The sequence below is a fragment of the Uranotaenia lowii genome, chromosome 3 (genome assembly GCF_029784155.1).
Source record: "Uranotaenia lowii strain MFRU-FL chromosome 3, ASM2978415v1, whole genome shotgun sequence".
Classification (NCBI taxonomy): domain Eukaryota; kingdom Metazoa; phylum Arthropoda; class Insecta; order Diptera; family Culicidae; genus Uranotaenia; species Uranotaenia lowii.
In genome coordinates, this window is record NC_073693.1 from 110238167 (window position 1) to 110510682 (window position 272516).

The following is a 272516-nucleotide window of genomic DNA, read 5'->3' on the forward strand; positions in this document are numbered from 1 at the left end:
AGTTACATAATAAAATCAGCATTAAATAAATAGTGTAATAGTAAATATCGAATAATGAATCTCTTCAAAGGAAATTATTTTCCATTGAGATTCGTATTGTAGTCAATTTAGTTAAATAATACATTTCCTCGCACGACATTATAAATACTTGTGTTCTCAGCATGATTAAAATTTGCTTGCGTTTACTTTTATTATCATTTTGCCGCCAGACATGCTGAGAACAGTAGCGTCCATTACCAGGGGGCTCAATTGAGCCTTTTGGTGCGGGGGAGTGTGATGGGCTCTACAAAAAAAAAAAATTTAAAAAACCTTTCAATCCTATGAATGTATATATGAGTATTTTCCAAAATTGTTTTTTTTTATTGACGGTGAAAAAACGGAAAAGTTTTTATTTGTTGGAGAAAAGACTACAAAGCTTGATTTTTTTTTTTAAATTAAATCATAAATCAGAAAAAATCTTTTAGTTAAACCACTTACTCTACTCTACGCCACTATTGCTTTTAATATCTGGTACTTACCCTACAGCTGGTCATGTTGAAAAATACACGAATAGAATAGATGCAACATTGTATTCTCCGGTTAAGCAAAAAGAGGCAATACAAATCTTGCCGTTCTTAAAAATGTCCAAAATTGAGTCCAACTGCCGTAAGATGAAATGATGGGAATAGAAATAGACCACGAAAATGATGATGATCACAAGGGAGAACAATTCCTTCGTACCGGTAGACATCAACACTCGATCAATATAACTTTCATACGCCAGGTTTTCTCCTGTAGTAGAATGTTAATACATGGGCTCCGGAGAGGCGCAAGACGTGGGTTCAAATCCTGCCTTGTAGACAAGGTGTTTTTTTTCGCATGTTTTTTATCATTAATTTTCAGCTTGTCTAGTCCCTGAAATTTCAACATATAGTTGGATTCATTTCTGTGCAAAAAAATTTTCGCCGACTGAATGTGTAAGTTAAGACCCATCTCAGGGCCACACACACACACACACACACACACACACACACACACACACACACACACACACACACACACACACACACACACACACACACACACACACACACACACACACACACACACACACACACACACACACACACACACACACACACACACACACACACACACACACACACACACACACACACACACACCCGCACACACACACACACACCCGCACACACACACACACCCGCACACACACACACACACACACACACCCGCACACACACACACACCCGCACACACACACACACCCGCACACACACACACACCCGCACACACACACACCCGCACACACACACACCCGCACACACACACACCCGCACACACACACACCCGCACACACACACACACACACACACACACACACACACACACACACACACACACACACACACACACACACACACACACACACACACACACACACACACACACACACACACACACACACACACACACACACGCACACACACACACGCACACGTACACAGTAGTAGATTCTCGGGACGGATTTGTGATTGCTAAAATCAACGGCATCTTCTTTTGCAGCTGCTATACTCCACCAAGATCGGGGAGTTCAACACAATGTTGGATGAACTCACTTACGAACTGACAGGTAGGGCCCCTGTAGTGATAGCAGGAGACTTCAACGCTTGGGCGGTTAACTGGGGTAGTAGGTGCAACAATCCTAGGGACCACAGTCTGCTAGAGTCCTTCGCGAGACTGGAGGTTGAGCTTTGCAACACTGGATCTACCAACACCTATCGCAAGCATGGAATGCCAGACAGAACGTCAGTGATAGATATCACCTTTGCGAGCCCATCACTAAAAACTGACATGAATTGGAGAGTATGTGACGGTTATACGCATAGCGATCACCAGGCGATACGTTATAGCGTAGGAGACCAAAATCTGGTGTCAGTAAGGCAACTGCCAGTCCATGAGCGGAGATGGAAGACCAAAGTTTTCGATACGGAAGTGTGAACCGAAGCTATTAACATGCAGGAAGCATCGCAGGTCCGTAATGCTGAGCAGCTGACGAAAATGATGGTAGCGATGTGCGACATGACCATGCCCAGAAGGAATACACCGAAGTGGTGGCGACGACCAGCTTACTGGTGGACCTCAGAAATAGCTGAGCTTCGACTAGCTGTCTAAAAGCCAGGCGACGAGCTCAACGGGCGAGAAACGAAGCCGATAGAGAAACGAGAGGTGCCGTTTACCGATCAGCCAGGGTGGCACTTAAGCGAGCTATTAAAACAAGCAAAGAAAACTGCAACAGAGCGTTTTGCCAGAGCGTAGATGATAACCCATGGGGCCAAGCCTATAGAGTTGCACTGGCGAGATTCGGTGGCCCAAGGTTGCCGACCGAAAAGTGTCCGGAAAAACTGAGAGAGATCGTTGCACATCTTTTCCCGCAGCATGGCCCGACGCAGTGGCCACTTACCCCGTACGACGCGGGTGCCCACGACATGGAGCCAGTAACGAACGAAGAACTTGTGGCTATCGCTAAGAAACTTGCGGTGAATAAAGCCCCTGGTCCGGACGGAATCCCAAATTCAGTGCTGAAGGTAGCCGTACAGGCCATTCCGGATACTTTCAAAGTGGTGCTACAAAAGTGTCTCGACGAGGGATCGTTTCCCAATTCGTGGAAAACGGCGAAGTTGGTGCTACTACCGAAACCTGGGAAACTTCCTGGGCATCCATCATCATATAGACCCATTTGTCTGCTGGACACCCTTGGTAAGCTACTGGATAGGATAATAACAAACGAAACTTATTATCTACACAGAAGGCGGAAGTGGACTGTCGGACAGACAGTTCGGTTTTCGGAAAGGGAGATCTACGGTGGACGCCATCCGTATGGTGACAGAGTACGCGAAGCGCGCATATAAAAAGAAGCGGACAAGTGTTCGTCACTGCGCCATTGTGACGAACGACGTTAAGAATGCTGTTCCGGGTTGCGGAGGAGTAATCGAACGCCGTTCTTTTTAGCAGCTTTACAGACAGCTTTAAGCTGTAATTTTATTGAGGAATTAGTTTAGGGATATAATAAAGAATGAGAAGATTGTAACTTACATAATTCGGTGCGACTCTTATTCTAATAATTCCGTCAACCTGAACGTTAAATGGGACTTGCCAAATGCTGTGAACGGAAAAGGAAAGTTTCAGCACATTCGTCTTTGCATGCGACGTTGCTTTAGCAAACCTGAGTGCCTCAAAGGCGATATTTTTATCGGCACTGTCCACTACCGTTTCCTAGCTCTTCTGATTATTCCGACAACCGGAGCACGCTTAATTTGACTGGCAAAATGCTGAGGACGGAAAAGAAATAGTTCAACACCCGTCTTTAAACTATGGAATTGCCTAGCGCTAATATTTAACAGTTCCGTCAACCGGAACTCGCGGACAGGCCAAATGCTGTGGACGGAAAGGAGATAATTGAACATGCGTCTTTGCATGTGACGTGAATTTGGCAAACCTGAATGACGCGAAAAGCAGTATTAGAAACGGCACTGTCTACAACAGAACTTTCACTAGAGTTTTAGTAGGTCACTAGGTAGGTATGAATTAATAGGCTAATATTCCAATTTTTAGGTAGGGTTAATAATTAATAATTTAGCATAAGAAAACGATCTGGAGTCTGCGAACTTTTCACCGGATATGGTCCTGTCATCCGTCGCTGCTTAAGAAAACGTCAAACAGCTCGCCGCTGAACTGCAGTTGAAGGCGCCGACGTATAATGGCGCGACGCTTGAGCTGGACCAGAGCACCCAGTTGCCAACAAATGCCTTCAACAATGCCAGCTGGGAAGCGATTGCCAAAGCGCTTCACAGGATGATTGTTCCCAATACACTCTGCAGGATAATAGGAAGCTTCTTCGAAAATCGAATCCTGACGTACGAAACCGAAACTGGGTTACGATCTACTGCCCTGACAGCGGGTGTGCCACAGGGTTCCATACTCGGACCTGTGCTTCGGAATGTTATGTATAATGAGGTGTTAACGCTGGAACTACCAGCAGGTGTGCAGATAGTCGGATTTGCTGACGATATCGTGCTCATGATTACCGGCGAAACAATCGAAGAGGTAGAAGACCTTGCAACGGTGTCCGTAGAAAGAGTTGGCATCTGGATGGAGGGAGTTAAGCATCAGATAGCTCACCATAAAACTGAAGTTCTGCTCGTGACCAATAAAAGAGTTGTGCCGCACATGGATATTACTGTTGGAGGGCACACGACATCTTCGAAACAGCAGCTGAAATACCTTGGAGTAATGGTCGACCATCGCTTATGTTTTGGTGCGCATGTCAAATACTGTTGTGAAAGTGCATCGAAAGTCATAGATTCATTGGCCTGGATTATGCCGAACTGCCCTGGTCCAATGAGTAGCAAGCGATGTCTCCTTGCGAGCGTAGCACTGTCGAAACTACGATACGGAGGACCGGCCTGGAGCTCCGCGATAGAGGTAGAGCGCAACTGATCCAAATTACGGAGCACACATCGGTTGATAGCCATGCTGTTCCGAGTTTCATCTAATTTGGCCATTTACTTCTGCTCAAGATCATTTACTCTAGGAAATTTAAAATCAGTAAAATTTTCAGCGCTGCATTAACCGTATTCAAAAGAAATCTCGTGATTCTTGTCACCTGGGGCACTCAAATACATACATTTATCTCTTTCTATAATGATTTTGTTCAATCTAACTCAAATGAATAAAAAAAAATAATGCGAGTAATTCTGAATTTCGAAAAAGTACGAAATTGACGCCACTCTAATACTCAAAAATTCAGGGCAAAAACAGAAATTAACAATCGATTTGTGGATAGATTTACCTATCTCCAAGATAAATAGGAAAAGGTGGCTCCAGAGAGCTCTATACGAATATCAGGCCAAATATTAATTCTGGACACATCAAATTGGATTTTTACGATCCAACCAATCCAAATTAGAAAAATATTGATATAATTAATTCCGACAGTAAAAAAATGCTGTAATCTTAAAAGGCAACCAAATCATCGTAATATAATAGGTTGATTCTTTGTCAACGGTTTGCAAGTGAATTTTCTAAAGACGTGAAAACCCTTTCAAGTTTCATAAGTTCTTCCCAATTATAAAGCCGAATAATCGGCCATCAAATAGTTTAGAATAAAATAACAGACTTGTCTTATTTTCCAAATGACGTTGGGTTATTTAAAAATTACCCAAAAAAATAGAAATGCAACATAATCACTAAAAACTTAAGGTTTCGATAAAACATTTGAGGTGTTTTCGTGTATTCGTTAAGATTTTCTTGATAATTGAATAAAGAATTAATGATAATTCAACTCTGGCCAGAATGCCCAGATATAGTTTGGTCGAGTTAATTTAGAAAATATGCTTAATCAATGACCAAACTAAAGATTTCTCTTTGAAAAGTTTTAGTTTTTGTGTTTCAATGAAGATTTTTTTTGAGAAAATTTTAAAATGATTTAAAATTTTTGTCCAATCCTGAGACATAGTTTTAACGCTGCTGCTGTGGTTCGATGAAAAATTTAAACATAAAATTATTTTCTTCCTTTTGACTCTTGTATGTTTAAAAATAATGCCTAAATTTTTTTCAGGTTTTCCTTTTTTTCTCAATTAATGGAAGAGAGTATGGTACACTTAAGTTTAAGGATCATTGTTTTTTAAGCAACTATTTTGAAAAGAACCTGCTCAAATTCGACCTCCATTAAATTTGACATCAAAAAAGCAATTTCAGGCTGCTTGGCACCTGTTTCAACATGTTTTGCCCTAGATATCACAGGATTACTTTTGTGTTGATAAACGCCTTTGAAGCAACAAGTGATCTGATGTCCTTTCAGTAAGTGGTAGCACTTTGAAAGTCATCCAATTTTTCAATAAGGATGGCTGAAATGAAATTGGACTCATGAAATTTTGAATGAACAAAAAACCCATATTTGAAAAAGATCTCATGAATTTCATATCTGGTTGTCATAATCTACTCAAAAAAATGAGAGGCATTAAGATGAAAGAAATTGAATAAACCGCTTGAGTACTTGGTCAAAATTCGAGTATCACCTATCATACACATCTACATCTCTCATTATTACGGTTCTCAAAAAAAAAATGGCTTTCCGTTTGTTAATACTATTGTAAGAATTTAGGACTGATTAAAAATAAATAAGCCCGAAGCTTTTTCGTGCCAGTTTTCCTATAAAAGTTTTCATAAATAAATTTGTTGTCATCATTATTTTTAAAACGAATTCCGAAATAAAAAAAATGCTGAGTGATTAAATCTCATTGCTTTCTTTTGTTTCGAAATTTTTTTCACCTGTCCTTAGATTGGATTGTCAAACAACAATTGAGCAAACTTCTTTTTTCTTCAGTTGAATATTTTAAAAAGACGCAGATTGTTAACTGCCACTAAATCAAAGCGCTAAACTTAAGACCATTCGGAATCAGAAACTATTCCAAACGATGAAACCCAATAAAGACAAACGACGTTTGCAATGTTTACTAACCATCGCATGCAAATCTTTCGACAAAGAACAACAAAACATTCTTCTAATAGCGAATTTCATAGTTCGGCGAACAGAGAAGATCCAAAACAAAGAACCGTTCGTTCCTTGAAAGAATGTCCTTCAGGTGATAGAGACCAACAAAAACCGAAAACCCACAGACGAAACATTGGGTGAAGTTGTTTTTCCCTTCTACGTTTTGCGCCGCACCGTTTAGATTCCGAACCGAAAATTTGGTCCACGAAAAACCATAAAATTTAAGTTTTCGGAGACAGTCCTCGTATGGTAAATAAACCACCACCACCAGCGATCCGAAGAGAGTAAAGGAAAGGTTAAGGTTTATTACGTAGTGTTGTTCTTTTAGCACCTGATTTTCTCAAAATGCAGCATATACGTTAAGGTTTTTCCCCCATTTTCCCCCGAGAGATGAACTAAACTGGCAGTCGTTTAAGCCAAAGCAACGTATACCTTCCTCCGAGTTCCAGTTCCTGCTGCCCCGAGGCAAACAATGCCAAGCTTTGTGTTTGGATTGGCACCTTTGCCGGGTCCTTCGCTTACAATCGTTCTGCTTGTATGGCGTTTTGTGGTTATGAAGCGAGTTTTCCCTTCACTTTTCCGGTAGAACCCGACTCACACCGGGTGCGAATTTATTACGGAAAACGAGAAAGCACTTTAGCCGTTTATAAGTGTTCATGATTGCATTCGAGCGGCAACAATGGCAGAGCAAATATCATGGTCGGTTTTCAGGGAGGGGAGGAGGTCTGTCACAAAGCGAAGAGAAGAGGAAGCAGAGTGGAATAGGAAAAGAGAAGCAGGTAACTAGCGGAAACAGTTCTAGCAACAAAGAACGGAACCAAAACAAAACAACTATCGCGTGTAAAAGAAGGTACGAACAAGGTGCGACGGTTCATTTGCATGAACTGTTGAAATTACTCGAAACGAACACTGATGAAGCAATTGTTAAATGAACTGCTGAATCGGGTTGTTCAAAAATAATACTCAAACATTTCCAAAAATCGGGTAGAATAATTTCCTTAAAGTAAAATGAGGTAAAGTGTCAAACGTTCAGTTTGTTTTTTTTTGTCTTTATTTGTATCAATTCATCATTACATTTATATTACATTGTTACATTGAATGACGTCCGAGAATTACTGTACCTGCCGTCCCACCAAATTTGCCAACGAATCATAACGGAAACATGACGCCTTCAGTGCCACCTGTCTCTCCACAAGCGACGTTTGCCTATCCGTTTCCCAATCCGTACGTCACACCGTTTGCTGCCCCATGCTGCCATCGCGCTCCAACAGCTCCCACGGCGTTTGATTACCCAGTAATGTATGGGCAATATAATTTTCTGCCCCAACGACGCGTGCCAATGTAGGTACTAGATCTTCTATCGAAATTCTAGCTTATTGCCAAAATGTAAACCGTATGAGAAGCGCGGTAAAAATGAAGGAAATAAGCTTGAAACTTTAAGGCTCCTCTTATCAAATTGTTCTCTTTACTGAAACTAGCTGGGACGCTAGCGTTAACAGTGAAGAAGTTTTCGGTTCGAGGTTTAATGTGTTCCGCAGCGATAGAAATTTAGTATTGTCCAAAAAAGGTCAGATGGCGGCGTTCTTGTAGCTTTGGATTCTATTTTTCCCTCAGAAGAAATTACAACGCAAACATATACTGAATTTGATTCTATCTTTGTAAAAACATTATTGTATGCACATTTTTGCTTCTGTGTACCTTCCACCTGAATATGCCACTTCACATTATTTTGAATTATTCTTCCAAATTCTTGAAAATACATTAGCTGAACAACCGGAAGCAAAATTACACATTTATGGTGATTTCAATCAACGCAACGCTGACTTTATTTTGGATGATGACAATGAAGCAATTCTACTTCCAGTCGTAGGCGAGAACGAAACGTTACAATTAATCTTCGGCAAATCTTCTATTTTAGGCTTGAACCAAGTGAATCATGTTAAAAATAGTAACAATAATTATCTTGATCTACTTTTTACTAACTGTACAGAACACTTTTGCGTAAACGAATCGGCTGATCCACTATGGAAAAACGAAGCATTTCACAAAGCGATAGAATACTCGCTCTTTATCCATAACTGTGCCAAACCTCGCGACTGGGAGTACGAGGAAATGCCAGGCTATCAGAACTCAAGCTTCGAACTTTTGAAACTAGAACTAATTAATATAGAGTGGTCAAGTGTATTGAAGAATGAAGGAAATGTTGATACAACAGTAGAAACCTTTTATAACATAATGATTAATCTCATAAACAGTTATGTTCCTTCAAAATTTAAAAGACGGTCCTACAGCTCTAAACACCCTGTCTGGTATAACAAAGATTTGAAAAACTTACAAAATAGGAAGCAAAAAGCTCATAAAGTCTACAGAAGTGATAGAAGTGTTACAAATCATCAAAATTATATAAATTTATGCAACCAGCTTAATTCATGTATAAAAAGTTCTATTGAAAAATACAATCAGAAAATTGAAAAAGAAATAAAAAAAAACCCAAAAGCGTTCTTTGGCTATACTAAAACGCAGATGAAAAATTCAAACTTTCCTACTCAATTGACACTTGACGGAAGCATTGGAAATAATCCATTGGAAATTTCTAACTTATTTGCAACGTTTTTTCAAGAAGTGTATACATCTTTCACTGAGGCTGACCGAGATAGGGAATACTTTTCAGTCATTCCAGATTTAGCGTGTGACATTCAGGTCAATGAAATTGATTACAATAATGTTTCCGAAGGACTTAGAAAACTTGATGCTTCCAAAGGAGCAGGGCCTGATGGACTTCCCCCATGTTTTCTTAAAAACTTGGCGGCAGAATTGACAGAGCCTCTTCTGATTCTTTTTAATATGTCATTAAATTATAGAAAAGTACCCAAATTTTGGAAAAAATCTTTTTTAATTCCGATTTTCAAGTCCGGGAAAAAATCAGATGTACGAAATTATAGAGGAATAGCTATTTTGTCTTGCATCCCAAAACTCTTTGAATCAATAGTAACTGAAAAAATTTATCAACAAGTAAAAAATATTATAACGAGCAAACAACGTGGTTTCTTCAAAGGACGCTCTACAGCATCAAATCTTCTCGAATTCATTACATACGTTATCGATTCTATGAGCAAAGGCTTTCATGTTGAGGCTATTTATACCGACTTTAGCAAAGCCTTTGATCGCATTGACATACCCCTTTTAATCTTCAAATTAAAAAAAATTGGCTTTCATCCAAATCTTCTCTCCTGGTTACAATCATACTTAACTGATCGAACACAAATCGTTCGTTTCCAAAACGAATTATCCAAATCTGTAGCTGTGACCTCTGGTGTGCCTCAGGGGTCTCATTTAGAACCTCTCCTTTTCATACTGTTCGTTAACGACATTTCCTTTATTGTAAAACGGATTGAATACCTAATATACGCCGACGATATTAAACTATTTTTTGAAAATAAAAACAACCGAAGATGCTGAAACATTTCAAAACGAAATCAATGTTTTCTTTGAATGGTGCAACAAAAGTTTACTTCAATTGAATGTTAAAAAATGCAACTCTATATCATTTAGCAGAAAACAAAGTTACCCTATCATTGAAACAAAATTAGGCAATCAACCAGTATGGGAGAGTGGGGAATCATGGGCCACTTTTTTTCGTTGTTCCATAACTTCTTTGTTATAAAAGATAAAATTAAAATAAAAAATGGTATGGTTTTCTACATTTTCAAGGTATCATAAGGTATTTTTTAAAATTTTGTAATAAGTTATTTTATCCAAATTCTGACTGTTTGAAAAAAAGCGATATTTTTTGGATTTTGAAAAATGGTGGGGAATCGTGGGCCACCAAATCCAAATAGACCAAATAACATGCAAAGTTTATGAGTTGACCAAAAACTGTGATTTCTTAATTCATTTTGTTATTTAAAAGCAATTTCAGATGATGAAATAAAAAAGAGAGCTGTGTATGTTCGCATAGATTTCAAAACCTGGCTCGCGAACGTTTTGGCAAAATTTCTTATATAGGATAGACAAAATATTTTTCATAACTCTTCATTTGGCATAAGAAAACTTTGCAGATAGGTATAACGTATTTTAAGTTCTGAATGTATATAAAAACTTAAAAATATAGGTGATTCAAGATGTGTGGCCCACGATTCCCCACAAGCTATGATTTGCAAATTGGTTGCGTTTGTGTGACTTATTGATGTTTCATCAAAAATTCCTTTTCCACGTGAAAGATCATGACAAAACTAAGATCATAAGCGTATGAGCATATTTTTGTTATGCACTTTAGGTTCCCCATCCATGAAATTAGCGGATGTTTTTTTAATTATGTAAGTAAATTTTTCTAACTTTTTTTTAGCTTGATAAATATGAGAAGCATATGATGCGTATTTCAGTCAACAACATATAGGAATACATGCTCACGTAAAGCAACGACGATGACAGTTGGTTTGAGATTTTTTTCTCAACATACATCTGAGATATTAAAAGTGGCCCACGTTTCCCCATGGCCCACGATACCCCACTCTCCCCTACAAAAATGCAAAATTGTAAGGGATCTCGGCGTCATATTGGATTCAAAACTCACGTTTGTAGAACATCAGAACAATATAATCAATAAAGCAAATTGCATGCTAGGATTTGTAAAACGTTTCAGCAAACACTTTCAAGACCCATACACCATAAAATCACTTTATATATCCTATGTTCGTTCGATATTGGAGTATTGTAGCATCATATGGAATCCTTATTCAAATATTCACGAGCAACGTCTCGAATCAGTTCAAAAACAATTTTTTTTATATGCGCTACGTAAAATCAATAGGACCACTTTTTCTCTGCCATCGTATGAATCTCGTTGTAAGCTTATTGATATAGAACCTCTCAGTAAACGCAGAGAATTTTCCCAAATTGCATTTGTAAATGATGTTGTTACACAAAGAATAGAAAGTCCTGAATTACTTTCAAAACTAAATTTTTACGCACCCTTCCGTCCATTAAGAAATAAACTTTTGTTCTACATTAAATTTTACGAAAAAGACTATGCAAAACATCAACCTACACCCAAAATTCAGCCTCTGTGCCAATGGCGTGTAGTCAATTACATAGCATCATTGGTACAAAAAGATAACGCGACCGGTGCTGATTCGATTTGCTCCCACCGGCATTAATCTCCCAAGTTAACCGAATTGCGTATGTCTGAAAGAAACAAAATAAAAACGCTTTGACGTCCCTCCCTATCGCATCATAAGACGAAGAAGGATGGAAATAACTACCGGCCAACAACAGGCAGCCAGCGAACCGAGCACTGTGCGTGTTAATGTAGCAAAAGCAACAACAAAAACATCCTTCTAATTCAATCCCTTCAATCCACCAGCAAACAACCACGGCCAAGCTGTGCGTGTGTATGCAGTAAAAGCAACAAAAGAAACATTGCTTCAATTCAATCCATGGGCAAACAACCACGGCTAAGCTGTGCGTATGTAGCAAAAGCAACAACAAAAACATTGCTTCAAGCTGCCCGGCTTTGGCAGCTGTGTATATGTAGCGTGTGTATGTAATAGCAGGCAGTAAGCAAAGCACAGTTCTCATTCAATGGGTTTCCCTTTGCCTTCACTCCCGTTCCCTTTCCCGTTACCATCGCAAGACAAAGGACTACCTTGAAAGGCGACCAAACGCCGGGAAGCCGCCGTTGTGCGATTTTTTTGTGATTGTTCGGTGGCAGAAAGCCTATGACAAACATCCCTCGTCCTTCATGAAGCTCAAATAGCATGTGGCATCCTCCAAACCATTCCTTCCTTCATCCTATCATTTCAAACCATCATCTTTATACACACATCTCGGAATGCTCAAATTCCCAAAATCATCATAAAACTGCAAGACCCCACACGCAGCAGTAAAAACCTATTCAACTGCAAGACCTCACAGTCTTAGCAAGTAAACCTTTTTGCTTTCCTTTACAGTAATCATAAACATAACAATCACTTTAAATGTTACCCTTCCTGAACCGAACAATAAATTATGCATTGCCACCATTCCTTCAAGCCATTCCGTAAAACCCAAACATGACCCAGAGAAGAACTTTTTAAGCCATTCCGTAAAAACCAAACATGACTCAGAGAAGAACTCGGTCATAAACAAATAACTGCTACCACATGTTTACAAGCATGTTTTCCAATCAGATAGCGCGTCGTCTTCCTGAGTTCCGCTTTACTCGTTTCGGCTTAACTTTAAGTTACCACCTAAGTACGTTTGAGAAATAAAATCAATCTGAAACCAACTTCAAACCAAGTAAGATATCAGTGATCCGAAAGTCCGATTGCCTCAAGCACACTGGTTAGGATGTCGGACTTGCAAGACGATATAATTGGTGATTTGAGTTCGACTCTCCCTACGGGCGCTGTAGATTATGTTTTTATTTTCTTGTTTCTGGGATGAATTATCCAATAGGAAGGAAATCCCATAAAATGTTTTTCTTGTTTTGCTTGAATGTAGTGGTCATGCATCATTTTGGTTGGGAGCCGAGTCCTTATGCCAGTTACGGTTTTTCAAACATATCATCTTCGGCACAGTGCACATTTCAGCGCATTATCGGCACAGAGATTTGCTAAATAGGCATTGGATTTTTGCAACCTCTTCTATGGGTGTATTAATCAAATGATGTACAAATACAATTTACAAAGTGAAATTATAGACGTAGCGATGAACAAAACACAATTAAAAAAGGCATTCAAAAACAATTTCATAGAACAACAAAACAATAGCTTACATTAGTTTTAAGTATTGTAGTCTACAGTCTTAATAAATGAATAAATAAATAAATGAGGTGTTTAGCTCAATAATGAACTGTCCAAAGCCCTATAGATTACAAATCACTAAAATTTATTTATTCGATTTGAATTTTTTAAACAAAATTAAGTATTTAAATGAAGGAGAACATCCTGTAATGTCAAAAATATAAAAATAACAATAAACCTAAACCTGAAAACTATCCTAAAATCAAACTAATTATAAAGAGAACGAAACTCTGCGAAGGAAGACAGGATCGATTTTCCTCTGAAGTAAGAGATGATTTTGTTGGCCATCTTTTCGATCGATTAATCCCGTAATCCGATGAAGATCTTCGGTGCTGTGCCAAGATGGAAGCCGCAAAATCATTTTCAGAACCTTGTTCTGAATCCTCTGGATGGCTTTCTTCCTCGTCGCGCAGCAGCTAGACCAAATCGGAACTGCATACATTATCGCTGGTCGGAATACCTATTTGTAGATAAGCATCTTATTCTTCAGGCGCAGTCGAGATTTCCTGTTGATGAGAGAATGAAAAGATTTAGGTATTTATTACATTATGATTTAAAATCTTCAACGTGATTTTTAAAGTAAAATTCCGACCAAGTGTAAGTCCCAAGTACTCAGTGGAACGTTTACATCTAAATTACGTTCAATAAAATTCTTATATCGCTCCCAGTCAGCTTTTTGAAAGATAAAAGTTGATTTTAAAGGGGTTTCAATGGGACTTTGGGATAAAGAAAAAGTTACTGGAAGGTGGTCTGAATCAAGGTCCGCATGAGTAACTAATTGACTACAATGCTCGCCTAAATCCGTTAGAACCAAATCAATTGTGGAAGGATTTCTAATTGAAGAGAAACAAGTATGCCCATTAGGATATTCAACAGTATAATAACTTGCACAGCAGTCAAATAAAATATTCCAATATGAATTTGATGAAATATTATTCCAAGATCGGTGTTTTTCATTAAACCACAAAAATACACAAATCTATGGTTTCGAATGATGTTTTTTTTTCATTTTTATTGTAGCAAATTGTGATGAACCAGAAATAACATTCTGGTTCGTTCCCGTTAGCCGACACATCACACCCTTCAAAGCTGTGCAACTGCGTTCACCGAAACTAGTTTACAGAATCATCGTTTCATGTGTCCTCGAAAATATCAACGATTGTCGGATTCACGATTCAAGGTGTGTGTTATTATTTTGCTATATGCTACACTAACACTACGGTGCCATCGTATTCCATTTGACACTTGAACGATAAATTTATGCTGGTCAACATATCGTGTACACGATCAGAGCTCATACCTCAATCTGGTTCAAGGACTACTCAATTGCGTAATCTTGTAGTATGACTCAATTGATGGATCAATATATTATATCAGTCTAAATTGTTCAATTGTGAAACCTCAGCATATTCTGATAAATTATTCGATATTTTAAACTATTTCAATACATCCAACTGTACTCCACCACATTCGCTCCCTTCTCTACACTTAAAGAATCTGAAATCAGGCCAATTCAGCAGATCTTTATTTATCATGGTTTTTTTTTTAATCTATTTTATCCTTATAGAATTAAAGAGCTAAAACTTTCTCAGCCTTCTTCCTATTCTAATCTCTTGAATCTTGATTTTAACACTTAAGTTCTTGACCTTTCCACTCTTTACTCTTGGAATATGACAAAAAAACTGGACTGTTCAGGTTGAACGCTTGATATTTAACATATAAGAACTTGGAACATTCATTCTCAACTAAAAAAAAATTAAATTAACTGTTGATCTAACATACACTTTTACACTTAACCCATAACTTCACAACTTACGTATTTTTTTTACCAAAGCCCTCGACTTTTGAACCTTATCTTTTTGTTTTTTTTTTTCATTTACTTGTGATCAATGGCACTAGTCTCTCAGCTTTTGAATCTAAACTCTCGATTCCCAGTTTCTGGTCATTAAACCTCTTTTTTACGTTAAATATGACAAAACTTTTTTTAAACTGACGCTTGACTCTTTATATTACGAATTTTGACTTTTCGAGCTCAACTTATAACCTTCAACTAGTGGCCCACAACTAAAGACACTTAACATTTGAAACTTAACCTCCAATGCTTGGCCCTCGAATCTTCATCTTTGACGCTTGACTCTTAATATTTCGACTATTGGCTTTTCAACCTCAGCTTCACACTTTCAACTCGTGGCTTATAACACGAGACTCTCGACATTTAACTTTCACCCTTAACATCTTATTCTTGACCTTCGATCCTTTAATCTTGACGCTTGACTCTTAATATTTCGACTCTTGACTTTTCAACCTCAGCTCATACCTTCAACACGTGACTCTCGACTTTTAACTTTCACTCTTAACTTCCTATTCTTGACCTTCGAACCTTTATTCTTGACGCGGCTCTTAATATTTCGACTCTTGACTTTTCAACCTCATCTACATACCTTCAACTCGTGGCCTATAACACGTGACTCTCGACTTTTAACCTTCACTTTTAACTTCCTATTATTGACTTTCAAACCTCCATTCTTGACCCTTGCTTTAATATTTCGACTCTTGACTTTTCAACCTCAGCTTCATACCTTCAACTCGTGGCCTATAACACGTGACTCTCGACTTTTAACCTTCACTTTTTACTTCCTATTATTGACCCTCGAACCTTCATTCTTGACGCTTGACTCTTAATATTTCGACTCTTGACTTTTCAACCTCAGTTTTATACATTCAACTCGTGGCCTATAACACGTGACTCTCGACTTTTAACCTTCGCTCTTAACTTCCTATTATTGACCTTCGAACCTTCATTCTTGACGCTTGACTCTTAATATTTCGACTCTTGACTTTTCAAACTCAGTTTCATACCTTCAACTCGTGGCCTATAACACGTGACTCTCGACTATTAACTTTCACACTTAACATCTTATTCTTGACGCTTGACTCTTAATATTTCGACTGTTGACTTTTCAACCTCAGCTACATACCTTCAACTCGTGGTCTATAACACGTGACTTTCAACTTTTTTCCTTCACTCTAAACTTTCTTTTATTGACTTTCAAACCTCCATTCTTGACCCTTGCTTTAATATTTCGACTCTTGACTTTTCAACCTCAGCTGCATACCTTTAACTCGTGGCCTATAACACGTGACTCTCAACTTTTAACCTTCATCCTTAACATCTTATTCTTGACCTTCGAACCTTTATTCTCGACGCGACTCTTAATATTTCGACTCTTCACTTTTCAATCTCAGCTTCATACCTTCAACTCGTGGCCTATAACACGTGACTCTCGACTATTAACTTTCACACTTAACATCTTATTCTTGACGCTTGACTCTTAATATTTCGACTGTTGACTTTTCAACCTCAGCTACATACCTTCAACTCGTGGTCTATAACACGTGACTTTCAACTTTTTTCCTTCACTCTAAACTTTCTTTTATTGACTTTCAAACCTCCATTCTTGACCCTTGCTTTAATATTTCGACTCTTGACTTTTCAACCTCAGCTGCATACCTTTAACTCGTGGCCTATAACACGTGACTCTCAACTTTTAACCTTCACCCTTAACATCATATTCTTGACCTTCGAACCTTCATTCTTGACGCTTGACCCTTAATATTTCGACTCTTGACTTTTCAACCTCAGCTACATAACTTCAACTCGTGGTCTATAACACGTGACTCTCGACTTTTAACCTTCGCTCTTAACTTCCTATCATTGACCTTCGAACCTTCATTCTTGACGCTTGACTAATATTTCGACTCTTGACTATTCAACCTCAGCTTCATACCTTCAACTCGTGGCCTATAACACGTGACTCTCAACTTTTAACCTTCACCCTTAACATCATATTATTGACCTTCGAATCTTCATTCTTGACGCTTGACTCTTAATATTTCGACTCTTGACTTTTCAACCTCAGTTTCATACATTCAACTCGTGGCCTATAACACGTGACTCTCGACTTTTAACCTTCGCTCTTAATTTCCTATTATTGACCTTCGAACCTTCATTCTTGACGCTTGACTCTTAATATTTCGACTCTTGACTTTTCAAACTCAGTTTCATACCTTCAACTCGTGGCCTATAACACGTGACTCTCGACTATTAACTTTCACCCTTAACATCTTATTCTTGACGCTTGACTCTTAATATTTCGACTGTTGACTTTTCAACCTCAGCTTCATACCAAAGATAGTAGATATAAAGATACCCAGCTCTTGACATTTTTCATATAAATTCCAACAGACATTCTTTCTACAAACATCAGCACCACCTGCTGACGGAAAAGGTCAACATTTCTCACAAATTGTGTTTAAAGATACGAGCGTGCAGATCATGATGCACTCTGATATGTTTTCAATAAATTGAAAATTATTCAAAATGCACTCTGAAGTAATTTGATTAAATTTTGCAGAAACAAATGCTACTGATTCAGTAAAATTGAGCTAACCGCATTCAGATTCATCGATTGTGAAAAAACTCAAACTTAAACAGTTAAAATAATAATGAAAACATAAACGTTCACAATGTTTTTAATTAGATTATTTATATCAGCAATGAATAAAAAAAGTGTATAAAGAAAATGATAATTTAAGAATACTTTACAATTTATAATTTAAGAACATAGTGAAAAGTTGAATTTCAAGCCAGTCTCAGTGTTTAAAACTTCTTAAGATTTTTTTTTTTTTTTTTTTTTTTTTTTTTTTTTTTTTTTTTTTTTTTTTTTTTTTTTTTTTTTTTTGAGCAGGGATTTTTTGATTCCCTCAATGTGATAACATTCCTACGGTTAAATCAGAGGAATCGAAATTAAAACATCTTAGGAGGTTTTAAGACCAGTTCAAAATTCATCTTTCAACTATTTTTAGTTACTGGCTAGAGAAGATTTTTCATTTTCACCTGAGGTGTACCGCTACCTTTATTTACTCTGTTAAATTTGTACATAGAACTAAATATAGCTAAATGGCCTGCAAGAAAAAAGTTAGAAAAAACACAATACTGAAAGTGCTGCATGATAGAAACAGCTGGATCAACTTATAAAACTGTGGCATTTTACTTTATCTGAAGTGTCGTGTTAAATTTTGAAGAATATTATTTTATTATTAATTTTGTTAATTTTGCAAATTTTTAGTCTTCTTCAAAGTGAAACAATCATGCTGATATTTTTTTTTTTTTTTGAAATTTGAATATTGTGCAATCTTTTGCTGTCACAAAAAGCGGCAAGCGAGTAGAAAAATTAAAAAAAAAACTAATTTCAATAGGTACTGATTTGAAATATAGCACAAATGTCACAATCCACAGATCTAAAGTGTGCAGTCCCATTTTGTGGCTGCGCATAAAATAATCCACACCCTCATTTCTGACACTGGAGATTTGTGAGTGCACAAATTAGTTATTGTTAATGGGACTTTTGATTGCTGTGCTTAATAACTCTCAATTGAGTACATGTGTCCCACCGTGTGATAAAAACTGATTAACATGAGTTTTTTCTGCTAACAGTGTTCACTGTGTTTTAGTTGCATTTCTGCCGTCATATTTGATGGTGGCGCTTATTTTTTTTGTCTCCCGCTTTTCATAAGAGTTGGGAATCTTTATATAAACTACTAGCTGATCCCATACGAACTCCGTTTCGCTTTCAACTTGGAATATGTAATGAACAATTTGCATGAAAGTCAATTAAAAAGCATTTTGCAGATGCACTTTTGAATTCATTGTTAAGTAATAATTGCAAAAATATTGGACGATCACTTTGTCTGTCTTCAGCTACTAAATTTGAAATCAGGAATCAATTGACCGTGCCAAAAAACCCCGTAAATAAATATCGACTCAATCGTTGCATAACAACGCAATTATTGCCAAAAAGTAAAATCCCTTTCGGTGGCCTCTTATACAATCTTTGATATCTGAAATCGATTGCCCTTCCCTCAAAACTCCCATGTGCAAATTTTCAAAGCAATCCATTGTATAATAACGTCAATATTACTTAAAATAGTGAAAAATTAATTTATATGGACGACCCCTTTCGTCGACCCCTGGCCAAATATTTGACATCAGAGATCGATTGTCCGTCCCTGAAAACTACCGTGTGGAAATTTTCATCCCAATCCGATGTATAATAACGTCAATATTGCAAAAATATTGAAAGGTTAATATGGACGACCCCCTTTGGCGGCCCCATAAACTGAATTGAATACCTGAAATCCATTGCTCATCTCTCAAAACCCTCGTGTACCAATTTTCGTCTGAATCCGATGTATAATAACGACAATATTGCATCAACAGTGAATAGTTAACATGGACGACCCCTTTGGCCGACCCCTGATTTTAATTTGGATAAGTGAAATCAGTTGTTCGTCCCTAATAACTGCTATGTGCAAATTTTCATCCCAATCCGATGTATAAAAACGTCAATATCACTAAGATACTGAAAACTTAATATAGACGACCCCTTTTGCCGGCCCCTTACACTGAATTTGATACCGGCAATCGATTGCCCGTCACTCAAAACTATCGTGTACCAATTTTCTTCTGCATCCGATGCATAATAACGTCAATATCGCACAAACATCGAACAGTTAATATGGACGACCCCTTTGGCCGATCCTTTACACAAAATTTGTCACCTGAAATCGATTTCTCGTCTTTCAAAACACCCATCTGCAAATTTTCAACACGTTCCGACGAAAAGTAACGTCAATATCGCGAAAACAATATTTGCCTTCTATGGACGACCCCCTTCAGAAGGGTCATCCGAAAATCTGAAAACATTTTTCATCCTTCCTGGTCCTAATGAGCACCCATGCCAAATTTCAGATCTCTAGCTCTTAAGACGGCTGAGTCTATAGAGGACAAACAAACAAACAAACAAACAAACATACAGAAATTGCTTTTTATATATATATAGATTTTTGTTCATACCTTCAACTCGTGGCCTATAACACGTGACTCTCAACTTTTAACCTTCACCCTTAACATCTTATTCTTGAGCTTCGAACCTTTATTCTCGACGCGACTCTTAATATTTCGACTCTTGACTTTTCAATCTCAGCTTCATACCTTCAACTCGTGGCCTATAACACGTGACTCTCAACTTTTAACCTTCACCCTCAAGATCATATTCTTGACCTTCGAATCTTCATTCTTGACGCTTGACTCTTAATATTTCGACTCTTGACTTTTCAACCTCAGCTACATAACTTCAACTCGTGGTCTATAACACGTGACTCTTGACTTTTAACCTTCGCTCTTAACTTCCTATCATTGACCTTCGAACCTTCATTCTTGACGCTTGACTAATATTTCGACTCTTGACTTTTCAACCTCAGCTTCATACCTTCAACTCGTGGCCTATAACACGTGACTCTCAACTTTTAACCTTCACTCTAAACTTTCTTTTATTGACTTTCAAACCTCCATTCTTGACCCTTGCTTTAATATTTCGACTCTTGACTTTTCAACCTCAGCTTCATACCTTTAACTCGTGGCCTATAACACGTGACTCTCAACTTTTAACCTTCACCCTTAACATCATATTCTTGACCTTCGAATCTTCATTCTTGACGCTTGACTCTTAATATTTCGACTCTTGACTTTTCAACCTCAGCTACATACCTTCAACTCGTGGCCTATAACACGTGACTCTCGACTTTTAACCTTCGCTCTTAACTTCCTATTATTGACCTTCGAACCTTCATTCTTGACACTTGACTCTTAATATTTCGACTCTTGACTTTTCAAACTCAGTTTCAGACCTTTAACTCGTGGCCTATAACACGTGACTCTCGACTATTAACTTTCACCCTTAACATCTTATTCTTGACGCTTGACTCTTAATATTTCGACTGTTGACTTTTCAACCTCAGCTACATACCTTCAACTCGTAGCCTATAACATGTGACTCTCAACTTTTAACCTTCACTCTAAACTTCCTTTTCAAACCTCCATTCTTGACCCTTGCTTTAATATTTCGACTCTTGACTTTTCAACCTCAGCTTCATACCTTCAACTCGTGGCCTATAACACGTGATTCTCAACTTTTAACCTTCACCCGCAACATCATATTCTTGACCTTCGAATCTTCATTCTTGACGCTTGACTCTTAATATTTCGACTCTTGACTTTTCAACCTCAGCTACATACCTTTAACTCGTGGTCTATAACACGTGACTCTCGACTTTTAACCTTCGCTCTTAACTTCCTATCATTGACCTTCGAACCTTCATTCTTGACGCTTGACTAATATTTCGACTCTTGACTATTCAACCTCAGTTTTATACCTTCAACTCGTGGTCTATAACACGTGACTCTCAACTTTTAACCTTCACTCTAAACTTTCTTTTATTGACTTTCAAACCTCCATTCTTGACCCTTGCTTTAATATTTCGACTCTTGACTTTTCAACCTCAGCTACATACCTTTAACTCGTGGTCTATAACACGTGACTCTCAACTTTTAACCTTCACTTTTAACTTCCTTTTATTGACTTTCAAACCTTCATTCTTGACCCTTGCTTTAATATTTCGACTCTTGACTTTTCAACCTCAGCTTCATACCTTCAACTCGTGGCCTATAACACGTGACTCTTGACTTTTAACCTTCACCCTTAACATCATATTCTTGACCTTCGAATCTTCATTCTTGACGCTTGACTCTTAATATTTCGACTCTTGACTTTTCAACCTCAGCTACATACCTTCAACTCGTGGTCTATAACACGTGACTCTCGATTTTTAACCTTCGCTCTTAACTTCCTATCATTGACCTTCGAACCTTCATTCTTGACGCGACTCTTAATGTTTCGACTCTTGACTTTTCAACCTCAGCTTCATACCTTCAACTCGTGGCCTATAACACGTGACTCTTAACTTTTGCAATTTCCACTTTTAACTCCCATTTCTTGACCGTTCAGGTCTTGGCCTTCGAAACTTCGTTCTTGTTGTTTGATTCTTTATACTACGTTTCTTGGTATCTTTCAAAAATATTTTTTTTAGTTTAACTTTTGATATGATGGTAATTCCAAGCCATCACTTTTAGTTACTTTGGGTCATGCCTTTCTATGCCATCTTTTATATTTAAAAATCAATTTGGCCGTGATGGTAATTCCAAGCCATCGCTTTAGGTTACTATGGGTCATGCCTTTCCATGCCATCTTTTTTTGGGATTCAATTGTTTCATGATGGTAATTCCAAGCCATCATTTTATGACTACTTTGGGTCATGCCTTTCCATGCCATCTTTTCTAGTATCAATTTTGTCATGATGGTAATTCCGAGCCATCACTTTATGTTAGTTTGGGTCATGCCTTTCCATGCCTTCTTTTCTAGTATCAATTGTGTCATGATGGTAATTCCAAGCCATCACTTTAAGTTACTTTGGGTCATGCCTTTCCATGCCATCTTTTTTGAAGTTTTAGGTGTTTCATGATGGTAATTCCAAGCCATCACTTTAAGTTACTTTGGGTCATGCCTTTCCATGCCGTCTTTTTTAAAGTTGTGAGTGTGTCATGATGGTAATTCCAAGCCATCACTTTAGTTTAATTGGGTCATGCCTTTCCATGCCATCTTTTTTTTAACTTTCAATTGAGCCGTGATGATAATACCAAGCCATCACTTCACGTTACTTTGGGCCATAACTTTTCCTTGCATTTTTTCAGTTAAGTTTTCCATTTTATTTCATGAATTGAAGGCATTGCGTTTTCCATGCCTTAATTTTGTTTAAATAAATTCTCATTCAAATATTTCTCATATTTTTCACTAAATTCAATATATTTCTTTCGATTAGAGTCATGCTTCGTTTATGTTTTCTCTTATTTTACTTCCAGCAAGTCATAATTCAAATATCTTATCGTGCTTAATTTATTTTAACAAGAAAAAAGTTAACGATAATACATTTTGTGCTAGCCAATAATTGTTTTTTAATTTTTTTTTTCATTATTATTATGAAGGACACTATCAACGAGTTACTTTAAACGATCTAGAGTAACTTTTACCAAAAAAAAAAAAAAATCATTGATTGACAGAAAGCATGGTAAAAGATACTTTCGGTTATCAAATCTGCCACTGCAGTCAAATAATACGGTTAATAAACTCAGTTGAACATTTTAAGTAAAGAAATTGGTAAGAGAAAAAATCATCGGAAGGATCGCCGATCTCTAAAGATTTTGTTTTTTTTTTTTGAAGATTTTAGGTGAATTAAAAATAAATACTACTTATAATCAAAAATCCAATTTTAACTATTACTAAGTGATCAGGAAACTAGTGGGAAAATAAACTGAGTACGAGGGCACCCTTTTGAAACGAAACTTGAAGAATACTGGATTTCGGATTGTGTGGTATTATAAAATTTATAAAAGCGCTTGTTGTTTCATTTAAATCCAATAATGATTGAATAAATAATAACACGAGCATCTACAATAAGAGCCCACACACTGTGTTTCATTCAATGTAAGAAAGCGATACCCGTCACGCACAGCATCAAATGTACAATATTTCGGATTCGTTTATTCAATACTTCATTCATAAGTATAAGAAAAACATGTTAATTAATTAAAAAATATGAAATACATAGTTATATTGATATTTATCACAATAAAAACACACAATACACAACAAAAGTCTAGAATCACTTACTATAATTTCGCCTTTCAATTAAGTTCCAATTCCGCTTTGTTCTCCGCTCACCTTTATTTTGCACTTTCAAAATTTCGGCTGCTATAAAACTGTACCCCTGGATATACAGGAGAAAACAACACACGTCAACACCGTATACAGAATAATTGAACCATTTTTCTTTCTTTATTTTTCTATTAAATATTATTTTTTTTATTAAACCGACGGAAAAAAGGGAAGAAAAAACTATGCTTTGTATAAATTTCTACACGCACGCAAAACTGCAGCCGACCATGCAAACAACTTCACTTGGTCTTATAGACCAGCATAGTTTCAACCAGTGTGAAACTAATGAAAAAAAAAATTCACCGCTATGTAGCCATCTTCAAGTTCGAAATATATTTAAAAAAAACTGGGCACTCATCTAAAAAGATATATCCGCGACTATTTGGAACTAAGAAAAACAAAGTTACTACTTACATTGTCATGGGAGCCTACTACGCCATTGTGGTGAACCAGAAATAACATTCTGGTTCGTTCCCGTTAGCCGACACATCACACCCTTCAAAGCTGTGCAACTGCGTTCACCGAAACTAGTTTACAGAATCATCGTTTCATGTGTCCTCGAAAATATCAACGATTGTCGGATTCACGATTCAAGGTGTGTGTTATTATTTTGCTATATGCTACACTAACACTACGGTGCCATCGTATTCCATTTGACACTTGAACGATAAATTTATGCTGGTCAACATATCGTGTACACAATCAGAGCTCATACCTCAATCTGGTTCAAGGACTACTCAATTGCGTAATCTTGTAGTATAACTCAATTGATGGATCAATATATTATATCAGTCTAAATTGTTCAATTGTGAAACCTCAGCATATTCTGATAAATTATTCGATATTTTAAACTATTTCAATACATCCAACTGTACTCCACCACACAAATAAGCTTATTCACCATTTCTTAGGTGAAAAGATGGCAAAACTACTTCAATTCTTAAAAACAGAAAGTTTGCTGGAATCTTCGTGAAGCATGCTATCACTCATGGTAATCATATAAGGTTTTATGCTAAACTACAGCTTATCGTTTTTTCCATTCGTATGCACTTTCGGAAGACTATAAATATTTTGTTGTATTTAACTAACTTCCCACAAATTTTAACTAAAATCAATCATATCGAAATTGGGCCAGAATTCCCGCAAGACCTCGTGTTTTACGTTCAAATTTGTAATGTGGTAAACTTTTGAGAAAACCCGAATATCAAAACAAAATATCATTATTTTTATTTGCTAACTCCCAAATTACGATAAAAAGGCATAATTATGACTAATTTCGTCCTTGCTCGAGTTAAAAAGGCACACCAATATTCGACTCGAAAAAATAATCTGCCGTCATGTTTGCCGCGATATCAGCCAAGACATTAAATTTCATTGCCTACCTGAAGTCGTTTTACCTATAAGGCTATAAAAAAGTGATTTTTGATAAGCGAAATTTTTGCTAAGTTTAGCAATAATAAATGATTTTTTGCCAAAATATGGTTAGTTTACAAAAATACAATGAACATGTAACTAAACATTTTTATTTCAATTAATACATTCGGAATAATCATTGTTTCTTTTGTCACCACCCTTTTGGAATGGTGCGTTCTGTCCACTAGTTTTGGCGTTCTACCCCGTGGTTTGTTTTCTGGCTGTTTTTATCATATTCCTTCTCTTGATAAGACTTCAATGCTGCAGTCCAACAAATAATGAGTTTGGCATCTGCCCGAGACACCGTCATCGTAGTGGGTGACTATAATCTTCCACTTCTTCGCTGGATGCATGACCATGAAACAGACAGTTTCCTGCCGACGAACCCCTCAACAGAAATTGAAATCGCACTCACCGAAAGGTTACTTTCCGTCGGGTTGCACCAGGTCTTTAGCATACCGAACAACAGTATACGCTTTTTTGACCTTGCGTTTTCAATTTCCCGAATCTGGACGTTTTAGAGCCAGCTGTCACGATTTTGCCTACGGACCGTCATCATAAGGCATACATTCTATGCCTCGATATCAACCAAGTGGAGAGTTTGATTTTGATTTTGGTAGATGCGATTATGTTTCAGTTGCTGCTGCGTTAGTTTCGACAGATTGGGAATCTCTGCAGGCTGCCGAAAACGTGGAATCCGCCCTTAATTTATTTTACGCAAAACTATATTCCGTTTAAAACAAAATGTACCTTTAAAACGTACAAATCGTTCCAAAACAACAAAGAACGCATGGTGGAACTCCGATTTAAGGCGACTAAGGAATCAGCTACGTAAAGTTCGCAAAAGCTTCAACAAGAACCGCACAGAAGCTCTAAGATGTCATTTGAGGTACTTGAAAAATGAATTCAAACATCTAAACGACCTTCTCTACTGACAACATATCTCTCGACTCGAAGAAAACCTCAAACGAGATCCATCATCATTTTTGGAGCATTTTAAGGGTAGAAAACAAAACGCCCCCGTACCCGTAGATGTAAGCTTCAATGGTGTCACTGCCTCCAATCAAGCCGAATCGGTCAATTTGTTCGCGGACTTTTTCCAAAATGTGTACTGTTCTGTTGATATTGATGCAGACTGCAACTACCTTGCATCGTTGCAATCTTACGTTGTAAATTTGCCTTTACCGTGCTTCACCGAAGTATATTTATGAAAAGTTGTCCACAGTCGATCCTTCTAAAGGTTCTGGTCCAGATAAAATACCTCCCGTTTTTCTGAAACACTGTGCTGCATCCATATCCGCCCCAATTTGCAGTATCCTGAATCGATCGGTAACCGAAAGATCGTTTCCTAATGCATGGAATGTTGCGGCTATTTCTCCGATACACAAATCCGGAAATGCTCACAGCGTAGAAAACTACCGGCCAATATCGATTTTAAATTCAATGTCAAAGATTTTCGAAATTCTGATGCACGAGCGAATGTATGCCGCTGTTAAACCTTTGATCTCGGAATATCAACATGGTTTCGTCAAGAAAAGGTCAACAGTTACAAATTTGATGTGCTACGTAAGTTCACTGAATAAAAGCATGGAGGAAGGTTGCCAGGTGGATTCAGTCTATATTGACTTTGCCAAAGCTTTCGACCGTGTGCCGCACAAAATACTGGTCGCTCAGTTGAATCGATTAGGATTCCCGGCTTGGGCACTCGAGTGGATTGCGTCATATCTAGCCGACCGTCAGGCTTTCACCATAATACGAAATACGCGCTCACGAATGTTCGCCACACCGTCTGAAGTTTCTCAGGGGAGCCAACTTGGACCTCTGCTGTTTATAATCTTCGTGAATGACCTGTGCTCAACACTTCAGTCCGATACGCTCCTCTACGCCGATGATCTGAAGATTTTCCGGAAGATTCATAACACTGTTGACTGTTTGGTTCTTCAAGCTGACATCGCTAGACTGGATGAGTGGTGCCGCTTAAACGGAATGCTAGCAAACGCGAGGAAGTGCAAGGTTATAAACTTTTCTCGTGCAAGAAGAACGATCCTTTTTGACTATCAACTAACCGAAGTAAGGCTGGAGAGCGTGAAGTCTATTGTTGACCTCGGAGTGAAGATTGACAACAAGCTCACATTTGCTGAACATGTCGCGCTTACTTCTGCAAAAGGATTCGCCGCTCTCGGATTCCTGCGTCGCAACACCAAGGATTTTGATGACGTTTACGCATTGAAAGCCATATACTGTGCAGCAGTACGCAGCATCATGGAGTACGCCGTCCAGGTGTGGGCTCCAGCTCAGAGGACACAATGCCACCGTCTTGAACGAGTTCAACGCTGTTTCTTAAGATACGCTCTACACTCTACGGCGTCTTCCCTGGAACGACCCGATCCAACTACCACCGTATGAGGAAAGGTGTGCACTGATATGCCTAACCTCACTCGAAAAGCGTCGCATCGAGCGTAGCAAGGTTTTAAATTCGACATATTGACCAATCGTATTGACTGTGCTTACATTCTAAAACGTGTTAATATTTATGTTCCAACTAGAACACTTCGACAACGTCAGTTTCTTTCAATAACTCACCACCGTACTGCTTATGATCAAAATCATCCTATTGACAAGTGTTGTGAACTTTTTAATTTAGTGCATCATTTGTTTAATTTTAATATGTGCAAACGTCGTTTTAAATTAGGTTTAAGCAGAATTTCGTAGTTTTTTAAGTTATAAGTCTCTACGGTAATTTAAAACCAAAGACGAAATAAATAAATTGAAAAAGACTTAATTCAGATCCCTGAATCGTCGTAAACTTTCATTTTGGTTCTTATATGATTAGTATCGCTGTAAATAGCGATTATGCTTAACTCGTGCGTCTTGTACAGTTTTCCCCCTACATGATGTTTCGATAGAAGGTCCAGCAGTTGATCGGCGGAGCTAGACATGTACGCTCATGTTGGTCGTTTTCATCATATTCACCGTGGTTAAATTAGCTAACGCGCCGTTGTACTAAAGTAGCCGTTGTATCTTTTTCGAAAAATTCATGATATCTACGGCTTATGTTATTTCTTTTTTTGATATGTACTGAATTGACCTGATTTTCAAAAAAAAATATCTAAATTGTAATTGATTTTATAGTTACATGATCAAGAAATCGAACCAACCGGTAAAAAAAATAGTTTATGCAATCTTCGGGTCAGATAATATTTAAATGGTGATTTTCCATATAAACTGCAGGCTAGTCAAGATTCAGCTCACCAGTTAAGGCGTCTGCAATTCCTGTATTTCGCCATGGTTTATGCAATCTAAGCAGAATTAGTGGTGCTTTGAAAAATTATGATTTTCTTTACATGGTATCCTGATTTTAAACAAAACAACCTGGCATCCCTGATTCATACACACCGTTGCCATCTTTAACAAATTGCGATGATTGTACCCAATGAGGTACACTTTTACTAAGGTGGCGCAAAGGAACACACACTATTGCACGTCGGAGAGAAAAAAGAAAAATAAACATAAACAAGGCCTGCGTCGCGACGCGTCGTTGTCAGGGAGCTTCATTTATCCTAGGCAAAATGCGTCGCAAAAATGGTCGGTAGTGACGTCACTTCTGTCATGGTAACTATGTTTACGAAGAAAAAACTTTACTTCTACTTTTGCAACGTTTCTTTCTCATCACCTCTCTTTCCACCACATTGGATTGTACCTATTTAGATCCCCGTGCAAAAAATTGGCGCGCTGTAAAATCTGCTCACTGACGCATGAATAGACAATGACACATTAGACTGAGTCGATTTAGGGTCATTTTTGAATTTCTCAAACCCTGGGGTCTTAAAAGCTTCGTTTTGGTCCAAAACTCATCCATGATTTTTTGCAGAATTTTAAAGTAACGTTTACATGAGTAAACTTGAACTTTTAGGTTTGTATGGGAAAATTGAATATTTTGTACTGAAAAATCAACATCATTTTTGTTTCTTCTGTGGAACCGAGCCTGCTTATGGTTTTTGAGCCAATTTATAAATTTCTTACAGGAAATTTTCCGCTGAACAACTTTGTCGAATATCATAACTTTGTATCTTTTTAGACAAAAAAGTTATTAGCTCTTTAACAGGTGTATGTCTTTTGGCATTGATAAACAAGAAATTCAATTGACACCACTGCTGGGTGCCTATAGCGAAGTATTGCAAAACCTCTTTTCATGCTATACTTCATGGGGCACACGCAGTGGTGTCAATTGAATTCATGATTTGTCAATCATAAAAGACATACGCCTGTTAAACAGCTAATAACTTTATTGTCTAAAAAGATACGAAGTTATGATATTCGACAAAGTTGTTCAGCGGAAAATTTTTAGTACAAAATTTATAAATTGGCTCAAAAACCATAAGCAGGCTAGGTTCCACAGAAAAAACAAAAATGATGTTGATTTTTCAGTACAAAATATTCAATTTTCCCATACAAACCTAAAAGTTCAAATTTACTCATGTAAACGTAACTTAAAAATTCTGCGAAAAATCATGGATGAGTTTTGGACCAAGACGAAGCTTTTAAGACCCCAGGGTTTGAGAAATTTAAAAATGACCCCAAATCGACTCAGTCTAATGACACATATCGATAGATTTTACATCTTTAGATGAAATTGAACTTCAAATCGTTGCACCTGGCGTGTCAATAAAAATAGTTAATGATTTCTTAATTTTTGACGAATTTTTAAGTTATTTGAAAAAATGACGGCTTAATGCATGTTTTGTTTGTTCTACGTACATTCTGGTACCGGAATGTTCAGAAAGCATTCTGTTTTCTGTTTTCATATGTAGGTCTGTCAACTTTCATTATTGAACTCCTTGGTTCTCATTTTATAATAATTTTCCTTCAAAACAACAACGATTAAGCCGTTTGGAAATGTGATTTGAAAATCAAAAAAGTGCAATGGTTAATTTGAACAACTGTCATCGATTACACTTGTTTACAAAATGCAAAAAAATCGTGAACTTTATTGACCGGCCCATATTTTTAATGTGAAATCGAGCGCTGAATCTGAAAATGAAAATCTAAAAAATCTCAGTAGAACAGTTTTTGAGTTATGCTTCAAATAAGAAAATTTGGAATATAAAAAAAAAGTATTTGTTCTAAGATTAAAATATCTCAAACTGCAAAGAAGTAATTTGAAATTTCTTTTTTGCATATTAAGGGTGAACAAATTTGCTAATGATCATTAGAATACCACTTTTGCGTATGATCAACAGTATTGTTGATATCAGTGACTTTTTGAAAGAAAAAAATATAAAAAAACGCATTTTTTTAGATAAAATTTAGTTTCAGCCAAAACTTTAGATTCGATAATAAATAAATACTAATAATAAAAAACAGTATTTTAGTTCCTCCCGGACAAAATACCTTAAAACACTTTTCACATTTGAGACTCAAAAACCTCCTCCCCATAGTCAGATATTTCTAAAATTTGGCATGTGATCTTCTGGTAATCTAACAAACATTTTTTACTTTGAGCGAGTGAGATTTTCTATGTTTAATTTTTCCTATACTATGCTTAATATATAGCGGTTTGTTAAATTGTTGAAAAATGAAAAAAATTACAGTTATGTTAAAGTAAACGAAACTTCATCAATTATTTATCAACAGATTTTGATAAATAACCACTTTAAATCTTTGTTTTGAATTGACATTTAAGACTAATAGAAAATCAGAATTTTTAAATGTTACCATCGAGTATGAAACTTTTGCTGAAACAAAATTTTCTCTTAAAAAATAAGCGTTTTTTATAATTTTTTCTATCATAAAGTCACTGATACTGTTGATCATACGCAAAAATGGTGTTCTAAAGATCGATAGCAAATTTGTTCACATTTAATATGCAAAAAAGAGATTTCAATTTTTTGCTTTGCAGTTTGAGATATTTAAATCTATGTACAAGCACTTTTTTATTTTCCAAATTTTTATATTTAGAGCATAATTCAAAAACTGTTCTACTGAGATTTTATTGAATTTCATTTGTGAATTCAGCATCTGATTTCACATTTAAAATGACCTTCAGTTTACTTAGTTCAAAAATGCTGTAAACTAGTGTTATCTATGTGTGCGTCAGTGTGAAGATATTTCTGCGTGGAAATTATTTCCACAATAGTTTAAACAGGTGTAGTTTGATACCGTTGCGATTTTCAACTCCTTAAAGTTTTCATTAAGTTAATCGTTATTTGTTTCTTTGCTTTAATTATTTGTTTATTGTTCAATGTAAGTCAAGTATTTTATATTTTATTTCATCAGAGCAAGGTAGGTTTAGTTAAAATAATACACAGGACTCACAAGAACACAACATGTTAACACAGGTACACTGATCCAAATACACAAAATGCTGTACTACAACATGATAACTGATAACGCACAAAAAAGCTAATTATTCCAGTCGCTAAGAATCTGGTATAAACCAAAATTTTTGGAGATAAGCTACCAGAAATACTTAAGAAGGGGTTCTTTCCGCTTGATCCGCTGGCTCTTGAAGATCGAGGATCAAAACACCTCAATCGAGTGTAACGAAAAAGTCACCAATGTAGTGATATACTTAGCCGTTTTCAAGTGTATCAGTTGTTACGAAAAAATAGCGGAAAAAATATTAAAGTGACCAACACGATAAGCGAATCAGGTAAAAGCGCGATATTGAACAACCCTCGTGAAAAAGGTAGCCCTCTAAGGAAACATGTGCTTCACTTTATCCAACAGGACCCAAAAGCTCAGATCATAGGTCTTTTGCCATCTAGGACTAGTTTGCTTCGGTCAAGTTCCAATCTGGTACCACGCGTCTGCTCTTTGGACCAGATTGGTAAGCCAAGATCCGCCCGGGTAGAAGGAGATATCCCAATAGCCTCTGTCGTTATTGGGCATTCGGTGGCTACCTGAACTTGACATTTTGGGAATGCTCTTCGATCTTAGGTTTCCGATCTAAGGTCTCATATCTTATTTCAAGTATCAGGTCCCAGGTCTCCGGTTAAAGGATCCCACCTAATCCCACTTACAACTTTAAACAATTTTATTGTTTTTCTTTGAAAAGAACTTATACATGCTCTCTTATGCCCTATGTAAATGTGCAAAAACCAATCGTAATAAACAGGCTTCATTGTATTTATTTCAAGCAATCTTTAGTTTTTAGATAATTAATTTTAGATGAAAAGTATTCTTATCAGTCGTATATCATAATTAATCAATTTTAAAAGACCTTAGCCGATTTTTTATCTTAAAGACAATTTTGGGAACAAAATTCAACCCTGAGATGAACGCTTTCCCCGTTCCGTTCATCAAACCGAGACAGAGGGGAAACTGCGCATGGTTCACCCGGATCGGACCCAAACCCGCCCGATTCCGATTGCATTGTTTGTGTTTTGGTTTGGTTGGGGTTGGTTCAACATGTGGCAGCCGAACCGATTTGCCGACTTCCTCCCGGCAGCATCCTAGGGGGGTAAACCGATTGCACCGCACTATGAGGACAGCTTTTGTTGTCCCAGTCCCAAGCAAATACTTGAGGCGGTTCGGTTTCGGTTCTTTGTGCCGCCGTTTTACCGAATGCCGTTTGAATGAAGACGTTTCGCCCAGACCGAAAGCTTCCGGTGCACATAAACAAAGCCGGGAATCGGGTGTCCTTGCTTGTTGTTGTCGTAGAACATGTTGCCGGCATGCTGCTAGACCGCAAGTTTTAATTTCGATGCATCTCTGTCCGCAGTCTGTCAGTCTAGCTGTGGCGGTCGAGCCGAGCGGTTGGTTTTGGAATTCTTCCGGTTCTTTCCTTTTCGGTCTTCTGTGTCTGAGAGTGGCTCCAGAGAGTAAATTTTGAAAACGGCTGAAGACTTACTTTCCGGGTGTCGAGAAATTTCGTGGGTTCTGTGAAGGTGTTGACCAGCTGTGTGGAATAATGTGATTTCCCTTGGGCGGTCGAAAGTTAGTCGTTGAAGATCGAAAATCGTCGATAGGGAACAAGTGTTGATCAAAATGTGGGTTGAGGCTTCCGGGAAAAAGGGTTGAAGGGTCTATTTAGTTTGTGAATGGGTAGTAAATTGTCATCGCAAGCTGGGACGAGAATGCACTTGTCCAGATAGATTAAAAACAAACAAGAATAAAACACGTTGCCGGGACGCACAAAAAGTTGGATGCTGTTGCTGTATTTTAACCATTCCGGGATCCAAAAACCAGACGCCGTCAAGCTGTTACGTGTTTACTAACGTTTTCTGGTTAAGTTTTCTCGCCAGACACCAGAAGCGAGTGGTGAGGTTAATATTCACGCGCTTTGGTTGATTCCAGCCAGCAGCTACAACAATAAACAACATGAAGCAGCATCCAGTCACGTGCCGCCTCAACTCGGCGTCGTCGTTGTTGTTGTTTTCGTTCCGTTTTTTCTATCATTGAGAAGAAAAACTGCAACGGCTGCAGCATCCGCAAGAAAGATTTTGTTTTGAATCCGAGCAAAGGTGTGAAAGGATGCTGAAATAAATTAAAACGCACCGCGAGTGCAATAAAATACACAAACGTGTGACGGCCGCCTTCCTCATCCTGTGTCATCCTCATCCGTTCTAATTTATTTTTTCTACCCAGTGGAAAGTGTTTGAAAACGCATTAAATTCATACCAGCAGTAGTGTCGACAGAGTGATTGAAACTGCAGCCAGTGATTTGCATTTCCGCAGGATCGGAGTGGGTCGAACAAACAACAACGGTTCTAATGAAATTACTCTCGATCGAATCGGCACGGTGCAGGTTTATTTGTTTTCCCTTCGCTTCAGCCGACAAAGGTAATTGCATTTTCTAATACATTTGAGAGCGATTGTTATCGGATGCCCATATTTGTTTAGATATTTTATTCATAGGGTCCGCGCATTTTAATGAACTTCCAATTCCAGTGAACCTAATAACATGGAGGTTGTTAGCATCGAAGTCAGTTTTATTAAATAAAAGCTAAACCCTGCGATCTCCACTAAAATGTTACATGCATTTTTCGACTCTTTCTTTTTTTAATTGGGAATAGGAGTTTTTTTCATTTGTACCTACAACATTTAACAGGCTAAATTGCCTGAAACTTTCCATTTTAAAGGTTTAATAAACCGTCTCAATTATCTCAATTTAAATACCAATTTTAAATTATGAAAAGCGTTTAAAATCTCAACATTTTTTTAACCATTCATGATATAAATTTAAGTATCGCTATCCCAATGCACAGTGGGAAAATTTTGTCTCAAAATCCCAATAAAAAAATCAGGAATTCAAATCTATTATCGGATTTGACCGGAGATATCTTTTTATCCAGGAAAAAAACAATCATAACTAAATTTGAGTGGAAATAATATTCAGCAAAAATGATTTTGGGAAACAATTAAATGTGATGTGAAAGTTTGATAAAGATTGATGGGATTTCCAGAAGTTACGCGCACTGCAGATAATTTCACTTTATTAAAGAATGTAATTTTAATAGGCTGATTTGCCAATCGTTGCACAGCTAAGCACATGATTTTGATTTTTATGCTGTAATTTTGTCATTTCAACCGAATTCACTCGATTTTTTTATCGATTGCACTCATACGGAATTGGTCAAAAAAATCCAAAAGTTCAATTGTTCAAAAAAGTGACAAAAATAATTGAAAAATCTTTTTAAACAGCTTGTCTGTGCCCAATAGTTGCACAGGTAAATTTTATGGCGTAACTAATGTTGTCCGATTTTTATCCAATTTTTGCACATTTAAAAAACCTTATTAAGGCTCAGCCACCATGATATTTGTTACAGAGGCTTATTATGAGAATTTCTAGTTCGAATGAAATCCAATTTAGAGACGATCCCTTTTGAGGGGGTTTTCCATATAAACCGTCATACGCACAATGGGGAAAATTGGACCCAAAATCTAAAAAAAAACAGAAAAGTCGCCGGTTTAACAGTCATGAATAGCATTTATCACATGTGAAATTTTCTCAGTAACTCACATCTGCGCTGAATTTAACCAGAGTCATCTGAGTAAAATGTTATTTGACCTTATTTGCCTAGTATTGAGCTTCTTCTTTATATGTCCTACCAACATAAAATTGTGTGCCATTGAAATTCCATGGAATGAACTGAAAGATATTTAAAACTTTTCTTGAAGTGCCTATTGGCTAGTGAAGGATAGAAAAACATGATCTGTTTTGCCCCCCTTTACCTCTATGAATAAAATATGATTTTATTAAATAGTTGCTTCAGGACTCAGTTGGCCAGCCACACCAAAAGTTTTAGATCGTTCGTCTGATTTATTGAATATATCTTTTCAAAAATTAATTTATTTTGAATATCTTTTTCATGAAAGTGGGATTATTTGTAATGACTGTACCTCTCTAGCATTTCATCAATCTTCAAGAAACATTCATATCACATTGAAACCTTTCCCAACAATTTTTCGGCTGAAAACTGTTTTGATCGAATTAGGTTTCACAAAGTTGACTGATTATTTTTCTGCCGAAAAAAGACAAATTCCCGGAAAAAAAACAAAACAGATTTCGTCTAGATAACCTTCGTTTTATACAAAATGGGGAAACATACTTACTTCAATAGTTTTTTTCGCAAGGTGAATTACCACAGTCTTCATGAAAATTGATCATTAAGTTAAAACCTTTTTTCTAAATCTTTTTGATATTTTACATTTTTGCTAAAAAGTGCACAGTGCACATATTTTTTCAATGAACCTTGTATTTTCAAAATTTATACCGAAAACAAGAGCTGTTTAAAAAAAATACAAATTTGCATTTAGTATTTTTAAATAAGTCGAAATCATTTTTCAAATTCTGTGCACCTCAGAAAATGTGAATTTCGTTTCCTCGTGTTATATTTTTGAATGCTGATTTGATTCTGGAGATAGATGTGAATCTCTATCGCCAACACCAATTCCTTCATATTGAAACAACTTTTATTAATAATTTTTGTTCCTTTTTGGCTCTTAAACTCAAATGGAATGTAAAAATCAGAACACGTAATCTCTTTCTTCGATTTATTGTTGCTATAATCTCTTGAGAAGATTTCTATTAATATTACTTTCAATATTTTATGTTCGATTTCTGTTTGGCAGTACTTGTATTTTTTTCATGGTCATCCATAATATGAATGTTTGATGTGATACATTTCAAACAGAATTAAATAAAATCAGATCTAAAATTTAAAATTTTGTTTTTGAATTTCATTATATAGGTTATTTATTTTATGTTTATAATTCATTTTTGAATGGTGGAAAATTGAGGGTGAAAAAAAAACTCACGAAAGAGAATCTTTACTGTGATTCAGAACCTGCATTCTTATTTCGCAATAAGTCATTATTTCCTTGTAAACGCAATTGAAAATAGCACTACTTTAGATTTTAAATGAGTTTAGCATTAGACATCTGATATGATTTTGTTAAGTTTAAAAATTCTCCATGAACCAGCTGTAAACAAAAGAAAAAAAAACAGAATTTTTCATATTTATATTTAAATTTCAGATATGAATTACCTTTTTGTTCTTAAAGTCAAGTTTAATTAATATGATTTTTTCCTGATTCTTAATTGATAACTTTCCTTCGATTTTTAAAAAATATTTTGAAACACAAAAAAATCCTTATGGGAAGCTTTTCGCCGCTCAAAACTTCATCAAAAATGAATTTAATGCGGCATCAACACTTGTTGTTTATTACGATTGAATTTGTTTATTGAAATATTGGTAACTAAAAAACAAAAAGAATTATTTGAAAGTTAGACGGTCAATTAAAATAAGCTTGCCAGATTGCCCGGTTTTATCCGGGTTTGCCCGGATATTTGATGCAAAATTTCGATAAAGTCCGGTCCGGCCCGGTTGCCCGGATATCGTGAAAAAAGTCCGGATATTGCCCGGATTTTTTCACAATTTTCACAAAGAAACCAAAAAAAAAATCAAAGTTTTAGAGTAAGTTTCAGCAAAATCGATTAACGGTATGGTAATTTTAAACGTTTGTTTCAAATAATTTCGCTGATTTCCTTTTATAATCCTTTAAATATTTAAGTATTCTAAAAAGTTTTTGGAAGTCTGCAATTTCATTAATAAAATATTAATTTCATTTTTTATGCCTTTTTTCTTTGCTATTATATATAATAACACCGTAATTTTGCCCGGTTTTTGGATCTGAAAAATTGAAATCCATGCCCGGATTTTGCCAGGGTTTTTTGAAAAAATGCCCGGAATTGCTAGGCCTGGATGGGAGTGGAAAAAATTCTGGCAACCTTAGTTTACATCAGCGGTCGGGGAACCGGGGTAAATTACCCCAAATGGGGTAAAAGTGAAATTCTTGGCGGTAACAGTTAATATTTTGTAAGTGAAAAGTGTGTATTTTAATTTTGCAATTTTATGAATTTGTTGGTTTTATTTCGAAAGTAAAGAATCAAGCGGCATATGCAGAAGTGAATATTTCCCCCTGAGGCATTCAAAACACGCTTTGAGAGCTCGCTTAGTGTTTACGGATATGTTTTTTTTGCTCTTCGTCATGGGGTAATATCAACTTAAATAAAAATGTTTTGGGGTAATGATTCAAAAAGTTCCCCGACCCCAGGTTTACATAATTCGTGTTATCTGAGGTGGCATCGAGATATTTCAATTTAATAATACAGTTAATGTCTTGGAGGTTATGTGATTTAATAACTTATTGCTTACTTACTAAATAAGTTTTTTTTTTTCTTGTGCTATAGATACCTAATTCTTTTGCATGTTGATTTCTGTATGCATACTCAAAGGCGCTCTCGCGCTCACTGTTTACAACGATTAAAAGTGTATGATTATTATAACAAAATGAAAAGTAATGCTGTATTCCTTTCATAGTTTTTCTATAAGATGTTAAAAATACTTCATAAAATAAAAAGCAATTTCTGTATGTTTGTTTGTTTGTTTGTTTGTTTGTTTGTTTGTCCTCTATAGACTCAGCCGTCTTAAGAGCTAGAGAGCTGAAATTTGGCATGGATGCTCATTAGGACCAGGAAAGATGAAAAATGTTTTTAGATTTTCGGATGACCCCTTCTGAAGGGGGTCGTCCATAGAAGACAAATATTGTTTTCGCGATATTGACGTTACTTTTCGTCGAATCGCGTTGAAAATTTACACATGAGTGTTTTGAATGACGAGCAATCGATTTCAGGTGTCAAATTTTGATTAAGGGGTCGGCCAAAGGGGTCGTTCATACTAACTATTCACTGTTTCTGCGATATTGACGTTATTATACATCGTATTCAGATGATGTGTATGTGTAATCGATGATGTGATGTGTAATCGATTTCAGGTATCAAATTCAGTGTAAGAGGCCGGCAAAAAGGGTCGTCCATATTAAATCTTCAGTATCTTAGTGATATTGACGTATTTATACATCGGATTGGGTTGAAAATTTGCACATAGGAGTTATTAGGGACAAACAACTGATTTCACTTATCCAAACTAAAACCAGGGGTCGGCCAAGGGGGTCGTCCATATTAACTATTTACTGTTGATGCGATATTGTCGTTATTATACATCGGATTCAGACGAAAATGGGTACACGACAGTTTTGATAGACGAGCAATGGATTTGAGGCATTAAAATCAGTGTCAGGGGCGGGTAAAAGGGTGTCGTCCATATGACCTTTCAATATTTTTCAATATCGTCGTTATTATTCATCGGATTGGAATGAAAATTTGCACACGGTAGTATTCAGGGATGGGCAATCGATTTCAGATTACAAGTGTTTAGCCAGGGGTCGACGAAAGGGGTCGTCCATATTAAATAATTTTTCACTGTTTTTAGCAATTTTTACGATATTATGCAATGAATTGCTTTGAAAATTTGCACACGGAGGTTTTTTTGGACGGTCAATCGATTCCTGATTTCAAAACGTAAGTAGCAGACGACCGATAAAGTGATTTTCCAATATTTTTGCAATTATTGCTTAAAAATGAATTGGGAAGTGCATCTGGAAAATACTCGGCAATTGACTTTCATAGAAACTGTTCATGACATATTCCAAGTTGAAAGCGAAACGGAGTTCGTATGGGATCAGCTAGTACTTCATAAAATGGAAGAAATACGTTGGTTTTTTTTTATCAAATGTCTTTCAACAAAAAAGAGTAGGTACATTTGGTAAAATTTTACAAAGAGAAGAGTACGCCCATTTCCCGATCGAAAAAAAATAAATGTACTCTTAAAAGAGTAGGGGAGAATGAGGATACTTGATCCCTGGGGATACTTGATTCCTTAGCTATATCTCGAAACTGGAATGTCTTACAAAGATCAAATGTTCTAGAAAAATGTGCCAAAATGAGCAAAATAAGAATGCTTGTAGCTAAAAAAATTTTAACAAAATAATTGTTTGAGTAATTGATCTTTGTTTGAAAAATTTCACAAAATGTAACTTGAAGATCTTTTTTCATCACTTTAAAATGTTCCTTACATGGGAAAATTATGAAAAAAATATTTGTTCCAATGTATCAATCGTTCGAGCGTAGAATGAACTTCATAATGCCATATTTTCAAAGCAGTGGAAAACTCTCAACTTTTTTCAGAAAAAGTTTTCTAAAATGTTGATTATGGGTATAATTGATCCCCTAGAGTTGGGTACAATCCCCCTTCCAAACGGCATATTCTTCTTCTGAATTGATCGTTATGATTGCTGATCACGAAATTACTAATATTTATCCAAAAACTAATAATTATCATACAATTGTATGAAGAAAAGAGCAAAAATAATTAATTTTCTATTAATTATAAAAAAGGCGCCTTTAAGTATGCAATGTTATTAGCGTTGAGACAAAGTTATAGAATTTTCTTCTTATGTCTGCTATAAATTGTGAAATGAGAACAAAAATGACCAAAATAGTCAATTAACATTCTATCTTGGGGTTTTGTTTGATTTTTATATAAGGATTAGAGCTTCCTGAATAAAAGATCAAATCTCCTTCAATAGGGGATCAAGTCTCCCCTAACTTCAGAAAAATCGCAAATTTTTAACTCCGACGTAAATGCTTCTAGTCCATCAACGGGTTCAAGTATCGTTCTAATTTTTGGAGCATAGAAACTTGAAGTTACAAGCTGTCAGCTAATGTCAAAGACAGCGAGTTGCTAAATTTTTCCAAAAAGATATGGTGAAAATAAGAAAAGGGGATCAAGTATCCCCACTCTCCCCTACTTATGGTATCCCTAGAATAAACTCATATACGAGTGAGTCTTAAGAAATACAAGCATTTGATAAAAAAAAATATTAAAACAACAGTGCTATCTGATAATAAAGCTGAGCACCAAAAACTCGATCGATAAGTAAATATTGAAATAGACGAACATAAAGCCGGCGTCCAGTTAGTAGAATATATAAAAAGACCCGGTAAACTTCGTCTTGAGTTGTTAATCATTTCGCATTTGTGAACTTGTCCTAGTCTTTTTTTTTTACATTCCCCTGCTTTCCGTTTACTCGATTTTTCCCGCTTAGATCTATCGAATTGTATGTTGATAATATGTATGTTTCATTTATTGTTTACCATTTAGTTTACTTATTCCGCTATGTCAAGTTCCCATTAAGGTATAAATCGAATTCAAAAGTTTCTCTTTAATTGGAATTTATTGTGAATGAAACTTTATGGAAAAAGAATTTTGAACATCGGAAGTATTTGCCCAAAATTTTGCCAAACGCAGCACTATCAACGCCCGAGTAGCTTTGGATGGAATATTTTTTAGAACTGAAGAAATAAAAACACATGAGAGAAGATTTTTTTACTAACCATTTTCAAGCAGCTTTTTGTTCACTATCCTCACTTTTGGAAGCAGTGGTAATTAATATCCATATTTTCATCCAAATCATGTCCAAAGAAAATCACCGTTTTTGTTATTTGTTCGAGCAAAAAATGCAAATTAAATTCCTTTGAACATTAACCCAATCAATCATGAAAACGATTGGTTTTGAAAGGAGGAAAAAATATGTTTAGATTTTCTGTTTTTCAACTGAATTACAGCTTTTTTTTATCCTGAAGGAAATGTCTGTCAAAACCATTGTTTTTAAAGATTCTAACTGAAGCATTGGGGTGTTCTGATTCAAAAATATCCTGAACAGTGTTGGAGGTGATCTGCGATTTCATTTAAGTTCATGTGATTTTTTCAAGATTCAATATCATTTAATTGGAACTCAGGTTTTATAAAAATTAAATAGATCGAAAAGAGCTAATCTTTTAAGGCTACGATGATTTCATGAGTTCATTCTATTTTCTGGAAATTTTAATGTAAGTATACCTCGAAACCTTAAAAAACATTGAAGTGTATTTTTTTTATAAATTGTAATTTTCAATAAAGAAACTTCGGGGCTAGTGCAAACGGATATCATCACAGTTCAACTTTCATATTCTTTCAAAAAAAAATCTAAGTATGTATACATGTGTCCCATTTATTGATGTAACTGAAAACACATAGCTCTTTTTCAGATGCGTCAATGCAAATACTTTAAAATGAATTAAATACTTATTCATTTTTGTATTTTTTTTTATCAACTTTTATTTAGATATCTGCAGTTTTTCTCTAGAATAAAATAATGCATTGTACTTCAATTTCACTGAATACTGTTTTACAAAGACATATTTAATAATTTTGAATATCCGCTTCAGATTTAACACTCGGGATACCCTTTCTGATCATTTTGGGAAAAAAAATCTTAAAAGGTATTTGTTTCATGGCTAAAAGACGCGTTGCATTTTGTTTCACCGTGTGAAATGACAGGAGTTAAGATTATTTTCGACACTTTCAGGTCATAATAAAAACTTATCAAAAAAACATTCTGCTTCTGCTATAAAAAAATATGCTTCTGGAATATCAATCACAAAAAAACTTTCCAACAAAAAAGTGGATTAAAGTCTCTTCTATGCAACCAAAATATGTTTAACAAAAACACACGTTTCTGATAAGTACGTACTTGAATTCTGTGCAAACAAACAGTGAATCTGTAAACAGTTTTTCAGTGAATGATTAAAAAAAAGTTGAGTTTATTTAGTCAGATTGTTTATTTGGGCTCAACCATTTATGAATGAAGAAATAATGTACACATTTTTTTGTAAATGTTGAACGTTTGCACTTGTTCTAGTGTACTTTTTATTTTAAAATTTTTCTTATTTTATTGATAACTTTCATACGCTTGGAAAAAATCAAAATGGTCTTTGCGTTCGGCCTTCAAATAAACATCAATCCTATATACCCCATTTTAAAGGACAGGCTCTTGTTCAGTTCATGTGTCTGTTCATTTTCAACGGATTTTGTTGATGTTATGTAAATTTAAAGGCGCTTTATACATCTTCCGTTAAGCACATTTGCACATGTTCGAAAAATGTTTCTAGGCGTATTGGATTGTAAAAATATTATGTAAATCTTCCCACTTTCCTGTTTTCAAATATCCGCAAAGAATCTTAACAATATTTCATATGCATCAGTACTAAATTCATATATTTTTTTCAACAATTTTTTCTTTAATTAACACAAATTTAAAATAGTTTTATTTTTTTAAATCGTTTAAAAGGTTAAGATTTGATCGATATCAATGTGGGTTACATCAAGGCGTCATTAATTACCATGTGCTGTACAAATGTGCTGGGAATCATAAAGAAAAATATTTCATCTAGGCTTCATAACGCCACCACGTGCATTGACAGTATCCTGGTTGAGAAAAATGCGCCCAAATGTTCCCACAAACCGGTATGCTATGCCATGGTTACTATTCTCTCGCGACGTTTGCTCGCGACGCCTCGACCATGGAGACGAAAAACAAACCGCCTGGCGCCCAAAGTAAAGAAAATCTCTAAAAGTGGATGTCATGACTTTAATTTCATTCCAAAAACTACAAATTTAATTATTGCAGACAATTGATGCGTCTTTCTGTTATTTTATTCGATACTAGCTGATCCCATACGAACTCCGTTTCGCTTTCAACTTGGAATATGTCATGAACAGTTTCTATGAAAGTCAATTGCCGAGTATTTTCCAGATGCACTTCCCAATTCATTTTTAAGCAATAATTGCAAAAATATTGGAAAATCACTTTATCGGTCGTCTGCTACTTACGTTTTGAAATCAGGAATCGATTGACCGTCCAAAAAAACCTCCGTGTGCAAATTTTCAAAGCAATTCATTGCATAATATCGTAAAAATTGCTAAAAACAGTGAAAAATTATTTAATATGGACGACCCCTTTCGTCGACCCCTGGCTAAACACTTGTAATCTGAAATCGATTGCCCATCCCTGAATACTACCGAGTGCAAATTTTCATTCCAATCCGATGAATAATAACGACGATATTGAAAAATATTGAAAGGTCATATGGACGACCCCCTTTTACCCGCCCCTGATACTGATTTTAATACCTCAAATCCATTGCTCGTCTATCAAAGCTCTCGTGTACCCATTTTCGTCTGAATCCGATGTATAATAACGACAATATCGCATCAACAGTAAATAGTTAATATGGACGACCCCCTTGGCCGACCCCTGGTTTTAGTTTGGATAAGTGAAATCAGTTGTTTGTCCCTAATAACTCCTATGTGCAAATTTTCAACCCAATCCGATGTATAAATACGTCAATATCACTAAGATACTGAAGATTTAATATGGCCGACCCTTTTTGCCGGCCTCTTACACTGAATTTGATACCTGAAATCGATTACACATCACATCATCGATTACACATACACATCATCTGAATACGATGTATAATAACGTCAATATCGCAGAAACAGTGAATAGTTAGTATGAACGACCCCTTTGGCCGACCCCTTAATCAAAATTTGACACCTGAAATCGATTGCTCGTCTTTCAAAACACTCATGTGTAAATTTTCAACGCGATTCGACGAAAAGTAACGTCAATATCGCGAAAACAATATTTGTCTTCTATGGACGACCCCCTTCAGAAGGGGTCATCCGAAAATCTAAAAACATTTTTCATCCTTCCTGGTCCTAATGAGCATCCATGCCAAATTTCAGCTCTCTAGCTCTTAAGACGGCTGAGTCTATAGAGGACAAACAAACAAACAAACAAACAAACATACAGAAATTGCTTTTTATATATATAGATAAACCGATTCGCATGCCTACAGAATATTCTAAAAAAAATTTCATTTGAATCGTTTGGGCCATTTCGGAGGAGTAGTACTACAAACACCGTTACAAGAGAATTTCCTGTAATAGAAGATGAATTTGAAAGCACTTCAACTGAATGTCCAATAATAGAAAATATTTTTTGCTTATTCCAACCGACTGTAGAAAAATTTCGATTCTGTACCTTTGGAAACTTTTAAATTATGAAAAAAAAAAACCTGGAGAAAAACGTGCCTTCCGATCCCATTCAAGAATTTTCCAGGAATCTTAAGTAAACAGGCATACAAGAAGAGCTCAACCTGTGTTGTACTAAGTGAAGTAATATCTTTTCATCCGATTTCCCAGAAATGATTCAAAATTGATTCAAGAAGATGCGATGATTTTTTTTGCCCATTATTTACCGTCAGTCTATGTAGGAATGCAGGCCTTTTCCGGGAAACCGTCTTCACATTTTCCTGCAATATGAACCTTTCTCCACTTGACGATTTCCCACCAGCTTGCTGCTAAAGAGTAGGAACAATGTATGACCTTTCGAAGGCTCGTTATCTGCAGCTTTTAAAACGATATAACATGCAAAGTAAAGAACATAACAAGCGATTTTTTTTTCTTAAGGTTACCATAAGAAACGGTTTACTCAATTTCATACCAAGCTTAAAACGCCCACCCGTAGAGATGCTTTTCATCCATTCACCCATGCCATCGGTAATTCTATTCAATGGCCGTCAAAATCAGAAAAATCAGACGACAACATTCGCCCGTTTGTTTACGACGGCTTTTAGTGGGGATTTCTTTGAAAAAGTGGGTGAATTTAAATGACCAACCTTTTACGTTTGAAAGTTTTTCGTCTTATAAAAGACTAACTTATTCGAAGAGATAGTTCAATGAAATAGTTTTGTAGTCAGGAAAGTCTTTCTTCGGATTATGGAAAGGAAAAAAAACCACTTCGAAAGTAATTAATGGAGGAAAACCACATAAGAAAACCAATTTCTGCACAACAAAGCAAATATTCAGTCATAAATTTTACAAGATCAAAAACAGAATGCATCGACAAAAAAATCTCTGAACAGGCAAAAACTTTGTCTTTTATCTGCAATGAATTGTTTTGGTAACCCACGATGAAGATTGATCAAATTTAGACGAAAGTGCTCTGACCGCACCACGTGCATTCAGAATCAAACACCCCAATTCTAGATAAAGCCGATCAAATAAATCAACATCGGGTGAGAGCAAATCCGTGCGTTTCACTTAGGAAGGATGCAAACAGCCATGAACGCAAAACGCGTGCAGCCGTCCTTCCCAGAAGATAATGAATTGTTTTCACGTCTGGTGAGCTTTCCCAGGTGATTTCAACTTGAAACTGGGAAAATTTCGAGATGAGAAGTATTTCCTCTGAAGCTAACAAATAAGCTCAATGTTGATAGAGAAGAAAAACTTAGTTTGAAAAAAGTTTTTGAATCTTAATTATTAATGCAGTATGGAGTTCCCTCAATACTAAGTACTTTCGTTTTATGACTCCATTGATCCACGAGAAGAAACCACTTTCGTTCTTTTTATTTTGCTCAGTTTTAATGAAGAAAATGTGTACCTTCTCGTAGACCATCAACAGAAATAATCCTTCCTACTGAGTAAGAAAAGACGAAAGCCTTTTTATTCCTCCAAAATGCACTTACAAAGTGGAACAACAGGTTGTTCCCTTTTACTTGAAAATTTATAGGAAACCCTTTCGAGTTTCTACCTTTCTGCGGTAGACTAACGATCCCAAAGATATACAATAAAGAGGCAACTTTCATTCACATTTTGCCTTGAATTGAATCGCTTTCGGTTTCTTAAGACAAGGAAAAGAAGTTAAAGCACTTCAGAAACAATCTACTTGGAACCTGTACCAGTAGGTATATAATGTCGGGTGCCTCTTTTTTCCGTTGTTTCAGCTCGGATGGGAGGAAGAAAACAGAAGGTAAATAATTTTCCGAGAAATTCTTCACCCTTTTGAGCCCTAGCTGGGGATGCTTCTTACCGCAGGTCATTGAAATTTCCAAGGATTTTTCACTTTTCAGTAAATTCTTGGAAGATAAAGGTGATGCAATTTTTTTTTATGTTAACGGAAATTGAAACGTAATAACTGTGGCAAAAATATGAAAATTTTTGCTCAGAATAAAAATAAGAATAAAATAAAAATAATATAAGCATTGTAGTTTGTTGTCCATAGTCAAAAATAATCTCAGTAGAATTTAGAAACAATTGATTCAGATATGTTTTAGCGTAACGATTATCATACAACCAATAATTTTCCTTTAAAAATAATTAAAAATGCTATGGAAAACACAAGACAACCATTTTTACTGAGATTAAAGGCTTATAATTTTGGTTGAAAATTCAATTTTATCAGATTCTGATTTCTTTTTATCAACAACTAATATAGACCCGTGGCGATGTGCTTTCACAGAATCAGAATTCATTACTCTGGCTGTCGTGTGCCAAGATAGGGTGAGTGCTCCTACTTTGGACCTAGAGCCTACTTTAGTCCTAAAATGCCGAAAATCGGATAAAACTCATTTGGTTTGCATAGATTCAAGACACTCCAATGCAAATAATGATCTCTTATTCTTCCCTTATCCTATAATACCGCTTTTAGCCATATAAGATAATTCCAATAAACTTTTCAACGTTTTTAAAAAATTATTTCCTTTTTGGTGGTAAAAAAGGCAACTCAATTAGAGGGAAGTAATTCGAAAAATCAGAGAAATTAAGAATAAATCACATTATTTAACATGCCAAGCCTAATTTTATAGAAAAACTACCATTGCTGTGATGAATATGAACTATACTATCTATTTTTCCTCAAATAATAGAAAATCATAGGAAACCCCGGAAAATAGGTAATAGGTCCAAACATAGGACACTTTCGGCCATGATGTTCCATTTTTAGACCTGACATCAGTTTTTTCAATACAAACCAATCATTAAAGTGCAAGTGTTCATGAGGGCATAATTAAGGACCTCTATTGAACATTTCGAACATATTTTGTTAGCTTTAGGTAAATAAACAACAAGTGAACACAAAACACCTTCTTACTATTATGCTGCTGAGAAATGTGATAATGAGGAAAAAACTTGAGATATTCATGGCAGAAATTCAGGGGTTTATTTGAATTGTAAAAAATCCAAAGTATTAGTTCGTGGTATTTTTTTAATCAAAATAAAATATTTCATTGATTTCTTGATGTTTTTTGAAAAATATATCTTTTTACTGGCATTTTAGATCTAGGTCCAATAAGGGGTACAAGTCTAGTGCCAATGCAGGAACAGTAGGTTCAAAGTAGGAAATTTTGATCATCCATATCTTTGTAAACCTATTAAAAACGGCAAAACCAAGGATGAAAATTCTCATTGAAACTTGAGGCTAGCACCATGAACTATGATTGGGTTTCCTAAAAACCACAAAACAATCGTCCATGTATGAGAAAAACATGGGTTTATAAAAACCACCGCTTAAAGGGTCCAAAGTAGGGCAACTAACCCTAGGTAGATCAATAGAAATAACATTGCGCTTAACCTCAATCGACAGAACTGGGTAAACGCAGGGTCAAAAATAGTTCTGGAGACGATTTTCAATCACCGCTGATTGTTATCATCGATTTTGGTTGATATTTTTCCGTGAAAATTAAGACAAATCCAAACAACTTCTTTACGTTTCGGCATAACTTCTTTTGTTTGATAAAGATTCTCACGGAGTGGAAATTTTGAAATTTGAAAGGTATACAGATAAGGTAAAATTCATAATTTTTGTTAGAAATTCGAGTGTTTTCTTGTATTTTATTTGTTTATTTGTTTATTTGTATAAAAAATCAACGGATCATATGTTGGTCCACTCGACACAGTTCTGGACATGTCTAATATTTTCCTTCGGAACACATTTCTCGAAACGTCAAAGTCGAAATGCGCAGAAAAACGATTAAAAGTTTTTAAGATTCCGACAATATGGCGCTGTTGGCCCCATAGTTATTCAGACGAATGGGGACGTAGAGCTGCAAATGCTGGTTTCTTCATCCTCGGGGTCCTACACTGAGAGGGACAGCCTCCAGCAGCGTGGGTGAGTCTATTCTCGATGTCAGCAGGTCAGCCACAACCAGAGCTCGAGTAGCGTTCCTACGAACTTGAAGCGTGTCCAAGTCTATAAGGCGGCAACGATTTTCGTAGCTTGGCAGACGAAACGGATCGTACCAATTCAAGTGACGTAGGGCAAACCGCAGGAAGCGCCGCTGGATAGCCTCGATTCGTTCAGCTCCGTTCTGATAGACGGGGCACCAGACAGCTGATGCGTACTCGAGAATGGAACGAACTATGCAGCAATAAAGACTTTTAAGGCAGTAGGTACACGTCTTTGAAGTCTTTGGCCATGCGAAACAGGAATCCAAGGTATCTAGAAGCTTTGTCAACAACATAGTTCGTGTGAGTCTTGAACTCCAGCCGTTGATCGAGGATGACTCCTAGATCGTTGATGTGTTCTACTCGGGTGATGGTTTCCCTTCCAAGGATGTACTCCGCACGAAGAGTGTGCCGCTTACGGGAAAATGATATAACCAAGCATTTGCTGCGGTTCAACGGCAGGCAGTTAATGTCGCACCAGTGAGCAAATACGGAAAATTGCTGCTGTATAAAGTCGATATCGTCTTGGTTGTTTATGGCGTGAAAAAGTTTCAGGTCATCAGCATAACCAAGTTTTGTGCCTTCAAGGAGCGAGAGTGCGTCATTGAAGTAGATTACGAAAATTATCGGTCCTAAATGGCTTCCTTGGGGTACTCCTGAGGGGCCAGGGAATTGCCTGGAAAAGAATTCACCAGTTCGAACGGATAATTTCCGTCCCGTTAGATAACTCTGGAACCAATCCAGTAGAGATCCACAGAATCCTAAGCGTTCGAGCTTTGCGATAGCAATATCATGGTTCACCTTGTCGAACGTAGCTGAGACATCAGTGTAAATGGCGTCAGTTTGGGTCTTCCTGGCAAAGCAGTCTAGAACGAAAGATGTGAAGCTCAGTAAGTTGGTAGTTGTGGATCGTTTAGGCATGAATCCATGCTGGTCGTTCGAAATGTGAGGTTTGCAAAACGAGAAAACAGGATCCATAACGACCAGTTCAAAGAGTTTGGATATAGCGCATAGAGTTGTTGCTAACATCTCTCTTGTCCCCTTTTTTATGGACAGGAAACATATGAGCTTCCTTCCACAGTTAGGGAAAAATTGCGTTGTCTAGCGATGATTGAAAAATATATTTGATGGGAGTCAGCAAAAGTGGCATAAAACGCTTCAAAAAAGCTGCTGGTATACCGTCCGGGCCCGTTGAGGTAGAATTTTTCAACTTTGCTGTTGCTTTCAAGATGGCTGCATCTTCAATAAGGAATCCATTCAAAGATGAACCTAGAGGTAAAATATTTCGGACAGCCCAGGTTAGTTGCTCTGCAGAAATGCCCTCAGTTGTAAAGACGCTTGAGAATTTCCCGGCGAAGAGCTCACAAATTTCGGGGTCGGAATTAGCTGTGTTGTTGTCCAGAAACATGTGGGACGGGAGCCCTGTTTCTTTCCGCTGATTTTTTACGTGCTTCCAAAATTTTTTCGGACTGGTCTTGAAGTTTCGCTGTAGCCGATTAAGATAATTTTGGTAGCAGCGCTTACTGGTCTTTTTATATGCCGAGTTCAGTTTGCGGTATTCGTTGTGAGCGTAGAGCGACTTGTGCTTGTTACAGTTACGAAGAGCACGTTTTTTAGCTGTCTTGAGTTGCCGCAGTTCTTTAGTGACCCACGGAGTCCGTAGATTAGCACCTACGCTACGTTTCGGCACATGGCGATCGTTGGTGTAATTAACGATATTCGTAAATTTCTCTGCAGCTGCGTTGGGATCAGAAAGATCGAGCTCGACTTCCCATTCTATGGATTCCTGAAGACGTTTTCTCAATGGGAGAATATAACCTAGCGGCACCGAGTGAGACCACTAGAGCTGGGTGATGTAGGACGTCTTTGACGAGTGGAGCGGGAGCTAAATCGATCGTCGGAATCCTGAACCCTTCGTTAACAAAGCGGAGGTCAAGCATCCTGCCGTTCTCGTTTTCAATGTAATTTATCTGACGTAGAGTCGCTGTGCTTAAGGCATCTAAGTAGACACTGCAAGGTGCCGTGAAAGAAGAACGCGGAGGATCTGGAAACAGGAATCCGCCTTGTGAAAAGCACCATTTCAAGCCAGGCATATTGAAGTCGCCGATGACGAGGATGTCATCTTCAGGAGAGCAAATGGAACTGACTTTAGAGAGGCTACGTGAAAAAGATTCGGCTACAACCAGGTCACTGGAACGATCAGGAGGCACGTAAACTACGCACACATAAAGTTTCCGATCACCAATATCGATGCGGGTCCAAATAATTTCCAGATTAAACCAAGAGTCGTCTTCAATAAGCATGGCGGGGAGTTTAGATTTAACAGCCAGTAACACACCGCCTCCGGTCGATTCTTTTGCTGTTGAGTGGATTTCGTTTGCAACGAAACACTGCGTAATCAGAGCCGATAACCTGACTAGATAGAGTGCGGTCGTTGAGCCATGTTTCAGTAAAAGCGATAATGTCGTAGCAGGAACACGAAGTGGCGAGGAAATAGTCAATCAAGCAAGAATTGATACCACCAACATTCTGGTAGTATATGTTGTTCGAGTCGGCTGATTCAGAAACAAAACAGGAACGACGATCACTGGAAAGGCAGATTCCATCAGGCGGAGAAGGAATGTCGGTGATATAATACTTGCCAGATAACGCAGGCTGGAGAACCCCTTCACCACAGACGAACTCAGGGCCGGGACGACTGTTGAAGCTGGCTGGAATCAGCACGACTGAGTCGAAGGGCTCAGGGGTCTCCGTAGTTCCTAGTTCGTTGCGTCCCGGTGCTGGAGGCCCAGAAGAAGTCGAAGGATTAACGAGGTCCGGAAGATTTGACGGTGTGCATCTGTGGTAGAGTGGAAACAGGATACGCGAGGGGCATGTTCTTAACATAAACTGGTACTTGCCTGGAGAAGAGGCCTGGAGAACCCCGTCACCTCCAACGAACTCAGGGCCAGGACGACTGAAGACGCAGGCAGGAAACAGCGCGACTGAGACGAAGGGCTCTGGGGTCTCCATAAAGCTTAAGTCGATGCATCCTGGTGTTGAATCCCAAGAAAAAAAAGCCGAGGCACTTGCGGGCAATAAATGCTGGTAGCCCTCGAAGCGTCTGTGATGGTGTAAAATATTATCACACAGAGATAATGTTCTCGAAGAAAATAAATACTTGCCTGGAAATGCAGGCTGGAGAGCCTCATTACCACGATCGAACTCAGGGCTGGGACGGCTGATGACGCTGGCTGGAAACTGCGCGACTGAGTCGAGGGGCTCTGAGGTCTCCAAAGGGCTCAATTCGTTGCGTCCCAGTGCTGAATCCCAAGAAGCAGCGGCTACTTCGAAGGCATCGGTGCTGTAGAGGACCGAACCGTGCTGATTGAGTTCGGTGTAGTTGCTTCCACAGTCGGCTGGATAAGTTGAACCAATGGGACAGGAGTCATAGGCCGTCGGTTGAAGTTTTTTGGCTGATCCACAAATTCACGGAACAGCATACCCGAAGGCCAGGTCGTTGGGCACAATGTTACGTCTTTGTAGACTGGATCTAAACCGATTTTGAAAGAGGACGAGCCATCAACGCCTTTTGGAAGCAGTCGTTTCACATCTACTGGTATAGATAAGTCCAAGCAGCGGGATACTATTTTGCCAACGTCCTTATCCGTTATCTGGGGCTGAAGTCCAGCTAAGTATAGCCAGAATTTGGGTGTCGGAGGTGGAGGTACAATGAAAGGGACAGAAAGATCGCTGAGATCAACAGACTTCGTTCCAGTAATTGTAGAAGAAAATAGTTGGAGTCTTTGGAGGATTTTGCTTCAAAGCCATGTCATCAACTTTTTTTGACAATAAGTCGAGTTGAAGTGCCAGTTTTTCAAGAACAGTACCGGGGAAATCAATTGCTACGCCCGTTAAGCTCGGTTCGACATGGGGTGCAGATAAAAATTACCTTACCCTGTGTGAACAGCTCTCGGTTGAGTCGAATGTTGAACCCATCTTGAATCCTCGTCTGTTCAGAATATTATCTGTGCCACGTTGAGAGTGGGGCTAGGTCAAAACAAACGACAATAACAGAGCGGATCGGAACTTCCAACAGTGAATTTCGTCGCGGAGAGTACTTTTCGGGCGAGATTCCACTATTCGCGACTGCACTGGTAACCGAGAAGCGTACAGGACACAAGCGGGACAAACAAAAGCGCTTAAATCACTACGAAAATACGGGACAAAACGGAGCACAGTAAGAACATTAAAAACGAAACCAACTATGCTATGTTTTGTTACAATTTTTTCAGCTTTTGAGTGATAAACCCTCTCATTGGACCGCGCATGGTTTGTACTGTATATTTTAAAGCCAGCTTAGACATAATGGGGCCCCCTATAGTTATATAAGAATCTGCAGATAGGAATTCAGGGAGAAAAAATGTAGAAGAAAGTAACGGTTGGTATCCTACAATGGATTGTCGTTACATAGTATTTTGGTACCGGATAAAATTTGTCGAAATGAATTTTATGTTGACATTCTTGTGAATCTTGTCAACGGATCGAAAAGTGACCTTCTCAGGCTCGTTGTAATTTAAGGTTGCATCAATGGGAATTTACACAAAATCCGCTGGACCCATTCCAAGGTGGATGCCCTATTTTCTCATGCACTACATCTTCTGTTCGCTTTCTTCGCTGTTCGAATGTGCTTCCCACCCTCTGCATAGAGTGTTACTGTCAATCGCCAACTTGCGCTCATTCAGGACGAAATCGAGCCCAGATAAGATACTGTTTCTGCGTTTGCCTGGAACCATCTATGGAGCTACTCGTAAAACAATCAATCTTACATCCGAACCACAAGCCAAATCGAGCGCCGAGGTCCTTCATTCTTGCTGCTGCTCGTCAGAAAAGCGCTCGCTAAGTGGCATCAAAAGATAAAGATTATTTCTGTGCGAAGAATTTCTCCCCGGTAGGTCGGTTTTGGGCGCGGAAAAAATGTCGAAATTGTTGAGCATTGTTTGTTTTCCGGCTTGTCGTAATGCGGTAGCCACTTTTGTTTTCTTCGTCCTCCCATCAACCGCCAGCCTTGAATGGATGCTTTTGCTCGAAGAAGATGCCAAACAAACATTCAATATAAATTTTGTTCGTTAACAATGTCGGTAAAAATGTGATGTGAGAAAAAAAAACTGTGCCTTGTTCATTAATCTTGCCTTATGTAGGTTTAAGACAAATTGCTGGGGCTAGAGAGAAAGTTGGTAGCTGCAAAGATTCTTCTTTCCATCTTTAAGTTTAAAACGATTGTTGATGGGGAATGTTTTCTGGGGAACTGTACATTTTGTCAAGCATCATTTTCATGTTTTGCCAGTGGGTACTCAACTGACCTTTAAGAAGTTCAAGTTTTCTTTTTTCAATGAATGCTGCACAGCAAAAGTTGTCGCATGGATAATAAATGGCATACAATCGGATGATCTTGTTAAATTCATTTTAGAAAGGTCAAGATCCTCTAAACACGAATAGCTTTTCGTAACCAATATCTAATAATGGGTTTAGTTGGCTCTATCAATCACAAATATCCAAATTTTAAAAGAGTTTCCATTCACAACGTTCAAGAAATGTATACTGAACAATCAAAAATTCGTCGAGTTTTTTTTTACATACACGTATGAATAATTCCATCAATTTTCGAAATAATTTTACTCACATCGAGAACAAAATCATTTGCAATGCTAAAGTTTCTAGGAAAACCACTCGATGCTTCTCGTATTAAAAATAGCATAATAATTACGCTCAACCCTGATGAATGAACGCAATGATAAACCACACCAATATTGGAAAAAGCAATTATTTCAGTCTGCAAGGTGGAAAAATAGAAGAAGAAGAAATCGAGTGTTGCAGAACCATTTCTTTTAGAAATAATGAGTTCATAAACTTTTCTTTGATATTTTTAGCAGCATGTCTTTGCTAACGTAAGTCATCTTCTAGCACCCTGGAGTAGGTATCGCCCCGCAAAGAGTTGTCTGGAAATTTTATCTGCACAATTATTTAGATCTTTCAATTTTGCTTTGATATTGAGAACTTAGGTTAGACTTAGTGAATCATTTGAAGGTTTTGATATTTTTTGAATTTTCAAATCAATTATTGGTGATACGTTGACTGCAGGAATGAATCTAATTTATATTTTCAAATTTGAGGTTGATACAGTGAGCGAAATAAGAATAGCACCACTATGTGTTTTGCTTGTAATAATATGAATGATTGAAAATTACGAAAATTTTCTTCCACGGTTTGTTCTGAATTGCTTAACGGATAAATCAAGCATAAGTTTACTTTTTTTGGGCGTAGTAATTGGCGTTGAGGACCAAAAATGTGAAAAAAGGGTGCGAAATAAGAATAGCACCACTTGAGTTTTTCAACAAAAACAAGATTATTTTTAAAAAATTTCTGTGTAAAGGTGAATAATAATGCTTCTACGAATTATTAGAATAGATAACTGCATTTTAAGGAATTTTCCAGAATCCAAAGGTTTTCAAAGGTATTAAGAGGGGGTTTTAAGAGATGCTCCTTTAGCGTTAAGGAATTTGAAATTTGAGCTATAAAATTTTGTAAAACTGCTTTATTTCTTTTTAAATAGTCAAACACTATTTCTCTAGTTTTAAGTCATAAATGGCAGCACTATCATGCCATTTAACCGAATTCATGCCCATTTTCGAACACCCGGGATTAATTAAGGAGTGCTGGATGATTTTGGTCAGGAAATAAATATGGGAGAGTGGGGAATCATGGGCCACTTTTTTTCGTTGTTCCATAACTTCTTTGTTATGAAAGATAAAATGAAAATAAAAAATGGTATGGTTTTCTACACTTTCAAGGTATCATAAGGTATTTTTTTAATTTTTTTAATGAGTTATTTTCCCTAAATTCTGACTGTTTGAAAAAAAGCAATATTTTTTGGATTTTGAAAAATGGTGGGGAATCGTGGGCCACCAAATCCAAATTGACCAAATAACATGCAAAGTTTATGAGTTGACCCAAAACTGTGATTTCCTAATTCATTTCGTTATTTAAATGCAATTTCAGATGATGAAATAAAAAAGAGAGCTGTGTATGATCGCATAGATTCCAAAACCTGGCTCGCGAACGTTTTGGCAAAATTTCTTATATAGGATGGACAAAATATTTTTCATAACTCTTCATTTGGCATAGAAAACTTTGCAGATAGGTAAAACGTATTTTAAGTTCTGAATGTGTATAGAAACATAAAAATATAGGTGATTCAAGATGTGTGGCGCACGTTTCCCCACAAGCTATGATTTGCCAATTGGTTGCATTTGTGTGACTTATTGATGTTTCATCAAAAATTCCTTTTCCACGTGAAAGATCATGACAAAACTAAGATCATAAGCGTATGAGCATATTTTTGTTATGCATTTTAGGTTCCCCAACGATGAAATAAGTGGGTGTTTTTTTAATTATGTAAGTAAATTTTTCTAACTTTTTTTAGCTTGATAAATAAAAGAAACATATGATGCGTATTTCAGTCAACAACATATAGGAATACATGCTCACGCAAAGCGACGTCGATGACAGTTGGTTTGAGATTTTTATCTCAACATACATCTGAGATATTAAAAGTGGCCCACGTTTCCCCATGGCCCACGATACCCCACTCTCCCCTACATGTACCTTGTGAACGCTTTGGAAATTCTAAGATCACTAAATCCAAAAAAAAATAAGAATTGCATAAAGGTCACTAAAAGTGTATTTTTTGGACCGATTATCATAATAAAGTTGTACTTTGCGATGAAACTTGATGGACCAGACGGCTAGCAGTATTCTTGGTATTATTTGCAATTGAATCGAAAGTTGAAATGAGCAGGAATTTTGGCGGTTGTACCTTTTTGTGCTGAGAATTCTTTGCAAATCAAGATAAGCTTTCTGCAGCGTGAACTTCCACAAAACTGTGATGCGAAAATACCTCAAAATGATGAATATGGGCTTAAATAAACCTGGAAAATCAATATTGAGACTAAATTTGGTTTTAACTGCTAGATAGTGCTGGTGCTGCCATTTACGACTTGAAACTGGAAAAAAGCGTGGTTTACTTAACAAAATCAATGTTTTTTATTTCCAACCTATTTTTTTCTGATTCAATGTTAATCCCGATTGTTTGTTTCATCATTTCACGTCATTTTAATGAAGAAAGTGAGTAGTTTGGAAAAGAATTACAGCTCAAATAACAAATTCCTAAACGCTAGAGGAGCATCTCTTAAAACCCGCTTTTAATACCTTTGAAAACCTTCGGAATTCTGGAAAATTCCTTAAAATGCAGTTATCTATTCAAATAATTCGTAGAAGCATTATTATTCACCTTACACAGAAATTTTTTAAAAATAATCTTGTTTTTGTTGAAAAACTCAAGTGGTGCTATTCTTATTTCGCACCCTTTTTTCACATTTTTGGTCCTCAACGCCAATTACTACGCCCAAAAAAAGTAAACTTATGCTTGATTTATCCGTTAAGCAATTCAGAACAAACCGTGGAAGAAAATTTTCGTAATTTTCAATCATTCATATTATTACAAGCAAAACACATAGTGGTGCTATTCTTATTTCGCTCACTGTATTAAAAAGAAAAGAAAAATCTCAAAAGAGAATTATTGAAACAAGAAAGTTTTAAACCCCTTTTTCCATTTTTTTTTCTCATTTCACAATTCTGTTGTTTTCTAACATTATTCCAAGTTTAAAAATGACAAATATCTAAATGGTAGAAAGGTTCAATAATCTTAAATCTAAAAAAACTGCATAACTTTATTCAAAGAAATAAAACTGCGTTTTTCCGAAATCAGGCGGTCCTCTTGAAAGTTTTTTCCTGAAATAAAACTACTTTAAACAAAAATATAAAACTATTTTCGGGAAAAAAGTATAATTGTGTTGGCTTCTGTTAGCTAAACAAATATCTCAAAGAGTCCGTCGAGGCTTCATTAAAAAAAATATTGAATTACCCACTAAAAAATATTTTAAACCTTCAAATACCTTTGAATTTGCAATGTGGTTTGAACGTGTTTGATTTCTTTCCATGCAGTCCGAGTTCAAATTAAGCGTGAATTGATTTTTTATAAAGCGAATATTTGGAAGAAAAATTAAATAATATTTTAGTTACACACGTTCATAAAAATTAAATAAAATTTCGGCCGAGTAAATGGGGCATGAAAAGCTGAATGTTGAATTGTAGACACAATTTGTTAAATTTTTAATTTGAACTTCTGACTGAAAGACAAAATATTCTATAGGATCCCCAATTTATTGTGAAGTCAGATAAAAATTCCCATTTACTGTTATTGCATCACGACTAATTTTGATTCTTATTGTACGGAAAAAGCCTTCGGTGGGGCCCAGGGCAATTTTTCTCGGGGGCGTCCCCAATAATCATTATTATTTAACACTGTTTTTGAGCTTAACGGTTCAACACTTATGATAATAATTTAAAAATCGTTTACAAGAAAACCATCGTTGTTTACACTTACTCCCTGTGATTCGGTCAAAATTTGGTCAATATCAACTTCACGTATTTCTTTCAATTTTGCATTTAAAAAACCTGAACACCCCTCATTTTGAAGGTGTGTGTGTGTGTAGAATGTTGCTCCTATTTTGATTATGGAATTCACTCTTCAGTTGTCAAAACGCCGTCCAAGGAAGAAGAGCAGCGTATCAAAATTTTGCTCGCGCATCGCGAAAATCCGAGCTACTCGCACGCAAAGCTGGCAAAATCGCTAAAAATTGCCAAATCAACCGTTTTAAATGTAATTTAAGTGTTTGGGAAACGTTTGTCGACAGCCAGGAAGTCTGGATCGGGGGGGAATCGAAAACCGGAAGCCGCTGAGACGACAAAGAGAGTTGCCGGTTGTTTCAAGCGAAACCCTAACCTCTCTCTCCGAGATGCCGCAAATAAGCTGGGTGTATCGTCTACAACCGTGCATCGAGCCAAAAAAACGAGCCGGACTATCGACTTACAAGAAGGTAGTGACTCCAAATCGCGATGATAAACAAAATACGACGGCCATAGCGCGATCCCGGAGGCTGTACACGACGATGCTGACGAAGTTTGGCTGCGAGGTAATGGAAGACGAAACCAATGTCTAAGCCGACTACAAGCAGCTTCCGGGACAGGAGTTTTATACGGCAAAAGGAAGGGGAAAGGTAGCAGATATTTTCAAGCACATGAAACTGCCAAAGCTCGCGAAGAAATATCTGGTTTGGCAAGCCATCTGTACCTGTGGCTTGAAAAGCAGCATTTTCATAGCTTCCGGGACTAACAACCAAGAAATTTACGTGAAAGAGTGTTTGTCTGTCGTCTGCTGCCTTTCCTGAAGAAACACGGTTGTTCCGTACTGTTTTGGCCGGATTTGGCATCTTGCCATTACGGTAAAAAGGCCATGGAGTGGTACGCCGCCAACAACGTGCAGGTGGTTACTAAGTTCAAGAACCCTCCCAACACGCCAGAGCTCCGCCCAATTGAGAAATACTGGGCTATTGTCAAGCGGAACCTCAAGAAGACCAAAAAAACTGCTAAGGACGAGCAGCAGTTCAAGGAAAACTGGCTTTCTGCGGCGAAGAAGGTGGACAAGGTGGCTGTACAAAATCTGATGGCAGGGGTTAAGCGTAAGGCCCGGCGGAAGCCTAACTGAATATTTTTCCTGAATTTTATACTAATTAAACTTGAAAAAGAAATTTGAATTTTTAAATAAACGATATCACCGATTTACACGCGTTTTCCCTTGACAAAATTTTGACCGTAGCACTCTTTATATTGGTTCTGCTACGATCGGCAGCAGTCTGTAAGCGGCAGATCGGGATGATCCGTTCCAAATTCTACGGAGTTTCCGAAACAAAACGGTTAGTTTCAACAAACTTTATTTAATCAGTATAACCTAAATATCATAAGCTGGTCTTTTAGAAAAATGGGTTCTGAATGTTGTTTAAAAGAACAGTTGTTGTTTTGAAGCCTTTGGTTATTGGCTAATTGATTCAACAAGTTAGAAAATAATAAACTTCAAATCAATTCGATGAGCAATTACTTTCATAATTATTCCTGCCGGCAAATATTTCGAAAAATATAAAAAAAACACACCAATTCAGCTATCACAGACCATTAAAAAACCACCTCGATTAATAGCGCTTATTCTCGGTTTCTGCACGCTTATTGTACCAAGAATGTTTCCAAAACTCGTGAATAGCTTCAACTGTCTTCGATTGTGCTGAATAGCAATGCTTGCAGCCTAGAATAACCACCCACCTACCCACAATCTCTTTCAATTGGCAAGGACTGGTATAAATATAAATTTAATGATATTGTTGTGGCATTTGAGCAAAGGCACTTTTCAATGGCTTCCCTCTCTGACTGTGCCTTTGCTGCTGCTGCTGCCAATAAAATACTTCTTTTTTCTCTCCATTTTAAAACCCGAAAACGCCCGCCATAAACCGTCGTCTTTCTCGTCTCGTTTTGTGCTGGCCAAGCTTTCGATTCTGTTCCTAGGGCAATTCACTTTAACGAGCTTTTATATTGAAATTAATTCCTTTGCTAGATGAAAATTCCTCCAATTCGAGGAAAATTTGTGTCAAAAAGTTTAAATCAGGATGACTACTTTTTTTGCGGGCTCACATGAAATTGTGTTCGCTTTCAAGAACGACAGGGTTTCTACAATGATTCAAATAATCCTAAATATGTACTGAGAATTGGTCGGTCTAGGAAACCGTTGAAGTTTACCCAATTAGGCATATTCAAAAAACCCCCCACCAATTTAAGGTTATTTAGTTTAGTCATCTCAAGGTCTACAAAAATTTAAAAAAATCCACACTTTGACATATCTCAAGTTTTAAGATTCTAAATCTCTGTAGAACACAATCTGACCTTTTAGGAAACGTTCAACCTTTGCCGGTATTTTTTATTTCGTTTTGTTTCCGAAAAACTTTCAAAGCATCAAAGGCATGTGAATTTTTCATCAGCTTCATAGTCTCGACTCGGAAGAGACTCATCGTCGTCGTCGTCAACCAATTATTTGCAGATTGGAAAAAGTTTACCCAGTGCCACACCACGTGCTAAGTGTCCTTATTCGATCTTTTATATTTATTCGATGGAAATCCACCCAAGTGTGCCGCCCACTTGTGTGATTGTGTGATTGAAGCACCACCTACTACACTACCGATCGAAAGTTTTTGTAATCCTTATTTGAGGATTTCTTCCTAAGTTTTACGATTTCAAGAATATTTTGGACGGATTTAATCGGAATTTTTGTGAATTATTTCGCTTTTTTTTAATAAAAACTTTTTTGATCGGGATTGTTCTTATGATTGTTGGTGTATAAAATGTGGGACGTGTTTGACGTTCTCAAACTCGAAAGATTTTTACGACTGCCGGCCGGGCCGGGTCCATATTCAAGTTTTTCGGTTCAATCATTCTTCTCAGCCTTTGTTTGCGGCCATTCGATTTTAACGCCCCGGTCCCCCAAATCTGGGGGCTTTGCCTCGTTGATGGATTTGAAATATACGGATTGGCATCGGTTCGGTGTGGGTGGATGGTTTTGTTACAAAACCATGGATAAACAGGATCTGAGTGTTTTTTTTTTAAAGGATTCGAAAGACTTCAAAATCACTTATCTTAAGATGTTAAAATTCTGTCCATGAAAGAAGAGAAACGAAACCCTATAAAATATCAACTAGTTGTTAAAGGACTTGACGAACAAACCTGAATAAAAATAAATTTATACCAAACACTTAACCTGCGTTTTCAACAACTCACTGTTTTGCTTCGGATCCTGTAGAATTTGGAACGGACTGCTTTTGGTTGCTGCAGAACCAAAACATTGTTTGTTTTGGTTTTCCACATGCTTTGGTCAATTCACAATTGAACAATACCAATGATGATTGCTGATGACTGTTGATGATGATGTTTATACCACCACACTGTGAAGTTTTTAAACTCAAACTAGGTTCGTGGTAACGCAGCAATGTGCCAAATATTTTGAGTGGCTAACTCAGAATACCACACATAATTGAGAACATAAATAAGTGAGGATATCACATCAGTGTAATCTTGAAAAAAGTTATCGCTTATGTTATAAGTATTTATTTGAGGACTTGACGAACGAAACGAATAAAAAATAGCTCTATTCCAAACACTGAACCGGCGTTTCAAACAAAATAACAAAAATTAAATTCTTGTTTTTGTTTTCAATCTTGTTTGGCTGTCTGGAAATCAAATTTCCGCGGTTTTATCAAGCTCTATTAAAATTCGTCGAAACTACTCGGACCAAACCAAATGAAATGAAACCAAATTTTGTTGATTTATTACCTCAATTCAAATCCACTGCCCAGGGCTAGAGTATTGCCCGGGGAAACATCAAAGCTTGTTATTGTCAATAAGATAAGCATCAAGAAATCAACAAGGCCTGCAAGTACAAGATTTGCTTGACGGAAGGAAAAACTCCTGATTGAGTCGTCGTTAATATTTGAGAGGGAGCTTATTATGATTGGCTGGATAACGAGGATAGAAGCAAGTTGAGTTCAAGAAATTCAATCAATTTGAACTGCTCAAGCGTGTAAGGGAAATGATTCCGGCAATATGATGTACATAAACTTGGTGGAGTAATATTCTGAGAAAGTGATTGGGAAATTTGTTCACACGTCAAAGATTTTTGTAATAGCCCTAAATGCATGGCTTTTTTACTGATTCAGTTTAACACTTTTTTTTTTGTTTGGATAAAACAACTGAACAAGTTTATAATTATTGATTTGAGTCTTATGAAAGTTAGCACTCTTAATAATAATAAATTCTTTTTTGAAATTGTTAACTTTGTAATATATGATTTCGAAGAAAATCAAAATTATTTTCAAAATGAAATGATTATGATAATCCTGTTACAAAATTTTACTTTTGGTTTTTTATCCAGGACTTTGAAATTGATTCTGTATTTAGATCCTGGATGCATGATTACACAAGGGAACAGCATTTTTTATGCCTATGTTTGAATTTTCTCGCACCAGCACCAAATTTTCCTTCGGAAATTCCGACTTTTTACTGACTTCCTACAAAGAAAAATTAATTACTAGATTATCGGAAGTCTGTTTTCAGTTGTAGGGCTGGAACAAATATCAATTTCTCCTTTTGTCATCCCCCTTCCCTCGAAATTTCCAAAAAAAACCGAAGGGGTAAAAAAATAAAGTTTGAAGTATTCTATGTCAATTTCCAAAAAAAAATATCAAATATCCAAAAGATTACAAGATCAAAAAACAAATATTCAAAGCTGAGAATTATTATATTCTTTTATATTCTTTATTTTATTGAATTTTTCGATTCAAAATTTCTTGATTTATAGGTTTTGTGCAATGATATTGTATGTAATGTTGTTGCATGCAAGTTTTCGTGCAATTTATTTCAATTTATTTGTTTTTCGCATTATTTTTTATTATCCCCTCCCTCGGAACATCCAACTCCGAGTGACAAAACAAGCATTTGAAATTTGTTCCGGGCTAAGTTCACCAGTGACGTTTTTTAAAACTTTATCAAAATGCACAATATTGATTTGTTATATTCTGGCGTTAAAATCTCGAATCTTTTTTCAGATTTTGTTTACCCATAAAGTTTTCATTTGGTGGAAATCATTTGGTGGAAATTATTATTGATTTATTTAACCTTTTTCCAAATGTGATGTCAAAAACAAGAGTTGATAGAAAAAAAACTTATTGTACTTTTAACTATGCATCCTGACCACAGATTCTGAATTTTCGGTCATGTTGTTGAATCTACACAATATGATATCGGATCGTGATCCAGGATACTGATAATGTTTCCTTAACTCGGATCTTTGATCTTGATTGCCAATTTTGATCCTAATCCAGGATCTCAGACATGACACGTTTCGAATTCTTCCAGATCCTGATTCCAAATTCTGAAAAACAGATCCTGATCCCAGGCTCTACTTTCGGAATTATGATCTTCCTGATCCTGATCCCGAATATGAAGTACTTAATCTTGATTCTAAATTCTAAGTTCTGATATTGACCAAAAATCATGAATCCTATTCCCACAAGCTATTGTGAATCCAGATGCTGATTTTTTAACCTGTACCTTAACTCAGGATCCAGATTACGGATTCTGAGCTCATGATCCTAATTCATAGTTCCATCTCGCAGATGCTAATCGTGGGTGCTGATACCAGATTCAAATACTGATCAAGAAGTCCGAACCCAAATCTACTATACTGATGAAGGATTCTGCCTTTGGATCCTGTTCTCCGAACTTACTTCATCTGAGGTCCTGCTTCATGAATCTTGACTCAAAATTCTAGTCTTGAATTGTTATCCCGGATACGGATCCGGATTATTTTTATCCGATAAGTATCCGAAATTGATCCTATATTTTGCTTACTTGATCCTAATAAAAAATTACTGATTGTTTGATCCTGAATATGACCAGACACTGACCTTGATATAGATTCAAGATTCTGATCCTGCACCCTGATCATAGATTCTATCTCTAGATCCTTAGGAGAGAATGGGGATACTTGACACCCTTGTCTTATTTTTATCATATAATTTTATGAAATTTTGGCTATTCGCCGTCTTTTGCATTTTCAGACAGAGTGTAATTTCAAGTTAGTGTGCTCCAAAAGTTAGAACGATACATGAATCCCAGATGGACTAGAAGCATTTTCTTAAGCCGAAAAAGGAGGCTTGATCCTTTACTAAAAGGGACTTGATCCTTAATTCAAGTGCCCAGACCCTAGGCAAAAATCCAGCAAAATTCACAGATAAAAGTTCTGTTTACTATTTTTGCCATATTAATCCTCATTTCACAGTTTGTAAGTATCAGGCAAAGACAATTCTAATATTTTTCTTCTACCCAATAAAAGTATGCAATGAACTTCAAGGCACAATTTTCTAGTTTTAAGAAAAATACAGTATTTTGAGTCCTTTTTAATAGTTGATTTTCAGATGAACATTAGTTATAGACCAAATATTAGTAATTTCGTGATAACCAATGATCACGATTTATTCAGAAGAAAAATACATCATTTTGGACTCATGGGATCAAATAAAACCCATAACATAAATTTTGGAAAACATTTTCTTAAAAACATTGAGAGTTTACTATTGCTTTGAAAATATGGTATTATGAAGTTCATACTATACTTTCACGATTAGCATACTGGAATAAATATTTTTATAATAATTTTTTCATGCGGAAAACATTTTGAAGTGTTTATAAAAGATCTTCAAATTATATTTTGTAAAATTTTCTAAACAAAGATCAATTACACAGCAAAAAAAAATGTAACGATGAACGATGTAATTTCTGGTGATGATGTAGTATTAGGGATTTCTGTTAAAATAGTACATCTAAACGATGTACACAATGCGAATACGTCGTGTGATGTAATATCACAACCTTCTATGTGATATCGCATCAAGTAGTCAATGTTTTCCTGAAATGACATCTAAAGTTTTATTCATTTCCAAAAGTTTGAAACGGGATACGGAGCTCAGCAGTGTTTGTTTGGCTTGTAAGTACTACCAAAATCAATCAAATATCTGAGCAAAACTATTGCATTGAGTTTCATTTAATTATTTCTCATTTTTAGGTAATTTGGCCCATTTGCATCAGCGATAGAAGATTTTATTATTTGAAACACCCGGATGATAAGGTGAGTATTTTATTTTATTAATTTTTCCTGTGAAATTTCTTTTATAGCTCTAGAAAATGGTGTGATCCAGCTTGCAAAAACTTAGTGGCTTAAACCAATCGATTTGGGTACAAAACTCGGGAAGATTAGTGTCCAGTGATCGGTTCATGAAGTCGTGAAGTCTGAATCTGAAAATTCATGATGATTCAGCGTATCGCCCCATATTCGGACAACTCAAGCATGGAAGTTCTCCTTCAAGATAAGGGGAATGCTGAACAGAAAATGTTGATGAAGGTTTAATAAAGTTAGGTTTGGGACTGCATAGGATCAGTAATATTAACAAATATAAACTTAAAACATCAAGTTATAATAAATTTAAATAGCTTTAAAGTTTATGGCTCAGTTTGTTTTTAATTGGATTTCGAAAACCCTTTTCGACTTGAATAAGAAACCCCTAACCTGAACTCTGAATCAATAAATGTATAACAAAGTCTGAAAATATCTTAAATAATAGCGCCTAGAACATTATTTTCATACTCTGCTTCGTCTACTACGTTACATTTATGATACATCAAAAGAATGTAATATTAGGTACCATTTGCGACTCAAGTTATGTGCACGTTTTTGATGTAACATAGCAACACTTTTTTTGCTGTGTACTCGAAAATTAAAATTTTGAAAATTTGTTGAAAGAACAGCATTGTTGTTTTATTTTATTTGGCACATTTTTCGGGAACATTTGATATTTGCAAGACATTCAGATTTCGAGATAAAGCGAAGGAATCAAGTATCTCCAGAGATCAAGTATCTTTATGCTCCTTAACCCGAACTCTGATCCTAAATCTTGATATTGAAACCAATTCTGGATCTCGATTCAGGATTCTGAAACTGATTCAGAGCTCAAGATCGATACTGATCCTGGAGCCTTTTCCCGATGTCCAACGCTAATCTCGATCCTAGATCCCAAGTTTGGATTCTGTGCCCGACATCTGAGGCTGATCTTGGATTCTTACCTTGATGCGCGGTGGTAACTGTAGGATTTTCTTTTTTTTGGTTATGATCATCGCACTTTGATGTGATATTTCAAATTGTATTTTTTTTTTATTAAACTACGTTAAATCATAACCACTGTTTTTAACGTTTTAAGTTACCGTAAACTGGGAGAACTTTGATCTACATGATTTTTTTGCAAATAATTATCATTAAATAAGTCTGAAGTTAAAATATCTGACAACTGCTTTCAACGTTTGAAAGCCTATATATTGAGTTTCAAATAGACAAAATTTAGTTTGTAGTTGAAGATTTTTTTTTAAATTGCTCGAAATCTAATTTTAAAGTTTTAAAATGTCGTTTTTTTCGAAGCTTCACAAACAAACCTCTCTTGATAAAATGATAGGATTTAGAAGCATATGAGTTGTTTTATGTGAAAGTTTAACTTCATCTCTTTGTATAGGTAAAGTTTTAGAGTTATTTTAATAGTCATTATATGATAATTTTTGGATTAAAAAAAACGGACATTATCCATGAGAAAGCCTGTATAGAATAAATGGCTAAAACCCTTTCAAATGGTTAAGTTTCAATAAAAAAAAAAATCATAAGAACAGTGGTAGGACCTAGGGAATTGTAAGGAGGCAAATTTTCATTTGTTTGAAGCAAAAATATTGAAAAATGATTAAAAAAATTTCCCCTAAATTTATGCAGCAGCATTGTCCATCTTTTGAGTATATTTGTTTTTGAAAGATAACGTTAAAAAATCAATTCAGTCCAACCAAAAAATACTGTTATTGTTGTTTTAAGCCTTCTGTGCAAATTGTCATCAAAACAATAATTTTGAAGATGTTGCGTCCCTCGATGATGAAACTATGATATCAGACATGTTGAATGCATATTCTCTTTCATTTTCTTTCTTTTTCATTGTTCACTCTATCGTTTTGACCACTTTAATAAAAATCCTCAAAAAAACGTAAATACATGAGCGTTCAAATTTTGTTACGAACTTATTTGAGACCGGGTGCATATTTTGGACCACCTTGCAACTATTTTCCAGTATTTCACTCAGAAATCAAGTTAATCATAAAAAACTTGAACACATATGATTAAAGCTTCTTCCTATCATTCTTATCATATCTAATATTCCATTTAAATAAGCTGATAAGAGTTAGAAGATTAAAAATAAAGTTTTGATTTTCCACAGCTAAGCCAAATAAACTCCATTTCATGAGGACGAGTCAACTTTCAAGAGGTTTTCTTTATAGATGTTACACCCAAAATAATTTGAAAATTATTTCTACGGTATTTTTCACGTAGACTGAGCTTTTGATGCATCCAATCGATTCTACGTGAACTCGGAGTACCGTAAAACGGGGTAACTTTGATCACCGGGGTATCTTTGACCAACAATAAATTTTTGCAAATTATCATCAATAACTCAGTCTATAGTTTGAATTTTTGAAAACTGTTTTCTACGTTTGAAAGCCTAACATTTGAGTATCAATTAGAAAAAATTAAGTTTGTTTTTGAAATTTTTTTCTGTTAGTAAAAATGTAATTTCAAAATCTTAAAATATCTACTTTTTCTAAGGCTTGCAAACAAACAGCTCTTCTGATGAAACCAAAAAGCATTTAGAAGCAAACGGGTTGTTGAATGTGAAAGAACTACTTTTTTTGTTTGTATTTGTATTGTTATAGTGGTATTATTATAGTCTTATAGAGATAAATTTTTGATATTTAAAAAATAAGGAAATTTTCCTAGAGTAAGCCCTTATTTGACAAATGGATAGAAACCCTATCAAATGGTTGACTATGAAGAAAAATGAAAATGAAAATAGTGGGAGGGCCAAGAGGAATGTGTTTGGCAAAATTTCATTTGTATTTTTTTTTAGCTCGAACTATTTAGCTATTGTTTTAATTTTTGTCCCTAAATGTATGTAACATAATAGTCCTTTTTTCAATTATAAATGTTATTAAAAGAAAACGTTAAAAAGCGAGATAAAATTGATAAACTTGCATTTGTAAATATTATGAAGGTGTTTTGTATCCCTTATGATCGAGAAAACTCGTTGAAACTGTCAAAATAGAGACTGATCAATGTTACCCCAAAGCATCAAATCCTGAACAGCGACGAAATCGATTTTAAAAATCGAATTTAAAGTAGTCCAATACATTTCTGCAACCATGTTTTACGTTCATAGGTGTCCAGTACTGATTTTAAAAATATTAAACATGCCACATTCCCCTTAACAGAAAAAATAATCGAAAAATATTAAAAAAAGTGATCAATATTACCCCGGATTACGGTAACTAATTTTTTTCCTCATGAATTTCACGTAAATTCTAACGGAATGGCTTCTGAAATCAATTGTGCAATTTTCTCAAACTTTTGGTTGTAAGTTCTTATAAGAAAAAGAGCTGGCATCAATTAGTTTGTTGAGCTTTGTTTAAGTTGCGAAAATTGAGTTGAACGTTTTTTCCGTGATTTCATGGTTTTTTTCGGAACCTTATCAACGTACTGATGCTGAAATTTTTACGCTCGTGTAAATCAAAAGAAAGGGTAAGTCTAAGAAGAAAAAAATTGATCCCCGCTGCCAGAAAATATATATTTTCCCCTCAGGTCGAAAAGTGCTACGATAAGAGAAGTTCCGGCACATCGAGAAGGAAGAGCGTGTGTGCTGGAACGAATGCCAGAGGGTATTATGGACACATCGTAAATGGTCAGTTATTTATCATTTCTAAATTTTGTAGTTATTATTGAAATAAGTTTTTTTTCAGGATTTTGGAAACCAAAATTAGCTGGGCAGCAAGAGCCGGAAATCGAATTGATTTTAAAAAGTGCAGTTAAAAGAAGTGCAGTGTGTTTTGTTTTGAAGAATACAGTGAAAATAAATTAAATTGAATAAAACTTTTATTTATTTTATTGGAATCAACAGAGAAAAAAAGCCTCTACTAAATTAACCCAAATTTCATTTCCAAACAAAAATTGTTTTATGTATTCTTCATCTTCACATCGTATCGAACTCACTTAAAATTCACGTAAATTGTAGCTGAATTTCATAAAGAACGAATTCTTATTGAGGTGCTTTTATCTGGTATATTGGTCGGAACTACGTGAAAATCAATTGGATAAAAATTATGTAGTTTTTCACGTAGCCACGACGTGCAGATTATTTTGGGTGTATGATTTTAACAACTACAAACATTTTCCCAGCTATGATAAAACACTTAAAAACTAGTTTAAAAGTTCGAAGAACCAAAAACATTGTGTTGTTAGCAATTTGACCCATGTCGAAATTCTGTACGTTCTTCTTAATTCCTTAGGGACTTCTTTTGGACCACTCACCCAGACCAAGTTATTAAACTGTTGAATGTGCATGAATGTATTAAGAAGTGATACGACGTATAAATAGAATGGCGCATACTATTTCATTCGTTTATGAAAAAATGATATTATGGTATTTTTGTATTTAATTTACTCCCATAAACCCAATCCCGCCTTAAAACCAGGTTTACTAGGCTATAGCTTAGAGAAACTAAAAAAAAACATGAAAAATCTATAAATGGACCAAAATTATCATTTTGCTAACTTAAAAAAAAAACCTATTGACGTTAAGGTAATAACCATTCAGGCTTAATTTTTTGAATCATGATCCTAACATAGGTTGAAGTGAGCAAACATTCACCCGTCTAAAGGCGAGGTTGGCCAAAATGACAACAAATCGACGAATGAGTACCTAGTTTTATTTTTGTATAAACTGAAATATCTTACTTATTTGTATGACAATTTTTAACAATAATTATATAAAATTAAAGTTATGAGACAATCCTTATATGTTTTAAAATAAAGGAAAAACTACAACCGAAAAATTACTGAAAATGTAGTTTACAGCCCCTGAAGTTATGCAACTCTTTTTTATTGTTTTTTTTTAAATTTTCCTCACAGTTAAGAATTTTTGTAAAACAAACCTTGATTGTATTCATAAAAGCTAACTTCTGTTAAATTTTCATTGAAAAAAAATTCGAATTTTAAAGGGTTTGTTGCTTATATGCTGCAGCCAGAGCTGGAAATCAAAGGAAACATGAATAAGAGTCGTTTAAATGTCAAATTGGTCAGATTAAATCACCAACCAGTGGGTAATAAATTTGTTTCGTGATATTGATGATAATAAAAACTTGTTTTTAAGTCTTTATGAAAGTTTTTCATTTGCAAATTTCATCAAACTGAGCTTATTCATAAACCAATTCATAAACCAAAAGTTTTGTTGATTTTGTTTGATTCCGGTATGAATTTTTATCTTGAACGATTATAGCTCTTTTAAAAACTGCTCAGTTTTTTTTTCGAAAAGTATTAAAAAATGCTGCAGCGAACTTCTATTTGCCTTACCTAGCGCTATAAAACAAAAACCAAACCAAATCCACTTAGGTTTTGGAAGAAAAGTTAAATCAATAAATGTCGCGGAGCTAATGATGAAGGACTTTCTTAACTTATCATTTAGAGGAAGAATGACCAAAATGGTTAAAATCCTCTATAAATAAACAAAATTCAATCCAATCCAACTTATCATTTAATCGCCTGAAAGTGAGTTGTGTTGCGTTTTAAAATGTGATCCACAAATTAGGCCAACTAGCGATATAAAACTAGCCAGTATTTATCACTGGCACTCATGCAATGTGCTTTCGGAATTTTCAAAACATTTAAAACGAACTACATAAACGAATGAGTTTTCCAGTTGGTAGGTACCCCCAGGCCGTTTTAAAACCTTGAGCGAACCATTTCGCGCGTAGGGCTGTGTTAGATGCCATAAATTGAGGTTCTAGCTCTAAACGTGCATCAGTCCGGTCAGCTGATTGCACCGATAAAACCCATACCCATCCAATAATGAGCATACTAATAAATAAAACAAAACCCACCCCCTGTACAACACTGCATAATCAGTCTAACGACTTTAGTGTTAGTGATCAAAGCAGACCTGAAGAAATCTTGTTTTTCAACGGCCATTTTGCCATCATACTGCATAGTTTGTTGGAAGATGTCGGATCATAAAATGGTAAGTTGCTTCAAAATCAGTGCCAATTTAAATGCTTGATTTGTTTTATTTCTATTCGATTCTAGCTCGACGGATATCAAAGCTGCGATAAAAGTGCATGTGATCTGCAACAGAAATGCGCCTGGAAAAAAAATCTTCAGATCCTTTCCTCGCAGAAGGATCTTGCTGGAGGCATAGCAGCACAGAAAACAGTCCCGGCCGTACATGGCATCGTTTGTTCCGGCGTGCGACCGAAGTGGAATTGCTACAGTGCCGCAGAGCTTGGAGATAGAAAATAATGCTCAAGGTAGCTGGCATTCAAAACATGCATCGTAGCATAAAAAGAGGATCAACTTATACCGGCGATAGCATAAAATTCCAAATTAAAGGAACACCAAAAGTGATAATTATATTTGTGATTGAAATTGTGAATAAAATAAAAACTTGAAATATAAAAGTGAAGCAATTCTGAAAATCTCAATATCCGAAATATTCTTTTTAATTCTCATCTTTAAATGGCAGCCATGGTAGGGCTGCGATGGTGTGTGTGAGTGAATAGCCTTACACTCACACCAATGCAGCCACAGGTCGTAAAAATATGTAAACATGTGTGCGTGAGCTGTCATCCTGAACCGGGAAACCTGTTTCAAGTAGAATCGGTTGGGCCATTAAATGCTTGAATTCAATGGGAGGAATGCTTGAAGAATGCTTGAAATCCAAGCATTCTTTCAAGCATTCCAAGCATTCATTTTGTTAAGCGGGTACCTTCTTCTGTAACAAGTTACAAGAAACCCGCTTAACAAAATAAATGCTTGGAATGCTTGAAAGAATGCTTGGATTCCAAGCATTCTTCAAGCATTCCGCCTATTGAATTCAAGCATGAAATGGCCCAACCGATTCTACTTGAAATGGTTTTCCCGGTTCAGAGTGACAGCCCTCGTTGACAGCTGTCAGGGTTTGATAGTATTTGTATGTTCGGTTCGTGTTTATGTGTGAGTGCGTTAAAAATTTAATGCATATGTGTGCGTGCTTGCTGGAGTAGGTATGGCTAGGGTGTTTCGAATATTGAAATATTTAAATTTAGATTAAATTAATTTTTATTAAAATAAACTTTTTATTCATATTAATACATTTCACACTTTGCACAATTCTTATTACTTAATGGCAGCAATTGCAAGGACAGCGTCCTCGACATTCGAACTTGTAAAACATCGGAATGCAATTCTCATCCTCGCAATTCGCAATTCGAGCAGCCTTGACTGTGATTAGATGATCTGGAATCTGGTAATCAAAATCTGGAAATAAGTGAAAAAAATCCTCATTTCAAAACTTTCAGCAAAAGAAACTCCAGCTGAACTCGGTAGGTATTGTAGGAAATAAAATGAGATGAAATGTCTGTTGATGAAATTCTTACCATAGTTGATGATCCGATGCTCAAAACTCTAAGAAAATTGCCAGTTGCCTTTTCCTTTAGTCGCTCATGGATGCCGATTGCACCAGATCTTACTGGCGAAAGTTTTATATTCTTCTGCTGGAATGAAGAAAACGTTAATTACTTATGAACCAATAGGCAATAAATCAAAAACTTACCATTTCACGAAGCTGCAGCTAACAAAGGTGGAAACATAATGGCCGTTGAAAAAAACAGATTTTATCCAGGCCTACTTGGAGCACTAATACTTACAAGCAAAAAGTCGTTAAAACAACCAATGTAATTTTTTTCGTAAATATACACAAGATTGCAATTGTATATGTGCAATCGGTGCAATCAGCTGACTAGACTGATGCACGTTTAAGGTTAAAGCTCTAAATTTATGGCATTGAACGCAGCCCTACGCGCGGAATCGTTCGCTCAAGGTTTTAAAAGGGCCTGGGGGAAGCTTCCCGCTTAACAAAATAAATGCTTGGAATGCTTGAAAGAATGCTTGGATTCCAAGCATTCTTCAAGCATTCCTCCCATTGAATTCAAGCATTAAATGGCCCAACCGATTCTACTTGAAATGATTTTCCCGGTTCAGAATGACAGCTCTTGCTGACATTTGTCGATGTTTGATTGTATTGGTGTGATTTTGGCGTGCTTATGTATGAGTGCGTTAGTGTATGCGTGTGCGTGCCACATCAATATAGTTGCATTGAATAATTTTCAAAAAAAAAATTTAACTTTTTAAAAAGCTTTTATTTTATTCATTTATTTTCCTCATCATCTATTTATTACACAATTATTTCACAGTTCCTGTTTCAAATACTATTCATTCACAATTCACAATAAAAAAAATCCCAACACACAACTTGCGAGAAGTAACTGATGGCTGAGCTCCATCTCGCTTCCGTTCGATAACCTCCGGTACTTTCCATGATGCTTAAGGTGAAGCGTATCCTAGAGGAACCTGTTGCCGCTTATTTCCAGCTCCTCGTAGTCGTCCGGACCAGATGGACAGAGAGAGATTCCTCGCCAAAGCCTCAACCATCATCACTTCTCGAACCTGAACCTGAACCGCCATGCGTTTGTCGTTAACCTTTTTTCGATACTGAAATAGAAATTAAAGAGTATTAAATATTATTTATCACTATAAATCAGCAATAACTTATAAATTACCTCCAACACGATGCTGCTTTCTAAAAGGCTGGTGCAAAATGGCCGTTGGAATCCAAGTGATTTTTTCAGGCCTGCTTAGATCACCAATACTCACGAATAAAAAGTCGTTGAAATGGTCAAACATCTGTTTCACAAATCTGTTTGGTATTTTTTGCTCATGTATGTGTGCAATCGGTGCCGTCAGCTGACTCAGAGTGCCTCCAGTAGGGTGGGTGCATACTGAGGAAAAGTAGGCAAGGGGTACTAAAAGTTTCTCATTGGTGGGGGGTGGAGACGGTGCGCTTTTTGACAGCGAATTGTTCGCCTACCATGCCTACGATTACGATTGCCTGTCACAAGGGTCACAAGATGGACGATTCCGTGCATTGGTATAAGAACACACCTAGCTTTACCCGCCTTGAGCTGACTGGCATGATGCACGTTTAGAGTTAAAACCCCAATTTATGGTATTGAACGCAACCCTACGCGCGAAATTGATCGCTCAAGGTTTTAAAAGGGCCTGCGGGTTATGCAATAGAAAACTGCTAGAATCCAAATCACCTCGCATTGACACATACTTTTGCTAAAGTTCCCTGTTTAGCCAAGACACCGTCTTGTATGGGGAAATAGCTAGGTGTATTCGAGTGCCTTTTAATGTTGCTAGCGCTCCTAGTGGTCACTAGGGAACCACTCATTTCGTTCCAACCGTGGAGCAGAACACATCTGATCGCTGATAAATTGCTGGCAGATAGCCAATCAAATTTTTAACAAGTAAGAGAATTTTTTTAAAAAGGCACTTACCTGTAGTAGTGGATTGAGATACATTTTTTATACTTTCGGGGGGGAACGACCTGAGACTACATTACTGGTTTCTTCTCGAATCGACTGGTATAGTGAACGGGTTTGTGCGTTCCATGTGGGAACTGATAGTGAAATATTAAAGTGGTTCCCCGCATAGCATTTCGAAGTTATTCGATATAATTTAAGCCGTCGATACGTTAATGTAAGTATCGGAACTTACCTGAAAAGGAAAAAAAACAAAAATTAAGTTAGTTACAAATTACAGAACGAGAAAACGAATTTAACAAATCGTTAAATAAACGTGGTGAGAACGTGAACCAGGCCCGTGTGAGCCGTTTCGTAACCAATCACGTAGGTTATCCTCAAGTAATAAAGGTAATTAAGGCAATAAAGGTAAGGTAATTAGGCAATAAAGATAAATTTTTCACTGCCAATCGTGTGACCCCGTGGCCATTCCCCGCTCGAAGCTCAGGTAATTGGTGGTCAATTAAGTTTCTCAATAGAACCCCGATCAATGTAAGGACTAACATTCCTTCAAGTGAAGGTGTTAGCAACGGTGTAGGGTTTTGGGTGACTACGGTCGCTCAGCCTGAGCTATTCTACGGCTCTGGGGGTTTTTTTTTTTAATGTATTTCAATCGAAAGGTTTTTTCACAAATTTACATGTACATTTTACAAACAATGTTAAACAATTTCACAATGATTATTGCAATTCATAACCTATAAAAATTAATATGTTTTATTTCATTTTCTTCACTGCCGCTGCCCTTCTTCGAGTCTGTCGTCCACTGTACTCGTTTGGGTTAATTTCTGGATTCAACGCCATGGCTGGAACCGATGTTTCCTTAATCCTTGGTTTTATTTTTTTGCTCATTTCTTTTCCAGAAGCCGAACTGGGGCTTGAGATAGCTCGTTTCAAGTTCACACTTTCCAGATCCATTTTATCTACATCGTCATCATCATCATCTTTATCCTCATCATCACTAGTGTCATCGTCATTATCGAGTTTGTCGTCGTCAAGGTCGTCTTCGTCATCGTGCTTGCCACCATCGTCCAATAACTCCTCGATTTCTTCTTCGCTGCTCATTGTTTCTTCCAACAATTTCTGTTCTGTGGCAGCCGAAGACTGCGCGATCCCACTGAGTGGAGCTGTGGATCTATCGGTCGATTTCAACGACTTTTTCTTGTTTGCTGTTAATGTTCCGATGCTTGGTGTAGCCCCATTTGTCGCATTCTTAAGAACTTGGCTGTACGATGTGCTTGTTTTAGGTGATTCAGCGAACACTGCACTTATACCTCCCGCTTTGATGCTTGCCAGATTTGGACATTCTGCCTTAAGATGACCTTCCGTTTTGCAAAAGAAACATCGAGTTTTCAAACCTTCGTAAAACAGTCTGACCTTGAAATGAGCGATAAAAAGGTTCGCTGGTAGTTCCTTGGCGATTTCCAAGTGAACGCCACGAATGCCGCTAAACACTGGGAAACTTGAATTTGCCGCAAATTTTTCTCGCACGTGCTGTTTAATCTTTCCAAATTGTCCCAAAACTGCTGCGATCTCATTGTCGTTAATTTCAGGAGGCAGATTAAAGATTCGGACATACCGAGAAATGCTGCTTGCTACAAATAATTTCACTCTAGTTCTGGAGCCAACTTCATACACAAACTGATACTCGTCGTCCATTTTCTTTGTGAAGCTTTCAAATGTTGCTTCGTTGATAAATTTCAGAAAAAACAGCGTTCAAACTCATCCTTATATATTGAGTGCACTAATGATGGATCTATCTTCAACGTGCTCCCGATAAAACCGAAAATGTCGAAATAGGCCGGAGGTTTAGCTGACGCACCAAAAGCAATCTGAACCGTGTTCTTTCTTGTAGAATCCATATCGACACTTCGAAACAAAACGAAAGTTCAATCTCACTGGTCAAGAGCTCATTACAAAACGACTGATCGCGCCAACGTCCGAGCGTAAACTCGGGGTTCGGACATAGTGTTCGCCTGCAGAGTTGGGATAGCTCCGTCGCATCGTGGGCCAGCGAAGGATACCACGGCCTTCGCCGAAGATTTGTCGGTCGTCAATTGCCGGCATCTTCGACAGTGAACTTCGGAGCAAGCCGAGCCATCGCCAATTGGTTCGGAGTTAGAAGCTGGAGTAAGACGTGCACGCATCAACTTAACCACCGCTACCGCCACCATCGTCGCCGCCACCTCCACCATCATCGCCACCACCACCGCAGGATACCCGTCATCGTGAGAGCAACTCACCAAACATAAGGAAAGCTGAAAAATAAGGTCAGACCCACACATTTCACCACATCAAATATGAACGCATTTTGATAAAATCGATCGATCGTAAATTCTGTCCATTAGCCCTTGTTGGACAGGCACAAGTTTTTGGTGGGACGATTTCCAACTCTTACCGTGAGACCTACCATTTGAACACCAGGAAGATTAGAAACACCGAAACAAAATAACTTGTGCAATTTTTAAATAAAACTAAGTAAGCTTCTGGAAACTGAGAGGAGAACTGGTAGTGTTGTTTTTGGGTTGGTTCCTTGTTATTTTTTTTTACTTTCGGATCAGATGTTTCCTTATAAAGATTTTTCTTAGAGTTTTTGTATTAAATCGTGCCAGTTTACAACTCTGTCTACGGTTGGAAGGAATCGCGATCTTTAAAAAACCAAACTCGCCTTGAGAGTCTCGTCGGGCATCGAACGACATTGCTACTTCGCATGCAAAACAACTTCTTGTCTTGCTTGGCGCTTTAAGCGGAGTATGTTCCTTCCGCAATCCCATTCACCTAGCAGTGATCGTTACACTTCTTATCAAGAATTTTTTTTTTTAAAGCATAGTTGTACAATAGAATGAGTCATTTATGAATTTTTTGTGGTCTAAAATGCTTCGTTTTAGTCCAAAACTCATCCATGATTTTTTGCATGAGTAAATTTGCACTTTTAGATTTGAATGGGAAAATTCAATATTTTGTACTGAAAAATCAACATCATTTTTGTTTCTTCTGTAGAACCGAGCCTGCTAATGGGTTGTGTGACAATTTATAAGTTCTCTTAAGTAAATTTTCCGCTGAACTACTTCCTTAAAAATCGTAATTTCGTATCTTATTAGGCAAAAAAGTTATTTGCTGTTTAACAGAGGTATGTCTTTATTGGCATTGAAAAATAATAAATTCAATTGACATCCCTGCTGGTGCCTCGAGAAGTGTTGCATGAAAATAGTCGTGCAATACCTCGATAGGCACCAAGCAGCTAAAAGGTTAACTAAATTATACGCATAAACCAATTGCTTTCAAAGCTGTAGCAAAATTCGAAAAAATATCTCAAAAGAGGAATCGATGGTGGTCCAAAATAGAGACCTGGTGGTCCAAAATACCGACCAGAGTAACTATCAAATGAACGGCTTTTTAGGCTTAAATGCTTTTTCATTGTAAAAACGATGATATGTTTAGATAGAAAAAGCCTTGATTCTCGTAATGAATGGATAGTGAAGCGAAAAATTCTAACATATATATTTTAGTTCAAGAATTAGCATCGCAACTCCCCAAAAGGTCCGTTTTCCTAGGCTTGATTGTACGTATTAAAGAAAACTTTACAAGTAACAATTCTAGAGACTAAGATTTTGTTTCAGAAATTTGATTTGTACTCCTATAGAGGCAATTATAGGAATTATGTTCGTCAAGTTATGTCGTGAGATGGAATACTATGTAAATAAAATAAATCCTATAGAGGCACCGTTAGACGTTAGATTAGACGAAAGACGTGGGTAAGAATAAAACTAAAACCTAAACAATATTTTTTTTCTTATTTTGTTCACAGATTTCAAATGAAGCATTGCTGTAGATCTCTTCTGGAAGGATTGGTGTTATGTTCCATGGTTAACTGAAACAGAACACTCGGTGGTACGCTCAAATCTTCAAGCAAACGCTTTCTCAGAAAAAAGGAAAGTTTTAGAAATAAAAATCTCCTTCGTATGATGGCGTAGATATCAGTGTGTTTACTTCTGTGTAAGTTGTGTAAATTTGATGTTATCGATAGCAACCTTCTCTGGTAGGCCTCCCAGTGTATTCGGGTCGGGCTGAAGCAGTTTAAAGATCTCTTCTTCCGGTGTGGTACCACGACAAAAACCAAATCAACATCCGATTCCATCCGGAGGACAGCATCAATTCCGGCAAATTGGATACAAGAGCTTCGGTAAAGTGCTTTCTGCGTTATTGGCATTATTGTGAGAAAAAGGGGGGATTTCGAGTGTGGTGAATGTGTGTGCGAATAGAGGAAAATTGTGGAGCTTCCCCATCCAAAAGGGGTCGAATTCTAGAAGTCGTTTACAGATACCAGGTTTGGGTGAAATTGCGCTGAAATCCGCACTCTACCAGGACAAATAAGTGAATGTAACAAAACCCGATCCTTTAGAAGCTGCGGTGGAAATTCTCCGTTAATTTACAGCAGAACGAGAGAACCTTTTTCCCAGAAGTGCGACCATTTGAATAACACCAAAGGGTCGGACCCAAACCAAATCGCTGTGCTGAACTTCTGGACAAGTCACTTCATCTACATACTTATCTACATATATTTGGCCTGGTGAGAACGCCTGGCCGGGCCAACGGATTCTGAATCAGGGCACACCGCTATTTGGACCGACTTACCGGCGGAAGCAGTGAGGTGAAAGCTAAGGAAAAAAAATGGCCATCCTTCATTCCTGCTGTCTGTGGCGGACGGTTCGAAAAGGCAGCTTCGCCAGCGTTATCTACACATTCGTAAGTAGAGAGTGCCAGCTACATACCTTTTTAGTATTCAACATTATTTTCACTATCCGGGTGAGAACTGTGAATGTGTGCTAAACAGCTGCAATGGCTTTCGGGTTCATATTGTTAACAATACAAATTGGATTGTCTTACATTTGATTTATAACGTATTCTAAGGGTTTACAACAATGGATGATGCTGCGGATTGCGATTAAGTGGCTTAGGGAAAGAATAAATAAGCAGTATCTCAGGAATCATTGTAAAAAGTTTCGTGAAATTGAGGACAACTTTTATACAAATTCAAACCGGTTCAGACGTAAAATGCATAGATTTTTATACGAATGTTGCATTGTCACGTAATAAGTTGAATTATTCTAAAATAATAATTTTGGATTTTTATCTTTTAATTGGAAAAATATGATGAGATTGGCATTTTTTTTTTTTTTTTGTTAATAAAGTAAAATGTTAGAAGATCGAGTTTGATATAATTTTTGAATGAAATTTATGGAAGCAGCATCACAGAAATTATCACGGAATTTTTGTGTAATATCACTGATTATTCTCCTATGATATTATTTCTCAAACAATTCATGAATAAAAAAATGTAATTGAATTGCTATATTTTATATTTTTAATCGGTAAGTATTTCTTCGTATGGAATCGTTCCTTTCGAAGATATGTCCTAAAATGATTAAAATGGTAAGTCAAATTTTAAATGAACCCCTAAGTAACAAAAAAAGGGAAATCACTTTCATCTATGAGTTAAATCTTCGCATTTTCTCACGAGTCTGGAAGGTTTAGTTAAAGGTAAATTGAAGAAAGCCTTCAATTAAAAATGTTTAAAAAAAATCACACTAAAACACACTAATACACTGACATCGTCTGAATTCGTCGAGCTGATTCGATAGGTACATATAAAGATATATCTAAGACCCATTATTGAGGATCTCCCAAATCGACCGATAACTATACCTTTCTATAAGAAAGGGAAGAAAAAACTCGTTCTTTGCTCAAATCAAATTTACCAAACTCTTGTGCAAATTCTAAGATATCAGCCATCGAAGAAAATAAATATAATTTCTGAAGGTTGAGGTAAGAGATCCAAATTTCAGATTTAAGTTTGAAATTTGACTGCAATATTAAGTTTATTGAACAGTACACTGAAAAAATATGGAATTCCATGCAGTTACGTGAGAATGAATGTTTCTTTAACAGCAAATAATTTCCAAAAAAAAACAATTCCATCATTAAAAATCTCAGCTTTTGAAAACAGGCTTTTGATAAAACAAAAAATGCCAAATGATCTCAAATTCTAATTTATATTTGAGATTTTCAGTCGAAACTCAAAAATTTAAGTAATACTCAAAATTTCCAAGTCTGCAATCTTCTGCGATATCAATTGCTCAGAGGATTAGACAACTTTTTATTTATATCTTGATTTTAATCCCCATTCGTGACCTGAATCTGAACCTGGAGTTTGAATATTTATTCTGAACCAGCAATCAAAATTTGAATGTGGAACCTAGTTCCGATTTTCACATTTTTAAATTTGAACTCCAGATCAGATTTATATTTTGGCACTTGTGCCAAAATCGAGCGAATTTTTGGATAGACATTACCATATAGTTTTCTCAATAACAGGACCAGTATAATACAGCTAATAAAATACACCAACAAACACCCTAAATGAATACAAATTATAAAATACAACAACAAAAATAAAATTTAAAAAATGTAATTATTAATAATTAATTAGAAGTACTCAAAAATGTCAATAACGATGAAAATTTCATTAAATTAAAAAAAAATACAATCAAAGGACTCAAATTGACACAAAATAACTACAAAGTGATGGAGAATGACAAAAATAGCAAATATGACAAAAAAAATAACAAAAATCTAACATAACAAACAAAACAATTAAAGTGCTCAATGACACAAAGACATGATAAGACAAAATAAAAAATTAGAAAAGTTGTCTAAAATTGTCTAAAAAATATGTTAATGATATAGATAATAGTTTTTTTTTGTAGAAATAAGTAAAAAAAGAAATAAAATTGGTTCGAAGAAGAAGAAGAAGAAGAATAAGAAGAAGAAAACGGTTCGATTTCAGCAACATTCGATCTTAGCAACATAACATTTTTGGGCGTGTTGCCAAAATCGATCTGGGTCTGTATGACCCAAGATGTGAAATTTGGTTCATAAGCCTCAATCATGAACCCATGGTTTAAATTTAGAAGTTTTGAGTTTCAATCTCTATCGAATTCAAATATAAATTTCAAATGATGAATCTGAGTTTCCTGACTTCTGCGTTTTCAATTCTGGATTGCCATTTCGAAGATTTACTATGTTGGAATTCTGCATAAGAACTAAGTTCAACATCTTCGGATCTGGACATGAAACAAAAACTCAGGAACAGATGACTTGTACGTTTTGAAAATCAAGAATAATAATGAGAATAAAATACGAAATCAAATTTAAAGTAGTTTTTTGAAAAAGCTCTTTATTTTCAGTTTCTAATGATTATTCGATTTGTTAACCAAAAATAATAAACTGGATACAGAATCTGAAATTAAATAAAAAAAAATACAATTATTTATAATTTAATATTCATGACTGAATCATGAAACATGAAATCAATCAATCAAAACATGAAATTTTTTTTTGAAAAACTGTAGCCGAGCCTAGGATAAGTTTTCAAGGTTTTGACATCTGTTCTGAGTCGAGATTGATTTTTTTGAATTACTTTACGCAATCATCAAAATTCGATTGAGAATTGAGAATGTTTAGTGTAGACAAGATTATCTCGTTTGCTTTTCCTGGATCTTCTTTGGGGATCGGATATTTTTGTATTTTTTTAAATTTTTAGTTCTAAATTGTGCATATTGAATATTAAAATTCCTTAAGCTATTAAAGTTATTTATAGGTGTCCATATAAGTAAAACAGCATCTAAAATTGTTTGAAGTGGTGATAAACAAAAAAAAAAATAAAATATTTAAACAAACTAGAAATCTCGACAAAAAGCTAAAAGATAGACGTTTAAGCAAGTAATCGATAGAGAAATGCGTACAAGTCATACAACTTTTTGGAATATAAATTTATAACTAAATTCCAATAACAATATGATATTCATAGATGACTTCAGTTCAGAGTGAATATCTCACTTGTGTACTATAAATAACCAACTTTTTCAGTTGATTTCATTTCTTCGTGCAATCGCGAAATCGAATTAAGACAAAGAGATGAATTACACTGATGAGTTTCCAAAAACAATCTTATTCAGTTACCACAACGTACATAACAAATTTGAAATTAGAAGGAACAAAAAGGGGAATCACTTCATCCATTAATAAAATTAAAATAAACTCCTTATAAATATTCTTGAAGTTTGATAGATGTTTCTTCAATTTAAATTTTGAAAACACACTTGTGTATCAGGAACAATAATTAGAAAAAAAAAGAAAATTTAAAAAACATTTTTTACTTTACTTTTAAACTTTTTATCACTGCCTCAAAGCTAAAAATAGAAGTATCCTTAAGAAGTATCCTTAAGAAAAAATCTAGGAGCACAGGATGGAGTAGGAAAACTCAATCGTACCATTTACCAAAATGAATCCTGATCTATAACCTTCCCCCTAACAACACCCTTTTTTTGGATATATAAATATAGGAAATAAATAAAGGAGGAAATAAAAAAAGTTGTTAATTGATTCCATAAAGTATCCTACTAACAATCCTTCCTTGATTCCTCCTTGACTACTAGGACGTGGCCGGTGCCGTTATTGATCATTTCAAAGGGAGAGCATACAGTTTTGTGCATTGTGAATGAACTGTCCCAAGCACTATTTTTTGGTCCTTGCCCAAAGCTGATGGCCTCGATCAATCACGGAGTAGCAACCATGGGCGAGGTCGAACTTGTTCTGTTTAGCCACGCCAGCGATCATGGAAATTTAAGTGCGTAAGTTGAACAAAGCCTAATCCAATATGTTATCTTAAGTTTTAAATGAATGATTATATCTAAGCACTTCAATTTCAATGATTTAAGATGGATATGAGTAGTCAACTAAGCTAAGCTAAGCTATGCAAATCATATAAAGATGTGGGTGGCTGTGAGCCATGGCCGTAGGAACGGGGGGGTTGAGGATTAACCCCCCTCCCCTCCCCCCATGAGGATCCAAAAAAGCAAGCGAGTTATTCTACTATGCTCTAAAAATTTCAAATTCCGATTAAAATTATGATAATAAAGTAGGGTTAATTAAGAGTAACAATCTAGATTTTAAACTTATGTAAAACCTCAAAACCCCTTCCCAAGTTCAAAATTTTTCTACACTTTTTCAAAATTTTCTCATTTATTCAAAAAAACTCAGGTCTGAAAATCAACATTTTAATAAAATTAAACCCATTTTGGAGGTTATGATCCCATAATTCACATCTATTTTCTTATTCGGACTCTGTAACCAGTTCAGGATTCTTGAGTTTCAGTTCGAATATTCAAAAGAATTTAGAAATGAAAAGCTGCTTCTGGTTCAAATTTTGTTTAGAATTTCAAAATGTTTTCAGATTTTTGGATGAACCCTTCTAAAGGGGGTCGTCCATACAAGACAAATATTGTTTTCGCGATATTGACGTTTTTTTTTCGTCGGATTGTAACAAAAATTTGCACATAGAGGTTTTGAGAGATGGAGAATTGATTCCAGGTATTGATTTTTGTGTCAGGGGTCGGCAACAGGGGTCGTCCATATGAACTGTTCAGTGTTTTTACTAAATTGACGTTATTATGCATTGGATTGATATGAAAATTTGCACATGAGGGTTTTTAGGGATGAGCAATCGATTCCAGGTATTAAATTCTGAGTCAGGGATCGACCAAAGGGGTCGTTCATATCAATTTTCAAATGTTTTTACGATATTGGCGTTATTATGCATTGGATTGAGATGAAAATTTGCAGACGGGGATTTTAAGAAACGGACAATCGATTCCAGTTATCAAATTTTATAGAAAAGGTCGTCCGTATCAATTGTTCTATGTTTTTGCGATATTGGCGTTATTATAGTTTTGAGAGTATTTTGTAGAACGATCAATCGATTCCAGGTTTCAAATTCAGGGTCAAGGGTCGGTCAAAAGGGTCGTCCATATTAACACTGTTTTTTGCGATATTAATGCTTAAATACATTGGATTAAAATGGAAACTTGGTACGTGAGAGTTTCAAGGAACAAGTAATTGATTTCAGGGGTTGAATTTGAATTCAGAGGTCTGCGAAAGGGGTCGTCCATATAAACTGTTTAATGTTTTTGCGATATTGACGTTATTATGCATTGGATTGAGATGAAAATATTCACGTAGAAGTTTTGAGGAACGCTCAATTGTTTCAGTTTTCAAATCTCGAGTCAGGGGTCGGCAAAAATGGTCGTCCATATTATTTGTTCAATGTTTTTGCTATATTGGGGGTTATTCTGCGAATCGAGTGACGTGACTCACGAAATTTCACTTCTTTATCCTGACTCCAGGAAATGTTTCAGAGAAGAATCGTTAGTATGAATGAGCTCCAAAAATCGATCACAGGACTTTTGAGCTGAAACTTCGAGTCTTGAGTGGTTTCTGGAGTCGGCACAACGATGTGAAATTTTACACTTCACGTCACGTGACTCTCAGAATAAGCTCAGTTTATACATCGAATTATAATGAAAAATGTGCACAAGAGAGTCTAACTGCACATGTAATTGATTTCACGTCTCAAATTCTGACAAAGAATCAGTAAAAGGGGTCGTTCATAATATTTGCGTTTTTTTTTTGCAATAACTGCGTTGATAGGCATTATGTCGGGGTAACAAAAAAACAAACTTTATATAAGATGACAAAAAAGGGGCCGTCCACATTTACTGTTTAATGTTTTTGCAATAATTGTTTTGTTATGCTTGAGATCCAGACAAAAATTCATTCACGGGTGTTTAACAAAACGGATAATTGGTTTTTAATTAAAATATTGAATCAGACAACAGACAAGGGGTAGTTCATATTACCTTTATAATGTGTTAGACATAACTTCGTTATTATGCATCCAAAATAGACAAAAATTCGTACACGGGTGTTCTTTTCGACGGTCAATAAATTTCTTATTTTAAATTTCCGTTTGGAAGACAAGCAAATAGGTCGCTTGCAAATTCTGTTTAGTTTATTTTTTTATTTTTTATTTACATAGTATTCCGTCTCACGACATAACTTGACGAACATAATTCCTAAAATTCACTCAGTTCATAGCAACCGTTCTCCAATTTCTCGGGCACCCCACGTTCGCCAGATCACGCTCCACTTGGTCTAACCACCTTGCTCGTTGCGCCCCCGCTCGTCTTGTTCCTACCGGATTCGTAGCGAACACCTGTTTTGCGGGACAGTCGTCCGGCATTCTCGCAACATGTCCCGCCCAGCGTATCCGGCCAGCCTTAACCACCTTCTGGATACTGGGTTCGCCGTAGAGTCGCGCGAGCTCGTGGTTCATCCTTCGCCTCCACATTCCGTTCTCCTGTACGCCGCCAAAGATGGTTCTTAACACTCGTCGCTCGAATACTCCGAGTGTACGCAGGTCCTCCTCGAGCAATATCCATGTCTCGTGCCCGTAAAGAACAACTGGTCTAATGAGGTTACACTTCTCGACCGCGGTTGCTTGTGGAGTCCATAGTAGGCACGACTTCCGCTGATAATTCGCCTCCGGATCTCACGGCTGGTGTCATTGTCTGCGGTCACCAGTGAGCAGAGATAGACAAAGTCTTCGACTATCTCCAGCTCGTCGCCGTCGATCGTGACCTTGTTATTACTGGACAAGCGGGTTCGGTCGGACTCAGATCCGCAGGCCAGCATGTACTTCGTCTTGGACGTATTAATCAAATTCTGTTTAGTATTTTAAGCGATTTTTTTGTGAAAATGTGTCCCAATTACCAACCAAATAACAAATCATCAGCTTTAAACTTAAAAACGAAACGAAGTTCGTACGGATCAGCTAGTTTGGATTAAATTCTTTTTTTTTCCAAATCCATGTTTCATTTTAGACATGATCTGAAATTTACTTTGGAATTTGGATTTAATTGCTTTTTAAATCTGGTTTCATTTTTAATGTTATTAATTTTTGAACTGATTTGCATGTTCGAAGATTTAAATTAATGTTTTATAGAAATTAAATTCGAATACGTTTTCTAGTGTTTCGTAAATTTTGATTTCAAATTTGCATACTAGACTGCTTAAAATTCACTTTAAAGTTACTTTCTAATTCAGAAGGAGCTAAATTTGAATTTTGAAACAACTCCTATCGTGACTAGCAAACGCAAACTACAGTCAATAAAATATTTCCAACCAAAAACGCACGACACGCATCATTATTTCGTGCATTTTGCTTGGCTCTTTGCCTAAATGATTAATAAATAACCTCCCACCGTTGGACTCGGAGAGCAAACAAACACTTTCTGCTGAATGCGTTCTGCTTGTGGTTCTAGATATTCAGGAATGATTAAACGTTTATAATTTTCATATTTTTGTGAAATCTTGCAGCGTAAATTGTTGCACCTCATTCAAATGTAAATTAAGTTCCCTTTCCAACGGATATAGTTTTAATTGCTTAAAACGGCGAGATAGCACTGAAATTCCGGGTGCAACCTAACGCTGAACTAAAAAAGAAATGAAATTTCACTATGTAAAAATATCGAGTAATGTAGTCTACTTTGAAAAATTGTAGAAAATTCATTTTTCGTTGTATTAAAAATCAAATTACCACAAAATTTTAGAATTAGAATAAATTTTTTAATCATATTTTTTTTAAAACTTTACCACCCCTCAAACAGTCTTTACTATCCATCGGAAGAAAATTAGGTGTTTCAGATCACTTTTTTTAACTTTGAAAAAAATTTGAAAAAAATATTTCTTGACTTAATGATGTAGACCAAAACTTAAGCTTTCATTCGCATAAGATAGATATTTTTTGAGTATGTAACATGAGCTGCAATAATTTTTCTGAGGCATGTTTTTTTGGATTTTTTTTTTCTTTCCCGTTGAATAAAGAGAAAACTAGTAGCTTTAGCTGTATATAATGTTTTAAACATATTCTACTGACATTACAAGGTTTCTAGTGATATAAGTTTAATATAAAATTCTTAATTATTCAAACGACTTAGATAGATTTTACTTTTGGAGTGTCAAATTGACACTCTAAGTCGGAAAACGGGAGTTTTTTGTCCAGGCTTCCAGGGTTCGTCCATAAAAAAAGTAAAGATGCAATATTAAAGAACTTTTGAATTCATTTAGGGTCTACAAAGAAATTTTTGTTCTTGAAGCTTCTGAAAAAAGTTACAAGCATTCAAACTTGCAATAGTGTCAAATTGACACTCTAATGATCGATTTGTGGACAAAACTCCCTTCTCTAAAGGTGCTGTTTAGTAAAATGTAAACAAAACCACGTGTTTTAATCTTAATTTTGGAGTACAGTTTTCCATGAATACTGACCGATTTTCAAAATTATATATCGATCTTCTTCTTTGTTAAGTCTTAAATTATCATATGAATGCATAAAAATTTCAACTTTCGATTGGGTTTGAGTTTGAGCACTGAAAATCGAATCGATTAATTAAATTTATCGCCAACAGCAGCAGAAAAATTGAGTTCAAATCAAAATAAAGACAAACTTTCCAGAAAAGAACCAGCCAAAAGCTTGCAGTCTCTTAAAATAAAGCAAGAAAAAAAAACAAACATTTTATAATTATGCATTAATTAACTTGGATTAATAAGATTAACTTGGAAAAAATATGTGTTTCACTATCTTCCGAATTTATAAACACATTTAATTTATTTTTACTGTGAATATTGTGTCGTTTTCAAGTCGTTTTTGATCCAATGTATCGGAGCACCACTTGCCTACACTAGGGAGTTTTAATTCAATGATTTCAAAGGTTGGAAGCGTTTGTAAAAAATCGAATATTCTTTAAGTTTTTTCAATAAAAAGTAACTATTTTTGATAGAAGATTAGAAGCAGATAGAAATTCAAAGAACATGTAATTCATTTTGGTTTTTAGCTTATGTTTTCCGCGTGCGAAACACCCTACACAGAAAAAATCGGTGATTTGTCCAGCTATTTCTAAATGTGGCATACAGTTCGCGCAGTTTGTAAACATTTGCACAATGAAATAATTCAAGCTTAATTTTGGTTCCAAAATCAGTCTGTTCATGAACGCCAAACAAACTTTTCTTCCTTTAAGCAGTTGTGTGGGAGTGAAAAGCTAACAATCGAAGTGAAAACTTGCGATGACCGGCGTTGTCGATAGCGGCATTATCAATTATTCATGAACTGCCTATCTATAACCCCGATTGTATTCGTATACATATAAAATTCTCTTGTAACGGTGTTTGTAGTACTACTCCTCCGAAATTACCCAAAAGATTCGAATGAAATTATTTTTAGAATATTCTGTAGCCATGCGAATCGGTTTATATCGAATAAAAACAACACAAAGTCGCATCAATTGTCCGTAATAATTAAATTTGTAGTTTTTTGAATGAAATAAAAGTCATGGCTTCCATTTTTTCGAGATTTTTTTTTTCCTTTGGGCGGTTTGTTTTTCGTCTCTAAGGTCGAGGCGTCGCGAGCAGACGTCGTTAGAAGATAGTAACCATGGCATAGCATACTCACTTCCATCTGTACCGTTGAGCCGTCAACACGTACGCCGGAGCATCGTATCGTTGCTGTGTACCTGCAGGAACATTTTTACATTATTTATTTTTTCCTTACCTGTATTTCAATCAGCACTTTTCAGTGCTAAAATTATTTTCATTTTCTTTTATTCATATTTTCTCTTTTCTTTCCAGCATGGGGAAGTCTTCGGCCGGCTCAAGGGCCGGAAGAAAACGGATTGCTGAACCTAATCCAGGGCCATCTGCTAAAAAAGTTGAAATTTCCATTTCATTCGATGTCCTTCATAACATCGGTGATGAGGAAATATTCATATTTAATTCTGATAAGAGTACTAAGAAACCTTCTTCTTCTTCTTATACTCTTAAAAACGAAAAGATTCCACCAATAACGGTCACGATTCCTGACTTCAATGCCTTTCGGAAGGAAATCGTCACTTCCGTCAAGGATGTGAAGATTTCTTTTCAGATCGGTCGAAGGGGAACTGCTCGTATATTGGCGGAATCTTTTAATGATTTTCAAAAAATTTTAAATTATTTGAATAATAAAAAACACCAATTTTTTACGTACGACACTAGAGGTGATCGTCCTTTTAAAGTTGTACTTCGTGGTCTCACCGGCGATCAGACACCGGATGAGATCACAAATGAATTAAATTCTTTGTTAGGTTTTTCTCCAATTCAAGTAATTCAAATGAGGAAAAGAACCAACACGAATAATACCAGTAGTGTTGGTTTTGCTCCTGAGCTTTATTTGATCCATTTTAAAAAGGATCAAGTTAATAATTTGTAAATTCTTGAAAAGGCTCGTCTTATGTTTCATTGTCGAGTCAAATTCGAACCTTTTCGAAAATCTTCAACCAATTTCCTTCAAAATATTACGCAATGTCGTCGTTGTCAAGCTTTTTGTCACGGCACTAAAAATTGTAGAATGAATGCCAGATGCATGCTTTGCGGCTCATTCGATCATGAAAAATCTAAATGCCTTTATGGTGGTGATAAACCAAAAACAGAATTTTTCAAGTGTGCAAATTGCGCAGGTAATCATTCCTCGAATTCGCTAGACTGTCCCATCAGGGCAAAAATTATTGCTTCTAGGAAAAATCCCAAAGTTTCCAGAAAAGTTTCTTCTCCTCCTTCCTCTTTTTCGTCTTCACACGTCGGGCCGGCAAACAACCTGCCTGTTCGCATTCAGCCTCGGTCTACATTGGAATCACGGCTGGGTAATACCCGAAGTGATTTTAATGTTACCTGGGCTGATTCTGCGCCACAGCCTCGTTGTTTATCGTTCTCAGAGGTGGTTGAAAATGGGTTGCCCTCTCCAGGCATAACTAATAAAAATGGGAAAAAACCAAGTCTCAACGTTCATGCGAAGGCTTGGGAAAATCCCCGAAATTCAAATACTTGTTCTTCTCTTTCATTTTCTGATCCTAACAATTTTGTTGATTTGGGTGAGATTACTGAGGAAAAATTAAAATTTTTGCATCAAAATTTAATGGAAATGATGCAACTTATGTTGAAAGCAAATTCAATGTTTGAAGCTTTCCAAACTTCTTTTAATTATGCTAACAAAATTATTATGACTTTACGATTCCCTCATGGATCCAAATAGATGTTTAAATATTATGAATTGGAATGCTAGATCTTTGCTGGCTAACCAAGATGAATTCTTTTTATTTTTGAAAACTCAAAACATACATATTGCTGCCATCACTGAAACTTTTTTAAAGCCAGACATTAACTTGAAAAGCAATGCTTTCTTTAAAATTTTGCCAAATGATCGACTTGATCGACAAGGTGGGGGTGTAGCTATTGTCATCAATAGTCGTCTCAAATTTAGACTTCTTCCTTCTTTCAATACAAAAGTCTTAGAAACAATTGGAATTGAATTAGAAACTTCTATGGGGAAAATTATAATTATTGCCGCATATTTGCCTTTTCAATGCAGCGGTGAACAGAAAAATTTTTTGAAGGGAGATTTACAAAAACTCACCAGAAATAAATCTAAATTTTTTGTTATTGGTGACTTTAATGCAAAACACCGATCTTGGAATAATATTTCATCAAATTCAAATGGGAATATTTTATTTAATGACTGCTCTGCAGGTTATTACACTGTTGAATATCCTAATGGGCATACTTGTTTCTCATCGATTAGAAATCCTTCCACAATTGATTTGGTTCTAACGGATTTAGGCGAGCATTGTAGTCAATTAGTTACTCATGCGGACCTCGATTCAGACCACCTTCCAGTAACTTTTTCTTTATCCCAAAGTCCCATTGAAAACCCTTTAAAATCAACTTTTAACTTTCAAAAAGCTGACTGGGAGCGATATAGGAATTTTATTGAACGTAATTTGAATGTAAACGTTCCACTGAATTCAATTGAAGATATTGATTTGGCTGTAGAAAATTTGACAACTTCAATAGTCAATGCTAAAGCCGCTTCAATACCCAAAGTTAAACATAAATTTAATCAACCTTTAATTGATGATGATCTTCAGTTTTTGATACGACTGAAAAACATTCGTCGACGCCAATATCAACGTACTAGGGATCCTTATTTGAAATTTATTTATTGCGACCTTCAAAAAGAGATCAAACGTCGTTTAAACTTTATTCGTAATGAAAATTTTGCAAAAGCAGTAGAGGACATAAAACCCTACTCAAAGCCATTTTGGAAATTAACTAAAATTCTGAAAAAGCCCCAGAAGCCAATTCCTACTTTGAAAGACGGGGATAAACTTCTTTTAACGAATGCAGAAAAAGCTCAAAAATTGGCCCAACAATTTGAGTCTGCTCATGATTTTAATTTAAACGGTGTAAGTCCAATTGATGCTCAAATTTCCCTTGAATTTGGTGATATTCTTTCTAAACAAAATGTATTTGAAAGTTCTTGTGAGACAAATATTGATGAACTTAAATTGATTTGCAAAAAATTTAAAAATATGAAAGCCCCAGGGGAAGATGGGATTTTCTATATTCTTATTAAAAAGTTGCCTGAAAGCACTTTAAATTTTTTAGTTAAAATCTTCAATAAATGTTTTCACTTGGCTTATTTTCCCAATAAATGGAAAAATGCCAAAGTAACTCCAATTTTAAAACCTGGAAAAAGTGCTTCAGAGCCTTCAAGTTATCGACCAATTAGTTTGCTTCCATCTTTAAGTAAACTTTTTGAGAGAGTTATTTTGAATAGAATGATGATTCACATTAATCAGAATTCTATTTTCCCTGATGAACAATTTGGTTTTCGTCATGGACATTCTACTACACATCAACTTTTGAGTGTAACTAATATGATTAACGCTAGCAAATCTGAAGGTTATTCAACTGGTGTTGCTCTTCTTGATATTGAAAAAGCTTTTGACAGTGTTTGGCACAAAGGTTTAGTAGCTAAATTAGCTCGATTTGATTTCCCTGTATATCTCACCAAAATTATTCAAAATTATTTGACTAACCGAACTTTACAAGTAAGCTATCAAAATTCATGCTCTGAAAGGACACCCATTAGAGCTGGTGTCCCTCAGGGTAGTATACTTGGACCAATCTTATACAATATTTTTACTTCTGATCTTCCTGATGTACCAGAAGGAAAAGGTAGAAGATTGTTTGCTGATGACACTTTGCTTTCAGCCAAAGGTCGGAATTTACGGGTGGTACGCAGTAGATTGCAACAAAATTTAAATTCCTTTTTGAATTACTTGAAAATGTGGAAAATTTCTCCTAACGCTTCCAAAACTCAACTTATTTTATTTCCCCATAAGCCAAGAGCAAATTTTTTAAAACCTAATGAAAATCATTCCATAACTTTTAATGGGGTTTCATTAGAATGGTCTGATCACGTGAAGTACTTGGGACTTACACTTGATCGGAATCTTACTTTTAAAAATCACATTGAAGATATTCAATCTAAGTGTAATAAATATACTAAATCTCTTTATTCTCTCATCAACAGGAAATCCAAGTTGTGTCTGCGAAATAAGTTACTTATCTACAAACAAGTGTTTCGACCAGCGATAATGTATGCAGTTCCGATTTGGTCTAGCTGCTGCGCGACGAGGAAGAAAGCCATCCAGAGGATTCAGAACAAGGTTCTGAAAATGATTTTGCGGCTTCCACCTTGGCACAGCACCGAAGATCTTCATCGGATTGCGGGCATTGAATCGATCGAAGAGATGGCCAACAAAATCATCTCCAACTTCAGAGGCAAATCGATGCAGTCTTCCATCGCAGAGATTCGTTCTCTTTATAACTAGTTTAATTTTAGGATAGTGTTTAGTTTTAAGTTTAAAATATTTTTGCCATTACAGGATGTTCTCCTACATTAAATTCTTAATTGCGATAAGCAAATTTAATTCTTACAAATAAATGTTTAATATCTAGTTAACTATAGGGCTCTGAACAGTTCATTATTGAGCTGAACACCTAATTTAATGAAAAAATGTAATATAAATGTAATGATGAATTGATACAAATAAAGACATATTTAAAAAAAAAAAAAAAAAATGGCATAGCATACTGATCAGTGAGAATATTTTGGCGCGTATTTCTCAACAAAGCATATTTTCAATGCAAGTGGTGGCGATATGAAGCCTTGATGTAATTTGTTCTGTTCTTGATTCCTAGCTCATTTGTACAGCACATGGTTATGAATGACGCCTAGATGTGACTCAGGTTGACATTTTGCTGATCGAATAAAACATATAATATTTGTTTTGCCAAAATCTGAAATTGAAAAGTCAGGCATCCATTTTTAGAGATTTTCATTTCTTCGAGGGGTTTGTTTTTCATATCCATGGGCGATGCGATAATATGAACCAAAGCATACTGTTCATTGATCGCTGGAAAAAATTAAAAATTAGGCGCCTATTTCTCAACCAAGTACCAAGTAGCACGTGGGGGCGATATGCAACTTAGATGTGTTTTTTTTTGCTTATTTGTACTGGTAATGGTAATGGTAATAAATGACGCCTAGATGTGACACGGATTGATATTTTATCGATCGAATCAAAACCATATAAACGATTTCAAATATTAAAACCATTTTTGATTCGTGTTAATTTAAGTAGTAAATTGTTGTCCAGAAATATGAATTTGGTAAAGATAAATATGAAATAATGTTATGACACTTTGCGGACGTTTGAAAATAAGAAATTGGGAAGCTTTACATTCAATTTCGTTTAATCCATTACGCCTAGAACGCTTGACACATTAACTGAACAAGAGTCTATTCTATTCCATTTTGTTTATTTATAGAGTAGACTAGAGCAAGTGCAATCTATCAACTTTTACAAAAAATGTATACATTATTTCTTCATCAAAAAATTGTTGGGCCCAAAAAAAAATTTGATCGATTAAACTTAACACTTTTTTTAAAATCATTCACCAAAAAACTGTTTACACGTTTACTGTTTGTTTGCACACACAATTCAAGTACAAACTTATCATGAAAGTGTGTTTTTGTTTTACATATTTTGGCTATATAGAAGAGACTTTTGATTCACTTTTTTGTTGAAAAGTTTTTTTGTGTTTGATATTCCAGGGGCAGCAGATTTTTATGATGAACTTTTAATATGACCTGAAAGTGTTAAAAATAATATTAATTCCTGTAATTTCTTAGGTGGAATAAGTGAAAACGCGCCATTAAGCTATGAAACATCTACAATTTAAGAATTTTATCTCCAAAATGGCCAGGAAGGATATCCCGAGTGTTGAATCTGAAGCGGATATTCAAAATTATTGTAAATGTCTTTGTAAATTGAGGTCTTTTGGTTAAACAGCATTCAGTGAAATTGAAGTACCAAGCATTAATTTATTCCGGAGAAAAACTTATTAAGGATATAGCAATGAAAGTTGATAAAACAGACAAACAAGAACAAGTATTAAATTCATTTTAAAGTCTTTTCACACTGACTGAACACACTGACACACTGAAAAAGACCTATGTGTTTTCACTTGCCCCAATAAATGGGACAAATGTATACTTCGATATTTCCTTTTGTCAACATAACTACTATTTTTTTTTTTGAAAATATTACTTTATTCAGAGAATATGAAAGTTGCACTGTGGTGATATTCGTTAGGATTTGACCAGTGATTCATTTTTGAAAATTAAGATTTACTGTAAAAAAGACACATAATTTTTATTAAGGTTTTGTTTATATGATAATTTTCAGGAAACAAAATGAACTCATGAAATCATCGAAGCCTGAACGGATTATTTCTTTTCGATCTATTAAATTTAAAAAAAATCTGCTTTTCAAATCTTAAAAATATAACGTAATCCTAAATGAAATCGCAGATCACCATCAACAATGTTCAGGAAATTTTGATATCAGAACTGCTTCAATTAAAATCTTTAAAATAATGGGTGAATATTTCTAAACATATGTTTTCCTCTTTTCAAAACCAATCGTTTCTTTGATTCATCGGGTTAAAGTTCAAAGGAATTAATTTTCATTTTTTGCTTGAATAAAAAAAAGGAATTTGCAATACACAATATCGCCAGATTTAATGCCATGACAAGTGCTGTTTGGGAACAATTTAAGTTGAAATGTGTAAAGTCTATAACTTAATTATCAGGCGAATCTTTTTGGAAATGATTTTGGTGAAAATATGCAAACTGCTTCGAAGGATGGGGATGGTGAATAAAAAGCTGTTTGAAAATGGTTAGTATAAAATCTTATCTTATGTTTTTTTTTATTTCTTCAGCTCTAAAAAATACACCATACAAAGCTAATTGGGAGCTGAAAGCGCTGCGTTAGGCAAAATATTCGGCAAATACTCCAAAAATTGTCCCGATATTAAAAACAATATAACAAAACGTTATAAATCTACTGAATGGAATATAGCAAATGAAACATACATATTATCAACATACAGTTATTCATTGAACAAGTTACAAAAATTGAATTTGAAAAGACCCGTTGAGTTTAAATTCTTTGGTTTAATTTTGATAGAATTGAGCGGGACGACTCGAGTAAAGGGAAAGAAGGGAAATGTAAAGAAAACTAGAAAAAATAGAATATGGACGCCAAATTGAACATGGTAAGACGAAGTTTACCGGGTCTGCTAGTACATACATATATTTCCTAATCAATTTGCCTTTAATCGCCTAAACGGCACTTCGTTTTGTCAACAAATCGATTTTTAATGCACTTTCTAGAAAGGGATGAGGCAGTTGGGATGAATAATTAACCATCGTGCCTGGCAGATTGACTAAACTGTGTAAATAGTTCACATCTTATTTTTTAACTATATTTATCTATTTCCAGTCATCTAAGTTTTCTTTATCAATAAATCATGAACTAAATTTAAACAAAAATCAAAACGGATTCAATTTTATATCATAAAACCAAATTCGTTTCAATTCGTAACTAGTAACAAAGTTGTTCGTTATGATTGTGAAAAAAAACGAATTTCAGTTGAGAATCTGATGCAAAAATAGCCTCTGGTTAAGCAGCTTCCAATCAAAAGTTTAATCCCACAAAATGAGCTAAAATCTGATTTTGCTGACTCTAAAACTGCGCAAATGACGAACTGTCGTCGGCGGCAGTCCAAGATTTCACTTATTTATGTATAGCATTGGTTCATAAACATCCTCGAAAATCACAGTCTGTCCCCAGCACCAGTGGCATTGCATTGAGTGGACTCCGGGGGCTATTTATGTTTGTCATCTGTGCTGTGTGAAGCCTACATTTAGGGGGACTGGCCCGTCAGATTTGATCAATGAACGTCACAACGAATGGAAACGGAACAGACAGAACGAACGGCGACAAATGGGATCGTTTCATCGATACACTTCAGGCGCTTCTGCCGGGTAATAAGCAACAGATAGAGCCTGTCCGACGAAATATATGTACTTGGTAAAAATAGTACTGAGCCTTGTCTATTCATAAAATTTCGTGTTGTAGGTTGGTGATAAAAATAACTCACGAGTTGCTCATGGCTGTATTTTTTCTTCCTTTTTCTTCAAGTGTCTAAAAAATTTCTCGCTTCCTAATTCTTAGGATGATAAACAAGCGAAACGACAAGTGCTTTTTTGCCACAATTCACCGGAAATCATGAACCAAATGATGATGATGAGATATAACGTGTCCTGTGTCTAGTATCTATGTTTGTATGATGTGGCCTTATGAAAGTCGAATCAACCACGAAAAAGACCCTCATGACTAGTGTTCGGAAGATGAGCATTTGGCTTTTTGCCATTTTTGTCTCGGAAAATGTTCCCCGTATTCGAAGGCGGAAAGAGCTTCCTCTCTACACTAAACTTCTACATCATAAAACCAACCCACCATAGCAGTTCGCAATTCGTTCCTCATCATAGAGCAAAGAATTTTCTCAACTGTACCAACAACAAATTGGTTCCTGGGAAAACGGTTTTTGGCAGCGATTCAACCCAAATTTACTGAAGGTCCGTTTTTTGCCGCCTCGCCAAAGGAACGTGTCCGGTCCCGTTCTGGTAGTTTGTCACTTTCACACCATTTTGTATTCAGCGCTGATTTACGAGTTTTTAACAATTCGAACCAAAAGAAAATTCAGACGATTTCGCGTTTTCCCGTTCCAGATAGTAAGATTGTGAGAGCTGAATAATTTAAAAGTTTTCAATAAGTTTTAAATTTATATTATCCTATGGTTTTCAAAATTAATAAGTTTTCCTCCATACTTCGCATTCATCATGGAAACTATCAACAAACTTTTAAAGGAACACAGCTTGAATTTTCCAAAAATCTTCCACCAGATTCCAGGCAGGGAAAAATGCCATATGTCATATCGTGCCCATCCTTCACAATTCTGTCGTATCCATTGAACCATATTTATTTCTAACGAATGACTGGTCAATCATATGGTTTGGATTTCGCCATTCGTTCACTGCGAACGTCAACGAGCTTTGGTTCGATTTTATCAACCGTTAGATATCGATGTAGGACCGATGATTTTGGATTTTTCCGGGACATCAAACGGGTTTTCGGTTTCTTTTGAAAGTCAATATTCTTGTGAGTGAGTTTTGGTGGCGTTTCATTTTGTTTTGGAGCGAAAGTTTTAAAGTTATCATGAGTGTTTTGCATTGTCATTATTAGAAGTAAGGTACTCTAAATAAACTCAAAGATAATAGGTATTGTTTTGTCAGATTATTTAAAAAAAAAACACTCTTCCTTGTTAAGTTATCAATCACTCTCGCGCAAGCCGTTCAATCATTCCAAAATGTAGGTATGGGAAAAAATAACATGATCGAATTTTGAAAACCAACCATAAACATTTTGAACATTTGACTAAAAAACTGACCTGTGCAAAATTCATCCCTATCGAACTTGGTTTAGGGGTGTCCAAAGCGCTTAAAGTTTGGTTTTAACCCTATTATCTAAAAAAAAAATTCGACATTCTGTAACTTAGCGGTTTCTCGAAAAGTCCCATAATGTCGATTTTTTATCAAAAAATATTTTTCGAGAAAACACCAAATTCTAAAGTTTAATGCATTTCTAACCCAAGTAACAATTCTAGCTTTATTATGGTCAGCAAATCATCGTACAGACTATAGTAATATTCTTCACAAAAAAGCTACTGTTGATTGAGCTACCAGAACTCTAATAAAGCTAAAATCTGGCTGTTTTTCCCTATCCTATAAACGTCATAATGACCCATTTGTATGCTTCGATAAAATCAGAAGGCTGTAAAATGTAAGTCATAAAAGCTTTTTTAAAGATTTCATATTTTCCAAAACCTGACATAGTGAATCTATTAACATGGCGTCAGTTTTTGCATATCGATTTCGCAACCAATATGACGTTAGTCAATTCAATGCTTGATAGCTTTATAATGGTCAGATAAATAACTTATTAGTTTTATAACGGTTTTATGAGAGCCATAAAAATAGCTTAAAATTTAACGTTTCTTTCGCAAGCCAATCATTTACACGCGTAGGATGGGATCCTCATTTCTGAGTTTAAATACGTAAGGGATTTGTTGTGAACGACCGGTGGTTGAACCATGAGTTGAAGTCGAATTTCGTCATGTGACGCCATCTTGAAATCCAAGATGGCGGCTTCCGCTGAACTTTAAAATTCTGTAAATGACTAAAAATCGAATGAAACCCCCACAATATGGGTATTGGGTGAAAGACCTCAATCGGAAGAAGTTAAATTTTGCTTTAAGACGCCATCTTGAAATCCAAGATGGCGGCTTTCACTGATTTTTAAAATGCTGTTTTTCACTGAACATCGCATGAAACACCCACAGTATGGGTATTGGATGAAAGGGCTAAACTAGAAGAAGTTTGATTTTGCTTTCTGACGCTATTTTGAAATCCAAGATGATGGCCTCTGCTGAACATTTAAGTTATTCTAAGCACTGAAAATCACATGAAATTTCCACAATATGGGTACTGGGTGGAAAGACTAAACTAGAACTAGAACTAATCCAAGATGGCGGCATGCATTTTTCATTAAGAAGCTGTAATTTATTGAAAATCCCATGAAACATTCACAATAAGGGGTGTTAGGTATGGTTGCCAGATTTTTTCAGTAAGTATCCGGGCCGGCACAATCCGGCAATAGATTTCAAAATTTACGACCACAAATCCCGGCTATATCCGGGAAAAGTTTGTCAAAACCCATAAATTACTCAACAAAAAATTGAAAAATAAAAGTTTTTGCATCAAAATGTGTATGAGTAAATCCGGGCAGGGCCGTTGGAAGAACCAACTCATGGGAGGGGGGGGGTGGGGATGGGGTGTTTTGTGACTAATTTTTACCTATGATTTTTTGTCGAACAACACACGAATAAAAAAAATAAAACAAATTATGTTTGTAAGTATATGATTATTCATTTTTAACTATTCATTAATACTTTTCGTATGAAATTGTAACTTAAGAGAAGACAGAAATGCCACAAGGATGGTAAAGTATCATTAATGAAACCCTAAAAAAGGTACTTCACAAAAGTAGTCCTTAGCATAAAGAGAGCCCTCATTCATGAATCTATTATTCAAATTCTGTAGTGCTGGTTTAATCTTAATTCATTATTTCAATAATGTATTTTTAATCTGTTTTGTGAATCTGATGTTAAATGTGAATTTCGAACGATGAGTCAGAATCTTGTTTTCAATTTTGGATCGCCACTAAGAAGCTTTAAATGTCTAAATATTGTGTTAGAATAAAGTTTAGGAACTTCGAATATGAATATAAAACAATTTCTTTTTTTTCATATTTGGAAAACTATTATAAAAACATTGAAAATGCATTTGATTTTCAAAAAACATGACTAAAATTTGACATGAAATGCAAAATCGAATTTGAACAAGGATTTCAAAGCAGCTTTTCATACCTTATTTCTTATGATTATTCGAACTGAAACAACTAGATTCAAAATCAAAAATACGAAAATATGTAGAAATACAATTTTTGCTATAGGAATATGGAACCAGAACCTCAAAAATGGGTTTTATTTAAAATTTAATATTCAGACCTGAATTTCTATGATAAGGTTGCCAAGTTTCACGGTTTTAACCGGATTGACCAGGATATTTAATATAAAATTTGGGAAAAATCCGGTTCGAAATTGTTCAGATTTCTTCGGAAAAGCCCGGGTTTGTTCTCATTCTCATTCTTAATTCAATCTTAATCAAAATCCAATTGTGTTATATTTTTTGTATTTATGTGTCCAAAATTTTCGCAGCAAGTTTCAAAAAATACGCATACAAGGTTTTATTTTCTAGATTTTTGATGAGCAATTCCTAGGTTTCGACCAAAATGCCCCGGATTTGCCTGGATTTGGTTGACAATTTTGAAATCAAATACCCGGATTTTGCCAGGTTTTTATACAAAACAGACCGGATTTGTCCGGCCCAGATACTAGCTGAAAAAAATCTGACAATCTTATTCTATGAACAAGTGAGAAAATTTTCAAAAACGGTAGCAGAATTTTGGACTTGAAATAGGTTTTTGAGGTTTATTTCTAAGTTTTTTGTTCAGATAGTTACTCTTGAATATCTTTGCTCTATTATCATAATTTGATTATGAATTTAAAATTTTGAGTGTAGAGTAGAATACCTCGCTTGCTTTTTGAACCCTCATGGGGGGAAGGGGGGGGTCCGTTTCTACGGCCATGAATCCTGGAGATTAAAATTAGAAAAATCTAAAAACAACTAATAAATTACCTTTATAGATTTATAAAAAAAGAAACAAAGAAATATGACTAGACAAAACTAGTAAAATTGAGATGCGATTAAATTAAACTGTATTAAAAAAGGTTCAGCATGATCACTCAAACCAAAACAAGATAAGCCAATATCAAATCATCAAAAAAAGATAAATAATGACACAACTAGAGGTACCAATATAAAATAAGGGTGAAGAACATAAAATATAAAATAAACAAAATAAAACTAAACAAAACCAGATTTACCAAGGAAAAAAGGTGAAGGAGGTCAAACAAGTAAATTTAAAAAATAAATAAATAAATTTTAACTTACCAAAATAAAAAGATAAAATATAATAAAGACTAAGACGAATTCAGATAAAACAAAATAAAAAATAGTGATAAAGTTAGAACAATATAAAACAACACAAAAATAGTAAACTCTTAAATGAAGAACAAAATATCATGAAACATAATAAAAATGGATTTGCTATATATAAAAAATGAGTGTTTGTCTGTCTGTCAGTTCCCTATAGACTCGGAAACTACTGAACCAATCAATGTGAAAATGAGGGATTTTGGAGCCGGATATGGTTTCTTTAATACTTACAAACCCCTCCGACTTAATAAAGGGAGGGCTCCCATACAAAATTAATGAAAATTATACACAACTCGAACAATTCTCAGGAGCTACTGAACCGGTCAACGTGAAACTTGGTGTCTCACCATTTTGAAGACCGTCTATGGTTTCTATAATGCTTTCAAACCTCTCCTAACCCAAAAAATGGGTGTTCCCATACGAAATTATGAAAAAATTGACACAATTCGAACAATTTTCGGGAACTTCTCTACTGACCAACGTGAAATTTGGTTTCAGGAATGGTTTCTATAATACTTTCAAACCCTTCCGAATCTAAAAAGGGGGGAGGGGCTCCCATACAAAAATTAACAAGAATTGACAATTTTCGAAGAATTTTTGTTAAAAATTGATAAACGTAAGTGTTTTGTTATGATGAGATGATTTTTTGAATTGGCAAAAAAGTTTTATCAAAATTTGATGATATATTGTATTGATAGATGCTTCCCATTTTCAAAAATGAAGACCCTCATATTCAATAAATGGAAACAAAAAACAATGTCTTAGTGCTTTCAAAAAGTTAAGCAAACTTTTGATTATGTTTTAAATTGCCTATATGTATTTGAATACTACTCTCGCTTAAAAAAGAAGCGATTTTTTTTATTTAAAGTGTTTATTTATTGAATTTAAGATCCCTTTTATTTTTTTTCTCAAGGACTCCATCATCCTACAAACCCCTGGCCATACTGTCTGGACACTCAATTTTGTTTGTTGGTTAATTTTTCCAACAGTACGCAATATCGATTCCAGAGTGCGCATCGATCGATTTGAAGAAATGCTATCCCAGTTAGAAAAAGCCACCCAACTTTCATAATAAATAGGAAATTCATACGATAAAATCGGGCTTAACAAGTACATTTTTCCAACAGGGCATTTGTATTGGAAAACGGTAGGTTCGCCATCTAACGTCGGTATTGCGAACCTACAAAATTTATCAAAAAAAGTTAGCCAGAAAATGATCGAGTTTTTGTTCTTAGTGTCCTGTCAGTGTTATCAGTGTTACAAACCTGGAAGTTACCTTAAGACTCACAATTTAGATTATCAGATGCCATGGAGAATAGTTCGCTGATGAATTATGTTGAAATTTGATTTAAATGGAAGGTAATTTGAATTATAATAACTAAACGAACTTTATTTTTTCCATACAGTAAGTAGCAAAGCACACCAGGTCAATTAATGAATAAATAAATTCAGATTCTTTATTTCTGATATAAAATAATCCTTGGAAAAAAAAATTAAGTTCAAGTTTTGAGAAAACAAAAAAAAAAAATCGATATTCTCTTCTCTGTATTGCAATTCAAAACTCAAGTTACAGATTTCATTTCAAGGAGTTAACTTCGAAGGATATTTCAATTTAAATAGTAAAATAATATGCAAACAAATGAAAATGTAAATCAATGTTAAAATTTCTATCAATAATTCAAGGTGTAGCAAAGCACACCGGGTCAGCTAGTACCAAATAAAAAAATGGAACTAGATAGAACAACCAAAACAATAAAAAAATACACGATGTTAAATAAAACGTTAGCGTTAGCGTTTTTGAAACTACATGTAAAAATGGTCGATACAAGCATATTTGCATTTTTTGACTATAATAATACCGTCCAAAAACGAGTTGCACTAAAAATGCCATAAAAAGACCATATTAAAAATTCCCAATGCTAGTTGGCTTAATCTGTGTTACTTCGGAAGTCATATGGCATCAACATAAAAAATATAGATTATCTGATTATCCTTTTGTTCCCCCCTTTGGTTATTTTATATGCATTTTTAAGTAAAGTAAAATTTCAGTTTTAACGATTTTCATCGGTGATTTTTGAAGGTCAAAAGACCGAAACTTTGAGCACTTTGAGGCACCCCTATGACAAGTCCGATTGAGCTGAAATTAAGCACAGGTCAGTTTTTTGGGCCAATCAACAAAATGTATGTGGTCGGTATTCGAAATTCGACATGACCCATTTGGCTGCCACCTTTACTTGTCCCTTAAGACATTTTTTTTAAATTTTTTTGTAATGTAATTTAATGTATACAAATTCTTTGTCATTTTGTAATTTTTGTAGTTTTTGTAATTTTTGTAAGTTTTAAAAGATTTGTAATTATTGTAATTTTTGTAATTTTTGTAATTTTTGTAATTTTTGTAATTTTTGTAATTTTTGTAATTTTTGTAATTTTTGTAATTTTTGTAATTTTTGTAATTTTTGTAATTTTTGTAATTTTTGTAATATTTGTAATATTTGTAATTTTTGTAATTTTTGTAATTTTTGTAAATTTTGTATTTTTTGTATTTTTTGTAATTTTTGTAATTATTGTAATTTTTGTAATTTATGTCATTTTTGTAATTTTTGTCATTTTTGTCATTTTTGTCATTTTTGTCATTTTTGTCATTTTTGTCATTTTTGTCATTTTTGTCATTTTTGTCATTTTTGTCATTTTTGTCATTTTTGTCATTTTTGTCATTTTTGTCATTTTTGTCATTTTTGTCATTTTTGTCATTTTTGTCATTTTTGTCATTTTTGTCATTTTTGTCATTTTTGTCATTTTTGTCATTTTTGTCATTTTTGTCATTTATGTCATTTTTGTCATTTTTGTCATTTTTGTCATTTTTGTCATTTTTGTCATTTTTGTCATTTTTGTCATTTTTGTCATTTTTGTCATTTTTGTCATTTTTGTCATTTTTGTCATTTTTGTCATTTTTGTCATTTTTGTCATTTTTGTCATTTTTGTCATTTTTGTCATTTTTGTCATTTTTGTCATTTTTGTCATTTTTGTCATTTTTGTCATTTTTGTCATTTTTGTCATTTTTGTCATTTTTGTCATTTTTGTCATTTTTGTCATTTTTGTCATTTTTGTCATCCTTGTCATCCTTGTCATTTTGGTGATTTTTGTCATTTTAAAAAACCAGTTAGGTTAGTTCAAAATATCAAACGTATTGTGAAGAAATACTGACCAAACCCCACTAATTAGTGATCCTTTAGAACACAAAAAACATTATAGTTGACCATTAAAGATACATACGTTTCGTAGGAGCGGTCTCGTTAATGGTTTAATGTCACATCATGGAGCTCCACTAACAGGCTCGTAAAGAGATTTTTTATGCTCCAAATCGCCTGAAGTTATCAACCCTTCGTAAGAAAAACCAGATGAATCCTGTTCAAACAAATTAACAAAAACACAACATCAAAAATGACCGCAGGAAGTGTAATTTCCCCGTCATCCTCGTCAAGCTACAAACACATTAGCCCCCATAAAGGATTTCAATTACACTGTCCTGGAGCCGAGAGGATTGTTTTCATTGTCGGTGGTACGTCGTCATTCATTTGGACTCACTTGGCCTGTTACAAGATCAAATCCACCCACTCGGTGGTATAAATGAGATTTTTTTTTCTATTATTGACACAGCCCCGGTCTTTCTGGCTTTACAGGAAATAGCAAAAAAGGAAACAATTTGATGGGTGGAAAATTCTTTTGATTTAGGTTCCGAATCGTTGCCTTTCAATGGAAAAGCCAATTTTACAGCCCAGTTGAAATGGGAAAAACGAGGTTTGTTTCATTTTTGACTGATTGCACCCAACCAAACACGCATCAGCAGCCCAATTGTAACGTATCCGCCTACACAATCACACTTGCACAAACACCCTCTTGTTCTGATTGAAAAACAGACTTTTTGTCCATATGTCTCAAAGCCTTCGAAAATTATAGGAATCAACCTTTTGGTGTTATGCTCTTGCGTAATCGAAAATTGTTGTTTCATAACGTTTGATTCGATCAAAGGGCTGTCAACTTATGAATAAACGCATGCATCAACGCAAAAAGCAAGCGCAATTATGCAACTTACAAACACATTACAAATTGTAATTTCAATCAAGGGAGTTTCAATTCGTTGAACGGTGGGATTTCAATTTGTTTTTTGAAGTCTAAATTGAGAAAGGACCGTTTATGTTATTTTCATCGAAATTATTTGTATTGGGTATATGCAGTAGCCTGGTAAGAATCAGTCCAAAAAAAGTATAAAAAGGGTTTGGGTTCCAATCGGGGTCAATAACAACTGTGTAAATTTGGGTGATTCTAGGATTTGAAATGAGTTGTAGTAAAAAAATCAATGTTTGTATGGAAATTAGTTTGGAAAAAGTTACTTTTTGTTTCAAAAAATTCTACAGTTGCAGCTAATTCAAATTCTTCAAGCTGTATCTTATTGCTGAAGATTCAAAAAACAACTTTGCTGAAGATCACGAATCTTTAAGATACGCCAATCAAATGTTATTTCGAGTTCAAAATTGAATAATTTAATTTCATTTTTTACCTCTTTTCAAATTGCACCCCTGCACTGAATATGGCATACGAGCCATCATACGTTGTAAACTAGCCGGCGTGCTTTCCCATATGCAGAAGTGTTTTCGTGACATCTGTTGATTCGATTATTGTGAAGGTTGGTGTAATGGTTTTTTGGGCCAAAAATTGTGTTTGAGAAGTTACAAAGCTCTGTCACCTCGGAAAGGGGGGTCCCATATTAAATCGGAGTAAAATATTACACAAATTGATCATTTCAAAAATGATTCTAAATTAGGTACAAATGTAGATTTATCACAGCAACTTCACGCATTGTATAAAAAAAACTCTCCCACCCCGGTAAAGGGGTGTCTTCTAAGTTGTTCTTTGAACCTTCAGCAATAAGATGCAGCTAGAAGAATTTGAGTTCAGTGCAGCAGTGAAACTGCAGGAGTTTTTCAACAAAAAAGGCACTTTGGCTATACTAATTTCCATACAAACCTTTTTTTGCTGCAGCCCGTTTCAAACCGTAGAGCAACCAAAATTTGCACTATTGTTATTGGGCTCAAAAGGCACCCAAAGCCTTTTGATACTTTTTTGGCCCGATTCTGACCAGTCTAATGTGCAACATACTGAAAATCTAGAAAGCTCATGATATAATCCAGTTTGCAGAGTATTATTTGAATTTATTTCATTTCCTTTTTTGTAAGATAAAATTCGATTGTATCTCATCCGAAAACGGTTGCTCGGAATGATTTTTTCCCAGGATGAAAATCATTCCCAAGAATGAACCAATTTTCTGAAAAACAAATCTTAAGAAAGAATGCACCATGTACCAGAAATATTATCCCCAGAATGGAGAATTTCGCAGATTTTTTTAACAGAATAGAACATTTCCCAGAATTTTTCAAAGTTATCCAAGTTCAAATTTTTTTTTTCATTATATGAGTGAAACACCAATTCTAAAGTAAGTGGTTTCAGTGAAATTTAATTGAACTGTGTCCATTAGCTTTGATCTTTGTAGCCTTGCCGCAATAAATGATATTTCGAAAACAATATTTTGCATGGAACTAGCCTCAATTTACATTTCAAATTTCTTTTCGGATGAAAATATAAAATTTTCTAGGGAACGATTCTTCTGGCGGAAACCTTTCTGAGACATGGTCCACTGGGAAGAAAAATCTGGGAAATGGTTTTTTTCCTGACGGATGGAATTCTTGTGATATTTCATTCTGGGCAACCGTTTTCAGAGAAATAGAATACAAAAAAAATCAATGTATATATTTCCAAATACTTCATAACAATGACGTCTGGAGCAGTACATTTTTTGAAGCAACACAGTTCACATAATTTTCTATTTTTCAAGTTTTCAGTATCCAAATCGTACTACTTATGTTTTTCTACAAAAAATCAAGATTATTTCTTAATATTTACTGTGTTAAAGTGAATAATAAAGCTTATACGCGCTTTTTGGATAGATAACTGTATTTTTGGGCAGTTTCAAGTATTTCAAAGGTTTTAAAGAGATTTTCAAGATATTTTCTTCTAGCACTTAGAAATTTGACAATTGAGCTATGATATTTTATCAAACTGCTTAATTTGAAATTTGATTTTTTTTTCAGTGAAACTAATTTTTCCCAGTTTCGAGTCGTAGATGGCAGCACTAAATCGCATTTTTGAGTATCCGGGTTTAATAAGGCCCATATTCATCATTTCAATGAAGTTTTCCTACAAAGTTATGTTGCAGTTCACACTGAAGAAAGCTGTTCTAGATTTTCAAAAACTCAGCGCAATAATGTACCACCGCCGATGTTTCTGGTCATTTGAACTTCTTAATAAGTTGCAACTCAAATCGATAAATATGACACCATCTGATGCATCTAGCTCCATGGGAATGTTCAACAATATTCTGATTGTCGATCCAGGAAATTATGTTTTAAGTGTAAAGGTGGATTCTTATTATTTGATTTACTAATCTTAAAATGTCCAAAGCATTCACGTGGTACCAAGTACTTATTTTTTGAACACAATCATTCAGCACATCTTAATTAATCCCGGATAGTCGAGAATGGGTCTCGATTCCGTTTAACAGCAAGATAGGACTGCTATCTACGACTGCATTAAAATGCAAATCATATATTCACCTTATATATTTCATTTCCATATGCTGGAATATTTTGCATGACGCGTTTGTTAATTTAAAAATTTCTTTCATCCAAACATATTTTTTTTATAATTTCATCTAGTAGATTTGTTTGTAGTTTTTTTACCCCTAAATGTATGCAGTGCCTTTATGCTGTTTCTTGAAAAACATTTTTGACAGAAAAACTGTAAAATCTAATTCGAACAAATCCAAAAAATACTGCTACTGGTGCTTTATGCGCAATGACATCACAAATATTAAAAAAAAACTTTAAACGTTTTCATTTGATTTTTCATGCAAAGCAAATAATTGGTTAAACCAATAATCTTTCCGACCCGACTACTTCAATTTGATGTACATGCGGTATGATTACACTAGTTTACAAAATTTTAAAAAAAATCGTGAACTTTATTAACCGACCTACATTTTTTATGTGAAATCGGATTGCTCGGAATAATAAAAAAAACTAGTTTTTCATTAATAACTTGTTGAAAACGCATGTTTCAGTGGTGGAATAGAGTTATCTTTATTCAGGTTTCGTCTATGAGGTCATTAGATTACAACTATATTAATTAGCGATAGCTAATTGTCACTTCCACATCTTATATTCCCTAACCGGGAAAGTACTCATTTCTCAATGAGTACTTTGATATTTTTACCCAGAATATCTGGCAACATTGTTGTGTTACCACGAGCCCAATTTGAGTAGTCTCGCCTAACCGTGTGATGATGTAAACATTCGTACCGCGTTTATCATCATCACATGTCATCAGCAATCATTGATCTATTGTTCTCGATTGCGAATTGGAAATAGCAAGAGGAACCAAAACAAACAATGTTTTGGTTCTGCTGCAATCGGCAGCAATGTGGATCCGCCGAAATCGTAAGTATCAACATAACTTTTTACTTTACCAGCCGAATATTGTTTATGATTGATTTTATTAAAGCCTAAGTTGAGACAAATATTTCACTCGAAGGCTGTAACACGATTGGACTTGAAACAAAAAAAATTGTTGCGGTTAGCTTCTGGTAAACTTTTTTTCTTTAAATGTTACCATCGAGTCTAATACTTTCGCTGAACCAAATTTTTTTTCAAAAAAATGCGTTTTTTATATTTTTTTTCTATCATTAGGTCACTAATATCATTATTATGCAAAATGATATTCTTTATTTTGAATTTAAGAATTTTAAGCGGTGTAGTTTACAAATTATCAATATATTTGAAACACCAAAAAACTATACGAATTAAAATTTCAAATTATACTAGAAATAAAAACTTTTTAACTAAAGAAAATTTATTCAAAATACAAAGTTGATGATTGAATTTGATTTGACATAAAAAAAACCCGATTTAATACACTTGACAGTGGATTGTAGCCTTTCTTACAGCCTATAAAATATATTTGGATTCATATGACACAAAATAATAAAAAATGATATATTCATAAATTCTGAGTTATAATTATAGAATTTTAAACGCAGTCAATCCGAAATGAATTTATGAAATGAAGATTCAAAGTTTTTTATAGGATATACATAGGTATTTTGATATTATCATAATTTTCAAATGAATAACATTATTTGCAACTAATTGAAGATTTTTGAATGACTGGATTCTGGAATGTCTTGTATGATTCCGTTTCTATGACATTTTAGTCTCACTCAATTTACTCCGTTTGGAGATAAAGGTAACTTTAAAATGGAAGAGGCATAAAAATTAAGAATACAATTCAAAAAAGATTCCTACCATGTATTTCAAATAATTAATCCTCTCAATTAAAGAAACAAATACTTGATAAAATTATTGGATAAAATTACAATTGCTAGAATAAAATACGATACTGCAACGAAGGGTACCAAAAAAGGTAGAATTAAATTTAAAAGTAAAAAGTTTTGACAATTTAGAAATGTCAATATTTTAAATTATGTCATTTGACCATTTTTGTCAGTTTTTACAATTCCGCCATTTTGCAATCTTGTTAATTTTGTCAATTATGTCGAATTTGTCAATATTATCAATTTTATAAATTTTGTTAATTTTGTCAATTTTCTCCATTTTGTCAATTTTGTCAATTTTATCAATATTGTCAATTTTATTAATTTTGCCAATTTTGTCAATTTTTTCAAAATTGTAGATTTGGTAAGTTTATGAAATTTGTCAAATTTGTCAATTTGGTCGATTTAATCAATATTATCAATTTTATGAATTTTACTAATTTTGTAAATTTTGACGATCTTGTCGATTTTATCAATTAAGTCATTTTTGTTAATTTTGTCAATTTCAACAAATTTGTCAATTTTGTCAGTCTTGTCAATTTTGTCAACTTTGTTCAGTTTTGTTAATTTTGTCAATCTTGTCAATTTTGTCAATGTGGTAAATTTTGTGAATATTGTCAATTTTGTCAATTTCGTCAATTTTTTATATTTTGTCAATTTTGACAATTTTCTCCATTTGGTCAATTTTTTCAGTTTTGCCAATTTTGTCTTTTGTCAATTTTGGCAATCTCGTCAATTTTGCAAGTTTTATCAATCATCAATTTTGTCAGTTTTGTCGATTGTGTCAATCTTGTCCATTTTGTCAATCTTGTCAATATTGTCAATTTTGTCAACTTTTGTCAATCTTGTCAATTTTGTCAGTCTTGTCAATTTTATCAATTTTGATTTTTTTGTAAATTTTTGCATAATTGCGAATACTTTAAATTTTGAAAATTTTGTTTTTTTTTCGATTTTGTCAAATTGACAATTGATAAACCGTCAAAAATTCATCAAATTGTCATGATTGACAAGATAAACTAAACTGACAATTTGTAAAAAAATGAATATATTGACAAAACCTTCAATCTTGAATCAGCTGACAATTTGACGATTTAGGCATTAGCCTATCGTATGAAAGTGAAAGCTTTATGATCATGAATTTGTTAAACAGTCCAGACATTGGCCGAACCGAATACTAACTAAATACATTTAAAACGGAAATTTCTTCTAAGAGACAAGCATAGGGACTTCACTCTCACATAATTAATTTCTATAGTGATTGCAAGTCCCACCCTGCGCCCAACGATAGATTCTCAAGCACAAATTTCTCGGAGAAGGGGAAAACGACACGGGACACGGGGACGCGGACGATGCCTGCACACCATCTCATCTACTCTCTCACGTGCGTTCGTGCTCAGGAAGCTTTTTCCTAAGCACAAACGACAGGAGAGAATTTCGCCCGTGGAAGCGAATTGAATCCAATAAGACAAAGGCTTCTCAGTCCTCTCGAGCTTTAAGCTCTCGGGCTAGTTTTTTTGCTCCCTTTTCTCTTTCCTCTTCAGATCTAACGTGGCGCGATGAAAGCTTTTCGTTCGCATTTAAAAACCTGTGCAATTGTTGCGTTGTTGTTGTTGGGGTTGGTGTCTGAGGATAACGGCTTGGGTTGGGAGTCAATCCGAACTCTCACTTGCTGAAGCCAATGGAAGATAATAACCAAACAGTAGCGCCACCAAGTGCTCCATAGTAGAGTTTAAAGCATTTGGGAATTTTTTTTTGGAACATGCATATAAATCCGAATGAACCATTTTGGCCAGGAGGACCAAAAACAAAATTGACAAAATTGACGGAATTGAAAAAAAATACCAAATTGACAAAATTAACAAAATCGAAAAAATCGACAAAATTCACAAAATTGGCAGAATTGACAAAATTGAAAAAATTAGCAAAATTTACAAAACTGACACAAAACTGACGGCACAGGTTTTTAAATGCGAACGAAAAGCTTTCATCGCGCCACGTTAGATCTGAAGAGGAAAGAGAAAAGGGAGCAAAAAAAACTAGCCCGAGAGCTTAAAGTTTGAGAAGACTGAGAAGCCTTTGTTTTATTGGATTCAATTCGCTTCCACGGGCGAAATTCTCTCCTGTCGTTTGTGCTTAGGAAAAAGCTTCCTGAGCACGAACGCACGTGAGAGAGAAGATGAGATGGTGTGCAGGCATCGTCCGCGTCCCCGTGTCCATAGATGCCACACATACCGATTTTCCGGTATTTATACCGATTTTTGAGCAAAATTTTGACCAAGAATCGGTATATACCGATTACCGATTATTGGCAAAACATACCGATTTCATACCGATTTTTAAGATTTTTACTCAAAACTCGTTCCACTTCCACATTTCCAAGGTCCCGTAGGAAGAAAACAGTTCGGTAGCTGGCGTGGCGTAGCTCTGATCTGTACAACTTTTAAAGTATTCTGCAAAGATCTCCAGAACTATAATTCGTTCAGTTGTTCGGGCTGTTTTGTTCCTTTGTTCTGTCAAATGATGCACTATTTGATGTTGAGCAAAGCCAATGGACTAAGCTCAAGGCTGATATTTGACCTTCTGCGACTGCCAATAGAAGTTCCTTAAGGTCAATCTCAATTGACGATCGCATTAAAGCTCTTGTCTCGTGAGATGCTAACTTTTCAAGGAAATACATACACCGTTTGAATATAATCATAATCCTTGTTCAACTCGTCGCCAGATGGGGTATGTCGAGATTTGAAGTGCAATCAGATACACGGTATGTAATATCATCGGTATAATCTTCAATCCTTCTGCATCTTGTTAGCCAAATAAATAATATCATAAGTACCTAAACTGCAGATATCGCAGAATTAAAGACCACGCCAGGCAAAATGGGTTTCGGTTATAGTAAAACTATGTGTTTTTTAATCTTTTTCGGAAGAACACCTTCTTTTAGAGCACATCTCTCATTTATTTTCTCATAAAATTCTTGGATTTTCATATGACTAATGCGTGATTAATAAAATTAATTTTTTATTGGCTATAAAAAAAATTGAAGCAACAACTCTCTCAACTTTCTGCAATCATTTCTTTTTCTAATCGCTAGAACTCATATCTAATACTTAAAGATGTATTGGCCAGATTAGCGAAAATCCATCAATAAAACGAAGACCATCAACTTGGGCCCATATTTACCTCGAACGTCAAAAAGCCATTGGATATGTAAGTGCTTAAAATTTCCCTTAGGTTGACCTGGTTCTATTATTGCCTTATCGAATTTATCAAATTTACATCCCACTTTAGCCAAACATCAAAGTTTTAAGTTTTTATTCAATTTATATGCCTAACCAACGTGTAACCTGAAGGTGTTCGCCATGCCTCTATTTTGCTTATTAAACGGTAACTTTAAAAATAAATTTCCATTTAGTTATGAGTACTGAAAAGAAACACTTATTTTGGATTTTCTGCTGAATTTTCATTTGTGATTTTTGCTTTCGTCAGCAAAAGCAGATAGATTTAAAATTAAAAAAAATGTACAAGTCATAACAAACATAAAGTTCTGTTGAAATTTGAAAACCGTCGTTTTGTGTAAACTAGTGTTACCTATAACCAAGTTACGGAGAAAATGCAATAATATATGCTAAAACACATTAAGTCAGCTATAGTTTTGAGCTAAAAATGAACATTCATAAGAGTTCTTAGACTTGCTGTTTATTGCAAGCTTCTATTTAAAGAAAAATACGTTAGGAAGTTGAAAATGTAAGCATTTTTGAATATTAACCTCAAATACCGATTTTCATACCGATTTTTAGGATTTACATACCGATAAAAGATTTTTTTGGGTTTCAAAATACCGATAGAAATGTGGCATCACTGCCCGTGTCCCGTGTCGTTTTCCCCTTCTCAGAGAAATTTGTGCTTGAGAATCTATCGTTAGGCGCAGGATGGGACATCACTAAAGAAATATGCGATGTGAGGGTCTAGTCCTTAGGCTTGAGTCATTCAATTTCGGGGTTGTACCCCATGGTGCAATTTCTTAACATGAACTGTGATTTTGAGTGTCTAACTCAGAATTTATTTTTGGATCTGGATCACTCTAAGGGTGGACTGGTAAACATAAATGTAATCATTTCATTCACTTGTTTAAATTGAATATTAGACATGCTTGTTTGACTGACATCTATTTGTAAATAAATTCATGTATGTCGTTCGATCGGAGGCGCCCTCTGTTTTCCTTATGGGAAATTACACGGAGTGAATGCGTACCCAGCGCTTTTCGCGCCATGTTTTCGATCATCTTGATTAGTTATTGCTGGTTGTGGCTAGCAAGCCAAATTGGCACGTTTTTTGGAGTGATGATTTGATGATAATTACTATGAAAATTTAATTTTCAATCTATTTTGTTTTTTTTTCTTTCTTTTATAGGACGAAGAAGAAAAAAAATCAAATTTTTTAAGATAAAAATCATTTCTATTGTACTGCCCAGTTTCGCAAAAACGTGCAAAAAAAGTTTACAAAAAATCACACCAATACACACAAATACACAGACATCGTCTGAACTCGACGAGCTGATTCGATATGTACCTATAAAGGTATATCTTAGACCCATAATTAATGATTTCCCAAATCGACAGATAACTATACCTTTCTGAAAGAAAGGCAAAAATATAATTCACGAGTACCAGTGATCAAAGTCAGAGATAAAACCATATATAAGTTCTTCCAGTAATCAAAATAAATGGCTTATATTGTTCATGTCGAGTTCACAAAAAAACTTCATATATTTTTAATACAACATGTTCAATTCATCATTAAAAGCTTAGACAGACAAATTATAAGTTGAAAAACTTAGTCATTCGAACAATCAATAATAAACTGATAAACATTAAAAATGAGAAATTTCACGTTTTGTTGTTAATATGGAAAGCATAAAGCAAATACTAATTTTGTTAGCATTGAGCATTAAAATTCAGATTTAATGCTGCAACTTCGAATCAGTTTTTCGAATTTTTCATTTAATAATTGAAAAATAAGATCGGTTCAAAAAAGAATATTTAAATTAATGAAAATAAGTGAAACGTTTTTAAATTTTTAAGACAGTTTAAAATTTTAAACTACGAATATTTTGGCGCCATCAATATTGAATCCTGGAAAGGACAAAACTATGATTATCTAAAATTAAAAATTTAGATTTAGATAGGCTTCCAAAAAGATTAAATTTACAAAATTACCCAATTAAAATTGAAATACAAAAATAAAATTTTCTTAAAAATTTAATAGTAGGACTATAAAATTCAGTAAATTTGATTGAAAAAGTTTTCAAAATTAATTAAAATTTAAATACAAAAACAAACTTTTTTTTAATTAAATATTAGGACTATAAAATTCGGTAAATTTGATTGAAAATCATAGAAAATATGAAAATGGAAAAGATTAGTATTTTAACATTTAAGATTAAATGGGAACAATATGTTCGGTAGGTACCAATGTTTTAAAGATTGATTTGAAAAATGTTGTCGTCTTGAGCTAAAATCTTCTGTCAGATTTGGTATACCTCTATCCGGTTTTAGTGAAATCAATTTTTGATAACTTATTAAGCAAAACAACATAAATAACCTGATTCTAAATTTGTTTATAACTACCATTCATTGAAACAATAATAATTGCCCTAAATATTCTAATTTCAGAGATCAATGAATTAATTCTAAAATTTATAGATATTTAAAAAGATATCATTAAAAGTTTCTTTGACATTATTGAAATAAGAATATTAGATGTTTTTCAAAACGATTTGACTGTTGCTTTGAAAAACATCTAATATTCGATTTTACAAGTGGGAAAAAGTAAACATAAAAAATCTTGAACCTTTTTTTTTCGCAGGAATCAAAATTACTAGAGGTTTTCGGGAATTTTGATCATCGATTCACATCATGATTCACAAATTTTGTAATGTTTTACAGTTTTGAAAAAAAGAGCAGAAATAATTTTTAACCTATTTTAAAAAAAATATGGAAAAATTCAATTGCATATTTGGATTCAAAGCATCCAAATCAATTAGAATAAGCTCTTAAGTTCCCAGCACCTCAGAAAAATGTGAATTTTTTCTTGTTTAATTTTTCAGATCCGTTTTGAAAGTGGAACTGAGCATTTAGAAGAACAAGTAAGAGAAAATGGATTTGGGGCTGGAATTGGGTTTTTAAAGAATATTTCGTATTAGCATAACATTTGTAATGACATAAACGATATATTTATTAGAATAAGTGATAAGTGATAAAGGAAAGGATACTAGGTTTAAGTTTTTTTTTGTTAAATCTGTTGAGTATCGTGAATAGTAAACACCTGTCACATGGCCACCAGCTTTTTGATGAGTTAAATTAATATTTGATGAATGAATTTTGAAGTTAATATGATTGGTTTCAAATTCTGTGCCACTAAACAAGGCACTTTTGAAAGAAAATTCATTCTAAAGACGAATTAGAGGTTTTGATTGTCAAGATTTGAGTTTCAATACAAAAGTTTTGTGGAATTGCTATTCAAAATCTATAATTAAAAATTAGTTCCAATTTGTGAACGTCACGTGGTTAAAGTTAAAAGAACTCTGTTTGTTTCTAATTAGGATCCTTATTCTTTATTTAGTGAAGGATAATAAATGGATTCAAAATTAATTTTAGTGTTTATGTAGGTTTATTTGTTTTCCAGTTATCAAAGATCGATTTAAATAAAACTGATAAATTTTACCATTTCCACACGCCAGATCATCAAAACTGAAGATTATAGACAAAATCCGACGAATGATTCAAATTCTAGACAAAAAAAACTTTCAAAATCACATTATGTAACATAGACACCATAAATGCTGTTCCTTAGTGTGATCTTTGTTTGAATTATCCAATTTGTCGCACTTTTGTAAATTGAACCTGGGCCTTCAAAAATCATGCCAAAACTTAAAAAATCAGCAACATTAGCATTTCTGTCCTTTGATTGTTTTGCATACATCATTGTCAGATTGCACGAAACTCTACTAGGGTGGTCTAACCGGTTTTACCGAAACCGGTAAAACCGGTAAAACCGTCCATTTTCCAATACCGGAAATACCGACTTTTGGGACGGTAAAAAACCGGGATTTCCGGTAAATTTTTCATCAACTTTTCATCATCATTTCATCAACGGCACTGTAATAAAATTGACATAGCTAAATTATTTTTTACCAAATATGTATGAGTACAAATACTTATATTTTGTTTAATCAGTTTCAAACTCTAAGCTCAATAAACCTTGCTACAAGGTTTAAGTATGTGAGATATGATTGTTGCTAAAACTTGCCGATGTACTTTTAGAATTAAAGCTAGAGTGGCGTTGAAAAAGCATTGACAAGCTGCCATCTCTCACTCAGATGAAATATTTACATGAAACTTTACAAATTTCAGTTCAGCTATCGAACTAACGCTTCACAACATTTCAAGACTGTACAATAGGGTGTCCCAAAATTGCATTACTTCTGGGAATCTGGGGGCTCACCCTCCAAATGGTAGATTAGAATGTGCAGAACAAACTTTTGTATGGGGTCGACTAAAAAAAATCATGTTTAGAGGTTCCGCAAGCGCGATCTTTAAAAAAAGTCCACTTTCAAAAGATTTGATTTTAAATAAATTCTGGGTCCAAAAATTTTCAAAAAATTTATATATTTTATATTTTTTTTAATTTTGTTTGAGTTAAAAACTACACGTAAAAAATACAAAATGAACCAAATTTGTATCAAAATGTAAAACTAGCCAGCTATTTTCAAGGAAAAAAAATTTTTTGGTCCAAAAATTTTGAATTCAACAGACCAAAATGTGTACCAAGCGTAGAATATTTTTGATATCAAAGCCATCAAAAGATGCGAATTTTTGTGCACTTAAACTTTGCTGAACAAACATGTTGTTTGTATCATCGTGTGAAGAGCTATTTACGGTTCAATGCTTAGTAAAAATCACAATTTAGGATATTTTTCAATTTAATTTATCAAATTTGTCTTAATAAATACCTACTATAAAATCAAAATACTTGCAAAAAAAGACTTTGATGGTTTAAAGGAGTCATCAGAAGGCCATACGCCGAATTTGAGCAGAATCGGACAATAGGAAGGGGTTGCACTGAATCTAAAGTGTGAAAGAGATTCTGAGACATAGTGTTCTAAAGAAGCATAAAAAACTGATTTTTCATCATGCATTTTTGTCTTTACCAATCGATTGCTTGATTATGAAAGTTTTATTAAAATTTCAATTAAGACTAACATTTCACCTGAAGACTGCAACTCGATTGGACTTAAAACAAAAAAGTTATGGCTGTTCCAAGATTGTATTTTTGTGGCAAATTGTCGTTTAACACACAATGAGTACTTTTTACTCATTGAGTTTTACAGGACAATTTGTAGCCAAAATACAATCTTTGAACAGCCATAACTTTTTTGTTTTAAGTCCAATCGAGTTGCAGTCTTCAGGTGAAATGTTAGTCTTAATTGAAATTTTAATAAAACTTACATAACCAAGCAATCGATTGATAAAGACAAAAATGTATGATGAAAACCCAGTTTTTTATGCTTCTTTAGAACACTATGTCTCAGAATCCCTTTCACACTTGAGATTCAGTGCAACCCCTTCCTGTTGTCCGATTCTGCTCAAATTCGGCGTATGGCCTTCTGATGACTTCTTTAAACCATCAGTCTTTTTTTGCAAGTATTTTGGTTTTATAGTAGGTATTTATTAAGACAAATTTGAAAAATTAAATAAAAAATATCCTAAATTGTTATTTTTGTTAAGCATTAAATCGTGAATAGCTGTTCACACGTTGATACAAACCACATGTTTTGTTCAGCAAGTTTAAGTGCACAAAAATTCGCATCTTTTGATGGCTTTGGTATCAAAAATATTCTACGCTTGGTACACATTTCGGTCAGTTGAATTCAAAATTTTTGGACCAAAAAATTTTTTTTCCTTGAAAATAGCTTGCTATTTTTACATTTTGATAAAAATTTGGTTCATTTTGTATTTTTTACGTGTAGTTTTTAACTCAAACAAAATTAAAAAAATTATAAAATATATAAATTTTATGAAAATTTTTGGACCCAGAATTTATTTAAAATCAAATCTTTTGAAAGTGGACTTTTTTTAAAGATCGCGCTTGCGGAACCTCTAAACATGATTTTTTTTAATCGACCCCATACAAAAGTTTGTTCTGCACATCCTAATCTACCATTTGGAGGGTGAGCCCCCAGATTCCCAGAAGTAATGCAATTTTGGGACACCCTACTGTACAAGCGAACAATGACTGAAAAAAGAAACAGTTACAAGAAATTTAAGATTGCTTGATTATTATATCACAGTAGTTTTCATTGAGAAAATGGAATTTGGTCAAAAGATGCGAACATGTTTTATCTTTAAACAGGCCAAATTTTTCAAAATCGTTCTAAACGTTGAAGGGATTTCAAAAATTAAAAACCAAAAATGTTGATTAGAAACTTCCTATACTTTGTTTTAAAAATAAAAATGTTTCAATAGAGCCAGCATTTAAACACATGTTGAAATATTTGTAAGAAATATCCTATCAATATTTTCAAGTAAATTGATGAAACTCTGTTGTTTTTATTTAAAATGCTGTTGAAGCATTTTCTTTTTCCGACAAAGCAGTAAAAAGGTTTTTATAAATTTGCAACAGTATTGTAGCAACAAAGAGCGTATGGATCAGATCCAAACGACTATAATTATTGCTGAATTTAGACTGATTTTTTAAAAGATTATCTTTTCAATTTGTTTGTTTTAATTTTGGAAAGGCAAACATAATGCTATCACGACCTAGGTTGCGAGGAAAACATCCGTATTTAAGACAACAATAATATGTAATTTTGTGAGTCAACCAAAAACTTTGTGACAGTGTTTGAGTTTTGTTTGGTAATTGATTAAGTCATTTTTAAAAGGAAAATCTTTTTGTATATCAAATTTCGTATCATTTTCATGAAAGACTATAAATACTTTTACTAAATCTGTAAAATCTATTCTTCGATACTGTGTTATGGAGGCTTATCGTGGTCAGAGCCACATAAAAATAATGCTCAATGGTACTTAATTTTCAATTTTGTTTTATAATTTTTTAGGCAACATTATACCCAAATTCCTAAAATGCTATTTCGAGATTTGAATGAAAAACGTGCACTTACAGCTTTTCCAGTTTTGGCGCATGGCGCAAAACAGGGCTCGGCATCCTCGTCGCGCCTCGCTCCATCGTCCTTGTTGTTGATCTTGAGCCGATTGTTGCCCTCGTTGCGAATGCGTGGTCGTTACCACAGTACATACTGCCACCAATTCTAGGTTGTGGTCGTACCACAGTTGATGCTGCCTTCGTTGTGACCGATGTGTTCTTCCAAACTCTATTCGTGGCCGATGCCACCGCTGACACTGCCCTCGTGGTGACCAGAACGTTCTTCCGATCTCGGCTTGTGACCGACGCCACGGCTGATGCTGCCTCCGCTGCAGCCAAGACGTTCTTCCAATTTCGGTTCGTTGCCGATGCCACCGCTGATGCTGTCCCCGTTGTGGCTAGGACGTTGCTCCGCTCCCGGTTTGTGGCCGATGCCACAACTGATACTGCGAACGACACCGCTGACCGAACTTCGTGTGCCTCGCAGGTTCCCGTTGAACTTGAAAGCCACAGTTTACACCTCGCAGCCAAAGCGACAGAAGCTGTCGATCTACCACAGTTGATCGCAACCGGCGCTGCGAATGATGACACCCGACTCTGCTTGCTGGGATTCTTTGGCGTCCGACCACGGCACATTGACAGCTGAAAGTGCCGAAGGATTCCGATCGATTTTGCCAAGCTGCTAACTGTCGCGGATTTCGCAAGGTAGCACAAAGCCGGAGATGTGCTTACGATGTCCGATTTGGATGCACTCGGAAAGCGATGAGCGATGAGATCTTAAGATGGAAAAGGGATAGAGAAAAAAGGGGCCCTGGCGGAGGGGAGCGTGACGTTAGTTGTTCCGTCGGACTTGGCACATAAAGGCTACTTACTTTTCCGACCCCTTTTTGTTTTCTTCTCACCGCGCTTTTTCAAGATGCGGATGAGCGCGTGGCGCAGCTATTATGGGGAAAAGGAACAATTACTTCCTCGCTCAACCTCTGTGCTTCAATGGTGCTTACTTGCGCTTTTTGTTCCCGACGCTCACGTCTTTCAATGGACCTGCTGTCGCTCTCGAACTACTGACCGGGTGCCTTGAGGCCTTGTGCCTTGGTGCTAGTCTCGCATGCAGATACGCGCTTGGTGCAGCTGTTGTGGGAGGAAAAGGAACAATTACTTTCCTGTTCTGCCTCTGTTTTGATGGTTCTTACTTGGCGCTTTTCTATCCCGACCTTTGTGTTGTTTAGCGAACCTGCTGTCGCCCCTGAGTTGCTGACCGGGTGCCCTGGTCTGACTTGTGTGGCCGAGAAGTCTGCGATGAAGTGAGTTGCATTGGTAAAACGCGTAGAACGCTTTTTTATAATTTGCGCTTACCTCTTCCCGAGTAGAGCACCTTTGTCCCTATGGGGACTTGATCTGGTCCACTTTTGCGTGGCCACTTAAAAACTTTTTAGCCGCCGTCCTTTTTGCGCGTCTGTTGCGTGGTCAACCGGAACTTTTTCTGACAATCTGTCAACTTTTTTCATCCCCGCTGCCGCCAACTTTTCAAATCCAAAACATTGACATTCCCAGTCGGGAGAACTGGCCCGACGATTCTTCAATCTTGTGCGTTTTGTTCCAATAATCGGACATCTTTCGGATGAATTTTCTTATTGGGGATTTACCCGCTGCACGTTCATAAAATCTAGCTAAGGAATGGGTTTTTTCTCAAAAAATGTTGCCACATAATCAAAACGTATCAATTTTAACAATAAATATGAAGGAATAATTTACGATGCAACAACTGTTCTACAGAGTTTAGGACAAAAATTCGTCGCAAACTATATGAAACTTCTATTATTTCTGCATCCTCAATGTGAAATTAAATTAATAAAATGACGATGATAAATATCATGATTATCATGAGGGTGATGATAGATTTATTACAAAGTGATTATTTAAAGGCTTAATGCAATATTTTTCAATTGAAAATGTTGCAAAATATATTGCGTTATATATTCTGCGCATTTTATGCCATTACTACTGCAATTAGACGAAACCTTTGAAACCTTTTGAAAATTTCAAATACCGAAATACCGGATTTGAAAAAAACCGGTAAATCCGACCACCCTAAACTCTACTCTACTTTATTTTTCGTCAGACAGAATTTGTATTTCCTCCTCTCAAAAAAAAATATTTTCAATGTTAACTAAACAGAACTTCCTTGGAAGCAATAATACAGTTTCGCAGCTCGAGCAGCCATCCCTAGATTCAAAGAATTGATCTAGCAACTCTCCTCGCATCTATTCTTGTCCACTCTCGACCATATACCGGCTCGACTGAAATCCCGAGTCGATATGAGTGGTGACCATGCCAATGTTTTATTTTTTTTTTTTTTGACAATGTTTTACCATCACGGCATTTGCTACTTTATACCAACGTTGTAGTTAGCGGACCGTTATTGAAAAACTTATCCGGTTCAACTCAACTTCAAAAAGCCGTAGCCCTCGGCGTAGAGGATAGCCTTCAAGTCTTCTAAGCCAGCGGGCATGAAATCGAATCGAAATAGTACACTTTCTGTGGGTTGATTGTTTCAGTATTGTAAGAAGCTAGCCATCATATCTTCGGAAGATGTGCGCTTAGAGTTTAGAAAAAGTAATCTCTTCGAGGAAACATCAAGTTTCAATAAGATCCTGTATGTGTTTGTGCTCGTTCAAAAAAAACTCTATTCGATGTTTACTCTTGGGCTCGATTTCGCGGACATCGGCTCAGGAGGCAACTCACCTGCTAACTTAGCTATCCCAGAAGCTTTTTGCCAATGTTTCTGATTTTTCATAACTTGTCTGAATTTAAGAAGACCATTCCGAATTCCCTGATTTTCTGGAAAGTATGTCTGTGTTTCACTGATATTTAATTATTCAGGCAACATTGTATTTTCAAATTCGCAGAATAATGTAATGTTGGACAGCAAAAACGGGTTTTCAATGATGAAAAAAAGTATCGAAAAATAAATTTTTAACTTTGGCTAGAACGAATCATGTCTAATATTTTTGTTTGATTTATCCCAGCTAAACAACTCGTAGAATTGTGAAAAAAATATGAAATTTGGCATGGAGCTTTGTGTTAGGCCTTGGAATAATATCAACCCTAGTAGTGCACAAGATATTTAAATTTCAAGCTGCTTCAATTCCCTAAGATACAATTTAAATCAGTGGTAAGCGGTGAAAAATTCCACAAAAAGTACTCCTTTGGAAGTGACATGTTATTTGCTTATCTCTGTTTAACTAAATGAATTTTCCTTTCGTTAAACTGATGGATTTTCAAGTATTCAAAACATTCCATTGTCACAAAAACGTGTGACATCAAAACCGGATAACACACGGCGGTCGGCATCACTAAATCATCACATCGGAAATTAGATTTGTTCCAAGATTGAATGAAACGCACAATTCATCCCTCCTTTCCAGCCTTCCAGCAGTCAGTCCACCATTTGTTGGTCGGAGCTTTGTATAGCATAACGACATATTGACCGTCCAAATTAAGGAAATCGGGGTGTTGATTTTTCGTATGGCTTCCGGGTGTCGTCATCGCGGCGTCATCAGCGGGGAAATTTGACGGGAGTGACTGTATCGTTTCATCAACATCCCCCCTTTCCCACCGTTTTTGTGGCTCGGTTGACTCTTTCCTTGCGGATGTGAATGGGTGCGCGTAGAACACTCATCATGACAAATGAACTGCTGCTCGAGGGACACTGCTTTGACTGCTTACTTATTAACCCTCTGATGGATGGGTCGATTAATTTGGAAGTGACAATTGTTTTTTAGCTTATCTGTGGTGACCTCAATTTAGATATTACCGAATATTTTGGCTTTGAATTTATATAGGTTCTGTACCTAAAAAAATGAAACCTTTTGATAAAAATTGTTATTGCAAACAAAAATTACCCGTTAACCTGGAGTTCAAAAGTTTTCTAGGTCTTATCCCAAGAAGTAGGTGATACAGGAGGGAATAAGGACGAACCGCATCGCTAATTCCCCGAAGGGCATCGTAAGCGTGTCACCAGAAAAACGCCAAAGTGGCGAAAGGCCCGGCCCAATTTTTTGCCTCCTGATGCTTCTAGGCCGGCCAGGTTTCCGTTTCGGCAAACCGGAATCTGAACTGGTTGCAAAGATAGAAAGCCCGCGAAACGGGGTTGCCGGTGGTGGGCGGACAGAGAAAAAAAAACCCGGCCCCGAGGACGCTTCTTCTCGACGACCCAGATGGGGAGGACCAGATAAGCAGATATTTTTACGAGCACGATAAATTATTTATGAAGCAAAAATAACTGGCTGTGTTGAACAGTTCGTTTTTTTCTGTCGTGAACTTTGTTTTCGTTGGATTAGGAAGCTCGGTATTATTGTAGTAGCTTGAAATTTGAGGCGGGTCAAAAGTCAACGGGACTAGAGTCGGAGAAAATGAGAATCATGAGACGGAAATCTTTCTGTCAAGTGACTTCCGAAATGGTTGGCCTAATCTTAAACACGTCTTTGAACTTTGGGTACAATTAAAGTTGAAAGAAGGAAAAAGCACAGCTCAAAAACATCCTGTCAAAGGAAATTTTTGCGGAAGGAAGCACGGTTTTTTTTTGTTTGTTTTAAGATAAGCACTAAGTTGTTTTTTTTTGCCTATTAAAAACAAATCTTGATGGATTGAATGATAAATAATTTAATCAAAACGAACAAGTTAATAATTCAAGTTTAAAAAGTGAAATACTTCTATTATGTTTTTTTTTTTCGATTTAATCACCTGAAAATAAGCTTGATACATTTATAAACTTCAAACAGAAAACTCGATAATTTAATAAATTTTCCACCAAAAGCGCCTGGAACTTAGTTAGCATACATTAAGGCTAAATGTCAAAATTATCATTCCGAGCCATTCTTGTATCCATTTGAAAAGTTCCTAATTGTAAATAACGGAGAATCTCACAGCAAGATGAAAACGACCGTCAAAATGCCAGAAAGTATTCATCGTTTCTGGGAAATCATGAAACCGTGAAACGTTAAGAAATAGGTGTGGTGTTTTGCTTTTGAGCCTCTCACATCGGAATTATTTTTAAATGAATTCTCTCATTGGACGTGAATTTTCTTATTATCAACTACCTAGGTCTTCGAATGGAGAAGTCAAATGGTCAGATTGAACGCACGTGTTCTCTTCTTTCCTGAATGACAATAATAATAATTACCTACTCCATTTCACTTTTTTAATGTCTCTTCTGTACGGGTACTAACGGTGGAGTTCAAGTAGGCGTTGTTTTGCAAGGACGTCGAAAGTTTTGCTCCGTTAAATAAATGTCTTTCCAGAAGTAAAAAATAGTTTCTATACAGTTAATCGTACATCGAAGCCAGCTGATTATAACCGCGAATGATGTTATTTTGAACAAGTTATAAAGTGCGTTGTATCAAATGGGAAAATCCCGTCGATATGTCAAACACCGGAAAGATTTGAGAAGCGGCAAAACGGCTTCATAAGCTTTGGTTGCAATAGGTCCCAGTATCAGAACATCATCAGCCTTGCTCCTATCAATTAATGACGAATGGTTCCAAATCAGTGAAAAGTTTATGCTCTCGATAGCAATTTATTTGGTGAGATCTAAGCTTTTTACAGTTTGAGATTTAACATTGCATTATTTTAACAAAAAATCTGTAAGCAGCGTTTCGCAAGGAACTCCACGCATTATTTTTTTTCCATGTTCCGGTATCTTTTGCGGTATTTACCACATAGTTGGCCTTGCCGTAGTAGGATCTCTGCAATGAATGTTTAAATGTAACAGAGATTACGTTGAAAAGAAAAATGAAGGACGCTAGCCTTTCATTTTCCAGGATCTTTTGGTTATGTTGGTAAACGAAGAAGGAGAAGGAGAAGGAGAAGGAGAAGGAGAAGGAGAAGGAGAAGGAGAAGAAGATTTCGCGAGTTCGAGCCCAAGAGTAAACATCGAACACAGTTGCACCGGATAAGTTTTTCAATAACGATCCGCCAACTGCAACGTTTATAAAGTCGCGAATGACATAAATATGTTAAAACGACTATAATCTAAACAAAAAAAATAAAACTTATTATTAAGATTGAGTAAGCATTTTTTTTTAAAAATCTGGTTAAGTTGTTGGTCGCATATAAGCTAATTTTTCTTTAAAATGTTGTATAGATTTGGTCTTAAAAATGTTCCGATTATTATTGGTGTTTTTAATATGCTCTGGAAGGTTATTGTACTTTGTAGGACCTATAAAAGAAATGCTTCGCTGCCCGAGGCTAGAGAACGATCTGCATCTCATAAGATGATTAGCTTGCCTAGTGATATGAAAACGTACACCGTGAAAACGTGAAACGTGAACTTCAAATTCTTTTTTTTTAATGTCATTATTATAGAGACTTTCAGCTTTCAGCTGGTTCATCTCTTGACTTGAAATTCTGATAATTATTTGATTTTTTTTGTGGTAGAGAAATTCGACTGGAAATATGTTTTTTCGGGGAGTTTTTTTCGGCTTGCAGTCTTGTTTTTAGCAAAAACGACGTATTGATTTACGTTTCCAACGTTTCGATCCTTATTGGATCTTCTTTAGGGACTAAAATAGTGTTTATTTAGTTAGTTCTGCTGATTATAATTACACGACCAGCCGAGTCGACACTCACAAGAAAACGGCATCTTTTCGGTAAGAAAGCATAAATTATAATCAGCAGAACTAACTAAATAAACACTATTTTAGTCCCTGAAGAAGATCCAATAAGGATCGAAACGTTGGAAACGTAAATCAATACGTCGTTTTTGCTAAAAACAAGACTGCAAGCCGAAAAAAACTCCCCGAAAAAAAAAGATAATTATTTGAGGAATTTAAATTGTGAAAGGCAAAAAGACATGTTTGTAAATCACATTATTGCGCTAACGGTAAGATATTGTGAGATCTATCAGAGTAAAGTAATTTGGAGGAGTACCGGCGGGGAAGATTAAAATTTGTTGCCGAGAGAGCAACGATAGTGCTGCTCTACCCTAGGCAACCATTAGATAATTTAAATGAGAGTGCACAAACGCGTAATAAAATTTTAAAAAGACGTAACGGGGTACTAAATTTTTCACTGTCCATATAATTCCACTGCTCTGAAAGATGATATTTTTTTCGCAGATTATCATTTTGATAGTGCCAGGTTATTTTTCGTCTAGTAGAATTCCCAGATATTTACAACTTTTTCAACAACGTCGTTAAAAAACTTGGATCTCTGTGCGGTTACATCTCCTTTCGGGATGAGCGAAAAACCATGTATTTTGTTTTCGTTAGATTGATGATAAGTAGATTGGCAGAAAAATATTTCTATAAGATCACTAAACCCTCCTCTATATTTTTAATTATGGTATGTGGACATTTTTCCGCGTAAAAGAGAGTTGTATTGTCCGCAAAAAGACGTGGTAAACCATAAAGTGGAAATTTACTTTTGTCATTTATGTATAGTAGAAATAAAAAAGGTCCGATGTAACTACCTTGAGGGACATCAACTTCAAGGATCTCGGACGAACTAAACGCATCTTCTATAGAGACGAATTGTTTTCTACCGATTAGATAACTACGGATGAGATTTTTAGCGATTCCTGGGATTCCATAGCGTTCAAGTTTATCGACGAGAACACTAAATATGATCAAGCGCATCAAAGGCTTTTTAAAGTCTAGGAACAAACAACCGACAAGTTTTTTTACAATCAATGTTTTCAACTATTGTATCGACCAGTTCGCTAATAGCAATCAGAGTGCTTGACCCAGATCTAAATCCATACTGTAGGCGATAACGCACAATATTATCATTCAAAAATAAATTCATTCCGACTATTAATAATTTTCGAAGACTTTGCTGAAAACACTCAGAGTGGAGATGGGTCGATAATTATTTAAATAAGAAGGGTCTCCAGATTTGAGGATTGGTGTGACTCTAGCTGTTTCAAAATTTTTGGATAGATTCCTCTTTCTAAAATAATGTTGAAACATTCCGAAAAAAGGCGACTAAAGGACTCAGAGTGGTTTTCCAATACATTAGATGAAATTTAATCAGGTCCACAGCTTTTTTTATTTTTCAATGACTGAATGGTGAGCATAACTTCAGCAGGAGTTGACGGTCGTAAGAAAATGGAACTAGAGATCCAATCAATTCTCGACAAGTAGTCGTGGAAGGATCAACACTAATATTTTTGATAACTTGAGTGACCGATATGATGAAGTGACTATATATGTAGGAAATGTAGGAAAGAAGCAATCGAGCAGCTAATTGAACAAATCTCGGCAAACCGCAATTTGTCGAGTTTGAAATCCAGAGCGTGGCACCATGGCTACAACATGTACTGAACATAGGGGCCGTCCATAAATGATGTCACGCGTTAGGGGGGAAGAGGGGGTTTCAATTTTTGTGACAATTTGTGACAGAGAGGAAGGGGGGGGGGGGGTTAGCTTGAACGTGACATCACATATTGTTACCTAAAAAAAGGCAAAACAATAACAAATAATTTTATCCTAAATTCAATAAAGTTATACTACGATAACTTTATGAGCCATTGTATTCGGACTTTAAGTTCCGTTTGGCCGGTTACCCGGATAATTCCGGATTGGTTGTGCCGCGTTCGGGTAGTGAAATCGTTTCAGATTCGTATTCGTACTCTTGGTGAAGAAAAACTAATTTAAACCGAGCTCGTCCAAAGTCTATTGTTGTCGTTGACCTTGAGTTGATGATAATCGGAGGCCGCTGTATTCCAGAAGTTTCATCACCGAGAAAGTTAAGTAGGTACAACATACAATAATAGTTTTCGAATAAAAAGATTGATTGTCCTAAAGATGAGTCATGAAAGTGGGGGATCTCCACTTTCTGATTTCATAGATACCCAGAATATCAAGATGGCTGAAAGTTCTTCTGACTCTCGTTGTAAAATTGATTTAGCTTCTAATCCACGACCACGTGTTGCGTTCAGTAGTAGCATTCCTCCATCGTTATCTATTGTGAATCTGCCATGTGCTCTGCCACCGACCAACAATCCTCTCACATTTCCATCATCGTTTCCTCTTCCCAACCAAGACCTACAAAACTCTCAAGCTTTGCCTCCGGAGGGTGTATCACTTGCAGCTACTGTTGAGCAACGTGGTATCTCAGATGCTATGATGCAATCAACTATGCCTCGAATTCAATCAAAAACTACTAAACCTGAAATCAACGATCGTATTAAACAGTATTCTGAAAATAGCCCTGGTCCTTATCAAATATATTTTAGACCAAAAGTTAAGCCACTCAACATTATTACGATCTCCAAGGAGTTGCATAAAAAATATTCGTCTGTCTTGGAAATTAAGAAAACTGCACACAATCGACTTCGTGTAATTGTAGAAAAAAGAAAACATGCAAATTCAATTGTTTGTGACCCTCTCTTCACTCTCGAGTATTCAGTCTACGTGCCGAGTTTGATGGTAGAAATCGAAGGTGTTATCTCAGATAAATATATAAATATGTCAGATGTTTTAGATGGAGGTTGTGGCCGTTGGAGAAACGGGGCAATTTCTCCTGTTAAAATTTTGGATTGTCGTCGGTTGCACGATGTTTCTTACGTGGATGGTAAAAAAGTATACTCCGACTCAGCACAAGTTTAAATAATATTTGAAGGAACAGTGTTGCAAGATTATGTTGAAATAGAAAAAGTTTTATTTTCTGTTAGAGCGTACATCCCTAAACTAATGTATTGCGAAAAGTGTAGGCAGCTTAATCACACGGAGAAGTATTGCTCTAATAAGACCAAATGTGGAAAATGTGGGCAAAATCACGCTGCATCAGAGTGTTCAATTTTGGATGCTTTATGTTTTCATTGTCAAGCATCACATCTGAATATTTCAGACTGTCCCATGTATCGTAAAGCGAAAGGTGAATGGAAAAAAACTATTAGAGAGTCAAATAAACTAACTTATGCAGAGATGCTCAAAAGATCGAATACATCTGAGGGTTTTATATCGAACAATCGTTTTGATGTTCTTTCTGAAAATTCAGATTCAGAAAATGTTTTGGATTCCCAAGTTGACGAGGGAAGTAATTCTAGGAAACAAAAACAACTCACACGTTCCAAGATTTAAAAAAAAAAACCAAAAAGAATATCCCCAGTTGATCCAATCCCCAGTTGCTCTTACCCTGTTTTGAAACCTCAAAAGCCCTATCAGGATCCACCCGGATTTGTTAACTCAAATAGTAAACGAAATTTAGAGTCATCATCACCTGAAAACCCTAGTGTATCGGAAGAAAATGACGATTTGTTTTCATTGGATGGTTTATTCAAAATGCTGTTCAATGCTTTTGAAGTTCCTGAATCTCTCAGATCCTTAGTTCTCTTATGTAAGCCCCTCATTAAAAAAGTTCTCAAAGTATTTTGTGCTAAATGGCCCCACTTGTCTACTTTATTTGATCATGATGCTTAATAAACTCAAATTATTACAATGGAATGCGAGAAGTGTTGTGCCCAAAAAAGAATCATTAATGATTATGTTAAATGATTTCAATATTGATATATTTTGTGTTTGTGAAACATGGTTAGTATCTGAAGTAAGCTTACAGATTCCTGGATATACGATTTTAAGAGAGGATCGCGATACGCCTTATGGAGGAGTTCTTTTAGGAATCAAAAGAGGTATAGAATTTGAAAAATTAAACATTCCGAAATTCGATAAAATAGAAGAAGTGTTAGTATCATGCAAAATAGGCAATTTTCGTTTTGCAGTTTCTTCATTGTACATTCCGCCAGCTCCATTTAATTTGAATAGGTTGCAAATTAAAACACTTGTTAATTCCATTCCTGAACCGAAGATTTTGATGGGTGATTTCAATTCTCATGGCTGTGGCTGGGGAGAAAATATTGATGATTCCAGAGCTCTCACGCTGTATGAACTTTGTGATGAAGAAAACCTTAGCATATTAAATGATGGACGTGTCACAAGAATAGGAGCTCCTAGTTCAAGAGATTCTGCCATTGACTTGACACTAAGTTCAAACTCTTTAGCTCTTGTTAGTTCCTAGAATGTATTAGACGATTTGAATGGCAGTGATCATCTTCCGATTGTTGTTGAATTAAAAATTAAAAGTGACTTGAATGAGATTACTTTTATTTATGACTTAACAAAAAATATAGATTGGAAAGCTTATGAAAATTTTTTATCAGAAAAAATTTATGAGTATGAAATGTGTCATCATTCATTCACTGTATTAGAAGAATACAATTTTTTGAGCAAATCAATTCTGGATTGTGCTAAGGAAGCACAAAAGAAGCCTATTAGTTCAAATATAGGTTCTAGAAGAAAAGGTCAACCATGGTGGGATCAAGAATGTTCTTAAAAATACTCAGAAAAGAAAAACGCATTTAAAAAATTCAGAAGATTAGGGAGGATAAATGATTTCAAAACTTATCAACATTTCGAATATGAATGTCGTAAACTTTTTCAAAGTAAGAAAAAATTCTGTTGGCAAAACCGAATTGCTTCATTTACAAGAACAACAGCATTATCTACCTTAAGGAAAACAGCTAGAAACTTAAGAAGTGTTGAAATTGTAAACTCAGAAAAATATTCAGAAGAATGGGTTGAGGAATTTGCACAAAAAATTTGTCCTGATTTTGTTAATAAGTTTGTTGATGATTTTAGGACTAACAATTCCAACGAAGATTTAGCATCTGCGATAAGTATGACAGAGTTTTCTACAGCGCTATTATCAAGCTCAAATACTGCTGCAGGATTGGACGGAATAAAGTTCAAACTATTACAAAATATGCCAGTATGTTCTAAGCAAATGTTGTTAAATTTATATAACAAATTTATTAACACAAATGTTGTGCCAGATGAATGGAGGGTTGTTAGAGTGGTTCCTATTTTGAAACCTGGTAAGGATTCTTGTGACTATCAATCCTACCGCCCTATAAGTTTGTTGCCTTGTCCCAGAAAAACATTGGAAAGAATTTTACTTAATAGATTGGAAAATTGGGCTGAAAAGAATAAATATATGTCTTTGACGCAATACGGATTTAGAAAAACAAAAAGTACTTCTGATTGTTTGGCTGAGTTAACAGTGGATATAGAAATTGGTTTCGCAAACAACGAACTCATACCTGCTGTTTTATTGGATATATCTGGTGCGTATGATTCGGTAAATATAGAGATACTTTGTCAAAAGCTCATCGAACAAGGTATTCCGACAAAAATTAGTCAATTTCTTTATAATTTACTGTATAAAAAAGAGATGTGTTTTTATGTGAACAATAGGTTAAAATGTCAGAGAACCAGTTTTCTAGGACTTCCTCAAGGATCAACACTTAGCCCATTCCTATATAATTTTTATGTAAAAGAAATTGATAATTGCGTAGTTGATGGGGTATCTATTTTACAATTTGCTGATGATATTGTCGTTTATAAATCGGGAAAAAATATAACTGATTCACAAGAAAAATTACAATTAACCCTAAATAATTTAAATCAATCGGCTATGAGCTTGGGATTAGAGTTTTCGACCGAGAAATCAGAAATGATTGTTTTCACCAAAAAAACCAAGCCTGTAAATATCACGTTATCAATGAAAGGAAATCATCTTAAAAGGTCTTTGTCGGTCAAATATCTAGGCGTTTGGTTTGATACTAAACTGTCAGTGATATTATCTACCATAGAGGATACCAACCCTGAGAATTATATCCTATTGCCCATACCATTTCAATGTCTTTATGGCAGAGCAAGTGGCTTAATAGTGAATTTGGCAGGTTTTGTTTTTCCATTCCATCCTCATGTGAACAAAAAATCTTGGTTCAATAACAAATTTCTTGGATGCACATTTATCAAAACTTTCTCTAGATTAATGTCAAATCATTACAACCAAGCAAGTCACTTATTTAGAGTAAATTTATCAAATACTAATATTTGTGATTGTGAGAATGGATATGAAGATATAGATCATGTAGTATGGCACTGTACAAAGTATACTAATGAACGAGATGTTTTAAGAAGCTCTCAATCGTTTTGGACACCATTACGTGATATTCTGGGTCAGAAGGACATGGTATCAATGAAGCTAATATTCGAATTCTTGAAAAATGTTGACTTACAAATCTGAATTTGAGGACGAGTAAATCGAAAAAGAAGTGAAAAATGGACTGCAAACCCATGAAAACATTCAAAACAAAAGCAGAAGAACATAATTTTAGTTTTATATAATGTATAAATACTATTAATTATATTTAAAAAGCAGTCGGCTCCAAATGATGGAATATCAAGAGCCTTAGTTTAAGCGGTTTATTGTTAATAAAGAAAAAAAAAACTTTATGAGCCAAAGAAAGTTCACAAGAAAACTTCCCCAGCAACACTCAGGAAAGTCCGCCTCACTTAAATTGTGACAAAACTAAGTGGTGTAGAAGAGAATGGTGTAAAGAGATAGAAACATGAACCATGAAAGATTAGGGCGCACTTTTGAAACGTGGTCAGACGTACGTGGTTGAATTGTTGAGTTCTTTGGTGATTATCTGAAAACTAAGATATTTAACAATTGTAAGTAAACTATAATTAATTGAAATAGAAAAAGAAACATATACTTACCCGAATTATACTTACCAAAATTGTAGCAATGACAGCAAGTTGGAAATAAGATGTTGAAAATATACTTAGAAAATAAAAGCTAAGGGTTTTAAAGTAAATAATTAATAATGTAACTAACTCGAAATTGTTACTAATATAATATTATAGCTTTTAACAAAAGATACACACAATCAACAGTGTTGTACGCTCAAAAGATCCGATTGAAATTCTTTTTCAACATGAATAGAAGGTCATTAAGACCTGTTTTGGTACTTGAAAGTATCAATTTGAACTCAAATTTTGAGCTGCATAGAACGTTCTTCAGATCAATGATGAAAATTTTTTCGTACCTGCTTTATGGGACTTTGGTTACTTGGGTAGTTCTCAATTCTCGATTCTATATTTTTATGATTTTTTTAACCATTTTCAGTTCTCAATCGCCAACCATGAAGCATTGCCAGAGCCGGATTAAGCCATCGGGGGGCCCGAGGCAATTTTTCTCGGGGGGCCCCTATGATTCGATTTTTTTTTCAAATGCTATTCCAGAGAATACAAAACATTTTAAACGTGTTTGAAGAACTGGATATAAGCTCAGTTTACAGTTTTCAAATTGCCATGTTGTCTGCACAGAAGATTTCTGGTACCTTCAAATAAAAATTGTTAATTAATCAGGTGCAAACATTACGGAAGAGTTAAGACATTTTTAAACAATGAAAGCTTTGATTTGAGCTGCAAAATGATGAGAGTTTAAGAATTCAAAACTTTTGATCAGGTTATATTCAGAACCAAAATTCAGTGTCTCAAATCTAAATTGTAATTTCCAATCAAGTTTTGAAAAACAAAATGTGAATTAAAAAAAAAAAGAGATTTTAAGGTTCGTTTATTTTATGAATATGATTTTCGTCAGATAAAATAATTGTTACTAAATCGTTATTCTAAATGTGATAAAAGTTTCATTCAATGCCCCCAAAGCCAAGGAGGTATAAGTGCAAAAATGATCGATTGAAAAAAAAATCAGATTAGAGATTAAATGTTTAAAACACAGAATCAGCTATCATTGAAAAAGTCAGATAAGGAATCCAAATAAGTTTAGTACCTCAAAAAAGATCCTGAGCACTCAAAATTCAGGAAAAACCATGAAACGGAACCTCAGTAACTGAAGAAACAACACAAGACTTGAAAATCTCAATAAATTGAATCTGGAAAAGATAAGATTCAAAAAATTGAAATATTCATGTTAAGAGAATCACTTAATGATATTAGCAACTTTACTATGAGATCATTTTTATAATAATTCGAGAATGATCATTTGGAAAATGCTGTGCTGACTTCAGGATATTGACTTCAGTAGATGATAAAATTTTGGTTAAATCAGTTGAAAATGTTTCATTGCGAATTTCAAGTCTAAGACCGAAATAGCGATAGACAGTCAATAAAGAATATCTGTACTGTTGATTGGTTCAATTTAGACAACTACAGTTTTTTTTGAAGAATTTATTTTCAAAAATTGGGAGGGAAAGGGGTTGAGAGTTTATAACCCAACGGAAATTTCAATAATAATGATCGAAAAGTGAAAAGTTATAATAATAATACGCGGTATTCACCCGGATACTGCGCGGGTAAGATTCTGAAATGCTTATCATAAAGTTTCTCTGTTCTCTCTTAGCACAGTCAGACAGTTTTGGCGAAATAAGCTGCTAGTTTAGTGCAGTAAGCATTACTTGGAAAGTTAAAATAATAATAAACATTATCATTGTGCAAGACGTTTGTATGCAATGAAAATCAGGAGATGTTTTTCTTTATTTTCCCTGTTCTGTACAAAATATTCCGACTGACATGTTTCGATGAAGAAAATAAAAATTTGAGGTGATTTGCCTCATATTCTTCTTAGTTTTTGTTACGAATGCGGTTCACAATTTAATTTTTGAAATTCAATACCGAGATTTGATATTCTCAGCTCGCAAAATGCAGGAGAACTTCTTCCCTGCTAACTCTAGGGGGCCCCCTTAAATTATGCAAGAGAAAAACTATTCTAGATATTATTTCCCGGGGACCCTTTTAGTTGACATATTTCAAATTGTCATTCCGATTTTCTAGTTTTTTCATAGATTTGTAGAAATTGAAGTAGTATGATCAAAGGAATGTTAAAACTTTTTTTTCCCTCGGGGGGCTCCCTTGAGCCGGGGGGCCCGGGGCAATTGCCCCTTTTGCCCCCCCCCCCCCTTAATCCGGCCTTGAGCATTGCAGAGTAATCAAGTTATCAAAGTCATCGGTCGTTAGACCGATTCTCAATCATGGAATACATAGAACCACGTTCTTTTGGTTGTAAATTTTTGCATTTGGGAGGTGCTAGCCATTATTGGATTGAAAGATATTCGCTAAAAGTTAAGGAGCAACAGATCGCATCAAAGAAACTTGAAGTTTTCCTCCATTTCCTCCATATTTCATGAATCATGATTTGGTATAAAAATATGGGACATTGGATGTATGCGACATGATTTTTTCTCAATTTTTTTTAAAGATATACACCGCCTTAATTGATTAATATGAACATTTAACATCCTATACCTAGATGGGAATCGAACCCATATCTTCAGTTGACTGGCGATTACCGTCTTATAACGCTTAATACTGGACCATCGAGACGTGTTATCGTGAGAACTATGCATAGTTTTTTTTTGTATAGGCCTACATGAAAAGTTATTTAAAAACAATAAAGGGTGGGAAATGTACATTTCAAAACAGCTACATCGAAAACACAGAGTAGAACAGAATAAAATTGAGTGGAGTAAACTTCAGTAGAGTTCAAATAGGTAGTGTCGATAAAAGCAGAGTAATGTTAAGTAGTATGGAGAAGAATAATGTGGAGTATACTCTCTAAATTATACTTCTCCATTCTATTATAGTAGTAGCAAAGTTTAGTGGATTATAGTAGAGTAGAGAAGTGTCAAATAGAGTACAGTTGAGAAGAGCTCAGTAAGGTACTGTGTCGATTCCGGGACATTTTTGAGTTTCTCAAACCTTGGAGTCTAAAACGCTTCGTTTTGTTTTAAAACTCATTTATAATTTTTGGCAGAATTTTTAAATGACGTTTACATGAATAAATTTGAACTTTTGTGTTTGCATGGGAAAAATCAATATATTGTACTGAAAAATCTGCAGATAAAATCTGTTCAAGAGAAACGTTAGCTAAATACATAAATTTTTCGAAATTTCATAAATTTTTATTAAATTGGAGCATATCAAATAAACAAAATATATTATCTATATCTATATATATAAAAAGCAATTATCTGTATGTTTGTTTGTTTGTTTGTTTGTTTGTTTGTCCTCTATAGACTCAGCCGTCTTAAGAGCTAGAGATCTGAAATTTGGCATGGATGCTCATTAGGACCTGGAATGATGAAAAATGTTTTTAGATTTTTGGACGACCCCTTCAGAAGGGGGTCGTCCATACAAGACAAATATTGTTTTCACGTTATTGACGTTATTTTCCGTCGGATTGTGATGGAAATTTGCATATGAGTGTTTTGAGAGACGAGCAATCGATTACAGTTATCAAATTTAGGGTCAGGGGTTGGCCAAAGGGGTCGTCCATATCCACTGATTTATGTTTTTGCGATATTGGCGTTATTTTACATCGGATTGTGATGAAAATTTGCACATGAGTGTTTTGAGAGACGAACAATCGATTACAGTTATCAAATTTAGGGTCAGGGGTTGGCCAAAGGGGTCGTCCATATCCACTGATTTATGTTTTTGCGATATTGGCGTTATTATACATCGGGTTGAGATGAAAATTTGCACATGAGTGTTTTGAGAGACGAGCAATCGATAACAGTTATCAAATTTAGGGTTTGAGGTCGGCAAAAGGGGTCGTCCATATCCACTGATTGATGTTTTTGCGATATTGGCGTTATTATACACCGGATTGTGATGAAAATTTGCACATGAGTGTTTTGAGAGACGAGCAATCGATTACAGTTATCAAATTTAGGGCTAGGGGTCGGCAAAAGGGGTCGTCCATATCCACTGATTTATGTTTTTGCGATATTGGCGTTATTTTACATCGGATTGTGATGAAAATTTGCACATGAGTGTTTTGAGAGACGAGCAATCGATTACAGTTATCAAATTTAGGGTTTGAGGTCGGCAAAAGGGGTCGTCCATATCCACTGATTAATGTTTTTGCGATATTGGCTTTATTTTACATTGGATTGTGATGAAAATTTGCACATGAGTGTTTTGAGAGACGAGCAATCGATTACAGTTATCAAATTTGGGGTTTGAGGTCGGAAAAAGGGGGCGTCCATATCCACTGATTTATGTTTTTGCGATATTGGCGTTATTTTACATCGGATTGTGATGAAAATTTGCACATGAGAGATTTGAGAGACGAGCAATCGATTACAGTTATCAAATTTAGGGTTTGAGGTCAGCAAAAGGGGTCGTCCATATCCACTGATTAATGTTTTTGCGATATTGGCTTTATTTTAAATTGGATTGTGATGAAAATTTGCACATGAGTGTTTTGAGAGACGAGCAATCGATTACAGTTATCAAATTTAGGGTCAGGGGTTGGCCAAAGGGGTCATCCATATTCACTGATTAATGTTTTTGCGATATTGGTGTTATTATACACCGGATTGTGATGAAAATTTGCACATGAGTGTTTTGAAAGACGAGCAATCGATTTGCGGATCAGAAGTCGGCTGAAGGAGTCGTCCATACCCAACTTTAGTGTTTTTTGCGATTTTGACGTTATTCTACATTGGATTGAGATGAAAATTCCCGCATAGGAGTTTTGAGGGACGCTCTTTTGCTTTCAGGTTTCAAATCTTGACTCAAGGGTCGGCGAAAGGGGTTATTATCTGTTCACTGTTTTTACGATATTCTCTTGATTGAGCATAGAATTGTAATGAAAATTGACACATGGGAGTTTAACAGAAAAGATAATTGATTTCAGGTGTCAAGTTTTGAATCGTGGTCAAAAAAAGGCCTTCCATGTTAGTTGCTCACTGTTTTCGCGATATTGTCGTGATCATGCATCGGATTGAGATGAAAATGTTCAGATGAGGGTTATAAACTATGAGCAATTGACTCCAGGTAGCATGTTCCGTGTCAAAGGTCGGCGAAAGGGGCGTTTATATTCACTGATCATTGTTTTCAAGTTCCTGACGTTATTTTACATATAATTTTAAAAGAAAAAATGGCACAAGGGAGTTTTGAGGAACGTAAAATTGGTTTCAATTATCGAAATTCGGGCCATGGGACAGAAAAAGAGGGTTTCATTGAAAGTTCAGTGTTTTGTGCAATAATTTTGTTGGAGGCAGTTAATTGATACCAATTTAAGTGTGAAGGTCAAGCAAAAGAGTCGTGCACACAAACAAATAGTACATGTTTCTACCATAATGTCTAGATTTTGCAACCGATCGAGAAGAAAACACTCTCACATAAATTTTAATTTGAATTTCAAGTAATAGTAATAGTAGCGACTTTAAACACTGTTGAATTTTTTCCCCAAAATTGTCGAAAGAATGTTTCGAATTCATTTTCTAAACTCATTTTGACGTACCAATGATTTAAAGCGAAACGAAGTTCGTACGGGATCAGCTAGTATAGGTATAAAAAGCAATTTCTGTATGTTTGTATGTTTGTTTGTTTGTTTGTTTGTCCTCTATAGACTCGGCCGTCTTAAGAGCTAGAGAGCTGAAATTTGGCATGGATACTTATTAGGACCAGGAATGATGAAAAATATTTTAAGATTTTTGGATGACCCCTTCTGAAGGGGGTCGTCCATACTAGACAAATATTGTTTTCACGATATTGATGTTATTTTTTGTCGGACTGTGTTGAAAATTTGCACATGAGTGTGTTGAAAGACGAGCAATCCATTTCAGGTGTCAAATTTTGTGTAAGAGGACAGCCAAAGGGGTCGTCCATATTAACTATTCGCTGTTTTTGCGATATTGACGTTATTATACATCGTATTCAGATGAAAATTGGTACAATATAGTTTTGAGTGACGTGCAATCGATTTGAGGTATCCAATTTAGTGTAAGGGGCCGGCAAAAGGGGTCGTCCATATTAACTTTTCAGTATTTTAGTGATATTGTCGTTTTTATACATCGGATTGGGATGAAAATTTGCACATAGGAGTTATTAGGGACAAATAACTGATTTCACTTATCCAAACTAAAATCAGGGGTCGTCCAAAGGGGTCGTCCATGTTAACCATTCACTGTTCATGCAATATTGTCGTCATTATACATCGGATTCTGACGAAAATTGGTACACGAGGGTTTTGAGAGATGAGCAATGGATTTCAGGTATTCAATTCAGTTTAAGGGGCCGGCAAAGGGGGTCGTCTATATAAACCTTTCAATATTTTTGCAATACCGACGTTATGCATCGGATTGGGATGAAAATTTCCACACGGTAGTTTTCAGGGACGGACAATCGATCTCAGATGTCAAATATTTTGCCAGGGGTCGACGAAAGGGGTCGTCCATATACATTAATTTTTTATTATTTTTAGCAATATTGACGTTATTATACAATGGATTGCTTTGAAAATTTGCACACGGGAGTTTTGAGGGAAGGGCAATCGATTTCAGATATCAAAAGTTTATATAAGAGCCCCTGAAAGGGGTTTAGATTTTTGGCAATAATTGCGTTGTTATGCAATGATTTAGTCGAAATTTATACACGTGGTTTTTTATTCCTGATTTCATATTTAGTAGCAGACGACAGACGAAGTGATCGTCCAATATTTGGAATCTGGAAAATGCTTGGCAATTGACTTTCATACAAACTGTTCATGACATATTCCAAGTTGAAAGCGAAACGGAGTTCGTATGGGATCAGCTAGTAGCAAATAAAAGCTATATATATATATAATTACTAGCTGACCCGGTAAACTTCGTCTTACCATGTTTAACTTGGCGTCTCGCTTTCGTGAACATGTCCTAGTTTTTTTACATATCCTTCTTGTCACGCTTTATTCTATCGGAATCAAACCTAAAAATTTAAACTCAATTCTACGGGTCTTTACATAGATTATCAAAACATTACCCTCAATCAATCTTACATGCATCTTACAGGAAAACTTTTAATCTACTTTTCTTTGATTCGGATGCTTTGAACATTGCCGAATGGTGTCAGGTATCAGCTTCCCGTTGAAAATTTGAGTTTTTCAGCACTCAACGTGACCATCAAACTTGGCAAGCCTCATGCAGCATGCTTAAAAAATCCACTCTTTGTAGCTTGTTCCATAAATAACTTTATGTTGATAATATCTATGTTTCATTTATTAAATACCATTTAGTTGATTTCAGAATGGGGGTGCCCAATATTATGCCTAACGCAGTACTTTCAACTCCCGAGTTTCTTCGGAGAGAAGATTTTTTACTAACCATTTTCAAGCAGCTTTTTGTTCACTTTTTTCACCCTTGGAAGCAGTGATAATTAAATAATATCCATATTTTCATCAAAACCATGTCAGAAAAAAGTTCACCGTTTTATTATTAATTTCAGCAAAAAATGCTAATTAAATTCCTTTGAACATCTACCCAATTAATAAAAAAACGATCGGTTTTGAAAGGAGGAAAAAATATGTTTTATTTCTTTATATTCAACCAAATTACAGCAGTTTTATTTGCATTTTTATCCTAATGGACATATCTGCCAATTTAAACCACTGTTTTTTTTAAAGATTCTAACTGAAAAGGTTATTTAATTTTTAAAAACCGAAAAGAGCTAATCTGTAAAGGCTACAATGATTCCATGAGTTCATTCGTTTTTTCTGGAAGTTTTCATGTAAATATACCTCGAAACCTTTAAAAACATATACATAAGTGTCTTTCGGCTATCAACACAGTTCAACTTTCATATTCTTTAAAAAAAAATATTTAAATAAAGGTACATTTGTCCCATTTACTGATGCAAGTGAAAACACATTGCTCTTTTTCAGATGCGTCAGCATAAAGACTTTGAAATAAATTTAATACTTTTTTCTGTATGTCTATTTTATCAACTTTCATTGATATATCTGCAGTTTTTTCCAGAATAAAATAATGCTTGGTACTTCAACTTCGCTGAACACTGTTTTACCATAAGACCTTCATTTACATAGACATTTAATAATTTTGAATATACGCTTCAGATTTAACATTCAGCATACCTTTTCTGATCATTTTGGAGAAATAATTCTTAAAAGGTATATGTTTCATGACTAAAAGGCGCGTTGCCACCGTTGGTTTCACCGTGTGAAATGACAGGAGTTAATATCATTTTCGACACTTTCAGGTCAAAATAAAAACTTATCAAAAAAAATTCTGCTTCTGGAATATCAATCACAGAAAAACTTTTCAACAAAAAAGCGGATCTAAAGTCCCTTCTATGTAGCCAAAATATGTTAAACATAAACACACTTTCATGTTAAGTACGTATTTAAATACTGTGTAAACAAATAGGAACCTGAATGATTTAAAAAAGTTGAGTTTATTTAGTCAGATTGTTTAATTGGGATCAAAGGTTTATAGATAAAGAAATAATGTGAAAATGTATATATGAATAACGTATAAATTTTTTGTAAACGTTGAAGGTTTGCAGTTGCTCTAGTGTATTTTTTAACTGAAAATTCTTTAATTTTTATTGATAACTTTCACTTATGCTTGCAGAAAATCATAAAGTTCTTTGCATTAGGCCTTAAAATGAACATCAATCCTATATAATCCTTTTTAAAGGACAGACTCTTGTTCAGCTCATATGTCTGTTCATCTTCAATGGATTTTGTTGTTGTTCTGTAAATTTAAAGGCACCCGAAACATTTTCAGTTGAATACATTTGTACATGTTCGAAAAATGTTTCTAGGGGTATTGCATTATAAAATTGTATGTAAATCTTCCCACTTTCTTTTTTTCAAATGTCCGCAAAGAGTCATACCATAATTTTATATGCATCAGTACTAAGTTCATATTTTTCAGACAACAATTTCGGCTGAACTTAAAATACTTTTTTTTTTTTTTAAATCGTTGAAATGGAATTGATTTTATTGGCAAAATATCAAACTGGGCGTCATTCATTACTATGTGCTGTACAAATGATCTAGGAATCAAGAAGAAAAAAATACATCTAGGCTTCATTTCGCTACCACATGCATTGAAATTATGCTTGGTTTAGAAATGCGCGCCCAAATATTTCAACTAATCAGTATGCTATGCCATCGTTACCATCCTCTCTCGACGTTTGCTTGCGACGCCTTGGACGACCATGGAGACGAAAAACAAATCGCCCGGCGCCCGAAGTAAAGAAAATCTCCAAAAATGGATGTCATGACTTTAATTTCATTCAAAAAACTACAAATTTAATTATTACGGACAATTGATGCGACTTTCTGTTATTTTTATTCGATATAAACCGATTCGCATGCCTACAGAATATTCTAAAAATAATTTCATTTCACTCGTTTGGGTAATTTCGGAGGAGTAGTACTACAAACACCGTTACAAGAGAATTTTATATAATAGATAGCAAAAATAGTTTGACATGAAAAATCTCAGATTTTCAGCAATTTCAAACATCTCAAAGTAAAGATTTTCAGCATAATTCCACATTGAGTTACATATTAAAATAAAGAACTACATTTAAAGTTTTCGAAGAATCAAAAAGAAGTTGCCAAAACGTGCTAATAGAGAAGTTGTTCAACTTTTTGTGAGGCATGTTCTTTTGTGTTTATCGAGAAATTCATGCATGTGATCATTTCAGTTTTTAATATTAACTTTTTCAGGGCAATATACATTAACATGCATTAAATTACAAGCAGGTTTATGAACAGCTTCATTTTTATCAATACCTCTATTTAAGTATTTTTCTTATTTGAACTCGTACTTTTTTACAAAAATCTTTAAAATGCTCAGTGAGTGGAAGAGCTAGCCATATGTACTAGACTGCCCCAAATTTGTATGGGAAATTCAAAACCTGTGAAATGTTATGCGCTGCAAGCTAAAATTGATCCTAGGCCTAGTACAAGATCTCATGCCAGATTTGAGCCAGATCGGATCACGGGAAGGGGTCGCTGAACGAGCCTAAAGTTTGTATGAGAAATTGAGACGTTTTGTTCGGGAGAAACAGGAAAAACCAGAGTTAAGATAAAAAAGTTATAAGGCATCAAAAATGGGATAACTTTTTTTAAGGATGGTATTCATCACTGCACAGTGGTGCAGAACATCAATCTAGCTGTACGAAATTAATAGCGCCTAGGGATGAAGAGATAGATATTTGATGTCTTCAGCAACATTGTTCAGTTTTACAAGGAGCATATTCTAATATCAAAATTTTTGACGAGAGGTCCACCGATAGCGAGATAAAAATGCTAACTTTTTTGTTTTTCTAATTAGGGCTTCGATGTTTTCGACAAAGTTGTTTATCTGATCAAAATACACAAGTTTGTTCCATATGTCAAAGTCCTATCACATCACCCTCAGGAGTTACAGTCGAAGTAAAAAAAATCTCTTGAAAAAACAGTTTTTGAACCCGACACGTTGTAGATTGAATAAAATGGTTCGCTGTTTTTGAAACAAAGTTGTAACGAGCCACGATCTACATTTGTTTCATACATTATGATGGGTTTAGAAGTTGCTGAAGCTCTATAGAAAGCATTTAGTGTATTTTATTGACAATTTTAGAAGGCTCGTCCATTAAAAAGTGCACATTTTCGCAACACCCCCTTTTTTGTGATCATTTTTGATGATAAGCGGAACCATTTCCATTAGAAATTAGCGGGGAAATCGGTGGAATTAGTAGAGATTTGAATGATTTAAAATACACATTTTATGTAAAAAATACCTATTTTACTTATAGAAAAAACGTTAAAACATTTATTTGATTATTAAAGTGTTGCAGTTTTCTTTTAAATATTTTGTTTGATTAAAGGACATTTAAATTCGATTTTTTAAATCATTTAAACCTCAAGAAAATGAATGGAACTTATCTGTTAAATTCGGTAGAGCACTAAATTAGTATTTGATCATATAAATGAATAAATGGATAATAGAACCGGTTTTGTCAGTACACAGTTGTGCTCTACAAAATTTAACAGATTAGTTCCATTATTTTTTGGAGTTTAAATGATTTGAAAAATCGAATTTCAATGTCCTTTAATCAAACAAAACATATAAAAGAAAACTGCAACACTTTATTAATAAATTAAATGTTTTCAACGTTTTTTTACTATAAGTGAAATAGGTAATTTTTATATAAAAAATGTATTTTCAATCATTCAAATCTCTACTAGTTCCACCGATTTCCCCGCTAATTTCTAATGGAAATGGTTCCGCTTATCATCAAAAATAATCACAAAAAAGGGGATGTTGCGAAAATGTGCACTTTTCGATGAACGAACCTCCCAAAATTGCCAATAAAATACAATAAATGCTTTCTATAGGGCTTCAGCAACTTCTAAACCCACCATAATGTATGAGACAATTGTAGATCGTGGCATGTGTCAACTTTGTTTAAAAGACAGCGAACCATTTTATCCAATCTACAACGTGTTAGGTTCAAAAAACTGTTTTTTCAAAAGACTTTTTTTAGTTTGACGGTAACTCTTGAGGATGTTGTGATAGGACTTTGACATATTCAACAAACTTATGCATTTTGATCAGATAAACAACTTTGTCGAAGACATCAAAGCCTTCATTTGAAAAACAAAAGAGTTGGCATTTTTATCTCGCTATCGGTGGACCCCTCGGCAAAAATTTTGATATTAGAATATGTTCCATGTGAAACTGAGCAATGTTGCTGAAGACATAACTCTTATCGATATGCAATCTTCGGATGAAACATTTTTCATAATTCATAATTGATGAAAAACTGGTTTTTCATGTTTCTCCCGAACAAAATGTCTCCAAATCCCATACAAACTTCAGGCTCGTTGAGCGACCCCTTCCCGCGATCCGATCTGGCCCAAATTTTTCATGAGATCTTGTACTAGGCCTAGGATCAATTTTAGCCTGCAGCGCATAACTTTTTCAAAAGTCGGGTCATTTGGGGCAGTCTAATATGTACCCATGGAAAATGCAAGGAGAAACTTAGGTAGTGCTCAGGCAATCGAATTTAAATTTTCGTTCTAATAATTTTTTAGGCAATAATTTACATTACAATTGTTTTTTTAAAATAAATTCAAATATTGAGCTAGAAAATGATCTACTTAACGATAAGATAGCTTTTATTACCGTGAACATTTCATCTGAAGTCATCCAACTTCTATGAACTGATTTATATAAGTTACGAGGTTTTGTCCAGCACAAAGCCTGTTCTGCCTCACTGTGCCTCGTTAGCTCCAATCTTCACTGAAATTTTGCAACCTCTTTTTTGGGTAATAGTAGAGTTGAGTTAAGTAGAGTCGGTAAGAGTAGAGTTAAGTAGTATGAAACAGAATATTTAAGAGAGTATAGTAGAAAGAAAAGAGAAGTGTGCAAATGAGTACAGTTGAAAAAAGCTTGGTATGGTATAGTTGAATAAATTTGGCAAATGTAGAGTATAAAGCATGGATCACTACAAATCAGGACGCATTAAAACGGGTCTATCTCGGAGCTATGTAAACGAAATAAAAATGTTTTGTACTTGAAATGTAGGGTTTTTATTGCACTTTAAAGGAAAAATAATAAAAAAATTATTCCGATGTTGTTTTGATGAATTTTCGAACTTTTGGTTGAGTATCACTCATTATAGTTTGAACATCCTATTCGCTGACCTCAGCGGCCATTTTGTTCCACAATCTCTTCATCTCTGTTGCTTCCCGAGTCGTCCTACCATTCTTCTTCATTTTCTGCTTGACAATTGCCCAAAATTTTTCGATAGGGCGGAATTGAGAGCAGTTGGGTGGGTTGATGTCCTTTTCAACAAAATCCACCCCAATACCACTGTAGAACCTCCTAGCTGTAGTGGCAGCTTGCCAAATCTGGCGAAAACTTAACTAGTCCTTTGTGAGATCTAATGTACGAAAAAAAAAGTTTTCAGGCATTCCTCCTTGTAAATTTCGGAGTCCATGGTGTTGTTTTTCACAAAAACCGGAATTTTTCGTCCGCAGCTGCAAATACCTTACCAGATCAAACAATTTCTTGCACACTTATCAGCAAAAACGATTTGAAGTTGCCGGGGACATCACCATGACCAGTGCAGTGCACCACTGCAGTGGCTTTACGTAATTTTTGGCCAGAAAGCTGCCAAAAATCCATCATCACGTACGTATTCCTTCGCGTAGACGAATTTTGCTGACGGTGCACCGGTCGGCGTTGAATTTCTTGGCAATGTCATAGTCCGACTACCCTGTGTTTTCCTTGATCGTTCTCAACACCTTCAAATGCAGTTTCTGATTCTTAGGTCCACTATAACGCTTGGTATGAACCTGCCGATCTATAGTACGCATCTCACGGAAACGTTTGAGAACGCTACACACGGTTGATTTGACAATTTTTAACGATTTCGCGATTTTTGAACCCGACCACGTCGGGTTTTTGACGTGGGTGTTAAAAATTTATTTTCATCTCGCGGCTTCCATCACGTGTAACTTTTTTGAAACAAAACGAATCGTTATGAAATTTTCAGCACTGGTAGAAGAAACATTCCTCTACAAAGTGCTGCCAAAACATTCCAGATCCGACAACTAGGAGCACTATGGTAAAATAAATAGTGCGTCCAGATTTGTAGTGATCCATGCTTTATTCAACTAATTTGCTAAATCAAATAAAAAATTCTGATTTTTCTTTTAAAATTTCAAAATTTTATGTTCAAAAACGTTTTTTTAACAATTCCAAAATGAACATCAGTTTTTGTTTAATCTATACGATACGATTCTAATACTGCTCCTGCTATTTCATTGAAAATATTAAATTCCAAAATATTTTCTTTCATTTTCTTAATGTATGTTTTCGGCCTTGATTTTGTTCACATTTGCCGTTTTTTATAATTTTTTTCCTAAAACTATCCTGATTTTCCAAGGTTAAAGCACAGACTGCTATAAATCATCGTACTTTTGAACAACTATTTTGAAGATATCTTGCTCAAATTCGACTTTTATCTACTTTGATATCAAATAAACAATTTCATATTACCTTTAAATGTTTAAGTCACCGTTGTTGTTATCTTCTCGTTTTTGGATTGATTTTTTTTTCGGTGATTCAATGAAATAACTGCCGTGTAGTTTACGTTTCGGTTTACTTATTTTATTTCAACCATCTTCAGAACTAATTTTATAAAAAATAAACGAAAAAAAAACATTTCATTTTCATCATTCATTGAATCACCAAAAAAGATCAATCCAAAAACGAGAAGAATTTCATATTACATGGCACCAGTTTCGACGTGTTTTTTGCCAGATTTCAGAGGAGCCCATGTCTTTGGTGATAAACGCCCTTGAAACGACAAGTCATCTGATGTCATTTCAGTTATTGGTGATTTTTTTTTAATAAGAGAGACACCAACTTGAAAAAGATTTTGAGATAATCGCTTTTGTATTTTCATTACAAACCCAACAGTATATTCGACCGAATATTCGGCAGAATATTCGTTTGGCCGAATAGTTGAAAAGGCCAATATTCTGTATTCGGCCGTACACCACTATTCGGTACATTTCTAAAAATTACAGTGTAATGTAGAAGAGAACAAAGTATATCTAAGTCAGCTAGAGTTAGTTTGGGTAGAGAAGAGAAGAGTAGATTTAGTTGAGTAGTAAAAGATTTTAGTAGTAGAGTAAAAAAGAGTAAAGTAATGTAGAGAAGATTGAGTATAGGTAGGTTGTTGATGTTTGGGCTTACACTGATAAAGAAGACAGGCACATTCTTAATGTCATGTCTAAAGTCATTTCATGTCTTGATTGTATTGTTACTGGGGAAGAGTTTGTAAAATAAATTTTGACTTATGGAAATATTTTACAGCTATCACTTTTGTAGTGAATTACTTTCACTATATTTCAATTTTCCAACACTTTGTTGTTACTCTCTAATTTCTTAAACTAAGGTTAAAAAAGAACTTCCGTTCGCAACAAGAATAGTTTTCTGTCTGACTTGAATACTTGCTTCTTTTTGTTTGTTCTCAAGACTCTCTTAATCGTTTCGTGACATCTCTCTCTTCAAATTGTTGAATTTGTGTCATGTGTGAGTGTGTTCTTCGATTTTGAAACACACGAAGTCATATTCCAAGAATAACTACATTTGTCATGTACAAGCGTTATTAGATTCTACTACTTTGAACTCTTACGAGTTATAAGCATTGAATTAAAAAAAAAGATTTCTCAAGGAAAATTTATGGAAATTCGGAAGAAGACGATAAATTTAAGAAACGGCAATCGCTTTAAATTATCGAAAACTGCTCATATGAAGCGAATTTAAAGGACTGGATGCTTTCTTCTAGAAACCAAACAAAAAAAAACTTTGGAAAACACAAGTTTCCGTCCCATGTTTCAGGGCAGGAAAAAACAGGGTTCAACTCAAATGGATGAAGAAATTTCATGCATAGCTCATGTTTTTTTTTGCGAGCTCGAATCTTTGGAACGAAGCAAAAACTAGGTTGGGAACCCAAAAGCTTTTTCCAGGTTTTCAACTGCAACATCTAGTGCAAGAGGCAAAGTTGGAGAAAAGAGTTTCGTTTCCCGGTCGAGATTTTCTGTATGTTTGTAGCACATTTGCTTGCATGGAATTTTGCAACCATGTTCGAGATGGATAGAAGTACCTTCTACGATGAAGATAATTGACCGGCCTAAGCACGAATGCACCTGGAACTGGTCATTATGTGCAGCTATCAAATGAAACGAGCTCTTTTCCCGGCTTTTTGACGGTTTTGCTGAGAATGGAAGCAACGAAAAATGCGCGTTTTCATGGCCGGAATCTTTTACAAATCTGCACGAATTTCGGTTACAAATGAAGCTCTGGCGATTGACTTCATTTGAAATGCAAAGAATTTTATGTACCTACATGTTTTTGAATGTATATTTTTGGTTTTCGATTGCATAACTTTTGCTTTTAAATTTCAATCTAATCAGCGAGAGAACTTTAAAGAGCTGACTTCTCAGAATTGCTGCGCAAAAATTTTTGCCAATAATTGAACGCACAACAATGTGGAATGGAACGATTGTAAACATATATGCTGCCCGTGCATTTCTGAGAATTTCCATCCCGCATTGGGTAAGGTTTTTGTTCAGCTTTCGATGGAAAGAGAGAGAGAGTTGAATTAAAATTTCACCTCACAAAATTTACAAAACTATTTCCGAATCCAACTCGCTCCACATGCAACCAATTTCTGCAACGCGTTCGGATGGAAATAATTTCATCTGCCAAACTTTTGCACAAAGTTATCCGAATATAAAACAAAGTTTCTACACCGACCTCATCGGTAAAAACACTTACTCCCAGGTCCGATATCCAAAGTTCAAAATTGATTAATGAACCTGCCATATCCCAGATACTTTGAGGAGTCAAATCCAATTAGATAATTTTCAGCTTTCAACAGATTATCACATTGTTGTTTGTTGTTTTCTGGCATTTTTTTCTATTTTTTTTTGCTTAGCTTTTGAACGCTCTACTTTTCGAAATAAAATGGATCCGCATTAAACCGGCTAATGGATTATCAGACCGGAAAACAGCTTAGGTTTTCCAGTTTTACGACATAAGGATTCGACGTTTTTTTTTTGCTGTTTCCGACTCCAGGAAAGGATATACCAGAAGAATACACAATTTTATGGGTCTGATTTTTTTTTTATTCGTTGCTTCTGCTGCTTTGCTTTGTTGCCTCCAGATAATGTTTTTTTGCTGCTTCATGATCCAAGCCGAAATCTCGAAATGGCAAACGAGAGGAAAATCGGTTGAAATTGGTCGCTGTGGTGGCTTCTAGAATTTATTAGGATTCTGATTCCAAGTTTGCTGGTTCCAAACATGTTTGGGGAAGAATTAAAGGTTAACGATTCCATTTCAATATATGGTGAGTCTCGTTTGAACATCAAGATTTCGAAAGATAATAATCAATTTAATTTAAAATTGATGCCAATAACGTTTTTTTTCCAAAACTTTGGTTGAATGAGAAATGTGAGCTAATTTATTAACATCATAGTAACGTTGACTTAATGACCCCCTGAAGAATTCACCCAGTCGAGCAATAACTGTTTATGAATCAACAATCCCATCTTCAAAAGAGCAAAGCAATTATCGCACTGATTGCTTAAGATTTCACCTTGTTTTTCCCAACGATTGATAGATAACATTTATCCATAGCCTTTCTCCTCTTTCCGCTTTTTACCGGAAAGTAGGTATCGCTTCCTGTTGATTGGAGAGAAGCTCATAAAAAAATAATCATTTGATCATAAAAGTTTGCCGATTCCAGGAAAGCCAACTAGTAATTGACAAGTTTGATTGCGACCATGGATTGGATTCATTCGAATGGATATCAATGTTATTTGCACACTGCAGCAGTGCATGTAAACAGCATTTCAAAAGATGAAGTTATGAAGTTCATCATCATCGACTCGTTTCAGATGGTTTTTGCCAGAAAAAATGAAATGAAAATTTTCGTTTGAATGCAGTCTTTTAGGTTCTTTGATACTTTATAAAAAATTACAGCGCATCAATTGATCTTTTTATTTCAATGAAATGTTTCACCTTTTATATCAATTTGTTTTAAAATTTGTGTAATCCTAGAACGGCCGTAGGAAGAGCCGCCTCAAAAGGAAGGGGATGGTTTGAAGACTGATTTTTTTCTTTGATATTTTTGCTCAAAAAATGTATGAATAAAAAAAAATTTATAAAAATATTAAGTGTTTTAAATTAGTATTTTTTTTATTCATAAGTAACTTTTGAAAATATGCTCTACAACAGGGGTGAGCAACAAGCGGCCCGCGAGATCCATTTGTGCGGCCCGCGAAGCTTTTTTCAAATTTTAATGACTTAACTTTTTTCTACAATGGATATTTGAGAAAATTTCAAATTGTTACCTTTTTTCAAGCATTTTAAGCATTTATTATGTTCTGTTCAAAACTTAAATGCAATATTGTTTGGTGGCAAAGCGTAATAATTCAGTATTTTTTTTTTATTCAGCATACTTTTTTCCTTATTAGGTATTCAATTCTAACCACTTTCAGAGCAAAATCAAATAAAGTGAGTCGGAAGAACAGCCAAAAATCGGAACCTACACATGATATCTGAAATTCTTTGGTTCCACCCAAAATATCGTTGACCAAAATATGTTTTTTTTGAGAAATTTGATAGAAACTTTATCACAAACATCGGTATATTGAGTTATTTCACTTATAATTCGCCACCCTCATTACCAGAGTCAAAATGAAGCTTTAGACATCCTATCGCAATGATATATCTGAAAAAGATTAAAAATGATAAAAAATGTGGATACAAATTCTAAAATCTAGAACGTAGTTTTGAAGAAAGTTTCATAAATATATGTATTACATTTATCTGTGATTTCACAAACCTTGCTCAACATCTGAATGCAATGATCCAATTCATAACTTCAATTAAAAAAACGGGTTTTTAACGTTTGCAGGAAAAAAATTTAGGCTTTGAGGACAAGTTTGAATTGTGGGAAAAAAATAACAAAAAGTCAAATATCGATGCAACGTCCAACGCTAAGAAGACTGTGATTTCTTTAAAAATATATTTATGACACTCTTAGTTATCACTGTGGTAAGCTTCAGACATCGGGTATTTAAAAAGCTGTGTTGAATTACTGTTTTTGAACACGGGAATTCAAAAAATTATTTAAGTGCGGCCCGCCGACAAGATTTCATATTTAAATTGGCCCGTTAGTTAAAAAGGTTGCTCACCCCTGCTCTACAATCATTAAAATGGTTTGCTACATGAGGACTGAGTGGGGAAATTATAAACAAATTCTTTTCATTTGACATACGTCTGTTCATAATACCTCACTGTCTAGGGGGTAAATTTGTACACGGATTATGAACTTAACATACAAAGAAACAGTAGTTAAACGTTACATTTTCCCATAGTAAGCAGTGTATGGTGATTTTTTTATTTTAAAAATTATGTCCACAATTGACCCAAACCCTGTTCATAACTACCCCGAACTTTGATCATATTTACCCCTTGAATAGTCCAATATGATTTAAATGGTCTCAGAAATCTCCATTCAAAACCCAATAACGAAAACTATAAGCTTTAATTAGAAAATGGGTTATTTTATAGAATCTCAATTCAATTCATGTACTAAACTTGTAAAATAAACAAATGTAATCAAAATTTGAATTTAAAGCAACAGAAAAAATTGCTTATGAAGTGTTCTTTTTTTATCTTTTGTTTCGGGAGTTGAAATTCTTTGTTGCATCTTTAATTTTTTGGTTGTTTATTTTTCATCCGTTTCTTTATGTCGTTGCAGAGAATTTTTTGCTAGGACTTAGGCGACTTAGGCTACTCGAAAGAGATTACATCCGTTTAAAATGTCCTACACAGAGACTATAACGTCTCCACCTGAATATCGTGGGTTAGACTTTATTTCAAATACGTGCGTGGTATCATGAAACTGAAAGCTATACCTATACAGAATATTTGAAAATCTTATAAGATGGTTGTTTCACAAAAAAAAATCATTAAACCTTGTTAGATCAGTGAACACTCTTTTTTTTGCCAGGCTTGCCAAGTCTATATAATCGATTGGTTTCAAAAAATTACACTATTATAATAAATTTTTTTATCATCTCTTAGAAATTTCAGATGATTAGCTCTTTTTTCTTAAGCAAAAGAAGTTTTCCTTACAAAACTGAAAAAAAAATCTTTACTGAAGGGTTGTGTATTTTTTTGTTTCAACCATAAGGTTTTCATCTTGTAAAAAAAAGTATTCGAACAAGTTAACACATTGCGTACTAAATACGAGATTTCTCGTTTTTTCGTTTGCCCCTAGTATGCTACACTGTAAAGCATAACTCAAATGTTACGAATCGAATAATTTAACTTTATTCTACAAAACTAGCTGACCCGGTAAACTTCGTTTTACCCATTCCTTAATAAATCGTTGGAAAATGTTTACAGTTCTTTAACTACTTCGTGCTCGTGAATCAGTTTTCGTGAAAATCGTCTTCAAGTTGTTCCAGTTTTGTCCCGTTTCTAGTTAATTATTTTATAGAAGACCCCCTTCCATAAAAAGTGAGATTCTTGAAACTATTGTACAAACCATCTCAGACCCGAAAACCCCTCGAATACCAAATTTCACTTCATTACCACCGACCATTCATACGTGATGGTGTAACAGAAAACGCCTCCATTTTTATATATAAGATTAAACAAAACACTTCCAGTAACTCAAAATTCTCAAAAATGTAAAATTAAGTCCAGCGATTTCTGTGAAGTAGAGTGCCGAATTTTGGTGTTTACATTCCTACATTCCTTTGCGGTCCTTAAGGTGTTCACATTAGAAAAGAAGGTTAAAAAATAAAACTTCTAGAAAATAGATTGTGGAAATGATAGTTCAACTCGTTAACAATATTATTGCAGATCGTAATTCCAACACAATTAGTAAATGATCGTAAAAATGGTTACTTAAAGTCTACCGGCTCGGATTTGATAATAAGTCCGCCATGTTTGAAAATTTGTTCTCCCTCGCGGGATACAAGTGAGAAAACAACATTGTTGTTCTCTTTGCGATAAGCAGTGCAACCAGATTTATAAAAATCAGAGGGTTGATTTGGCAAACTTGTCCAATGAGAGAAGCAGCAAATATTATCGCTGGCAACGGTTTGCAGGCATTGAGATCAATCCCTGCGCTGTCTCGCATACTGTCAGGATGTACAGTTTAAAGCATTGAATATAGTCCAATTCTTACAATACTTATCGTTAAATCCAGAAGTAAAGAATATTTATGTATATTGCCTTCACTTTGGTAGACAAAGGCTGTTTTTTCGAGTTTTATACGATGATTCTATATTGTAGGTATATCAAACGTATAACAAAGTTTGTTGCGAAATATTCCTACAAAAATATATGCTGGGTTATTTTCCAAATACAACACATCAGGGCCGTAAGAAGAACCGACTCATGGGGGAGGGGGGGGGGGGGGAGGGTGGGTTCGTGGCTGATTTTTACCTATGAATTTGTGCCCAACAATTCAGGAATACAAAAGAAATATGAATGCGACTATATGATTATTAATTTTTAAGAACTTTGACATTAAAAGTTTTCATAATAAATTGTAACATAAGAAAATTTTTCCTAAACCTTAAACGTTAGCTAAATTCGCTCTCATCTATGGTTAAAATCTTCGAATTTGTTTAGGGGTCTGGTATATCAAACTTAGTTGATTTGTGCATAAAATAAGCTTTTTAAGGAAAGCCTCTCTTTTCTTTAAAAAATCTTATCTATAATCATATATAACCAGCCAAATCTTTCAGAGTATTTTGCAAATTCGAATATTTTAACCTTTGATGAAAATAGATCAAATTTTCAAAAAAAAAGTAATAGGTAAAAATTATCATATTTTCGGATCAAATTCCCTTCATGTTAACTTGAACCAAATTAATGATTTAAGTTTGACATTTGGCTTTGAAAAATCAGCAATACTAACACATTGCGATTTTTCGCTTGCCGCTAGTATGCTCAATTGAAAAATGTAATTCAAACGTTATGAATCGAATAATAAAAACCTCATTCTAGAAAATTTAACACAACACTTCCCGTTACTCAAATGTCTATATTAAACTAGCAGTTTGAATTTAATTATTAATTCCTGAAACATAAAATGGCGATTTTTATGTTAGTCACGTTTAACAGTACACTGGGAAAATTTAGAATTTTGTTCAGATTTTGTGGGTGAAGATGTTTCTTTAACAGCAAATATTTTTCATAAGGAATTAATTCGATAATTAAAATCTTGTGGATAACCAAATTTGGATTTTCGGATAAAACAAAGAACTAAAATTCTACCTTTTATATGTGATTTTTAATGGAACTGTGTTCAAAAACTAATTCGGTTTAAAAATTGGATTCTGGAAATTGAATAAACAAGCAACATTAGGGACCGGAAAGAAATCTATGATTCGAAACACCAAAATTCGGCATTCTATATCTCAGAAACCCTTGAATTGAATTGGAAACTATAATGAAAATTTCGAAAATGCATATGATCTCGAAAAACATGATTTAAATTTGATATGAAATGCAAAAACTAATTTGAACCAGGGTTTCAAAGCAGCTTAATTTCAGATTTTTTTAAGATTCTTTGAACTGAAAATCATAAATCCTAAACTGGATACAGAATCCGAAATACGAAAATAGGAATACAATTTTGGTTATAGGAACTATGGAATCAGAACCTCACGAGATGGATTAAATTTTCAAAATTTAATATTCAGACCTAAATTTCGATGAACAAGTGAGAAAATTTTGAAAAAGATGTAGCAGAATTTTGGGCTTGGGATGAAATTTTGAGGTTTTGGCATAAGTTTTTTGTTTAGATTGTTACTCTTGATTAAATTACACTATTATCATAATTTGGGTCTAAATTTAAAATTATGAGTGTAGAGTAGAATACCTTGCTTACTGTTTTGGATCCTCATGGGGAGGGGGTTGACTTCCAACCCCCCCCCCCTCCTGTTCCTACGGCCATGTAACACATAAACATTTATTATTCGCTGTAATTTTGATGTTACTCATAGAAGCACGTTGTCCAGACATATTGGAAAATTTACCTTTGTAATCATTGCTTTTATCATCATTTTTTATATTTAAGGTTCATGGTAATGTAAATGCTCTAGCATCAGGATTTTTTTTAACAAAATGGTAAACTTTTTTTTTAGAAAAACTAAACATTTCTTCCAGTCAAGTTGATAACCTTGTTTTTTTATCAATAACAATAAGTTTTTTCCTTCTTAAAAAAATATCATTAACGTCTGTTTATATTTTTTTATTGTTTATTTTAATATTTTGTTTGAATCATTTTTGTTAGTTTTATTCCGGATGATGGAAAATATTTTTTTTTTAATTTAAAGTCAAAGCTCTATGTCATCTGATCCATTTTTCTGCCAATTCAATATTTTGTATATTTTCATTTCCGCTTATACGCCGTTGACCATGTTTTTCTTTTTACAATTGTTTTTTGCTTTTGTAAATTTTAGCAAATCAAAATTTCTTTTTTTTATATAATTGTTTTCTTTTTTTAACTTTTCCAAAAGTTCTCGGACTTTTATAGTTTGAAAGTTTTCTTTAATTCGTTTTTCAATAGTTTTAATCATTTTTATTTTGATTTTTTCTTCGTTGAACAAAAAATTTTAACATTATATAACTCTTATCATTTCTTCAGTTTTTGTTTCAATTTTAATTTTTCCATTTCTTCGTTTTATTTGTATTTTATTTTCTTAGTTTTTAAAATCTTTAATCATATTCTTTTTTGTTTAATAATAATTAAAATGTTTTGTTTTCAAAATTCTACTTCTATTAATTCAACACCTGTTATTCCTTTTTCGAAATAGTTTAAAATGAAAAAAAATATTCATTTAACACTAGAAAGACCGCACCAGTCAAAATGACTGGTTGAACACTTTGTTTGTTGAAAATCTTTTAAATACTTCGCTTTAAAAATTCGCAAAAAATACGACTTTTCATGAATTTCGAATCTCTACAAAACTGTGTATTTTATATTTCACTAGCTCTTTTAATAAGCAAGAAAAATTTCGCCATGGGCACTCGGACCGTGACCATTCAAAATGACTGGTAAAAATCACAATCCTATAAATCGAAAAAGATAAAAAAAATTTCGCTTGCTTTTGGTTTCATTTGAAATCTTCATTCAAGACAATGAGCCCTAGTTGATTTATTGTGGGCAGAAGTGTGTCAGTTTGTCCTCAGCCTTCAGTGGAGTCGGACGTACTAAAACGCGCTCGTGCACCACAAGTGAAAGGCTATTGTTCCTTTTCAATGAAAGAAACTTTAACAAGTGAGTTGTCAGCGGGATGAGTCCTTCCCCAGGAGATCATCCGGATAGGACCATTCCGGAATGGATGGATCCGCAAGGAGTGCATGGTAGATTGTACTACATGTTTCTAAAAGCGAAAAAAGGTTTCGAACTACCGAAAAATCCGTTCGTCATTGGAAGATCGATAGAAGAGCACGCGGGAAAAATAGAAAGTGGGTACTATGTGAAAAGCAAGAGTTGGTACGTGTTAAAGATCCGGAGTAAAGAACAAGCCCGAAAAATATTTACCCTTGCTACACTTCTCGATGGCACGCCGATCGAAATGGGCCGCCATCCAGAGTTAAACAGTCGAAAGTTTGTAGTGAGATGCAACGAGGTAGAAGGCATGTCCGAAGAAAATCTTCTAAAAGAGCTATCGTCGCAAAAGATTATAGCTGTGAGACGAATTATGAAGAAAACAGCGGCTGGACTAGTAGAAACACCGACACTAGTTTTGACTATAAATTCGACTGTTGTGCCGGAATTTATAAATTTCGGATTTATTCGTTTAAGGACAAGACTGTATTATCCACAACCACTCATCTGCAGAAATTGTTTGCAATATGGACACCCGAAAAACAAATGTGTGTCAGAAAAAGCGTGTATAGTTTGCTCTGGCATCCACAGCAGCGAAGCTTGCACTGCTAAATCGAAGTTTTGTGCAAACTGCAAATCAAACCACTCTCCGCTTGATAGAAACTGCCCTGTGTACGCTTATGAAACTGCCGTGCTGAAAATAAAAACCGAGCAGAACATCACACTGGACGCCGCTCGCAGATTAATCCAAACACCGAATACTACCAGCTACGCAGAAGTAGTCAAATATCATAACGATACCTTCAACCAGCAGAAGAAAAAACAGCAGCCGAAAAAAATCACCGCACCGACCGAACCGACACAACAGAAGGACCAACAGCAACAACAACCCCAAAAAAGACTTCATCACTCGACAGAACGCAACACTCCAGCTCCAGCAACAGTACACTTGACCGTTTCGCCGCCCCGCAAAAGATTAACCCCTCAAGCTTCGCCCATCGCCTCAGGTGACGAGGCTGAAGATGACCCTCAACGTACAAACATTACACTTATCAATTCCGAGGCTCGGAAATCGACCAGTGAAATAAATTGTTCTCCTTCCCCAATCCCTTCCTCCACATCCAAAAACCCCTTCCAACCCCCCCTTAATTCTAAGTCAAAACCAGACCCTCGGCACAATAATACTTTTATAAAGTGAATTGCCTCAATAAATATAGTATAAGATAAAAAAAAAAAAAAAAAAAGAAGTGTGTCATCCGATATGAAATTATTGATTTTCGAAGCGAAGTCATGAAGATTTGTAGAAAAAGTTAACGGATTGGCCGCTGTGTGGCGCTTCAAGCACTTAAATCTCAATTTTTTGGTCTGTTTTGTTGCTCAACTAAAATCAAACTTTCTGTCAAAATTTGGCGAAATTTCTTCAAGATTTTTCAAAGTTATGTTAGATTTAATACATGTCCATCCGAGTAATCGAGTAGTTTTAGGTGATACATATGTTTTATACTAAACTAGTGTGAGTAAAATAATTATGAATTGTGTACTCATTTATTCACATTTGAAGACATCAGCTATGAAACTGAATAATTCAAATGATATTTCAACATGGGTGCACGGAATATTTTTTATATGTCGGTTATCCACCATGGGTGCACGGATTCACCGCAGTTTCTGCCCAAGTATGTGTTCACATGTATTCTTAGAATATTGGGTTCGACAAATTTCCAATGCAAGTTCACTTACAGGTATTCCGGCACCCGTGTATATACCTGGCCTATGGTTACCGTTTTCCAATTATTTTTTTTTACATTATTTAATTGACAAACCGAAGAAGTTTTAAAAAACTGTTGACGGTCCCTATACGGTGTTACAATTTCAGTGATTGTGTGTTTGCTTTAACTTAGCTGCTATCTAACTTTGAATTTTGGTTTTTGATGCTGCCTTTGAGGATGAAGGAAAGGGTAGGATGTAAAGGATTGGAATTGATGGTGGAAAATGGTAGAAGATTTGGGTTAGGATGCGATTAGGATTTTTTAAAGATCTTACACCAGGTTGCACACGGTTGTGAAGACCATTTCCTGTCCTCTCCTCCCAAGAGCCCATAGTAATGACAAGATTTACCGCGCTTGCCGCGCGTTACTTTTGTGGGAATGCAGTTTCTTGGATGTTGATCAGATCTTATCAGATAAATATACGATTGCAAAAACCTGTTTTTGAAATATTTCTTTTCCAGGAATGAAAAAAGGAACTTAAAATAAAAATCGTTATTTAAATCATTATGTCTCAACATGAAAGACATGGTTTCGACTTTGGTTTAGTTAAGATTTGTAAAAATGCTTTTTAAAAATTTGCAAAAAGTCCAATATTTGATTAAAATGCGGTGAATCCGTGCACCCATAGTGAAAAACCATACATACAACACAAAGTTTCATTTAAATCTATAAAAGTCTTTATTCTTTACCCTTAGCATGCAAAAAAATGATTTTTGATGAATGGCTGTGAATCCGTGCACCAATGGTACAACCTACAAACCTACAACATCAGGTATAATTTATAGGCATCGTGTTGAAAAATTTCAGAGCGTTGGATGCTAGAAAATATCTACTAAAACAATATTGAAGTGGAACCGTGCACCCATGGCAAATAACCATAGCCATCTGACATGATTTCATAAATAGATTGATAATGTGTTTTAATTTTTTGATAAATATTTGAAATATTCATTTTATGACATACACTCATTCGTCAACTATGCCAAAATGAGGTGATTTTGTGCACCCATGGTGAAGTTATATCTATTATATAAAATTCTCTTGTAACGGTGTTTGTAGTACTACTCCTCCGAAATGACCCAACCGATTCAAATTAAATTATTTTTAGAATATTCTGTAGGCATGCGAATCGGTTTATATCGAATAAAAACAACAAAAAGTCGCATCAATTGTCCGTAATCATTAAATTTGTAATAAATTGAATCAAATTAAAGTCATGGCCTTCAATTTTTTCGACATTTTCTTACTTTTGGGCGCCGGGCGGTTTGTTTTTCGTCTCCATGGTCGAGACGTCGCGAGCCAACGTCGCAAGAGGATAGAAACCATGGTATAGCATACTGATTGTGATTGGAAATATTTGGGCGCGCATTTTTCAACCAAGCATAATTTCAATGCATGTGGTGGCCATATGAAGCCTAGATGTGTTTTTTTCTTCTTGATTCCTAGATCATTTGTACAGCACAGAGTAATGAATGACGCCTAGATGTGACCCAGATTGATATTTTGCTGATCAAATCAAAACCATTTAAACTATTTGAAAAAAATAAACCTTAATTTGTGTTATTTAAAGAAGGAATTGTTGTCTGAAAAATATGAATTAAGTACTAATGCATGTGAAATACAGACCCCGTTCGTTTTTGGCAACATTCGATTTTGGCAACATCCGAACGGTTTTTAGAAGCGACATTACCTTTTAGTTTTCTCTATAAATGGACCAATATAATTTAGACAAACACCAAACATACGTTTTTACGTTCAGAAATGGTGATAGAATACAACAACAAAAACAAAAGTTTTTTTAGAAAGTTTTAAAGTATTCAAAAATTACAAAAAGTTGAAAAATAAAAAAAATCAAAAAAAAATACAATAAAAAGACTAAAAATGTCAAAGTCAACTGAAAAATGATGAAGAACGACAAAAACAGCAAAAATGACAAAAAAAAACAAAGAAATGCATCAAAAACATGAGAAAAAACTATAAAAATTCTAAAAATGGTCGGAAATTGCCTTAAAATAACGTAAATGATAATAAAAATAGTTTTTTACGGACATTTGAAACAAAGAAAAGTGGAAAGATTTGGTTTATAATCCAAAACGCATAGAAACATGTTTCAAACATGCACATGTGCTTTACTGAAGGTGTATCAAGCGCCTTTAAATTTACAGAACAACCACAAAATCCGTTGAAAATTAACAGACACATGAACTGTACAAGAGCCTGTCCTTTAAAATGGATTATACAGGATTGATGTTTATGAAAAGAAGTGCAAACGTTCAACATTGACAAAAATGTATACATTATTTCTTAATTTATAAAAAGTAGGGCCCAAATAAACATCCTGACTAAATAAACTTATCTTTTTTTAAATCGTTCACTGAAAATCTGTTTACAGGTTCCCTGTTTGTTTACACAGAATTCAAGTACGGACTTAACATTAACGTGTGTTTTTGTATAACATATTTTGGCTACATAGAAGAGACTTTAGTTCCGCTTTTTTGTTGAATTTTTTTTTGTTATCAATACTCCAGAAGCATAATTGTTTTGGTAGCAGAAGCAGAATTTTTTTTATAAGTTTTTATTACGACCTGAAAGTGTTGAAAATAATATTAACTCCTGTCATTTTACACGGTGAAACAAGTTGCAACGCGCCTTTTACCATGAAATATATATATATATTAATTTTTCTCTAAAATATTCAAAATTATTAAATGTCTTTGTAAATGAATGTCTTATGGTAAAACAGTATTCAGTGAAACTGAAGTACCAACCATTATTTTATTCTGGAGAAAAACTGTGGATATATCAATGAACGGTGATAAAAAAGACAAACAGGAACAAGTATTAAATTCATTTTAAAGTATTTTCTTTTTGAAAGAATATGAAAGATGAACTGTGATGATATCCATTTGCACTTGCCCCGATGTTTCTTAAATGAAAATAACAATTTATAATAAAAAAAAAGACACTTAAATGTTTTTTAACGTTTCGAGGTAAATTTACATGAAAATTTCCAGAAAATAGAATGAATGAAATCGTCGTAGCCTTAACAGATTGATTCTTTTTTATGAATTTAATTTTAATTTCCAATTGAATGTTATTGAATCTTGAAAATATCACATATTCTTAAATGAAATCGCAGATCATCTTCAACAATGTTCAGGAAAATTTTAAATCAGACAACAATGGTTTAAATTGGCAGGTGTGTCATTTAGGATAAAAAAGAAAATATAAATGCTGTAATTCGGTTGAATAACAAAAAAAATAAACATATGTTTTCTCATTTCAAAACCAATCGTTTAATTGATTTGTTGGATTAATGTTCAAAGGAATTTAATTTGCATTCTTTGCTCGAACAAATAAAAAAAAGGGCGAACTTTTATTTTTGGGCATGATTTTGATGAAAATATGGATATTAATAACCACTGCTTCCAAAAGTGAGGATAGTGAACAAAAATCTGCTTGAAAATGGTTTTTAAAAAATTTTCTCAAATGTTTATTATTTCTTCAGTTCTTAAAAATATACCATCCAAAGCTAAATATTCGGGAGCTAAAAGTGCTGCGCTAGGCAGAATGTTGGAAAAATACTCCAAAAATTGTGCGATATTCAAAATTCTTCTTCCATAAAAATTCATATGCAATAAATTCCAATAAATGAGAAGCTTTTGATTTCGATTTCAACCTTAAAGTGAACTCGAGCAAAGCGGAGTGAATCAACTAAATGGTATACAATAGATGAAACATAGATATAATCAACATATGTTTATCTATGGAACAAGTTTCAAAGAGTGGATTTTTTTTAGCATGAGGCTTGCCAAGTTTGATGGTTACTTGAGTGCTGAAAAATCGAATTTGCAACGGGAAGCTGATACCTGATACCATTCGGCAATATTCAAAGCATCCGAATCAAAGAAATGTAAATGAAAAGTATTCATGTAAAATGCATGTAAGATTGATTGGAGCAAATTTTTTGATAATTTATGAAAAGACCCGTAGAATTGAGTTGAAGTTCTTAGATTTGATTCCGAGATAATTAGGCGGAACAATTCGAGCAATCGGAAAATATGGATATGTAAAAAAAACTAGGACATGTTCAAGAAAGCGAGACGATTAACAACTCAAGATTTGATGCTTTTTTAAAGTCAAACAGCAAAGAAAAAATGGAAAATAGACGCCAAGTTTAACATGGTAAGACGAAGTTTACCGGGTCTGCTAGTCCTTTTATAAAACAATCTGCGAATCTTAGATGTTCACTGCGAAAATGTGTTGATAAAAAGTTAATTTTCGTTATTTTATCATAAAGCAGTTTAAAAATTATAACTTTAAGAATTCTTTAAAAAATTATCTATATATATAAAAAGCAATTTCTGTGGGTTTCTTTGTTTGTTTGTTTGTTTGTCCTCTATAGACTCAGCCGTCTTAAGAGCTAGAGAGCTGAAATTTGGCATGAATGCTCATTAGGACAAGGAAGGATGAAAAATGTTTTCAGATTTTCGGATGACCCCTTTTGAAGGGGGTCGTCCATACAAGACAAATATTGTTTCCGTGATATTGGCGTTAGTTTTCGTCGGATTGTGCTGAAAATTTACACATGAGTGTTTTGAAACACAAACAGTCGATTTCAGGTGTTCTGTGTAAGAGGTCAGTCAAAGGGGTCGTCCATATTAACTGTTCGCTGTTTTTGCGATATTCATATTATTATACATCGTATTCAGATGAAAATTGGTACACAATAGTTTTGAGTGACGTGCAACCGATTTGAGGCATCAAACTCAGTGTAAGGGGACGTCCATATTCACTTTTCAATATATTAGTGATATTGACGTTTTTATACATCAGCTTGCGATGAAAATTAGCCTATAGGAGTTCTAAGGGACAAACAATTGATTTTACTTATCCAAATTAAAGTCAGGGGTCGGCCAAAGGGGTCGTCCATATGAACGAATTTTTCACTTTTCTTAGGAATATTGACGTTATTATGCAATGAATCCCTCTGCAAATTAGCACACGGGAATTTTGAGGGAAGGGCAATCGATTTCAGATACAAAGATTGCATAAGAGGCCATCAATAGGGGTTCAACTTTTTGGCAATAATTGCGTTGTTATGCAACGATCGAGTCGAATTTTATACACGGGGTTTTTTGGCACGGTCAATTGATTCGTGATTTTAAATTTGATAGCAAACGACAGAAAAAGTTATTGTTCAATATTTTTGCAATTATTACTTAAAACGAATTCGTAAGTGCATTTGGAAAATGCTTGGCAATTGACTTTAATACAAACTGTTCATGGCAGATTCCAAGTTTAAAAATCGAAACGGAGTTCGTATGGGGTCAGCTAGTTTGATATAAATATGATATAAAACATTTCCCCTTTACCAGTCATTTTGGCAGGTTACGGTCCGAAATTGAATATTCAATTTGCCGGTCCTTCTAGTGTTAATAATGATTAGAAAGTGGTATAAGGAAATGTTTTTGTAGGCCCCCATCATGTTGTGTATCCAAAAAAAAAACAGGTAAACTGGAAAAAATTTATGATTTTAATCATTTCAACTCTGAATATACGCTCTTATCAACATATCAAAAGAGACTTGACTATCTCAAAACAGATTTGATGAAGTTTTTCAAAGGGATCAACTGATTTCAAAATATCCTATTCCTAAGTTTTGTGTTGTGTTAGAAAATTTTCGTAAATAACAGCTTTAATGAATAAAAAATATCAGTTTCTTGCGTTTTTATTAAAATTTTACGAAAATGCTGCTAGCGTAAGAGGTTTTTCTTTAAAACATTAATAAACGCTTTTAGCCGGCATGATTGGAGGTTCGCCAATTTATACAACTTTAACAATAACATCGTTTTTTCGAAAATTGCATTAAATTTCAACTCAAAAGTTACTAAAATGTATGGAAAATAGAGGCTGTTCATGTGTATTAAATTTTTTTACACATATTTGTTAATATATTCGCTAACATCTGTGTTTTGTTTAATATCCTCTATCAGATTAAACGACAGAGAAACTGCTCGAAGCTGAGCATACTAACACTATCGATCTTCCAATAATTGTTGAAGAACCACGGGAAAAACTTCTAAGAGTCTGCTACAAACCCGAAAAGTCAAAATTCGTCACATGTAATGAACGATGATGGTTAAAAATTTTTCAATTCGAAGACCAATCTGAGAAACCTCCACGCGATAGAAACCCATTCGAAGGTAGGGTGATTTGCCAATCGTTGCACAGCTAAGCACATGAGTTTGGTGTTTATGCTGTATTTTAGTCATTTCAACCAAATTCACTCGATTTTTTTTGTCAATGCACTCATACAGGATTGGTCAACAAGATCCAAAAGTTCAAGTGTTTGAAAAAAGTGACATAAAAATTCCAAAAATCATTTAAAACAGCTTGTCTGTGCCCAATAGTTGCACAGGCAAATTTTGTGTCGTGCATAATGTTGTCCGATTTTTTCCAATGGTTGCACATTTAAAAAATCAGTCACCATGAGGTCGAATAGGCTGATATTTGTTACGAAAGCTTATTTTGAGAACTTCTAGTTAAAATGCAATCTAATTTTTAGACGGCCCCTTCTAAGGGAGGGAGGGGGAGGGGGGTCTTCCATATAAACCGTCCAATGCACTTTCCAATTCCAATTCAGCCAAAAAACCACAAAGCCGCCGGTTTGAGTGTCTGGAATAGCATTTATCACACGTGAAGTTTTCTCAGAAACTCAAATCCACCTCTTAATTTACCCGAAGCCATTTGAGTGGAGTGTTATTTAACTTAATTTACCGAGTGTTGAGCTTTTTTCTTTATATGTCCTACCAACATAAAATTTTATGTCTTTCAAATCCCATAGAATGAACTGAAAGGTATTTAATGCTTAATTTTTAAGTGGCTATCAACAAGTGAAAAGGTTAGAGAACGTGCTCTGTTTTGCCCCCTTTTACCCCTATGAAGAAGATGCGATTTTAAAAAAAAAACAAATGTTTTAGAACTCACTTGAAAGTCGATCTATTTTTACATAATGAATCTCAATTTAAAACTTTAAAATGGACACAACCATGGCTAAAGTTTCAGATCGTTTGACTGATTTATGCTCATGATATACAATTTCGTATAAGATTTTTTTTTTGAAAAGTTAATTGATTTAAATATCTTTTTCATATAAGTGGGTTTATTTGTAATTAATGTAACCTCTGTAGCATTTCATCAATTTTCAGGAAACAATCACATCACATAGAAATGCTTCCCAAGAGTTTTCCGGCTGAAAAACTGTTTTGGATCAAATTAAGTTTCACAAAGCTATGACTGTTTAATTTTCTGGAAGATAAGGGCCAAATAAAGCTTCACATAGATGTCTCCAGTGACGGCAACTCGACGGCAGATTCGAATTCCTGAGAAAATTGCACGTCAGATAAGTAATATTTCGGGTCTTCCAACCTTGGGCTTCTACTTTTTTGGGATTAAGGGTCGTAGTTTTCCTCCTGTACAATATTCTGACAATATTAATAACAATGTCAAGGGGATCGTTGTTGACATGGAATAAAATTCTTTTAGATCTGTCGTCACGAAATTAGAAAAACAGATTTTTTCAGAACAGCTTTTAGATTTTTGCATAAAATGTTGAGTAAATGTTCGGGATAAAGGATTTCAAAATAAATCTGATAAAAAAGTAGTCTCTCAAAGTCAATGCAGTTGAGTTTACTTTGACACTTTTCAGACAATGCAAATTGCCTGATTTTTATGCATAGATACATAAGTTTTTTGAACGAGTTTAATAATTTCAAAACTTCATTTTTAAGATTTGACGGTAGATAAAATAAACTTATGGATATATAAAGTGTCTTTCAATTATTGAATTAATTATTAAAAATCAACATTGAGTGCATAAAATGGAAAATTCTGAGTGGAAATAATTAATTGAAGCACAGAATTTACTAAAATTACTAGTTAAACATAAATATCCACTTATTCAGAAAAAAAACATTTCATATCAATAGAAAATTCGAGTTGTTTTAGTTGCATGTAGTCAATGAACGTGTTAAATTTTGTATGACAATTTGTATGCAAGAAGAAATTTTCGCATATTCAAGAAATTCAAATAAGTTTGAAATGAATTTTGTTTTAAGTTATTGATTTTGCCCATTCTTAAGGTTAATTGTTTGCCAGCATGAGAAGAAGCAAAGTATTTCATGAAAAAAATTTATAACCATTTCGAAATAAAAAATCGTAATCCTTTGAAAAGTATTGTAAAATTGCAGGATTTGCTTTCAGAAGCTTTCAATAATTTTATGACATGTTTTTGCGAAAGTTTTAAATCATCACACTTATTGGCTGTGCAAAGCAGTATAATGCGATTCTTTTTTTCATCTGATTAACCAGCTTTCAAGTTAGCTGTCAAAACACTAAAATTAAAAAAATATTTACCTATTTTTAATTTTTTGTATGACAACGAATATCATCTCTGGGGTACAAGTTAGGTTTAGTTTTTCTTCACATGCAATGTATTGCAAGAACCAAGAAATATTTTAAAAATACAAAATTATGTTTTTTTAACTTTCAGTACGTCTCTGATGGTTTTTGAATGAAAATTTTGATTTTTCCGTACAAGCCTCCTAACTAATTCAAAACACGTTGTTATAATTCAGGACTTAATCAATCGCTTCCAAAATTTTTATTGCTTTTTTTAGCTGTAAAAACAACCAAACAAATTTATTGGAGGCAAACGAATTTATAAATTTGAAATTTCCAAACAAATTTTGCAGCGGAATTATGTACAACAATGGGGCATGAGGAGATTGAGCGGACCAATTGTTGCACGATCCAACATATTTTCTGGTAAAGTATGGATTATAATTTTTTTTTTTCAAAATAATGGTGTTAAAATTGTCCCACAAACGTTTCGTATAGAAAACTGATACGAAAGATGTTTTGTTTTGGCGTAAAACCTTATTTGCCGTAGAAGGAATGTTAAGGTTTTTGTTAACAATTAGCACAAAAACCGAGCGAAAAAAACAATAAAAATTAAAACTGTCGTAAAATACACACTTACCAGCAGAAAATATCACAAAAGCCTCATATCATCAGAAAACATTCCAAATTACATGATTCAGTATTATTTTTGAGGAAAAGTTGAAAAACAGCTGAAACATTGACAATTTAAGTCGTGCTGTGCAACAATGGGTTAGGGGACAACGATTGGCAAATCACCCTAGTTCTTTTGTCCAAGCAAATAATCTCATTCTGTTTAAGAAATTGTTTTTAATCAACAAGCTTACAAAACAAGTGACTTTTCACAGTTGTTGAAGTAACCTTCAATCAGAAAAGTAAACCATCAAGTTACAGAGAGCTACCTACTCATTTGTCATTTATCCATTGCTTTGAATTTTCCATTTAATAAATTTTAATTGAAAAAAAAACAGTTGAGCAGAAAAAAAACAAGTTTTAACTGCCCTCATTGAAAAATGAACAATTTGATTTTTAATGAGCTCAACATCCACTTCTTTCTTCAAAATTGGCATAAACGAATTTAGTGTAGATTTTTAACAGGCCTTTTTTCTCTGCTCATATTCCAAAAATTACTATGAAAAAAATATGAAATTGTGAGTTAGAGGAATTTTTTCATTTAACTAATAAGAAATATATCCATATGCAGAATTAGGAACAAATAATGTTATATTAGGTTTGCCGATAAACTTTTCCATTAAATGTCCATAATAAGGAACACATGTTAATAATAAGGAACAATTAGTGCCAAATAAGAAACATTTAAACACTTTAAAAAATATATTAGTTTTCGAAAACTAAAGCTTGAAAGATTATTTCAACCTTTCACCGAGTGCAAAAAAGAATATGAAACTAAGTTATCAGAAAATTTTATGTCTAACCATTGAAAATGCACATTTAAAAAATATAGATAGGTACATCAAATTTATCATTTCATTTCTTGAAAGTTTTATTTTTCTATCAATTTTGATATATTTACAAATAGATTGAGTTGATTTGGGGTCATTCTTGAACTTCTTCCACCCTGGGGTATTAAAAGTTTAGTTATGTTTCAAAACTCATCAATGATTTTTTGCAGAGTTTTTAAGTAACGATTATCTGAGAAAATTTGAACTTTTAGGTTTGTTTATGTTTTTTTTTTCATTCCAAACATTTCTTTAAATCTTTTTACCTCCCATTATTTGAACAGTTCAACATTTTTGCTTTTTCCAATTTTATTCTCTCTGTTTTAAAATATTTAATTCATTTTGTTTTTCCTCTTTTTATTCCTATGTTAAATAAACAAAAAAATGTTATAAGTTTTGTTATAAAACTTTTATGTTTTCACCTTTTTATTCCTTATTTGAAATTGTTTATTAAAAAAAACTCAATCAATAAACTTTGTATTTTGCTAATGGTTTTACCTACTCTTTTCAAAACTTGTCACTTAAACGATGAAATTGTGTCGACTTTTTCCACAACTGTTCCGAATTGCTAGGCTTGGTGCATGGAACCAGTTTTTGTGATTTATTTCCGATACTTCATGCTTCCCTCAATGTTGTGCATCGATGAAGTACCGTCATATTAAATAACAGTTTGTTATGTGTCCGGTCGTTTCGGTAACATATGGTGTTTATTGTGCTAAAATGCGTTCTATGGTGGTAAAGCAAAATTCTGCCATTATACGTTTTGATTTATGGGAATACCATTTCAAGGATTATTTTTTGCTCAAGTTAAATTTTTATGGCTTAAACAGCCGGCAACAGCCTCTTTGATAATTAGATCCATTCATAAAATCTTAAAGTCGATAATATTAATTGAAAATAATCAGGAGAAATTTAGAATTTTTAAATTAAACTTAAATGGAATAGTTTTAAAAAAAATCCGAAAATGTAAGCGTTGCATTGTGAAACGAAACAATGAAATCGGAACTTACAAAGTGGCTGCATAGCGCACACTCTCTAGTTTATTCACAAAAACATTTTCAACTAAGCACACTTCTAACTATGCTGTAAATATTAAATAACGTGCGGCTCTGGCTTTGGAGAGCTGAAAATTGTGATTACAAATAACTAGCACGTGATTGGTAGGTTCGCCTGGTCTAGATGAATGAAATCCAAATACAAAGGCCAATTTTGTATAAATTTGTATTCGGTTTCCAATGTTTTTACTAAATGAAACCGAGCGTGCGGCAGATGATTGGGAAAGTAAAGCGCCATCCAACTTTATTGACACTTAATTTTGGTGTGGGGTGACTTTCCGGTGAATCTAATTTACTTCGAACACAAAAACAGCTGAATCAATAAAAGAGCGATGGTTCGTTCTGACATTTTCAACTGAAGCTGCAATACCCTTGAAAAAGACACAAATAGTTCATTTGTGCGTCACAAACCATATGTATCTATGTAGTTGGAAATTCTCAAATTTTCGAAGATTAAAACTGGTCTAGATTGAGCGTAAATATTTTTTAATCGCCCTTATTTTTTTCTTAAAAAGTTTAAATTCAAGTGGGAAGTAAATTTTACGTAAAATTCTCTAAAAATAGTTATTTTGAGTCTCGGAAAATCGTCCCTTGCAGCAATCTGGGTGGGTGTTTTGCTCCAAACGTATCCAACACTATTTTTAATCCGATGGCAGTTTATGGCGCATCAATTAATTTTAGACTGCACCCACCGGACATACCTGGGCACAAGGGCGTAGCCATCCGGGGACGTGGAGCCGCAGTATCCGGTGATAAAATTGGCCACCCCCACCATCTGATTGTTGTAAACGGCGGGACCACCGGAATCGCCCTGGGCAGCATGACGTCGATGTAATGTTGGTTTCAGGATAAAATTGGAACAACAACAAAAAACAATCGTTAGTATCTTATTCGAATCCATGTCGAAGAAATGAACAATTTAATGTACATTAGACTGCCCCAAATTTGAATGGGAAATTTCAAGCTTGTGAAATGTTATGCGCTGCAGGTTTAAATTGATACTAGGCCTAGTAGAAGGTCTTATGCCGAATTTGGGCCAGATCGGATCACGGGAAGGGGTTGCTCAACGAGCCTAAAGTAAGTATGGAATATTGGGACATTTTGTTTGGGAGGAACATGAAAATCCAGTTTTGGTCCCCTATGGCCGATTTCTTTTGAAAACAGTTTTTCTTAAAGTCTAAATTATGTCAAATATTTCATCCGTAAAACTGCATTTCGATTCGACTTATGATAAAAAAGTTATTAGACCTCAAAAATGGGGTACATTTTTTCAGGGTGATGCTGCGTCAAAATGTTTGAAGCAGTGTCTCTCATTAATATTGATGAATTTCACCCTTGAAAAAGCTTAATAACTTTTTTATTATAACTCGAATTGAAATGCTGTTTTAGATCTAAAATGGTTATTCATCAAAAATGGGTTAAAAGATTAAAAAGTTATTTATGGTTGCTTTGCCTTAACATTAATGTCTGCATTTTGTAATAATTGAATGAATCGTAGTTTACTAGAAAAATATACGATGAATTTAACATGATAAATCTCACTCGTTCTAAACTAAAATTCATCAACAGCTTACCAGAAGGTCACATGCCAATATCAAGTAAGATCTGACATGGGGAGAGGTTTTTTTGAGTTTTAAGTATAAATGGGATTTTAAGGTATTTCAATCGAGAGAAGCAAAAATACTGAGTTTTCATTGATAACTTTTTTTTTCATTGTTCGATTACTTTTTATGAATATTTTTCTTAAAGATTAAATAAGATCAATGTTTCTCCCGAAGACGGCAACACATTTGGACAAAAAAGTTATTGCGTTTTAAAATTTGTATAGTGGTCGCAAATTGTCGTCTTTACGCAATGAATTTATTTTACATAGATTTTTGATGAATTAACAAATTTTGCATTAATTTTTTTTCTAGATTAGTTCATTATACTTTTTTCAATAAAAGAATAATATTTGGATTATGATGATGATGAATAAGCAAAAATGTTGAATTAAACATATTTCAAGACTTTGTAACGACAAATATTTTTGATATAACTGAAGATAATCGAAAAAAAAAGTTTAATTTCATTTGAAAAATTGTGGAAGTCTGCTTAATGATTAAATTTATGCTTTAAAAATAATTTACGGTCAATACTTCTAGAAACTTAAATATATTATTTAACAGAATTGTGAAAAATAAAAAAGTAAAAAAAAAATATTAATTTTTTTTTGAATTAGTCAAAATTACATGCGGTCTTGAGGAAAGTTGATTATTTTAAAATTTTATGTTATGTTTAAAAATTTTATCAGAAACGAGCGAAATTTTCTTAAATAATTAATTCTCTAATAGTTACTAATAGTAATAGTCATAGTAACTAATAGTAATAAATCATTAATATAAAGTAGTATTTTTAATCACCTGTCAAATTCAATGCCATCGACAGGATAAGAATGGTTTTGAATTATGAAGATAACTAACCTTTAATTTGAATAAAGGCAACGTAAAAGGAATCAATGGATTTGTGAGTTTCTGAATAAAGTGTTTTCGGCAATTTAACTCATATTTTTGCTACAACTTCAAGGAATTTGAACAGGCTTTTAAGCTGGCGAAAATTAGCGCATAATTCACCTAAAAATTTATTTTTGGACACCCAACTTCCTGTGTTTCCATCCCAACACTGCTTCCATGATGTTAAAACGCCGTGAAGTAGACAAGCAATTCCAATAAGCAAATATTCGTACTAGCTTGGAAACAAGGGAGGTGGAAATTTTCTTGTTAAAAACTAAAACTGTTGGTGTCGAAAACTAGACCATCGAGAGTTTTTAGTAGAGGAGAGTAGGGTAACGTGGGCCACTCTGAATATCTCAGATGTGTGTTAAGATAAAAATTTCAATCCAACTGTCATCGTCGACGCTTTGCGTAAGCAAATTTTTCTACATGATGTTGACTTAAATACGCATCATATGCTTCTTTTATTTATCGAGCTTAAAAAAGTTTTAAAAAAATTACTTATATAATTAAACAAGCAATCGCAAATTGAATCGAAGGGGAACCTAAAGTTCATAATAAAAATATGCTCATACGCTTATGATCATAAATTTGTCATGTTCTTTGGAAAAGCAATGGGAAAGGAATTTTTGATGAAACATAAATAATTCACACAAACGCAACTTTTTTGCAAATCACATTAATCGTGGGCCACATTTTGTGGGGTATCTTGGGTCACCGATATTTTTATGTTTTTATACACCTTTTTTTTTTTTTTTTTTTTTTTTTTTTTTTTTTTTTTTTTTTTTTTTTTTTTTTTTTTTTTTTTTTTTTTTTATTAATTAAAAGTAAAGATATTTACATTTCTATCTTGCTCGCTGCCATAACTCAAAGCTTTTTACAACACATGTGTAAGAAACCAGATTTATTTATGACTACTTCTGACAATTCTCAATTTAAAACTATTCTCTAAAGCTTTTTCTTCTTTTCAACTTTTTCTATTTAACCATTTGAGTTCCAATTGCTTCGCGGTGCACCTGATCTCCATGGTTTTGGGATAGTCTCCGCTCCAATAACATCATCTTTTGATAAAACGACCACTTGTTTCGATCCTATTCGTTCGTTTTCCGAAGAATCATCTTCTCCGGTACATCGCAATGATTTCCTTTCTCTCTTTTTCCCCTTTTCAACTCGCTGATAAACTGGTTCCTCTTTCTCCACTCCGTTTGTCTCCGCTACGTTCTCAGAGTTTGGTGATTTACTTTCTTTTTCAAGCTCTCGGTTCTGGTCAGAATTTGTTTCCATTTGTACGCTTGCCGATCTATTCACTTCCGTATCACACGATAGTAGAGCCGAACTTTTTAAACCGTTCGCGACTGCACTCGCAAAAGTGCCAGTGGTGTTCCGATTAGCTGATAATCTCTCGCCGACATTTCTCTTCTCCGGGCAGTTAACCTTGATGTGATCCGATGATCCACACACAAAGCACTTGTTACGGATTCCATCATAGTAAATTCGTGCTTTAATTTGTTGGATGACCAGCACTGCTGGAATTTCCGATGTCACCTCCATGTGGATTCCTCTAACCCCACTCCAAATAGGGAATCCCGATTCAACTGGGTACCGTTCTCGGATAAATTGTTGTATTCTTCCATATTTAGACAAACTTATTGAAATCTGGCTATCTTCAATCTCCGGAGGCAATCCAAATACTCGGACATACTTAGTTAATCCGTTTGCCTTCGATACACTTACGTTGACGCTGCTGCCATCAGCATAAAGAAAAGAAGTCTGTGTTCCAAGCTGATCCAACGCATTGCTCACATGTATCTCCTCTTTAAATCGCACTAAAATACTGTAATCCTCGCGATACATGGCACACAAACTATCGCAACTCCATCCGTGATTTTTGAAAAAATCAAAAACCTCCGAGTTCGTAGGATTTCTGGTTTGCTCTCCAAACCGAATTTTTATTGTTTTTTCACGTTTCATATCCATTATTCTGAACTAATGTTCGCACCAACCATCAAGTCAAATTCTGTAACAAATAAACGTCCTTTAACCGAGTACCTAGTCAAAAAATACGTCTGATCGGCATCGTGTGCTGAGACGACCTGACCTTCAGAATTTAAAATATGTTTTCCTTACCTGTAACGTTTTCTTATGCCAAATGAATAGTAATGAAAAATATTTTGTACATCCTATGTAAGGAATTTTTAGAAAACGTTCACGAGCCAGGTTTTTGAATCTATTAGATCATACTCAACTCTCTTTTTTTATTCATCATCTGAAACTGCTTTGAAATATCGAAATGAATTATGAAATAACAGTTTTGGGTCAACTCATAAACTTTGCACGTTATCTAGTCAATTTGGATTTGATGGCCCACAATTTCCCACCATTTTTCAAAATAAAAAAAAACTTTTCTTAGATCAGATAGAACTGGGAGAAATTTAAGTATTAAAAATGTCCTAATGATACCTGTAAAATGTAGAAAACCTTTCATTCATTTATCTTTTTATATTTAAAAAAAAAATATGAAGCAATGAAAAAAAATGGCCCATAATACCCCACACTCCCCTACTTAAAAATTTCTGTATTGATGTCAACAATATTTGTAACTTTATCTATTAAAAATTCCAAATTGTTGATTTCACTTGTTATGTCTCTGAAACTGGAATATCTAAGTAAAATATGCATCCTCTATGAAATGGAGGCTTGCAAAAAGATTAAGATGACTCCTTTTGAAGGGGGTCGATCGTCTATACAACACAAATGTGTTTTAGCGATATTGACGTTATTATACATCGGATTCAGATGAAAATTTGCATATGGGTATGTTTAAGGGATGGGCATTCGATTTCAGGTATCAGATTGCCAGGTCGGCAAAAGGGGTCGTCGGTACTATTATTTTAATATTTTTGTGATATTGACGATATTATATGTACATACATCAGATTGAAATGAAAATTTGCGCTCGGATATTTTTAGAGACTGTCAACCGATTTCCGGTATCAAATTTTTTGTAAGGGGCCAGCCAAAGGGATCGTCCATATTAACTCTACGCTGTTTTTGCGATATTGACGTTATTATACATCGGATTGGGTAAAAATTGATACACGAGAATTTTGAATGACGTGCAATTGATTCCAGGTATCAAATTCAGTGTAAGGGGCCGACAAAAGGGGCCGTCCATAAAAACTTTTCAATATTTTTGTGATATTGGTGCTATTATTCATCGAATTGAGATGGAAATTTGAACGCAGGAATTATTAAGAACGAACAATTCATTCGAGTTATCAAATTTTGGTTGAGGGGTGGATATTGACTTTATTATGCAATGAATTGGTTTGAAAATTTGCACACTGGAATTTTGAGGGAAGGGCAACCGATTTCAGATACCAAAGTTTGCAAAAGAGGCCACCGGAAGGGGTTTAATTTTTTGGCAATAATTACGTTTTTAGGTAACGATGGAGTCGAAATTTATACTCGGGGATTGCGACGATCAATTGTTTTTCGATTTCAATATTTGTATTCAGCTACAAAAAAGGGGTCTCCCATATTAACTTTTAAATCATATAAGTGTTTTTTTTTTGGCACGGTCAATTGATTTCTTATTTCAAATTTAGTAGCAAACGACAGAAAAAGTGATCGTCCATAATACGTGTTCAAAATTTTTTCAATTATTGCTTAACAATGCATTCGGAAATGCATCTGGGAAATGCTAGGCGATTGACACTCATTCAAACTGTTTATGGCATATTTTAAGTTGAAAGCGAAACGGAGTTCGTATGGGATCAGTTAGTTAGGGTATTAGTAGGGCTGTTCAGTAAACCAACATTCTCGGTGGTTCGAGTTATGAATGTGATATGAATTTATTTACAGATGTTGAGAAAAAATTTGAATGTTTAAAAAATACTAAACATGATAACGTCATTGAAAGTGTGTAAATCTTGAAGTATTGTTGTAGAAGGAAATGAACGAAACTGCGAAAGAGAATAAATGAGTTAATGAGTGGACGCGGAATATCGACGAATGCTCTGAAGACGGTCGTCATTCTGTAGTCCAAATTTCTAGACGGTAAATGGGCTTATTGACAAAGTTTAATGTGATGTGAATAAAGTGGTATGTAGGTTCAAAGTAGATTTCATAAATAAAAAATTAGATAGTGCATGAAATGAAAGTTACCATCAGTTGTATATGCAACTAGTTGCAAAACTCGATTTTTTCAGCACTCCACTCAATTATCCAACTCGACAAACCTCGGTGAATAAATTTGTATCTTGTGCTAGAAAAGCACATTTTTCCATCTTTTTTCATAAAAAACAATTTTGGTTTGAGGTGAATAGAATTTTGAAAAAAAAAGAATGAAACTCACGAAGCATGCCCCATTGTTGGCCGGTGAAAAAAGACACAAGATCCCAGCCGGGCCACACTGAACCCCCGGAAGAATCGAAGCCGTGTTGTACTGCAAAATTTGCGGCAGCGATCCGGAGTTAGAAGTTTGTCCCCATCCGGAGATGGTTACCAAACTGGATGCTAGATTTGAAATGGATCTGGCCATTGCGATTGGTCGAACATTTGTGCTGTTGAGGATCGCACTGCTCAGCTCCAGCAGGGCCACGTCGTTCCCAAAGCTGCCATAGTTTTCGTGTGCTATGATCCGCTGCACCGGTCTCCTCGTTCCGCCCACGTACAGGTTGATGGTCCCTGCCAGAACCGTGAATTCCGATGCCGGAGCGCTGTCAAGTGGAAAGTGACATGACAAAATGAAGGAAATAGCTCTTTCATTATCGGGTTAATTTGCCAATTAGAGTGGACCCTCTGCTTTGCTCTGGGTCGTTTCTGCTCGGTGGCAATCACTTGATTACCCACAGTGCTGAGGATTGTTCTTATTATGTCGGAAGCATTCTTTGAATTTGTCTTCAATGGCTTGTGGGCGATGCTTGAGCTGCCACCGGGAAATAAAATAATTCGAGGAAACTGAGACTTGACATTTTTGGCAAACTGGTCTAACGGGCCATTTGTGATACGGACTCCAAATTATTTAACGGAATAATAAGTAACAGAAAATAAAAACTCAGTTACCATTTCCAGTACACCAAGTGAGATGAGAGAAGTGAGAAATGAAACGGGAGAAGTGAGGAGTGAGGCATCTTACGCCCCACGTCTCATGTCTAGAATCGCACTTTTCACTTTTCCATTCTAACTTTTCACTTTTCCCTTCTCATTATTCGCATCTCATTTTTCACTTCTCACTTTTCACTTTTCACTTCTCTAGTTCCACGTCTCACGTCTCACATCTCACGTGAAACTGCTCATTTCTCAGTTCCTACTTCTCTTCTAACTTTTCACTTCTCACTTCTCATTACCAACTTCTTACTTCTGCTTTTTATTTTTCACTTTTCACTTTTCACATTTTACTGTTCACTTTTCACTTTTCCCTTTTCATTTTTCACTTTTCACTTTTCACTTTTAACTTTTCACTTTTCACTTTTCACTTTTCACTTTTCACTTTTCACTTTTCACTTTTCACTTTTCACTTTTCACTTTTCACTTTTCACTTTTCACTTTTCACTTTTCACTTTTCACTTTTCACTTTTCACTTTTCACTTTTCACTTTTCACTTTTCACTTTTCACTTTTCACTTTTCACTTTTCACTTTTCACTTTTCACTTTTCACTTTTCACTTTTCACTTTTCACTTCTCAATTTTCACTCTTCACTTTTCACTTTTCACTTTTCACTTTTCACTTTTTACTTTTCATTTTTCACTTTTCACTTTTCACTTTTCACTTTCACTTTTCACTTTTCATTTTTCACTTTTCACTTTTCACATTTCACATTTCACTTTTCACTTTTCACTTTTCCCTTTTCACTTTTCACTTTTAAATTTTAACTTTTAACTTTTCACTTTTCACTTTTCACTTTTCACTTTTAACTTTTCACCTTTCACTTTTCACTTTTCACTTTTCACTTTTCACTTTTCACTTTTCACTTTTCACTTTTCACTTTTCACTTTTCACTTTTCACTTTTCACTTTTCACTTTTCACTTTTCACTTTTCACTTTTCACTTTTCACTTTTCACTTTTCACTTTTCACTTTTCACTTTTCACTTTTCATTTTTCACTTTTCACTTTTCACTTTTCACTTTTCGCTTTTCACTTTTCACTTTTCACTTTTCACTTTTCACTTTTCACTTTTCACTTTTCACTTTTCACTTTTCACTTTTCACTTTTCACTTTTCACTTTTCACTTTTCACTTTTCACTTTTCACTTTTCACTTTTCACTTTTCACTTTTCACTTTTCACTTTTCACTTTTCACTTTTCACTTTTCACTTTTCACTTTTCACTTTTCACTTTTCACTTTTCACTTTTCACTTTTCACTTTTCATTTTTCACTTTTTCACTTTTTCACTTTTCACTTTTCACTTTTCACTTTTCACATTTCACATTTCACTTTTCCCGTTTCACTTTTCACTTTTCACTTTTCATGTTTCACTTTTCACTTTTCATTTTTCACTTTTCACTTTTCACATTTCACTTTTCCCTTTTCACTTTTGACTTTTCACTTTTGACTTTTTACTTTTCACTTTTCACGTTTCACTTTTCACTTTTCACTTTTCACTTTTCTCTTATCATTTCTCACTTCCCACTTCTCACATCTCACTTATCATTTTTCACTCTTTACTTTTCACATTTCACTTCTCACTCCTCACTTTTCACTTCTCACTTTTTACTTCTCACTTTTCACTTTTTATTTTTCACTTATCATTTCTTACTTTCCACTTCTCACTTCTCAAGTCTCACATCGTGCATCTCACATTTCACGCCCCACTCCTCACTTCCCACTTCTCTCTTCTCAATTCTCACTTTTCATTTTTCTCTTCTCACTTATCATTTCTCATTTCTCACTTCTCACTTCTCACTTCTCATTTCTCACTTCTGACTTCTAACTTTCCACTTATAACTTCTCACTTCTACCTCCTCATTTCTTACATTTCACGTCTCACGCCTCGCTTCTTACGATTCTCTCTTCATGTCTCACTTCTCACGTCGCGCAACTCATGTCTCTTGTCTCAGGTCTTAAGTCCCATTTCTCATGTCTCAAGTTTAAGTCTTATGTCTCATGAGCCTGTGTGTGCCTTTTAAAAACTTAACTGTTTTCCCATAAACGACATACGTAAAGCTAATCTATTTTTTAAGTAATGAGATAGTTTTAAATTTGAAATTTAACAAAGTTGCAAGTAGTTTTCAGGACTAACTTACACTTTCGTTTTTTACGAGAAAAGCTACATACATCAACATATCTCAATCATATGTCTCTTATATCTTCATATTTGATGCTCAATATTTGCTTCATGGAAAAATAACCGATTTGAAAACGAAAGGAGATCAAAGTTTGAAGGATGTTAGTAGCTTCGCCCGATTTCATTCTTTTATGAACGCTACTGTAGATACATATATATTCCAGAGTTTTAAACCAATGATTTTCAATTGATTTTGGACTCTCGAGGGATGAAGGATGATTTAACTCCGAAAAAAATATACATTACACAGAAATCCGGTTGTGAACGCAATGAGCCGCCGACAGGGGTTGTACTCCATTTACCCGAAAACCATTGCCCAGAATGAAAAATCCCCAGAATTCCAATCGCCAGAAAGAACCATTCCCCAGAATTTTTTTCCCCAGACGAACCATTCCCCAGAAAAATTTTCGCCAGAATGTACCATTTCCCAGAATTTTTTTCACCAGAATGAACCATTTACCAGAAATGTTTTCGCTAGAAGAACTATTTCCCAGAAAATTGAAAAAATTTATCCTTACTAGAAATTATTTAAAAAAAAATTTTTTTTTACAAAAAAATGGGGTTTCATAGCTTTATTCTTTTGCGGCAAAGCCGCAACCAACGAGGATGAAGGGGCCGAGGCGGCACAAAGCCGCCGAAGCTTCCAAATCCGAGGTGGCCGCCGACCCGCCGTCGGAAGCGGCGGCCCCATTACTTTGGTCTAGGTCTGCCGGGGCTTCCTAGGTCTGCGTGAAAGCTAGGGGTGATCCCTTAGCCCCGTCCGCCACGCGACAGCGTGAAGGACAAAACGTCTTTCAAGTTCGAACGCGCAGCGTGAGGAGTCGGATACCAAAACGGTTTTTTAAAGGACCATGGTAAGCATTGAATCAATTAAAGTTCCAGAAACCATAAACAAAGCACAATATTGGTTCTAAAATAAATTTAGTTGGAAAATTTCAAAGTTGTAGTTTCATTTAAAAAAATCATTTTGAAAAAATGAATTTCGAATCATATGAAATTTACAAGAATTCATTAGAAAAAAAAAACAAATAAAAATACAAGAGGAAAAAATCTGGGATTTGTGCCATTCTGGGAAATGTTCCATTCTGGGGAAAAAAATTCTAGGAAATGGTCCATTCTGGGAAAAAAATTTCTGGTAAATGGTGCATTCTGGGGAATTTTTTTCTGGGAAATGGTTCATTCTGGGATTTGATTTCGGGTATTTGTCATTCTGGGAAAAATTCATTCTGGGCAATGGTTTTCGGGTAAATGGGATACAATCCCGACAGGACCCATCGATTGCTGATGAGTGATCCGCCGCAGATGAATCGTCCCGATCTTAGCAGAGCCACCTGCCAGGGAAATTGACCGGCTCTGGCATTCGATCCACCCACAATCCGAGCCGAACCTTTCGCCGGAACAGAACGGGCAGCCTCGGTCAGTTGTTGCCTCCTGGCTATCGTGACGAAAAGATATACCAGCAACACTGAAACAAATTGACGCCTCATTTCGTTTTCTCTCCCTTAGATGGAACCAGTTGCTTTATCTGTTTTGAATCGAGCAACGTTATTGCTTTTAAAATGGTAACAATTGCGGCAAATCTGTTCCGTCACGCGATTTGTCGATCACCGCAAATGCACAAACCAACAAATGGGTGCCACTAATGAATGAACTTTCGAAGCGAACCGATGGGAATTGGAACAACTGCTGGTGACTAGTGGTTAGGTAGTTGCAAAACTCTATTTTGTCGTGATATATCAACCAAATGCACGCTTCTGGTAGACTGAAAGTGATTTGGAGGAACCTGCAGTTATCTATATGTGATCTCAAGAGCAGTTTGTTTTTATCTTGAAAGTGTACTTGCATAGTTGAAGAAAAACAAAGTTTGTTGATTTGTTCTATTACTGACCACCATGCATTCTGTGGCTGATCTAAGCAATAAAAATGAAATCACATTTGAAATTTGTCATACAGAATGGAATTTTTAATTAAGTTCTTATGTATTTTCAAGGTTTTTATTCGAGCTATGTGGATTCAGTGAATGAAAATTCCACTGAATTGACACTGTGTTTTAAAGAACATATTTGCAAAAATGAATAAGTGATTTTTTTTTGTCATGAGAGCACTGTAATGAAGCTTAGTTCATTTAGAAATGGGACAGTTACGAATGCGTGTATTTCAAAAACCATTCGTTTGATCTATGAGTTTAATATGAAGGAAATGAAGGTAATTGAATAATAATTCATAAAAATTTAATCGTTTTTTGTAAGAAAAATTTCTACTGTATTCTCGTGATCTCCCATCGGCCGGCGCACACTTTTTTAAGTCTTTATATTGATCAGGTTTTCCGATTTATACTTCACCCAATCTGTATCTTAGGTGTCCGCATTCTCCTCCTTTAATTTCTGCTACTTTTTGGTCCAATACATCTTTTTTTAAAGAAACTGAGGGCAAGTAAGTGGATACAGCTGTTTCGAAATTATAAAAACTCGATTTATTTCGAGCTGCTTAAAAGCGTTTTCAATGGAATGTCTGCTAGCAAAGTCTGAAAATATCTACCAAGGATTTCTGACGTGACCAGATCAAGGCCTTGCGAACAGAGGGGGGGAGGAGGGTGTTTAGGGGTTTACACCCTCCCCCCGTTTTTTATTTCATGTAGACTTGTTTGTTAATCAATTATCAATTTCCCTCAAAACTCAACTCAACTTCATTTTAAAACTCAAAAACTTTATATCACCAAAACTAGAGGTGACCAACAAAATCTGACGAAAAAATGGAAAAAATCTAAAATTAAATCAATGGCTCCAAAATGCTGTTTTCAAAAGACGGCAGCAACATAATCAGAGCTTAAAATTTTAAACTACAAAACTCGCGCTTAAAAAAATTTCTTTTTGTTTCAATCATGGCCGTAGGAACGGGAGGGGGGCTGGGGGGGGGAGGGGTTTGGGGGTTAAACCCTCATAAGGGGTCCAAAAAAGAAAGCGAGGTATTCTACTCTACACTCAAAATTTGAAATTCATAATCAATTTATGATAATTAATAGAGCAAAGATATTCAAGCGTAACTATCTGAACTAAAAACTAATATAAAAACCTCAAAAACCCATTTCAAGTTCAAAATTCTGCTACAGTTTTTAAGATTTTTCTCATTTGTTCATAGAATAAAGTTGTCAGATTTTTTTCCGGCACGTATCTGGGCTGTTTTATATAAAAACCTGGCAAAATCCGGGTATTTCATTTCAAAATTGTCGATCAAATCCAGGCAACACCGGGCAATTTTGGTCAAAATCTAGGCATTGCTCATCAAAAATGTAGAAAAAAAAATAAAAAACCTTGCATGATATTTTTTTGAAACTTGCAGCAAAAATTTTGGACGCATAAATAAAAAAAAAATACAACACAAATTTTATTTGAGAATTTTTAGTATGAAACTGCTTCTTTATGAAAAATATTTCCTGTTTAAGAAACATGTACCTGATCTTCACCTAAAAAATCTGCACATTTTTTTTGTTTTTCGGTGTATTGTTTAAAATTATTAATATTGCAGCTTTTTTAAAGCCAAGTTTAAAACTAAAATCATAAATTTAGTTCAAGTTTGCATCAAGCAAATATGATTCGAATTTTTTTTTATCTTTTACTGTTTTTTTTGGAAAATTTTATTTATTTTCATCAAAGGATAGAATCTTGGAATTCGCAAAAGAGTTTAGAAGATTGGGCTTGTTTGATTTGAGCATAGAATAAGTTTTTTTTTAAAGAAATTGAAGGCTTCTCTAAAAATAACTTATCTTTTAAACAAATTCAAAAATTTCAACCGTCGATGAAAGTAAATTTCATATATTGTTTCTAGAGGTTTCATTAAAAAAAATTTAGCTCACCCTTTAGGCTAAGGGCCACTTTTCTAAAGTTACTTTTTTAAGGTTTTATTAATGATACACCATCCTTGTGGCATTCTTGTCTTCTATTATATAAAATTCTCTTGTAACGGTGTTTGTAGTACTACTCCTCCGAAATGACCTAAAAGATTCAAATGAAATTATTTTTAGAATATTCTGTAGGCATGCGAATCGGTTTATATTGAATAAAAATAGCAAAAAGTCGCATCAATCATCTACAATAATTAAATTTGTAGTAATTTGAATGAAATAAAAGTCATAACATCCATTTTTGAGAAATTTTCTTTCCTTTGAACGCCGGGCGGTTTGTTTTTCATCTCCATGGTCGAGGCGTCGCCAGCAAACGTTGTGGAAGAGGCATAGCATACTGATTAGTGAAAACATTTGGGCGCGTATTTCTCAACCAGGCATACTGTTAATGCATGTGGTGGCAATATGAAGCCTAGATGTGTTTTTTTCATCTTGATTTCAAGCTCATTTGTACAGCACATAAATGAATGACGCCTAGATCTGACCCAGATTTAAATTTTGCCGATCGAATCAAAACCATATAATGATTTTGAAAATTAAAAAATAATGATTTCGTGTTAGTAATAGCAGCAATTTTAGTAAAGATGCATATGGAATAATGGTATGACTCTTTGCGGACGTTTGAAAAATGGAAAGTGGGAAGATTTACATATAATTGTGTAATCCAATACGCTTGAAAGGTTAGTTTTGATTCATATAAAAAAAAAATAATAATAAGATATTTTTGATAGTAATAGATCGAAAGCATTTTTTGAACATGTACAAATGTACTAAACTGATGATGTATCAAGCGCCATTCAAATTTTTAAAACAACATAAAAATCTATGAAAATTAAAAAAATCATGAAGAGCCTTTCCTTTAAAATAGATTATATAGAATTGATGTATTTAATGGCCGAACGAGATAACTTTTTTGATTTTTTTGCAAGCATAAGTGAAAGTTTTAAATAAATAAACCATTTTTTCATAACAAAAAGTGAGGATATGCATTTTCTGGAATAATTTTCAGTTGAGAAGGTAAACTAGAGCAAGTGCAACCGATCATCATTTACAAAAAATGTATAAGCTATTTCCTCATTTTTGAATTGTTGGCATCAAATAAACAATCTGACTAAATAAACTAAAGGTAAATCAAGGTCTTTTGGCGAAACAGCATTCAGTGAAATTAAAGTACGAAACATTAATTTATTTCGGAGAGAAACTGCAGATTTATCAATGAAAGTAGATAAACAGACAAACAAAAACAAGTAGATATAGAATTCTTTTTAAAGTCTTTTCACTGACGCATCTGAAAAAGAGCTATGGGTTTTCACTTGCCCTAATAAATGAGACAAATGTATATTTAGATATTTCTTTTTGCCAACATAACTGAGATTGATATGAAAATATTCATTTTTTTTTTAGAGAATATGAAGTTTGAACTGTGATGATATCCAATTGCACTATCACCGTTGTTTTTTTTTTAAATAAAATTAAGATTTATAATAAAAAAGGCACTTAACTTTAATTAGATTTTGAGTGATGCTGACATGAAAAATTTCCAGAAATTTAAATGAACTCATGAAACCATCGTAGCCTGAACGGATTATTTCTTTTCGATCCATTTAATTTTTGAAAATCTGCTTTTCAGTTAAATGTTATTGAATCTGGAAAATATCACATAATCTTAAATGAAATCGCAGATCACCACCAACAATGTTCAGGAAATTTTGAAATCAGAACATCATTTACTTTAATCAATATAAAATAGTGATTTGCAGTATACAAAATCGCCAGATTTCATGCCATGACAAGTGCTGTTTGGAACACTTCAAGTTGAAATGTGTCATGGTTATAAGTATGGAATGTGGTGGAATTTTTTTGAACATAATTTTAGTGAAAATATGGATATTAATTCAAACTGCTTCTAAGGGTGGGTATGGTGAACAAAAAACGGTTAATAAAAAATCTCCTCTAATGTTTTTAATTTCTTCAGCTCTAAAAAATATACAATCCAAAACTAACTGGGAGCTGAAAGCGCTGCTTTAGGCAAAATATTAGCCAAATACTCCAAAAATTGTCCCGATTGTCAAAATTCTATTTCCATAAAAAAATGAAAAACTTTTTATTTCTATTAAAACCTTAATGTGAACTTGAACAAAGCAGAATAAATCAACTAATTGTTATACAATAAATGGAACATACATATTATCAACATGCAGTTATTCATGGAAAAAGTTACAAAAAGTGGAATTTCTAAGCACGAGGCATGCCAAGTTGGACGATTACGTCGAGTGCTGAAAAAAATTGAATTTGCAACGAGAACTTCATACCTGATCATTTCGCAAAGTATATAAAAAGTATTCATGTAAGATGCATGTAAAATTTATTGAAGGTTATTTTTTGATGATTTAAATAAAGAACCGATGAATTGAGTTAAAATTATAAGGTTTTATTTCGATAGAATTAAGCGGGACATTTCGAGTAAACGGAAAAGAAGGAAATGTAAAAAAAAACTAGCACATGTTCATAAAAGTGAAAAGATTAACAATTCAATATTTTATGCTTTTTTTTTTAAATTAATCAGCGAGGAAAAAAATGGAAAATGAACGCCAAGTTTAACACGGTAAGACGAAGTTTACCGGGTCTGCTAGTCTTCTATAAAGTTACAATTTCATACGGAAAATATCAATGAGTACTTAAAAATGAATAATCATATAGTTACAAGCATAATTTGTTTTTAATTTTTTTATTCGTGTGTTGTTAGACAAAAAATCATAGAAAAAAACTTAGTCACCAAACCCCAACCCCCCCTCCCCCCCCCATGTGTCGGTTCTTCCTACGGCCCTGGTTTTAATTATAGTCGTTTTTCCATCTTTAATAGCATTCGCGAACATTGCAGTTGGCGGATCGTTATTGAAAAACTTATCCGATACAACTGTGTTCGATGTTTACTCTTGGGCTTGAACTCGCGGACATCGGCTCAGGAGACATCAGACTTGCCAACTGAGCTATATCACAAGCCCAAAAAATTAAAAATGTTTTCCTTTTTTTTTTTTAATATTTTAAATCATTTTTCTTGAATCGATCACATTTTTTTATTAATCTATAAAAAGTGCGGAAAACGATTCGAAGTAATATATGCTTCGTGCTTTCAATATATATAACGTAACTGAGAACACCTTATTTTTATTTCTACCATTTCCTTATTGATCATTCAAGAAATCACCCATTAAAAAACATGAACATTGTTAGTTTAAGCTTTCAATGATGAACTGAAGTCTGAAATCTATCTTACAATTGGGTTTTGATTTCTTTTTTAATCTGAAGCTAAATTTTATACGCACTGATTCTTATGTTCTTAGCTTCTATTCTGGTTTCATTCTTATATTTCGATTCGCACTTCGCACTCTATTTCTGGTGTTTCTGAAATATTGATTTCGAATTTGTAAACTAGACTGTGTCATTTATTTTTAAGCACATTTTGAGTTCTGAATAAGGATCATTATTTTGCATAATTTATTAATGACTTACCGGAAATCGCATTAATTTAAAATATTCATTACATTTTTTTTTCGAGCATGTGTGATGTTCATAGATGAGTAAGTAAACGGTTTTATTTTTGAATGGATTAGGTCGACTGTTTAGGTTGATTCTATAAGGATTTTTAACTGCTATCAGTCTCGAATTTTTAAGTAAAAACGACTGTTTTTTTACTACAGACTACAGTCGTTTTTACTTAAAAAGTCCGAGACTGATAGCCTTTAAAATCCTTTTATAGAAAATGGTTTTAAAAATCGATTTGCTTATTTGATGCGTATTTTTGGTATATATCTAGCTGAATTTTGAAATCTAAATCTCCCCCTCCGCCCCCCTATGGACGGTTCCTTCGCACGGGCCTGGACCAGAAAGATAATTTTCCCAAAAATATCTCCATTTTCAGTATTCTTATGTCTTTTAACATTGCTTAGATGTTGCCTTGAAACAACTCATTTTCAAACAGTTGCCATTTGTATAGATTGTAACATGTTTTGAAACATTCATGTTTAGTATCAGTAAGTATCAAATTAAAAACAAACAGCAAGGCAAAAAAATACATTTTTGTCATTTTTGTCATTTTTGTCATTTTTTTAATTTTTGTAATTTTTTTAATTTTTGTAGTTTTTGTAATTTTTGTAATTTTTGTAATTTTTTAAATTTTTGTCATTTTTAAAATTTTTGTAATTTTTGTCCTTTTAAGTCATTTTTGTAATTTTTGTCATTTTTGTAATTTTTGTCATTTTTGTCATTTTTGTCATTTTTGTCATTTTTGTCATTTTTGTCATTTTTGTCATTTTTGTCATTTTTGTCATTTTTGTCATTTTTGTCATTTTTGTCATTTTTGTCATTTTTTGTCATTTTTGTCATTTTTGTCATTTTTGTCATTTTTGTCATTTTTGTCATTTTTGTCATTTTTGTCATTTTTGTCATTTTTGTCATTTTTGTCATTTTTGTCATTTTTGTCATTTTTGTCATTTTTGTCATTTGTGTCATTTTTGTCATTTTTGTCATTTTTGTCATTTTTGTCATTTTTGTCATTTTTGTCATTTTTGTCATTTTTGTCATTTTTGTCATTTTTGTCATTTTTGTCATTTTTGTCATTTTTGTCATTTTTGTCATTTTTGTCATTTTTGTCATTTTTGTCATTTTTGTCATTTTTGTCATTTTTGTCATTTTTGTCATTTTTGTCATTTTTGTCATTTTTGTCATTTTTGTCATTTTTGTCATTTTTGTCATTTTTGTCATTTTTGTCATTTTTGTCATTTTTGTCATTTTTGTCATTTTTGTCATTTTTGTCATTTTTGTCATTTTTGTCATTTTTGTCATTTTTGTCATTTTTGTCATTTTTGTCATTTTTGTCATTTTTGTCATTTTTGTCATTTTTGTCATTTTTGTCATTTTTGTCATTTTTGTCATTTTTGTCAATTACGCAAATTTTTCAATAGGGGAGAATGAGGATACTTGATCCTTTCCTATTATTTTCATCATATATTTTTGAAAAAAAAATTACAGATAGCCGTCTTTGGCATTTTCTGATAGTTAGATCGATACAAAAACCCACAGATGAACTAGAAGTTCAGTTTATAATTGTCAGACACAAAGAATTCAAAAAGATTGTCTACTACACTATACTTTTTTTTTTATTCACAAATGGTTTTATTAAGGCATTTTACTTATAAAGTTTTTTTGTGCCGGCAGTGCCTCTATACTCATTGCATACTAAAAGGCGCAATTTTTCTTATTTTCAGAGCCCTTTTTAAATCCTTATTTTCAGGAAGTTGGAGTCATTGGATAAATATTAACAATTTCGTGCTTAGCAATGATCAACATCCATTCAGAAGAAAAATATATGGGATCGAGTGAACCCATTACACACATTTTGAAAAACTATTTCTTAGAAAAAACTAAGAGTTTACTATTGCTTTGAAATAATGGCATTATGAAGTTCATATTATACTCTATAGGACATATTGGAAAAAATATTTAAATTATTATTTTTCGTGTGGGAAACATTTTCATATGATAAAAAAACTTAAATTCTTAAATTTATTAGATTTTTTAAACAAAGTTCAAAAACTCAAATAATAAATTTTTGTTTAATTTATTGAGATAGCAGATTTGTAGTTTAGTTCTATTTGGCAACTTTTTCTAGAACATTTGATCTATGTAAAACATTCCAGTTTCGCGATATAGCTTAGGAGTCAAGAATCCTCAGGGATCATGTATCCTCATTCTCCCCTACTTCTAAACCAGTTTAAATCAGCTCTTAAATTAATCTCTCTTATTACTCATAATTCGTTTCAAAACAAAGGGAAAATTTATTTACTTTTCATTTTATTCATAGCATCTTTGTTGCAAAGTTTTTACTATATTTAACAAATGTTTCAAATTTTATTTAATTAGTGTCAGATTTAAAATAAAATAAAAATTCAGATATTTTCAAATTTTTTTCAGAATAAAATTAAGATTTAGAATATAATTTAAAGACCACAATTCGCAATATGAAATGAATTTCTGAATTGATAATTTATTTTGTTATATTTTCGAATCACTATTCTGGAAAATATAACAAAATAATAGAAAAAATATCAAAGTTTTAAAATCAGTTTCAAGTTCATAGGAATTCCATAGTCAAAAATGTATCTCAAATATGTGCTTTTTGAACGTGTAGTAGCAAAAATACAACCATTAGAATTTCTTTGTGATACCCTTTCATTAATATGAAGAAGTTTAGGAAAAAAAATAGTTGAAAAATTTCTTAAAGTTTTCTTCAATTCTACAAAAAGTGTATTATATTTTTTTAAACATGATATATATAAGGGAAGGTTTTTTAATGAGTTCATAAATCATTTTATTTTAACTTCCTGGTATACAAAAAACGAACATAACCTTTTTTTCAACATTTTCTCTAATGGAGAATACCATAAATTCAGTTCAATGAAATCCTTTAAGAGGAAAAGGGCTTTAATAAGATATTTATGTTTATTTTAATAGTCGATTTTCGAAAACTTAAGATATTAATGTTTATTTTAATAGTCGATTTTCGAAAACTTGTAAAATCACTTTCAGCTTATCGAAGAAAAATTAATGAACATTTCAATGATCTACACTTAGTTTTTGCTTTAAAAAAATAAAAATTCTGGTTTGAGACTAAACTTTGCTGATGACCCTTTCCCGTAGTTGCCGATCATGTGATTCACTCCCATGCTTGATTTGCAGTTTGTAGACATTTTTGACAGTGTTTACAGTAATTATTTGAATCATCAACGGTTTTTTCAGCTATCAATTTAATAATGATGGATTTTTGAGAATACTGTTTAAACAAAAATCTCTTGCGTCGTAAATATGTATCTTAAAATCTATCAGCAAAAGAAAGTGTCCCATTTCTAAAAGAGATAAACTGTAAGTTCAAGTACTTTTATTATTTTTCCAAAATTTCATATTTGGAGCATAACTCAAAAACTTTCCTCCTGAGATTTTTTCGAATAGCATTTTCGGATTCAGCCCCCGATTTTCATAAAAAGTCAGTCGTCAGTCGGTCAAGTTCAGATTTGTAAATTTTGTAAACTTTTGACATTGGGTTTGCTTTATTTTTAAGCTTCATGTTTTGGTAACATGAGAAGAAGCTAAGTCTTTCATGAAAAAAGTTAGAACTATTTCAAAATAAAAAAAATCTGAATTCAATGAAAATTATTTAAAAATGGCAGGTTTTGCTGGCTTAAGCTTTCACAAACATCAAGAAACGTTTTTGTCAAGATGAGTAGGATCAACAAATTCATTGGCTATGCAAAGTTGTATTTTTTGCATTTTTTTTTATTTTCATCCTATTTTTTAATTAGCAGTCAAAAACGCTAAAATGAAAATAATATTTATTCTAAATTTTTTGAGCATAACATTGAATATCTTTTCTGGGTTTAAAGATAGGTTTAAGGTTTGTTTACATTTAATGTACTGGAAGAATCAAGGTATAGTTAAAATCCAAAGATATATTTGTTATAACTTTCAGTACGTCTCAGGCGGTTTTTAAATAAAAAAATTTGTTATCCCATACCATTTTTTATAAAAAAAATAAAACCTCGTTACGCTAACTCAGGACTGAATCATTCCTTTACAAACAAAACCCTTTCCTTGGATATTTTAATTAAGTTTCGCAGACGTATAGACTAAGGTTGTCAGGTTGCCAGGTTTTATCCGGGTTTTCCCGGATATTTAAAACTAAATTCAAGAACAGTTCGGCCTGGCCCGGTTGCCCGGATTCAATTGAAAAATGCCTGGATTTTTCCCGCATTTTTTCACTTTATTTGGCAAATTAATCAAAAAAAAAAACAACAAACAACTCCAAAGAGAAATTCTTTGAGCAAGTTTTATAGAAATAATCATGAAAAAGATTTTTGGAAGCCTAAAATACGGTTCAAAATCAATCGATTAGTTTTGATAAAAATAAAAAAAAAATCATTTTTTTTCTTAATTTTTGTCGAGGAATTTCTGAGTTTTGACAAAATTTGCCCGGATATTGCCCGGATTAATGGTCTTCGATTTGAAATCGAATGCCCGGATTTTACCAGGTATTTATATAAAATTGCCAGGTTTATCCGGGCCGGATACGTGCTGAAAAAATTCTGGCAACCTCAGCTCAGTATAGACGGTTTCTGAATTTTTCAAAATTAATCTTTTGAATATCAAGGGACAAAAGGTTTTTAATTGATCCTAGAAAGTATCCTACTTACAATCCTTCCTTCATTCTTCATTGACTATTAGGACGTAGTCGGCGCCGTTATTGATAATTTTCAAAGGGAGAGCATGAGCTTTGTGCATTGTGAATGAGCTGCTAGTCAAGAACACCATTCTTTAGGCCCTCGTACCAATCTGATGGCCTCGATCAATCACGGAGTAGCAACTTTTGCGAGGTAAAGCTTGTTCTGCTTAGCTACGATCATGGAATTTGAAGCGCATAAGTTGAGCAAAGTCTAATCAGCTATGTTATCAGAAGTTCAAAATGAATGATCATATCTAAGGACTTTAAGTTCAATGATTTAGGGTGAATATCCCCCTTATTCTGCGCCGCGCGTGAGGTGACGATAGTCGAATCGAGTCGGAGTCACGTGAGTCTTGTCACCTTATTCCCGAAGCCGATGTGACAGAAGTTCATGCCCAGCTGACTACTAGATTAGGATAAGAACTCAAAAAGTTCATTCTAAAAGACGTTTCTCACCTAAAGCGACTACTGGAATCGGGTGACTAGGGTGATTCGACTATCGTCACCTCACGCGCGGCGCTGAATAAGGGGGTATGTGTAGTCAACCAAATCAAGCTAAGCGAATTGTCTAGTTTTTATAAGGATGAATATTTTTTAGAATCTGCTGTTTTTGTAAAACTGCATTTTAATCCTTTGATCGTTTACTATTGAATGAACTGGAAAAATTTCACCATTCGAAAAACCTTTTGATTGATTGATAAAATGAAGTATGAACGACTGCAGGTTACTCAATTCAAACTGTCTGCGACACTCAACTTAATTTCAGAAATATTACTTTTGACGCTTATAAAATGTTGATAAGAAGGAGTTCTATGTGGTCGTGAGATTTGTTTTTTTTTTTTGTTATGAAGATTGAGTTGTATATTAATTTGATATTATAAAATTATCATAGTAATAACACACGTGGCGTAAGATATAGCTAATTAAAGGTAAATTTCTATTTTGACATCTATTTTCCGTTTAACTATTATTCTCACTGATATCCCACTTTTGCTGATGCTTCCATTGAAGTGATTAGCTGCTGTTGGTGGAATTTCTCTGCTCAAGCACACCTACATATTGCTAGCAAGCTTAATTACATTTGACATCAAATTCAGATTGACATTCATTAGAATGCCGTAATGGATACACATGACTCACGTTCTAGGCAAAGACATCTTCTGGCTTAATTTCCGATGCAGCATTCCCAGAATTTGCATATTGAACAACATACACAGTATCTCACCTACAAGCACTTACTATTAAAATGACGATGTCAGTTTCGGTTAGCATTAAAACATTTCCTCTCTCTGTCTATTTTTTCCCTCCAGTTCTACTATGGCATTTCCTGCATATTCCTGTCAGTGTTCGCCCACGACGAGCGGAAGTTCCTGAAGGGCGAGGTGGACAAACCGAGCGGGGAAAGTTTCCTGGAAAAGGAAAGCATATCAACAGGTAGGAGTTTGACAAGCATTCTGGCAACATCTGCCGGTTTCCTTACTTCCTAAATGCAAATCGATCTACATACTCTAATGATGCGCGCTGCCGACAAGCTGAAGATGGAACGATGTGATGCATTTGTTGTTACTATACCCTGAACGTCTCGAAGGATTGTTCCTGATCTTGGGATTGTCAATCAGTCTGGCGATTGAATAATCAATCAGTGTCGGTGCTCCTCGGAAAGTTGCAAAATTTAGAAGTATAGAATGCATCTATCGTTCATCGATGAAAGTTGATGCCTAACGAAAAATCATAGTATAAAAACATTTAAAATTAAAATATCTTGTTGTTCTAATGATTTTTTTTATGCGTCCAAAACCACTGATTGATTTACTTTCAAAAAGATTGTATAATGAGAATCAGCCAAAATCTCATGTCAAATCTAATACTGTTTCAACGTCGACTTCTAAAAATAAATAAAAATCATTGAAACTCAATTGAGAATGTGAATCTTATAACATTTATCAATTATTTTTAGGGAATTCCACTTTGCTTCCTTTCCAAATCCAGTTCATACAAAAACCGGAACTCCCATTCCCAATTTGATAGTACCTCTGTGTGTGAATCAGATGATTTTTTTTTATTCGAAATGTACTCCGTTGAATCCAATGCATGTAAGCAATTTTCTGAAAGCGTTGTTGCATCTCGTCTCGAAAGGGAAAGCACCATCCTGTGTGAGAGAACTTGAACTACTTCTTTTGCCAACTCAAGCAACAGCACCTGGATGTGCACCTTATAATACCGAGAAGTTGCACTGCCATCCGATTGATGCCAAGGCAAGACGCAGTCAAATGGAAAGGCGTTTGCTTCTTCAGGATTGCCGGAAAACTGCTGCTGCCGGCTGGTTATCATTTCCGGTGCCATTTCCGGCTGGATATGTGGTTCATGAGGAAAATAACAATCTCGTGAATTTTCCGGATTTCTACCTCGATGGTTATTAGAGGAAATAAATTCTTGAAGTTCGTTAAGGTCTGCGGTTTTGAAGTAGAGCATATGTTTATTGAAAATTCTTTGTGAAATTTTTGCAGTATGGATTAACCGGAGGGTAATTAGTGTAAGTGTAAAAGAAAATAATATTTGTTTTCAGTCGGGGGTGTTGAGGAAACAAAAAAACTTTACCCCCGTGAGCCCGTTTTTGACTGTTTAAACCTCAATTTCACATACATTTAATCGTCCACCCAGAACTTTTGCAAAATATTGAATCATACAGTTGCCGGGTTCTTGGTTTGACAGGGGCGGCTTTTTCTTCAATGTTTTTTTCTGCTTCCGGTGCGTCTTAAGCCCAAGTCGCTGTTTAGTACGCATCTGTTTGTAGGCATCCCTGATCTTTTTGTCGATAGTAGGACTTACATGACCAGATTTCCGACCACTCCTCGGTTCATCTTCAAATGTACAATGTTCACAATATTTTATAATAGCTGTCCTTACCGCTTCGACGCTCACATACTCTTCTTTGGCCAATTTACTCAATGAGTTTCCACTCACAGTACACCACTTCTGCACGATACTTTTCTCTTCTTCGAAGTAAGACCACGCATTTTGAAATGTAATCACAAACTAAATGTTTTTTTTATGTTGTCACGTACAGAAATGTGTAAACAAAAGAACGCAGCCAGCAGAAATCGAAAAAAAAATCGATTCAAAATGACCGTTAACATTAGGTGTGCTTATAATTTCTGGAGCAGTCTATATACCTATATGCAACTACCCACAGTTGAATCCATGATTGCGAAAATTTTATAAATAAATACTTTTTCTGTTGTCCGCTAGCTTCTAAATAAGGCTCGTTAGCAGAAAATCTTGATCACCTACGCTCTTAAGTCTTCGTAGGTTCACTGATCTTGATCCCAGCTTTGAACTGTCCTAAGGCATCATATTGGATACTCACTACACTACATTGTCACTACATTTTCTACAAGATCCTTTACCTAGAGGATCTTTGAGAACAAAAGAGGTAAGAGGTCCCGGCAACTTATCTCTCAGTAAATGATAGTCCTTGAATAATCCCGGGGTAGAGTAAGGACAAAGGAGGCAAGAGGCAAGAGGTCCACGCTACTTATCTCTCAGTAAATGACAGTCCTTGAATAATCCCCGGGGTAGAGTTCACAAAGCATTATGTCTCATCTCAAATAATTTGTAGTTCGAAAAGTGTTTTTACAAGATAGAGATTTGACATTAAACCATTACAGCCAGGTGTTTGCTACCGTGAGTGGGTTCGTCAAACTAAAACCACCTTGGGCTTGGTATATCAGATATGGCACTTGGTTTCATCCTATGATACTACATCAAAGGGTAGACTGTGCTCATGCATTTATACATCTCACCCTTTTCCTTTTAACTTTTTCTCATTTTTGGTTCTGGAACGAACAAGTTTCATTGAACCAACCTAATAGCAGAAAAGGCTCAGTAGCAGTACCGCCATGCTGCTAGCATTAACGGTTGGCGTTGCGTGCCAAAATATCATCGGTTTTCCTCGAACACGAGGAGGTTGTTCAAAATAACTCGCACCTGTAACAGCAACCACTTCCGTAGGATTTCCTATCACCAGGACATGGCCGATATGAAAACTACCAAGCTACGACTCCGTCACGTCCACTCTCGCATAGTTTCTGCATTTCCTATTTCTACAGGGAAGATTGTAGAAAAGTACGTGAGACCTTTTAAGCCTTACCGCACGTAAGAGTTCAGATTAGGGTTATACCGCGTCCTAAGTTTGCGTTATTTTTGATTGATGGTGTCATACGAGGCCTGAGACCTTCCATTAGTTCATTAAGTTAGGTTGACTATATCTCCGTTCATTCTTTATTCTGATCAGGCTTAATGATATTCGCATCGTTTGCTCCAAAATTTCCAATCGTTATCGACGCAACCGCAGTAATGACGCTGTTAAGCATTGACTCGCGAACGAATCAAAACATACAACATAAGAACGCCGTCTTAGTGAACCATGTACTATGAATTTTCGTTCCGTTCGTGTTGCATCTATGCGTTCCTTGTTGATTTTCTCCTTCCAATGTTCAGTCATTGTTTACTCTAGCAATCATTCGCTTCGCTACTGAATGAATTCGTTTGCGAGTTTATCAGCAACCTTGATCCTGATTCGTTTCAAATCGCACATGGTCTGCGAGAATTCGTCGTTTATGGTTCGCTATGAATGTTCGTCGCGACACATTTCATCCACACCATTCTCAGCGTTCAGGGTTAAAAGTTGCCAACGCCTCGACATTAATCTGGGTAGAAAATTATAGCATATTCTACGCATTCCGGGCAATATGGCAAGCTGATAAGCTTAAACCGATGAAGGTATTGCTTGATGCACCCATGACCCGAAAGGAACTGCGTTAGGTAAAAGTTGGACTCTCCATACTTCCAGAGCTCCAGGCCGCGTCTCCGTACTATAGTTTCGATAGTGTCATGCTCGCAAGGAGACATTTCATGCTACTCTTTATGGCAGTTCGGCATTATCCAGGCCAGTGAGTTGATGACTTTCGACGCACCATCACAACAATATTTGACACCGAAACTTAAGCATCCTCTTCTTTTGATATACGCGTTTCGCGTACTCTGTCATCATTCGGATGGCGTCTACTGGGAGATCCTTTCCGAAAACCGAACTGTCGGTTCGACAGTCCACTTTCACCTTCTGTGCAGATAGATAGTCTGTTGATGATTATTCTCTCTAGTAGTATACCAAGGCATCCCATTGACAAACAGGTCGGTTAGATGATGGACTGGGGGTTTTCCCGGTGCTGGTAGTAGCAGCAATCGCAGTTTTGCACAGGCTGAGGAAAGATCCTTCGTCAAAAACTTTTGGTACACCACTCTGAAAGCATCTGAAATGGTCTATACCGCCACCTTCACCACTGAATTCGGGAGCCCGCCCGAGCCTGGGGCCTTATTCACCGCAAGTTTCGTAGCGATAGCCACATACTCCTCGCTCGATGTCATGTACTCTCTCGTTGTACAGGGCTAGTGGCCACTGCGTCGGGCCATTCTGACAAAAACAAAAACGCAACGATTTATTTCAATTTTTCCAAACACTTTTCGCTCGGCGACTTCGGGTCTCCAAATCTCGCTAGTGCAACTCTATTGGCTTGGCCCCATGGGTCGTTTACTCTCTTACTGTTTGTAGCTGTTTGGTACCGGATGGGCCTTTTACCACCAACCTGTGCAGAAGTTATTTCGTGGCTGGACTCAATCGACTGATCTCAAGCCGACCGTCGCACGTTACCAGATGCCGTTGCTCGAAATCCTTGAATGTCCCCTAGGATGCTTGGGTTTACCGGAAACAGTAAAACTCGCGGATTTTCTTACATTAACTATAATGACAGTTTTGCTTAACGTTAACTTGGTAATTATAAAATAATATAGACTTAAAGTTGGCTGGTTTGGCTGGTAAACGGTGGATAATGTGCAACACGAGACCCCATAGTGGTCATATCACCTCTTATTCACAACTCCTATCTCTACCTCCCCGCGGTGCCGGCTGGGGTGCGAGTAACCTAAGCGGAGATCGGGTACCCAACCCCGGTGAATGCTTTGGTCGCATGCAGACTGAGAAGGTGGCCGCACGCGTCTGTTCCCCAGGTCAGGGGCGGCGTGCAACAACAACCGAGCGTCTGTTCTCCAGGTCAGGGGCGGCTCAAACAGCGTCTGTCTTGCAGCAAGCGGCTGAATTTATGAAATGCGGCTCCCGCCAGCTAAGTCCAAGATGGCAGCCCCATCGCGGGATAGGGACTTTAGGCTAACAACCTACTGCTCCCGATTCATAACTTGTTACGGAATCCGAAAGAAATGACCGATCTGGAACTTTGGCGACGACTTTTAGCATGAAAACACGGACACGAATTGGAACTTGGAATGTTTTAACCCTTGCCCAACAAGGCAAACTGGAACAACTTGCTAGAGAGGCTAGCCGCCTCAAGCTTGAAATTCTGGGACTGAGCGAAGTCCGTTGGCCTAATACTGGAGAACACAAGACACAATCCGGGCAAGTCCTGCTTTACTCTGGCATACGAGGAGAACATGCTACTCGGGAACGAGGAGTTGGTTTCCTGTTAAGCCCGCAGGCCTACGCGGCCCTCATTAGATGGGAACCGATAAACGAAAGAATAATCGTAGCCAGATTTAGAACACGGGTTAGAAACCTTACAATGGTCCAGTGTTATGCGCCAACTGACGTTGCCGATTTGCAGGAGAAAGAGCAGTTTTACAGTCAACTGAACAGCGTGGTAGAGAGAATTCCGAAGGGTGACATTCAAATCCATTTGGGCGACTTCAACGCAAAGATTGGCTCCGACAATCAAGACCTTGAGCGCATCATGGGGCGCCATGGCCTAGGACAGATGAGCGAAAACGGAGAGCTGTTTGTAGAATTTTGTGGCAACAACAACATGGTGATCGGTGGATCGCTCTTCCCCCATCGACCAGCACATAAGGTCACTTGGGTATCCCGAGATGGCCGAACAGAAAATCAAATTGACCACATCTGCATCAGCCGAAAATGGAGAAGGAGCCTTCTTGATGTCCGCAACAAGCGAAGCGCAGACATTGCATCTGACCATCACCTCGTCCTTGGCGAGATACACAGCAAAAAAAGTGTAGCGATATTACATCAAAAACGTGCACATAACTTGAGTCGCAAATGCTACCTAATATTACATCGTTTTGATTTAAAAAATCACATCGTTCAGATGTAAAAAATTGTACTTGAAAATGTATCGTAGTAGACAAACACATAAACGTAGAGCATCAAAACGATGTTAAAATTTCGATGCGATATTTATGAGGGAAGATATTATTGTATGAACTTGTCGTTGTACTTTCCGAAATATGTGCAAGTTTACAATGATTAGAGGTCTGATGAACTCTTTGCTTTCAAATGATCAAATTGAAGGAGTAAAAATGGCTTAATGCTTGAAAATCACAAATGGTCAATGTAGTCACAAATGATACTCTGAATGATTTTATGTTTAAAATTTACTGGGGCTTTTTCAGAGGAGTAAATCTTCAATAAAACTACAAAAATGATTTATTCAGATTGAAATTTATTAAATAAAATCGTTTAAATTAATAAAAGAACTACGTAGCTGCAATTGATTAAATGAAGTTACTAGACTAGATAGCATCAGTAGCGAGAATCTCGGTTTTCAACTGAATACACCAAATTTAAATCCAGCGTTCACAATCACGTCTTATATCTCATCAATAGGAGGTTTATTTAACACTTTATGGTCTGTTCGGTACGCGACAAGCAAATTGAATGTTTGATTTTATTTTCACAACAGATTCCGGCAATGTCCTTACTGTCGAAACTATCAGCATCACGTAGACTCGTCTTTGCTTTTTTGACTCTGGATCTTAATTTATGTTCTCATATGCATGACATGAAGGAAGGAACGGGTTGAGGCTTTGAACCTTTAAAAGGATTCCATATAATTGAAGCACCTGAAAGCAGAAGAAATAAATTAATCGAAACACTTACCCTCCGTCTGTTTATTTACTTTTTCTCACACTCCTAGTACATTATTTCTTTTAGGTAATTGTCCTAAAAACAAAAAAATATAAATATTAACATATATCAACGGATTTGCTTACTAATTTTAAACAAATTGATATTTCTTACCAGTTAATCGGTTACCTCAGAGCCTCAGAAACCCCTCCAACGTTTTTGATATGAATTTTTTTTCGTTGACAGATATGAGTTGCTTTGATGTTATTACATTCAATGATGTGATATTACACTAACAGACATCTTAAAGTTGTGCACATCTTTTGGATGTAATAACACCACAATTTTGTAATAAAACAACATAAATTCAAATTATTACATCATATGGCTAACATCTGCTAGAATTACATCGTCCATCGTTACAATTTTTTTTGCTGTGTACGACTGAGAGTTGCGCGTGTCCAACGGCGTGAGGAGAAAGTCGGGTGTCGATACGACGTCCGCCGGTTGGAGAATCCAGAGGTGAAAAGGGCATACGTTGAACAGCTAGAATCCCGAGCCTCGGAGCTGCCGACAGACGGAACAGTCGAAGAACAGTGGTGTGGAATCAAGAATGCCTTTATCACGACGAGCCATGGTACTCTCGGTAAAGTTTGTGGAAGAAGAAGTGACTGGATGTCGGATGAAACTTGGAGGATGGTCGATGATCGGAGAAAGGCGAAAGTCGGAATTGAGCAGGCATGTACCGGGTCAGCAAAAGCAGCCGCCCGCTTACGATATGCGGAGCTGGAAAAGGCAGTTAAACGAGCTTGTAGACGAGACAAGAGAGCCTGGACAAACTCCCTAGCCGAAGAGGGGGAAAGAGCCGCCGCCAATGGAGATATCCGATTACTTTATGACATTTCTCGCCGCCTCAGTGGTGCAAGGACTAATGCAAGAATGCCGCTGAAAGACCGAGCAGGTCAGTTATTGACCGATCGAACAGATCAGCTCAAACGATGGACTGAGCACTTCGAACAACTCTTCCGAGTCACGAATAGCGATGGCCAACAGAACCCGCAGCTTGAAGCGCCAACAGTAAGTCGCATAAATGGCGTCAACTCGGAAGCGCCTTCGCTGGCTGAAATAGAAGCGGCAATCAAAAACATGAAATCCAACAAAGCACCTGGGATCGATTGCATCCCTGCTGAAATGCTGAAAGCCGACCCTGCCCTGTCAGCACAAATGTCGCACCGTCTTTTCGCTGACATCTGGGATACTGCAACATTCCCGGCCGACTGGATGCAGGGTATCCTTGTAAAGGTCCCGAAGAAAGGAGACCTGACAGAGTGCGGTAACTGGCGAGGCATAACGTTGATCTGTACAACCCTCAAAGTACTCTGCAAAGTGATCCTGAACAGGATCCAGGAGAAAATCGACGCTACACTCCGACGGCAACAAGCTGGATTCCGATCCGGACGATCATGTGTGGACCACATCACAACGCTACGAATCATACTGGAACAAATCAACGAATTCCAGGACTCTCTTCTGCTGGTGTTCGTTGATTTCGAAAAAGCATTCGACCGACTTAATCATGAAAACATCTGGGCGGCTCTAAGGCGACGAGGGGTCCCAGAGAAACTAGTCCATCTCATCGAAGCACAATACGAGGCATTTTCGTGCAAGGTCTTGCACGATGGTGTCTTGTCCGAACCAATCCCGGTAACTGCTGGAGTGAGACAAGGATGTATCTTATCACCGCTACTTTTCCTCATCGTAATGGATGAGATTCTGACTGGATCGATCGACTGTGCACCGAACCGAGGATTGCCGTGGAATCCTTTAACAATGGAGCAACTGAACGACCTTGACCTGGCTGACGATATTGTTTTGCTCGCCCAAACACAACCGGACATGCAGAGCAAACTCGACGACCTCACCGAAAGTTCCAAGGCAGCAGGTCTCAAAGTCAATGTCGGAAAGACCAAGTCAATGGAGATCAACACAGGAAATCCCTCCAGTTTCATGGTAGCTGGGCAACAAGTTGAGAAAGTGGAGTGCTTCCAGTATCTTGGTAGCCAGATAACGCCTGATGGTGGTACCAGGAAAGACATCGAAACCCGGATCAGAAAGGCCCGATTTGCGTTTGCGAGTCTCCGAAACATCTGGCGGTCACGCCAGATCTCTCTACGAACAAAAATCCGAATCTTCAACTCAAACGTCAAATCCGTATTGCTGTACGGGTGCGAAACTTGGTGCACATATGCGGTAACGACGCGAAAACTGCAAGTATTTGTAAACCGCTGTCTGCGGAACATCATCCGCGCTTGGTGGCCTGGCAACTGGATCTCGAATGAGGAACTACATCGCCGGTGTCATCAAAGGGCGCTAGAAATCGAGATTCGGGAACGTAAGTGGAGATGGATTGGGCACACGCTGCGAAAAGATGAAAACGAGATTTGCAGAGAGGCGCTTGACTGGAATCCAGAAGGTCATCGAAGAAGAGGCAGGCCCAGAAACTCGTGGCGGCGAAGCCTAGCCGCTGAAATCCGAACTGTCGACGAGAATCTTGACTGGGACCAGGTGAAGTCGCTGGCCCCGGATCGTCAACAGTGGAGGTCTTTTACCACGGCCCTATGCACCGGAGGATCGGCGCGGGATCATTAAGTAAGTAAGTAAAGTTGAAGGCCTTTTAGATACCCGGCCAGGGTTCAAACTCGTTGTTGGATCGGTAGTCGGTGGTCAATTGCCTCATCGGTCCTCTGTAAATCAGCTGTGCTGTGGTAAATTGTGGGTATTGTTCGAAGCGATTCAATTGTTATCAGAGAACTCATGCTCTTATCGATCGTCAGTATGATCATTGCTGATCATCGAAGATCAATTCCTTCGATGACGACGCCTGTTATCTTGTACGGTAGAAAGAAAAGGCATGCATGGGACATTAGACTGAGTCGATTTGGGGTCATTTTCGAATTTCTCAAACCCTGGGGTCTTAAAAGCTTCGTCTTGGTCCAAAACTCATCCATGATTTTTTGTAGAATTTTTAAGTAACGTTTACATGAGTAAATTTGAACTTTTAAATTTGTATGGGAAAATTGAATATTTTGTACTGAGAAATCAACATCATTTTTGTTTCTTCTGTAGAACCGAGCCAGCTGATGATTTTTGTGCCAATTTATAAAATTCCTCAACGAAATTTTCCGCTAAACAACTTTGTTGAAGACCGTAACTTGGTATCTTACTAGGCAAAAAAGTTATTAGTCGTTAACGGGGGTATATCTTTTCGCATTGATAACCCATAAATTTATTGGACATCACTGCATGGTGCCTTGCGAGGTATTGCATGACTACTTTGCATGCAATACATCGCAAGGCTCCAGCAGTGATGTCAATTGAATTTATCGTTTATCAATGCGAAAAGACATACCCCTGTTAAACAGCTAATAACTTTTTTATCTAATAAGATACGAAGTTACGGTCTTCAACAAAGTTGTTCAGCGGAAAATTTCCTTGAGGAATTTTATAAATTGGCACAAAAATCATCAGCTGGCTTGGTTTCACAGAAGAAACAAAAATGATGTTGATTTCTCAGTACAAAATATTCAATTTTCCCATACAAACTTAAAAGTTCAAATTTACTCATGTAAACGTTACTTAAAAATTCTACAAAAAATCATGGATGAGTTTTGGACCAAGACGAAGCTTTTAAGACCCCAGGTTTGAGAAATTCAAAAATGACCCCAAATCGACTCAGTCTAATGGGACATAGACTACGCGAAGCGAGTTTACTTTTTAGCGATAAATTTATCGATAGTTTATCTTCCAATTCTCTCTGCTCATCCTGATAGCTCGTAGGAGTGCTACCCTGGCTGTTCAATAAACGGCACCTTTCGGTTTTCTGTCGGCATCGTTTCTCGCCCGTTGAGCTCACCGCCTGGCTTTCAGGTAGCTAGCACGAAGCTCGTCTATTTCGGAGGTCCACCTGTAAGCCGGTCGTTGCCACCACTTGGGTATACTTCTTCTGGGCATAAAAATGTCCAACACCGATACTATCATTTTCATAAGCTGTTTAGTGTTTTGCACTTGCGCCGCTCTCTGCGTGTTTAACAACTTTCTGATCAAAAACTTGTGTATTCCTTCTCCGCTCTTAGTCCGGTGGTTGCCTCGCAACCACAGGATTTCAGCCTCCTACGATATACCGTATCGCTTGGTGATCGCTATGGGTGTTTAGTCTTCACACATTCTCCAGTTCATATCAGTTTTAAGTGATGGGCTCGCGAATGAGACTTCAATCACTGACATTATGTCTGGTTTTCCATGCTTTTGATAGGTACTGGTAGCTCCAGTGTTACACAGCGCAACCTCCAGTCTCGCGAATATCTCAAGGCTGCATTTTGATTGATTTTTGTAATCGCTATCAAAGTGTTCTTCTTCATCCACATCTTCAGCAACATCGTGACCGGTCGAGTCCGTTGCAGCTTCAGGATTGGTGACCAAAGTCCCAGCAATTCAAACAGCGTTGCATTTGTTTCGGTATCCTGGGCGTGGTTCTAATGTGCCCCACTCCCTGTCGGTTGCCTGTTGGTCGCTATTGGTGAGAGACGAATCGTCGCAATCTGCATTCCCCCGTACGCCTTTCTTAGTCTTATAGCTACTGATTCGTTGCCCATTGCAGGTATGTTAGAGAGTGCTTTCTCGAGCTCCTCTGCAGTGGTAAATTCATCCAAGTCCTTGCATTCAATAGATGCGACCTGCGATAGCGCTCGGAAAGTTGCTTCCTCGCCTAGGGTGCTTTCACCAAGCTCCTTGAGGTAAGCGATTTTAGTGTCGGGACTACTCAAAGAGTAGTTCGTTTTTTCGGGTGCATCTTGTTTAGCAGATAATCTTGGCTCTGCGCGTTGCTTGCGGAATAAAGCATGGATCATCATAAATCTGAACGCACTGTTTATTATACCATAGCGCTCCTAATTGTCAGACCTGGAATGTTTTGACAGTTCTTTGTTTGGAAATGTTTCCTCTATTAGTGCTTCATTTCAATTTGTTTTGTTCCAAAAAAGTTACTCGTGATGAAAGCCGCAAGACGAAAATTAATTTTAGACACCCACGTCAAAAACCCGACGTGGTTGGGTTAAAAAATTGTAAAATCTGTAAAAATGGTCAAATCGACCGGGTGCAGCGTTCTCAAACGTTTTCGTGAGATGCATACTATCGATCGGCTAGTTCATACCAAGAGTTATTGGACCTAAGGATCGGAAATTGCATTTGAAGGCGTTGAGAACGATCCAGGCAAACACCGGGCAGTCGAACTATGACATCGCCAAGAAATTCAATGCCGACCGGTGCACCGTCAGAAGGATTCGTCTGCGCGAAGGAATACGATCTTATCGGGCCAGTAAGCAACCAAACCGGACATTGAAGAAGAATGTAGAAGCTAAAGGACGGGCCCGAAAGTTATACAACAAGGTTCTAACGGAGTACAACGGATGCACCCTCATGGATGACGAAACGTACGTGAAGATGGATTTCAGGCGGCTTCCTGGCCAAAAATTTTACAAAGCCACTGGTCGGGGTAATGTCCCCGCCAAGTTCAAATTCGTTTTTGCCGATAAGTTTGCAAGGAAGTGTTTGATCTTGCAAGGTTTTTGCAGCTGCGCACGAAAAACCCCGGTTTTGTGAAAAACAAGACCATGGACTCCGAAATGTACAAGGAGGAGTGCTTTAAAAACGTTTTTTTCCGTACATTAGATCTCACAAAGAACCAGTAAAGTTTTCGCCAGATTTGGCAAGCTGCCATTACAGCAAAAAGGTACTATAGTGGTATCTGGATACCGGGTGGATTTTTTCGAAAAGGATATCAACCCACCCAATTGCCCTTAATCCCGTCCTATCGAGAAATTTTGAGCAATTATCAAGCATAAGATAAGAAGAATGGTAGGACGACTCGGGATGCAACAGAGATGAAGAGATTGTGGAACAAAATGGCCGCTGCGGTCAGCAAATAGGGTGTCCAAACTATGATGAGTGGTACTCGACGAAAAGTTCGAAATTTCATCAAAACAACATCGGAATAATTTTTTACTATTTTTTTAAAGTGCAATAAAAACCCTATATTTTGAGTTCAAAACATTTTATGTGGTTAACATAGCTTCAAGATAGACCCTTTTTGATGCATCCATATTTATGATGATTTAGGTCCGCATACGTTGTGCCTTCTTCATCTTCTATATTGTCGGCTGTAGTATCAGGTACGCAGATTATTATTATTCTTATTGAGGATCCCGCGCCGATTTTTCGTCATGGTAAGGCTGTGGTAAAAACCTCCATTGTTAACGATCCATAGCCACTTAATCCTAGTCAAGATTCTTGGCGATAGTTCGGATTTCGGATGCCAGGCTTCGCGGGTCTAACTCTTCTTCGATATCCTTCTGGATTCCACTCGAGTGTTCTCTACAGATCTCAATCCCATTTTTTCTCAACGTGTATGTCCAATCCACCTCCACTTTACTCTTATAAAAGTCTAGATGTAAGCGGGATGTAGTTCTACGTTCAAGAACCAGTTGCTCCGATTCACGAAAACTTGAAGTTTTCGCACACCCGTACAACAAGACGTATTATTCTTATGAGTTGAAGATTCGAACTTTCACTCGGAGAGTGATCTGTCGTGAGCGCCAGATGTTTCGGACACTCGCAAACGCGAATTGCGCCTTTCGAATCCGGGTTTCGATGTTTTTCTTGGAACCACCGTCAGGCCGTCGAGTTTGCTCTGCATGTCTCGTTGTCTTTTAGCGAGCAGTACAAAGTCATCAGCTAGGTCAAGACTGCCCATTATCCATTCGATGCTGTGTAAATCCAGGACCGAGGAATCACCCATCTTACTTTGAAGGTCACGCTCACACCAAAGAGGACACGCTTGCTGTTTCGCACAGATTACCGTTACTCGGATCGGGACAATGCGAACGGTGATGGTTGCTAAGATACGCGTGGTATTCCCGATTGCATGTGTACTTTCATATCACGCGCTCGTTTAGCCAACCATAGCCAACTATCTTCGACTCAATGTCGAATGTCGCCAACGCTTGATTCGCGGAAGTATTCCCTATTGCTAAGGTATTTTAAATTTCCCCGCGCGCCCGTCGAGCCCATCATGTTTACGGTCGTTCATTCGCTTAGCTCGCAGATTGCGGTTTCTTCGCGATACATCATGATGGTCTCTGCGTAACTCCAGTTTGCTACTGGTTGGTACAATGGGAAGATTCGTGTACATTTACCTCCTACTCACTAAACATCACCTTGGGCCACTTTCAGCAAAACCTCTTATCATTACGACTCGACGTCTGAACTCTCGTCTTACGACTCGAGATCCGACCCCTCCTCGCATCGACTCGAGGTTGACGTACACAACCTCTTCTCTGCACGACTCAATACCCGATCTCTCTACTAGCAACTCGAGATCTGACCTCTCCTGATAAAGACTCGATGTAACCACTTATACCTCTCCTATTAAAGGCCTGATTTCTCCTGTTGCAACTCGAGACCCGACCTCTTATCGTAAAGACTTGGTGTCTTCTCCTGAATACTCGAGGCCTAACCTCTCCTCTAACGACTCGAGACCCTACCTCTTATTTCCAGGATTCAAGCTTTGACACCTTATATTGTCTAATCTTTGTAGCTTCAAGTCGTGGGGTCGGTCGCACACTACTCGACAGTCCTCCGTCGATGGGATCAGTCTACTCCGACCGTCGCGTTGTCCGGTCTTCATGTATCCTTTTGTCTGGCAACCCTAGGATTTTTATGGTGGAGTAAGGTATTTTTTTAATTTGAGCTCCGTTTACAAAGTGACAAGTTATTTTTAAAATTGAAGCTACACTTTAAATATCTCGTTCATCTTTCCAAGTATCAAAGAAAACTCACCTAATGATGATATTTTCTTGATTTCTATCAACCACCGTTTCCACGACAGATGAGTAAAAATATGGGTTTTATGTTGGCCCCTCTATTTAATTTAAAGTTTCATCCCAAAAGCATTCACTCGATACCAAAGGATCAAATGTTCGGTACACCATGTGATTATTCCGCAAACTCAACTGGCATCAAACGGCGGCGCGCTTTCCTAATTCCACCTAAATACCGCACTCGCGCTAATTAATCTCACATTCATGAGACTCACGCTGTTTGCCATCATCCAGGGGGACTTGAAACCGAAGATCGTTCGGGGTTTCGGGGGCATTTATTTCAAAATATCAATTCAAAGCAAGCGAACTATGCCCCGCTCCATTTCGGTGGAGCTGCTGACAAATCCGAAGCAATCCTATCCTGGAACCCTCCGGAATGATGTAATTATTTGATACCGCATCACTTATTTCAATTTTGCGCTTTTGTTTCTCGCGTGTCGTCGAGAAATTTCTTGCTAGGTTATGTCAGACTGTTTTCAGTAATGTTTTATTTTTTTTTTAATTTCTCTTTCTCTTTCCCTCTGCTTCCAGTCACTGTGATATTCAACATGTTGCTGCTGGTGTTTGCGTTTCTCGGAGTTATTTCTTCGTTACTCGCGGTTCTAGGACTACGGCAGGTACGTTTCTATGGATATGTACGTATGTACGAAGAAAATACAAGACCATCACCCAAAGCATCCTTCCAACATGAGGTACAACACGTGTTAGGTCGGGATTTAACAAGGATATGAAATATAAGTTCGTATGTTTCCAAAACATGAAAAGCATGGGTATTAGTAATCAAGAAAAAACAACAAGCTGTCGGAGCTAGTTATTTTCTATTTCGATTTACCCTCAAAGCTGGAAATACCGCAGAGCCGATCTCTTATAACATCATAGATAGAAACATTTTTCAGTTCATATTGATTTCTGTGAACGAATATTTTAGGATGACTCGAGGCTTAGTGTTAACTGTAAAAGTTTGCTATGGTATTTCTGGAAAACCAACAAATCTTTCTCATGACTAGTTCAAAGTTTTTAATTCATTCGATTCCAGCTAACACGAATTCGTAATAGAAATGAAAACAAACTCGTTAGATTTCAGGGATTCGGGATAGGTATTTATACACATATGTTATATCTTATTGTAAAACATCAATTTCGATTTGGTCGTCGGACAAAATTGTAGTGCTCTGAAATTAACTATGCATAACGTCATTATTTTTGTTGATATTTATGATTCCAGTCGGTGAATGTAGTTTGCAGGGAATGCATGAAAAGTACCATGAAGGTACCAACTAATTTAACGAAACCACCTTTCCAGCAACATACTTGCAGAGAACATGAAACAAAACCTCATTAATTATGTTTGTGCCATTTCAATTCTCTATCATGTTTCATCCGATTGCCGATTGGACAAACATAACAGGACAAACGGGCATTTCTGGTGCCATGGATCATCGTAATGGTAGCGGATCTGTTGGTGGAGTGCGCCCACTTTATCTATCTGATTGTGATACAAACGGTAAGTGTATCTACAATTTTACATCCGAAATCCTACCGGAAACAGTCATAACAGCCATAACCCGTTTTGTTCTTCCATTCATTGTACCGTGAATGACAAATTGTATATCCAGCCAAATTAGCTCTCGCCGAAGTTCGGGTTGCTCGCTTTCGAATGCACAAAACCTACATCCTACATCCATACTCATTCCCATCAGACTAATCGCATGCGATTAAAATTGATTTACTGTAACGATATGTTGCTTGTTGTTTTCATGAATGCTGCCTTCAAATATGTCGGGGATGCTGCCTGTCGATGCTTTGGAACAACTCTTGTGCCGGCCCTCAACATCACCATTCATCTTGTGGTATAACGATGCTGCTGCTGTTGCTTCGCCTTCGATGTGTCAAATCCAGCTGAATTTTGAACCAGTCACGGCGATGCTGTTCACGATCGATTTTTTCATCCTGTGTCTTAACGTGAGTACCTACACACAAAAAAAAGCATGATAAAATTACTAAATCCGTGGTTTAAATGAACAACAGGCAACCATATTTTTGAGTCAAATATGTTTTGTTGTTTATAATACCTTACGCATAGCTGTTTTACTATGTCCTCAATTTGGCTGCGCATAGTAAATTCGACTGCGTTTTAGTAAAATTGTAAATGAAATGATGCATTGTTTTACTTCGTCCCTTGTAAAATTAATATGTTCCATGATGAAACTAGTATGTGTTATGATAAAGATTAGGAGGAGCGAAGAGCTTGATTTAAATAGTAAAATTATTATGTATGTTTGTTTGTATGTTTGCATGCATGCATTATGACATTATTTGAAACATGAAAAATCACACTTCCGACACACGTCGGTCAATGTTAGTGTGTTCTCCCGATGCTCTGGAATGATTTTCAAAGTTATGAAACTTTAAAGCAGCTCAAAATTAGTTTTTTTTACTCACGGGTTTGATGATTATAATGATCCTGAATTAGTGTAAACAACAAGAATGTTTATCATAGTAAAATTATAAAACGCACTTATGTTTTTGAGTCAAATATGTTTTGTTCTCAAAAGTACGATGTGCGTAGTATTTTGTTGATATGAATTGGTGCCACAATGTCAAAATTACTATGCGGACGGTAGTTGTAATAGAAATTATGATAAAATTATCATGACCATAGTATTTTCGACAACAAACATTGAGAGTTATCGAACATTACCGGGTACATAGTAATTTCAATATTGTTTCATGCGCACTTTTATAAAATCGATGTTAAACTTTTCGTGGTTGAAAATACTATAGCGCTGAAATGGTAAAATTATCATGCCAGCGTCTTTGGGATAACCACTCAATTTTTTTCCGTGTATTCCATGTGAAGAGTTTCTAAAACTTTTGGGTTAATCCAAATTCGAGCGTTTGATTATGAACGAATGGAATGAAAATTCGATTGAAAAGTGCAACACTAGAATAAGTAACAAACTTACCTTATTGCGATATTGAACAGGCTACAGAGAGCGAAAGAAAAAAAGTACCATTATGTTTTTTGCTTGTTATAATATGAATGATTGAAAATCATAAATAGTTTTCTTCTACAATTTGTTTTAAAATGTTCAACGGATAAATCAAGCATATGTTTACTTTTTGGATGAAACAATTAGCGTTGCGGACCAAACATATTAAAAAGTGCGAAGTAAGAATAGTAACCCTCATGTTTTTCTACAAAAATCTAGATCATTTCTTAAAATTAATTGTGGAAAAGTGAAAAAAAATGCTTCTTCAAACTATCTGCATTTTTAGGCAGTGTCTTGCATACAAAAGGTTTTTTGAAGGATTTTTAAGAGATTTCCCTCTTACATTAAGAAATTTTACATTTCAGCTATAAAACTATAGCGAACTGCTCAATTTCTAAATTAACACGACATGAAATGATAAAACAAACGTTCCGGGTTGACCTTGAATCAGAAAAAAAACAAATTTTTTTGATTTTTTTTTCAGTAGACCACACTTTTTCCAAGTTCAAGTCGTAGATGGCAGCTCTATCTACAGCTATACGGAGAAAAAAGACGACCGTTGTTCCAATTATTTCAGGTGTTTATATCAATCATCATAGTATAGTTGATTTTTTCGCATTAAACTATAGATATAATAAATTCAACTTTAAACTGCTGGTTGGCATTATGTAATCAACTATAAATATGATAGGTTTAACTATAATTGTATGATTGATTCTACTTTCAGTATGATGGATTCAACTTCAATTGTTTGATTGTACTCACGCATTTAACTACATATAAATATAATAGATTCAACTATAAACTGATAGACCTTTTGCAATGAACTATAAATATTCTAGATTGGGGACCGTTCAAATACCATGTAGACAGAAAAATGAGATTTTTACCCCCTCCTCAAGCGTGGACATTTGGAAAACCCCTACCCCCCTCCCCGAATGTCCACGTGGATAGATTTGATTTTTTTTAAATCTAATTTGACAGTTAGAAACACTACTTTTTGCCTTTTTGTTATTGAAATAGCTGGTTTTGAAAAAAACCAAATAAGCATTTCCTGATATAAATTAATTTTAAATTTTATGAAGAGATAAATCACCGTAATTTATGTTTGTAACTTTAATTTATCTGCCTTATCGGTGAAAAGTGATATCATTTTAAGTAGGGACATATTTAGATTATGATTATGAGGTCTTGTGGGGCGAACCACGCTTGGCCTACTAATGTGTGGTGGTAGATGCAACCAAAGATACCGTCACTTCAAGATAAAGAAGTGGGCTTTGCCGCGAACATTAATTCTTCTATACAGACTTTCGATGTTCGCAACGCCACCTTTAGAGTTGGGGCAACAAAATTCATGCATCTAGCCATGGTAACCAATGTGTGTCTTGGAAAAATAAATCTGCTTTAAAAGTATATCTGTTGGAAGTGAGTACTTCAGAACCATCTACAATGCTTTAAATGGAAAAAATATATTTTGGTTGACCTTTTGGAAGAATTATTAACCATATATTGCCATTCGGAAAAAAATTGATTTGAATTTGAATTAAACCGAAACTCTGCTTTTCTAATTTTACTCAGTTCGTGATGAAAATCATCTATTGAATGCTCAATTGGAAATCTTTTTGTTCATAAAAACAAGTTTTTAAAATCGATACCAACAGTGCGAATACGAACAACGGTTGCTTTGATAATTTTGTATGTTATCTGACGTTGAAGTTGTTGAATACTCAAACCATTGATCCCCATGGAGGGTGTACTAGCTATTTTAGTCGCCTGTTATGATACCCCTTCTCAGAAGGGAGCAGCACTGAGCGTATAGAAAGAATTTTCGATAAGTTACATGGGCCTGATGCAACTCTATCTGTGTCTACCACTTCATAGTAGTTGGCCCGTGCGGAACAAAAAATTGATACGTGATAATAACGCTTTTAAACAAATTCTACTCGCTCTTTTTCACCATCTTTCATTTCGTCTAACGTTCTATCCATCTAAAAAAAAAGCTCATAATATTAAGATGTCCCTACTAAAAAGGAAACCACTTTTCACCGATAAGGCCAATAATTAGAAAAATAAAATAAATTACCATATTTATTACTTCCCGAGCGGAGGAAATTTACATATGCTAATTTTTGTGATGTTCTGTTAAGCGGATTTTGAGATAGCGTCTATTGAAGAAATTTTTCGACTATCATTCTTGAGCAACAAGTACGCCATCTATAATGCAAATTTTTTCAAATTAAATCTTTTTTTGATTACGTTTGCTGTTTCCTGAAGCTTGATCTTCAAAATATCTCAAAATTTAGAATTTGGTCGAAGTTTTAACAAATTTTGCCGATTATCACAAGAACAAGATATTTGACTTTTTATCACCCTACTACTGTTTTTGCTTTTGCGTAATGGCACGATTCTAGATCCAACTTAAACAGAGTGTAAACTTTTTGGGACCTATTAAAGTGCTTTGCAGAAAAAACGGTCGCATTTGGAGGCAGTCTTCTTTGTATTTTTAGCCGTTCATCGTGTCAATCGTTATGAAATAATAAGTAATTTGCCGTTTCCACACATCGTTTGCCTCTTCAAGTACTAGACATTGAATTTTCAAGTTTTTTCTCCTCGTTTGTCTCCGGAAAATACAGGCGAGACTTGTCAATTGGAAACCTGCCAGGTGACAGCTAAAGAGTTCGTTTTGCTATCGGCTATGAAATTTTTCAAAACATCTCCCCACAAGCAGAACAAATATTCTGCGCACGATTTGATCACCGTATTTTGTTTATTTTATTGGTGGGCAGCTTTTTGTACCTTGTAGAAAGGAAGTTTGGCCTATTTATTAGTCAGCTAGACAAGCAGTCAGAAAAAATTGACTTTTTTTAGCACTTCCTCTATTCATATTTTTGGATGGAACTTGAAAAAACCTCTCATATTCCTCTTGCATCATGGAATCAACAATCTTCACTTTAATTTAAATTTTAGCTCACAATTGAGTTCTCTAGGACTTCTTAAACAATTTACCATGTGTACTTTGATCGAAAAGTTAATTTCCAGCTGTTTTTGGGTCTCCCACTAGGACTTTTCTGGATTTTTCTCGATCCTGCCCAAAAAAATATGTCAATGAACTTCAGTATTGGACGCTTTCTCAAAAACTACTTGACAGATTGCCACCAGATATTGAACACGTACACATCACATTATAGGTAACTTCATTGAAAATTTCGTCAATTTCCATCGATACATCCAAAAGTTATTTACAAAACAAAGTGTAGCCTTTTTTTTTCGAATACACCCCTCAATTGGCTGTTGTTAAGTGTATTGCTGTTAAAATTTTATATATATATTACAAATATGAAAAAGAATAGGTATAATTTCTATCTACTAGAAAGAAAGTAATCAACAATAAATAAGATGACTTCCAATGTAATCATAAGTTGGATCTACAATATCTTTAATTGTACTCAATAAATCAATCATTAAAATATAATAAAATATATCATATTTATAGTTAAATCACAAAACCAGTATAGTTGTTTAAACTATATATATAAATATATATATATATATATATATATATATATATATATATATATATATATATATATATATATATATATATATATATATATATATATATATATATATATATATATATATATATATATATATATATATATATATATATATATATATATATATATATATATATATATATATATATATATATATATATAGTTGAATGCCGAAAATTAACCATAGGACTAAAGTTGGGTCTATATTTTTTTTATGATTGAGTGCGTAAAATCAATAATTCACATATAGTTGAATCAATTTTATGTATCATTGAATGCACAATTTCATACAGTTAAATTATAAATTGAGTTAATGATAATTTTAAAATTTAAAGTTGGTCGAAAATTAATCAGAAAAATGATTGAATATAAGTGGGAAATTGGTGACTATACTATACTTTTCCCTCCGAGTAAAACCAATTTAAGTCTCAATATTGATGTTCCGCGTTTATTTAGGCCCATCTTCATCTTTTCGAGGTAGTTTTCCAACACAGTTCTGTTGGAGCTCCCGCTGAAGGATGCTTCTCCGGATTTTTAAAAAATCACCATCACATGTATGTATATACCACCGTCGAAGTTCCTGCTCATCTAAACTTTCTAGTCAATTGCAAATCATGTCAATAATACTGCCGGACCAGATGGCTATCAAGTTTCATCTGAAAGTACAACGTACAACCTTATGCTGATTATCTGTCCAAAAAATTCACATTTTAGTGGCCTTAATTCAATCCTTATTATTTGCTTAAGCGGTCTTAGAATGTACAAGGCGTTACACTATACCAAGTACCTACTTATTTCTTGACCAAAATTATTCAGCACACCTTAAACCTATCCGCTCTAGAGTGTCAATATGACATGATTGGAAGGTTGGCGGCTTGTGCGTCCAAATGATACAATTTCTCCGAGGACCCTCAATGAATTCTTGAAATGTTTAGTTTTGCATAATTACTTTTTTTAATGGACGCACCTTGAAAGCCCAGGAATTCTTTTTAAAAAATCCCTCATCAGACTTTGAGTGTCAATTTTATACTCCTTGCTTAAAACCTATATATCTCTTATGTTTCTCAACTGTATACTTTGACAAAATATAGTTTTGAAAACCTCGAAATAAAATTCAAATATGTTTCTCAGACATTATTCACCTGTAATACTTCAGTTTTCCGCAATTCAAAGTCTAAGAAAAAATCGACAAAAACACGCTTCGGAAGAAAGATTGTAGATCAGCTACGGAAGCATGTATTTTTTATTTAATTTTTTTTAAGATCATTACCACAAAAGAATGTGAAAAAGTGATGTTAAAACCGTGCTTTTCGAACAACAAACCGTGAAAGTTGTTTAAATCTCACTAGATAATTTTCGAAAACAGGATAAAAAAAATTAACGAAATTTGACACATTTTTGCACTTTTAAATTGTCAAAATACCAAACACAGAATTTTTGACGAATTTTCAAAAGTAGCAGTTTTTCGAATTTTTTGCCAGTTTGGAATTTTTTCAGATTTTGTACTGGATTTTGAGTATATTAATGAATTTATATGCATTATTATGGCAATTTTTAACCGATTTTAGTGGTGTAATTATAAAAGCGCTGCGATACTTAACAAAAATATGAAAAATAGAAATGTAAAATAATTTCTAAATATTCATAGGTTTGTGCAACTTTCGCTAGCATCTCCTTGTTCGTTCCGAAATAGGGTGGGACAGTGCAGTAAAAACGACCAAATCATAAGGTGGTTCTTACTAGTTGAATATTTTGACGTTGAACCACTGGTTGAACGTCTGTGCCATTTTTTCTGGATATACTTTAAGATTTATATATGTATATTATATTTTTGAAAATTACTGCAGCGCTTATTTAATTAAACCTCTAGAATCGGTATGAAATTGGATTTCTGATGAATATTGATTTATTGCGGAAATCTTGAATTAATATGCTCAAAATTCAGTGCAAAGTTGTATTTTAGTGCAAGAAAATCTGTTTAAATTGCAAATTGACAAATAGTTTTCTGTGTTTCGTATTTTGACAATCTAAAAATGCAAAAAATAACCTAATTACGTCAACTTTCCATTTTTTTTTTAATTTATCTAGAGTGACTTAAACAGTTTTGATGGTTTTTTGATTGAAAAGTACGATTTATAAGTCATTTTTTACATTTTTTGTGGTCATGATCTTAAAAATTTCAAAAAAAAAATATATCCTTATGTGAATTATAGCTTCTCACTTAAGATTTTTTGGACACTAAGTGAAATTGTTTTTTGATCATTACGAAACTGATCTAGAGTCTTTCTTTCAAAGCATGTTCTTGGATTTTTTTTTCTTAAACTATGAATAATTGAAAACTGAAGTGTTGAAGGTGAATAGTGCCTGAGAAACAAATTTGAATTTCATTACGAGGTTTCCTAAATTAAATATTTTGTACGGTTGGAAACGAGAAAGATATAGCGGTTTTAAGCGAGGATTATTTTAATGCACTCAAATAAAGTTACAAGCCGCTAAACTTCCAATAGTGTCATATTGACACTCAAAAGCGGATTAGAGTTAAAAAGCTCAACTCTTATATAATTTCGGATATAAAAAGCTCAAGTTTTCCTTGAACCACGCATAAGCTTCAGGTGATCGTCATTTGCCTACATCTCTTAGCTGGTTCAAAAAAAAAAAAAATCAATATTATATGCAAATTATAATACATTTTTAAGCTCATTGAAAACAGAAATTTTTATTAATGAGTTTGTCTTAAATTTTATGATTGGCTAACTTTATCTACAACTTTGCTGGATACATGTAAGCCAATTTCCGGAGATCAAAGATTACCATTTAAAAAACAATATTTCAGTTTCGAAACATTGGCTTTCACAAATTTTCCGAAGAAGCAAAAATAGTTTATCGATGAGTTTGGAGAATCTCATTTGTAGGTTTTATTAGGTTTCAGTTTTTTTAACTAGCCCCAAAAGGAATTTTTTCCATTTTTTGTGTCACACTGTGATTTCGAATCATTTGCATTTAAATTGTAAGGCCTGATTAGGAAAGCTCCGATTCCACCAAATATGACTCATATTATGACCAAATATGATGAGAGAATAACTTGAACCGTTTTCCGAGATCTGATTTGATTGGACCAACCATTTAAGCGGAAACATATTCCATTAAAGCTTGGTCATCATTCATCATTCTCGGTCGAGTAGTCCTACTACCAGAAAATCGAATCCCAGACCAGAAGATAAGGATGTAGTTTCCTGTACAGAACCCCCCCAAGAAAAATAACAAGAATGAGAGAGAATCACCCCAAAGCCTTTCAGTCAAGTCAAGTCAAGCGGGCAGCCCCCTTGGAATCGGGGTCATTGTTTGTTTGACCCAAATTTGTTAAACATGAACAATTTCTAATGAACGATGTACCTACTATCGTTAGTTGTCCGAGAAAATAATAAAATAATGGTTTCCGTTTTTCGTTCCCTTGTGTCTTTTCTGTCTGTCTGTTTTCGTCCACAGATTTACTGTCTGCTGTGTGTGATATCCCAGTATCAGGAGTACAAAGCCGGACGAGGTGGAGCCGAGAACGATTCCTACACCAGTGTGAGTATATGAATTTATTCCGAGCTGAATCAGACCGGAATCATTAGGTTCTGAAAGTTTTGGTATTCATGAAAACAGACTGGTACCCATTGCTGTAAAGTTATCGCCCATTATTTGAAGTGGGATAGTCCAAGGTATGTTAATTTTATGAATTCATCAAATCGAGGATTATTGGCACATTACAGTTTTGGAGGAAAAATGAACAGTGTAATTAAAAATTTCAGTGAAGATTTCACACGTTGTCCTCTGGCCCATAGTTGCACAGGGTTCCTGAAGTATTAGTGAGGCATTTTTTTCTAGAGGTGGCCAATTTAAGGAACTCAGAAAGGGCCACAATAAGGAGCATTTCAATTAATAGTTTGATCGGATTTATCTCATATTATCCACAGCTTCAAAGCAAGGACATGTTTTAACTGCATCTTAGGCTACTAAGCAATCATATTTGTTGAAGAACATTCTAAGGTGCACACTATAGGAAGGCTACAAACCTGGGAAATCTAGTCTACCATGCTTTAGGGCCAAAGTCGGGTACATTTACACTCTAAAGAGATTTATTCCCAGAGGAACACTTAAATTGGTACTACAAAATAATTGTAATAAAATTATTCATCTGTTGCTTATCTGATGGTACCTACATTATCAATTATTTTGTATTTCATTGCTTCTTTTATTGACGACATCCGAGTCTGTTTTCACGAAATTTGTGACATACATCAAACGCTGACCTGAAGCTTTCGAATCTATCGAATCATCAACAATTTGTCAATAACGTTTTCCCCCCTTTGCCATTTCTCCTTCCATTAATTTTCAGTCCGTCAATTTCCAGTACAGCCCACCGGCGGCCACGTGTCTTCCCCAGGGCAAATCCATCCTCAGTCCGGTTATGTGTCCTCACACCAACTGTACGCTGATCCCGGAAGAGACCCAGATCAATGGGACGATTGTCGGAAGTAAGTTAAGGCGGATCTTATGTTGTCCGCCGGATAGACATATTATAGCGGAAATTTTCGGCAAATCATAAAATCTCATTATCCATACGACGGGCCGATGAACCGGGCTCATATTTTTTCGCAAGTTTTCATTCTGTGTTTTTTTTCGTCCACAGACACCCACCATCAAGTGAAGTCGTCGACGACCTTCGGACGACAAAATTCGCTGCTGCTGAAAAAGCACGTTAAATTCAACCAGCACGGCGATAAGACGAAAGTTTGCTGCGGAGGCGTTGTGATACATCCGGAAAACATCCTGACCAAAGATGGAGTCGTAACGGCGGCCAAAGTAAACGGATGCGTTGTGCCGGTCGAAGCTGTGCTGCCCGGTAGGTGTTTTGTTGCGAAAGTTTAATGATTGTTAAACAAACGTACAGGCCCCAAAACGGTACACTTCATCATCATCGGACGCCTTCATTGAAAATTTCGTTCACGCTCAAATTAAGAGGGCCTGAATGAGTTCCTAACTTCACATGACCAAACAATATGTCTCATGTCTAAGTAACCTCCCAAGTAACACAAATTATGCCAGCTGGCTTAATAGGATTTTGTTTTGGTTTTAGAATGGCTTTTTATGATGCTTACTTTATTGCTGTTTTATCGAAACTCCAGCATATGTCTAAAAACTATTTAACAACACTGAATGCTCTAATAAAACAATAACAGTTAAGCAGAACTTCAATGATCCAACCTTTCTTGACAGTTCTTGTTCAACGTGTCAAAACAGACACGCTCAGAATATAAAAGCGATGTCAGAAAAAATCTTTATCATAAATGTGTCCTATTCCTTCCCAATGAAACAGGAAGAAATACCCTGATGATACAGACAAAAATATGACATCGCTGAAAGCAGCAACAGGAAGAAATTGATTTTGTTGTCAGGCACCCTCTTGAAATCCAAGTTGGCGGCACCTTCAAGTGCTTTAAAGAGACTAACGAGGAATGAAAACCCCTGCAATCTGAATATCGGATGAAAGAGCTTAACGAATAGAAGACAAATTTCGTTGACTGGCGTCATCTTCAAAACCAAGATTTTTCCGCTCCCAGCGAAGCTCGAAGAATATTGCTAATAGACGTCAACTAATGTGGGATAAAACGTTCAAGAAGATTGGGGGCCGTTCAAATATTACGTAACGCAATTCTCGGTCTTTTTCAACCCCCCCACCCCCCTACGTAACACATTTTAATTAGATTTTCTATCAAAAATTCACAAACCGTAACAAACTGCTATACCCCCTCCCCCCCTAAACACGTTACGTAATATTTGAATGGTCCCTTGCTGGTTTCCCGTTCGGACCCGTAGATGAAGAATTTTTAAGCTTTGCTGAAGCTTAGAGAATAGCTCTATCGTCGAATGGAATGCCGTTGAAGGACGGGTCTAGTGATGAGACATTTCTCACAGCCATGCTCTGCAAAAATGGAATCAGCTGTGAAAATGCCAGAAAATTTCTCGTCGAAAAGATTGTAGATTCCGGAATTAATGTTTGTTCAAGAACATTTGAGATGACATCGGATTCCTTCCGCTGATTTTCAACGTACTTTCAAAAAGATTTCGGATTGGACTCGGTGCAGATATTTTTGATAGCAACGTTTGCAGCTTTTTTTGTACGATTTAAGCTTGCGATATTCGTCCTTAGGATAAAGGGACTTTTGCTTGTTGTAATTACGAAGAGCACAATTTTTTACCATCTTCAGTTTTCGCAGTTGATTTGTGACCCAAGGAGCTCGTTTATTGGAAGCTACGCTTCGTTTCGAAACATGGCGATTGATGATATAGTTAAAAATGTTTGAAAAAGTCACAGCTGCTGCATTGGGATCAAAGAGATCGAGCTCGTTATCCCATTCGTTAGAATCCAGGACAAGAAAGATGGTTTCGAAGTCAACGTTTTTGAAGTTATGGTACCAGGATGAATTTTCCTCAATGAGAGCATTGATTCTTGAAGCATCGAGTGAGACCACTAAACCTGGATGATGACTTGCTTACTTAACGGTCCCGCGCCAATTTTTCGGCGCATAGGGCCGTGGTAAAAGACCTCCACTGTTGACGCCAGTGTCTTCACTTGATCGCATTCAAGATACTCGTCGACAGTTCGGATTTCGACGGCTAGGCTTCGCCGCCACGAGTTTCTGGGTCTGCCGATGTACTTCTGGATTCTGGATCTTTCTGGGTTCTGGATCCTTCTGGATTCTTCTGGAGGTCTAGCATACGAAAGCGCGTGTTATCTGGGAGCAAAAAGCTACCTTGGACGGAGCACCATTTCAAGCCAGGCATGCTGAAATCATCTCCCAAGTAACAATTACATCCCTATTATGGTCAGCAAAACATCGTTAGGATCATAGTATCAATCTTCATAAAAAGCTAAAGCGCATTCTATGCATTACCAGAACTCAAATAAAGCTTAATTCTGGCTGCTTGACCCTGTTCTAGAAACGTCGTCATGACCATTTCTGTGACTCCTTGACTCCTTGTGCCTGATTTCTGTGACTTTGTCGGCTGTTAGCCAATCGGTGAAAAGTGCTGTAAACCCCTAACAATTCCTAGGGTCTGTACGCTTACCGTAAAAACACTACGTTTCAGGGAAGTTTGAGGAGTCTCTAGCGACTTAAGAACCGACATCTCCTCGCAACGACTCGAGATCCCTACTAAAACTTCTCCTCTTTGCGACTCGAGACCTGATCTCTCCTCAAAAAACTCTTCCGACCCCTCCTTGCATCGACTCGATGTCAACCTCTCCTCTGCACGATTCAAGGCTCGATCTCAACTCGAGTGACTCGAGATCTTACCTCTCCTCGTAATGACTCGAGGTGACCACTTATACCCAAGGTTGCCGAAATCAAAGAAAAATCTGCAATTTCACAGAATTTTGTGCAAATTTTCATCACAGAACCTGTGTCACAGAACACAGAATTTTGAAATGTTCACAGATTTCACAGAATTTTATAATTTTGAATTGATTTCCAATATTATAATTTTTAAGGCCAATATAAAATTAAGATTTCTTACTTTGAATTAGAAAAGAATGATGAGATTGGTAATGTTAATTGATTTTTCCCAATTAAAATGTAAAAACGACTCAATTTATCATGAATTTTCAATGAAATTAGAGGAAATAGCATCACAGAAAACCATCACAGAATTTTTGGGTAAAATCACAGAAAAACAGAATATTTTTTCTCAAAAACACAGAATTTTTTTCGGCAACCTTGCTTATACCCCTCCTCTTGTTGATTAAGGGCCTGATCACTCCTCTTACGACTCGAGACCCAACCACTCATTATAAAGCCTCAGGGTTGACCACACAAACCTCTCCGTCGGGAGATTCGAGGCCTGATTTCTCCTCTAACGACTCGAAGCTCGACCTCTTATCTCCAGGATTCGAGGTTTGCCACCTTGCCCGTCGTGTGCCAGATCGAGAGCACCTTGTCCTTGACTCGCGCCTGTCACTGCACACACGCGGGACTTAACGCAGCGACTCGGATGATTCCCGACGAAGACGTCATCCTACTGCAACTCGATTGGCTCACCTGGCGTCGAGATTCACTCTACCCGTGGGTATTCTCCGATCGTGGAAAAACATTTTCCCAACGATTTCCACTGCGACGAAGATAAAGTCTTATCCCTGCAGCTTAGGTTGTTGAGAACCGATTATATTATTTTAATGGCATTGCGGCGAGATGAACTTCTAAGGTAGAAATGTTTAAGTCATTAGGAAGAATATAGCTGGATAGATGAAGCGAGTGCGCTTCGTAGAGGAAGTGAAAAGGTGGTGAAGAATGTAAGCGGAGGGCAATTTGTGTAGAAAGCTCAAAACTGATCGGGTAAACTTTTGCTAGGCTCACTGACTGACTATGTAGAGGAGGCGAAGCAATCGCAGATCCTCTTCACAGTCAGCCTAGAGTGGCTTAGGTGTATTCTATACACACCTAAGCGAGCAAAAGAATACCCGACAGCCGCTTACAAGAGCAGTCTGAAATGCGTGCAGAATCTAGCGATGTATGATTTTTCGGGCTCTCGCTTAGGTAGTTTGCTACTTTTGTTTTTCGCATCTTATCTACCTAGCGTGCCTTACTTTCTGGAAGTGTCGCAAGACATTTTTATTAACCCCATTTTCCCCCCCCTTTTTGCCAATGAAATCTATGATTAAGATTTTTTATCGCCGATATAATTATTGATTATATTACCTAGCGGCACGCTAGGTAGATAAGATGCGAAAAACAATAGTAGCAAACTACCTAAGCGAGAGCCCGAAAAATCATACATCGCTAGATTCTGCACGCATTTCAGACTGCTCTTGTAAGCGGCTGTCGGGTATTCTTTTGCTCGCTTAGGTGTGTATAGAATACACCTAAGCCACTCTAGGCTGACTGTGAAGAGGATCTGCGATTGCTTCGCCTCCTCTACATAGTCAGTCAGTGAGCCTAGCAAAAGTTTACCCGATCAGTTTTGAGCTTTCTACACAAATTGCCCTCCGCTTACATTCTTCACCACCTTTTCACTTCCTCTACGAAGCGCACTCGCTTCATCTATCTAGCTATATTCTTCCTAATGACTTAAACATTTCTACCTTAGAAGTTCATCTCGCCGCAATGCCATTAAAATAATATAATCAATAATTATATCGGCGATAAAAAATCTTAATCGTTGTTGAGAACCGCCCTACTCGGATACTCCCCAAAGGTGGAGCATCCAACGCACGAATACGACGCACCCTTATCTTTGTAGCTTCAAACCGTGGGGTCGGACGCACACTACTCGACAGCCCCCCGTCGGTGGAGTCAGTCTACTCCGAACGTTGTCCAGTGTTCTTTATCCTTTTGGCTGGTAACCCTAGGAATTTTGACCCACGGCTTTTTCTGCCCGCCACGCCGTGTGCCAGATCGAGAGCAGCTTGGCCTGGGCTCGCGCCTGTCACTGCACACATTCGGGACTTTGAACGCTACGACTCGGATGTTTCCCGCCAGTGACGACATCCTACACCATCTCGAGAGGCTCGCCCGGCATCGAGTGCCTCTCTACCCGGACAAGCAAACACCTTAGATTCGGGTATTTCCTCTACGTCACTACAATCTGGGCAATATGGCGAAGCCACATGTCCAAATCGATAGTGGTACTTCATTAAGCATCCATGACCAGCCAGGAATTGCGTCATATGGAAGTGCACTTCCACCCACGATGGGTCCCCCTGTCTTTCGCTGAGCTGCTGCCAGTTGAACATCGAATACTCGTTGGCGAGATCCCGTACGTTAGGCGTGTCTTTGTTGTCGTAGCAATAAATATTCTGCTATAGCAAAACCGATATGGGCATGACGCCCGCGACTACGCAGGCGGCTTCAAACGACATGGTCCACTGGTATCCACTGGTAACCCGCAGGTTCATCAGCCACTGAACGCTTCTAAGTCTCTGCAGGTTACATTGTCCTGCCAGGGCCTACCTCCAGGCCGCTGCTCCGTACCACAAGATTGACGTGGTCACGCTTACGTGTGGTCTTCTTACCACTGCGGATTGCCGAGGAATTCGACGTCATCCGTGTGAGTGCGGCCGTGGCCATTGCCGCTCTCTTACACATGTAGTCGACATGAATCGTAAAGCTGAGCCTGTCATCTATCATCACCCCTAGGTACTTGATTGCGCGTTTGGACACGATATTACACGGTACCATTGAAGTTGAATGGTACCTGTTTGGGGTGAGATCAGGTTGGTGATTAGCACCATCTCGGTTTTGTGGTGGGCTAGACGCAGGCACTCGGAGTGCATCCAGCTTTCCACTGCCTGGATAGCTACCGTGGCCAGTAGCTCAACCTTCGCTGTTGAGGAGCCTCTCGCCAAGAGGATTACATCATCCCCAAATCCTACGAGTTCAGCTCGTTTGTAGGAGTTTGTCGTGAGTGATGTTCCACAGAACCGGGCTGAGTATTAACCCCTGTGGAACATCCACCGAAACCTCTTGTGTTCGCAAACCGTCGCCGGTCATATACTGCAGTTGGCGATTGGAGAGTAATTTTCCACAAGCCTATACAGATATGCCGGGATCCTCATTTGTATGAGCGACGAAGCAATCGCTGTCCAACTGACACTGTTGAAGGCGTTCTTCACATCCAGAATTACCACCGCGTAAAAGCGGAGCCCTTTCCCCATGGTTAACCTGGCTCTGTCCGCTACCTCGATGACCGAGCGGATTGCATCTACAGTGCTGCGACCTGGACGGAAACCAAACTGTATCTCTGAAGTCGGTTCTGAATCACCTTCTCCAAGACCATATTCGCTGTATCCAGTAGACAGATCGGCCGGTATGCCGATGGGTCTCCTGGACGCTTACCCGGTTTTGGCAGAAGGACGAGTTTCTGCCGTTTCCACGTGTTAGCCCCCACTCCGTCACGTATCGTTGCAACGATATCCGGAACATATCGGGGAACTCCCTGATCGCGGCCTTCACTGCGACGTTCGGAATGCCGTCCGGTCCGGGGGCCTTCCTCGGTTGGAGAGACTTGGCGATCTCGAGAAGTTCTTTAACCGTTATCCGCTCTTCGGCGCTAGTGTCCAAATCATACGGGACTGTTGGCCAGTGGGTAACTTCGTTCTGTGGGAACAGCTCGTTGATGATGACTCCCAGTTTTTCCGGGCACGTTTCAGGTGTTGCACCCCCACTTTTATTTCTGTCCATGACTATCCGATAGGCATCACCCCATGGCAGTCGTTGGCGTCACGGCATAACTGCTTGAAACGTGCCCCTTATTTGCGTTGATGGCCCTCCGGAGGGCCCATCTTTCGCTTGTGAAGAGTGGCCTACGCTCCGTTCTCTCTTCTTGGGTCCTTGCGTTCTGCATCCTACACCTTGCCCTATGGCAGTCGGCACGCAGACCCGCAACTTCCTCTGTCCACCAGTAGACGGGTGGCCTAGTGTTTTAAAGCTTGGCCTTTCTCGTCATCGCAGCATCGCAAGCGCGAGCTAGAACCCTCGTCAGTTCTTCCGCGGACAGGTTGTCCAGGTTCCTCTACCAGTGCAACACTTCGACAAAGACGTCCTGGTCGAACTGCGTTGCCTTCCAGAGGTGTTCCCCTGTCCAAGACTCACGTCTACCTGCCCACGTAGTTGAGCCTGGCCGATAGCGGATCGCGAAGTGATCGCTATTCGTGTAGGCTTCGCTTACCATCCAATTGCATACCAACCCCGGGCTACCGAAGGTGACATCTATGGTTGCCAGGGCTTCTAAAAGAATTTGACTTCTGGGGTTTGTGAGGCGGCTACCCCATTCATCGGCCCACGCATTAAAGTCGCCAGCTATAACAATGGGGCTTCTCCCCGTTAGCACCTCTACCATCTTGTCAACCATAGTGCCGAACCTCTCCAAGGACCATCTTGGGGGAGCATAGCAGCTACAGAAGTAGATCCCGCTAACTTTGGCCACCACCATGCTTTCGTTTTCCGTCGCCACCACTTCTTGTATAGGGAAACTACCTGTTACCAATATCGCGGCCAGTTTGGCATCATCGGTCACCCAATTAGTGCCATTCGCAGCTCTACGATAGGGGCCGGCAACTGGCGCGATGTTCAACTTTTCCTCAACTGTCATCTGCCACAACAGCTGGTGTGCTGTGTAGCAGTGGTTGAGGTTAAGTTGGACGACCTCTATGCTCTTGGCGCCCAGGGTGTTACCGCCTGCGCCTTTTTGTAGGCGAGGCACCTAGGGTTGCCAGCAGCGTGGTCTCCAGTGCAGACAGGCTTCTTACAGTTATCCGACTTGTGGCCGATCTCCAAACACTGGGGGGTGGGGGATGGATATCTGACAGATCGACCGGCGTTTGCTGCTGCAACCGTAAGCTTGACCAGCCCAATCTACATACCGGATCTGGGTGGGCCATTTCGAAAACGAACTGACATCTGGTCCGAGCAGAGTTTGCACTGCTCAACCAGTGCCACCCGCAGTTCTTCTTCTGGCGTGACTTCATCCAGGTTTTTGACCCGGATGGTCACCTCCTTACAGAGGGCGCGTACCTCAGCCATGTCGCCAAGGGCTTCGGCCGTCTTAGACGTAAGGGTCCCGCTGGAGTTTACCGCGCCACGCTTTAGTTCTAGGATCATCTCGCCGGTGCGTATCCGACGGATTCTCCGATCGCTTTCGCCGAGATCGGTCCTCATTTCTACGCATCTGTCGCAGGACATCTGCGTACTTGACCTCAGGTGCCATGACGACAATCGCCTCTCCCCTTAACGTGACGTTTGCGCCGTTGGGGTCGGGGTTTGGCTTTTTTCGTCTCCCCACCTTTTGGCCTCCCTTTTTTGTACGATACCGTTTGCCATCCGGTATTTGCGCTCGTCGGCTCACCTGCTTTCTCTGCAGGGCCTTCCGCCCGCTTCGGAGCGCTGGCCGCAGGATCCTGCCGGACAGACGGATCCTTCGCTCTTTTCTTAGGATCACCGGGTCTGAGTTCCCCGGGAGATCCTCTCTTACGTTTGCTGTTGCCGGCAAACGCAAGACTGCCCTCTGTTTGTATTTCTTTGTGGATGTTGGACTTCCCCTTCACACATTCCACAAGGTCAGCGATACCAGCCATGGCCTTGACCAACTCTACCGGGGCTCCCGGATCTTGAAGTTCGAAGGCCTGTAAATCCTCTCACCCAAATCTCGATACTCTGAAGGCTTTTATCTCTGAGGTGTGGGCTTCATTGTCAGTAGCTTCTATGGCGAAGGTATGCTCCCGATTGAAATCTCGCCTGGAGAGCGAAATTTAGAACGAAGGTGGACACATCGAGTTATTGTTTCTTAATATGTTTATCTACATACCTGAATGAAACAAAAAGTTTAAATTACGTTGATATCAAGAAAAATGTTTTTGAGCTTTGATGAAAGATTTTTCATTGTTTTATGTGTCATACTGTATATGTATTATTTATATCAACGTGTGAAGAGAAAAAAAATACTAGAATCTTCATAAACTTTTCAGTTACAAACCAGATTTACCGTGACCTCTTTTTCATCTAAACATTTAATTTAGCATGCCTTAGAGAACCAGTATCCGTGGTCCAAACGGCCGGTTTAGACCCAAATTCCGACCGAAGTAACTGCACTGGTGGTCCATTAAACCAGTTTCAACTCAACTTTTTTTTAGAACTGGTATAAGAATTGATCCAAAACTGATGAGATTTGGATTCAATTTGACGGAGTTCTAAACCATTTGACAGTTAATGGAACACGAGTGCGGTTGCCAGGTTTTTTCACTGGATTGGATCTAATTTCTTTGGATCATTTCTTGTATAAATTAGACTATAGAGAAGACCACGGATACAGGTGCTCTTAAAACATCTGTTTCAAGTTGTTCCAAAATTGTATTCATGAATAAATAGCAGAGTGAACATTTTAGCAATTTATCAAATATAAAATTAACGGGCTTTGTTCATTATTTGTAGCGTTTTCCGTTAAAAAAACAACCCTTCATTAATGTAATTTGCCCTTCAAAATGAAGCCAATTCATGTTTTTAACCCGAAAGGCTTTCCTTAATTATCCGGAATACCTACCTACGATTAAATGTCAATTACAAAATTAAAGTCAGCGCAACGTAGAACATGGAAGCAATACGATGGTGGCCGCCGCCGCAGCGTGCCATGATTTGCAGTGAACCATTTTGGATGATAACGTCAAAAGGTTTTAATATTAATTATCCCGTATTTACGTGTACTGTTTTCACTGATTTTTTCTTTTTAAATTTTATTTTTCTCTTCATCAATCGCCGCTCGACACCTGGAAAACGCCGCGCAGAATACAGCGAAGAAATCCGGTCCTGGAAAGAACAGCAACAGCAGCTCCAGCATCATCAGAAAATGGCGAAACATTTTAATCCCCCGGAAAAGTAGGAAAAATGGTGTTCCCTCGAAACTACGCGAAGCGACGACGTGGGAGATGGAGTAAAAAATTAACCAACGCCTTAATGAGGCTTAATGCGATCATTTTTTCGGACTGGTGGTCGAGGGGTTTGGGAAAAGGGTATAAATTATTCTGAACCTTCGGGTTGCAGCCGAGAGAGTTTGCAAATTGAAAATTTGGACAGGGTTATTTTTCAAAATTTTAGGAATTTGCGGTAGCGTGATTAACTAAGAAAAGGGATAATTTCATTTCATTCTTAAAACATAAACCTCGATTGAAACAATAGAACATGTTTTCCGAAAAGGAATGACCAATGAAAATTTAAAAAAAAAAAAACATCTGAGTAGACAACAAATTGATGTTTAGAAAGATACCTTAAACAGAATTTCGCAAAATGTATGAAAAAGAACTGATTTAAAATGCTATCCCGAAATAGGTTTGTGTCTAGCAAAGAAAAAAAGGAGCGTAAGTTTAACAAACGGCGTCATTTTAAGAGCTATCATTTTTTATTACGCTTTGGTGTTATACAAAACTTATTTATTGTCATGGAAAATGGGAAACAAAATACGAAAGTTGATGACACTACTCTGAATATGAAAAATGAAGCGAAATTCTATCCTACTATCCGTGCTATCACATACCTACATTTACACTCTATAAAATTTTATCTCTCTCCTACTACTTGTTTCTTCCTCTTTTTCTGTCTCACTCTACCACTTGACTGTCTGAAAGCTTTTTCCCCCACCGGGCGGGACTCGAGGAGCAATTTGGGAATCTTAATGCAGCTTTCGTTACTTCGAACAAAATTTTTAAAGTATCGCTTTTAATTAAAATCAACGCGCTTTTCCTGCCAAAAACTCGTCGTTACGTTAAGGCAAAGACAACCACACCCTCATTGTCAAGGACCTAGTCAGCAAAAAAGTTCAGCAAAAAAGCGATAAATTCCATACATCCAAGCCTGAAATTTTAAGAAGGAATTCAATCTTACCGTGTGGGTGGTTTGGGGGTTGTGAGGATTGTCGAGAATTGGATTTTACATAACGATACCAAACACAGATATATCGGATACGGGTGCGCCGGGAGTAAATTTCTTAAAATTTAATTCAATTATGGCTACGCTTTAAAAGCTTTCCGAAATCAATGTGCCTTTTTTCGTTTCCCAAGGGTCACGTGGAGGCTGTTTCTTAATTTAAGAACTAATGATAAGAACTAATGATCACAACTTATCGAAATTAAGAAGTCGTATGAGTGTTATTAAAACTAGCAATTCGTCAAGTTTGAAATAAACTTAATATTGGAAAATTACAAAATTTCCGCATGCATTAAAAAAAATGTACAAAATTTGACGAATTTTCCTGGGTTTACCTTTTAACGCACTGACAAAGTTTCTCATGCAGCATCTATCATAGTGACTTAAAAGTCTACAGACAAAATTTGGCACCTCTTGGAGTTGCAGGCAAAGTGAGTTGCAGGCCGGACAAAATGATCAATTGAGCCGTGAAAGATGAGAAAAAATTGAAAAATATAACGAAGAAAAATCTTCAAATGAGGCTATCACATAAGTTTTTTGTACGTCATAGGGAAAATTTAGGTTTACTGAACAATTTGCAATAAGATTTGCAAAAATTGAAGGTGAATTGAGAAAGAAAACGAAGAAAGACCGCAAAACATGTCTTTACGATTAGTTCTGTTTGCCATTTTCAATAAAATGCTGCCAGGTCTCTCAGTGTCAAAAATATTTCCGCAAATAAGTTCATATTACATACTAAATTTCATGACAAATTTTAAGAACTTAATTATCTGTCTTGGTTTATATTTATTCGCCATTTCAAAAAAGTCCAACATATGCATTGTTAGGATTATTTATTCCTAAAAAAATAGCTCTATTAGATCCAAAAACACATAGACCAAGGCATGGCCGTAGGAATTGGATGGGGGGGGGGGGTTTGGGGGTTAAAAGCCCCCTCCATCCCCAATGAGGGTTCAAGAAAAGCAATCGAGGTATTCTACTCTATACTCAAAATTTTAAATTCCTAATCAAATTTTGATGACAGAGTACGGTTTATTCAAGAGTAACAATCTAGACTCTAAGAACTAATGACAAAACTGGATTTTCGAGCCATTCCATGTTCAGAATTTTGCTAAAGATTTTTAAAATTTTCTCACTTGTTCATAGAAATCGAGTTCTGAATATTAGGTCCTAAATTTTATTATTTCGGACTTTCTGGCTCCATATTCCTATAAAAAAAAGTTGTATTCCTATTTTCGTGTTTCGGATTCTGTATCCAATTTAGGATCCTTGATTTTCAGTTCGAATATTCCTAAAAAATTATGATTGAAAACCTTCAAATTCGGATTCGATGTCATATCAAATTTGATCCTATTTTATTATATTCTTCTTTTTTTATTTATAAAGGGTTATACCCATCTTGGTCATTCGTTCCCTCAAATTTCATTCATGATTTTCGATAGCATATGCATTTTCAATATTTTGATGTTAATTTTCCGAATGAGAAAAAAAACAGAAAATGTTTGTTTCGTATTCAGATTCGCCGTTCCTCAACCTTATTCTTATACAAAATTCAATTATGACAAAGCTTCAAAATGGCGATTCAAAATAGAAAACTCAGAATCAGATTCATCATTCGAAATTCATAATTAAATTTAGATTCACAATTCAGATTAAAAATAAATAATTTAAATATTCAATACAGGTTGAAACCCTGAATTACAGATAATAGATTCATGAATGAAGACTCTAAAACCTGGCTCATGAAATTCTAATCTGGAATATGATTCGAAAATCGTATTTTTTTTATATTTCAAAAATCGTATTGACACATGGAGACAGATTCAAAATTCAATTTTTGAATTTGGGTTCAAAATTCAGATGCAGAGTGCAGATTCATAATTCGAACTAAAATTTACCTCGTAAATGAGTTTAACTATCAAAATAAAAATATCAAATTGACTCTTTCGTTGAGGAATTCAAGAAATCACAAACTTAGAACATTGTTCGTTTATTCAATTTCAAAATTTGAAATTTTCAATAAAAGGTAATTTGTACACAAAATTCAGCTGAAAATTACAAAGCTTTGTTTTATGAATAAAACCTTGTTTTTATATATTTATTTTATTATTCACAGATATTCCATTATGGATTTTTTTTCTAAAAAAAATGTTTGCTGATATAGAAGTATGTAGGTATCTGATCTTCATTTGAAATATCTGTACAAAGTTCAATATTCACTCGGTAATTGTTTAGCATTATTATTATTGCAGTTTATTTTTTTCAAAATCCAAATAAAAGAAAACCAAAACCATAAATTTGATTATGTGTGCAACAACCGGATTTTGACCTAAAAATTAATTAATTAATTAATTAATTAATTTTGGTGTTAATAATTTTGAAAAATTGTTTCTGGATCCAAAAATCAAAACTTACCATAACCTGGGTAGCATCCGGGTAGTTTTCCTCAAAAACAGGACATCCGGGCTGGGCCGGACTTCTCTCGAAATTGTCACTGAATAACCGGGCAGAGTCAAGGTAAAACCGTGCTATCTGGAATGCTTTAAATAAGTTTTTAACAAGGAAATATAAAGCTTTCCTAAAAAAACTTATTTCATACTCAAATCAAAAAAGCTAGGTCTATCAAACATTTAAACGAATTCAATGATGTGCTTACCATATTGTGTTACTTAAGGTTTAATTACTCAAATTCAGCTCATCTTCTTAAAGATTTAATGATCTATTTTCTAAAGTTATGATTTAATACAAAAAATTAATAATTTAAATCAACTTTAAAATGAATTATCATACAGAAGCAAAAATTATTTGTTCTTAAGTTATTTTTTATTCATGCATCGTTAAAGCAAAAAAAACATAATAAAAATCAGAACCAAAACCCCCACTTGAGTCGGTTCTTCCTACGGCCCTGAACCAAGGATATCGGACGCTATCTAAATTATAATTTTTCGAAAAATAGGTCTGTTTCCAGATTTCTCATGTTTTCAAGCTAAAGTATAGTAGTTGTACTTTTGAAAACTGCTTGTCAAATAGTTGTCATCAGTATGAAATGCTTGATTAACATATTTTGAAACATTCTAAGCAAAAAGTTAGTTGAAATAATGATTAGATTTTCAGATGGTTAAAAAATTCAATTTTTAAAACACTTTTTCATGAAGTATCCAATTTGTTTTTCAATTATTCCTTCTTTAAAGTATATCATAACCCGATCAATATGTTTCAAATATAAAATCTTTGAAAGGAAGGGTGTTATTTTGTGAAAACCTTCGAATAAATTTTAATTCTGAGTTTATGTTACACTTTTAATTGCAAGTCACGATTTTGACTAAAAGCATCTCAAACCCTCTTTCTTTTTCTTAATTCAATATAAATTATTAGACAATTTCAAAAGAAAACTGGTAAATGATACTTCCAGGAACATGCAAATACGGGAGTGCACTCAAACAAGGCCATTTTCCTCCAAACACAGAAAAAAACAACTTTCCTGGTGAGGATGTTTTTTTTTGGAACATTTCTAAATGGAGATAAATTTTTGGTTCCACCCTCGGCTGGGTTTCAAGATTCGCAAAAATCAGATCACTCTTACTACAAAAAATAAAAGTTATAATCAAGTTTTAGATTTAATAAAAAAAGTTTAAGTAATCAAATTGCAATTGACTACGACTCTATATTTAAAAACAATATTAACTACACAAGATCACTGATTTTGAAAGATTTTGGTATCATGAGTTCTGATATTTCGCCAGATTTCGTCTATCATCTTGAGTTTTGGTGCTATAGATCATGGAAATTTTAGAAATTACCTAGTTTTACTAAAATCAATCATCAATTAGTGGTAAACTACATGAAAATGAAAATTTATTTAATGAAGGATCCAGATTTTTTATAGATATTCTAATTTCAGAGATGCAATGCTTTAGAAAAAAAATGTAATGTCATTTTTAGAAAGAATTTTGAAAAGAATAAAACTTTTTCTGACATCACAAAAGAGCGTTTTAAAGTTTTCAATATTATTGATTTTAATTTATTTTACAACTTTAATGAAGACTGCAAAACGTTTTGCCTTTAAAACTGTGAGATTACATTTCGGTTTTTGGTTTGTCAAATTCCTGGATTTTCAAAGAACTAGAAAAAAATCAAAAGTAAAATTTATGTAACTTCAATATCTTTGCAATATTTTATAGTTTTTTCAACACAAAAAAAGCACAAATTTACTAAATTAATTACATTGAATTACGTTCTTAACATTGGTTACAATTCGAAATTTCTTCTCTAATTATGATTTTTTTCAAAACTCTGATTAACTTCAATGAAAACAGTTTGAAAGAGAAAGGGGCAGTGTGCAGCTCCTCAAACCTTTTTCACATTTTTAAAATGATATTTTTATACTAGATATAAAAGATCTTTTTTTTTGTCGATTTAAGTAAAAATTGTTAAATTAGCCCCAAAGGGCGAACTCTAGGACCCTGCCCTTAACACCTTTTTCGCTCTTTTTTCTCAACCGATTTTTAAAAACTTTATAGTTTTGAAAAGCTTGTGACGTATTTGTATGTCTACGAATTTCGGACAATAAAGCTCCAATCATTTATTTTGAAGATATTCAAAGTTTTTTTAAAAATCCGAAAAACATGCTTCGGGGAAAAGGCTCTAAGTCAATTATAAAGTGCTTGAAAAAAAATCAATAACTGCCTGAGAAAGCTGAAGTTAGAAGCTGTTTGATACACTTATGGATGTTTTTTAAATTTCTTAGGGTTATAGTAAAAATTGGTGTAAAAACCGTAATTTTTGTATTAATCAACCGCCAAAGCTGTTCCAGTAACAATAATAAAAATTTTGAAAGTAAATTAGAAATGTTACATTAATTTATCGGCCTTATCGGTGAAAGTTATGTTCTTTATAGTAGGGACATCTAAAGATATGAATGTGGCCCGTGAGGAACACAAATTTGATATGTAATGATAATGCTTATAAATAAATTCTACCCACTCATTTTCACCACCTTTCATCTCATCTTTGAAAAAAAAAATCATACCTTTAGATGTCCTTACTACAAAAGACAACACTTTTCACCAATAAGGCCGATAAATTAAAGTAACAAACATAAATTACGGTGATTAATCTCTTCTTAAATTAGAAAGTTGACGTAATCTGTGATATTTTGGCATCTTCAGAATTTTCGACGACTATTCAAAGGTTGCTGATTTTCCAAACTTTTTATCAATCTACATTTTCTGAGACCATTCTAGTAACAGAACTCGACTTTGCCGTGGTTTTTGAGTATGAGACTTTAACACAAACACATACAGAACCTCATTGAAACTTGATGTTTCCTCGAAGAGATTCCTTTTTTTTTAACTCTAAGCGTATATCTTTCGAAGATACGATGAGTTCTTACCAGATATTCTTTAACCGATATACTACACTTTAGAGATGTACCGAATATTCGACCGGCCGAATACCGCCGAAAAACCGTCAAGCCTCACCGAATAGTTGAGCTAAGTATTCGGCCGAATAGGCCGAATAAGCCGAATATCTACTACAGACTTTTCAATTTTTCAAATTTTTTTGGATAATTTATAAAATATCCTAAAGTAATGTTGTAAGTAATGTAAAAGCTACACAATCATTGAAAAGTTATGGTTCCAGCAGTTATTTACGAGGAAAAATGACCTTAATGGGTTAAATTCCTATAAAAAAGGAAAAACATGGTTTCAGTAAAACATCCATGGTGTATCCGCGTATCTTTCACTGAAGATCTTGCAGGAGAATACTGAACGGTATCGTATTACACTTTGATTATAGTTTATTCCAGATTTCCTGGATATATTCCGGCTTGCCCATAAATCCAGAAAATAATCCAGATAAGTCAAATCTGGCCGGGATGTCCAGATATTGTTTAAAACTTCCCGAGTTTTGCTCGGGTTTATTCAAATTATTTGAAAAATCAAATGAAAAACTCAAATTCCTCTTTAAAATTTTTAAAAATTTTGTGTTCAATTATGTTTTTCACAAAATTTTCAAAATATAAGTAAATTTTGCTCTTTTTAGTTTTTTTTTTCAAAAATCGTCCTGACCGTGTGGATACGTGTGGTTGAAAGTATTGTATGCTTAAAGTTAAAGATCATCTATTTTTTCAACAACTATTTTGAAGATATCTTGCTCAAATTCGACCTTCATTTAATTCATATCAGAGAAGCAATTTCAAAAAGCTTGGCATCTGTTTCGACACGTTTTATCCCAGATTTCACAGGAACGCAATCTCTTTGGTGATAAACGCCCTAGAAGCGACAAGTCATCTAATATCTTTTCAGTTATTGATGACATTTTTAAAATCTGAAAGACCCTTACTTAAAAAATAACTTGTAATACATCATCCGATAATATCATCTGTTTGAAAATTATCGACTAAAAAGCATGAGGGGTATTAATAAGGAAGAAAAGGGAAGCATTGAAATAATCGCTTAAGTTTTTTTTTATTAAAAATTCAATAGAATATTCGACCGAATATTCGGCCGAATATTCGTTTGGCCGAATAGTTGAAAAGGTCAATATTCGGTATTCGGCCGTTCGCCGAATACCACTATAAGGTATTTCCCGACTTGTCAACAGAACAGCTGATTTCTCATGTTTACAATTTTCGGCAGCTGGTGGTAGGGTAAAAATAACAACAACACTACGCATGTTCAATGGTCGGATAGTAACGAAACCAAATTGGCGATGCAAAAGTAATGGTTATGCAAAATTCTTAATTTTTTAAACTACCTTAAACTAAATAATTGTAGATACGAAATACTTTGAAGGTAATGTTGATGTTATGTAATGTTAATTTGAAAAAATAATTTCTTTTGAAGAAATAATTGAACAGTGCTAATCTCCCAAGTTCAAAATGGCGACCAGTAGGTGTTTACCTTTTTCAAAACAAAAACAAAAAGCTACCCTACCACCATCTGTCTTAGGAAATGCTCTATTCGGTACATCTCTACTACACTTAATGAGAAAACGGGAGACACGAATAACGCTATCAGGCGACAGAAATGGATGTATTACACTGTGATTTTTTTTTCGGAGCTTTGATCAGAGATGCCAGGTGTCCTGACTTTGAGGAATTTGTCCTGATTTTCGAGGTCCGTTTTGAAAAACTCTGGAATTGTCCTGATTTTTCAAAAATTGTCTTTAAATAATGATTTTCGATATGAACTGCAGTCCAGTCAAGAAGATGCTTACTATTGCTGCATATATTAAGGTGTCTACATGATCTGTTTATGCTTTGTTTATGCAATCTAGTGATGTTCTGAAACATAAATCAAGTTCTGTTATGACAATACCTGACCTAGCACCTCTGTTGGTCAATCGTAAAAGTGTTGTTCAGGGGTGCCGACCGAGTCAATTTTCATTTCTTTTTTCTTTTGTTTACGTACAATGATAAAAAAATGTTTGAATAGAAATCTGATTTAATTTACAATTTTCATTAGTTTGCACGAAAATCTTTGAAGGAATCGATTCATTCAGCGAAGTTCATTTGATAAAGATACAAACAATAGCAATAAATGGATTTATGTTTAAGTTAATTTGGCGTTAGTCAGGGCAGCTTTTATTTAATATTATGATACAAGTAGAAGGAATACTGTTGATTTATGCTCGTTGGAGATGTATTAGTTTTTTAAATTAATAGTATCTAGTTGCAAAAAGAAAAAAAAAATTTAGTTATGTTAATCCCTATTCAATCCCAAGTAAGCAATTGACAATAATAACTCATCCATCATGTAGTACTGAAAAATGACGATAGGTATTAGGTAGGACAGTTGATCACCTGTCTCTTTCTAATTGATTTCGACCGGCAGGTCAAAATGGATCCTTCTGCCGAGCTGGATCGATTTTAACTAGTTTCAACTTGCTTCAGTGAACACCTGACTCGTTTAGACCAAAACATTGGCACATTGAACAACTACCAGTTGACAGAAACCAGTTGAAACCGATTTTTACGAGCTTTTGTGGTTAAATGTTTTCAAACCGTCGACAAATTTTCTTTAAACATATTTTAATCATTTTATTTATTCAAATTTCTAAAATTTTAATGGTACAAGAATAGTAATAAAAAAAAACTATCATAACTGGCATCCCTGATTAAGTCGTGTCCTGAATACACGCTATCACGAGTTACACGAATTTCTCGAATAAGTGCTTTCATTTTGTCCGCTACAGGATGGTGATGCTTTGCGTTGTACACAGCAAAAAATTTCTAAAAGTATACGGAGTCTAAAACAAGAGTGATCTATTTTTTCACAAGTGTAATTGAAAAAAGATGTAATTTTCCACTCCTTTTGATGTAATTTTAGTCTAGTTTAAAAAGGGGAAGATAAATTAATTGTTTCAGATATAATTTTACATTCCGTGATGTAAAAATCAAGCGACCTAAATTTCATCGGTCGCTTGATTTTTACATCACGGAATGTAAAATTATATCTGAAACAATTAATTTATCACAAAAAGTGTAAATAATATCTGTATGATTTAAAATTGAATGTTTGTCTGTGCCATTTACCAGTCGAGTCATTTTTCGGATATCGTCTGTCTTCGTTCCAGGACCTCCATTATCTCTATACTTTGTAAAAGTGGTAAGTTTCTAAAGTAAAAAACAAACGAATGATGTTATTAAAATTAATTATTTGTTTCTCGATTACAGCGACGGCAGATTTTGCAGTGGCAGGGATCCGGAATATGATTGCCACGATCTGCCTGAACAATCCGAGGCATTTGTGAGCAAAATTCATCCTGTCCCGGCAGTGTTGTATGATTCCGGACCATTAAAGTCCGGAAAGAAATTTCCTTCAGAACTCCAGTGACGCTGACCGGTTAGAATATCAGCAGAATGCGGATACCTTCGTCAGTGGTCCAGCCTGGCAGTGCTCGTGATGGTGGGTGTACTTTGTTTTCTTTACTATTTATGTATTTTTTAAATAAATGTAAAATAATAGTAAAATAGTGTATTTCTAGAGTTTGTTTTGATTAGGTCGTATGAGCCACTTGATGTGTTTCGAGAAAATCGCATTCGAAGTTTTGAACCATGTCTAAAATTCTCAATTTAGGGATATTGCTCGTAAATACTTGGAACTTTCGGTATTCAATTCAAAAATAGAAGAAGAATGTGCTGTACTAATCAAAAAAGCATTAGTAAAGTTCTTGGTAGTGCACAAGTACTTTCGACCTTTTGCATTACTTGTGTGGCGTTAATGTCTTTTTGTAACTTGATCTGTTTTTACTTAAAAATTGATTAATTCGATATAACACTACGCTATTTCATTAGAAATAACTTAAGGAACGCTTAAAGTAATAGTACGATTAAGTCATACCTGCAAGTAACTCATTGTGCTGGAAATTTTTACAGGTTGCAAGCAACATGGCTCATCGGTATCCGAAATCTTTGCTGGATTGTACTGTAAACTAGGTCTGGGACTTAATATGGCTGGCCACTACTTGTGATTTCGCCGACCCATCGCGTGCGTGATACATATCCATTGCGAGCACCTTTTCAAATGAAAATACAGGAAACTTATTTTTCACATAGCCACAAGTAACGCCTATAATTGTACTTACCCAGCGACAAATTAATCATGCTTTAGATCATTGTTCCGGCAAACGATTTTCTTTTGATGTTCTAAACTTTTACATCAAAATTCAGCACTTTCCAAGGAAAATTTGGTAAAAATGCACGAGGACGCATAAACCAACACGCCGAACTGATATTTTGCGTCGTTTGTTTTGCACGACAAACCAGTCCTAAATTCAAACCATTTTGTAGAATTTATTTATTGATCAAATGAAGCTAAGTTTTTTTTCTAAGATGGATTACATGTTTATCAATCGTTTGCAGCCAATAACTCAATTTTGTTTACATTGGTTTATACGACGTAATCAAAACTAACTCTAGATTTTTCTTCTCAAAAGACTATTATTATTTTAAAATTTCATAAAAACTGCCAACGTCCCGAGAAATATTTAAAATTTTACATTGCTGTATATTTTTACACGACAATAAGCTGTTCCTTCTTCGTGCGTCGTTCGTCGTGATCTAAATTTACACGCCTCAATGTAACGATGATGTAATTTTAGATTACAAACGATGTTCCAACATAGTTTTCAATCTAAAATTACACGAATTTTTCTTGCTGTGTATGGAAAAAACGACAGTGGTGATTATTGGTTTTAAATATAGTTGATCTTACAAATGCTGAAACCACCAGCCCACAGAAAGGCTAAGGCTGGCTTAGAAGACTTGAAGGCCTCTACGCCACGCGCTGCGGCATCTTACATTTTTTTGTGACCATAATCTTGAAAAATTAAAAAAAAAACTTCCATATGTGCACCATATAGCTTCTAATTTCAGCACTTTTCAGACACTAAGCGAATTTTTTTTTCGAGAATTTAATAACTGACCTGCATCCTTTTTCCGAAACATGTTTTTCGGATTTTTTCTGAGACTTTGAATAACTTTGGAAAATATGATTGTAGCTGGACATTGTCTGATAAGCATATTTGAGTCACGTTACAAGCTTTCCAAAACTATAAATTTTGTGAAAATCGGTAGAGAAATCAGAGAGTTTAAGTGGCAAAAGTGTTGGGATTATTTGACCCCCGGCGATATACATATATAGGTACATATATTCAAAACGACGGTATGTTCCGTGTTAATTAACCTTTTAAAAATGTATTTTGGGCATAAACCCTCTCTACTTATCGTAAATCTTTGAAGGGAAGCTCAAGGTTTCCACTATTCCAACATATCTGTAGCTGGTCAATCAATGATTCAATTTCATTTTCAATTCTAGATAGAAGATCATAAGTTGATTGATGCAGCAACCTGTCCAGATAAAACCTTGCTCAGCTTCCGGCTAGGTCACGTCATTCTGAAGGTTAATTTGATAGTCTATCAGTGTCACACATATGAGCTGGTTGCGGGCAAAATCTGATAGATCTGCTGATAAAAGCTGCACCAAATCCCATCACGGAGGCAGCTGCTGACCTGAAGCATAAGATACGATGACACTAAAACAGGGAAAAAGCTGCTTTTACAGCACGTGGCCTAATCCTCGACGACGACGCTTGTTAAAATGCAGGGAAAGCTGCAGTTAAAAATAACAAACCATCCAAAGTGGTACCTCTTCAAGTGCCAGCAAGCCAAAGCCATCATCATTCGCCTTAATTTACTCAAGTACCCAAGAACAGAACACCCCCACCGTCCCCAGCGAGCAGCATCAGCCTTTCCGGTCGGGTAATGATGAAGGAACTGTGTCGATTATAAATATGGCCGCTGCTGGCTGGCTCTCTGGGAGGGTGACGAGCATAAGCAAAGTGTCAGGTGAAGTTCGTTTTAATTTGCTAGTAATTAGAATGTCGATTTCAAGAATCTCTCGTAAGCAGGTGCCCACATAGTAAGGCTGAGAGTAAGGGTTGAAAATCAACATAGTACCCTTTAAGGAATTTGTTAACAGCGCAACGATACGAAACAGGGAGAGAAAGTAGACATATGTATACTTATAACCATGCTTGCTTCTTAAAAGATAGAACATAAACATATGCAAAGGTATGTTCAAGAATGTAGGGGAGATGAGGGCATAACGAGCACCCGAGGCATAATAAGCACTCCATTTTTCTACATAAGTACGTATTTTCTTAAAAAAATTTTCATGAGGACTTGTTTTGTACTACCTATAGTATTAATTTTTCAACAAAAAAGAAATATCCTTTTCATATTTACAGAAATATTATATAATAACCAGCTAAGTTCTCAAGTGACGAAAATATTATAATTTTTGAGCACCACCAAATAAGCTTTTATGACCTTTAAATCATCTTGATCTGAAATATACGCACTGCAACATGATCTACACATTGTTTCTCAATTTTCAGCATCATAAAATTTGTGATTTTTCACTTTAATCAATTTTAAAACGCGTTTTTACTTTAATTTGTTCACTGGAGGCGAACAGAGCACTATCAATGAAGGCATAATGAGCATTTTCTGCCGGGGAATCTAGCAGCGAATTCGACTCGATGAAGTCAACTGAGTAATAGAGCTACAGCTTAACTTGTATCGTTTGACGATTTGGCCTATTGGTTAGATGTCGGAGAGGTAATCAATAGACTCGAGTTCGATTCCTGTTCGAGGGGATTTTTTTTTGCACATACCATTCATGATTGATTTTTTTTATTGTTACATTATACGGCTAATAGCTTCAAAGCATCTCATCCGTCAAACAAAACAGCAGAAACATAATGTATGAGCATGTGTTAATTCTTTGAATTCTACAAACAGACCTAGATTATTTTGTTATTGCTTTGTTTGATGAATCTGCGCCTCACCGTTTAGTGCAATCATGATCATGAATGATAAATGAAAAAAAAATCACCTCCACCAGGAATCGAACTCGAGCCTACTGATTACCTCTCCGACATCTAACCAATAGGTCAAATCGTCAGACGATACATGTTAAGCTGCAGCTCTATTACTCAGTTGACTTCATCGAGTCAAATTCGCTGCTAGATTTCCCGGCAGAAAATGCTCATTATGCTTTCATTAACGATGCTCATACTGCCTCGGGGGGTTTCTCATTATGCCTCTACAGTGACTGGTTTTCAGCTTTCAGCAAAATTTTTTAAAATGCAATTTTAAACGTTTTCATCTACTTTTTCAAGTTTCATCCAATTAGGCAATGGACTATTTGAGTGTCTGAACACGAAACAATGATGTAATTCACATATTACAGCTGTTCTCTATGGTTAAATAAGCATTTTCCTTAAGGTGGCCATTATGCCCCCATCTCCCCTATTGTGCATTTTCCTACATTCTTATATATTGCTTGCACAAATAGCAAAGCAAAGAACCAATTAAATTGGATTATTAAATCCTGCGCCTAGTTATAAACGTGCAGTCTATGAACAGAACGTTAAGATTCGAAGGGTGATCGATGGAGGAAAATTTAATATGAAAGAAATATCATTAAATTAATGACTGAATGAGACTTTCCCCCCACCTTTTCTCCATAATTTACGTAATGTTCAATGAAACCGTATATGATATAATTTTCCCGTAACACCGTGCCTCACAAAAAGGAATACAAACTTCTCACTTGAAAAGCTTTGGCGAATTGAAGACACATAGCCCCCATCTTTCTTTGCTCATTTTTTTATGCTTACATACATAATTTACAACAATATCTGTAATCCTTTGATAATGATATCATGTTCTTGAAGCTAATAAATCGGAATTTCGGTGTCATGTTTTGTGCAAAATTGTAACGATTACCATGAGCGTAGAACAAACTGATTCGAAATTTTTCATCTTAGTGCCCCCAAAAAATTCTTTTAAAATCAATGTTTTATCTGATAGTTCATAACCTTTCAGCTATGTTGATTATTCAATAAGTACATTCGTTCGTGCTGTGTGTGGATCTCGGGTGAATTGTCGAGTTCATTCGAATCGCGCAGGGGGCTTCGACAAGGTGATGGTCTATCCTGCATGATGTTCAACGTGGCGCTAGAAGGTGTTATTCGACGAGCGGTGGGCGAAATGCGGGGCACGATTTTCAACAGATCCAGTCAACTTATCTGCTTTGCCGATGACATTGACATAGTCGGCAGATCATCTGCGGCGGTGGAGGAGATCTACCGCAAACTGAAACGCGAAGCAGGAAGGATTGGGTTGATGATTAATACGTCCAAGACGAAGTACATGCTGGCGTGCGGATCCGAGGCCGACCGAAACCGCTTGTCCAGTAATAACAAGGTCACGATCGATGGCGACGAGCTGGAGATAGTCGAAGACTTTGTCTATCTCGGCTCGCTGGTGACCGCAGACAATGACACCAGCCGTGAGATCCGGAGGCGAATTATCAGCGGAAGTCGTGCCTACTATGAACTCCACAAGCAACTGCGGTCGAGAAGACTTAGCCCTCGCACGAAGTGTAACCTGTATACGACGCTTATTAGACCGGTTGTTCTCTACGGGCACGAGACATGGATATTGCTCGAGGAGGACCTGCGCACACTCGGAGTATTCGAGCGACGAGTGTTAAGAACCATCTTTGGGGGCGTACAGGAGAACGGAGTGTGGAGGCGAAGGATGAACCACGAGCTCGCGCGAATCTACGGCGAACCCAGTATCCAGAAGGTGGTGAAAGCTGGCCGGATACGCTGGGCGGGACATGTTGCGAGAATGCCGGACGACTGTCCTGCAAAACAGGTGTTCGCTACGAATCCGGTAGGAACAAGACGAGCGGGGGCGCAACGAGCAAGGTGGTTAGACCAAGCGGAGCGTGATCTGGCGAACGTGGGGTGCCCAAGAAATTGGAGAACGGTTGCTATGAACCGAGTGTATTTTAGGAATTATGTTCGTCAAGTTATGTCGTGAGACGGAATACTATGTAAATAAAAATAAACATTCGTTCGTTTGTCAATAGGGGAGGAAGACTGAAATTCGCTGTATCGTTTTTTATTGTTCGGCAAAAAGCCTTCAATTTTCGAAAAGATTTGTAATCGTTTAAATTTTAACTTTAGATGATTAGTTTCGTGCAGCGAGTAATGTAATTCAGTTGTTTGGATGCTAAATTAGAGTCTTCTTAGTTGATTGCAGCAGGTTCAACAACCAGTAAACGGCGAAATCGAATAAACCAGCTAGATTATCCAATGCCAGTCTGTCAACTCTTTCGTAAACATCAATTTTTAACTATATAAAAATGTTGTTCGATCCATTGCAGCTACCAAAAATCTAATTCCGTTATTTAAGCTATTATTATTTATCAGCATCAAAAACTTAAACGATATTTGAGCGAATTAATACGCCCGAACCTGCAAGAATTTGCCAGAACAAAACAAAACCTAATTACTGGTTGAAAGATTGATGAGAAAAATTTTGACGTTTGAACTATTTTTTTCTTTTTTTATTCAGCCTGCCCCAGGTTTGTCAAAGTTGTGGTGGCAAAATTGAATGTTATCATGACTCTAAGTTATAAATTATTCCGTTCAATAATTCCTGTTCTAATCAATTATTTTTCAGAAGAGATTAAATATTGCAAACAAAACGATATGAGGCTCTCAAAGCTAAAGGGATGTTAGTGCAAAGCTAATGAAGTTCGTCATGTTTTGAAATGTCTTAAATTTGTGAAGATTTTTGAGGGTTATGATTTCATTTTTAAACTTTTTTTTTCATCAATTGAATACAGATTGAAAATTCAAAAACGATTTGAGAATGTGAGTTTTTTGGATTCAATACAGACGGGAACGAAGAATTGGCGCGCTCGCAATCCCGGTATACGATTTCTCATGTGTTATTGCTCGTTCAGACTTATTATGGATTTTCTCAACTCTTCCTGAAGAAGAAGAATCACTACCGCAAACGTCAAACATGGAAACTGAACTTTGAAACTGAAATAAATCTTCAGAACACTTTCTTGCGTTTTTACTAAGACAAACATCATGTTTCAGATTACATCATGATATTTTAGCAACATTTCAAACCATTTAAAAATGTTAACTGCACATGGTAACGTTCTGATTGGAACATTGTTTACTAAAAGAACCTTGGTAAACTTGATTTAAAACTTCATTCAGAAGGAAGAAGAATAAAGAATGCAGTGCTAATTTCGAATTGTTTTTCTCCGTATTTTTATACGTAAAATCGAAAGATTATCACAAAATAAAAGGTATTTTTCTTTCAAACTTTGAATTTTTTTGACAAATTTTCGTGTTCGGAACAAATTGTCAAAACAATATTCCACAGTTTAGTTTCGGTAAAAATTCCAAAAAGTAGTCAAATTACTTTTGCCAGCTTTCTCTAAATTGCTGTCATCGTTTATTGAATAACGATTTAAATAACGGCTGGAAAATCTTGAGCGATAAATCATTCTTGCGGATGAAAATCCCTACAAACGACTGAAAAATGATGCTGGCATGCAACCTTAAATATTACGCAGTATTTTAACATGTTTATTAAAAGGTTCAAAAATTTTTTGATGAAAAAAAAAACTTAAACCGTGAAAATAATTATCAAAATATTTAAATATTCAGTAAAAACAAACAACGTGTAAAACAACTTTGTTACAAATTACCAATCGACTCAATCAAACAAATATTGTTCAACGATTGGTAACTGACAGCACATACTTCCGACAATCTAGTACAAACATAATTTTTCTTCATCGAAAGTTGGAAGTCCGACTTATGAAGATGAATTAAATTTAGTGCTAAACTTGAAATCCTAAATTTGAAGGAATTGAGTAAACACAAACATTCAACATTATCACATAATATACAGTACAAAAAATGATTCAAATAAGTCATAGATGTTTTAAAATAACCGACTTTTATCGATATCAAATCATTTGCAAAACAAAACAAAATTCAAATAATAATTCATATGATGATTTGCTTTAGTGTTTCTCAGCTGAGCTACACTGACGAAAATGCAATCTATCAGCAGAGGTGTCAATATACACTGAACCCAAATTCACTCTTAAAATACACATGATTTTTCACTTAAAAACAAGGATCAAGTGATTTTCTTCCATTCAAGTGCGACAAATACATTTCACTTGGTAGTCACTTAAATTTCAAGTGAATTCATCCGTGAATGTGGATGAATTCACTTGAGTTCACTTCAGTCGTCACTTGAATTTGAAGTGAGAAAAAATATTCACTTCCCCATCACTTGAATTTCAAGCGAATGTCGGGTTGTAATTGTGTTTATTTTCAGAGAGCAGTGTTTAAAGCTTATGCTGGATTTGGATTTTCCCAATTCTTTACTAGGCAATATTGGCGGTAGTTTGTGTTGAACGTGATGTAAGAAAAAGTTATTTAAAAGTGTTATCATGTTTTAGCTTGTGGGTTGAACTGGACAGATTTTCTGGTTTGCAGCAGGGAAGATTTAGAAGTCGCACTATCCGCAGTAACCGATCTGCCTTGGGATTACGATGGAATTTTCCAATCAATAAATTTATGGCGAAAGCGTAATGTAAGTATTTGAAATCGAAGTGGTGTTCTATAAAATTCTTTTATTTAAAAATGCGAGAGATAATAAACTAGAAACTTACTTAGAAATTCAGATAAATTTCACTCGAACGTCATAGTGTAATTCACTTGACCGGAGAATTTACTACAGATGTCACTTATTTTTTAAGTGAAAATTATTTTGCGTGTACGGTTGTCAAATTTCGGGTCTAACTACCTTTGCGTAAGTCCAATTTTTCTCTGAATATGCAATAAAAAAAAAGGAAAGCAATAGCTTTCACTCCGATCATTCTTATGGAAATCTGTGTAAGAATAAAGAGCAAGTTTTATTCATTTCATCAGGCCCAAGCCCGATTGGAAGCGAATTTTCTCGAAAGAAGCTTTCATATAATCATGCACGCAAAACTCCTCAGATCAGGTTATCCACTGAATATGAGTGCATTTTTTTTGTCTGCTGCCTCAAGCTGGGTGGGGAGAAATAAATCGCACTGTAAACAAAAGTCAGATTGTCAACCAGAGGTACCGGCTGATTTATCAGGATTTGTCCTGACTTTCGGGAGATCGTCTTGATTTATCTAACACTCTCAAGTTGTTCTGATTTTTGAAAATTGGTCTCTAAAATGTCTTGAATTTTCCTGATTTTCATTAAAAGTAAAAAATTATGTGGTTAAACTGTAAAAATAACCGAATAAATCCGTAATAAAAAAGTAAAACCTATTTAACAGATGGTAATCTTTGGTTCAAATGTGTTTTTCGATATGAATGCAATCTAGCCTAGAGAATGCTTACTATTGTTGCATAAATCAGGACGTTTACAGCACCTGTATTTTGCCTTTTTTTATGAAATCTAAGCAGAGCTGCTTTCTCATTTCCATAAATCAAGAGATGTCCTGAAAAATTCAGATTTTTTACTTCGCGTTGTCCAGATTTTTGACGAAACCACCTGGCACCCTTGTTGTCAACACCAATCTCCTGGACCTGGAGCTGGACGGCCCTGGCCCGGAGAGGAAGACTGATTAAAAAAAGAAAACAATCTTTCAAACGTCAAAATTCTCTCATCAATCTACCGACCAGTGCGAAGGTTCAAAATTTTACTTTCTTATTAAGTGAAATTCAATAAAAAAAATTTTATGCTGAAAAGCACTTTTTTTGCATAATACAATGATTTAACCAAATTTGGATCATTTTTTTATTTTTTAAACAGTGATTTCAACATTGTCATACAATAACGAAAACGCCATGATGACGCCAGCTGTGTAACCAGAACTAATACTGTTTTTCCCTGAAAATGCCACTTTTCCAATAGGCCGTTCCACACTAATTTTAAGGTTTTTGAGGGACACCTTACATCAGGATCGTAGGAAGAAAGGCCTTATGGGAATGGTTTTGGTGACCTAATCTTTCCTATGCTATATTTGCTCAAACCATGCACGAATTAAAAAAGAATCAAAGAAAAATTTATTTGTTTTTTTACTGAACAATTTTTTAGTTCTTTTACATTCAAAATTTTTTGTAAATTTTTAAAATATATCCGAAAATCTAAATGGTAAATGTGTATAAAAATCCTTTAGTAACAAATTAAAGAATTTACTTTCATCGATGAATAAAATCTGTGAATCTCCTCTAAAATCTGGTCAAATTAGCGTATTTGATTTGAACATAGAATAAGTTTTTATAAGAATGCCTTCGATTTGCTAAAAAAAACTAACTCTATGCTCAAATAAAATAAGCTCAATCTTCCAAACTCTCGGGCAAACTCTTTTTGTAAAGATGAATTCCTTAAATAGAATCCTGTGGATGTTTTTTTTGTTTCTAAAATAAAATCTGACTGACTTTGGCTACAAACTCTGAATATTGAAATTAAAATAACAATCAAAATTACAAGTCTACGATCTCTTGCAATTTTTTATCAGAATATTGAATATAAATTCTGTATCTGAGTTCTGGAGATGAATTCGTATTCAGCATTCATATTCAAAATTCAGATTTAGCTCACAAATGATCAGGGTAACTAATTATGGGATTTGAGTTTTAGATCTTTTTCCGAGTTTCAAAACGAATTCTGACATGAAGAAAAAGGATTTCTGAATTCAGATTTCAGATCAAAATTTCGATATGAGCCAAGCATTGACTTTTTTTTTCAGAGCCCCCAATCATCGATCTAGTATTTTATATTTGCTGTTTTGGGTTTGAATCTGAATTCATTATTTATTTTTTTATTTTAAGTCTATATTAAAATATGAATTTCGAGAGATGTATCTAATTGAAACTATTCAATTCTCGATCGTCATTCAGAAGTTTTCAACTAGGCAAAAAAATTAAGTTTCAGAACTTCGGATCTGAACATTAATAAATACTCAGGTTGATTTCTAAAGCTTTGATCATTTAGAATCCGGGCACTTCATTACGGTGATAGTAACATACCTAGAGTTCGAATATTTAAACAAAATTTAGGCAACGTTGTCTTGGTAATGAAAACAACGATCTTGCCTAGGGTAAAGGACTTATTTTGGATCGGGTACATATTTTGGAACACCTTGCAGCTTTTTTCAAATCTTTCTCTCATAAATCATGTTAATCGTGAAAAATTTTGAACAAATATAGTGAAAGCTACTTTTTATGGTTTTAATCATATCCTAGATTTCATTTTAATTAGCTGATAAGGGATAGAAAATTAAAATTTAAGTTTGGATGTTTCACAGTTGGGCCAAATTAAGCCTATTTCAGGAGGACGTACCATTATTGGAGTCAACTTCCAAGAAGTTTGCTGCCTAGCTGTGATGAATTTGACAACTATAAACATGTTCACAGCTATGATAAAACACTTGAAAACTAGTTTGGAAGGTCGACGAACAAAAAAAAACGTGTTTTAATCGTGATTTGACCCATGTCGAAAATAGGTCCTACTGAATTCCTTAGGGACTTATTTTGGACCACCCAACATAACCTGAGTATTAAACTTGCTGTTAAATGTTCATGAACGTAATCAAACATTGTCCGGCGATATGAAAAAAATTATGCACAATATTTAACGGCTAAATATGAATAAAATTTGAAATTTCAACCAGCTTTTAGACAGGGTTCACTTCAATCGGCATAAAACCAAACCAATCATTATTTTTACTAATTTTTGTGTATTAGCAAAACTTAGAAAAAAAACTTTTTTAGTTCAAGGGTGGTCGAAAATAGATTCTAATGGTGATCCAATATATCGACCGAAGTAATGATCGAAGAAACGAGATTTGAGGCTAAAATATTGTTACATTGTAACAAACGATGACATGATTCGATTTTTTTCCAAATTTTGCGTGACATCATTAATAAACGGCCCCTAAAGAGTAGAACACTTCGCTTGCTTTTCCTAGATCGTCATGGGGGGAAGGGCTTTTCTTTAGCCAAATGTTATTGAATTTTCGCGTTTTATTTGCATATTTTATTGTTTATTGTTTGGAAAATGAAATTTGGAAAATGTACCCAGCAAACATTTTTGAAGGTATATTTCTCAACAAACTTTGCTATACGTTTCATATACATTATAAAATCATCTTATATAACTCGAAAAAACAGCATTTACGTACTAAAGTGGAGGCAATATACATACATATTTTTAACTTTCGGCTTAAGCGATAAGAGTTGTAAAAATTGGACGATATACAACACCTTTTACCGTACATCCCGACAGTATGCGAGAGAGCGCAAGTTTTGCTCTCAATGCATGCAAACCGTTGCCAGCGACAATATTTGCTGCTTCTCTCATTGGCCAGTTTATCCAAATGGACCCTCTGATTTTTAGAAATCTGGTTGCACTGCTTATCGCAAAGAGAACAACAAGTTTAACTAACCATTTTTACGACCATTTACTTGGTTTGGTAGGAATTACGATTCGCATTAACATTGTTAACGAGTTGAGCTGACATTTCTTATGCGATGTTATGTTTGCTGGGTATCCCCCTTTGTGCTTATATGAGACCAATTTATTTTCTTGCAATCTTCGAAACACCCGCATAAGGGGCTTAAGATATCAACCTTATTACTTTGAAATTTCATGCAATAGTCAGACAGATAATAGTTAACGTATGATAAACACTACTCAAACAGTAACAGTGTATTTTGATGATATTATCGATTCACTAAAAATAATAATATGAAATAGTTTCTTTTAGTTCAGTAGATATCAACAGTTCAAATGATCATTTTTCTCGCAAATGAAAATTCTAATTTATGCCAATATAGATATTTTTGAGTTGTGTTTTTTAAAAGTGAAATTTTACTATATTCATTACCAAAAGGTTCATTGGAGAATTCATGGAAGAAATCCTTCCAAGATTTCAAAGGTCTGTATCGTCTCTATATATGTACTTATGCTTCCGAACTTATGAGAAGAGAAGTTGTTTCCTTACTTTGTGTTGCACTGTGTAATTGTATCAATTAATTTCGAGTGCATTCAAGATCCCTGGAAAGGGGCGAAGCGCTGAAAATCAACATTATTTTATTGAACCAGATCGAGTAAGATGTTTGTAAATCAGTATGAAAGAATTCCTCGAAGAAAAATCTTATCAGTGGAGGTTATTTTCTCCGAAATTCTCTATGAAAACGAAACCCTTATTTAGCAACCTTTACACTTTTCCCTCGAAACAGTCTCCCGAAAGACTTAACAGCCTTCGAAATTAAACGGAACGACAACATTGTTGACACTCCCTAGAGGCGCCCCATCGGAATCAGTTTACAGAAATTTATAGCCAAACCAAAACCAGGTAAGGGTGATTAATTATGCAACTCGGTACAGCGGAAAAATTTTAAAATTCAATGAAAGTCACCGTTAAGTTACGAGAAATTAAGCGCGGGGAGAGGGTGATGAGAGTGAGACTGAGAGAGAGAAAAAGAGTGAAACAAAAAACCACAGCTGCAAATTTGTGTCATTCGAGAAATGCCATTCCGAACAATGGCGATGTGGAACAAAATGGGAAAAAATGCAGCTGACAGAAGAAAAAAAATACAAGATTGACATCCTCTCATGGAGAGGTAGTCGAAAACACGATGAACCAATTTGTAAATGTAGAACAAGAAAAAGATTTTTTAGGTGAAACATAAAAAAAATTACAAAAGTGTGATACTTGCATCGGGTGCAACTCCGATGCAAACGAGAGTGCAAACAAGCAAGCAACCGAAAGAACGAATTGTTAACGGATTAGTTCGGTGGCGACAATTATGTAAAATAAAAGGAACAAAAGAATATTTGTATTTGATTGCTAACGTCCTGATCGTTTGACTTTGTTCTTCCATCCGAAAGCCATAAGATGAACTAAATGCCATGAACAGAGAACTTCTATCAGTTTTCCTCTTTTCAATTGTATACTGAGTAAAATTTTTGTCTTTTCATAGTCACATTTTGCTTCTGCATTTGTTCTCAACACTTATTGAAAAATTAATTGTATTTTTCATATCGCCTCCTGGTCATTTATGCCATTATGATCACCATTGCCATATGTTATTTGGAAACATTTGTGGGGTAAGCTTCTAACAACTCTTCTATCATTTTTGTTGTGCTTCCGGCATCAATCCTGAACGAGCAATCCAACCGTCATCATCACATTCGTCCAAGCTTTTACTATTTCTTTTAAACCACATTTGACTGACACGTTTCTCAGCAAGAGCATTTGCAACGTAGATTTCCTGACTTTGAATACGACTCGGACATTTGGGAAAGCCTGCAAAAAACTGACATCTCAAATGAAGAAAAAAAATTGTTTTGACATGATGAAAATTTTGAACACATCAAGGTCATTTTTTTAAAGAACCTTACTTGGATTTTTTTTTTATTTTTTCAGATTTAAGATTTTAGATGAAATCTGAAGATACAGATTTCAGATTCAGATTTCAGTTCCAGATTTCAGATTCAGATTTCATATTCAGATTTCATATTCAGATTTCAGATTCAGATTTCAGATTCAGATTTCAGATTCAGATTTCAGATTCAGATTTCAGATTCAGATTTCAGATTCAGATTTCAGATTCAGATTTCAGATTCAGATTTCAGATTCAGATTTCAGATTCAGATTTCAGATTCAGATTTCAGATTCAGATTTCAGATTCAGATTTCAGATTCAGATTTCAGATTCAGATTTCAGATTCAGATTTCAGATTCAGATTTCAGATTCAGATTTCAGATTCAGATTTCAGATTCAGATTTCAGATTCAGATTTCAGATTCAGATTTCAGATTCAGATTTCTGATTCAGATTTCAGATTCAAATTTCAGATTCAGATTTCAGATTCAGATTTCAGATTCAGTTTTCAGATTCAGATTTCAGATTCAGATTTCAGATTCAGATTTCAGATTCAGATTTCAGATTCAGATTTCAGATTCAGATTTCAGATTTCAGATTCATATGTCAATTAGCAGTTCTGTTTTCTTTCTAGGTGATTGAAATAAAATCACGAATATTGACACTCTCTGGAGCCACGACTATAAATGTTACAGCTTTTATTCCAGCTCCCTCAGATTCACATGAGCTAGTTCTTGTTGAATTGCCTAACGCATCCTAGGACTGATTATGAGAACGCAAATAACAAAATGGAACTCTCTCTGACAGCTTCAATAACTCTTTAGAGCAGTGGTTTTCAAAGTGGTCCCTACCGCCCCCTTTCTATATATTGATCAGGATTTGTTAGTTTATTTTGGGTTGCAAAAATTATGGATGGCAATGCCTGAAAATCTTTAAAATGTATTGTCTTAAATAATTGACAAAAAAAAATCTTCTAAATAGAATCTGTGTTAAACGGCATGACACAGTTTTGATCATACATTTTTGGAATGAATAAGATGTGTTAGCAAGCAAATGGAACTTTTCATTATAGTTCCAATTTTTTGGTTTTAACCCAATCGATAATAAAATTAAATTTGGCAATTTTCATTATTAAACAATTTATTTGATTATTTTCACTTAATTGTCGAAATTTAGTTGTTGGAACCTTGGTACAATTTTTAGATTCGTTAAAAAAATTCGAACACACACATATACGATCTCAGTGAAACTTCATGTTTCTTTGAAGAGATCTGAATTCTACTTAAGACTAAAGCGTACATCTTTCATGGATATAATGGCTTGCATCTTACTAATGCTAACACCACCAGCCCCCAAAAATAGTACTATGTACGCCGTGACCGAGACTCGATCTCATGACCTCTGGCTTAAAAGACTGAAATGCTATCCTCTAGGCCACGGTCGGCGGCTAAAAAACAGTATTCAAGTGAAGTCTACAATTGTCATAAATAAAAGTTTTAAATTTTTTATATCAAGAAAAATTACTATGTAATTTTTATGCTCTTTCACCAAATTAACAGTTGCTATTTTGTGCATTATAGAAGGCAAATTTAATAAGTAAAGAATGCTATTTACCAAAATTTAGATTGGTGGTTTATTTTTAATTTGTTTTTTTTTTTTTTGTTTTCAATGCTAAGTACATATTTATCCTGGAAAATGTATAATTTTCAAATGTTATTCTTGGGGTTTGAAGCAATTCGATTTTACACGAATTTTGAGTTTTGTCTTGCTACATTTGATGGTTATGCGTTGGCTTTTCTGATTTCTCATGTCAATTTTAACAGTTTTAAAATGTGCTATATTGAACGTTTCAAATTATACTAGAATAAAATTTCAAAAGCTAATGGTTTTGCAACGATGCCAATTAGAATTCTTTCTAAAGATATTTCAAAAATTTGGAGGGCATTCAGCTCGAAAATTTAGCAAAAGGGAGCGACGCGATGAAGGAAAACAGTTTAAAAATCACTGCTCTAGAGCCAGGATTTTCGCACTTCACCGGCTCCGAACCTTGATTTTTTGCGTTATTCATAATGCGTTGAAATTTTATTATTAAAAACAACTTTCACTTCTGTTGAATAAATTTTGATACACTCAGAACGTATATAAAAATTTTAAATGTAAAAAATAAAGTTAGCAATCACACAAGAAATTAAATTTTTATTCTAATAATATAGAACCAGAACCTTGAAATGTAAAATATCTGATAAAAATATTTAATATCCAGAACTGAATTTCAATTAACAAGTATGAAAATTCTGATAAACTTTGTTAAAATTTTGAAGCTGGGACTAGTTTTTGGGGTTTTGGCAACAGTTCTGTATCAAGAATTTTGCTCTTAAATAAGGTTGGAACAAATTCCAATTTCAACTTTTGTCCCCCTCCCCCCCCCCCCCCCATTCCTCCCCTTTGAAAAATTTCAAAAAATATCGAAGGGGGGAATAAATTAAGTTTAAAGCATGTATTTTATGTAAATTTTGGAAAAATGAATCAATTATCCGAAAGATTAGAAGACCAAAACACAAAATGTGGAAAATTGGAGCTATGTTACCTTTGGTATTCTTGATTTTTTTTAAACCTTCGATAAAAATATAGGTTTTGTGCAATGATATAAAAGAAGAGAGTGGGGTAACGTGGGCCATGGGGAAATGTGGATCACTCTGAATATCTCAGCTGTGTATTGAGATAAAAATCTCAATCCAATTGTTATCGTCGTCCCTCAGCGTGAGCATTTATTTCTTTATGTTGTTTACTTACGTACGCATAGTATGCCTCTTGTACTTACAGAATTAAACAAGAACCCGCAAATTGCATCGATGGGAAATCAAATGTTCATAACAAAAATATGCTCATATGCTTATGGTTTTAGATTTGTCATGCTCTATCACAAGAAAAAAATTATTTTCGATGAATTATCAATAAGTCACTCAAATGCAACCAATTTAAGAATCATAGCTTGTGGGGTATCCTATATTTTGATATTTTTATGCACATTCATAACTTCAAATTCATTTATTCTTTCTGTAAAGTTTTCTTATGCCAAATGAATAGTTATGAAATATATTTTGACAATTTCATTCAACGAACGTGATTCTTGTACAGGGAATTTCGCTAAAACATTCGCGAGCCATGCTTTTGAATCTATTTGATCATACAAAACTCCCATTTTTATTTCCTCGCCTGACATTGCTTCAAAACAACTAAATGAATTTTGAAATTAAAGTCAAATCAACTTAAATCAACTCAAAACTTTGCATAAACGAATAAACTTGGTAATTTTGAACTCATCGTTATTTTCAAAATACAAAACAATTTTTTTTTGTAAAACAGTCAGAACTTGGGGAAAATAATTTACTAATAATAATGAAATTTTGTCAATGATACGTTTAAAACGTAGAAAAGCATATCATTTATTTTTTTTCATTTTATCTTTTTTAATAAAGAAGTTATGGATCAATTAATAAAAGTGGCCCAGTGGTCCATGATACTCCATTCTCCCCTATGCAATTTTGTTGCATAAACGCTTTCGTGCAATTTATTCCCATTTATACGTTTTCATATATTTAACCAACAACCCCCCCCCCCCTCCCTTTCGCCATGTTCCAACTCCAAGTGACAAAAAAAAGGATCATAAATTTGTTCCGACCATGGCCGTAGGGACCAAGGGGAGGGGGGGGGGGGGGTTGGGCGTTAACCCCCCGCCCATGAAGATCCAAAATAGCAAGCGAGGTATTATACTCTACACTCAAAATTTTGAGTTCAGAACCAAATTATGATACAAGAGTAAGGTTAACACCCCAGACAATCATTTGGTGGGTATTTCGAATTTGCAACGCAAATATACGTGCAAATATACGTGTAAACATATCGTATATAATGTAGCAAAACCAGTATATACGTATCATTTTGGAGGCCATATAGGTACATTAGCAAACATATTCTTGATTTGGATTGTATTAAATTATGATTTGCACGACTTGTCATGCGCATCATTTACGACTACCCTGATTCTTTTTGGAATATACTATGACAATTCACATCATCATATAGATGATTGAGGTTGTAATATACGACATTTTTCGTAACAATATGGAAAGTTTGGGGACTTATTTGGTCGTCTTTTGCGACTTGACGGCAGGGCTCTCATTTTCCGTCAGTTGAAAAAAAAAATTTTTTTTTGGGATTTTAAACCAATTGGTTTATTCATCCCCAAAAATAATAAAAATAAGATTGTTTCAAAGAAATGTGTTTTTTTGCTGTCGAATTCAAGTTTATATCGTACACATTTATTATTTGCCTGATCGGTGATTTTTTTTTCCACGTTCATGAATTTATTGTTAGCGCGTGGACTTGATCCCCTGACGATTCGATCAGCAGCTCATGATGGTTCCTCGGCGCTATCTGGAATATATAAATTCAAGGGGATTTGCTTCAAAGGCATTAAACCAAAAGCAAATCGTATACTTCTATAACTTAAATCTTTTAAATCGTAGAACACGTCATCGATGGTCTAAAAATAGACCAACATTTTGAAGCCTCCTTTAATAGGATTCCAATCATCGATGTCCCATCATCATAAACGATTTTATTGAACTTTTTTGTATTCTTTTACGATTGCCAGCAAATACGTTTTACGAAAATCAGACATGCGAATTAATTTGCAAAGGTATACGATTGCATGCACATTCTTACGAATCAATGCAGTTATTTACGTTTTTTATTTCGAATTATTTTATGCATAGCACGACAAAATCTCTCAATCACGGCTGATCACCGTATATCGGTCGTTTCACGGATTTTGTGCGAATTGTCGTACACAAAGGTCGAGTTCATATGTACATAAATACTTCTTGTCGTAATAAAGTCATGTAATGCTTTTAAATACGATAAAGAATATGCATGGACCGCATATTGTAGGTGCAGATATACGAAAATGAGTATAAATAACATTCTATACGATGTAATCTGTAAAAGAAAATACGACTTCTGGTTGTCTGGGACGTTCGTCGCCACGTCACCCATATTCGGCAGACGGGTGTATTTCCTGGGGGGCCCCGTCACATCAAAAAGCAGGTGACGCTCTCTCACTTGAGTTTACCGCTCAGTTTCGCCACACGTTTCAAATATGGGAGTCCTCCCTCTTTGCTTTCTCTCTCTGAAAATTTCTTTGGGCCCGGCTAGCAAAACTACCAAAATGAGCGTGGCGACGAACGTGTTAATCGAGAATAATAATCTCGACTAAAAACCAGTGGTTGTATTTGGTTGAGAATGAATTGATCAACCTTCTCTCGCTCAACGCTTTACTCGGAAGCAAAGGTTGCTTTGAGGCAGCGAAAACGACAAAACCGATGATGCATACGCTCTCAACATGGCCCGCCTTCACGAAGCAATATACATTCGAGGCAGCGAATCCAAAAAACCAAACGAATGTCTCTCACTCATCTCCTGTTACATTCTTGAGGGAACCGAATTCAAAAGGCACAGCAAACCCGAGTCTCCTCGTTTGTGCCTGGATCGAATATCCGAGGTTTTTCTGCTGTTGCTATTATTGCACAGCAACCGCACGCAGGCAGCTAGTGTTTTCGTTTCTTTTTCCTCCCCCTCCTTGCTCCATACGTTGCGGGCCAATGCAATGCAATAAGTTCGGTTGTTGTTGTTGTTGCCTCAACCTTTGCGGCGAGGTTGAAGATGTTCTCCTCAACGACCGCTATCGGCTTGAGTCCATCAAATTCAATAACGTAAATGAGTATGTGTGCCTCGTCTTCTTCATGCATCATGTAGCAACCGAACGTTGAGAGAGTTCGTTCGGGGTAGCAAACGAATAGTGTCTCTCAGAGCATATCCTCCTCATGGGGGGAGGTTTGAATGAATGTATATGTATCGTCCCCTGTATAACTATGCGAGGCCTCAAAGCGTGTATTTTGAGAGCCTCTGATGAGAAAATTGGTGAGGATTTCAATCACTGCTAAAAACTAATGCCCAAACCTCAAAAACCCATCCCAAGATCAAAATTCTGCTACACTTTTTCAAAGTTTTCTCATGTGTTAATAGAAATTCAGGTCTGAATATTAAATTTTAAATTAAATAAAACCTATTTCGGAGGTTTTGATTCCACAACTCCCATCACCAAAATTGTATTCATTTTCCGGAATTTCGGATTCTGTATCTAGTTCAGGATTCTTGATTTTCAGTTCGAATAATCATGATAAATTAGAAATAAAAAGCTGCTTTTAAATCCTGGTTTAAATTTTGTTTTGCATTTCATATCAAATTTGAAACATGTTTTTTCGAGATCATATGCATTTTAAATATTTTGATAATAGTTTTCCGAATATGCAAAAATGAAAAATTTTGATTTATATTCAAATTCGAAGTTCTTAAACTTAACTCTACACAAAATTAAAACATTTTAAGCTTCAATATGACAATGTAAATTGAAAACTTAGATTCAGATCATTTGAAATTCATATTTCAATTCAGATTCACAATACAGATTTAAAATAAATAATTTAAATAGTGAATTTAGATTAAACCTGAACAACGGAATTTAATTAATAGATTCAAGGGCTCAAAAACTTGGCTCATAAAAATCCGATCTGGTATAAGATTCGGAAATTGTATTTTTGTGCATTACTGAAATCGTATGGAAATTCAGATACAAATTCAAAGCGCAATTTTTGAACTCAGGTTCAGAAATCAGATTTAGAATGCAGATTCAAATTTAGAAAAAGATTTAGCTTGTAAATAATTTTTTAAAATCAACATAAAAGGTTGAGGAATTCAAGCAATCATGAACTTAAGATTGCTTGTCAATTCAATTTTAAGATTTTAAATTTTCAAGCAAAATTAAATTTAATCACAATTCAGCTGAAAATCACTTTTTTGTTTTAGGCGCAAAATCCAAATCTATATATATAAAAATGAATTTCTGTCTGTCTGTCTGTCTGTCTGTTCCCTATAGACTCGAAAACTACTGAGCCGATTAACGTGAAACTTGGAATATGAAGGTATTGGAGGCCGGGGAAGGTTCCTATTATAGCTTGGGACCCCTCCCTCTTCCTGGAAGGGGGGAGGGGGTCTCTCAAATAATAGTAATAAGTCTTCATAACTAGAGAACTGATTAAGCAAATCATACCAAACTTGTCATGGGAGGGTACTTGGGTACGAGGAATGTTTTTAAAAATATTTGGTACCCCTCCCTCCTTCCTATGGGGAGATAGGAAGGGGGGCGAGGGCCTACTTTACAATTTTTTACATAACTGGAGAACTAATCAAGCTAATGGAACAACATTTGGCATGGGGGGGTTGTGGAATACGAGGAATGGTTCTATGGTTAATTCAGACCCCTCCCTCCTTCCATTGGAAAAACAGGAAGGAGGGAGGGCCTTTAGCTCCTTTTCATTGCATAACTAGAAAACTATTCGAGCAAACAAAACAAAATTTGGCTAGGAAGAGTATTTGGGTACGATAAATAGTTATATGAATATTTGGTACCTCTTTCTCCTTCCAGTGAAGGGACAGAAATAATCAAGCAAATGGAACCAAATTTGGCGAGGGAAAGTATTTGATTACGAGAAATGTTTCTATGATATTGTGAGAACCCTCCGTTCTTCAAGTCGGAAAATCTTGAGGAAAGAGCCTGCTCACATACTTTTTTTTACATCACTCGGGAAGTTACCCAGCAAATGGAACGAAATTTGGCTTGGGAGGGTATTTGAACACAAGGAATGTTTCTGTGAATATTTGGTACTACTGCCTCCATCCAGTTGCGTGATAGGAAGGAGAGAGGGAGCCTTCACAATTAACGCATAACTCGAGAACTTATCGAGCAAATGGAAAGAACTTTGGCATGGGAAAGTATTTGGATACGTAAAATGGTTATTTGCTTATTTGAGACTTATTTCTCCTTCATTTGGGAATACAATTAGAGAAGACGGGAGCTCACATACGATTGTTTTGCATAAACCAAGAACTTATGCAACAACGGGAACAATCATACAATCAAGCAAATGGAACAGAATTGGGCATGGGAGTGTATTTGAATACATGGAATGTTTTATATTGACTCCCTCTTACCAGGTAAGGGATAGCACAAGAAATGTTTTTCCGGTGGTTTAGCACCCCTCCTTCCATTCAGTGGAACGATAAAAGTGGGAAAAGGGTCACTCATACAATTTTTTTTTCAATATTTCGGTAACTAATCGAGAAAATGGAAAATTTGCACGGGAGCACATTTGTGTACGAGCAATGTTCTTTGACGGTTTGAAACTCCCTTTCTCCTGCCAGAGGGGATATATTAAGTGGGGAGAGGGTCACCCATTTTTAAAATAAAATGAGAACTTATCGAGAATGAAGCCGTATATGACATGGGATCGTATTTGTATAAAAGAAGTGTTTTTTTTTTGATGTTATGAGACCCCTCTTCCTTCCATTAGGAACAAAGAAGAAATGGAGGAGAGAGTAACTCTCACATTTTGTACAATAACACGAGAACGGATATGTAAAATAAATGTCCTGTGACGTTATTTTGTTACAAAAACAGTTTCTAAGACAGTTTGATACCCTCTCCACATTAAAAACGGAACAGCGGAGATTTCAAATACAAAATAATATTTTGGTATAAGTTATAAACTTATGAAGTAATTCAAAGTAATAAAAAGGATTAAAATACTGATTTAAACACAAAATTATTATGATTTCAAATCAGAAAACATTTAAATAATTTTGAAATTGAATTTAGAATGTTGATGAAATGAAAGCTAAATATCAAGGTACCATAAATTTCAATAATTAAGGAAGGTGTTGCAAAGCACACCAGGTCAGCTAGTTTTATATAAAAAAAATTGTAATCAGGATTTTTGTGAAATTGATTCTTTATGAAAAATATTTGCTGTTAAAAAAACATGTTCTTGATCTTCATAAAAACAAAATTTTGTTCAAAGTCCTTTATTTTATAGGTATATATATTTCAGAATTTTATATTTCAGAAATTAATTGACAAAAAACTGCTAATTTAATTTATTTGACTAACGTGTTAAATTTTGTAAAATGAGGTTTCGATGACGTTATTCGATTCATAACATTTCAATTTTCCATTTTAATGGAGCATATTAGCAGCATGCGAAAATACGCGATATCTCTTTGGTCAGCAATGTGTTTATATTCAAGTTTTTTTTAAAGCCAAATTGCAAACTAGAATCATTAATTTGGTTGAAGTTTTCCGCAAGCAAATTTGATCCAAAAATCTGATGATTTTTATTTATCATTTGTTTTTAAATTTGATTTATTTTCATCAATGTTCAAAACCTTTGAATTTGTAAAATAGTTTGGAAGATTTGGCTTGTTTGATTCAAGTATAGAATAAGCTTTTTTTTTAAAAATGGAAAGCTCTCCTCTATGAAAGTGAATTAAGTTTACCTTTTCGCTGAAGGACCAATTTTCTAATGTCACGATTTTATACGAAAACTATTAATGTAAAAGTACTTAAAAATGATAAATCATATAGTTCGCCCACCGTTCCTACGGCCATGGAGTACAGACTTTCCTCAAATCATACACTTTGTGTTCCACCAGATAAATTTGACTCAACCCATTGCAAATGTCTATGATTAAACACAAAGTAAGCTAATTTAGAAAATTTACTAAACAAAGTTATAAGAAATATGGACTCTACGGAATATATTACTTTAATTAGATTAAAATTTTAAAAACCATATATGTACCGAATTTAATACAAAGAGGCAGCAATTTCAAATTAAAGTCACTCTCTGGAGCCACTCCTTCTTCTAAAATTTAATACCTACACCATCATTTTCAACTTTGTAACAGCTTTGATATTCTGTTTATAATCAAATAATTAATTTATGGCTTACAATAGTGATACTAAATTTTTGATAACAAAGAACTGCACTAAAATTCAACAAACGATCAACATGATCGTGATCCAGAGGATTAGTAGACGAACGTCATTTAACCAAATAATACAATTTCTTCGGGGACCCTCAATGCATTCTTGAAATCTTTAGCTTTTCATCATTATTTTTTTATGAATGCACCCTGAAAGCACTACTTACTTACTTACGAATCCCACCCTGAAAACTCAGGAAAAAAACTCCCTAATCAGACCTTGAGTGTCAATTTGACACTCCTCGCTTAAAACCGCTATATCTCTCTTGTTCCTCAATTTATTTTTAAGAAAACTATAGTTTCGGAAACCTCGTAATGTATCTCAAATATGTTTTTCAGGCATTATTCACATACAACACTCCAGTTTTCCATAATTCAAAGTATAAGAAAATATCCGAATAACCATTCTTCGGAAAAAAAGACTGTAGATCTGCCAGATCTGCTACGGAATGCACAAAAAAATTTCACTTAATGTTGGAAGCTATACGTTGCACATAAGGATTTTTTTTTAAATTTCTAAGATCATGACAACAAAAAATGTGAAAAAGATCTTTGTTTGTAAAAGTAGTTAGAGATTTTCAAACAAAAACTGTTTTCACTCGAAACCCCCCTACAACACTACCAGATCTAAAAGTAACAACTGAGTGTTTTGCTACTTTACCACTACACGTGCGGCAAAACATGTCTTCAAAAGTCATCTACGAGTATATGATAGACCAGGCAACACCACTTAAGATTTTAACAGAAAATCCAGGAACCAATTGGAGCAGAGTATGGAGAAATATTAATTCAAAAAAAATTACTCCAAAGCAGAGATGCGATTTGTACATTAGACTGAGTCGATTTGGGGTCATTTTGGAATTTCTCAAACCCTGGGGTCTAAAAAGCTTCGTCTTGGTCCAAAACTCATCCATGATTTTTTGCAAAATTTTTAAGTAACGTTTACATGAGTAAATTTGAACTTTTAGGTTTGTATGGGAAAATTGAATATTTTGTACTGAAAAATCGACAACATTTTTGTTTCGTCTGTGGAACCGAGCCAGCTGATGGTTTTTGTGCCAATTTATAAAATTCCTACAGGAAATTTTCCGCTGAACAACTTTGTCGAAGACTGTAACTTCGTATTCTATTAGGAAAAAAAGTTATTAGCTGTTTAACAGGGGTATGTCTTTTCGCATTGATCGATAGTAAATTCTATTGACATCACTGCTTGAGCCTCGCGAAATGTTGCATGGAAAGAAGTCACGCAATACCTCGCTAGGCACCCTGCAGGGATGTCAATTGAATTTATTTTTTATCAGTGCGAAAATATATACCCCTGTTAGACAACTAATAACTTTTTTTCCTAATAAGATACGAAGTTTCGGTCTACGACAAAGTTGTTCAGTGGAAAATTTCCTTTAGGAATTTTATAAATTGGCACAAAAACCATCAGCTGGCTCGGTTTCACAGACGAAACAAAAATTATGTTGATTTTTCAGTACAAAATATTCAATTTTCCCATACAAACCTAAAAGTTCAAATTTACTCATGTAAACGTTACTTAAAAATTTTGCAAAAAATCATGGATGAGTTTTGGACCAAGACGAAGCTTTTTAGACCCCAGGGTTTGAGAAATTCCAAAATGACCCCAAATCGACTCAGTCTATTTGTACATATTTGTAAACCAAAAAGTGGAGCACACGAGGTTGATGTATCGAATGCACCGATCGAATGGAGTGCACAAACACTCGGAATGTATGAGAGTGAGAGACGCCCTGGCTACTAGTTGAAGAAAAAATCAAAACAGAGATCAAAAGCTGGACAATCCCACATTTCCATAAGCTTCAAAGACCTGAACTTATAAACACAAGTGATCGGAAAAAAGCAGTAGTTCTCAAACTGTTTAGTATCTTCGTAAATTTTATCAATCAGTGTTCAGAAGATGTTGATGTAGATGAACTTTCGTTTTATTTAGAAATTGATATGTAATAAGACTATGAAAATACTTCACTATCATTAAACAAAAAAATAAATTTGAAAAAAAGGTGTAAAACCGTACTTTTCAAACAATGAACCATCAAAATTGTTAAAGTCCCCCCAGATAAATTTCGAAAAGATGATAACGTTATTTTGCACATTTTTCCAATTTGGGATTTTCAAAATCCGAAACACAGAATTTTTGATGAATTTTTATAGGAAGCTGATTATCGAACATTTGTCATTTTGCAATTTTTTCAGATTTTCTGGCACTAAAATACTAAAAAAAATACGCACTGGATATTGAGTATATAAACGCAAGAAAGTCGCAACAAATTAATATTCAACAAAATGCCAATTTCATACCGATTTAAGTAAATTTCCCATACTTTTCTCAAGATTTATCTGGTGTGACTTAAACCATTTTGACGGTTTATTTGATTGAAAAGTACTGGTTTTACATCCTAACCTAACCTGGTCCTGGCGTCTTCACTTGCTGCCAGCCAAGGTTCTCGTCAACTGTGCGGTTTTCTGCGGCTAGAGCTTCTGGGCCTGCCTCTTCTTCGATGCCCATCTAGATTCCAGTCAAGCGACGCTCTATAAATTTCCTTTTCATCTCTTCGCAGCGTGTGCACAATCCATCTCCACTTACGTTCCCGAATCTCTATTTCTAGCGCCTTTTAAAGACACCGGCGATGAAGTTCCAAGTTTGAGATCCAATTGCCAGGCCACCAAGCGCGGAAGATGTTCCGCAGGCAGCAATTCACAGAAACTTGCAGTTTTCGCGTTGTCACCGCATATGTTACACACCCGTGCAACAATACGGATTTGACGTTTGAGTTTTACACCACATTTTCACATTTGTTTTTGTCCATGATCTTTAAAAAATTCAAAAATATATACTTACGTGCAACGTATAGCTTCTAACTTTAGCTCTCTTGAGCACTAAATGATTTTTTTTTTTTTTGAGGATTCCGTAGTTCATCTACAGTCTTTTTTCCAAAGCATATTTTTTCGGAAATTTTTTTACACACTATGAATAACGAGAAACTGAAGTGCTGTGTGTGATTTTTGCCTGAAAAACATATTTGAGTGACATTACGAGGTTTCCAAAACTATAATTTTTGTAATCGGTTGAGAAACAAGAAATATATATATTGGTTTAAGTCAGGAGTGTCAAATTGACACACTAGGGGCAGGGAATAAAAATAGTAGAGTGTTACCATATGGAACTTAAGTAATTTGATTCACCGGGCTCGTTTTAGTATAAATAGAAAAAAAAATCAGCCCCCTAGCCCTAACCCTATTTTCAAAGGTTCAGCTCTGTTCAGTTAAGTTCTTTATTTGAAACAGTTGCTTGAAACAAATTAAATTTCATTTTGTATTGTTTTATACGATTTGTGATTTTTAGTTGTATGTCGCAATATTGAACAATCTTCAACTATTTCTTTGGCATAAACTAAACAAAATTATAAATTAATTCCAACTAAAATGTGATGAATATGAAAAACGCAATACGAAAAAAGCAATACCAATACCATGATTTATATGCAAATCTCCTTATATGTTTGTTACAGACAAAAGTTCATTGATTTTCGCCAGAATGGATCATTGTTTCACTTGAATGCAAAAACAAACTACCGCGTGAAAAACTTTACGACAATCCTTTTTCCCCGGTAACCGTGAAATAAGCCGTATACTAAACTCCCACAAGTTTCCGAAACCCGTCAGCTTCATGGGAAAACCCACTCACATTTTTTCGTTGGAACTTTCAATCTTTTTCTGGCATTTAAATACAGAGAAGGATGGGTGTTTTGTGTCGTGTTTAAAAATTTAGACAAGCAGATAAACTCTGTGGAGTGTCTAAATTTCAGCTAAAAGTATTTTTATTCAGTGATCAGGATGGGATTAGTGATCGAAAATCGAATATGGTTATCGAAAACTGTTTCAACCCAGTGAATGGAAAAAAAACTGTCATCTGAAAATAGAAGCGGTTTCCAAGTTATTCATTCATTTATTGTTTTTACAAACATTTTTCTAAACATATATAAATCCATTATTCGTTTCTACTTATTTTTAAATAAATAAACTGTCATTAAACAACTTTACTTACTTTACAGTACAACAAATCAAAATCGACCTGTATCGCTGGAATTACTTTTGTGTTTTAAATCATCAATGACGGAGATTTTTTGTTATTATTCTTTAAAAACGTTTCATTCGTAAACACAATTCGATCATACAAAACGCAATCACCATTCCGGTCGATTAACAGCATCGTTGCAATGTGTAGATTGTAGAGCCATACGGCGCTTTGATATTTCCTCAAGTATTGAACCAATTTCACACGGATTTATGGTTCAGATTTGCGTTTCTCGTTCCTCAAACATCCCGGTTTTGGTAAGGGGGGATGTTCTGAAATCTGCTAACAGAAAATGGGATGGGGTTGAGAAAATCGTACTTGTTTTCCGATAGAACTATGTGGGACTATATTCTGGATTTTGAAAGGATAACTCAAAAGGACGACTAATGAAACTCAAAATTTTAATGAAAAACTTTACTTACTTGATAGTTAAATAAATCTGATCAAATGTTAAAAAATCAAATAAAAATATAAAATAATCCTTACGACCTTGTGAATAATCAAACCCGTTTTCGGAAAACAACTTGGAACTTGAGGAGGAGGAAAGATGACAGAGCAGCTGTGTTGGTCCATTGGCTAGTTTATTTTAACGCGAGCTCGAGGTTTTGTCCCCAATTTTGTGGTGGTTTGTGGCTGTCCTGGTCCCGAATGAAGAGGGTTGTGGGGTCAAACTAGGGGTGCAAGTCATCTGTTGCTGATTCTGCCGCCTCCATCCGATTGACCATGGCCTATATTTCCCACTGGACCTTTCTGCTGCTCGAGTTCGGATTCCTGAATGAGTGTGGAGTGTGGCAGAGAGAAAAAAAAACCGATGAATACGATCCGGCAAGCAAACGTTCGGAACATAGGAACAACATTTAGAAGCATTCGAACAACTAAATAGGTGTTGGTATTCGTTGCAGATTCTCACTGCCTGATGAACTCATTTCTGGTCGGGACCACAGATGCCGAGATGAGGATGCGACGATTAGATTTAGTTTATTAATTTAGGATCTTGATTGTTTATGCTCGAGTGGATGGAAAAAAAAGCGCAATTCCGATTCGATGGATTATCGGCGTAATATTGTATGTGTACGAGATGATGTGCTTTCGATAAAATTCCAATTATTTCTGGTTACCAATATTGCACCAAACAGTTTAATTTCAATATTATTTGGCTGCAATTTTAATGGCATAGTATTTCAGCGCAAAATTCCATTTTATAGCTTCAGTTGAGAATGATATTCTGAAAGATTAAAAATAGCAATATCAACCCAAGAAATTTGATAAAAAAACGGAAAACAAACTCAACTTTTAATTTATAATTTTTTAAATTTTTGTATTTTAAAAAATTGATAATTTTTTGAGAGCAAATTCTTCTAAGAGGGAACGATTAAAATTGTAAGATAGGTATGTTTTATTTATTCATTTATTTTTTCATTTATTTATTTATTTACTCATTTATTAAAATAATAGTCTTTGAAATAAATATATTGTTTCGAACAAACTTATTGTTGTAAGAGAGTCTTAACCTAAATATTGACAAAAGACTGCTTTGACATTGTTATGGACTCTTCTCAACAACTGGGAGATCCATGTACCGTGAAGTTAAAGCAAAATCAATCACAACTTTAGCACTGTATTAACGGTAATACGCTCTTGAGTGCCAATTTGAAGTTTCTCGACATGTAATTTTATTCGGGTGCATCCAAATAAAACAATTTCTTCAGGGACCCTAAATAAAAACTTGAAATTTTTAATTTTGCATCTCGTAAGGTTAATCAAATATATTTTTCAGACATTATTCACATATCACACTTCATTTATGTATCTTCTATTCAAAGTCTAAGAAAAAAAAATTCTTAATTTTTTTTTAAATCATGACCACAAAAAATGTAAGAAAAAGTGGTGTAAAACCGTTTTCTTTTTTCAAGCCATGAACCGTCAAATTTGTTAAGGTCACTTGTACTTGTGTACTTGTGATGTGTCACTTGACTGTAATGGGTAAACATTTCAGGGACGGATGAGGGTTAAGTTTGCCAGAATTTTTCTAGCACTCATTCAGGCCGGGTAAATCCGGAAAATTTTATCTTAAAACCTGGCCAAATCCGGGCATTTTATTACAAAATTTTCAGCTCAAAATTCGAGCAAAATAGTTCGAAAGAAAAACAAGAAAAGTAAAATAAACACTTGAATTTTTTTTCTGCAAATCACAACAGCGGAGTTTAAGTCAAACTTTAGGCTTCTAAAATACCATTCATAATTATTTTGATAAAAGTTGCTCAAAAAATTTCGTTTATTGGCGCAAATATAAAAAAGAAATAACAAAAGGTTGTAGACGGAAGTACCGTAAACTGGGGGAACTTTGATCTCCAGGGTAACTTTGATCAACATGAAATTTTTGCAGACATCATCATTAACTAAGTTAAAAAGTCAAAATATCTGAAAATTTTTAGCTACGTTTGCCTATAAATTGAGTTATAAATAAGCTTAATTTGGTTGTTATTAGATCAGTTTGGATACTACTTAAAATGTAATTTTAAGATTTTAAAATATCTGGTTTTTCGAAGGCTTACAAACAAACATCTCTCCTGATCAAATTTAAGCATTTAGGAGCAAGTGGGTTGTTTCATATGAAAGTTCAACTTTTTTCTTTGTTTAGGCTTAGTGGTTTTCCATGAGAAAGCCTGTAAAGTAAAAATGGCTTAAATCCTATCAAATGGTTAAACTTGAAGAAAAAAAGGACATGGGAACAGTGCGAGGATCTAGGAAATTGCATGAAAACAAAATTTCATTTGTTTTTGCGACCAAAAAAATTGAGAAGTGTTTATAATTCTTACCCCTAGATGTATGCAATAACATTGTCCATCTTTTGAGTATAAGTATTTGTTAAAAAAAAAAGAATCACTCCTTACAATCAAAACGTCTCACTGTCCTTGGCTGTGAGATGCTAAAAAACGACATCAACATTAGGTACCAAACTCGTACCTCCAAACGCCTTCGTCACAAACCTCACAAGGGCCCATCAAACGGTACTTGAGGCCTCTCAGAACAAATCGTCAACTATGAAGTCTCAACCCCTGCTGGGGCAAATCGAGTCGGGGAAGGCAGAACACTACTGCTATCAATTGCCTTTGCCTCCTGGTATAAAAAACCAACACAAAGCTTTGTCCATTGAAGTCAAGGAATTAATTCCACTAGCCTCTCAGGGGGTTTGTACTTCATTCCAATGTGCAGCATATCTCAGGGGGTTTGTTCTTCTTTAAAACGTACTGCCCTCCTCAGGGGGTTTGTACTTGAATTCATTGTATTGCCCCTCTCAGGGGGTTTGTACTTCATTTCAATGTAATGCCCCTCTCAGGGGGTTTGGACTTCATTTCAATGTACTGCTCCTCTCAGAGGGTTTGTACTTCATTCCAATGTGCTGCATCTCTCAGGGGGTTTGAACTTCTTTAAAACGTACTGCCTTTCTAAGGGGGTTTGAACTTGAATTCATTGTACTGCCCCTCTCAGGGGGTTTGTACTTCATTTCAATGTACTGCCCCTCTCAGGGGGTTTGGACTTCATTTCAATGTACTGCCCCTCTCAGGGGGTTTGTACTCAAATTCAATGTACTGCCCCTCTCAGGGGTTTGTACTTTCAGTTAAGTACTCTCAATTTATGGGTGCACTCGGTCTGAAAATGTAAGAAATCTATACAATTGTTTTCCTGAGGGAATATTTACATGATAATTGTCGGATGTTGATTATTCTGAAAAGTTGGAAATTATTTGAAAAAAGGCATTTGCTAGAATGGTATATTCTAAAACGTTTCGCAGAGGAGTATAAGCTGCAGCAGGGGAAATAACAAAAAAAAAGTTACAACGGTTTTTGTGAAGATGGGCAGATTCAAAACGAAATTTGGAAATACTAAAGCCCTGAAAGGGGCAGTACATTTAAAGAAGAACAAACCCACTGAGAGGGGTAGTACATTGAATTTGAGTACAAACCCCTTGAGAGGGGCAGTACATTGAAATTAAGTCCAAACCCCCTGAGAGGGGCAGTACATTCAAATGAAATTCAAAACCCCTGAGAGGGCAGCACATTTTAAAGAAGTACAAACCCCCTGAGAGGGGCAGTACATTGAATTTAATTACAAACCCCCTGATAGGGGCAGTACTTAACTAAAGGTACCAACCCCCTGAGATGGGCAGTACATTGAAATGCAGTACAAACCCCCTTAGTGGGGCAGTACATTTTAAAGAAGTACAAATCCCCTATGGGGTGGCAGTACATTGAATTCAAGTACAAACCCCCTGAGGGGGGCAGTACATTGAAATGCAATACAAACCCCTGAGAGGGGCAGTACATTTTAAAGAAATACAAACTTCCTGAGAGGGGCGGTACATTTAAAAATGTTTAAACCCCCTGAGAGAGACAGTACATTGAAATGAAGTCTAAAACCCCTGAGAGGGGCAGTACATTAAAATGAAGTCAATCCCCCTGGCAAGGGCAGTACATTGAAATGAAGTACAAACCTCCTGAGGGGTACATTGGAATGAAGTAAAAACACCTTGAGATGGGCAGTACTTAAATGAAAGTGCCAACCCCCTGAGAGGGGCAGTACATTTTAATGGAGTTCAAATCTCCTGAGAGAGGCAGTACATTGAATTTAAGAACAAACCCCCTGAGAAAGTCAGTACATTGAAATGAAGTACAAACCCTTTGAGAGGGGCAGAATATTGAATTTAAGTACAAACCTCCTGAGAGGAGCAGTATATTGAATTTGAGTACAAACCCCTTGAAAGGGGCTGTACATTTGAAAAAAGTACAAACCCTCTGAGAGAGACAGTACATTGAAATGAAGTACAAACCCCCTGAGAGGGGCAATACATTTTAAAGAAGTACGACCCCCCTGAGAGGGGCAGTACATTTTTAAGAAGTACAAACCTCCTGAGAGGGGCAGTACATCGAAATGAAGTACAGACCCTCTGAGAGGGGAAGTATATTGAATTTAAGTACAAACCCCCTGAGAGGGGCAGTATATTGAATTTAAGTACAAACCCCCGAGAGGGGCAGTATATTAAATTTAAGTACAAACCCCCTGAGAGGGGCAGTAAATTTTAATGAAGTACAAACTCCCTGATAGGGGCAGTACATTGAAATGAAGTAAAAAAACCTCCTGAGAGGGACAGTACATAGAAATGCAGTTCTAACTCTGTGAGAATGGCAGTATATGAAATGAAGTCCAAACCCCCTGAGAAGGGCAGTACATTTAAATGAAGTACAAACCTCTTTTGAGGGCAGTACATTGGAAAGAAGTACTAACCTCCTAAGAGGGGAGTACATTGAAATGACCTCCTGAGAGGAGCTGTTCATTGAAATGAATTATAAACCCCCTGAGAGG

General features: G+C 35.4%; 3 protein-coding genes and 1 long non-coding RNA gene across 6 annotated transcripts; 1 reads left to right on the forward strand and 3 right to left on the reverse strand.

Moving 5' to 3' along the window:
- The first annotated feature begins 33168 nt into the window (after positions 1-33168).
- Positions 33169-231265, forward strand: LOC129755100 (uncharacterized). Its single transcript, XM_055751432.1, has 10 exons — positions 33169-34202; positions 78519-79456; positions 193770-193893; positions 208855-208940; positions 209732-209827; positions 210223-210285; positions 218360-218443; positions 219255-219393; positions 219549-219761; positions 229191-231265. The coding sequence occupies exons 2-10, from the start codon at positions 79382-79384 to the stop codon at positions 229283-229285; spliced, it is 975 nt and encodes a 324-aa protein (XP_055607407.1). The 5' UTR covers positions 33169-34202; positions 78519-79381; the 3' UTR covers positions 229286-231265.
- On the reverse strand, positions 72393-73087 carry LOC129755103 (uncharacterized). Of its 2 annotated transcripts, none has more exons than XR_008739167.1 (3): positions 72904-73087; positions 72728-72841; positions 72393-72608 (listed from the first exon to the last, which is right to left on the reverse strand). It is a non-coding gene; the product is annotated as an uncharacterized LOC129755103 (long non-coding RNA). The 2 variants fall into 2 exon arrangements; XR_008739166.1 differs by having other exon boundaries at positions 72728-72844.
- LOC129755102 (uncharacterized) lies at positions 120162-121850 on the reverse strand. Of its 2 annotated transcripts, XR_008739165.1 has the most exons (4): positions 121585-121850; positions 121422-121522; positions 121233-121359; positions 121123-121170 (listed from the first exon to the last, which is right to left on the reverse strand). XR_008739165.1 is itself a non-coding variant. In XM_055751434.1 (3 exons), the coding sequence occupies exon 3, from the start codon at positions 120865-120867 to the stop codon at positions 120247-120249; it is 621 nt and encodes a 206-aa protein (XP_055607409.1). In that variant the 5' UTR covers positions 120868-121359; positions 121422-121522; positions 121585-121850; the 3' UTR covers positions 120162-120246. The 2 variants fall into 2 exon arrangements, 1 of the variants encoding a protein (XP_055607409.1); XM_055751434.1 differs by having other exon boundaries at positions 120162-121359.
- Positions 170998-182098, reverse strand: LOC129755101 (serine protease SP24D-like). Its single transcript, XM_055751433.1, has 4 exons — positions 181545-182098; positions 180530-180560; positions 177351-177714; positions 170998-171312 (listed from the first exon to the last, which is right to left on the reverse strand). The coding sequence occupies exons 1-4, from the start codon at positions 181768-181770 to the stop codon at positions 171169-171171; spliced, it is 765 nt and encodes a 254-aa protein (XP_055607408.1). The 5' UTR covers positions 181771-182098; the 3' UTR covers positions 170998-171168.
- Positions 231266-272516: the final 41251 nt, after the last annotated feature.

Bases quoted from the DNA above. Each gene is read 5' to 3' on its own strand.
- LOC129755100 (XM_055751432.1), top strand. From the start codon at position 79,382: ATGGCCATCCTTCATTCCTGCTGTCTGTGGCGGACGGTTCGAAAAGGC. The intron at 208,941-209,731 runs GTACGTTTCTAT...CAAACATAACAG, and splicing joins CGGTTCTAGGACTACGGCAG to GACAAACGGGCATTTCTGGT. The intron at 209,828-210,222 runs GTAAGTGTATCT...TGTCAAATCCAG, and splicing joins ATCTGATTGTGATACAAACG to CTGAATTTTGAACCAGTCAC.
- LOC129755102 (XM_055751434.1), bottom strand. From the start codon at position 120,867: ATGTGCCGTGGTCGGACGCCAAAGAATCCCAGCAAGCAGAGTCGGGTG.
- LOC129755101 (XM_055751433.1), bottom strand. From the start codon at position 181,770: ATGAGGCGTCAATTTGTTTCAGTGTTGCTGGTATATCTTTTCGTCACG. The intron at 180,561-181,544 runs GATTGTATCCCA...AACCCCTGTCGG, and splicing joins CAATCGATGGGTCCTGTCGG to CGGCTCATTGCGTTCACAAC. The intron at 171,313-177,350 runs GTGAGTTTCATT...CATGCTGCCCAG, and splicing joins CCAACAATGGGGCATGCTTC to GGCGATTCCGGTGGTCCCGC.